Consider the following 288,358-nt stretch of genomic DNA (forward strand, 5'->3'; position numbering starts at 1 on the left):
ATTCATTATTTATAAATTACATGTTTTTCTTTTTTTTTCATTTATAAAACTTTCGATATCTGATTATTTCAGTTACATTTATTTATTTTGTTTTTTAGGGGGCTTTGTATTTATTTTGTTTTTGCAGATAGAAACAAAAAACCTTCATTTGTTTTGGGTGTGTTTTTGGGGGGTTATTTAAGATATTCTTAGATTTAAACAATTACGTTGCAGATTTCTTTTAATCATATCAGGTTTCACTATCCTATATTTATCTTGATTACATTCTAACCAACTAAGCCACATTTCTTGTCTTTTTACTTTCTATTTTTTTGTGGAGGGGGGGGGTCATTTGTTTAAAAATCATTTTTTTTCTTTAAAGATTGTAATGCAGGGTATGGGGCAGCCAAACCAGCTGCCAACATTCCCCTGCTTTTTACTGAAGTCAACCGAGAGTTTTTTTTTAGTATCCTCGTTGTTCCCTTAAGTGTAATTGTCTGGATTTCTTTTGCACTTTGTTCACCAGGAATATTAGTTAGGTAGGACTTCAGGTTCTTCTTCATAAGCCCTGTAGCACCTATAATAACTGGTATGTGGAATGGGGGATATCTCCCTATGCTAACGTGTCCCGCCCCCATTTTTATAAACACAGCGAATTCAACAAGGGCTTGCGTTCTTTCTTGATTTTGTTTTAATAGTAAAAAAAAAAACATGACGTTATTTCAATTTCGTCACTGTGGACCAGTGGATAAAGGAGCAGAGTCAAAATATAGGGGTTTCAGGTTTGCGCCAATATAACATAGTCTTTTTTCTTCTTTTTTTTTGATGGAGAATGTTTTAACATTGAAAAAGAGTTATGTACTCATTCTACATTCTGATAAGTGAAATTATTGTAGTAATTGATAAAAACAATATTCAAGAATTAATACACTTAAGAGGTTTTATTTCATTTCATTAGGATCGGATTACATATTTTACTTCTTAAATAAAATTTTTGCTTCTTAATAAAACTTTGAGACCAACTATTTTTAAGCATGGAGGGCGGTAATTAACCAGTCAACATTACCACATCTTCAACAACTAAATGGATGTTTTTTGTTTTTTTCCCCTCTCTTCACCCGGCATGTTTACTGCGTCAATTTTTTTTTTTGCTTCCCTCCCCTTGCTGCTATTTATTTATTTATTTTTTTTACAGCTTGGAGTTGATCGATATTCTCTCCAACCGTCTTTGACATTCTTACCATGAGGAGTTGGGAATGTCTATTCTGAATGTCGTTTGTAACATTGAGGAGGTTAGGGGTTGGGCAGCAACAACAGCAACCGTACTTTAACTTTCTTTGAAAGGGGAGCACGCTTCTATCGAGCAACACCAGTTAGCGGGTACTGCTGATCATTTTTAACCAATCAAATGTTACTCAACTTCACCCAACGATTATTTTATTTTTGACAATCAATCATGTTAAGTTTTTTTTTTCAGCCAAGTGCGTGTTCATGTCAAGTGCACCTATTTCTGTTAAATGACCTTCCAGTACATCTGACTTTGATATTTAACATTTCCAATCAGCAAGTATTTTATGTTTGAGAAACACCAAACTTGTTTTACTGACCTGATGCATGTCTATACCAATTGCTCCTAGTCCTGTTAGGTGACCTTTTTTAACATTACTCATTATTCTATTTTCCAAAATGTTTATACATGAACATTTTCATTGTATCTCTCTTTACCACCCCCAACAGATTGCAATAAAATAATTAAAGAATATCAACTAATGTGTGCTCTGTAATAATCTATATATATAAAAGCCAAACGTCTGTGTGTATGTATGTATGTTTGTTTGTAACGCTAAAACTTTTGAAAGACGGAACCAAACTTAGCAAATTTGGTATCATATCAAAGCCCCATCACCCGGATGACAAATATCGAAATTTCACGTCAAACGGACCACTAGAAGTTGGTCAACTGATCAGTTATCTTCGAGGGGGGCCCCCAAAAAACCTGTCATTATCTATATATATAAAAGACAAATGTTTGTTTGTAACGCTAAAACTTGAGATGAAAGATTCCTCTCCCCTAAGAATAAAACATATGTTCAATATCTGCTTTTGTTTTTTCATTGTTTATACGGTCCCGAGCAACGCCGGGTAGCCCTGCTAGTCTATTATATAAAAGTGAAAATGTGTGTGTGTTTCTGTGTGTGCGCGCTTTTATTGTATGTCTGGCAAAGGTTGTTTTCGAGTGAGGAGTGCTCGGGAGGGTTACTGTTTCTTAGAACTTTTTATATACTCCCTAGATTATAATATCTATGATTTACGAAAGGAGGTCATGTCTATCTTTTATTTGAGTGACTTTACATGCTATTTTTGTGCTATTTTTGACTCTCCATGTATTTGTTTGGCTTTTCCATATATATAAGCGAAACTGAATCCATAGCAAAGGAAGCTTTCTGGCATGTGTGCCAGGGACGTCCATAAAGCAATGAGCTTTGATTAATGCGGGCAAAACCTGTCATATCAGACAATCAATATTCATTTGGAGACTCCCCCTTTTATAGGGAGCTGGCTTTACCCCAAGATATTGGGGAAACAAACAAATATGCAAAAAACTGGCTTGCAGCCAAACTTAAGTGCGACATTACATTTCTCTATGGCGTGATGTTTTACCTTATTAAATTTATGCACCTGCCACTTAACCTTTTACTCATTAAATTTCAACCATTCTCACTTCGGCTACCCTCGTAGCATCGTGGTAAGTTATCAGGCTATCACTTTCGGTTCCACCATCGCCTAAGGCTTCAGGTTCGAGCCTACATGTCTACCAAAACTCCCCTCCCACAACCACCAACAAACACTCGGGCAACGCTGAGACCCGCCCCGCTAGTCTATATATATAAAAGACAAAATGTCGGCGTGTGTTTTTATATGTCCAGCAAAAGCTTTTTTCACAAGGTTTTACAGGGGGCAGGCGAGGGTTACTATTCTTTAAAACTTTTTATATACTCTCTAGATTATAAATCTACAATTTGTGAAGGGACGTCGTATCTAGATTTATTTTGATCGACTTTTATAAAATTACCATTATTCCATTTTCTCGCGTGTTTGTTTGTGCTTTTCGTATAAAAGTTAAACTTATCAAAAGCGAAGGCTGACTTTTCATGCCGGGATACCCAGAAAGCAATTAGCGTGGATCAGTATTGAGAAAACCAATCATATCAGACAATTGCTATTCATTTTGACACTCCTTTTTTGTGGGGAGCTGGTTTCCCAACATCGTGGGGAAATGAAACGGCAGAAAGCTTAACTAGCCTCCAGCCAATGTTCATTTCTGCAAGTCAACTTTTTCATTGACATCGCTAAATTTCAATGTTTTTCACTTCCTATGGTCTTGCACTGGTAAGATCTCACATTTTCTTTCACTTTCTTTTCCGCCTAAGGGTTTGTCATGGGTTCGAATTTTGTTTTTCTTTTACATCTACAAACACCTGGGCAATGCTGGGTAACTCTGCTAGTAATAAAATAAAATAGAATGAAAAGAAAAAGAAATGATAAAGTTTCTGAGGTCCATTTTTATATGCTAATAAATAAAAGATAACAACAAAAAAGAAAATAGAAGTGATCCTTAGTATTTAGTTCAGGTTCCTTCTTCTCCAGGCTATATCATATAAAAGTAAACATCCTGATGCATGACTGTCTGATCACTGGCGCTAATTGCTAAACTGATATCTAGTAAATGATATTTGACAAATCCACATGTGTTTATGCTCAAGTTTTATGTTTACATGTAATTTATCTTCCAATTTCAAGCATACTATGCACTCAGGCTATTATCATGTGTAGTACATGTTGTTAACAGTCTGACCCATGGAAAAGAAAATCATAGGGTCTTATTTTTTTTTCAAGATGGTGGATATGCAGCTTAACAATAGGACTAGTTGTATCAGCTTAAATATCACAATTAAAATGTTGTAAATTCCTACTCTATCATGAAATTTCCACTTACCTCCCTTCAGATCAGTATAAAACTTATCAAAGGGTATTTCTCTCTTTTATTTAGCAATTTTCAACATCGATATGTTAATTTGTTTTTCCATGAAATGAAATCTATTTGTTCTTCATCCAGCAATTTATCATTGTAACTAGTAATCCTGTAATCAGTCTGATATATCTTATTATGCCAATTAAGCCCATGGGACTCCCTACGTAACTGTGAATCCTCCAGACCTCTCTGAAAATCTACCAACATTTATTTGGTCTAGAGTATCAAGCATATGAAGATTAGAGTAAGAAACAATATATCAATTATATCTAAAGTATTGAATAATTTTTCTTATTTTATTAAATGATTAAATAATCTAGAAAAAAGTTAAGAAATATTTTTCAATGAAAGATAAAAGATCTACCTGTAGTTGGTATAGTGGTAGGTATTGTAGTTGGTATTGTGGTAGGTATGGTAGTTGGTATAGTGGTAGGTATGGTAGTTGGTATTGTGGTAGGCACTGTAGTTGGTATTGTAGTAGGCACTGTAGTTGGTATTGTAGTAGGCACTGTAGTTGGTATTGTAGTAGGCACTGTAGTTGGTATTGTGGAAGGTATTGTAGTTAGTATAATCGTAGGCACAGTGGTTGGTGCGGTAGTAGGTATGGTAGTTGGTATAGTAGTAGATATGGTATTGTGATAGGTATTGTAGTTAGTGTTGTGTTAGGTATGGTATTTTGTATTGTAGGTATGATAATTGCCATTATTGTAGGTATGGTAGTTGGAATTGTGGTAAGCGCGGTAGTTTGTGTTATGGTAGATACAGTGGTAGGTATGGTAGTTGGTATAGTTGTTGGAACAATAGTAGGAACAGTGTGATTAATATTGTAGTTGGAAAAAAAGTTATCGCAAAGATTGTAATATTTTATCAACATAATGTAAATGTAAATCTTTTAAAATATTAAAACATTAAAGATATATATATTTTGATAAGATATCCAAGTGATTTTAATGACATATGTACCTTGATTAAATTATCTTAAAAAATGTTAATATTTTCTTAAAGAAATTAATTAAGAGAAATGGTATAAGAGTCAGGGTCAATGATATATATTTATTCAGAAAACTATTATTCCAAAAGATATATTTTATTACAAGAAATTAGCAGTAAAGGAGAAGTGATGGATATGGAGGAGAGAGGGGTATCACTGTGTGAAACAGAAAAAAGTGTATATATATATATATATATATATATATTATGGAATAAGCACACATCAGTAGATGTTAGCATATATTGATTTGTTTGGTAGCTAATAACTTAATAACAGATAAGAAGCAATTTTTTATCTAAAATTATTTTTCATTGCCTCAGAGATTCGTGTATTTCAATATTGTGATGAAACGTTTATAATTAATGTTTTTTCTATGTTGCTTGTGTGATTCACAATTCCATATAATCAGACGTCTTCTACAGGTTTTAATGTCTAAAAGGCATTGCTAGCAAACTGTAAGATGAACATAAATGCTACCTTTAATAACTGTTTATTTTATGATTCTGCCTGGCACACATGTTGCATCATTAATATGGCAAAACATATGAAAATCGTGTCCATATAAAGAATAAAATATTCCAAACACGTCTGCAGCTATTTATAAATTGAATAGCAAATAATTTTACTTTAACAGAAACTATCCAGATTTATCTTTATTAATAATATATTTATCCTTGTTTTTTTTACACATAGTCAATCTCTCCATTCTTCCCTTTTTCTGTGACATTCACATAAACTCTAACATATTTCTAGTTTGTTCACTATATTCACTGCACTAGCAAAAAAAACAAAAACAAAAAAAAACAAAAGAAGAAATAAAGAAAATTCAGTACATTTGGTTAGTTTTCACTTCAGAATAATACATAGTCATAACTATTGGCCATTTGTCATATATATTTCCAACTCTTGGCCATTTGCCAGACATATTTCCTAGCTATACTATAAGTACTTTCCAAATTTTTAGTGAATCTCAATTAAATAAGAAATGATAAGTAAACCGAAATTCCACTTTTAAGTTCAACTTTTTGGCCATGTGGTACTGGTACATTTAATATGAAAATCCTGGTGGCAACTTTCTATGATAGTGGTTCTTTAACTTTCCAGGGATCATAGCACACTGCAGCTATACACCACATTTTATTTAAATATTATTTTTACTCAGTTAAAAAGAACAAGATGGAAATAATAATGGAACTGTCTGTTTAAAACTATGCAGGTAGAGACTTTTGGTTCCATGACTTAACAGAGTTTAATTTGGAAATATTAAACTAAATCAACAAAACATTTTTAATAAGAAAAATATCGAAGAACTAACAGATGTATTTGGCGTTGTCTGGCATTAAATGTAACGTTCGATTTCTAAAAAAAAAAAAAAAGACGTAAAAAACGGAAAGAAAGTGAGACATGTGCATACAAGTATTATGTTTTTTCTAAACAGTTAACTTCTTGTAAGTAAAAACAAGAAAAATACTTGAGCTGAGATTGAAATCAAAACCTAAAGTCAGTGAGTCAAGTATAATAACAATTAGATCAGCTTGCTGGAATCTTTAAAAAGTGTTTTCAAACCTACTTATTTTTAACGTAAGGAAGCTGTCATGTGAACGATTCGCGCATGTGCAGTCGTGAAATAGTTGACAAATAAAAATCCGATGACCACCCCCCAAGTACTAATTTTTCCATTTTGACCCCCTTAGCAATCCATTTTTCCGGATGAAAACCGATTAAAACGTTTTCCATATGTCTGAAGACATTATATACCAAATTTCAAGTCTGTAGATAAGACATTCGTTGAGTATCAATATATAGGTTGAGTAGCGTCCTCACACACTCACACTCCCACACACATTCCCACTTTTATAGATATATAGTTAGATTATTAGCAATTAATCCTTATGTACAATAATACTTGAATATTAAATCAATATTATAAAAGGGATTTTAATTTAAAAAAATAATTCATAAAATGACTTACCTGTTGGAGCTGTGATAAATAGAATAAATAAAAATATTAATTGAAAATATACATTTTTTTATTAATACAACTTACAATTAAATATTCAAGCAATAAAACAATACATTTTTATTCAGCAATTTTAAGCAAGTAAAATTTTATATAATTTTAAGGCAAAAAATATTTGAATTATCAGGGAAGGAGACATCCTTACAGACTGAGAATTTTTTTGTATCAATTCAGGGTGCCCTTTTTTTTTTTTTTTTGGAATGGGATTTTACCCAGATTAAAAGCTGACCATATGCCTAACTCGTCCCTCTTGGAAAGACAAGCAAATATGAACACTGGTTGAGTCATAATAACACTATATCCTTTTGGTTCGGAGCCAAGTGTAGTACTTGCTCTGATGCTGCACATAGTTTTTCAGTGAAGGCGAAATCCTTCTTGTTGAGACACTTGTAGTCTGTCTAAACTGTATGAACGAACTGACTAAACCAAGATGGCCGACTCCTATTTATATCACCACAAGCAAGGGAGGTAACCATGTAACTGAAGCAAGGGAGGTAACCAATGTCTACATTAACATTGCTGCTGTCCTCAAGTGAATAATTTATTTCTGATTTAACAAGTCCCTTAGAAGCTCAGACGAAGCTCCTGCCTTGGTCAAACAATCAGAGACCTGATCACAACCCTTGATCCATTCTATCTGTATCTCTCCTCTACTCTTCATTTCCTTCAGCCTTGCTACATCTATTCTCAATCGTCGATCGCTTACCAGATTGTTGGAATTCAATGTCTCCACAAGTGATGCATTATCTGTCTTGCAGAGAACGTCTGGCAATTTAGATAACTGAAATACCTCTTGTATCATAACCGCAGTCAAAACACCAGCATCAGCTCCCTCATTCAGAGCAAGAGTCTCTGAGGCCAATGGGCTTTTTGTCACTCTGTCCAATTTCTTTGACGCCCAACACATGGGGGCCATTTTGTCAGTACTTCCTCCAATAAAGACAACAAAACCACCCTGTGAAGATCCATCTTCCAGACTGGCATAAGAGGCATCAGTATAACACAAAATGTGTAAATCTGAGGGCTTTCCCAATTTTGGAAATGTTATAGAACCCTTCTTGGATTTCAATTTTGATAAGGCTTTATTCGCCTCAAATAAGGCTTTTACTTTGGGATGCTTTCCAGTGTTGCTCATTTTACACACATCAAAAGCTATATCAGGGCGTGTTTGAGTTGAAACCCACATCATCTGACCTGCAAGTCTCTTCAACTCATGCTTTTCTTCTTCATTCAGTTCATCATTTTTCCTCAGTATCCTCCCTTTGCTTATTTCTATTGGAGATATGGAAGATACATATAGATCTTGTTCTACAGTGATCCCATTTTCCTGTTGATTAACATTCAGTCCAACATATTTGAATGTTCCACTTTCATGAGATCCCACCTTAAATTTTTCTTTCAATGTTGCAATCACATCCCTTTCAAACTCTGTGTTTCCACAGAAAACAAAATCATCCACGTGCATAGCAAGAATTCCAGTCAAATTTCCTTTAATATCATGGCACAAAAACAATGCATTATCATAAGCACTTGCTACTCCTTTTAATTCAATCAAAGCCTGAGTAACTCTCTTGTACCATGCCCGTGGAGCATCATTCAATCCATAGATGCATCTTTTTAATTTCCACACTTGAGATTTAGGACAAACATCAGATGGTGGCCTCAGGTACACATCTCTCTCTAAAATACCACCTTGCAAAAAGGCTGAGGTAAAATCTATGGTCTGCAGCATCCAATTCTTTATTGATGCGGTTAGCATGACCATTCGCATAGCTTCACGGCTACATGTTGGGGAGTCCGTTTTCAGATTACTATTTTCTTCATAGCCTCGTGCTACAAGGCGAGCTTTCATTGTTTTCTGATTATCCTTGAATTTTTCAGTAATCACCCATCTTGTGGATATTGTTTTTTGACCTGTGTATGGCACACATTCAAGTACTTCATAGGTGTTCATGTTTTTTATTTCTTTATGCTTGGCATCCATTACAGCTTTCGACTGCTCTTGTTCAGCGGTGAGCAGGACTACATTTTCCTGTTCAGTATATTGGGGCACTTCTCTCCAATGATCAATATGATTCCAGTTGATACAAACTTGATCCTCGTTTTCATCCTCAGGTTCTATATTGATCCAATGACTATATTTGCCAGTTGATTTAGGCTGTACTGACATAACCTTTCCTTTCTTCCACTCCCCACTTCCATTTATTTTATAAGTTATGGTCTTATTTCGGCCAGGTTTTTCAGTCTTATCTCTTAAACTGGTAGAACTATCAACAACTTCTTCTCTGTCTATATCTTCACTTTCTACCACTTGATTCTGCAACTCCTCCTCCTCAACTGAAAGGTATTCATTCTTCCCTTCTGTAGTGTTTCCCAGCATTTCAGCTTTTTTTGTTTTTTTTTTCGTTGTTTTTATTCACTTTCATCAATTGGCACGGATGCATCCTATAAAATGCTCCGCCATGTCTGATTAAGACAAACTGGCCTTCTCTGCCTAACACTTTTGCTGGACCACGCCATCCTTTAAAACCCTGCCTCCGATAATAGATTTGGTCTCCGGTAGCATAATCTTCATCAGCATAAGTTCTGACATTAGACCTGAGAGCTCTCCTAATTCTCTCACTGGACTCAGCTTCCAAAAAGTTTCTCCTTGCACTATGGAGAGCATTTAAATTTTTTCTCACCATGTCACTTGTAGTAGAGGACTCCATAGCAGGTAACTGGTCTGTCAGAATTGAGGGTGTATTTACATTGAAACCGAATACAAGTTCATTTGGACTGTGTCCAGAGTAATTGAGGAGGGCATTTTTTGCACAAATAGCCCATGCCAAGGCAATTTCAGGTTCACACTTCTCATCGTCAATTGTTTTTTTCATTGCCTCAGCAACTATCAAATTATGACGTTCTACAGTACCGTTGCTGAATGGACTTTCTGCGGCAGTAGTACAGGTCTCTATGTTGAGTTTTTCATTCATCTGTCTATAGTGTTCGTTGTTGAATTCACCCCCATTATCACTCAGAAAACGAACAGGAGATCCGAAATAGGTAATCCACATCATAAAGATGTTTTTGATGATCTCCTCCTTCTTCTTTGTTTTGATCAATGTTGCCGCTGAATACCTGGTAGCGGCATCAATGAAATGTAGTATCCACACCTCATTGTGGATGAACTCTTTCAAATCCATGCAAACTGTGTGATTAAATCTATTGCCAAGAGGCAATCCCACAACCGGTCGCAGTAGAGCTTTTTTAAATCTAAGGCAAATTTGACAGTTTTCACAAACCTCCTCAATCGCCTTTATAAATTCCTTGTCATTGAATTTGCCACTTTTTTTAACCAAGGAAACAAGTTTTTCCTTCGAGGCATGAGCAAACTGTCGATGAAGTTTTTCTGCTTTTTTTTTTTTTCTGTGAAAGAACACTGACCAAAATTCTGAACATGTAATACAATGTTCTTAGTACCACTATGATCCAACAACTTATTTGTTAAGGGGAGACAATAGTGCCCTGAAGTTGTGGTCTTTAGTTCAATACATTTATCAAAAATCCAGCACATATCTTTCCGGAAATCTAGCACTATTCCTGCTGTCTTCATTGATTTGTGACTTAATAGAAGAGGCAAGTCGTTTTTCACAATATCTGCTTCGATATAAACTCTTATACCTCCGAGTGTAACCGGAAATTTAGCAACTTTAATTGCTGTGACAGCCACTCCATCACCAAAACAAAAACTCTGGTCTGAGTTCGTATACTTCACTAGTTGCAGGTCACTTTCATTTAAAGTATCTAAATAAACATCAAGCCACACTTCGCCAGCCAGTGTGCGAGTACAAGCAGAATCCAAGACTGCCATTCCAAATGTTTCCTTTACAGGATTTGAGATTTTTTCATTTGTACTGTTCAAATAAATATTTTCTTGAATGAACAACGTAATGTGTATTTGTTCTGTCGCTTCCGTAAACCTGGGCGTATTTCTAGGACACTCTCTAATTAGATGGTTCGGAGACTGACATTTGTAACACAACAACACGTTTCCACTTCGGTCACATGGATTAGATTGTCCTCGACGAAAACGCCTTTTGTTGTTACCCGGTTTAGAATAATTATAGTTGACGATTTCGGGCTCTGATTTCACTGCCGGTACATTTTCATCACGATAAATGTCACCAAATACTTTCTTTATCGATTCCTTCATGTTTTGATACGTCAAAACAGAACACGTTGTCCGCGCTAATTTTTCGTTCTCTTCCGATATGTTAACCGCGTTCAAAACAAGAAAAGCTTGCACTCCTTCCGGTAGAATAATGTAGAATTTTTTTAATCTTTGGTACAAAAACTCATAACGAACAAGAAAGTCATTTATACTGGTACTGGAGGATCTTTTATAAATGTAAAATTCCTTAAAAGTCATGTAAGCGCGCGTGTGTTCATCCTTTAAATATATGTCATCCAGTTTCTTTATTAAGATCTTCAAGCCATCTCGTCCGCCGATGTCACTTGTTGGCAATTCATGGACACATTCTCTAATATTCGGTGGTAGCGTCAAAAACACTGCTGGCCCTTTTTTTTCCTCAGAAAGATCCGTGAACAACGACCACATTTCAACGTCTTGTTTCCAGTTCTCGTAAACATCCTCCCCCTCCAACAATGGAGGTTGTTTGTTCGAAGTTGCCATATCCGATATCCGATCTGTCTAGTGCTACAGACAAGCTGTACAAAAAAAAAAGAAATTTTTTTTTTTTTTTTTTTTTTTTTTTTCGTTTTGTCGCACACAGAGGGATATCTCTGCTACCATTTGTTGAGACACTTGTAGTCTGTCTAAACTGTACGAACGAACTGACTAAACCAAGATGGCCGACTCCTATTTATATCACCACAAGCAAGGGAGGTAACCATGTAACTGAAGCAAGGGAGGTAACCAATGTCTACATTAACACTTCTAGACCGAGGCAATATTTATGCTTGCTCCAATCCAGGGTGTTTTCTTTTCTTTTAAGGAACTGGATATTTTCCCACATAAAAAATGACCTTGTGTCAGACTATTCCCTCGTGAGGAGGCAAGTAAATAGGAACATTAGCTGATCCTTGTTGAAAAAACTGTCCACCAGATTACAAACTGGTTTGGATGACAACAATAAGTGATAAAAATGTCCACTATTATAATGGGTAATATCTACCTGTTACAGTTTTAATTCATGTATGACTCTCATTGATTCCAATGATTTGGTGCTAAATCAGTTGACTGATACACTTCACAGGCTCTGACATCCAATTTGGTCATTTTCTTAGACATCGATGAGTCAACAAACCGTACAAACTACAATGTCTTTTTTCATACTTAATATTTCCACAATGTTTTAATTTGTTTCTAATACCATTCTGATAGCAACTAAACCTGCATTCACCTAGACCTTCATTTGATGCACCATTTGTCATACTCTTCATTAAAATCATTAAAAATAAACGATTCGCTTGATTTTGACAAGTTATTTCATTATTTTCTTGGAAATTAAACAAAAATGTTATTTTTAATTTTGAAATAATTTTTTTTATAAGTTTAAACAGATAGTGAATATAAATAATATTTTAAAATCATATTTATAGAAATAAATCTATTGCATTTGACACATATGCAATATTAAAATTTACAACAATTGTTAGAACAATGTTAGTATTAATGACAAATATACTCACTTAACTTGCTACAAAGTTCTACACTCAATTCTGTTTCCACTGGTCTGTTTGGAAATGTCTTCTTAATTGTAATAACAATCTCAAGCAATTCACTTGTCTGATTTAATGTAATTATGTCAGTTGGATTGACATTCTGAAATTGAATCAAACAAAAAATTGTATATTAGAATCAAGTTAAAATATAGTTTTGAACAATTAAAAATTGCATCATGCCATGAAAAAAATAATGTCATATACACCCAATATTGCACAATCTGATTTTAATGATGCTTACAAAAATAAAAAAAACACACGATTGCATATCTGTACATACACACAGACACACACACATATATATATGCATAATCCTAATCCTACACTAGAAAACATCAATGATAGCTCTAGAATGCTGTATCCTCAATGGCCATATTTCATTTGCATACATTAGCATCTTGTACACTCATGTTTGATAAATTCTACCCTTAGTCAACAACATTAAAAATCTACTGGTTAATTATGACAAAACATCTTTAAACTTTCCCAATCCATTCCTAACTCTTGCTATCACACCAGTCTAAGCTACTCTCTTTGTTTCTGTGGTGTTACTAAGCTTACAAAATTCTAGATATTCTCAACAGTTACCCAAATATATTTTCTTCACATCAGGGTTCTCATTGACTCAACTCAAATTGCCTGTAATACTCCTGAATTCCTTGAATATCCAATGCTTACAAGTACAAAAAAATTGTGTTGCTCCCAACTCACTTTCTACAAACTGAGCATGAAACTTGTCTATTTCTTGGGGCTTTTCAGTACTATAACCATTAATAATCAATTTGTTCTGTGTAATTTTCACTTTCAGAACATTACTTTCCATAGCATTAATTTAAAAAAGTAAACCTTACATTATTTCACAGGTAATAATTAAATTATCAGCATAAAACATCTCTTCACTTGGGCAGGAAACCAATCAACTTATTTCTTATTACTTATTCAATTAACTTATTTCTTATTAATTATTTACTTATTCTCGTACCGGTTTCTGGACTTCAATAATTTTTACCCCTATTTAGAGGGTTTCACTTTTAACCTTGTAACAGTTGACAACTTTACTAAATTCCCAGTCTTTCAGAACACACTCTTTTATGATCTGATTTGTCAAGTGTGTGATCCTCTCAGTCCCTGTTCCATATACAACCTTAAACATTTATGCAACAACACTTATTCCTGAAACTCATCTTTTGCATCTTCATTCAAACCACATTTTGATGCATAAACAGTTATTTTTATGAGATTTTTCTCACCAAACATCAACTTAAACATTATAATACGATCAATAACATAATTAGCATAAATCATTTTATTTACTTATTTCCCTGCAATGAAAGTCCAACATCACCTATTTACTTTTCATTTTCAATCCAAAACCGCTTATATCTTGCATCCTCCTCAATAATCATTTTGACAGAATTTACCTTTTCTTTCAGTTTCTTAGAAACAACATAAGTCAATACATATTTGCTCAAGAGACTAAACAATCTGTCCTTATCTTGAATGTAAAGGGCTACTATTTGGGATAATGCCTACAGGAAGAGATTAGCAGTGAGATGTCTGTTCACATTACATTTAAACTCCTGCAGTACAGTCAGGAAGCAGAAAAACAGTTCTACTACTAGAGTAGAAGACTTTCCGGCATCTAGAGATCTTAACACTGAAGGAGTGGAATTTTGCTGTTTGATACGTAAGTTGGGGGTATGTACATTGTATGTATATTGTACAACTGTGCTATGAGTCCATCAAAGCACATTCTATTAAAGTACTAGTAAAACAAGCACAGGGATACAATATTGCACTGATGGGACAGGAGTGTGAGCTTAATTGATTGTGCGAGGCCTATTAGATTGGAGACTTTTTCTTGGACCTTGTCCAAGAGGAAGATACTAGTGGTAGATGCACCATCCCACATGTGGCAACAGTACTCCATGCAAATGGTGGCTTTGTAGAAATACAGAATACTCTCAAGTGTGAGTAATTTTCTAGCACGATATAGGGAACCCCTCACCTTCTTTGCTCAACATTGGCAATGTCATCGATGTATGTTTTTCAATTCATGTTGTCTGTGAATGTTAAACCAAAGAATTTGAACAAGAAGCTCTCATGCGATGTGTTATTAGTTATGGCTATTGGTGGTTGAGAAGGTTTCTTGTTATTGTTGAAGAAAAGCAGCTTAGTTTTCGTAGCATTTAATGTTATCATCCATTTCACTACAGACTGGAGGTCATTTTCTAGGGTTTCTGCCATTACCAACATATATTTCCATTCAGTTTTTCCTTCATGTCTATTATAAAGCATGGTGTCATCAGCAAATATACTCGTTTCAAATATAATTTTATCTGGGAAGGCGTTTATGAAAATCAGGAATAATAAATGTCCAAGGATCAACCCCTCAGGCACTTTTATATTAATATCATGTTGCTCGGCTGTACACCTATTGAGAACAATCTAAATTTTTCTCTTGTCTAAACAGGACCTGATTATATTTAACATTTTTTCAATAATACTGCATGATTTAATTTTCATGAGAATACCATTCATGCCAGATCATATTAGTCTTTGGATATATTAAGGGATACTGCCCTATTTTTCCCTGCCTTAGCCAGTGTTCAGAGATAGCGATTAAAATATTCACAGTAGAATGGACTTGCTTAAATCGATATTGTAGGTGAGAGAGAAGAAAGAAGATTGGCTTTTACAAGGTGGTGAACTAGAGCTTGACTGATTAATGACCCAAAGATTTTAGCAAAGAGGGAGAGGAGACTGACAGGGCAGTAATTGAGCAGATCAGTTCTTTCACCAGAATTCTTGTATACTGGTACCATAGAGGTAATTTTCCAGCTATCTGAGAAACAAGAGTTAGTAGAATACATGGACTAGCTCAATGGAAGATTATTTTAATAGTAGTTCAGGGATGAGATCAGACCCACATGCCTTGGAGGTATCTAAGTTTTTATGATATAACAAATATGAGAAGGGGTAATTTTCAGATCATCAAATGTGGCTTTTGTCCACATAGGAAAATCTGGAGGGAGTGATTTCTGGGTTCTAAGGTGGAGTTCGAGGCAAATAGCCAGACAATAGTTCAACCTCATCATGGTTGTTGGATAGTGGAGGAACTATTGATCGTCCTTTATATACTATACTATTAAAGATTGTCTTAAAATCGAAAGTTTCTAAAAATGAAGCAGTGGTTAAGACTTTTGTTTCTTTTCCTCAATTCAATCTAGGCCATGTTTTATAATATTTAGAAGTTACAGAAAGATAAAGTCAAATATTTATTTATTTATTTATTTTTTTTTTTTTTTGCAAGGGCATGTTGTGACCAATCACTTGTAATGGCTGCAAACTGCATAACAATTTAGGTAAGAAAGGCACTGATCCTGTGCTGAGGCATCATGATTAATAGAGAGCCTTATGGAGAGGGTGTGCAGTTGACATATTTTATAGCCCTAGAAAATATTTCAGCATTCTACATGTGTGCATGTAACATCTGTTTTAATAGATTATGGTTCATAATGAAGTAAATAGTATTTTTATATAAATTAGTATTTTCATTTATATACACACATAAGAAGAGAAAATATTTCCAATTTATTCATTAAGCTAAACAACAAACACATATATTTAATCATAATATATTCAAAGAAAAATAGCATTTTATTTTAAAACCTTTTTTACTCACCTTATATTCAATAACTAAACCATTTATATAAGTAACAGTCAGATTATAAGAAAGTATATTTGTTGTATTCACAAGACTCATCCTAACTGGAACTTTTGGCTTCAGAAAAGTTACAGTGATTCTTGGACCATCATCTTGTACATCAAAACTGAACACACCATCACCAACAACAAGCTCTCGGAAATGATCTTGATTGGTTGAGGTACGTATATCCAGAGCATCATTATCAATATTCTCATATGTTATTTCTTCATCATGAGCACATATTGCTGCAAAAAGATAAAATAATTATTACCATCTTTTATATGCATACACCAATAGAAGCATTTTACAATGATTTCTGTTTATTAATCATCAATCATGTACAAGTTTAAAAACAATTGAAATTTACTGTCAGAATAAACATTCTCTCATTATTAATTAAAATTTTCTAATGGATTTCATAATCATGAAATAGAATAGGTTTTAGGGAAATTTATAAATCATTGCTGCAAGACTAAGCTCTAACAATTCCCATTCATATGCTCTATATAATCACTGCAGAAAAATATCATGACTATAGATTAATTCAGTAAAACATCTTTTTTAAAACTAGCAAAAACAGATTTGGTAGCTGAATCAGATAAGAACCTAGCAATTTAACTTTTTTTTTTTTTTTTTTTTTTTTTTTACAAAGGCATCACCACATTATCAAGGCCCAGAGGCCACTCAAGGATAAGGGTTAAAGAGTGTACAGTAGAAGTTGGTCAATATAGTAATCATTAGTAATGAAAATTTGGTAAATTTAATAACTTATATGGAACGGCTCATCAAGAACTTATTTACTTTAGACTTGAACACAACCATATTGTAGTCAGCCGGAAAGCAGGAAAACGGAAGACAATTCCACAGGCGTGCAGTTCTAAGTTCATGGAATCTATGTTTAGGTTTAGGCACAGATAAAGAGTGGGGGAAATTATTGATAGTGTTTACAGCTAGACGAGTGTTTCTTGTGAAAGTTTGGCGAGGGGGGACCATAGATTGAAGCTCAGTTGAACACTTTCCATGAAAATAACGATACATCAGAGACAAACTCGCAACATCTCTTCTGTGAGATAGAGGTTGTAAGGAGGAGAAAAGGACATCTCCTACGAGGCTACGAAGTCTATTTTGAACTCTATCAAGGCAGGACAAGTCTTTTCTAGCAGCTCCTGCCCAGATGTGGCAACAGTATTCCATCCTTGGACGTACCTGGCTCTTATATAGATAGAGAATAGCATCAGCAGTGAGATATCTACTGGATCGATAGAAAGATCCCACCATTTTTCCAGCGGCCTTGGCAACAGATTTGATATACGTGTTCCATTTAAGATCAGGAGTAATGGTCAAGCCCAGAAGCTTGTCAAAACTTGAGGCCTCCTGAAGACGAGAGCCATTCATTTCAATTGATGACAAATGTGGATTAGAATGTTGATGATGTAAAGAGAGAAGCTTGGTTTTAGATGCATTAAAAGTAACCAGCCACTCCTTTCCCCATTGTACTACATGCTCAAGATCAGAGGAGAGAGAATTGGAGAGTACTTGCTCGTTTACTGTCTTAGATGTGGTACCATAAATGGTAGTGTCGTCAGCATAAATGTCTACAAATGATGTAAGGATATGATTTGGAAGATCATTAATGTAGATCAGGAAAAGAGTTGGGCCCAGGATGGATCCCTGAGGGACACCGGCATTAATACTGTGAGCTTCTGATTTTTGCCCCTCAACTACTACTCTTATGAACCTATCAGAAAGAAATGATTTAATAATTGAGAAGACTTTTCCAGCTATACCATAGCTAGCGATCTTATGAAGTAAACCTTTATGCCATACCCTATCAAAGGCTTTAGATATGTCAAGAGCAATTGCCCTAGAAAGATTGCCACCGTCGAGAGATTTGCTAATCCTATGCGATATAATTGTAAGGACATCTGCTGTAGATCTAGCAGAACGGAAACCATATTGAGTGTCACTAAGAAGGTTATTTTTGTTGAGATGTTTGATTACTTCTGTATTTAACACAGATTCTAGCAACTTACTCATGACGCACAGGAGACTTATTGGCCTGTACTGAGAGGGGGATGAGCGATCACCTGAATTCTTAAATACAGGGCATACTGATGAGATTTTCCAGGGAGATGGGAAACTATTCTCCTTAAGACAACGTTTAAACAGTTTTGTAAGTATGGGCGCTAGTTCAGGTTGAAGTTTTTTGAGTACTATAATTGGAATACCATCAGGGCCAGTTGCTTTACTGGAATCAAGGTTTTTGATTAGCTTGGCAACATCACGTACAGATATACGTATATCACATAGCGTGTTTTCTGATACAGGAGGAAATATTGGGGGTTGGCGGTCTTGGTCGCAAAGGGTAGAATTAGCTGCAAAGTTCTTGACAAAGAGTTTGGCTTTGTCTGATGCTGACGAGATTACCTCAGGTCCATTGATAATAGTTGGGATGGAGCACACGCTTCTGTTCAGGATTCTGTTTGCTATTTGCCAAAACTGGTGGGAACCAAGCCGCTGCTCAGCTACTTTGGACTTAACAGATTGAGCATACAACTCTCTTGCGTTCCTTATTACTTTCTTACAATGGTTGCTGGCAGTCCTGAAAACGGCTTTAGTTTCCATACATCTATTACGTTTGAAGCAGTGGAAAAAGTGATAACTGCAATGTTTGTTTTATTTTTACGTTTTATTGAATTAATGTTCCGTGATTTTAGAATATTCTCTTATCTATATTTTGTTCTGATATTTAAGGCAATAAGCTTTAGAGTGGAATGTGGACACAGTGGTAGTAGTCCTTATCAAAAGATATAATAATTTTAGTTTTAAATAAATGTAAAACACATAATAGCTGTTGGTACAGTAAGAATAGTTGTTGGTATCGTTGTTGGAATTGTTGTTGGTACAGTGGTTGGAATAGTTGTTGGTATCGTTGTTGGAATAGTTGTAGAAACTGTGGTGGATTAAGTTGTTCGAACAGTTAGATGTGATTAGTATTGTGGTTGGTAAATATTGTAAAATTTTATTCTACAATAGTTGAAATTGTTATTTGAATATTGTGTAAACAGTTGTATGTGTAGTTATTGAAATTGTTGGTGGTACATTGGTTGGAAAAGATATAGAGAAAATTTTCATTAAGGAATATTTAATGCTTTTTTACATTTATTTATGAAAAAGAATAATTCATTTTAGAAAAATTAAAATAAAAAGCAGAAATATTTAATGACCCTTTGTACACATTTCTAAAGTAAAATAATTAACTCACTTTGAAAATAATGACTATATAAACAATGATATTTGGGAGAAGCAAACCTTGTTTAATAAAAGTTAATCAAATGAAAAGTCATTATATACATAAAAGATTTATTATTTTTGACGGTGATAAACAACTAAATTGAGTTTATATATAATTTAATTACATTTTGACCCCAAACAAGGCACATTGCCACTTTGATGTAGGGGGCTACTATTGAGGACACCGGCTACAGGGGTACTAGGTGGGGAGTTGGGAAGCAAGATGTCGGTTCACGTTATGGATGGATAGATAGATATACATTTCCATGGTAACATAATTAATTCACTTTGAAAATAATTGAAGATATGGCTCTGAGAAAAAAAACTTAAGTATTTATGTTAAATTAGAAAAGCTAATCAAATAAAAATGCATTATATATTTCTTTCAGTTTTTTATGTCTTAATTCAAATTATTTTTGTCTACACAATATAAAAGACCATCTTATAAAATTGTCCTAGAATATAAAAGACCATCTTATAAAATGTTATATCCCAAAATTTTACAAAGTAAGGTATAAAAATTTACTTTAAATTGAATAAAAAAATTACCTTGAATTTATTTTATATAATGTACATTCTGTTGCACTCTAAAAAAATCATTGAAAATTTTATTTTATGTAAGGTACATTTTGTTGCAATTTAAAAACATTATCTTTCATCTAGCAATTAATAATATAGATATAAAATTTTCAATGATTTTTTTAGAAAGTGCAACAGAATGTACATTACATAAAATAAATCCAAGGTAATTTGTTTATTCAATTTAAATTAAATTTTTATACCTTACTTTATAAAATTTATAAAAATGCACTTTGAAGATAAATAAATTTCAAATTGAATCTTGTACTTTTATTTTTAAAGCCTATTGTAAAAACATTTTGTTTAATAATTTTCATGCCTTGGATGAAATGCTTTTCTAACTTATACATACATACTAGCAGAACCCATGTCCCGGTGTTACCCAGGGAAATTATAAAATACTTGTTTTAATAAAAGAAAACGAACAGTAGAGTATTAAAAAGGAAAAGTTCACTAAGCTAATTCGAGGAGCAGGCAGGCTATATTATATTTGGAAAAATAATGGAAGAAAAATGTCTCCCTACCACGATGGGTGTGATAGTGAAATAGTGTTTATAAACATAGTTTCATTGAAAAATGTAAACCAATGCTTAGTAATACTAATTTACCATGTGACACACCAAAAACAACTTAGGGGAAACAAAAAACAGGAGCATTATTTTAGAATGTAAAGGGGGCATTAGTTTCGGATATAAATTTAATATAAAATGATCTCCACTGTCTCTGGACCGGTGTACCTTATTTTTTTCTATGGGACTAAGTCCAATCCAATTTTTAGGCAATTACATGAAAAAAAAAACATGAACAACTAGCACTACTTATGAAGTGATTTAGTAAAGGGTCGAATTCCTTTCTGTCAATGACTTTAATTTTTTTTTATAATTTCTAATGTTTTCGACATAATAAATCAATATAAAAATTCCTAATTTTCGGTAAATATTTTTTTTTTATGGTTTTTTATTAAATTACTAACATTTCAGCCTGGCGTTTCCGGGTGTTTGGAAGTGTGTGTTCAGCAAAAAAAAAAAAAAAAAAAAAAAAAAAAAAAGTGGTAGTAGGAAGGAAGGCACGAACCCGTACTGCAAAGGAGGACAAGAACGGGAAAAAAACGATACGTCTTTGCTATTACGACCACCGCCAAACCGGAAGTCACATAGCTTTAATTAAGGCTAGACAATCGAAAGGAGAGGATGACTTTCGAAAATATCGAAAAAAGCAACCCCCACCTGTAGAAAAGTGCCCAGTTGAAGGTGAAGATATTAATGTTTTTAGCCAATATTTCGATGTTTATCATTTGAAAGGTCGAACTTAAAACGATACTAATCTTAGTAAAATCCGTCGCCTCTGTCGAAAGTTTTAGACAGACATGCAAACAAACATACATACACACATTTATATGTTGGTAACTAAACATTTTCCACCGAAACCAATTAAAAAGCTTAAATTAAAAAAAAAAAAGCGGTCAATTTTTTTAACTTTGATCCCTATTATGTCCCCTTAACATTTGTTTTGGGCTCAAATAAAGTTATTAAATTAGATCCAATGTCCAAGGAACCTATATCTAAAATTTCAAGTGTTTAGACCCCAAATTGTCGGAGGAGTTTGGTAGGTCAAATCGTTGAAATTTGACCCCTTACCAGCCAAATTTCTGGCCGAAAACTGATCACATAGATTTTCCCAAATGTCAGTACCCTGTATATCAAATTTCGAGTCTGTAGACTCAAAATTGACAGAGTTATTGCATAGGGAAATGTACACAGACACACACACAAAGACACGTTGCCTACTAGACACTATCCTCGAGTGTCTAAGGTCTCTCTGTACAGGGGTTTGTCAGAACAATCTGGCATGAGGACACTTCTTCCATAGAAGTAAACCCTGACCAAATATTCAAAATCACATAGTATTCGCAGCCCAAATAAGATCTCACTACGGCTACCCCACAGCTTTTCCGAGGAATGGTGCACCTTCTCCAAGTGATATTATCTCAAGTAATAGAACAAAGCTGGATACTCCACCAGACTAGATAAATTCTTGTCCTGGAATCCAGTAAGATCATGAGACCAACATGAAAGATATACTACACTGTATAAAAATGGTTAATTGGGGAGAGCAAAATAATGTTCTCAATTTCTTTACTAACTCAGTGCTTGAGAGATAAAGAACTTTAATGGAACATTCGAATATCTATGTATCTCATATAGACTTCAAGTGTTAGCCCTAGGTTGTGGGCCCCTTGATCTCTGAGAACTTTGACTGAAGTAAAATAAAACAAAACACGTTCACTTAGATAGATAGATAGATAGATAGATAGATAGATAGATTTCCTTTTTTTACATTTAACTGCAGATAGTTCACTTCCCTTAAATGAATATGACTTTTTTGGTAATTTTGAGAATTGCTCTTTTTTGAACAAACACTCTTAAGAGCAGGAATAACTTCTTCACCATACTTCCTTAAGTTTAGTATATTTAAAAAGTTTTATATGAGACCATTGGGAATTATTACTTTGTCCGGAGAATTTTTCTTCTAGCTTTGAAATTTTGAGTTGCTGCGATTTTAGCCTGTTTTGTTTTTTCTTTTTTGAAAAGGAATACCATTTGGTTGCTGATTTTTACTTCGGAATCCTGAAGCTGATTTGATCGAATGTTAAGAGAATTTAGGTCAGCAGATTTAAACTGAGTCATAATTTTTATTGTTTTCTTGTTGTTGTTTTTGTTTTTGTTGTTGTTGTTTTTAATGGAATTGATTCTGCTTTTCTACAGAACATTGATATGAATTAAATTCATGCATCCAGTCCGAACCGAGTACGTTCGTGGTATTCCTTAATACATAGATTTTTAATTTGTTGTTTTCCCAATCGTGTAACATTGATCAAAAGTTCTCCTTGAAAGTTCATTTGCTGTTTTGTGTGATCTCAACATTGTGGGTCTAGACGATTTTTTCCATGTATTAAATTTAAATTTAATATCGAAAAGTCTGAATCTAAGTTTAATTACATTTTAATTTTTTGATCTCAAATTTTTACCATCACATATTTGCATTACCCTTTGTTGTTTTTGGTTTCCATGAAACGCACCCAGGTTTTATTTTTATTTCTGCAATGAGATCTTTTGTGTCCCATTTTTTACATGCCAAACATTTTTTGACAGATATGGGCAGTCTCTAACCCAATACAGATTTCCACATCGATTACAAGGGGATGAAATTTTCCTTTCTGAAAATTCTTTTTTAGATGTGTGCGGATATGTGTAGCCATTTTCCTAGTTTGTGTGTTATTTGTTACATGTATTTTCGATTGTTTAGCTACTTCTTTTTTTCAATGCCATATTCAATATCCTCTGAGTCTTTTTTAATAATTTCTATCTTCTGGTAGTTTTCTGTTAATTTTTGTAGAGTTAAACTTGATTTAAGCTTTCTGATTTCAGAATCTCGATTTGATGTCAGTCCTTGCGCAAATACTATTCATTTTTCAAAATAATCAAAATACAAATCAATAAATATGAACTTACTGTTTGATATAAATGGAATGGTGAAGGTCTTATTATTTTAAGAATATGATCTCTTTTTAAAAGAAAAGGGATCAAAGAACGTCCTTAAAAAAAGAAAAACATTGAAATATTGTATTGCATTGCTATGTCCTTCTGATACTCATCCATATCTATTTACCAGCAATGCTTCAAACATGCAAACTACCTTTTCTATTATACATACTATATATATATATACAGCCATGGTAAAAATTATGGAGCACCTATAAAAAAAAACTTAGATAATAGTTTAAACCTACGCATTTAAAGGTTAAGAACTATACAGTGAACAGTTGAGAGTAAATGTAAAATATTTAGAAGTTTAAAAACCAGTATTTATAAAATTTATAAACAGTAGATTGTAGGTATTTATTTGCTTTAAAGCATCTTCAAGAGTTTTAGCTGAGTTTTATACTAAATTCATTCCAATATTCAAAATGATTCACTGTCATATACTAAAAGTTGTTTCTTAGTTTTCAGGTAATATTTGATTCCGGCCAGTGCTTTAATAGTATATTTAATTGAAGATGCCTCCAAAGCTTTCAGAGATTAAAAAGGCACAACTTATTACTTTATCTCGTGAAGGATATTCTCAGGTAGAAATTGCTAGGGAGATGGAATATTCAAGGAAGGGAGTTCAAACGATTAAAAGGTACAAGGAAAAAAAGTTTTTCAAAAACAGAAAAGGATAAGGCCGTAAAAAGTCTACAAAAGCCATGGAAGACAGATCTTTGAAAAGAGCATCCCTTGCAGAGAGGAAGAAAAATTATCTGGAGCTTGCTGCTGAACTTAGAGGGGAAGCAAGCAAAAACATATCAGCTCAAACAGTGAGTAGAAGGTTATTAGAATCGGGATTAAAAGGATGCAAAGCAAGGAAGAAGTCTCAGGCCAACAAGAAGAAAACGACTCCAATTTGCAAAATAGCATAAAAATTGGACACTTGATGATTGGGCCAAAATTGTTTTGTCTGACGAAAGTAATTTTGAGGTAATTAACAGCTTCTATTTTCTAAACTTTGAACAGAACAATTGAAATTTTTATGTGAATACACATCCATAACACTTATTCAAATATTTTAGCAAATTCTCATTTTTTTCATTAGACTTTTGGCACATCTGGAGCGGTGTGTGGTCCCAACTGTCAAATTTGCAGGATGAAGCATAATGGTTTGGGGCTTCATAGCTTCCTCTAGGCACTGGACTGTTGTACATATGTAAGAGCAGAATGAACTCCACAATTTATACTAACATGCTGGACCAAGTTTACTAAACCTCTTTGACTAAAATATTTAATAATAACATTTCAAGTGATGTAATCTTCATACAAAACAATGCCCCAAGCCATACGTTAAAAGTTTCAATGGGTTGGTTTGAGATAAAAGGGATTACAGTGATGAAGTGGCTCTCTCAATCCTTGGACTTAAATCCCATTAAAACTTTGTGATCCCATCTAAGGATAAGAGTGAGAATGCATAAATGTTTATCAAAAAAAGAATTAAAGGCCAAATTTCATGAAGAGTGGCAGAAAATAGATCCTACTATTTGCAACAATTTGGCCAATAATATGAAAAAACGAATAAAAGCTGTTATAAAGGCAAAAGCAGGACATGCCAAATATTGATTGTTATTAAAATAGATTTATCAATGTTTACTTCACTATTTTTAACCTTTAAATATATAACTTTTTCAGGGGAGCTTGGTTTCCCTAACATAATAAATAAATGGAATGGTGGAAAGCTCAACGTTCATTTCTGCACCTGCATGAACTCATTCACTTAGCAAATAAACTTTTTGATTGACATTCTAAATTTCAATGTTTTTCACTTCCTATGGCTTCATAGCATAGCGGTAAGATGTCATGTTTTCTTTCACTTTCTTTTTCACCTTCGTGTCATGGGTTTGTCACGAGTTCAAGCCTGCCTGCCTGCCTACTAACACTTTTTTTTCTTTTACACCTCCAAACACCCGCTAGTATATATAGAAAATAATTAATTTTTTTTTAATATAATCACAACTTATAAACAAGCTACAAATAAGGAAAGGAATGTCAGAGCACTCACCCCTATGATAAATTTTCTTTTATTTTCTACACCGATTTATGCCTTCTTATATCATTTTTATTTTTATATTTATTATCTTATATGGTTTTTTACTTTTTAAGCATTGCTTGTTTTAATGTCAAGCCATATTTCAAGTCCCTCACACACACACACACACATACATGTTCCTGAAAGGATGAAACACTAGTGTCTGTAGGTATTAAAAATAATTATAGTAATTATTATATCAGCCTCTTTAAGAACTCGGTTCTTATTGTTGAGCACTCTAAATTGAAATTGAAGTCAGTCACTTAAAGACACATGTGCAGATTATGATGTTATAATCATAAGATCATTATCGCCATCTTGAAATTTATATAAATGTTAATTTCAACTATATTTCTCGCAGTTAATGTTAGACAGGTGGTTTGTTCCTTGCTAATGGGGTCAGAGATGGCTTTGTGCCTGCGTTCAACTCTTCCGACCAGCTGTAATCTGCACTGATGATTCCCAAAAGGATTAAACACTAGTGTCTATAGGTATTAACAATAATTATAGCAATATTATATATATATACATATATATATACATATATATATACATATATATATATATATATATATATATATATATATATATATATATATATAAATATAATTATCTTAAGAGTATGAAAAAAGCAATCATCCCCAGTATATCAAAAAGAATATCTAAGATATAACAAAATGAAAATATATTCGATAAGAATAAGGATTAATATAATGAAGTATTACCTCAATCAGGATATCAGGAAAGATCAAATACATAAAGGCGTTTGATAATCAAAATAGCAGGATAAATTATACAACATCATATAACATGGTGATGAAGGGAAGAAGAAATGTAAAGAATAAAATAGATAAAAAATAAACATAAGAATAAAAAGAATGAAATTAAAGAAGCATATAATAGTAATAATACAGTTAAGAATAAGAGAAATAGGTGCAAAAACAAGTCTGGTTTAATCATCCTTTTAGTGAACAGATACAAAATAATATCCCTAAAGAATTTTACAAAATAATTGATAAGAACTATATGAATTATAGTAGGATGGAATCAGGTGAATTAAATATTGAGAAAAAATGTAACTGTAGAATACCTAATGAATGTCCATTGGAGGGCAATTGCTTAATATATGAAATTGTATACAAATGTGCAGTTAGGGCAAATAATAGTAAAAAGATATACCGAAACCATATTGTATCATTTAACATTGAACCAGGAAAGGAAACAACTTGGAATGAGGATAAGGATAGAAATAATGATATGACAAAAATAAATATTAAAAATAAGAAGAGAAACACAACTGCGTGAGGTGATTGGCTTACAGAACCATGTAAGAAAAAATAGAATTTGAATTAAAATGGTCAATAGTAGATAAAGGTAGAAAATAGAATCCTAGTAAATCAAAAAGATGTAATTTATGTTTACTTGAGTAAACGTACTGAATTCTAAAGAGAAAATTTGGAACAAAAAATTTCATGTTATTAAAGCTGTCTTCAGAGAAATAAATTCGTATTACCATGCTCAAGACCTGATTAAACATGTTTAAATTTTTAAAACAATTAAGATATATGTTGAGAGTGAAATGTAAGTGTTGTAAGAGAATGTTAAATTTAATACAAATATTTTAGGATAGTGCAATAAACAAATTAATGGGTCATTAACTTAACACATAAAAATAAACTAATTATAACCTAAATAAGGGAAATAGAATTAAATTTAAAGTTGATAATCGTTATTGGGAATAAACTAACACCTGAGAAATTTCATTAGCACAAAAAAAGAATCAAACATTAAGTAATTGCAAAATATTGAGACGAACAGATTATGATGGATTAAAATGGACTAAATAAGAAGTTTGAAGCAAACTAGGTGAAAAATTGAACCTAGACTGATATAAAGAGAATAATATTAAAACTACAAATTTTAAAATTAAGCAAAAGAGATTAATGAATACTAAAGTCAAAATATTAAAGTAAGAATACACACGAATTTCGATAAAATTATGAATCGATAAATATAGGCAAACTTGAGTTATATCTCTTACACCATAATGATATACTGAATAATACAGAATAGTAAATATTAAAAAAAAAATAAAAATAAAATGTTTATATTGAGATAAAACTTGAAAAGATAGATTTAACATTTAAATTATGTACATAACCAGTATGTGATGAAGATAAATTTTAATTGATATTATTTAAATAAACCTTTTAATTATAATTTAAAAAAAAAAAAATAACATGTAAAGGAAAAAAAAATCAACAAATATGTGGCAATATGTAAATAAATATTTATACAAAAGTGGGGAAAATTAAGATAAGAATAGTTGGACATATAAATAGAGACTACAATTTGAAGGGGTAGATTATAGAACTTGGGGAATAAATTGATAAAATACATAACTTGGAGAGGGAGAAATAATTATAAGAATTAGAAAAAACATTAAAAGATTAAATGAATGTAAAACAGGAAATTGATGAAGTATCATATTAAAAGAAGAAATTCGAAAATGGGAGATTAATCAATTCGAAGGCAACCAAAAAATAAATAAACAAATAATAGAATAATATGATGAGAAAGAGGTGAGTCTAACCGCTTGATCCTTTAAAATAGGGATTATGAATATATTTATACATATATAACAAATATATTTTAGTGTCTGAAGCTATTTTTGGAATATTTTTAAATGATATAATGTTTAAATTTGTCCAAATAGTTATGAAACAATCGTAACACAAAGAAATACACCATATGATGTTTTCATTTCATATTTTCTTGTCTTGATTTTGCAAAAATATTATGTATAAAGGAAAACAAATATATATATATATATATATATATATATATATATATATATATATATATAGTATGAAAATATACTTATGGCTGGTAAGCTATAGAGAAACGTTTATGTTTCATTCCAGGAAATCATCAGACTAATTCCTCTACTAATATCTACTGATGTATAGAGCACAGTTGAAATAAATACTGAAAATATATACTAATACATCTCTTAATAAATTCTGAGCCTAATTAATAAAAACCACACCTTTTAGGCAAAATTCTACTTTATTACTCAGCATAATCTCCTTCTGAGATTCACTGATTACAATGCTTCTCTTACAATTTGATGCCTTTTTTTCATAAAACAATTTTTTTTGGGGGGGGGAGTTTCTGATATCATGCCTTCACTATAACTAAAAAACAATGTGATTAGAGCAAACTATTTTAAAGTTAAAACATGTTAAATTTTAAAGTTAAAACATGTTTTTTGTTCGGGGATGAATAAGAGTTATAAAAACTAGTAAATGTAGACTTTGATGATAAAAAGTGGAAATGGTAAATCATATATTAAGTAAATGCAGCAAACTAGCTTCCAAAAATTACAAAAAGAGACACGACTGCTTGGGAAAAGCAGCTCACTGGAAACTATGCAAACGTCATTATTTTTGAACATGTAGTACAAACAGACAAATTTATTTGGCCAAGGACACCGGACATCATAATAGTGAGCTGGAAGGAAAAAAACTTGCTAAATTGTAGATATAATTGTTTTAGCAGATGACTAAGTAAAGACCTAGGAGCTGAATATGAAATCCGAAGAAAAAATATATAATACCAATAATTGTAGGGGCACTAGGAATTTTCTTATACTAACTCCAAACAGTTTAAAATAGTAGTGGTATTTGCTGATATGCTATTTTTAAATCTATTTTTGTAAGAACGTTCATAACTGTCAGTTCATGTAATGCAACTTCAACATTAGGTATTGGATGTGAATTGAGAAAACTTTATGATTTATTGCTATTTTTAAATCTTAACATATACATCTATTTCCATCTGATTTTCTCAAAAATACAATAGGTGATGACTACTTGCTACACACAGGGGGAACATATTCAAGAATGTCCTATTAGCTTTTGCAATTTTGCTCCTACAAATGCACTGATAATTTTCTTTGAATTTTAAACTCACTTCATAGTTTTTTAACTTTTTAATTTGTTCCTATTTTTATCTCATTTAATTAATTTGGTAGAATTTATGTCAATTATATCATTTCCAAGAAGCCTATATTGCACATAACTTAAATTAATCCTAATTGACTTAATTCCTCTCCGATCGTTTGTTCTTCTTGTCTAAGTTTTTCAAACTCACAATATTTATTCACATTTTTTAAACAGGATAGATATTTTATGATTGGTTCATCACTTTCTTCTTTCATCAACATGAACTTTGTTTTTTCTATTACGACCAACATTTTCTTAAGTCTCATATTTTTTCTTACGATTTGACTTATTTTTTAACAAAGTCAGGTCTTCCAGATTTATGGGATATGCCATAATGGATATTTTTATTATTGCTTCACATCCAGCTGTAGTCAAAAATAAATCTGTTATTTCATTTTCTCGTTTAGTTTCCTTGTAGTCTTTTAACATTTTAGTTCCTTCACTGGCAACAAAACATTGTAGCCATGTATCGATAATATTGGAATCCTCGAGAGACTATTGGAATTCTATCAGCGATGCCATTGTTATGAAGTGAAAGTTGGCCTTGTTCATAGATAGTCAAGCTTTTTCCTATATTTCTTAGAGAGAGAATCATATAGGCTCTCTCCTATGCTTATGCTAATTAATCAAACAGAATTGTCAGTATCACTACAATCACTATATCACTATGTTTTGGTGGCTTTTTGTCCACCCACATGCCCAGTTTGTTACTTCCAACAGTATATCCTTCAGCTTGTTAGATAATTCCTGTTGTAAATATAGTATTCAAATGATCCACTATGTGATCTCTAAACCTACATTTTAAAGTTGCTCAAATCACATGTAGTGTAAATAAACACCAAGGCTGTCAATATTTTATTACTAATCATCTTCATCAATATGATTCGCTCACTTACATAATTAACTTCAATAATAGTATCTATCCACCTTTCTGCAATAAAAATACCAACATTACCTGGTCCCTTTACATTTCAACCAAGTTTTCTGGATAAAACATGTAGTTAAGTAGAAAAAAAAGAAATTTTAAAAAAATATATAAGACACAGCTGTTCCTTCCAAAAGGTCGAGCTCTTAAATGTCCAAAAATAATTCACTGTCACAAAAATAATTCGCCGGCACTTCTTCCAACCGTCATTTCACTCTCTGCGCTCTTCACCCCTGCTTAAAAAAAAAAGTACCGTTTATCTGCTGCTCATTTCTCCACTTATGCAAATTGACTATCAACCAGAGCCATCTAGTTTTCCATTTCTCCAAACGGCCAATTAGCAAAGGGGGACAACTCAAACATCACAGAGCCATCTAGTTTTCCATTTCTCCAAACAACCAATTTGCAAAGGGGGACAATTCAAACCACACGCTCCCTTGATCTACACGATCATCACATGTCAACCCATCACGCAGGCGCTCGACCAACATGGCGGCCGTCTCTCTTGCTGCGATTTCCGCGGAGCCTCTTCGTGAACGTCGCTACTTGGCTCAACGTCGCTGTCTTCCTCTGATAACACCACTACCGGCCGCACATCAAGGATGTGTCGAGGGATGCCGGGAATAGATACATTGTTCGGAGACTGGACACTTGTCACAATGCCCCTCCCCCAGCGTGTGGTACAGCGAGCATCAGGCGGTGTGATCCACACTTCCTCTCCCACTCGCACAGTCGCTCACTTCTCGCCTTCTTCCGCGGGTACATGTGCAGTTCAGGGATGCTGCCACTCGTACTTGAAGACTGCCCTCCTGTAGCTTCAGACTGGATCCAAGAGAACACAGTGGCTGAGTCGGTCCTCACCTCACTATTCTGTAGCCCCCATTTCAAGGCTAAGTTGATGCCCTTCATAACCGCATCCAGTTCCGCCACATTTATGTGAGCCACGTCGTCCTTCTTCCGCAACCAAGCAGCATCTTCTGCAGTAACACCACCTATCTCCAAGGTGACCCCCACTGCTATACAGCTTGCATCACACCACACAACAACTTCTGCACTGTTGGGTACATGCCAAACACCTCTCACTGGATACTCCCTCTTCAACTCTTCAATAATCTCTCTCATAATGTCCACAGTCTCTTTATCAACTCCATCCTCCCACTTCGCTCCACTAGCTAGCCTTTTGATATAACTACATGCAGTCCATAGCCATCCTGCAATAGGGTAATGGCCAACCAGTCTTCCGCATATTGAGAAGAGTTCTCCCCTGCTCAATTTTTCCGACACCTCCGGGATCTTATTTCCCCTCCAGAACACTAACCGTCCTATCTGGTCCTTTCTTAGTTGGAGCCCTTACACAGCTCCTCCCTACAACGATTCCGGGCATTTTGCAATTAGCCCAAAGCTGTTGAGGTGTTTTACTACATCCTCCGCAGTTGTTACCGTCTCATCCACCAAAATATCATCAATGTAGGAACTGGTGACCCTTCTGACTGCGTCATCCTTGCTTAGCACCATTTTGAGGATCGTTGCCATGATTTTTGGTGCAGAGTTATGAAAATACATTGATAACTGTCAGTTTAGCTTAATGAACCAATAACTTTTCTAATCACAATATATGAGGCAACATTCAATGACAATTATACAGTAAGTAATGCGCATGTATCATCACATAGTTCAATACATTTATAATTATATAAATAAGTTATATAATAAAAATTGCAAATACAAAATATTTTCTCCTTTATTGGCTACAGTTTTAAAGATTTTATATCCTTGTTCTTGTTAAGTAATATACTACAATGATGATTTAATGATAATTATAAAGTAAGTTATGCACGTGTATCATCACATATTTCAATATATTTTTAATTATATAAATAAATTATATAATAATGATTTGCAGATACAAAATATTTCGTATATCGCATATAAACTACAGTTTAAAAGATTTTATAAGTTTATCCTTACAAATAAATATACTACAAAGATGATTTAAAGAAAATAAAAAGTCATGATAATACAATAATATAATCAGAAATACTCTACCATGTGTTGTAGTCATTCTTATAGGCCTTTCAGTAGGAAAAGTTGCTGTTGAGGTAACTGTGAATATAACCACAAAATGTCAACAATCATTAAAATTAAGATTTTTTTTACAAACAAAATCTCATTAATTCTAACTAATCAAATGTTACACAAACAGAATTAGAATTGAGTTAAAATAACAAGTTATGCTGGTTCAAATAATATACCAAACAAACGTTCATTAGTATTTAGAATTGCTTTTGCTATCCTATTCATATATTCATGCACAGAACCAGGTGCACTATTTTTCTTTTAACTTCCTTAAATATTTGCAACGTTTTGCTTCTATACTTCTCAAAGCTAATGAGGTTTTCTTTTGTTGGATATTTTGCAATTTTCTTAGAATTGGGTAGCATTTTTTACAGCTTTTCTACATCAATCATCAAATGATGGTTTATTGCGTTTTACAGAAGGTTATGTTTTGAGCATGTTTTCCTTTGCTGCTGATAATAATGTATTACTAACGTGTGTGGTACGATCTTTATTTTGGTTGTTTGATTATGGAATCAATTTGTAATGTTCATAACTTCTTAAATTTTTCCTAATTGGCTTTTTTGAAATCCCAATATGATATTTTTACGTCAGTTTGAGATGTAAAGACGTTATTCTAAGAAAATCGGGAAATGGTTGTTTTGGACTTTCCAGTTATAATTTAGGAATAGCTTAAAACGACATATTGTACAATATGTGACTGTTGCTGAATATGTTTACGTTGTTATTTTTGCAGAATATGTGTATAGACTCTATTATTTTTACTTTTTTCTCCGGTTTTCTTGCTTCCTCATATTTCATTATGGTTGTTAAAGTTCCCCATTATAATGAAATATTTGGACAGTTGTTTAATTAATTCACTTAGTTCTGATTCTTCGAGTTCTTTATTGCTGATATATATGTATTGGGCACACTTTTATACTTTTATGAAAAGATGCTGATATAGCGACTTCTTGCATATTTGTATTTCATTGTGTGAGATATTTTTAATGATTACTTATTATCTACATCTTTGAGTTTAATTTCTTGAAGGCAAACAATTGCTGGATAGTGGTTTATAATGTTCACAATAGTTGGCCCATATTTTTCTGATATTCCAATTATTTATGGGTTTTCATTTTAATTGTATTGTCTGTAAAACTTATATTCGCCTTTCTTTATCATGATGAAGTATCTTGGCAGTTGCTCAATTGACTGCCTTGTTTTAATTCTTTCAATTGTCATTTGCTAGTATCTATAATAAGCACAATGTGATAGTTTTATGAAAAATGCCAATATGGTGACTTCTTGCATATTTGTATTTAATTTAATTAATTGATTTAATGGGATATTAATTTTATAATTTTATTACCCACATTTTTCAGTTGAGTTTCTTGAAGACAAACAATTACTGGACAGTAATTTTTTGTATGGTGGTCTTAGAGGTTTTTTCTGTGGTTATTTTCATCTTGGGATGTGTGTTTTTCTTGCTATGTTTATTTTTTTTTTTGTTTTAGAAATTGTGTTTCTATTTAGTTATTTCTGTTTTATCTCTTCTTTATATTTATAAAATGGAGACGATTTTTTCCTCCCTAGAAAAAAAAAAAAATTCTAGCAATAGAAACACAGCCGCCAGATACAAATTCAATAGTCACACTAACTGCAAATATCTGCTGCATGTTTTCTGGATATTACCCATCGATTTTATTCAATATTGTAGATTCCTATAATATTTCTGAGTACATTCACTCTCCCCAACAAATCATATTCACAGGTAGTAGCAGGATACTTTTTCAGTCATTATTTTCTACTCTTACTCTCCTTGATGAGACCGGGAACTTTGATACATTTTTCAAAACTATTTCATATATGGTAGACATTACATATTTTCTTAATATCTGTGCTATATCCATGTGTTTATCAGTCAGCAAATAAGTACTTATGCAGAATACGGACATTGCTAAAATAATAATGTTATTATTTATAAACCCATTGTTAATATAGGAGATCAGAGCTCTTTGTAAATAGTGTGTACTTTCAACTAACATTTTAATAAACAAACAATATTGTATGAAGTTAAATTTAACTTGAACATCATATCTAAAACAATAGTAGTGTTTGTATTCTGCATAAGTACAAAAACCGCCTCAAAACAGCGGTAATCAACTAAAAATAGTAGTGCTTGTCAATGCCCACCCCTGTCATGAGTCAGAGTAACTATCTTAAAAGAGAACTGATCAACAGTTACTGTCATAACCGCAAGTGGAGGACAGTGGCCACTACTGGATGACAATGCCCAATAATTGAAGATAGGCAATTTCATTTCAGAGCAGTCTAATGGGGACTGACACCAATTATGACTGGTAGTGACCGATAGTTGCAGAGAAAACTAGTGCCTGCTAGTAAATGCAAGAAACAGTCTCAAAACGCTCCTAAACACCAGTGATGACCAGTGCTCACAATTGAAGACAGAGAATTTCATTTTAGAACAGTCCAATGGAGTCCAATACTAGTGATGGCTGCCAGGAAATGCCAGGAATCAACATTGATAGTTGTAAAGGCAGACAGTGTCCACCAATAAACACAATCGCCTCAAAATACATAAGCGCTAGTGATCATCAGTGCCTAACATAGGTATCCAGTGACAGCTAATGGATGCAAGTGACCAACAATGCCCAACAGTTGAAGATAGACGATTTCAGTTCAGAGCAATCCAATGGAAGTCGACGCTAATCATTGTCACCAGTGACTGACAGTTGCAAAAACAGCTAGTAAATGCCAATACCCAAAAGTAACCGCCCCAAATTAGCACTGATCGCCAGTAACCACCAGTGTTGACAATGACAGCCAGTAGATTTCACTAGTTGCTACTGCCAGACAATGCCCAACAGTGGAAGGTAGATGATTTTTTTTTGTTTACAGATGCCAGTGCCCACTTTCTAGGGCCAACAGTGGCCCTCACTAACAACAATAGTTTTATTTGTTTTGTGGGGGAGGTTCTTTATTGAATCTCTTCTGGCTTTGTGCCATACTTCAACCAGGCAATGCTAGTACATGGGTTCTGTTCATTATTATATGAGATAGATTAAAGCAATTGGGATGATGTTGGCTGTATTTTTGTTAGAAGTGTATCTGTTTCTGGTTTTATTTCTGTAGTTAACTGTATGAGTAGTATTTTTTTAATTGTTTATTGAGGAAATTAGTTCATGTTTATAAAGTGTGTCAATCGCTTTATTGCAGATTAGTAAAATATCAATATTTCACTAAATATATGTCACAAAAAATAAAATTGTATAATAAAATGACTGCTTTAAGGTTAGTTATTTCCCAAAATTTTATTCAAATTCATGTGATATTCACAAAGTTATGACATTTTTGTCTTTATCAAGGAATTTCCACTGTCCATCGCTTTATTGCAAATCTCTTAAAATGTTGTATTAGGGCAAAAATACCATGTCTAATCATGAAAACTACTTTCTATTATATTTTTCTGTTAAAGAATAATAAACTAAAGCACATCCTAGGTGCTAAGCCTCAAATAAATTAATTATTTTTCACCATATCCACCATTTTTTGAAATAACTTTAAATAACCTTTTGTCCACCGAAGAAGTCAATTGTTGGATCTGAAAAGGAGTTATCGTTCTGGCGACATCAACTACTTTCCTCCACAGAGCATCCTTTGAAATAAATTGCTCTTCTCCCTCATAAACACCTCTTTTCAATATTGACCAGAGATGTTCAATGGAAGATCCGGAGAACATGGTGACCAGCTCATGAGGGTTTCTCCAAAGAAACCCATAGATTCAATGAAGACTGCAGTCACCCTGGCAGAATTGGATGGTGCATTAACATGCATAAAAATCATCTGAAAGCGATGTGACAATGGTAGGTCATCTAGCCATGGTGACAAATGTTTATCCAAAAAGGCCGTGTATGCATTGCTGGTAAGTTTTACACCTTCTGGAACTCAGAATGGTCCAACCAACTTACCCCCAATGATTCCCACTCAAAACATGATGCCTCTACCTCCTTGTTGGCGAAAAACTCTGTAAGGAGTTGGAGTTCCAAACTTTGGCCCATCTATCCAGACCATTAAGAGTAGCATAGGCCTTTATCCGTCTCATCTGTAAATAGGACATGTTGGAAATCGATTTTCATGTAATTCTGTGGCCAAGCCATTCGTTTTTCCCTATGTTGTTTGCTCAATGGAGGCCTTGGAATAGTTTTGATGTTCCTTGCCATCTCATTCAGCATATTACAACAGGCCTGCCTGGACCTTGGAGCGATTCTAGCTCTTGCAAAAATGGAAGCATTGGTCCTGTGTGAGTTTCTGTTGACTTCCCTACAAATTTTCCGAATATCGGGATGTGAAAGGTTTCTCCTGGTGCTCTTATTCTTTCTGGATTTGGTGTTCAGGTTGTTCACGAATGAAGCTAAAGTTCTTGGATCTCTTTCCAGCTCCATAGCTAAATCTTTGATGAACAACCCTTCTGCAAGTCCAGTAACAATCCTTCCTTTTTCGATAACCATTAATCGCACTTTTTTGGCATTTTAAAAGACCAGCAATAAAGCGATAGACAGTATAAATTACTTGATAATAAATAAAATGTCATAACTTTGTGAATAATGCATGGATTTGAATAAAATTTTGGGAAATAACCTTGAAATAGTTATTAGATGATACCATTTTCATTTTTTGTGACATATATTTAGTGAAATATTGATATTTTACTAATCTGCAATAAAGCCATTGACGCAGTTTAATCAATATTTCCCGTACCTGATTGACATTTTGGCATCCAATATGACTATTCATAGAATTCAATTCTGAGGCATATAACACTGTAAATATTAGAGTTTCAACAAATTTTCTTACTTTTAGAAAAGAAATTGTTTTGGAATATTTAATTCTATTGATTTCGTTTGCCCAAACTTTGAATTCTCCTGAGGTTGTAATTATTTTTCTGCATTACATTTTGGACAGTTTTTTTAGCACGATTTTGTGTGGTTGATTTAATTTCCTCCACATATCCCACACACTGATGGTCTGGTGCATCTTTTTCTCTAATCCCATAATAACATGTGGACCCTTCTATGGACTTTTGACTCCTACAGAGTGTGCAGTCTGTGTATTTTGAGGCTTGACCGAGAGAGTTGAATGTAGCTTTAGTATCTTATCCAGTATAAAATCCAGAAATTGGGCTCTTACAAGTATACATTAGCAGCATTGACTCAAGGCTGGTAGAACTGGCTTCCTCCAAAGGAGGAAGTCGCTAAGGAATATTAAATTCGCAAGCAGTTTAACTAAACTCATTTACATCATTTTATAGTGCTTATGCAAACATTTGTATAGTTTTCAGCGATATATACCATTAAGTTTGACAATTGGATATCAAATTACTTTATATCAGTAAGCCATGGTCTGTAAGCCATTAATTATCAATATAATAAATTTGTTATTTAATTATAACTTATATGACATGATTATTTTAGCACAAATACTCATGTAAAAAAATTAAAATTTTTAATAAATCCTGAATAAATAAATGTAATCTATATATATATTAAAGCGAAAATGTGTGTGTGTATGTATGTTTGCTTTTTGTGTATATCCAAAAAAGGCTTTTTTCCAAGAAGCGATCGGTCAGCTCACTTCTTCTTAAAACTTTTTATATTACGTATAAATGATAATATCTACGAGTTAACAATGAGGGTCGCCTGTCTATTTAATTTGCCTGAGTTTGAAAAGCTAAATATTCAACATCTTTCAATCACTGCATGTGGATTGAGCTTTTTCATATAATAATAAAAGTGAAACAAAGCTTAAGACATCATTCCCAGTGCGATCGCCGGGAACGTCCAAAAGCAATCAACTTTGATCGATGTGGAGTTTCTCCTTATATCAGACAATTGCTATTCAATTTGGACAATCCCCTTTTTATGGGGAGCTGGTTTCCCTCCCAACATCTTGGGGAAACAAAAAAAAAACTAAAAAAAGCTGCCCTGCAATAAATAAAAAACTGCCCCGCATGAAAGTTGACCTCATTAAGTCATTAAGTATGGGCACCTACCAATTCTTAATACTTAAATAAATTCAAACATGTTTCTGTTACTATTTTGTGGTGGCCCAGTGGTTAAGATCGCGCATTTTTTTCACACTTTAATTTCCAACTTCACCTCAAGGGTTCGGGTTCGATCCTTCATACTTACCTGCCAAAACATTTTTAAAATTTAAAGCCCCCCCCCCGACACAAACACCCGGGTAATGATTTTTTATTATTCTTTTGTTTTGATTTACCCAAAACCACACACACCTCCAAACACCCGGGCAACGCCAGGTACCCCCCCCCTCCAGTTATGAATAAAATTTATATTCATAAAATGTTGGCAGAAATATTATGTTTAGTTTATCTTTACTACTTAATTGATTTTATGAAAACTTCAAAAATATAATTTTGAAAAGTTTGGCATTTAAATTTTTGTAAAGACAAATTCTCTCACCATATTTAATCAAAAAAAGATTTTGTTCTTATAATTGCTCTAAATTAGAAAGTAAGAATGCAATAAATTATTTCAGTGTATTTTTTTTATTAATTATTTGTTTTAAAAATATTTATTTTAATCAAAATATACTGTAGAATTGTGAACTGAAAAAGACGGAAAAATGAATTTTATATAATTGCTTATTTTTACATGATTATATTTGTTTTAAATTTAATCATATATTACTTATTCCATATTGAATATACATTTTTATATACCTTGGTGCAGTAAATATTTTAATTCTAGTATATATGTAAAATATGACTGTATTTTAAGCCAGACTTTTATACAGTTATCAAATAAATTTGTATACAGTTCAATTATCATTGAAATATAATTTTACAATGCAAATTCAACTAAAACAATGCTGCTATTGCATATATGTCGCTTGATTAAAATGATTACATATGATGATTAAACTAAGAAAGAATATATCAATTATATCTAAAGTGTTTGTTGATTTTTATTATTTTATTACAAGATTTAATAATCTCAAAACATTTAAAAATATTTTTCTGCATTAGATAAAAGGTCTACCTGTTGTAGGTACAGTGGAAGGTATCATGGTAGGTATGGTTGTTGGTATTGTGGTAGGTATGATAATAGGTATAGTAGTCGGTATTGTAGTAGGTATTGTAGGTGGTACTGTGGTAGGTCTGGTAGTTGGTATTGTGGTAGGTATGGTAGTTGGTACAGTTGTAGGTATTGTAGTTGGTATAGAAGTAAGTATGGTAGTTGGTACTGTTGTTGGTATAGTTGTAGGTATGGTTGTTGGTATTGTTGTAGGCATGGTAGTTGGAACAGTTGTAGGCACTGTGATTCATATGGTGGTTCGTAAATATGTTAGCACAAAGCATTTTACATTTATTTATTACAGAGTAAAAGAAAAAGTGAACATATTTATTAAAACATTTTGTTCAATTAGATTTAAGAAAATTCTGATCTGTTAAAAGGGAAAATGACTAGCATACAACACCTGTTTTTTAAAAATATATTATTTCATGCCATGTCTACTTTTCTGCAGTTATAGAAAGTCGGGTAGCTAGCTAGTTTGGTTATGTAGTTTGCTAAACCATAAATAAATAAATAAATATTTGGAACAAATCATGAAAAAAAGTTAAAGTAAAATAAATTGTAACAATATGAAAAGTCTAAACAATAACATAATGAAATTTATGATGAGAAAAATATCTTTGCAAGAAATTGTAAAGTAAATAGTTTTAAAGCCAATTTACGATATTTACAATAACAAAAGTTTTATGTTTATAATAGAAAGAAAATTGACATTTTAGTGGGTGTAATAGATAATGCAATTACATTATTGAAATAGGTCAGCATTAAGAATGAAGAAATATTCATTCAGGAATTGCATTAGAGTTGAGTTTCCAGTAGACCGATGGATTTGCTTGTGTCCAGGAAGCTACATGGAGATTTATGCTCAGGATGTAAAAAAATAACCAGCAAGGAAAATTTGGAGGTTGCAACTCTGAACACAGTGTCAAAATCACCGTCTCCATTTTCCTTTGTTTTTCTTTGTTCTTCACCCCACCGCTGTTTCTCTTTGCCTTCCCTTCTCTTAAACAAAGGATGCAATAGGCTAATGCCAGCCAAACATATGAACATTATCCGAGTTCAGCGACTACATTCACCTTCCCTTCCCTTCTTTCCATCCCCGACTCCTCTACACATGTCGGAATTCAAATATAAGCTTAACGTCAACAATTCAAACAATTGACTTTTTACTTTCTAGATGGAATTAATTTAAATGGAATCAACGAACTCCCAAGCTACTTCTGATTGCAGAAATTTTATTCTAGAATTAATTAGAGTCGTTTGTTTGTCTTATGGGGAGCGACACCACTAATATCACTCCTCCCAAATGAATACAGCCCATTTTGGCCCAGTCAGGTGAGCTTGACCGGCTACTCGACCAGGGAGTAGTAGTAGGTTCCCAAAGTGACGACTGACGCTACCAGTCATGTCGATCGAATCCACCAGCCGAAGGATTCCCAGTGACACCAGCTGTTTCAGCAGCAGTTCAAACAGCCCTTATCAGGGCTAAACAACCAGCCCTTATCACAGCTAATAAGTTTTTCTACTAATGCGATTCACTACTGCTTGCCTCCTGAGACCCACCAGCAGCGAACTTCACTCCTAGTCTCCAGCAACTTCCTGCTCACTCTTACAGCCTTCTAGCCCTTGGTACTTTTCCAGCTCCTCCTGCAGCCTTCCAGCAACCTTGCTTTCACCTTGCTCCTTTGGTCTAAAACCTTGCATGCACCTCACCCCTCCGGCCTGCAACCTTGCCTGCACCTCGCTCCTCCAGTCTGCAACCTCGCATGCACCTTGCTCCTCCAGCCTGCAACCTCGCTTGCACTTCGCTCCTCTGGCCTGCAACCTCGCATGCACCTTGCTCCTTTGGTCTTCAAACTCGTCTGTACCTGGCTTCCTACCGACCGTCCGTTCCTTTACACTGATCCTACATTCTCAGTGTCATCCGTTCCTTAACACTGACTCCCATGTTCTCCGCGTCCACCGACCATTCCAGATCACCCTGACGGCCAGCCTATCATCCAGACCCAGCGAGCAACCCTAAACCATGCTACGTCTAGAGTACCTGTTCCAGCTCTCCAGACCTTAGCCTCCAGTGACGTGCTACCTTCCGGACAACCAGCATCCAGATCATATGATTTTTCACTTCCTTTGCAAATAAAAGGCGAACCCTCGTCTTTAATCAAACAACCTGTGTCTGTCATTCTTCTTTGCCTTTTTGCTGTTTACGTTGAACCTGTGTCTACCTTGTTAGTTGTTAGATCGATTGTCCCCGGATGACCGGCTCCACAATATATTGTGTTTTGAGAAAGAAAAAAATTATTTTCGTTTTAAAATTAAAAAAAAAAGTTTCGTTTATAAATAGATAAAAACAAAAAAGAAAGAAAGAGAGGCTGTGACGGTTTAACAAAAAAAAAAAAAAAAAAAAAAACGAGATATGCCATAAATGACGTTGAATTTATAGGAAAATATCTCGTTATCGGTGAAAATAAATATGTACATGGTGAAAATCATGCAAAGAAAGGAATTATTGTTTTGAAATGGAAAGAAATCTTCACACACATGATGATTTATTTGTTCACATTCGGTGAATATTATTATGAGTTGCCAATCATGGGTTTTGTTTAAGTTAAATAAGTAAATATTCCATCAAGAAATATTTTCTGAAAACGTTTTGTAATATGGAATGTTCTCTTTGTTTCATAACACGTAAAACTTTTGAGCTTCATATAATTCAACTTTAATGCTGTATATATAATGCTTTAATCTGGATCTGACATGTAAATGTATTGTTTTTTCAGAGCTGCAATGCTGCAGAGTCTTGCATAATTAAAGTTAACAAAAAACATTAATGAAGGTTCTTGAATTTTAAACATGTGATCAGCGTATAAGATTAAAAGAAGTAGAAGAAATTTATCTTACGTAGGTGGTAAATTATTTTACTATTTCGGGGAGGACTTACAAAACCCTGGGATGGGTTTATTTTGAAAATTTTTGGTGTCCATTGTATGAACCAGCTTGTAGCATGAAGTCGTATGGGCATGCCTGAGCATGAAAACGTATTTTGTCTGGCCAGTATGAGCTTGGAATGGTTGGTTGTAGATATCAACCAAGGGAATCTATTGGAAATATCTCCCATATATAGAAAGGCTGACCATTTATAACGTTTATATTAGCAAATGGAGCCATTATGTTGTGAATCAGTCGAAGGAGGAGAACGAAAAGGGTATAAATATAATGCTTTTTAACAGCTTTTAGAAATTGATTCTAGTCAGGTTTCTTTGGACGGTATTTCTTTAATAACATCTTAAAATGAAGTACAGTTGCTACATCCAAGTAGGTGCTGCACAAGTTTCTGCCTTGCTAGAGTACAAAATTGACTTTGAATGAGGGCTGTCGTCTTCTCTTCCCTATAGTCTCTTTCACACATAAGAGAAGTAGCTCTGTAAGACATTGACAACTAAAACTCGTCTAGTTACCACCACTGTAAATAATTTTCCTTTTTTCTTCTGTATGACTCAACTAAACGGAACTTCCATAAGTAAAGTTTCTTTCCAATCATTGCCCGTCTGTGGAATACATTACAAAAGCTAACGTTTAAAGATAAGGACTCTAGGTATAAATTTATGTAGAATTACATCTTGATTTTAATCTTAGTAAGGAGACATAAAAATGTTGTAAAACTATTCTATTCTGAGTAATCTTATTACATAGGTGTGAATACAACGCTATATCTCTTAAATATATGTGCAAAATATGACACATATTTTATATATGCACATCAACACTCGTTCCATACGAATTTCTATAGTCTTAAAATGTAACAGAATATGTATGTGCCATGTTGCCTTAGTGCATATATAGACACCAATATTTGTCTCTTGAATGTATGTAGAATATCAATGTTGTGTTGTCATTTTGTCAAATGCACGTGTACTGCTGTGTGTCACACATCCATAAACAGTTTCCAAACGTGAGTATAATTAAATATAACTCCTGTTCAATAACCTCAGAACAGTGTGTGTGGGGACGACATATACTTATACAACAAAGGGCAGTTCACAGGTAGTTGGTAGTCTGGTAGTTGATACTTGACTTGAAAAATTGTAAAAGAAAATCCTGAACTTCTATGCAAGCAGTAACACCAGGTACTCTTGTTATATTTCCTGAAGCTTTATTTTCATGTCCATACCGATGCACATCGAGTCGAATTGCCCAGTTGTTTTCCTAAAGGACCCAGTCTACACACTGACATTGATTACATTATTAGATCATCCGTCCGTTTCGCTTCATAGGATATAACTTGGCAATCTTGCCAACAGAATCTTTCAATAATTAAAACTCGACTCTCCAATTTGCTGTTAATTTAGATAGAATCAAATATCTCAAAATCTGATTACATAATTTATGTTTGTAAAAGATCAACTTTTGTTCATTGTCCTAAACTATTTTTGTCATCATAAATTCCTAACCCAAACCGACCCCACTTGTTCACAATTCCACTTCTCATCACCTTTGTTTATTGTTTATTTTCCATTATCTGTAAAATATCTCACTTGCCTTTAACTTTTTTATTATTTGTTTCAAATCTTCATTTGTTTCTTTTTTGCTTAGTTATGCGAACTGCATAGCTAAACTAACTAAAGTACCTGACGTTTCCCATCACAGAGTCTCAATCTGTTACAGTTTTACACGTATCTGGATGGGCATTCTAGTTTTCTATATAACATTTGTATATATTCAGTTTTGTTAGAAATGAGTTTCCCTCACCTCAAACCTACATAAAATATATAGAAGTGAGAGAAAAGAACAGGTTGTACTTTATGTATTTATCAGTGTGAGAGAAAGTCAAATACTCTTTAGCTTTAATAAAGAATAACCCAGAGATCGTTTCCCCAGATACCGTTTACAGCAACCTGCCATCCCAGAAAACAGCATTTCTTTCCACTTCGCCAGAAACATTGCTCATGGAAAATGAAGATCAAGAGACAAAGTAAGGGAAGCATAATCCTATGAAATTTGACAGATAAACAAAAAACTTTGAAAGAATAAGTAAATAAGATACCATAAAAACAGAAGCAGACACAAAAATGTCGAATAAAGACATTGTAGATGCAGCCATGACCACTTATAAATATGGCTTTTATATCACATTTGCAGGCTGTTTTTTTTTATTCAATTTTCACCCCAAATAAAGCACAGTGCCACTTTGAAGTAGGGGCTACTATCGGGGACAGAAGTTACAGGGATATTATGAAGGGAAATGAGCAGCAAGATGTCCACATTACATTTGAACTTCTCCATGTCAGTACAGTTGGGAAAGCATACTTCCGGAAGGGAGTTCCAAATTCTAGCAGTTCTGAGGAAGAAACTATTGGAGTAGAAGGCTTTCTTACACCTAGCGATCTCTACTGTGTAGGAGTGGGATTTAGCTGCTTGTCGGGTTTGTCGGGGGTATTTATGTCAAGGGAGTACAAGTGTTTGTAGTTTGTCAGAACATTCACCATTAAAATACTTATAGAACAGGCAGAGGGATGCGACATTTTGTCGATGGGACAGAGGCTGAAGTTTAAATGTCAGTTCAGGATCTATCAGGTTGGCGACTTTTTTTAACCCTGTTCAGGAGTGTGAGACTAGTAGCAGATGCACCAGCCCAAATGTGACAACAATATTCCATACATGGGCGAATGGTGGCCTTATAGCGGTACAGGATACTTTCAGGCATAAGTAGCTTTCTAGCAAGGAAGAAAGAGCCCACTTTCTTCACAGTGGCCTTGGCAATGCTCTCAATGTATCTGTTCCAGCTCATGTTCTCTCTGTATGTTAGGCCGTGGAGTTTAAGAGAAGTACTTTCAGGTAATGTGTCTTTGGATATTGCTATTTGTGGTAGAAAAGGTTTCTTTTAATTCTTGACAGAAACAAGCTTAGTCTTGGCAGCATTGAATGTGACCATCCATTTTTGTCCCCATTCTACTACAGATTGGAGGTCTTCCTTAGTGTTTCTGCCAGGTACTGTAGCATTTATATCATATTGTTTAGATATACAACTGTTGAGGACAACCTGGATTCTCCTCTTATTTAAGAAGGATCTCATTATGTTAAGTATTCTTCCAGTGATACCATATGATCTGATTTTCCTGAGAAGACCATTATGCTATACCCTGTCAAAAGCCTTAGATAAAGCAAGGGCTACCACTGTATCCTCCTGTAGAGTTGAATGTAATAATCAAAGAGGAAAGCGCCCCCGTGTGTGTGTGTGTGTGTGTCATACAACTTACCTTCGGATGGGATCTGAGAGAAAGAGAAATTAAAGATGGCAGCCATGGATTTATAAGGTGTAGTCTCGAGAGAAAGTTGTCAGTGACGAATTCTAGCTGGACTTTTGCATATTGTATTTAGTTTACTTTGTTTTGCTGTTTACCAGCCCATTTAACTTCAAGCTATTTCGGCGTTATGGGGGACAAATTCGACCTTAAATTAATACCGGAATTCAACGGCTCGACACCGGTACTTGACTGGGTGGAGAAGGTGGAACTACATTGCCTGTTGTCTAGTGTGAAGAACATTGAACATGTGGTTCCTCTACATCTGTCCGGCGGGGCTTTTGCAGTATATCAACAGCTTAGTCCTGAGGAAAAACAGAATTATTAAAGGATCAAGGTGACATTATACAAGGCATTCGCTATCAACCTCGTCACTGCTTGGGAGTAATTTGAGGCAAGAACCTTGCATCTCGGTGAAACTGTGGACGTTTATTTGGCCGAGCTGACGAAATTGACAGTGTTGTTCGGTGGGCTGCCTGAACGGACCTTGGCATGCAAATTTTTGGCAGGGCTCCCAATCGGAGCAAAGCAACTCTTGCGGGCTAGCTTAAGCATAGCTTTGTTGTCCCTTAATGACCTTGTAGACCGGGTCAGGACTATGATGAAGAATACTTATGAGATGGGAGAACCGGTAGTCGCTGGTGCACAGCATGCATTAAATGAGGATAGACCGTCCCAGGGATCTGTCCTGCATGGTGAAGTCATGTGTTATAGGTGCAATGACCAGGGCCACATTGCGAGGAACTGCCAGCGGCGACTGACAGCTATTCGCTGCTACCGATGTAATAAGATTGGTCATATGGCCCGGGATTGTTCGGGAAACGGGGTCGGGGACAAGGTGTCAGCATCGACCTCTTCCCCAAAATAGAAATTAGAAGAGGTGCTTCCGACCATTCAGGTCTATGTCAATGAGACATTGTGCTCAGCACTCTTTGACTCTGGGTGCTCTCGCACCATAGTGAGTGTGGGCCTCTGCTGCACTTGGAAGAAGAAGACTACTAGATTAACCACCCTCAGTGGAGCAACGCAGACATGTTGCGAGGTGGGCACTGTGAACATTCGCACTAAAACTGGAAATTCAGCTAACATCGAAGCGCTGGTAGTACTCGAGAAACCACTCAGCTTTGACCTGCTCCTAGGCTATGATGCCATCAGAGCCCTAGGTGGTGCTCACATAAGGCAGACGAGGGCGATACAGTTTCAGGAGAAGGTTCCAGTGTGTGCTGCTTTGAAGAATGATCAGCCAGATTTTATTGTTGAGTTTGACCAGCAGCAGAAGGCTTGGACAGCCACATGGAAGTGGTCGGAAAACCAGGAACCAGCCAAACTGCGAAATGAGGTAACAGAGTACCATGTGCCCGACCAAATGAGGCCTGCATATGAAGAGGAACTTCGTGATTGGATCAAGGATGGCTTGTTGATTCCCTACCCCTATGAGAAACTTGGACCTCCCAAAGGCCTGATTCCTCTGATGACGGTCGCTCAGCACAACAAAGCAAAGGTGAGGCCAGTGGTGGACTATCGCGAACTGAACGCACATGCAGATGCATTCACAGCAGATGCTGATGTTTGTGCCAGCAAGTTACGAGAGTGGCACCAGTAGGGTTCCAATGTGTCCCTGCTGGATCTAAGAAAAGCATACATGCAGGTCCGAATCAGTGAAACAATGTGGCCATTTCAGACAGCAGTGTTTGCTGGCAGGAGATACTGCCTTACCAGACTAGGCTTTGGGCTGAACGTGGCACCCCAAATAATGAAGACCATTATTAACACTGTGTTGTCACGGGAAGAGACAATAAAAGATAGGACATCGGCGTATCTTGATGACATATATGTGAATGAAGACATTGTGTCATCGTCACATGTGAGGGCCAAACTGGCTGAGTTTGGTTTTACGTGCAAGGATCCAGAACGTTTGGTGAATGGCGTTCGTGTCTTGGGCCTGAACGTTCGACAGGAGCTAGGAACTTTGAAATGGAGGCGTGGGACTGCAGTTCCTGAAGTGCCCAACGTCTTCACAAGGCGAGCAGTATTTTCACTGTGTGGAAAACTTGTGGGGCACCTACCAGTGTGTGGATGGACTCGCGTGGCAACAGGCATCATAAAAAGGAGGGCAAGCGCAGGCACCAAAGGATGGGATGATGAAAAAGCCGATGATCTGTTGGTTGCATGGTGGAGGAGACCATCGCAAAGGTAAAGCAGGATGACCCCGCCAAAGGAGACAGGTGCGTGCAGGGAGACAAACTGAATGTGTGGGTGGATGTGAGCTCTCTGGCAATTGGTGTGCTGTTGGAGAAGAATGGTGCTGTGATTGAGGACGCTTGCTGGTTGCGACCGCCGAGTGATGCTGCTCATATCAACCTAGTAGAGCTTGATGCGGTGATAAAAGGTATCAACCTGGCACTCCAGTGGAAAGTCAGGAAATTACGCATACACACAGATTCACTATGCGTGTACCACTGGATATCAGACACACTGACAGGCAAGACTAGGGTGCATACTAAGGCAGCCAGCAAGATGCTGATCAGACGGAGGTTGGAGACCGTAAAAAACCTGGTAACAGAGTACAACCAGTCTGTGGATGCGGTACTGGTCACTTCAAATTGCAACCTTGCTGATAGGCTCACTCGGGTGCCACAAAGATGGTATGACACCATGAAGAAGAAAGCCGAGCCAATACCATTATGTGCCGCCTCTATTGAGGTGGTGGATGAAATCAGGAAGATACACCACCTCAGTGAAAACCCCGGAGCGAGATGGACATGTTATTTTGTGCAGTTGTCCAATCCGTCGGTGTCCAAAAGTGCAGTGAAAGCGGTAGTCAGGGAATGTCAAACATGGCAGTCAATCGACCCTGCCCCAGCCAGATGGCGGAAAGGTCAGCTGGGAGTAAGCACGACTTGGAGCCGACTGGGTATGGACATAACCCACTACGGCAGCCAGCACTTCCTCACCTTGATTGATTGTGGACCGACAAGGTTTGCAATCTGGCGCCCGTTAATAAGACAGGCTTCCTCCAGTGTAATCCGTGAATCAGAGTCCATATTTTAGTAAAGGGGGCCGCCTGAAGAGATCCTCACAGACAATGACACGGCCTTCTGCAGTGAGGAGTTCAGACATTTCGTAAATGAGTGGGGGATCCAGCTCAGACACAGATTTGCATATGTACCAAGTGGCAACGGCATAGCAGAGTGGTGCCATCGAAGCGTGAAGAGGATCACAGCAAGAAAACAATGCACGATCACAGACGTGGTCTGTAGATATAATGCAACTCCAAAGGATGGCATGACTGCTGCAAGCGCACCCACCAATGCGATCCATTGCTATCGAGTGCGCATCAAGGACATTGACGCTCGTCTGCCTAATCGACAGAAAACCCAAGGGCCGTATAAGTTAGGGGACACTGTTTGGGTGAAGCCTCCCAATAATCGATGCACCAGCAGTTTTCAAAGAGGGCGAATCACTGGCATCATCAGTCAATGGTACTCCACGCCATGTGAACGATATCTGGCCTGCCCTGAATACGAACCAGTTGGCGAGTAACAGTGATGGTGAATCATCCAACGATGACCTGTGGATCCGTCCTATTCCCTGCGATGGTACAACTGTGAACCCCAACACTGATAGCGATAGTTCCAGCACTCCTTTTGAGAGCTCCAGCAAAGATGAAGAAGTCCAGAGTGATGGTATGACTGTATGCCCTAACGCTGATGCTAATGATTCCGACATATCTTCTGAGAGCTCCAATGAAGATGAAGTAGTCCAGCCAATCCCCCTTCATAGGAGTGCCCGCAACAAACGACCGCATCCACCATGCCAAATGTGTGGTCTGGAGACCAGGGGGTAGTACTTTATCCGGTGTATGGTATATACATTCAGAGATTATAGGTAGGATATCTGCTGTGAAACGGTCTTGCCTAAATCCATATTATTGGTCGGTCAGAAGTTTAGCAGCTGTAAGGTGATAGACTAGTTGATTAATTATGGACTCAAATATTTTGGTGAAAAGCGGGAGGAGGCTAATAGGGCGATAATTTAATGGGTCAGTTTTCGCCAGAATTCTTGAAAACTGCTACCACAGAAGCAGTTTTCTAGCAGTCAGGAAAGCAAGATTCGTTAAGGCATTTGTTGTATGGTTTGGAGAGAACTGGAGCAACCTCGGTGGAGCATTTTTTTAATAGCACAGCTGAGATGAGATCGGGGCCACATGCTTTTGAGGTGTCTAGATTTTTTATGATACCATGCAGAAGGTGTAATTTTCAGATCATCTAGTGTGGCATCTGTCAACAAAGGAAAGTCAGGAAGGGAGTGGTTTGCTGGGCCTAATATGGAGTTTAAGGCAAACTAATTAGCAAGCATGTTAGTCCTCTAGGTTGCCGTGCAAACAACTTCAGGATTCTTTGATAGTGGGGAAATTGTTGATTGCCCATTATTTACTACACTGTTGATTTCGAACAGGCTGATTGAAATTGAAACTAAAAATTATAACTCGACTGCCAGAACCTATTTTAATTTTTAAACATGTTTTTAAAATTAAAATGTATGTTTTAAAAATTAAAACAATAACTAATTAGCGATCAAAAGTGATTTTGCTTGAAAAATATTCAATTATGTAAGCAATTTTTTTGTTTTTGAAGCTTCATATTATACATTTTTGCTACGCATTAATTACATTTATTGAAGTTTTAAGTTGTTTTCATTTTAAATATTTTTGTATAGCAAGAATGGTTAACAAATGTGTGACAATTGGTTGTTCTTGAAGATTTGATATGGATCGTAAAAAATGTCCATATTTTCTTTTCCATTCGGAAAATCCTATCTTATCAAAAAAATAAATAAAGTTTTTTAATTAAAATAATTGGTTCTAAACAAAAATTTCAGTTATTTGCATCAAACATTTTGAGTATAAATATATTTTAAAATGAGAAAGAAACAAATTGAAATTTACAATCGATATCAACAATACATCGAGAACAAATAACACTATCTCTTTTGCCAACTCAAACAAATTTTAGAGAACCCAAAAGTAAAGATGGATTGAAAAAGATGAATTACAAGATTTTATTTCAAATGGTACTACACATTTAACTGGAATGTTATCTCTCTGGTTTTGAATTAAAAAAACATGACGATTATATTCTAATTCATAGAATAGTCTTTTCCATCGATAAAAGAATATATTCATATTGACTGAAACCTTCCTGTTCAGTTCCAATGCAATGGAAACACTATACCACAATGGTTTATATATGGAAATAATGCTAAACTTACAAAATTTAGCATGTTTGAGTATTTTTCAACCTATATCAAAAACGTAGTGGAAGAAGAGTGGTATTTAATTTTAAACGAGTTACAAAAAAAGAACATTATAAACCAAAAGGCCGTCCTCCATGTTATGCCTTACTAATACATTGTACATCAAGGCAAGCTTATAAAATACTTCTTGAGAAATTTCCATTACCATCTTTTTCTTTATCAGAAAAATTTCAACGAGGTGATGTGGGATCAATTACAGCAGTAAAATCACTCTTGGAAAAATGCTATCTTTCATGGTGAGAGTATGTTGGTTCAAATAAAAATGGCAAGCTTTATAAAGGAATAATAGTATTCATGATTACTAGTCTAAAAAAAAAAGACATTATCATCAGTTATTAAAGTTGGTCCTGAAGTACCAGTACATGGCAAGGGGCTTTCTCAGGAAATCCTATAATGTATTTTTTAATTGATAAATTCTGTAATCTTTATAAGAGCTGTTGCTGCAGACAACCTTTCGATCAATGTGAATGCCTTTAATATTTTACTTGATAAATTTGATGGGGACAAGATGCATTATATGACTCTTCTTAATCCTCCCACAACATTATTTCTGTTTTTTAATTCTGTTCTATTTATTAACAAATATTCGTAATAGTTTACTGAACATAAAGAAGTTTGTATTTCCAACTTTTGAATTTGAGATTTAAAATATTTCTGTTTCCTCTAAGGATAAGGGCAGTACTATATACTTTGTATAGATCTGACAAAGTATATAGTACTGCCCTTAATGCTAAATTATGCAAGGCTTCAAATGGTTGCTACATGCTTATAGAATAAAATAGTTCTGCCGACAGCTATTTATTAATTAAATATTAAATAGTTTTACTTCTATAGTAGTTATCTAGATTTAAAGTATTCAAAGCATTACATAAATTATAAACAATATGTTAATTTGGTTGTTGCCATTTTTCATGAGACAACTATTGCAGATTGTGAGAGCTATTTTCCTGATCGAGCTAACGTGTTAAGCTTCCTTAAATTGATATCATGCTGGTGGACAACAAAATTCAAGAAAAATGGTCACATCTCATTTTTTTAACAATGCAGTCATTTTAAATGATGGAAAAATTTACTTCAAAAGATTATCTGATTGGATTGAGTCTGGGGCACAAATTTCAGATTTTTGTCTCACAAGGCTAACTTTAAAAGCTTTTGTTATAATTTTGAGAGGACAGGCTATGCAAGAACTTTTAAATGAAGGGGAGGGGTTTATTTTCGCATGTAGATTTCTAGATTGTAGAAATTTAAATAAAATCAGAATAAATATTTTGCTGCACAACTCCCCACTTAGGAAACCTCCTATGAATCTGGAACATTAATCATAATAACCCCAAATGTCTCAGTGGCAATATGTCTTGGTTGGGATCAATTTTAAAAATATGTTCTGAAAAAAAAGCTTCAAAATCATTTTAAATTTATTAGATCAGGAGTGATAATTTGTATTATGTGACTATTTGAATTACTGTTCTCATCTTGAATGTTATTCTCACATTTTGATTGATGTAACCTCTCACTTTCTTTAGGTGTATCATGTGTAAGTCATGCATCTATCTGTCAAATTTGGAAATGAGTACGAAATTTCAAAGAAAATCTTTTATTTAATCCACGAAAGTAGCATACTAGATTGAAGTCTTAAGTAATTTGCAATCATATTCTTAGTATCACTCACACTATGAATTGAAACTTTAACTGCCAGAAAAGTGTCACTTACAACTGAATTTTATTTAGTACTTTATTCGTTACACCACAGGATCTTGCAGACAATTCTAAATTTTGGGAGCCTTCCAAATATATATATATATATATATATATATATATATATATATATATATATATCTCATAAGTATGTATTTTCTGTTTCAGCACATTAACTAACTTTTACATGCCTTTAAATGTCTGGTCGGCGTTACTGATATAACAAACTGTAAGAGAAACATAAATGTTTTTTTTTTTTTGACATGTGTTGTATCAGTGATGATATATATATATATATATATATATATATATATATATATATATATATATATATATATATATATATATATATATTCATATAATTGTGCAGCATTCTTTCATTTATACAGGTCTGGTTGAATATCGGTGCTCAAACACTAAGTTAGTAAAGAAGATGAGAACATAATTTTTCTCTTCCCTATTGACTGTTTACATATGTTTTTCATGGTCTCTTGATCTCACTGGATTCCAGAACAAGAATTTATCTAGTCTGGTGGAGTATCCAGTTTTGTGCTGTTACATGAGGTAGCATCACTTGAAGAAGGTGCACCATTCCTCTTAAAAACCAGTTATTTGAGTTGTGAATACTATGTGATTCTGAATATTTGGCCAGGGTTTACTTGTAGGGAAAAGTATTCTCATGCCAGGTTGCCCTGACAAAACACTGTACAGAGAGATCTGAGATAATCAAAGATAAAACAATCATTGAAGTATCTCTTCCAAGATTTTATGAAATGTGCTTTATACTTTGTCTTTTTGTAAAGATTTTCTTGGTGATATTTTTATTCACATTGTAGTACCTAAGGTTTGAATGTAATTTTTGTTGCCAAACTTAAAAGGGTTGTTGTTATGGACTATGATTAATATCGGAGAATTCTTTGATGAATCTTAGATGTGGTATTTTGATTTTTTTTTTTTTTTTTATCCAGTCATATATTTTTTATTTAACTAATTCAATAGGTATTTTGCTATATAGGCATTTAAGGTCAAATACTACTATGATTGCATCTGGATCTCCAGTTTGAAGTATAGAAAGTGAATATCATTCTTTATGTAGCCTTGACCAGTTTAATGGGTGGTTGCTGTATGATGTCTTTTGGGTTATCAAGTCTACTTGTTAGGCATGATGATCCTCCTTGTATAGGTCTAAGATAAGGTTACTAGGATCTGGGACATTGAAATATTGAAATGTTTTTGTTTGGATGGCTATCCTTTTCTCATTTGATTTGTGTATTTTTGATAATCTGTAAAAGTTGTTTGTTTTTGTGATAAAGATTATTAAGAAGTTCCTTTCGTTTCTTGTTAGTATTTTATTGTACAAAGTTTTTCTGATTTCTTATACAGTATTTTCACCTGTCTTGGTACTAAAGGGATGATAGTTGACATTATCTCCGAATGTTTCTAAAATTTTCATTTTATAACATGTTTTATCTATGGAAACTACATCATTGTCCTTTTCTGTTTCTATAATGTTATTACTTAGAAGTTTTGTTAATGAGGTTTTGTTTGTATATGTGAGTATTAGAAAGTGGATTTTTTTATAGGTTTTACTTCTTAAGTTTGTAAAAGAATAGATTTAACTGATTTCATAAGTATCCTATTCAGTTTGAGGTTTGTTTTACATGCTGGCATGTGTTGGCCAGCTTTTAGAAACTGACTCCATAACAAGCCTATTTATGACCAGGATTTTATTTATGCCTGCTCCTCCCAAGTCAATACTTATTACTTCTTCCCATGTTTTCCTTGACCTACCTACCAATTGACTCTGCTAACTATACTCTTCTACATTTACTACACAAGAACATGCATCCATTCTTTCCATGTGACTATAATGTCAAAGTCTCTAGTTCTACAAACATCTCTATTTACTGTTTGGATTTCATTTTCCTATGAGGTTATCAGAACTATGTAAAGTATTCAAATTACACATCCATTCTATAATTTTCATATCATTTATCTCCATACAACACATATCCTACATTTTTATTGGCTAGCTTTCACTTCCATACATTAATACACTGAGTACTCATACCTGATTCTTTTTCCTTGCTTACCAATAATAACACTCTGCTGGTTAGTAATCGCATCAACTCCTACTTCTTGCAATTATATAAGCACCTGTGGCACAATGTTATCGCCAGGGTAAAAAGTCTTCTAAATAGCTGCAATAGCTTTACCATTTATTATTACCCTTGGCCCCTGCCTTTCTATAATTATCTCTTCTAAAGACCCCTAGTGGTAATAAAATGCTGTAGGCTATTTCCTTTGGCCAGGAGAAGTCATTCTGCCATTATAACACTGCACAAGAATCACAGCATGTGTATTCTTTGTTAGTTAATAAAACCTATATCCACGGTTTACCAGTCTCTTCTCTCTTTTTAAATGTCTTTTCACATATTACACCATCCAGATATATCTCTTCATATCTGAATTTTCATCCATCAAAATTGTCTTACTTCTTACACACTAACTGGGTATCATTTCTCAACCTACCTATAATTTGTTTTTATTCAAGAGGTTGATTTATTTTTAACTAATGAGTGATCAGCCATGTTTCTGTTGTTTAATATTTCGATTAGAATGAATTTATGTTCACGTTTGTTTGTTTGTTTTTTTAGTTCTATTATATTACTTTTGAAGGTGAAGCAGATTTTAAGGCCCAATTTTAATATTTTTGCACAATATTTAAATCTTGTAATTTTAAGAGTAGCTTTTTGTTTGACTTTTTAGTCAGTTAAAGGGCAAAAATACAGAACTATAATAATTGAACAGTTAGTGTTTAAAACTACACGTGTAAAGATGTTTTTGTATCTTAGCTGTTACAGAATTTCATTGATCTGACCTTGCTAATATGAAATTAAAACTAAAATCTGTAGAATATTTTTTATAAGAAAAATATTGAATTATTACTAATTAATCATTATGTACAATCATATTTGATTATTAAACCAATATCATAAAAGTAATTTTAATAAAAAATAATTCATAAAATGACATACCTGTTGGAGCTGTGATAAATAGAATAAATGAATATATTAATTGAAAATATACATTTTTTCATTAATAAAACATACAAGTAAATATTCAAGCAGTAAAATAAATTTTATATATAAACTTTTTTTTTTTTTAAATATTTTCACCACAAACAAGGCACATTGCCACTTTGGTGTAGAGGGCTACTATCAGGGGCAGCAACTACTGGGGTACTATGTCGGGATTTGGGCAGCAAGATGTCGGTTCACTTGAACTTCTGCATGTCAGTACAGTTGGGGAAGCAGGGACCTGGAATGGAATTCCAGAGTCTAGCGGTTCTGGGGAAGAAACTACTGGAGTAGAAAGATCTTTTACATCTAGGGATCTCTACTGTGTGGGGGTGAGAGTTAGCTGCCTGTCGAGTTTGTCGAGGGTGTCTACGTTGTGGGGGCACAAGTGTCTGCAGTTCGTCAGAGCATTCACCATTAAAATACTTGTAGAACAGGCAGAGGGATGCAACATTTCGTCGATGGGACAGAGGCTGAAGCTTAGATGCCAGTTCAGGGCCTATCAGATTGGCGATTCTCTTTTGAACCTTGTCTAGGAGTGATAGACTAGTAGCAGATGCACCAGCCCAAATGTAACAGCAATACTCCATACATGGGCGAATGGTGACCTTATAGAGGTACAGGATACTTTCAGGTGTTAGTAGTTTTCTAGCACGGTAGAGAGAGCCCACCTTCTTCGCAGTGGCCCTGGCAATGCTTTCAATGTAATTGTTCTAACTCATGTTTCCTGTGAACTTTAGGCCAAGCAGTTTGAAAGATGTACTCTCAGATAAAGAGTCACTGGCCATTGCTATTGATGGCAGAGAAGGTTTCTTGTAATTATTGAAGGAAACCAGTTTAGTCTTGGCAGCATTGAATGTGACCATCCATTTTTGTCCCCATTCTACTACAGATTGAAGGTCATCCTCTAGTGTTTTTGCCATTTTTTTAGATATGTGTTCATTTGTTTTTCTGTTGTGCCTATTAAAGAGTGTGGTGTCATCAGCATATATACCCATCTCAGAGGCAATTTTGTCAGGGAGGTCATTAATGAATATCAGGAACAATAGAGGTCCAAGGATAGACCCTTGAGGCACTCCCGTATTTATATCATATTGTTTAGATGTACAACCTGGATTTTTCTCTTATCTAAGACGAGCGAGGGGTACCCGGCGTTGCCCGGGTGTTTGTAGGTGTGTGTGAAAAAAAAACAGGTGCCTATGAAAAAAAAAATCCTTGACGACGCACAGTTGGAAAATAGTAAAGTTTGAAAAAAAAACAGGTGCGCGTTTTTGATTGACGTGACGGCGATAGGTATTCAGTAGTTAGCATTTTGTGTGGGACAGTTTTTAATGAGGTCAATAAATCGGTTTGTTTGTTTTTAAAAACCCGCTCCCTCATCTCGAAATGAAACCTATCGTCTGATATGACGAAGTCGACATTGATCAAACGTTACTTAGCTCTCTAGAGACCACTGGCTCTGGGCCTGTGATTAGAGTCGAGTTTCGCTTTTTTTTATACTGAAAACCGAATGTAACGCGTGCCGATGCAGGAAATGTGGAATAATTAACGTTTGAAAGACAATTAAATTAAATAGACAGGCGAGCTCCGTGGTTAACTGAGATATTACAATTTATAGATGATATAAAAAGTTTTAAAAAGTTGTGAAGCGAGCGAGCGCTTCTCTGAAAGAAGCCTTTTGTGAACATCAAGGAAAAGCATACATACATACATACATACATACATACATTTTCGCTTTTATATTTATAGAAGGATTTAATTATGTTAAGTATTCTACCAGTGATACCGTATGATCTAATCTTCCTGAGGAGACCCCCATCCCAAACCCTGTCAAAAGCCTTAGATATATCTAGAGCTACTGCTCTGCCCTCCCCCGCTTTGTCCAGTAAATGGTATATATGTTCAGAGATTACAGTGAGGATGTCTGCTGTGGAACGGGCTTGTCTAAATCCATATTGTTTGTCAGTCAGAAGTTTAGCATCTATAAGGTGATAGACTAGAGCATGGTTAATTATGGTCTCAAATATTTTGGAAAAAGTGGGAGGAGGCTAATGGGGCGATAATTTGATGGGTCAGTTATTTCGCCAGAATTATTGAATACTGGTACCACAGAAGCAGTTTTCCAACAGCCCGGAAAGCAAGCTTCATTAAGCCATTTGTTGTAGAGTTTTGAGAGAACTGGAGCTACTTCGGCTGACACTTTTTTAATAGCACAGCCGGGATGAGATCGGGTCCACATGCTTTTGCAGTGTCAAGGTTTTTTATGAAAGCATGCACCTGAGCAGGGTTGATTTTTAGATCGTCTAGCATGGCGTCTGTCTGCAAAGGAAATTCAGGTAGAGGGTCCAGTGTGGAGTTTGAGGCAAACCAACTGGCAAGTATATTAGCCTTCTCGGTTGCTGAGAAAACAACCCCGTGATTGTTGGTTAGTGGGAGAATTGTTGATTGCCCATTATTACTGTTGTAGATTTTCCAGAAGTCACGAGTTCCTAATTTTTGTGCTTCGATGCGTTTTTTTAGTGGTTTCAGTAAATTGTCTCTTAGCTGTTGCTATTTCTTTCTTAACGTTACTTCTAGCTTCTATATACTTCTGTCTGTTTGAACTGAACTTATGTCAGTTAAATCTGTGGTATGCATGCTGCTTCTGAGCAATGGCAGTTACGCAAGTAGAAGTAAACCATTGGAGAGAGTGGGGCTTGCTATAAAATTTCCGCATGGGAGCATGTGCTTCAATTGCTGTTTTGAACCATTCAGTGGTCTCATTTGTGCACTGTTCAGCAGGAAGAGAAAAAATATTTCCCCATGGACATCTCATATGATCTCTGATGGCTTGCCAGTCAGCCTTTTTATAATATCCCATTGTTTTGAGCACTGGCTCTTCAGTTTTGGGTCTAGAGTTTAGGGCGATTTTGACTATTATCACTACATGATCAGCGTTCCCGAGTGGGCTGTCAGCATTTGTTATACAATCATCGAGAACTGTGGTCAGAAACAGATCTAGAAGTGATGCGTGTTGTTCTTGCTGGTCAGGGAAACCGGTTGGAAACGTAACCATTTGTGATAGGGGTGATATATAGAGAAACTATGTGTTGTTCTGCCCGCTGCATCTGTGTAAGTAGAGAATCCAAGCCAGTTTTTGTGGTGGACATTAAAGTCATCAAATACATGTACTTGTACACTATTGTTGAGGGAGAGTGCTGTGTCTATGCTGTCAGAAACTTTGTTTATTATGGTGCAGTCCTGGGTTGAGGGAGAGCGGTAGAGAAAAACTAAAAACTAAAATGCACATCTCACATTGGATAAAATTCCCCAAGTGGAACAGTTTTGCACTACTTCTATCTCAAATTATGAAGATTAAAATCAAGATTTAATACTAAAACCTTATATCTTTATTATGATTTTGATTTGGTTGGTTGGTTGGTTGGTTGTTTTTGTTTTACGGCATATCAACCCTTTTCAGGTTATTTAATGAGGAATTTTTTTTTAATAGAATATATATTTTTTTTCAAGTCGGATTCTATTTAACCCATAGTTGGGACCCTAACAGGTACTACCACTCCGGGTCAGAGTGGACCTGGGAGCAATGGCAATTAAAGGGTGGCTCCACACTCCCTAAAGCCCGTAAGCTGGGACCATCACCATCGGATATAGTTTAAGGTCATATCCAAGACCCTGATTTTGATTTGAGAAAATCTAAAATTTAATGTTTAAGTGTAAGTGGTTTTAAGAAGAAATCGAAATTCAGAGAATTTGGCTTAATTGGTGCCTAATAACTGTGAATGTAAATTTGATACACATCTGAACTATTTAAATTGTACAAATGGGAGGTTGCACCCATAATACGCTTCTTCAGAGACCATTTAATATTCCAAAGAAATCAAAATTTGGGGAATATATCTAATACCTATTGTTAAAATTTCACAAGCATCAGAAATATTAAATTTTTCATGAAGGGCTTCCACTACTTCTTTGTCCCATTCACATAAAACTGAATTAAACCAAATATATCATGCACTATACACTCTTACATCTAGCAACTGTCTTCTAAAATTCATAATGATTAATTAATTAGTTTGAGAGTGAATCGTGTACACCAAGTATATAAATATATACACATGCATAATTTTAGATACAGATATAAAATCATTCTAATTTTTCTAAAAAAAAACTAGCATCCAGCACCAAATAAAATATTTTCTGATCTAATTTTCTCTTGAACTACTGATCTTATTTTCTCTTGAGTAAACTTTCAACAGATTAAATTTTGAAAGAATTATACATTAAAAATATATATAATATCCTAATTAGCAAATACAAATTAATTGTAAAAGAAGTTTCCTTTGGAAAATACCCTCAATTGGTATTGTCGCTTGCTTGAATTGTAATAGTAATAGTAGGGAAATAGCAAATATGGAATCAGTGTCTCACTCTAGAAGCAGCCCATCTATCTTCTATCTATATATATATATAAAAGCGAAAATGTATGTATGTATGTCTGCTAAAAACTTTTGACAGATTGAACAAAAATTCACAAAGTTGGTCTCATATGAAAGCCCCACACTCCGGACGACAAATATCAAATTTTGGGCCCGAAAGGTCCAATCTAAGTTACTCAGCTGACCCTTTTTCTACAGCTCCCCCCCAAAAAAGTGACATTTTAACGATATACGTAATTTAATAAACGCTGAGTCATGTCACGTGACCTTGACGTAAGCAAGCTGTAATGGCGATATGTATATGAAAATATTGAATAGAGAGAGTTTGTAATCGGTAAAAAAGACGACTATCATACACATCAAAATACAAAAATTTCACGTTAGGAAAACGTTACCAAAGTTATTAGCAGGTTAAAAATAGTTAGATACGATAGTTAAACGAAAAATAACAAGCCAAAAATGTGAAGTAAAAAAATAAAATACGCTTACAAAAAATATTAACGATCGATGTTTTAACAAAAACAAAACAAAGACAGGCGCCATTTTCGTTTTTAGTAACACTCTTTAGAGTAAGGAAGACGTAGTGAGAGAGAGAGAGATAGAAAGAGAGAGAGAGAGACACACACACACAAACAGAGAGAGAGATGACTAGACAAGAAACGAGATTCGTTTTACTGTGTTTTAAAATGTAAACAAATAAGAGTGATTGTATTTGATCACATCCCAGGCATATATCCTCTTTATTTTCGAGTAACGTTTGTTTCTACGAAAGATGAGACCTCTTGAATTCTAAGAACAGAAAGACCAAGTAAAAAAAAAGATGCGTTATATATTTTTCATATATTAACTAATTCTATTTAGAGGGAGGAAGGTGGGGGGCATAATATGAGTTAGTGGGAAGGGGGGTGAAAGATGAAACAGCTTTATTTCTAAGAACAGATGGTATTTATTTGCTCCTCACCGAGCAAATTAGGCACAAGGCCAGTTTTTAATGTGAGGAGTGAAGGGAGGGGGAAGGGAAAAAGGGGACCAGCCCCCGAGAGGTGGGAAATGGGAGCTGGTTAAAGGTCAGGCATGTGGGGTTGCCCCTACATCTGGTCTTTGCTAGTCATAGCTAGTCATAGCTTGCAGCATCTGCCGGAACAGATGGTATTTATTTGCTCCCCCACCAAGCAAATTAGGCACAAGGCCAATTTTTAATGTGAGGAGTGAAGTGAGGGGGAAGGGAAAAAGGGGACCCGCTCCCGAGAGGTCGGAAATGGGAGCTGGTTAAAGGTCAAGGATGTGGGGTTGCCCCCACATCTTGTCTTTGCTAGTCATAGCTTGCAGTATCTGCAGGAACAGATGGTATTTATTTGCTCCCCCACCGAGCAAATTAGGCACAAGGCCAATTTTTAATGTGAGGAGTGAAGGGAGAGGGAAGGGAAAAAGGGGACCAGCTCCCGAGAGGTGGGAAATGGGAGCTGGTTAAAGGTCATGCATGTGGGGTTGCCCCTACATCTGGTCTTTGCTAGTCATAGCTAGTCATAGCTTGCAGTATCTGTCGGAACAGATGGTATTTATTTGCTCCCCCACCGAGCAAATTAGGCACAAGGCCGATTTTTAATGTGAGGAGTGAAGGGAAGGGGAAGGGAAAATGGGGACCAGCTCCCGAGAGGTGGGAAATGGGAGCTGGTTAAAGGTCAGGCATGTGGGGTTGCCCCCACATCTGGTCTTTGCTAGTCATAGCTAGTCATAGCTTGCAGTATCTGTCGGAACAGATGGTGTTTATTTGCTCCCCCACTGAGCAAATTAGGCACAAGGCCGTTTTTATTGTGAGGTAAAAACCAGCTCCCCTAAAAGGGGTCACTCTGGTTACCAAAAATAATAATTGTCCCAGTATAGAGGGTTTCCCCTCCATTGACTGGTACAAATTATCTTAAGTGCAGTATCTGTCGGAACAGATACTACACTTTGATCTTATTTATTTATTTTATTGAAGTCAAAAAATGAATTTACAATATCAAATTATAAAAACAAAAATTAACACAACAAAATTAGGCACAAGGCCCTATAAGAAATTGGGAGGGGGAGGGTACAGGGTCTTTTTGACTATCTAACAGATGAGACTTTGAAGTCTTACTCTTGACTGGCAACATTTACCAAAATACCTCAATCACTCTGTGGATCTTAATCTAACTAATACCCCAGCGTTCAGTGTAAAAGATAACTTATGTACAATTTGTAAAAACTTATCTGTGTGTTGTGTGTGCATTTTTTTTTTTTTTTTTTTTTTTTGTGTGTATATGCATGTGTTAGAAAATAAAGTTCGATTTCATTAGAAAGAGTTCTTTGAATTAATTTGGAATAAAATGTTCGTGGAGTGGGAGTAAACTACTAAAAATGTTCATTACAAAAAATAAGGGAAAAAACTACTAATGTGTTGTTAGTAAGACCCCCCTGTACTATTCTATGTGGTTAGATTTCCCACTGTTTTCCGGGGAACCGAAAACAAGCAGGGCATCCCTAATGGGTTTGGGGAAATGGCCTTAATAGAGGTGGGAGAAAATAAAGCAACGGATGGAGGGGGTAGGAAGGTGACCTCTGAGTAGGGGGATGGCCGGGGGCATCAGAAAATAAAGATGAGGAGCGGAGGGGTTGGGCAGACTCAGAGGTTCTCTAATACCAAAAAATTAAATCAGGGACAGGATCTCATTTGTACCACCAGTCAAGAGTTACTTTACTGAACTTATGCTAACCTAGGCGGGATGGGTTCCGTAGGACCCAGCACCGCCCATGCCATGCCTAAGGAGGGAACACGTATTGAAACTTGGCTCCTCGACGGATGCACAAACTAGTGCTGTGCACCCACCTCTTGTCAAACTCCACTCTAGGCAACCTCTTCCAATCGCATCTGATCTTTACTTTAAGCAGATGTTTAAAGTAAACAATCAGATCCCGATCCGGAACAGATGTCCCTTCGCGGACCAACTTGAGGCGCGTGATCCAAATGACCATGCGCGCTACTGCCAGGATCGCCAGGAAAACCAAACTTTCCTCCCTGGGGAACGGCGGCTCCATGTTGTACACAAAAGTTCCTACGTCGAGATCGGGCGGACACTCGGCATCGATGCGAGCTGTGACCCCCTCGACGTACTTTAAAAGGGGCTGTATCCGGCTGCAACTAAAAAACGCGTGCTCGATTGTTTCGGGCTCGCGTTCGTCACAGCACGGACAGAAGCGCCTGGTATGTTCTTTATACCGGAAAAGTTTGTCGAAGAGGGACAGCGCATTTCGGACCAGTCGCCAAGTCAGGGAGAATTCCGAGTTATTCAGAATCTCCCGTCCCAGCGCCCAACACCATTGAGAACGGACAACCTTAAAACCATGTGTATTGGATAAAATTGGTGTATAAGTACAAGCAAAATACCCAGCGTCGCCCTGAATTGTATGATATAGCACTAGCACGACATATATACTAGCTGATTACCCGGCATGGCCTGGGATTGGATAACATTCATGGAATTTTTCCTAGCAGAACACTCGGCGACACCTGGGATTGGAAAAAATTGGTTGACATATGTACAAGCCAAATGCTCAGCGTCGCCCGGGATAGATTACATAGGTGGATATCTGTACTAGCTAAATACCCGGCATAGCCCAGGATAGGATAAAGTAGGTGTATATGCACTAGCAGAACAGCCGGCGTCGCCCGGGATTGTATGACATAGGTGGATGTGTACTAGCAGAATACCAAGCGTCGCCTGGGATTATATGACATAGGTGAAGTATAGATCCAATTCGACAATTTTGAAGGTGCTTGTGCAGAATAGGTCCGATTTGAAAGATTTTGAAGGTGCTTGTGCATTATAGGTCCCATTTGACAATTTTGAAGGTGCTTGTGCATCATAGGCCGATTTGACAATTTTGAAGGTGCTTGTGAGTATATGTCCAATTTGAAAAATTTAGAAGGTGGTTGCGCAGTGTATACGTTATCATATGCCAGTGACCTCCCTTAGATTAATATACAATCATTGTTACAATATGAAAGTGACCTCCCTTGTGTGTAGCTTCATTGTCGAATTGGATTAGATTAATATACAATCATTGTTATAATATGCAACTGACCTCCTTTGGGTGTAGCTTCATTGTCGAATTTATTTAGATTAATATACAATCTTTGTTATAATATGCAAGTGATCTCCCTTGCATGTAGCTTCATTCTCGAATTCCATTAGATTAATATACAATCATTGTTATTCTATGCAAGTGACTTCCCTGTAGTGTAGCTACATTGTCGAATTCCATTAGATTAATACACAATCATTGCTATAATGTGTGGTGCCCTTGGATGTACCTTCATTTTCGAATTCCATTAGATTAATATACAATCATTGTTACAATATGCGAGTGACCTCCCTTGGATGTAGTATCATTGTCGAATTTCATTAGATTGATATACAATCAATGTCATAACATGCAAGTGACCTCTCTTGAATGTAGCGCCATTGTTGTATACCATAAGGCTAATACACCATAATTGGTATAATATGCAAGTGAATTCCATTGAGTGTAGCTTCATTCTAGATATCCATTATATTAATATATGATTATTGTAATAATATGCAAGTGATCTCCCTTGGATGTAGTTTTATTCTGGAATACCATTAGATTAATATACATTCATTGTCATTATATGTAAGTGACCTCCCTTGGATGTAGCTCCATTCTAGATATCCATTATATTAATATATAATTATTGTCATAATATGCAAGTGATCTCCCTTGGATGTAGTTTCATTCTCGAATACCATTAGATTAATATAAATTTATTGTCATTATATGTAAGTGAACTCCCGTGGATGTAGCGTCATTCTCGAATACCATTAGATTAATATACAATCATTGTTATAATATGCAAGTGACCTCACTTGGATGTAGCTTCACTGTCAGATTCCTTAGAATAATATACAATCATTGTTATAATATGCAAGTGACCTCCCTTGGACATAGCTTCATTGTCAAATACCATTAGATACATATACAATCATTGTCATAATATGTAAGTGACCTTCCTTGGATGTAGTTACATTGTCGAATACCATTAGATTAATATACAATCATTGTCATAATATGTAAGTGATCTCTCTTGGATGTAGCTTCATTGTCGAATACCGTTATATTAATATACAATCATTGTTATACTATGCAAGTGACTTCCCTTGAGTGTAGCTTCATTGTCGAATTCCATTAGATTAATACACAATCATTGCTATAATATGTGGTGACCTCCCTTGGATGTACCTTCATTTTCGAATTCCATTAGATTAATATACAATCATTGTTACAATATGCGAGTGACCTCCCTTGGATGTAGCTTCATTGTCGAATACCATTAGATTAATATACAATTATTCTGATAATATGTAAGTGACCTCCATTGAGTACCGCTTCATTCTAGAATTCAATTAGATTAATATACAATTATTGTCATAATATGCAAGTGATCTCCATTGGATGTAGCTTTATTCTCGAATACCATTAGATTAATATACATTTATTGTCATAATATGTAAGTGACCTGCCTTGGATGTAGCTTCACTATAAAATTCCATTAGAATAATATACAATCATTGTTATAATATGCAAATTACCTCCCTTGGATATAGTTTCATTGTCGAATACCTTTAGAATAATATACAATCATTATTATAATATGCGAGTGGCCTCCTTTGGGTGTAGCTTCATTGTCGAATTTCATTAGATTAATATACAATCATTGTTATAATATGCGAGTGACCTCCCTAGGATGTACTTCATTGTCGAATACCATTAGATTAATATACAACCATTGTTATAATATGCGAGTGACCTCCCTTTGATGTAACTTCATTGTCGACTACCATTAGATTACGCAAGTGGCCTCCCTTGGATTTAGTTTCATTGTCAAAAACCATTAGATTAATATACAATCATTGTTTTAATATGCAAGTGACCTCTCTTGGATGTAGCCTCATTGTCGAATACCATTAGATTAATATGCAATCAATGTAATATTATGCCAGTGATTGCTCTTGGATATGGCTTCATAGCTGGATATTTGGACTAGCATAATACCCAGCGTTGTCGGGATTGTATGAGAAAGGTGAATATATATACTAGCAAAATACCAGACGTTGTCTGGGATTGGATGTAATAGATGGGATGTTTCCTAGGAGAACACATGGGATTGGATCAGATAGGTGGATATTTGTGCTAACAGAATACCTCATATACGGAGATGGTGCGATTATGTTGTAAAATCATGAAAAATTATTGTCCAAATTAGTAACATATCCAAGAATTATGAAAAATGATAAAATGCGAATTATTTTTGCTGTGTTTGTAATGAAATAAAACGCCAGACAATGTCACAAAGTAATTATTTTAGCAAAAGGAAAGGATATTATGTGGCTAAATTATAAAAAACTACTGTCGAAATTAGTAACATATTCAAGAATTATGAAAAGTGATTAAATGTAAGTTATTGGATTGGTGTGTTTATAATGAAATGAACAGCCCAGATATAGTCTTAAAGTTAATATTTTATTAAGAGGAGGTCGATTATATGGGTTACATCATTAAAAATGATTGTAGAAATTAGTAACATATCCAAGAAAAGTGAAAAAGTATGAAATGTGAGTTATGTGATTGGTGTGTTTGTAATGAAATTACAAGCACAGACAATGTCTCAAATATTATTTTAGTAAGAGGAAGGGGATTACGTGGGGTAACTCATGAAACATGATTGTCGAAATTAGTAACATATCCAAGAATTATGAAAAATGATGAAATGTTAGTTATTTGATGTGTATGTTTGTAATGAAATAGACACCATAGACAATGTCGTATGGTTGTGATTTTAATAAGAGAGGGTCGATTATGTGTGTTAAATCATGGAAAATGATTGTCGAAAATTAGTAACATATCCAAGAATTATGAACATTGATGAAATGTGAGTTATTTGATTGGTGTGTTCGTAATGAAATATACAGCTTAGAAGATGTATCAAAGTTGTTATATTTTGTAAGAGGAAAGGGATCGTATCGGTTAAAAGGGGGGGGATTATTTGGGTTACTTCATTAAAAATAATACTCAAAATTAGTAACATATGCAAGAATTATGAAAAATGGTCAAATGTGAGTAACTTGATAGGTGTGTTTATAATGAAAAAAACAGCCATACAATGTCTGAAAGTTATTATTTTAGTGATAGGAGGTGGCGATAATGTGGATTAACTCATGAAAAATAATTGTCGAAATTTAGTAGCATATCCAAGAATTATGAAAAATGAAGTTTTAGTTATTTGATTGGTGTGTTTATAATGAAATAAACAGCCCAGTCAATGTAGCAAATTTATGATTTTAGTAAGAATTGGGCGATTAGATGTGTGCACTCATTAAATTTGATTGTCGAAATTCATAACATATCCAAGAATTATAAAAAATGGTGAAATGTGAGGTATTTTATTGATGTGTTTGTAATGAAATAAACAGCCCAGAAATGTCTCAAAGGTATTATTTTAGTAAGAGGAGAGGGATTATGTGATTGAACTCAGAAAAAATGACGTTTAAAATTAGCAACATACCCAGAAATTATGAAAAATGGTGAAATGTGAGTTATTTGATTGGTATATTCGTAATGAAGTAGACAGACCAGACAATGTATGGAAGTTATTATTTTAGTAACAGGTGGCGATTATTTGGTTACTTCATTAAAAATAAGTGTCGAAATTAGTAACATATCCAAGAATTATGAAAAATGATATAATGTGACTTACTTCTTTGGTGGGTTTGTAATGAAATAACCAGCCATACCATGTCTAAAAGTTATTATTTTAGTGATAGAAGGGGTGATAATGTGGATTTACTCATGAAATGTTTACAAATGAGATATCGGAAATTTTCTAATTTTCTGTTTGTGGTCACGTCACTAGTAAGAGTGCTGGAGATAAATGTTTCATCTGGGCTGACGTTATCCACCTGATAGTCAGGGACCTGAACCTTGGTTAACCACTAAGAAGGCTGTCCTATCAGCAGGTGCAAAGTACCGGGGATGGTGTATTGCCATTTGGTGAATGGATTCTGGACCATGCAGTAGTTTCTGGTGGGGGCCTCTCGATGCCATACTAGTGGGTAATTGTTACGGCTTTACCTTATCATGTGCTACAAAAAAAAAATGTCCTGTCTTTTTCTCTCTTACTTTCCCTCTCTGTCCTCATCCAACCAAGTCTATCGACCTGTTCCACAAATCCCAAACCTCAACATGACAAATATCCAGGAAAAACAACGAATAAACCTAGAACCCTATCTTCCAACGTAGATCCCTACTACCAGGTCTCCTTCTCCAACATCAGAGGTCTATGTTCCAAACTTCCATAGGTTGAAACACAATTACAGGAGACGAAACCGGACATATTCTTTCTAAGTGAAACTGGCATAAGGCTGACCACTTCCCTAGATGAGTTCATAATTAAAGGATACTCTAACTTAATATCTAAATCTGACGCATAAGATTGCCATGGGCATGGAGTGTGTGCCTACATTAAAGATGGCTTTCTATGTAGTAGAAATATCTCCAGAGAATACCCTAATTTACCTTATATGTGCTTCCAGGTTGCACTAGCTTACACCACTGCATTTATATTTGCCCTCTATCACCCCCACAACAGTGGGGTTACTATCTTTAAGAGTATATCTGAGAAAATTGGCCACATACTGTCTGCTCGTCCTTTGGCTAACATTCACATTTGCAGTGACTTCAATGTCCATAATGTGGAATGGCTGACCCACTCCAATGATGAGGGGAGGTTCTGTCATGATTTTGCCATTGCCTATGACCTAACTCAGATTATTCACGAACCCACCCATGTGCCCAATAATACCGGTCAGTATGCAAGCCATCTAGACCTTTTTCTCACAACTTCTCCTGAGCTATGTTCATGTTCCGTTCCATCTCCTCTGGGATCCTTCGACATATGAAATAATAAGTCTTCAGACATACCTCTCCACCGTACTGTATATCGATACTCTATGGCTGACTGGGATAGCTTCTGTACATTCATATTTGATCTACCTCTGCATTCCATATTTAAAAAGGATGTGTTCTCTATAGTATCAGACCTGACCGAATGGTTAATTGTAGGCATAGACTGATTTATATCATCCAAAAAATTCCAACAAAAACATAACAGCCAGCCATGGTTTTCCCTAGAATGTGCAGCTGCCATTGTGCACAGAAATCACTTTTTCCATAGCTACCAATGTAATACTGAGACTAAAGCTGCTTTCAGGACTGCCAGCAATCACTGTAAAAGAGTAATAAAAAATGCAAGAGAGCTATATGCTCAGTCCGTTAAATCCAAAGTAGCTGAGCAGCGGCTTGGTTCCCACAAGTTTTGGCAAATAGCATACAGGATCCTGAACAGAAGTGTGCGTTCTATCACAACCATCATCAATGGACCTGAGGTCACCTCGTAAGCATCAGACAAGGCCAAACTATTTGCAAAGAATTTTGCAACTAATTCTACCCTAAGCGACGAAGGCTATCAACTCCCTGTATTTCCTCCTCTAACAGACAACATGCTATGCAACATACAAATATCTGTGCATGAGGTCGCCAAGCTAATCAAGAACCTTGATTCCAGTAAAGCAACTGGCCCTGACAGCATTCCAGTTATAGTGCTGAAAAAGCTTCAATCAGAACTTGCCCCATACTTACAAAACTGTTTAAGCGTTGCTTTAAGGAGAAGTGCTTTCCAACACTCTGAAAAACCTCATCAGTATGCTCTGTATTTAAGAATTCAGGCGAAAAGTCATCTCCCTCTCAGTACAGACCAATAAGTCTCCTGGATGTCAGGAGTAAGTTACTGGAATCCATATTAACTAAAGCAGTAGTAAACCACCTCAGCAGAAACAACCTTCTTAGTGACATGCAATATGGTTTCCGCTCCGCGATCTACAGCAGATGTACTAACGATTATATCTCATAGGATTAGTGAATCTCTTGATAAAGGCTTCCTTTCTAGGGCAATTGCTCTTGACATATCGGAGGCCTTCGATAAGGTATGGCATAAGGATCTACTTTACAAGATTTCTAGCTACGGTATAACTGGAAATATTTTCTCAATTATTAAATCATTTCTCTCCAATAGGTTCATAAGAGTAGTAGTTGATGGGCAGAAATCAGAGGCCCACAGTATTAATGCTGGAGTCCCTCAGGGGTCAATCCTGGGCCCAACTCTCTTCCTGATCTACATCAATGATCTCCCAAAACATATACTTAAATCATTCGTTGACATCTATGTTGATGACACGACCATCTATGGCAACACATCAAAGGCCGTAAATGACAAAGTTCTCTCTGATTCTCTCTCCTCTGATCTCGAGCGTGTGGTACAGTGGGGGAAGACGTGGCTGGTTACTTTTAATGCATCCAAAACCAAGCTTCTATCTTTACATCATCAACGCTCTGATCCCCATCGGGTATCAATTGAAATGGATCGCTCTCGTCTTGGAGATGCTCCATGTTTTGACAAGCTTCTGATCTGAAATGGAACACGTACACTGTTGCCAAAGATGCTGGGAAAATGGTGGGATCCTTCTACCACTCCAGAAGATATCTCACTACTGATGTATAAAAACCAAGTACGTCCAAGGATGGAGTACTGCTGCCACATCTGGGCAGAAGCTGCTAAAAGTAGCCTATCCTGCCTTGATAGAGCACAAAGTAGACTTTGTGGCTTAGTGAGGGATGCCTTTTTGTCTTTCCTGAAGCTTCTCTTCCACAGAAGAGACGTTGCAAGCCTCTCTTTGTTTTATCTCTATTTCCCTGGAAAGTACTCGCCTCAGCTCCAATCTCTGGTCCCCCCTCGCCAATCTTTCATGAAAACACCCGTCTAGCTGAAACTACTGTCATGAATTTTCCCCACTCTTTATCTGTGCCTAAATCCAAACGTAGATTCCAGGAGCGGAGCTTCTTTCTTAGAAGTGCACGCCTGTGGGACTCTCTTCCGTTTGCCTGTTTCCCACCTGACTACAACTTGGATGTCTTCAAGTCCACCATAAACAAATTCCTGACAAACTGCTCTCTTAAGTAAAACACCCTATCAAATATCCAATACTAATGATTACTACGATACTATTTCATTGATTACTGTACACATAATAACCCTTATCCCTAAGTGGCTTCCGGGCCTTGATGAGTGGTGACATCCACGTAAAAAAAAAAAAGAAGCCTATCATAAAACACATCATTTGCATCTTTTCTCAAGCGACATTAATAGATATAAGTGTGAAAATATTCTTACTAACCATCAACTTTATCGCATGCTTAACTTCAGTCACCATCTTTTACTGTAACATTTCCAATCCAATAAAGCTTATATCCTGCATTCTTTCCTACAATCATTCTCACAGATTTACCTCTCCATTAACTTTCTTGGACATAATATAGTTTAATACATCTTCTCCCAAGAAACTCATCAATCTCACCAGACCTTCCACACAAACTTCCAACATTTAAACTACATCACCTGAAATGCAACTTATTTTTAGGGGGTACTGAATTTTTCTTAGTTGAGGCATGATTTTTATAGGCTGGATCCCTTTTTGACTTGTTGTTTCCTTGATATGATGACCCTCAGCTATCGCCATGAAGTATTTAAAAGTTATAGAATGGATGGATTAAAGAAAGATCAAGTTTAATAGGACAATCTGAATGAGTTTTTTTTTTAAACTACAATATAATAATTAGAAAGATAGGATAATTCTTTATGATTTCAAACAATCTGATTAAGAAAATGAATAACAATGACTAGCACAAAAATATAAAAAGGTGTAAAATTTAAAATATTCAAAAGTTACATACACAAAAATAAACACTTACAAAGTTTGCTACACAACTGAACACAAAGTTCTGTTTCAACAGGGTTTTGTTGGCTTATCTTTTTAAATGTAATATCAAGCTCAATTATTTCATCAATATCATTTAGTTTTAGCACAACATTAGGCTCAACATCCTGTAATGAAATCAAACAAACATAGCGAATTGAACATTTTATCAAAAAATATTTCAATCGTTAAGACACATAAGATACATAAACAATTATGGTTTGTTAGTGCTGCATTTCCTTAATGATTTTTCTTACAGGCATTGCTAACAGAAATTACAAGGTTAATGTTACATATAGTAAACAATATTTCTAATAAAATTAATTTAATAAGAACAATTTAATATGGTCACATCAAAAAAAAAAAAATGGATGAGAGTTCTTGGGTTAGTAAATGCAGAACAGTTGAGGTAGCAGGTTTAGTTTATATGGAAAAGCCATGGAAAACATAGGAGGAAGTTATAAGAATACACTTGAGAGAAAGAATGATAAATAAAAATAGCCATAAAAAGTTTAATTTAGAAGTCAATTTCTTTTTGTTTTTTTTACATAGGCATCACCACTTATCAAGGCCAAGAGGCCACTCGAGGATAAGGGTTAGAGAGTGGACAGTAGAAATTGGACAATATAGTAATCGTCAGTAATGGAAGTTCGGTAAATTTGTTAACAAGTGGGACGGCTCATCAAGAACTTGTTTACATGAGACTTGAAGACAACCATATTGTAGTCAGCTGGAAAGCAGGAAAATGGAAGACAATTCCACAGGTGTGTAGTTCTAAGAAAGAAGCTTTGTTCATGGAATCTACATTTAGGTTTAGGCACAGATAAAGAGTGGGTGGAATTATTGATAGTGTTTTCAGCTAGACGAGTGTTTCTTGCGAAAGTTTGACGAGGGGGGACCATAGACTGAAGCTCAGTCGAACACTTTCCATGAAAACAGTGATACAGCAGAGAGAACTCGCAACATCTCTTTTGTGAGATAGAGGTTGCAGGGAAGAGAAAAGGATATCTCCTACGAGACTACAAAGTCTATTTTGAACTCTATCAAGGCAAGACAAGTCCTTTCTAGCAGCTCCTGCCCAGATATGGCAACAGTATTCCATCCTTGGACGTACCTGGCTCTTATATAGATAGAGAATTGCATCAGTAGTGAGATATCTACTGGATCGATAGAAGGATCCCACCATTTTTCCAGCGGCCTTCGCAATGTTCCATTTAAGATCAGGAGTAAAGGTCAAGCCCAGAAGCTTGTCAAAACTTGAGGCCTCCTGAAGATGAGAGCCATTCATTTCACTTGATGCCAGATGGGGATCAGAACATTGATGATGTAAAGAGAGAAGTTTGGTTTTAGATGCATTAAAAGTAACCAGTCACTCCTTTCCCCATTGTACCACATGCTCAAGATCAGAGGAGAGAGAATTGGAGAGAACTTGGTCATTTACTGACTTAGATGTGCTACCATAGATGTTAGTGTCATCAGCATAAATGTCTACAAATGATCTAAAGATGTGATTTGGAAGATCATTAATGTAGATCAGGAAAAGAGTTGGGCCCTGGATAGACCTCTGAGGGACTCCAGCATTAATACTGTGAGCTTCTGATTTTTGCCCATCAACTACTACTCTTATGAACCTATCAGAAAGAAATGATTTAATAATTGAGAAGACATTTCGAGCTATACCATAGCTAAAGATCTTGTGAAGTAAACCTTCATGCCATACCCTATCAAAGGCCTTAGATATGTCAAGAGCAATTGCCCTAGAAAGGTTGCCCCCGTCGAGAGATTCACTAATCCTATGGGATATAACTGTAAGCATCTGTTGAATACCAACTTGTAAAACACATGTTAAACCAATGATGATCATGATAATTATGAAAAAGGATAAGGAAATTTCTGCTACTAAACTGAATTGTTAAAGAGAAATTTAACTTACGGTAAAAGTTTCTACATCACCAGCTGCATATGTCGCAATAACACTAAAACTTTGGATATTCTTTGTATTTCGAAGGCTCAGCCCAACTGGAATTTTCGGATTGCGGAAACTGATCAATATTCTTGGACTATCATCATTTCTGTCAAACCTAAAAGGTCCATTATCACAAATTAATCTGTAAATGGAATCATTAGTACTTGATGTAATAATTCCCACATCACCATTATCGAGATTTTCCTGGGTTATTTCTTCAGCATGACTGCAAGTTTCTACAATAAAACATAAATAACAAAGACATTTTACAGAAAGATAAATATAAATTATGCTAACTTGTTATACTAATATTGATAATTAGCAATTTAGTTGGATGTATGGAGTTATTTAATTAGAATACATGCACTAATAAATTAACATACATATTTGTATGTTAAATACATAACAACACGAAAATAATTAAACAGTAAATTGTTTTAGTGCATTTCATTCAATATATAATCTCTATTATTATATAAAAGTCACTTTGTGTGTGTTTGTGTGAGTTCCTTCCTCATAGATTCCGAAACAGCTGGGCCTATCTTTTGCAAATTTTACACAAAGCTAATTTATATGTCTGGCAGTGTTCTTAGATATGTTTTGTACAGAGATACATCAAATAAGTATTGAAAATCGAAAAAATCCGATCTTAAAAATAGCTTTCTCTCTTATAGATGAAAAAGAATAATTTTTACAGTGGGGTATTTTACTTAATGCCGGTCAAGGGAGATAATAAAATCTTAGTAAATCCTTCCTTCTTAAAAAACAAACAGATTTATTGTAATCTGGAGATATAGCTTAGTGGTAGAGCGCTCAACTACAGATTGAATGATCCCGTGTTTAAGCCCAGGTGTACCTCACCATTTTATTTTAATTTTTTCTCAATAATGAGTTCAATTTATGATAAAAGAAGAGGTACCATTTAAAATCACCACAAATCATTTCTTCATTTGCATATTTTAAAACTAAACATTAATCAAAAGTGACTTTTCTAGAGCATCTAAAACTAAATAATGATCAGAAGTGACTTTTTCTAGTGCCAAATATCAGCTGACGTGATATTGTAAATATACATAGATAGAATTTGATGAACGACATTATTTTTTAATTTTTTGGTTTTTGAAGGGGGGTGCGAATTAGTCCACTGGGCCAATTATTCCTCGTAATATATAGCATTCAATAGAAAATTGATTCTATAATAATATGTACGTAATCATCATAAATTAAAATACCATGTTTATGCATACTGTATGACCGAGCAATGCTGGGTGTCCAGCCAGTATTTTGCTAAAGTTTGTATATAATTAAATTCACCAAAACTGTTCTCATATATCTTTCCTTATTTTGCATTTGCATTTTGCGATACAATAAACACTTTTTTAATGGTTTATGAAAGACTAAATAATTAAATAATTTATTCTAACGCGTTTAAAACAAAAATAGAGCATAGAACAATTATTATGCTGACAAAATACCAAAAAGAAATTATTTTATTGATAATTCTTCTGTATAGGCAGGCTAATAATGGTTTATACATCTTTATTTCTTAAGTGCTATACTTACAGGGCCCAAAATTTAGAACTGTTATCAATAAAATATTATTTTTGGAGATAGTAGACAGTTTTAGGTTCGTTGATATTAACAGATATATGGCATTGAAAATTACCAGTGGAGAAAACATGTTAACAAATAAACAAGTACAACACAATAAAAGAAGTAGCAAAAAAAAAAAAAAAGAAAAGAAAAATAGTAATTATGGTAACAAAACTATAATGACTATATATAGATGGAAAACATAACACCTGAGGTATGATCAGTCAGTTCAAAAGTACTTAATATTTTAATAATATATTATAATACAGTATGTAGAATAAACCATAAATGTGAAAGCCAATAGTTTAATTACCACTTATGAAAATTTATAAAAAGATTATACAGTACTTCATATAAAAAAGATTGATACATACTTATAATAGAATATTTTAGCATCTTTTCTCTTCAGAATCAAATTCAAAAAGACAATGACTTCAATATAATAATAATACACTTGGTTTTAATTCCAACAAATTTTTTTATCTTAATATCGTTGCTTTACTAAAATAGGTAAGCCAAAGTAGAATGATGAAGTATTCAAAGGAATGTGATGATCTAGTTGTGATGCATGATGGACCCATTTTTTGTGTGATTGCTGACGCATTGAAATAAATCATTAGTGCACTTATTTTCTTTTCATTTAATCTTTGTTAGTTCCTGAAAATGTCTGATAATTGACTAGGAACAAATCAATTCATATCAATTCAATAGGTGTAGAAATATTTATGCGGAAATCTGTCTCAACATTAATTTAAAATGTATAACTTTTTGGGTAGCTATCAACCTGCCTGAAACTAGCAAGTGGTAATTGCCGTTCATAAAGTCTAGATTAGGGCTCAGATTTTTCCACCATGTGGTATTAAGAAGTATTTCTAAGTATGCTGCTGATAGGTTACACGAACTGTAACAAAAGTTTGTTGAATTGGAGTCTTGTGTAGTGGGCTATGTGACATTTACCCTTAAGATCGCACATTAAGGCGATCATCCAGAGCCTATTTTTGGCACTATTTTACAGCATAAAATGATTGGTAAAGGTGCAGTATCTTTTTACCCTCAAAAAATCTTTTAAAATTACCACTATTAAAGGTTTTTGAGGGTGCAGAAAACGAAAATAACGTTTAAAATTCCAGGAAACGAGTAGTTTCCAAAATATGAAGAAATTATAGTTTCAAAAAGTGGTGGATCATTTTTCCATATAAATTTACCATAAAATGAGCACCTACTTTGTGGCCACCTTTTTTTTTGGGGGGGGGGGGTCTGTTATTTTTTTGAGGGGTAGTGTTTGTGGCGTGGTAAATAAATACAAAACCTACCTTAAAAATTTGTTTTCTGTGGATTTTCTAGTATGCTGAAAATGAATATCGCATTTAAATTTTCAGCAAATAAGTATTTTTCCTGGTATTAAGTAAAAATATGTGCACTTGTGCATACAACCATAGCCACCACTTATAATATAAAGAATTAAATTGTTTAATTACCCGGAAAAATACTTATTTGCAGATAATTTAAATGCGATATTCATTTTCAGCACACTCGAAAACCTAGAGAAAACAAATTTTTTAAGGTAGATTTTGTGTTGGTCTACCCAGTCACAATTACCAAATAAACACCACCTTTAAAAAAAATAATAGTTGCCTTTCTCCCCCATAAAAGGATGGTTATAAAGTTGATGTTCATTTTACGTTTAATTAATATAGAAAAGTGACCCCCACCCCCCAATTTTTTAAACTATAATATCTTTATATCTTGTAAACTAATAGTTTCCTGGAATTGTAAACGTTATTTTCGTTTTCCCTCGAAGACCTTTAATCGTGGTAATTTTAAAGGATTTTTGGAGGATGAAAAGATACTGCACTGTTACCAATGTTTCAATCATAGTCATTTGTTGTCCTAGTTTTTCATATGAATTCCAAAATATCTGATATTTCCCCAAAACCTCTGGCCTTGATAGAGGGAAGACTAAAACTTGCTGCTATGGTTTCAAATGATCTGAAATAACAGCAAGGGGAGACTTGATTCCAAATATTTCTCATGTGTTATATCTTCCCCCTTTTGGAAATAGGGTACGATTATGAATATCTCCAGTATCATATAATTTTTATACACTGTGAAATTTACTTATGTATGAAAACAAAGGAAGGGAGATATAGCATATGAAAAATATTTGAAATCTGTTATTTCAGATCATTTGGAACGATGACAGCAAGTTTTAGTCTCTCCTTCATCACGGCCAGAGGTTTTGGGGATATATATATAACAAGAATAGGTTTACGGCTCCTAAAATTCATACTAAAATTGTCTGCAAGGACCTGGTGTGATAAAATACTTAGTAAAATTCAGTAGTAAGTTAAACTTTTCAGTATCCTGAATAATCCAAATAATATGAACTATGTTCGAACATGTTTTTTTCCTCATATACACGCACGCACATATGCACAGACACGTACATATATTCATGTTCACGTATATACACTCACATTCATGTGCATACACACACACGCTAACGTACACACATGTACGCACACATACGCGCACATGTACGCACATATGGGAAACGTCACTTCCTCTGAAAGGAAATCCAGACATGCGCAGTCAGAACACTAACCCCAGTATAAAAGTCAACAAGACCATTCAACATCCTCCTTCTTCCCTTTTGCCTTGGTTCGTCAACCAGACAAGTTCGCGTCCACAGCTCTTGGCTTGAAGACTTTTCCATGTGGACGACTGCTACCATGCACGCAAGGTTTTGCTGAGGCCAACACTCTCTCTTTCTTTCTTTTTCTACATGCTGGACTGCCATTTCTCATTCCTCTACTTCATTCCTTTCTTTTCCACGTGCGTAGTCGTCAACGACTGAATGAACACGTGTTCCACCTAAACCCTTTATTTTCGACAGAAAATAAATGACATGTTTATTTTATTCAGCAATTAAGTTTTGTTTCCTCCTTTCCATTCATTTCATTATTTTCTTTTGTAGCGAGTTAGGATTATTATATCCTGGCCCGCAACAACTATCAATCCTTATTTAAAAAATTCAGAAACATTATTTCAATAAGATGTTTATACAGAGTTATTTTAGTTGGAACAATTACATTGAAGGCATTGCCAGGGCCGCTGCAAGAAAGGTGGGCTCTCTCTACCGTGCTAGAAAACTACTAACACCCGAAAGTATCCTGTACCTCTATAAGGCCACCATTCGCCCATGTATGGAGTATTGCTGCCACATCTGGGCTGGTGCATCTGCTACTAGTCTCTCGCTCCTTGACAAGGTTCAAAAGAGAGTCGCAAATCTGATAGGCCCTGAACTGGCATCTAAGCTTCAGCCTCTGTCCCATCGACGAAATGTTGCATCCCTCTGCCTGTTCTACAAGTATTTTAGTGGTGAATGCTCTGATGAACTGCAATCACTTGTGCCCCCACGACGCGAGCACCCTCGACAAACCCGACAGGCTACTAGATCCCACCCCCACACTGTAGAGGTCCCTAGATGTAAAAGATCTTTTTACTCCAATAGTTTCTTCCCCAGAACCGCAAGACTCTGGAATTCCATTCCAGGTCCCTGCTTCCCCAACAGTACTGACGTGCAGAAGTTCAAGTGTAACGTGAACCGACACCTTGCTGCCCAAATCCCTACATAGTACCCCAGTAGTTGTTGCCCCTGATAGTAGCCCCCTACACCAAAGTGGCAATTTGCCTTGTTTGGGGTGAAAATGTAATAAAAAAAAAAAAAAAAAAAAAAAAAAAAAAAAAGTTAAACATTAGTCAAGAAATCAAGTAGAAAGCTATTTTACTTTTTCTTCATCTAGAAAATTGACCATCCTGCTAAACATTGAACAAGTTATTTCTCTTATGTTTCTGAATTTTGATGGTTAGAGTACTAAAAAAAAATCAATTGTAAAAGTGATATTCTTTTGAAGATTGAAGGTTCAATTCTCAGTGTGGGCGATCGAAAACTCCAAATGTGCATTACTTAGAACCTCTATCCAGTTATGGCTGATGGGATGAGAGCATGCTACTCTTGTGAATTACATAAAGGGTTTCGTTTGAAATTTCATCCAAATTCCCGAGTTCAACAAAAACATTCCCAAGTTCGACAAGATACACCTGAAGAAAGTCGGAGATTACATCAACCAAAACGTTCCAACCAACACTCAAGGTTAGAACAATAGTTTGAAGATTCAAAATGATACAAAGTTATTTTTTCAAACAATTTTTAAATATATGATTTGAAAACGAAGCAGTTAATCCAAATTAATCTAAAGAGTTTAAAAGAAACAATAAAAAAGCAAAAAATCTGTAGTAGTAGTTAAAATAAATTCATAAAATGTATAAATAACAATCATAATTATTTATTTTCTTTCAATTTTTTTTTTTTAATTCAAAGCAATATTATGTGACATAAACACAATTTCAACAGCTTTGCTTAGTTTTTTTTCTCTTTTTAACAGTTTAGATCAAATATTATTTTCATGAAAATTAATGATACTTAAAAATATGATTTATGGTGGCATGAGGGTTATTTTAAAGAAATAAAAAATTATTTAAACAAAAGATTTTTTTCAACCAATTTGAATTTTTATTTTCGTTTTTATTTTTTTAATATTAGAAGTGATCACATTAAATTAGGAGATAATTAAATTTTAAGAATTCAAAACGATCTGGCTCTATCAATTGGGAAAATAGATAGGTTTTCTGGAATAACCAAACAGAAAACAAGTCAAAGAAATATTTGTAAGTGTTTAGCCTAGGCTAGAAAATATGTGAAAACGAATAGAAAAAATATATTAAAAGTATGCAATGATGCATATTCACTCATTGAAGCCATTGGCACACAAATAGAGAAATAGTCAACCACCTCAGCAGAAACAACCTTCTTAGTGACACACAATATGGTTTCCGCTCTGCAAGATCTACCGCAGATGTGCTGATGGTTATATCTCACAGGATTAGTGAATCTCTTGACAAAGGCTTCCTTTCTAGGGCAATTGCTCTTGACATATCAGAGGCCTTCGACAAGGTATGGCATAAGGATCTACTTTACAAGATTTCCAGCTACGGTATAACTGGAAATGTTTTCTCAATCATTAAATCATTTCTCTCCGATAGGCTCATAAGAGTAGTGGTCGATGGACAAAAATCAGAGGCCTGCAGTATTAATGCTGGAATCCCTCAGGGGTCAATCCTGGGCCCAATTCTCTTCCTGATCTACATAAATGACCTCTCCAAACACATACTTAAATCATTCGTTGACATCTATGCTGATGACACGACCATCTACGGCAACACATCAAAGGCTGTAAATGACAAAGTTCTCTCTGATTCTCACTCCTCTGATCTCGAGCGCGTGGTTCAGTGGGGGAAGACGTGGCTGGTTACTTTTAATGCATCCCAAACCAAACTCCTATCCTTACATCATCAACGCTCTGATCCCCATCTGGCATCAATTGGTATGGATGGCTCTCGTCTGGGAGAGGCCCCGTGTCTTGACAAGCTTCTGGGTTTGGCCTTTACTCCTGATCTGAAATGGAACACGTACATCAAGTCTGTTGCCAAGGTCGCTGGAAAGATGGTGGGATTCTTCTACCGCTCCAGAAGATATCTCACTACTGATGCAATTCTCTATCTATATAAAAGCCAAGTACGTCCAAGGATGTTATACTGCTGCCATATCTGGGCAGGAGCTGCTAAAAACAGCCTATCCTGCCTTGACAGAGTACAAAATAGACTTCGTGGCTTAGTGGGGGATGCCCTTTTCTCTACCCTGCAACCTCTCTCCCACAGAAGAGACGTTGCGAGCCTATCCTTGTTTTATCGTTATGGCAGGTGCTCGTTTGAACTCCAATCTCTGGTCCCCCCTCGCAAATCTTTCACGAAAAACACCTGTCTAGCTGAATCCATTGTGAAAAATTTCCCCCACTCTATATCTGTGCCTAAATCGAAGCGTGGATTCCATGAACAAAGCTTCTTTCTTAGAAGTGCACGCTTGTGGAACTCTGTTCCGTCTGCTTGCTTCCCACCTGACTACAACTTGGATGGCTACAAGTCCAACGTTAACAAATTCCTAATGAACCGCCCCCTTAAGTAAACACTTCATCAAATCTCCACACTAACGTAATGTACTTGCAATAACCCTTATCCCTGAGTGGCTTCCGGGCCTTGATAAGTGGTGACCACTGTGTAAAAAAATAAATAAAATAAAAAAAGTTTATAAATATTCTTTTTTATTGTATTCACGTATATCTATGTAAATAAATTGCATCTTCTTTGCTGATATATAACGGTATATTTTCGTCACATAATGAAGACAAAAAATATTTTAATATTTAAAATTAATTTTGCATGTTCATTAAATTAGTCAATATGATACACAGAATGAATTCATTTTCATTCAATTTTGAGACGTAATGGTTTATTTCAAGAAATTTACCTTTTGTAGTGGGTCGAATGATTATGGCTGAAAATAGTAAATAAGAGTATAATTGTAAATATGCAAATGCATGTTTAAATGCAATTAATAAAAACAAAACACAATACATTTTATATTATGAAGATAAATTGTGAAGAAAATCGTTTGAAAATTACTTATAAACAGCTGAAACAAAAAGCAACGAAAATAAAATAACCCAGTTGAATAAGAGAATATTAAACCATTTAAAAGCAAATTAATATTAGAAAGGAATTAATGTCATTATTGATGCATAGTCAAAATTCAAAGTACATAGATGATCCTTTGTCAAATAGAGCTTCCTCAAAAAAGCTACTCTAATCCTTCACTATGGTCTCCATGGACCTAAACTATGTGTCCTTCAAGAGACACCTGAACACTTTCATCTTGGTAAAGAGCTCATCCTTAGTGTTGCAAGTGGTATCATTGGTGTATTTCTCAACTTTGCATCAAATTGTTAGAGAAGCATAATAGTCTATGGGCTTATAAAAGTGAGTGGAAGGAGAACAGGTGTTGAGACTGATTAAATCATGGAAATTTTGAGATGACCACATTTCCATTTTCCCTGAATTGTGATATGTCCTTCTCCACCTTGACAACAATGGACATCAAATCAATAGAGTCGTTTGGATTCAGTTTGAGTCCCTTTTCAAAGACATGGAGCAGTATAATGTGGCCTTCATTGGAAACAACCGGAGGAACATCATAGTCTGTAAGAAATGGCTCTTCATGAATAGCAGTACCTTACAAAGTGATTCAATCAAAACAGATTTGATGATTGAAGCAGAGGGGAATTATCAATTTTATAGAAGAATTTATTTGATTTTAATAATTTAATATTCAAGAAAATGTTCAAGAATTTACTGAATTTGTTTAAAGTAATAATGAAATACGTACTTGTGGGAATAGTTGTTGGAATAGTCGTTGGTATCGTTGTTGGAATAGTTGTAGGTACTGTGGTTGGTATTGTTGTGGGAATAGTCGTTGGTACAGTTGTTGGAATAGTCGTTGGAATAGTTGTAGGTATTGTGGTTGGTATGGTTGTGGGAATAGTTGTAGGTACTGTGGTTGGTATGGTTGTGGGAATAGTTGTAGGTACTGTGGTTGGTATTGTTGTGGGGATAGTTGTAGGTATTGTGGTTGGTATGGTTGTTGGAATAGTTGTAGGTATTGTGGTTGGTATGGTTGTTGGAATAGTTGTTGGTACAGTTGTTGGAATAGTCGTTGGAATAGTTGTTGGAATAGTCGTTGGAATAGTTGTAGGTATTGTGGTTGGTATGGTTGTGGGAATAGTTGTAGGTATTGTGGTTGGTATAGTTGTAGGTATTGTGGTTGGTATAGTAGTAGGTATTGTGGTTGGTATAGTAGTAGGTATTGTGGTTGGTACAGTAGTAGGTATTGTGGTTGGTATAGTAGTAGGTATTGTGGTTGGTATAGTAGTAGGTATTGTGGTTGGTACAGTAGTAGGTATTGTGGTTGGTATAGTAGTAGGTATTGTGGTTGGTATAGTAGTAGGTATTGTGGTTGGAATAGTTGTAGGTACAGTTGTTGGAATAGTTGTAGGTACAGTTGTTGGAATAGTTGTTGGTATTGTTGTGGGAATAGTTGTAGGCACCGTTGTTGGTACAGTCGTTGGTATTGTTGTTGGAACTGTGGTTGGTAGTGTGATTTGAAAATATTTTATCACAAAAGTTGTAACATTTTGTTGCATAATGGTTGAAATTGTTGTTTTAATGATGTATGAACACATTTATAAATAGATTTATTAATGTAAAACCAAAGAACTATGGAAAATCTTTACTGACACATTATGTTCATACAAATTTACATCGAAAATAACTAATTCATATCCAAGTAATTACAACAAAAACAACGACAGATGATAACACCAAACAAACATGAGAGGAAGGAAGCCGTAATCTAATTACAGAAGCCAAACAAATCAAAATTCAATCTGTTCCATTCAGTTTTTTTTCATATTATGTAGAATAATAGACAAAAATAATTTTAAGCATTAAACTTTAAATTATTTTTTTCTATAATTATCCTTCATTGAAAAAGAAGTCCTATAATAATCATAATGGTATTACTGTTTTAGCAAATGTTATTATATTTTTTTGACAATGATATACATCTAAACGGATGTTCACTATTGTTTTTCTCATTTTATCTCTTATTTTGATTAAATAAGTGAATATAAACCAATTTCCATGTGAGCAAAGGATGTGGCAAACTAATTTGATTCATCTGTATGTTTAATAAAAATGAAAAAAGATAAATAAAGAAGCTATGTACAAAATATTTTTATTTTCTAAACATACTTATACTAGGCTACCCATATGAATTGGATTGCACATTATACTTTAATTATAAAAATACTTATAAAAACAAAGCAGCAGTATCTGAAATATAAAGCATGTTCTGTGTGCACTCCACTCTTGGTAAATATGATCCTGTTTCTACTTGAAACCTAGCTTGTGAGTAAACAAAGTTCAGAATTACAGAATTAAAGTCGAAACGAAAATCAACAGGTCAGCTGTAGAGTGCCAGAAATTCAGGAAATGTGATGACAGTGAGAGATTTAATTAAACAATCTCCACAATATTTGGCATGGAAACACATGGTTGACCTTTGACTTAAGCAGCAAGATATTTGTTCAAATTGCATTTAAACTTCTGCAGCTTAGTACAGCCATGGAGGCAAGAAACAGGGAGGGAATGCCAAAATCTATTAGCCTAAGAGAAAAAACTTTAGAAAAGAAGGCGTTCCAGCATCTAGGGACCTCAACAGTGAAGAGGTGATATTTTGCTGCTTGTTGGGTTAGTAAGGAGTATGTATATTGAGTGAGAATAAGTTCATCAGAGTGCATTCCATTAAAGCACTTGTTAAACAGACACAGAGATATGATATTGCAGCTATAGGACAGGGGTTAGAGATTGGCTGACAGTGCAGGACTCATTACATTTAAGATTCTTTTTTTGACTCTGTCAAAGAGAAAGAGACAAGTGGTAGATGAACCAGATGTGGCAACAATACTCCACACATAGGCGAATTATCGTTTTGTAAAGATATAGGATGCTCTCTGGTGTGAATAATTTTCTAGCACTGTAGGAGCCTACTTTTACAGCAGGGGCAGCCTTGGCAATGTCCTGAATGCCTTTGTCGCAATTCAAGTTTCCTATGAATATTAGGCTGAGGAGTTTGAAAGATGGGCTATCAGGTAGGGTATTATTTGCCATGGCAATAAGTGGTTGAGAAGGTTTTTGTAATCATTAAAGGAAAGAAGCTAAGTCTTTCCAACCATTTATATCCCCATTCTATTACAGACTAAAAGTTATTTTCTATGGCTTCTACCATTGCCTTAGATAAGAGTTCATTAGTTTTTCTCTTATGTCTATTACAGACAATATAATCAGGGAGGTCATTTTTGAATATCAGGAATAATAAAAGTTCAAGGATTGACTCCTGAGGCACACCTGCATTAAAATCCCTCTCTTCATCAAAATCTTTGAGTCCTTAATCAATCAAGCACTAGTCCGCCACCTTATAGACAATCAGCTTTTATCAGACTGACAGTATAGGCAAACGTTCTATTGTAGATATCCTAACTTTAATCTGAATGTATATACCAAGCACTGGATAAGGCACGAGAAGCTAGGTTAGTAGATCTAGACATATATAAGGCATTTGACAGAGTTGGGCACACTGGTTTTCTCATGAAAATTAAATCATATGGTATTGCTGGATGTATACTTAGCATAATCAAATCCTGAAAGTACTTTCCTCAAGCTCCTAGAGTTAACATTCACAGACAACATGAATTGGAACAAATACATTGAGGTAATTATCAAGGCTGTTGCGAGGAAGGTGGGTTCTCTCTACCCTGATAAAAGGCTACTTGCCTCTGCATGGAATATTGTTGCCACATCTGGGCTGGTGCATTTGCCACTAGTCTCTTGTTTCTAGATAAAGTTCAAAAAAGACTTGTCAACCTAATGGGTTCTGTACTATCAACTAAACTCTAACCTCTATGCCATCATCGAAACATGGCGTCTTTGTGCATGTTTTACAAGTATTTCAATAGTAAGTGCTCTGATGAATTCAAAGCACTAGTACCACCTCAACGACAATATCCTTGATAAACCCAACAAGCAGCAAAATCCCACTTTACAGTGTAGAAATCATAAGATGCCATAAAGCCTTCTTTCAAATAGCCTTTTTCATGTCATTTAGATATATGGCTATCGAGGACAACCTGAATTTTACTTTTGTCTTGGCAGAATCTGATTATTTTAAGTATTCATCCAAAAATACCATAGGATTTAATCTTCACGAGAAGCCCTTTATGCCAGACTTTGTCAAAGGCTTTGGATATATCAAGGCTTACAGATCTAGCTTTTTCTGCCTTATTCATGGTATACGCTTTCAAAGATGACAGTTAAAATATATGCAGTAAAACAGGCTTTCCTAAATCCATATGCTGGATAGAAAGAAACTTAGCATTTACAAGATGGTAGACTAGTGCTTGATTAATGACTTTTAGTGAAGAGAAGAAGGAAACTGATAAGGCAATAATTGCCTGTTCTTTCACCAGAATGCTTGAATGCTCATACGAAAGAGGCGATTTTTCAGCTAGCAGGGAAGCAAGATTTTGTGAGGCATTTGTTGAACAGTTTAAGAGGACAGGGGCAAGCTCAGAAGAGTCCTTCTTAATCAGTATGGCAGGGATTTCTTACCCAATATAAGAATGTATTTTCAAATTCTTCTTTTGTTCTATTTTCTTTTTTTTTATTCCTTGTAAAATCTCAACCTTGGTAGTGCATCTACATATGAATTTGAATTTTGTTTAAAAATTGTATATCAAAATCAAATGTAATGTTATTGCCCATCTTAGTTTGGCGTAATTCTTTTCATGGATGGCATATAGACTCCAAGAAATTTCTTTTTATATGAATAATTGAATTCAATTTTTGTTAATCTTCCTCACAAATACACTAGCAAATACATAGATAGTTTGACTTTTTTACCAGTTGTATTTCTGTATTAATTCTTGTTGTATAAAATTAATACAAGTATTTAAAGACATTTCCTATTTGTAATTGTTCCATTACTTTATATTGATGCATTGCACATGCTTTCAATTAATCTTAATTTAAGTAAGTTCTTTTTAATCACCTATTTATCTTGTCCAAGTTTTTCTAAATTCACAGTATCTACTCACATGTCGTAGATGGTTTGATATATTCTATGATTGATTCATTCTTTCCACCACGATAACATTTCCTTGGGTTTCAGATTTTTTCTTATGATCTGACTTATTTTTTTTGAAAGTCATGTAATGGTTGAATTTTTCATTATTCCCCCTCATCCAGCTGTAGCAAAAAATAAATTTATTTCATTTTCTCCCCCTGTTTCCTAGTTATCTTTTAGCCCTTTAATTTTTGCACTGGTTTTGTTGATACATGGCATCATAGCCATCTATATATATAAAAGCGAAAATGTATGTATGTATGCATGTGTGTGTGTATGTTTGTGTATCTGCTAAAAACTTTCGACAGACAGAACACAAATTCACAAATTTTGTCTCATATGAAAGCCCCATCCTTCACCCGACAAATATCGAAAAATTGGCCAAAAACATTAAATTTCCACCCTGAAATCAACACTTATCTACAGGGGGGGGTCAGCAAAAACTGTCCTCTCATGATGAGATCGGTTCTACGCATGCGTCAGACGACGTCATAACCTGATTTAGTTTAAATATTTGAAGAACTGACACAATTTCATGTACGTCATATTAGCTCAGTTGGTTAGAGCATTCGGTCATAATCTAAACATTTTGTGTTCGAATCGTGATGTGAGATGTCTTTTTTTTCGATTTTTAAAATTTTAATATTGAAGCAGGGTTTTTTTAAGCCATTTTTCACGTGTTTTTTTGTTTTTATTTTTCGGATTTTTTAAAGCAGTTTTAACGTTCGTTTTTCTGTTTTCTTTTTTGTTTTTGTTTTTTACATTTAACATCGTTCGTTTGCCTTATGTTAGTTTTTTTGTGTTTTATTCTTATGTTTTGATTACCACCCCACTGCCTGGGTACACCCCGCATTCATTTTTGTTTTCTTTTTTGTTTTGTTTTACTTCGCTTATTCTTAGGTTTTCATTAACACCCCCACCCACGCCCGACCACACACAACTACAAACACTCGCGCAACGCCGAGAATCCCCCCTAGTCTATATATATAAAAGCGAAAATGCGTGTATGTTTGTGTGTTTGTATGTCTGCTAAAAACTTTTGACAGACAGAACAACAATTCACAAACTTGGTATCATATGAAAGCCCCATCCTTTGCCCGATAAATATCGAACAATTGGCCAAAAACGTTAATTTTATCATCCTGAAATCAACACTTTTCTACAGGGGAAGTCAGCAGAAACCATCCTCTCATGACGAGATCGGTTCTACGCATGCGTCAGACGACGTCATGACCTGATTTAGCTTAAATATTTGAAGAACTGACACAATTTCATGTACATGGTGTTAGCTCAGTTGGTTAGAGCATTGCGTCATTATCTAAAGGTTTTGGGTTTGAATCGTGGTGTGAGATGTCTTTTTTTTGTTTGATTTTTTAAATTTTAATATTGAAGCAGGGTTATTTAAGCCATTTTTCACGTAACGTTCGTTTTTCTGTTTTTCTTTTTACTTCGATTATTCTTAGGTTTTCATTAACACCCCCACCTCCGACCAACCACACACACCAAAAAACAACCGGGTACCCACCGACTTTTTAAATTTTAATATCGAAACAGGCTTATTTAAGCCATTTTTCACATGTTTTTTTTTTTGAAGGGGGTATTTTTCAGATTTTTTAAAGTAGTTTTAACTTTCATATTTGTTTTCTTTTTTATTTTTGTTTGTCCGATTTTTATATTTAACATCGTTCATTTGCCTTACGTTAGTTTTTTTTTGTTTTATTCTTATGTTTTGATTACCCCCCCCCCGTCTATTTTTCAGATAAGTTTTAACGTTCGTTTTCCTGTTTTCTTTTTTGGGTTTTTTACTTCACTTATTCTGAGGTTTTCATTAACACCCCCACCCCTGCTGACCAAACACACCTTCAAACACTCGGACAACGCTGGGTACCCCCCCCCCCGCTAATCTATATATATATATATATATAAAAGGCAAAATGTGTGTGTGTGTGTGTGTGTGTGTGTGTGTGTGTGTGTGTATGTTGGTATGTCTGCCAAAAACTTTCAACACGGGCCATGGATTTTCACAAGTTTGGTATCATTTTGAAGCTTTTGATCTTGGACGACAAATATCGAAAAATTGGGCAAAAACATTCATTCCTTCATCCTTAACGGCTCTTTTTTTACAAGGAGGGGTGAAAAAAAAATGGTATCTTCATGACAAGATTGCTTTACGCATGCGTCAATACGCGCAAAAGACGTTGTACATTGAATTTGTTTTAAATCTTATTAAAACCGACCTACTTTAATCCACGCATCTGTAGTGCGATGGGTTAAGTGACAGCCTCGGTATCTAATGATTTCAGATTCGATCCCAGTTATCAGATATACTTTTTTCTCGATTTTTAAACATTTAATATTGAAATGAGGTTATTTATACCCTTTTTTTTTGCTTTTCGTTGTTTTTTTTTTGTTTTTCTTTCCTTTTTTTGGGTTTTTGTTTATCCGATTGTTTTAAAGAAGTTTTACATCCATTTGCTGTTTTATTTGTTTTGTTTTTTCCGATTTTTTTTAAAAGTTTAAACAGGGTTATTAATTCGCTTATTCTTTACCCCCACCCTCCCCCAACATACACACCTCCAAACACCCGGGCAACGCCATCCTTTTCTTGGGGGAGGGTGTTTGTTTTTCCAATGTTTTAAAAAAATTTTACGTTCATTGGCCGTTTTTTTTTTGTTTGTATTTTTCCGATTTTATAAGAAGTTCTTAACCTCCCCCCCCCTACACACACCTCCAAATGCACGGGCAACATCGGGTACCCCCAAAAAGGGTATTAATTCGCTTATTCTTTGTCCCCCCTACATACACACCTCCAAACACCCGGGCAACATAGTCCTTTTTCGGGGGGGGGCCCGATTTTTTTAAAAGAAGTTTTACGTTCGTTGGCTGTTTTTTTTTGTTTGGGGTTTTCCGATTTTTAAAGAAGTTCTCCCCCCCTACACACACATACCCCTAAACACCCGGGAAATGCCGGGTACCCCCCGCTAGTCTATATATATAAAAGCGAAAATGTATGTGTGTTTGCTTTTTGTGTATGTCTTCAAATGGCTTTTTTCCGGCGGATTCTTGAGGCCATCGCTCATTTTTAAAACTTTTTATATCATGTGTAAATGATAATATCTATGACTTAACAACGGTGGTCGCCTCTCTATTTAATTTGCCCGATTTTGAAACGTTAATTATTCAACATTTTCAGATCTCCACGTGTTGCATTCGTTTTTCGGTATAAAAAAAAAGCGAAACTCAATTCGAAATACTGGCCAACGCCCACACTTGTCCGCGCGCCCTCCGGGGCCCGGGTGACATTGTGGACAACGTGAGGCCGCCGTGGGACCGGGAAAGACAAATGGTCTACGTTACGATCCTGGCCGTGGTGAGAATGGTGATTTGGACGTCGCGTCTGCAAGGTTGCCGGGGGGCGTTGTCTTTTTCTGATCAAGATCTGATTGCGTTCTTTAAACACCAACTACGGGTGAAGATCAGATGTGATAGAAGAAGGCTGCATCGTGCGGCATTTGACAGAAGATGGATACATGTGGCAAGTCTGTGTGTACGAAGAGGAGCCAAATTTGAATACGTGTTCCCCGCCTAGGTGTGGAACGCGCAGTTCTGTAAAGTAAAATTAAACAAGTAGTCTCTCAGCTAGCTGAGTGTGTGTTCCATCCCTCCCCGATTAGGAAGCCTCCAAGATCCCCATCCCCTCTTACCTGCAATTTTTGTTTTCACCCCCTCCTCTAAATTTTACCCATCTTGGAGAAAAAGAAATACAAACTAACCTCCATCCCTTACCCACAAAAATTTTCTTTTCTCCATTCACCCCCATCTAGAGGGCATCCCCACCTAGAGACTGACCCGCAGAAGCGAGGTTCCTTTTACAAACCTAGTGGAACGGGCAGTCTATCAATTAAACGGGGTTGGGAGGGTCCTACTAATCACTTTTTGTTTTTTCTTCCCCCGCCCTCGACACAAATGAATTATTGTACCATTTTATTGTTATCTTTTTTTTTGTTTTTACACGTCAATAAAAAATGTTTTAAAAATTGGGAGTTACTAGGACGTCCCCCAATATGAAAGGGTGAATGCGGTATTATGGTGAAAGAAGATACTAGCTGGGAGAAACTTTTGACTTTGTTTAGTTCTGGAGTGACAAGGATGACCAACGACCCCCAAAATCCCCCCTTTTGAGTTGGCCATGTGCCTAAGTTTTTTGTTCATCGTTGATTTTGTCTGTATTTTTTAACATGAATAAAAGATTTAATATCTCAAAGTGTAGTATCTGTTCCGGCAGATACTGCAAGCTATGACTAGCTAGGACTAGCTATGACTAGCAAAGACCAGATGTGGGGGCAACCCCACATGCTTGACCTTTAACCAGCTCCCATTTCCCTCCTCTCGGGAGCTGGTCCCCTTTTTCCCTTCCCCCTCCCTTCTCCTCACATTAAAAATTGGCCTTGTGCCTAATTTGCTCGGTGGGGGAGCAAATAAATACAAAAGGCCAGATGTGGGGGCAACCCCACATGCCTGACCTTTAACCAGCTCCCATTTCCCACCTCTCGGGAGCTGGTCCCCTTTTTCCCTTCCCCCTCCCTTCACTCCTCACATTAAAAATCGGCCTTGTGCCTAATTTGCTCGGTGGGGGAGCAAATAAATACCTACTGGCCCATGGCCAGTGGTCTCTAGAAAGCTTTGTAACGTTTGGTCATATCCGACGGTTGATTTCATCTCAAGACAAGACACTCCCCCTAATAAAGAGGGAGCTGTTTATTTCCAAACAAACCGGTTTATTGACCTCATTAAAAACTGTCCCGCAGAAAATGTTAACTGCTGAATAGCTATCGTGTACCATCGCCGCATGTGCATTAAGCTTTTTCGCATAAAAAAACAGACTCGCGTGAAATAAAACACTGTCCCGCACTCAAAGTTCACGTCAATAACTCGTTAAAAACGGGCACCTGTTTTTCTTTGTTTTTTTCACACTTTACTATTTTCCAACTGCGCGTTAAAGCTTTGTTTTTTTTTTTTAACAACCAACGATTTTTCTTTTTATTTACCCAAAACCACACACATTTCCAAACACCCGGGAAACACCGGGTACCCCTCGCTAGTCTAATATATAAATGGCAAAATGTGTGTGATTGTGTGTGTGTGTGTGTGTGTGTGTGTGTGTGTGTGTTTGTATGTTCGCTAAAAACTTTCGACAGACAGAACAAAAATTCACAAATTTGGTATCATTTTAAAACCCCACCCTCCGGACCACAAATATCAAATTTTTGGCCCATTAGGACCAGCCTAAGGGTGTTAGCTGGGTGTTTTTCTGCAGGAGCCCCCCAAAAAAGTAACATTTTTTCGTTTTTCCTATGTATTTAAGTAGTAATTATGAGATGATCTAATGATATTTATGCGAAATTAAAAAAACGCTTAGTCGTGTCACGTGACGTGATGTTGCCTGTCAGTAATGGCGATTTCTGCATTCAATGTTTTTATTAACAGATTCTTATCGGCAAAAAATGAGAAGTACCATACAAATCAAAATATTAACTTAGACGTTATGATAACTTTACCAAAGTTATTAGCAGGTTAAAAATAGTGAGATACGATATTTAAACTAAACATAACGATCAAAACATTCCAGAACAAAAAAAAAATATGCTGAATAAATAATTAAGTTTGAGAACATACATTAGCAAAGATTATTTGTTTTTTTCATACGGCCATTTTCTTTCCATCTTTGTTTATGAGAAGTCGAGAGAGAGAGATAGAGGGAGGAAGACAGAGAGAGGAGGAGAGAGAGACAGAGAGAGGTGTAGAAAGGAAATGAGAATCGTCTACGATGTTTTAAGACTCTCCACCGAGTCATGTTTATTATTTAATTCTTTTTATTTGTTTTTTTATGCATATTTCTTCCAACTTTTTACAAATTTATTTTCGACCAAATGACTTATACAGATCACTAAAGTTAAGCAATATGCAGTCTGGTCATTCTAAGATGGGTGACTACTTGGGATTAATTAAAAGCTACACATGCCAGGCATGACCGCCTCCTTATTTTCGACCAAATGAATTATGCAGATCAATAAAGTTAAGCCATATGTAATCTGGTCATTATAAGATTGGTGACTACTTGGGATTACAAAATGATTTATGCAGATTACTAAAGTTAAACAATATGTAGTCTGGTCATTCTAAGATGAGTAACTACTTGGGATTATCAAATGACTTATGCTCATCAATACAGTTAAGCAATATGCAGGCGGGTAATTCTAGGATGGGTGACTACTTGGGATTACGAAACAACTTGTAAAGATCACTAAAGTTAAGCAATATGTAGTCTGGTTATTCTATGATGTGTGACTTCTTGGGATTACCAAATGACTTATGCAGATAACTGAAGTTAAGCAATATGTAGTTTGGTCATTCTAGGATGGGTGACTACTTGGGTTAACCAAATGATTTATGCAGATCACTAAAGTTAAGCAATATGTAGTCTGGTCATTCTAAGACGGTTGACTACTTGGGATTACCAAATGATTTATGCAGATCACTTAAGTTAAGCAATATGTAGTCTGGTCATTCTAAAATGGGTGACTATTAAGGATTACCAAACGACTTATGCAGATCACGTAAGTAAAGCAATATGTAGTCTGGTCATTCTAAGATGGGTGACTATTGGGATTACCAAATGACCTATGCAGATAACTACAGTAAAGCAATATGTAGTCTGGTCATTCTAAGATGGGTAACTACTTGGGATTACCAAGCGATTATGCAGATCACTAAAGTTAAGCAATACGTAGTCTGGTAATTCTAGGATGAGTGACTACTTGGGATTACCAAATGACTTATGCAGATCATTAAAGTTAAGAAGTATGTAGCCTGGTCATTCTTAGATGAGTGATTATTTGGGATAACACAATGACTTATGCAGATCACGAATGTTAACCAATATGTAGTTTGGTCATTCTAGGATGGGTGACTATTTGAGATCAAACAATGATTTATGCAGATCACTAAAGTTAAGCAATATGTAATCTGGTCATTCTAAGATAGGTGACTATTTAGGATTACCAAACGCCTTATGCAGATCACGAACGTTAACCAAAATGTAGTCTGGTAATATTAAATGGGTGACTACTGGGGATTACCAAATGACTTATGAAGATCACTAAAGTGAAGCAATATGTAGTCTGGTAATTCTAACATGGGTGACTATTTAGGATTACCAAATGACTTACGCGGATCACTAAAGTTAAGTAAGACGTAGTGCAGTCATTCTAGGATGGGTGACTACTTGGGATTACCAAATGACTTATGCAGATCACGAAAGTTAAGCTATATGTAGTCTGGTCATTCTAAGACAAGGGACTACTTGGAATTACCAAATGACTTTTCCAGATGACAAAATTTAAGCAATACATAGTCTGGTCATACTAGGATGGGTGACTACTTGGGATTACCAAATGACTTATGCAGATTACTAAAGTTAAGCAATATGTAGTCTTGTCATTCTAGGATGGGTGACTACTTGGGATTACCAAATGGCTTATGCAGATCACGAAAAATAAGCAATATGTAGTCTGGTCATTCTAAGATGGGTCACTATTTGGGATCACACTATGACTTATGCAGATCACTAAAGTTAATCAATATGTAGTTTGGTCATTCTAAGATGGGTGACTATTTAGGATTACCAAACGACTTATGCAGATCACGACAGTAAAGCAATATGTAGTCTGATCATTGTAAGATGGGTGACTGTTTAGGATTACCAAACGACTTATGCAGATCATGAAAGTTAAGAAATATGTAGTCTGGTCATTCTAGGATTGGAGATTACTTAGGATTTCCAAATGACTTATGCAGATCACGAAAGTTAAGAAATATGTAGTCTGGTCATTCTTACATGGGTGACTACTTGGGATTACCAAATGACTTATGCAGATCACTGAAGTTAAGCAATATGTACATTGGTCATTCTAGGATAGGTCACTGTTTAGGATTACGAAACAACTTATGCAGATCATGAAAGTTAAGCAATATGTAGTCTGGTTATTCTAAGACGGTTGACGACTGGGGATTACCTAATGATTTATGCATATCACTAAAGTTAAGCAATATGTAGTCTGGTCATTCTAAGATGGGTGACTACTTGGGATTACCAGATGACTTATGCAAATCACGAAAGTTAAGCAATATGTAGTCTATTCATTCAAAAATGGGTTACTACTTGTCATTGCCAAATGACTTATGCAGAACACGAAAGTTAAGCAATGTGTAGTCGGGTCATTCTAAGATTGGTGACTATATGGGTAACACAATGACTTATGCAGATCGCGAAAGTTAAGCAATATGTAGTCTGGTCATACTAGGATGGGTGATTTCTTGGGATTATCAAATGACTTATGCAGATCACTAAAGTTAGGCAATTTGTAGTCAGGTCATTCTAGGATGAGTGACTACTTGGGATTACCAAATAACTTGTGCAGATCACTAAAGTTAGGCAAGATATAGTCTGGTCATTGTAGGATGGGTGATTACTGAGGATTACTAAATGATTTATGCAGATCACAAAAGTTAAGCAATATGTAGCCTGGTCATTCTAAGATGGGTCACTGTTTGGGAACACACAGTGACTTATGCAGATGACGAAAGTTAAGAACTATGTAATCTGGTCATTCTAAGATGGGTCACTATTTAGGATAACCAAATGACTTATGCAGATCAAGAAAGTTAAGCAATATATACTCTGGTCATTCTAAGACGGGTGACTGTTTAGGATTACCAAAAGACTTATGCAGATCACGAAAGTTAAGCAATCTGTAGTCTGGTTATTCTAACATGGGTGACTACTTGGGATTACCAAATGACTTCTGCACATCACTAAAGTCAAGCAATACGTAGTTTGATCATACGAGGATGGGTGACTACTTGGGATTACCAAATGACTTATGCAGATCACTAAAGTTAAGCAATATGTAGTCGGGTCATTCTAAGACGGGTGACTACTTGGGATTAGAAAATAACCTGTGCAGATCACTAAAGTTAAGCAGGACGTAGTCTGTGAATTCTAGGATGGGTGACTACTTGGGATTACCAAATCTCTTATGAAGATCACTAAAGTTAAGCTATATGTAGTCTGGTCATTCTAAGATGGGTGACTATTTAGGATTACCAAACGACTTATGCAGATCACAAAAGTCAAGCAATATGTAGTCTGATCATTCTGGGATGGGTGACTGTTTAGGATTACCAAACGACTTATGCAGATTATGAAAGTTAAGCAATATGTAGTCTGGTCATTCTAGGATTGGTGATTACTTGGGATTACCAAATGACTTCTGCAGATCACTAAAGTTAAACAATATGTAGTCTTGTCATTCTAGGATGAGTGAGTACTTGGGATTTTTAAACAACTTATGCAGATCAGGAAAGTTAAGCAATATGTAGTCGGGTCATTCTAAGACGGGTGACTATTCAGGATTACCAAACAACTTTTGCAGATCACGACAATTAAGCAATATGTTGTCTGGTCATTCTAAGATGGGTGACTACTTGGGATTACCAAATGACTTATGAAGATTACTAAAGTTAAGCAATATGTAGTCTGGTCATTCTAAAATGGGTGACTAGTTGAAATTACCAAATGACTTATGCACATCACTAAAGGTAAGCAATATGTAGTGTGGTCATTCTAGGATAGGTGACTACTTGGGATTACCAAATGACTTATTCAGATCACGAAAGTTAAGCAATGTGTAGTCGTGTCATTCTAAGATTGGTTACTATTTGGGTCACACAATGACTTATGCCGATCGCGAAAGTTAAGCAATATGTAGTCTAGTCATACTAGGATGGGTGACTTCTTGGGATTACCAAATAACTTGTGCAGATCACTAAAGTTAGGCAAGATATAGTCTGGTCATTCTAGTATGGGTGATTACTATGGATTACAAAAGGATTTATGCAGATCACGAAAGTTAAGCAATATGTAGTCTGTCCATTCTAAGATGAGTAACCACTTGGGAGTAGCAAATGACCTATGCAGATTACTAAAGTTAAGCAATATGTAGTCTGTCCATTCTAAGATGGGTGACTATTTGGGATTACCAAATGACTTCTGCAGATCAAAAAATTAAAGCAATACATAGTCTGGTCATACTAGGATGGGCGACTACTTGGGATTAGAAAATAACTTGTGCAGATCACTAAAGTTAAACAGGGTGTAGTCTGATAATTCTAGGATGGGTAACTACTTGGGATTACCAAATGAATTGTGCAGATCAAAAAATTTAAGCAATACATAGTCTGGTCATACTAGGATGGGTGACTACTTGGGATTAGAAAATAACTTGTGCAGATCACGAAAGATAAGCAATATGTAGTCTGATCATTCTAAGATGGGTCATTATTTGAGATCACACTATGATTATGCAGATCACTAACGTTAAGCAATATGTAGTCTGCTTATTCTAAGATGGGTGACTATTAAGGATTACCAAATGACTTATGCAGATCACGAAAGTAAAGCAATATGTAGTCTTGTCATTCTAAGAGTAGTAACTACTTGGGATTATCAAATGACTTATGCAGATCATGAAAATTAAGCAATATGTAGTCGGGTCATTCTAGGATGGGTGACTACTTGGGATTACCAAATAATTGCTGCAGATCACTAAAGTTAGCAAGATGTAGTCTGGTCATTTTAGGATGGATGATTACTTGGGATTACTAAATGACTTATGCAGATCACGAAATTTAAGCAATCTGTAGTCTGCTCATTTTAGGATTGGTGATTACTTGGGATTACCAAATGATTTATGCAGATCACTAAAGTCAAGCAATATGTAGATTGGTCATTCTAGGATGGGTTACTGTTTAGGAATATCAAACGACTCATGCAGATCATGAAAGTAAAGCAATATATAGTCCGGTCATTCTAAGATGGGTGACTACTTGGGATTACCAAATGATTTATGCATATCACTAAAGTTAAGCAATATGTAGTCGGGTAATACTAGGATGGGTGACTACTTGGGATTACCAAATGATTTATGCAGATCACTAAAGTCAAGCAATATGTAGTCTTGTCATTCTAGGATGAGTGACGACTTGGGATTACCAAATAACTTGTGCAGATCACTCAAGTTAGGCAAGATATAATCTGGTCATTCTAGGATGGGTGATTACTAAGGATTACTAAATTATTTATGCAGATCTTGAGAGTTAAGCAATATGTAGTCTGGTCATTCTCAGATGGGTCACTATTTGGGATCATACAGTGACTTATGCAGATCACTAAAGTTAAGCAATATATAGTCGGGTCATTCTAAGATGTGTGACTACTTGGGATTACCAAATGACTTGTGCAGATCACAAAATTTAAGCAATGTGTAGTCGGGTTATTCTAAGATTAGTGATTATTTCGGATCAGACAATGACTTATGCAGATCACGAAAGTTAAGCAATATGTAGTCTGGTCATCATAAGATGGATGACTGCTTGGGATTACCAAATGATTTATGGAGATTACTAAAGTTAAGCAATATGTAGTCTGTCCATTCTAATACGGGTGACTACTTGGGATTACAAAATATGTAGTCAGGTCATTCTAGGATGGGTGACTACTTCGGATTACCAAATGACTTATGCAAATCACAAAAGTTAAGCAATGTGTAGTCGGGTCATTCTAAGATTAGCGACTCTGTGGGATCACACAATGACTTATGCAGATCATGAAAGTAGAGCAATATGTAGTCCGTTCATACTAGGATAAGTGACTTCTTGGGACTACAAAGTGATTCATGCAGATCACTGAAGTTAAGCAATATGTAGTCTGGTCATTTTAAGATGAGTGACTACTTGGGATTACCAAATGATTTGTGCCGATCACTAAAGTTAAACAATATATAGTGTGGTCATTCTAAGATAGGTGACTACTTGGGATTACCAAATGATTTATGCAGATCACTAATCACTAGATTGTTATAATATGCAAGTGACCTTCCTTCGATGTATATTTGTTGTCGAATACCATTAGAATAATATGCTACCATTGTTATAATATATAAGTGGCCTCACTTGGATGTAGCTTTGTTATACCATTAGATTAATATACAATCATTGTTACAATATGCATGTGACTTCCCTTGGATGCAGCTTCATTGCAGAATACCAGTAGATTAATATACGATCATTGTTATATTATGTTATATTATGTATTGGATGTAGCTTCACTGTCGAATACCATTAGAAAAGTATACAATTACTGTTATAATATGCAAGTAACCTCCCTTGGGTGTAGCTTCATTTTCAAGTACCATTTGATTGATATACACTAATTATCATTATAAGCGAGTGACCTCCCTTGGATGTAGCTTCATTGCTGAATACCATTAGATGAATATACAATCATTGTCATAATATATAAGTGACCTCCCTTGGATGTAGCTTCTTTGTTGAATACCATGAGATTAATATACAATCTTTCTCATTATCTGTAAGTGACCTCCCTTGGATGTAGCTTCTGTGTAGAATACCATTAGATTAGTATAAAATCATTGTTATAATATATAATTGACCTCCCTTGGATGTAGCTTCATTGTCAGATTGCATTAGAATAATATACAATCATTGTTATAATACGCAAGTGACCTTCCTTGGATGTAGCTTCATTGTCGAATACCATTAGATTAATCGGAAGCCACTCAGGATAAGGGTTATTGCAAGTTATAATATGCAAGTAATCTTCCTTGGATGTGGCTTAATTGTTGAATATCATTAGAATAATATACGATCATTGTTATAATATGCAAGTGATCTCCCTTGGATGTAGCTTCATTGTCGAATATCATTAGATTAATATACAATCATTGTTATAATATTCGAGTGACCTCCCTTGACTGCAACTTCATTTTTGACAACCATTAGATTATGCAAGTGACCTCCCTTGGATGTAGCTTCATTGTCGAATACTATTAGATTAATATACAATCATTGTTATGATATGCAAATGACCTCCTTTGGATGTAGCTTTATTGTCGAATACCTTTAGATAAATATGCAATCATTGTCATATTATGCCAGTGAACTCGCTTCGATGTGGCTGGATATTTGTACTAACAGAATACCCAGCGTTGCTGGTGATTGGATAAGAAAAGTGGATATATGTACTAGCAAAATACCCGACGTTGCCTGCGATTGGATGAGATAGGTGGGATGTTTCCTAGGAGAATACCTGGGATCGGATAATATAGGTGGATATTTGTGATAACAGAATACCCCGTATAGGAAAAGTGGGCGATTGTGTCGTACAATCATGAAAAATTATTGTCCAAATAAGTAACATATCAAAGAATTATGAAAAATGATGAAATATGAGTTATTTGATTGTGTGTTTGTAATGAAATACCAAGCCTGACAATGTCTCAAATGTACTTTTGTAAAAGGAATGGGGATTATGTGGGTTAAATAATGAGAATGATTTTTGAAATTAGTAACATATCCAAGAATTATGAAAAATTATAAAATTTGAGTTATTTGATTGGTGTGTTTGTAATGAAAAAAAAAACAGCCTGACAATGTCTCAAAGTTATTATTTTATTAAGAGGAAGTGGATTATGTGTGTTAAATCATGAAAAACGATTGTCGGAATTAGCAACATATCCAAGAAATATGAAAAGTGATTAAATGTAACCTATATGTGTTTATAATTAAATAAACAGCCCATATATAGTCTGAAAGTGATTATTTTAGTAAGAGAGGGTCAATTATTTGGGTTATATGATAAAAAATGATTGCAAAAGTATTCAAGAATTATGAAAAATGAGTAAATTTGAGTTATTTGTTTGGTGTGTTCTTAATGAAATAGAAAGCAAAGATGATGTATCACAGTTATTATTTTAGTAAGAACGGGGCTATAATTAGTGTTAAATCAAGAAAAATGATTATCGAAATTAATAAAATATTCAAGAATTATGAAAAATGATGACATGTGAGTTATTTGATTAGTGAGTTTGTAATCAAATAGACAGCCCAGACAATGTCTGAAATGTATTATTTTAGTAAGAGGTGGCGATAATGTTGGGTAACTCATGAAACATAATTGTCGAAATTTGTAACATATCCAAGAATTATGAAAAGTTATGAAATGTAAGTTATTTTATTTGTGTATTTATAATGAAATAAAGAGCCCAGAAAAAAGTCTCAGGGTTATTTCTTTAGTAGGATGGGGTCAATTATGTGGGTTTAATCACGAAAAATTATGGTCGAAATTAGTAACATATCCAAGAATTATGAAAAATGATTAAATGTGAGTTATTTGATTAGTATGTTTATAATAAAATAACTAGCTAGATAATATCTCTACACTATTATTTTAGTAAGAGGAAAAGGGATTATTTGGGTTAAATCATGAAAAATGATTAGTAACATATCCAAGAATTATGAAATATGATTAAATGTGAGGTATTTGATTGGTGTGTTTGTAATGAAATAACCAGCCAGACAATATCACAAAGTAATTATTTTTGCAAAAGGGAATGATATTATTTGGGTTGAATTATAAAAAACGATTGTCGAAATTAGTAACATATCCAAGAATTATGAAAAGTGATTAAATGTAAGTTATTGGATGGTGTATTTATAATGAAATGAACAGCCTAGATATAGTCTTAAAGTTTATATTTTAGTAAGAGGGGTCGATTATGTGAGTTACATCATTAAAAATGATTGTTGAAATTAGTAACATATCCAAGAAAAGTGAAAAAGGATGAAATGTGTGTTATGTGATTGGTGTGTCTGTAATGAAATTAGCATCCCAGACAATCTCTCAAATGTATTACTTTAGTAAGAGGAACGGGATTATGTGAGTTAACTCATGAAACGTGATTGTCGAAATTAGTAACATATCCAAGAATTATGAAATGTGATGAAATGTGAGTTATTTGATTGGTGGGTTTGTAATATAATAACCACCCCAGACAATGTCTCAAAGTTATGATTTTAGCAAGAGGAAGGAGATTGTGTCGGTTAAATCACTATCAACGATTGTCCAAATTAGTAACATACTCAAGACTTATGAAAAAGTATTAAATATTAATTATTTGATTTGTGTGTTTGTAATGAAAAAGACACCCCAGACATTGTCGCATGGTTGTTATTTTAGTAAGAGAGGGGCGATTATGTGTGTTAAATCATGAAAAATGATTGTGGAAATTAATAACATATCCAAGAATTATGAAAAATGATAAAATGTGAGTTATTTGATTGGTATGTTTATAATAAAATAAAATAACCAGCAAGACAATGTATCAAAGTTATTGTTTAGCAAGAGGAGAGGGGATTATGTGGGTTAAATAATAAAAAACGATTGTCAAAATTAGTAACATGTCTAAGAATTATGAAAAATGATAAAATGTGAGTTATTAGATTGGTGTGTTTATCATGAAATAAGCAGAGACAATGTCTCAATGTTATTATTTTAGAAACAGGAGAGGGGATTATGTGAGTTATATCATGAAAACGATTGTCGAAATTAGTATCATATCCAAGAATTATGAAAAGTTATAAAATGTAAGTTATTTGAGTGGTGCGTTTATAATGAAATAAACAGACTAGATATTGTCTCAAAGTTAGTATTTTAGTAAGAGGGGGTCGATTATGATTGTCGGAATTAGTAACATATCATAGAATTATGAAAAATAATTAAATGTGAGTTATTTGATTGGTGTGTTCGTAATGAAATAGACAGGCTAGAAGATGTATCAAAGTTGTTATTTTTGTAAGAGGAAGGGATCGTATCGGTTAAAGTGGGGGAGCGATTATTTGGGTTACTTCATTAAAAATAATTGTTGAAATTAATAACATATGCAAGAATTATGAAAAATGGTAAAATGTGAGTAACTTGATAGGTGTGTTTGTAATAAAAAAAAAACAGCCATAACATGTCTGAAAGTTAATATTTTAGTGATAGGAGGTGGTGATAATGTGGATTAACTCATGAAAAATAATTGTCGAAATTAGTAACATATCTCAGAATTATGAAAAATGAAGTTTTAATTATTTGTTTGGTGCGTTTATAATGAAATAAACAGCCCAGTCAATGTAGCAAATTTATGATCTTAGTAAGAATTTGGCGATTATATGTGCACATTCATTAAATTTGATTATCGAAATTCATAACATATCCAAGAATTATGAAAAATGATGAAATATGAGGTATTTTATTGATGTGTTTGTAATGAAATAAACAGCCCAGAAATGTCTCAAAGGTATTATTTTAGTAAGAGAGGGGTTATGAGATGGAACTCAGAAAAAATGACATTTGAAATTAGCAACATATCCAAAAATTATGAAAAATGATGAAATGTGAGTTATTTGATTGGTGTATTCGTAATAAACTAGACAGACCCGACAGTGTATGGAAGTTATTATTTTAGTAAGAGGTTGCGATTATTTGGGTTACTTAATTAAAAATAATTGTCGAAATTAGTAACATATCTAAGAATTATGAAAAATGATATAATGTGAGTTACTTTGTTGGTGGGTTTGTAATGAAATAACCAGCCATACAATGTCTAAAAGTTATTATTTTAGTGATAGAAGGGAGGGTGAATAATGTGGATTTACTCATGAAAAATGATAATCGAAATTAGTAACATACCATAGCCTATGTATAAAAGTTTTTATTTTAGTAAGAGTGGGGGCGATAATGTAATTTAAATCATGTGACATGGTTGTTGAAATTAGTAACATATCAAAAAATTATGAAAAATGATGAAATGTGAGTTATTCGGATGATGTGTTTGTAATGAAAAACTAGCCAAGACAATGTCTCAAAGTTATTATTTTAGACAGGTGAGCGATAATGTGGGAAGTAATGAGATAGATGCAAATATATACTAGCAGAATACTTGGTGTTGCCTTGGATGGAATTTGATTGATTGAAATATATACTAACAGAATACCTTGCGTCACCCAGGATTTAATGAGATTGATTGAGATACATAGCACGACACCCAGCGTTGCCCGGGATTGAATGAAATAGGTGTGAATATATATTAGCAAAATACCTGGCATCGCTTAGGATTTGATGAAATAAATGTGTTGTATATTACCCCTCCTTGCATATACATGCTGTAAATTACCTACCCTAGGTAAGATACAGTTATTTCATATGTGTAATACCTGTCTTATGTAGGTAAAATATTCTTTTGCTCAAAATAGCAAATGATACATAAACATACAAAATTCCTCTCTCATAAGAATAATAAATATATTACAAAACCAAATTCAATTTTCTCATTGTTTATACTATCCCGAGCAACGCAGGGTAGCCCCGCTAGTCTTCTAAAAGATCACCATTACCCCCTACCAAGCCCAGAGGAAATATTCACGAAGTTCAATGGGGGTAATATCTTCTCCAAGATAGACTTGAGCGACGCGTATTTGCAAATACCGGCCGAGGAGAATTGCTCAAAAATACTATGCATCAATACGCATAAGGGATTATACAAATACAACCGATTGCCTTTTGGCATCAAAGTAGCGCCTGCCATCTTTCAGCAAGCGATGGACACCATGCTAAGTGGTATTGAGTGCGCATGTGCATACCTGGACGACATTGTTGTCAGGAGCAAATCCCTAGAAGAACATAAGGAACATTTGAAACAAGTATTTACTCGAATACAAGAATTCGGCTTTAAAGTAAAAGAAAGTAAATGTGACTTTTGTATGAGCGAGATTAAGTATCTTGGACACATAATAAACAAACATGGACGACGTCCAGACCCAGACAGATCTGCGGCAATAAAAAATATGCCAGCACCCGATAATGTAACAACCTTGCAGAGTTTCTTAGGACTCGCAAATTATTACCAATCTTTTATTGAAGGAATGCATAACTTGCGAGCCCCCTTAAATAATCTGCTTAAAAAGGATACACCGTGGAACTGGACGCAAGAATGTCAAACCGCTTTTGACAAAATAAAGAGCGCACTAACATCCAAATTATTCTTAACGCACTTTGACACAAACTTAAAAATAGTCGTCGCTAGTGACGCTAGCTCCTACGGCTTAGGAGCATGCATTCAACATATTATGCCGGATGGGTCTAGAAAACCAATAGCGCACGCTTCGAGAACGCTGATACCAGCCGAAAGGGCATATTCACAAATCGAAAAAGAAGTGTTGAGCATAATCTTTGCCGTGACTAAATTTCACCGATATTTATATGGTAGACAATTCATACTTGAAACCGACCATAAACCGTTAGTCACGATCTATGGATCAAAAAAAGGATTGCCGGTATACACCGCAAATAGATTGCTGCGCTGGGGTACAATACTACTTAATTACGATTTCCAGCTACAACATCTAGCATCAAAAAAGATTTGCCATGCGGATGGACTATCAAGACTGATACCATAGAAACACAATCTGGAAGAATCAGTCATTGCAGCAATTCGGACAAATGTTGAAGTAAAAAATATGGTAGCAAACATCATTAAGGAACTACCCGTAACTTTGTCGGACATTAAAAGGGAAGCCGAGAAAGACGAATATATAAAGGACATAAAAGAGAAAATTATAACGGACACAAAGGTGCAGGAAGTTTTCTCCATATGTGACGATGTGTTACTGTACAGCGAGAGAGTGGTAATACCCAAAACATTGCAGAATAGGATGTTAAGAGATTTCCACACAGGACATCCGGGGATAAATCGAATAAAGTCGTTAATGAGAAGCTACGTGTACTGGCGTAATATGGACACTGACATAGCGACAACAATTGATAAATGTAAAGGATGCCAGTTAGCGGCAAAATCTCCACCTATAGTACACAAACCTTGGCCGAAAACCGACCAACCATGGTCGAGAATCCACATGGACTTCGCTGGTCCAGTAGGTGAAAACTATTATTTAATTGTAGTGGATAGTTTCACAAAATGGCCGGAGGTAATGCGTTGCAGGAATCCAACAACGAACAACTCAATAGGGTTCCTACACGAGTTGTTTGCAAGATTCGGTGTACCAGACACACTGGTCACTGACAACGGAACGCAGTTCACATCCGCAGAGTTTAAGGAATTTTGCGACACGTTCCGAGTGAAGCACATCACGACTCCGCCGTATCATCCAAGGTCGAACGGCCTCGCGGAAAGGTTCGTGGACACGCTAAAACGAGCGTTAAAGAAATCCATTGGAACACCAACAGAAAAAGCTTTGCAACAATTCTTGCAAGTATATAGGATTACACCACATCCTAGTACACCATCAAACATATCACCAGCTGATCTAATGTTTGCCAGAAAGGTAAAATCAGCGTTTGACAAACTATTGCCAAGGCAGGCAATTATCCGAAACACTACACACACGAGAAGAAAGAAATATAACTCGGGAGATCGAGTATATTTTAAGTGCTACAGAAATAACACATCTTACTGGGAATGTGGAGTAGTGGATAAACGCATTGGTGATTGTACATACATGATTAAAGGTCCACAGAATAGACATAAAAGGCACCTAAATAAGATAAAAAAACGTCATATCCAAGATGATGATTATACGACAACAGTCGAAGAGGAGGACACCATAGATATCATAAACGAATCTTTTAATTTGGAACCGCCTCAAAATGCACCTGAACCCCGAAGATCAGGTAGGAAAAGAAAAGTGAATGAACCATTAATGGTAAACCCAAAAAGAAAAAGATATTGAAATCTGTGTGACTTCAAATCTTGGGAGGGGGGTGTTGTGGTGGCAACCACTTATTTGCATATGCGAATAACATAACACTATAAATGGCAAGCCTAGGTTGGCCTTGGTGTGTCTTACTCAAATGCCACCGGAAGTGACGCCGAAGAGCGTACATGTCCTCCCACCAAGACTCTCTGACTCGACACCGTCATTTGTACATATTGTAAATATACCTTTTCTTTAATACACTTATTATTGCGTTATCTTGTTGTTTGCGTCTTCACTGTATTTCCTTACTAATTATTGTTCAACCTTGCAACCACAACAGTAACATATCACAGAATTATGAAAAATGAAGTTTTAGTTATTTGATTGGTGTGTTTATAATGAAATAAACAACCCAGTCAATGCAGTAAATTTATGATTTTAATAAGAATTGGGCGATTAGATGTGTGCACTCATTAAATTTGATTGTCGAAATTCATAACATATCCAAGAATTATGAAAAATGATGAAATGTGAGGTATTTTATTGATGTGTTTGTAATGAAATAAACAGCTTAGAAGTGTCTCAAAGGTATTATTTTAGTAAGAGGAGAGGGATTATGTGATTGAACTCAGAAAAAATGACGGTTGAAATTAGCAACATATCCAAAAATTATGAAAAATGATGAAATGTAAGTTATTTGATTGGTATATTCATAATGAAGTAGATATACCAGACAATTTATGAAAGTTATTATTTTAGCAAGAGGTGGCGATTATTTGGGTTACTTCATTAAAAATAATCGTCGAAATTAGTAACATATCTAAGAATTATGAAAAACGATATGTGAGTTTCTTTGTTGGTGGGTTTGTAATCAAATAACCAGCCATACAATGTCTAAAAGTTATTATTTTAGTGATAGAAGGGGGCGATAATGTGGATTTACTCATGAAAAATGATAGCAGAAATTAGTAACATACCATAGCTTATGTATCAATATTTTTATTTTAGTAAGAGTGGAGGCAATAATGTAAGTTAAATCATGTGACATGGTTGTGTAAAAAATTATGAAAAATGATTAAATGTGAGTTATTTGGATGATGTGTTTGTAATGAAAAACCAGCCAAGACAATGTCTTAAAGTTATCATTTTAGACAGGTGAGCGATAATGTGGGTTAAATTGTCGAAATGTGTAACAATCCAAGAATTATGGGATTGAATTCAATGAGATACGTCAACATATATACTTACAGATTACCAGGAGTCACCCTGGATTCAGTGAGATACATGCAAATGTATGCAAGCAGAATACACGGGCACCTGGGATGTAATGAGATAGATGCAAATATATACTAGCAGAATACTTGGCATTGCCTTGGATTGAATTAGATTGATTGAAATATATACTAACAGAATACCTCGCGTCGCCCAGGATTTCATGAGATTGATTGAGATATATACTAGCAAAACACCCAGCGTTGCCCGGGATTGAATTAATTAGGTGAGAATATATATTAGCAAAATACCTGGCATCGCTTGGGATTTGATGAGATAAATGTGTTGTAAGGTAGGATACAGTTATTTCATATGTGTAATACCGGTCTTATGTAGGTAAAATATTCTTTTGCTCGAAATAGCAAATGATACATAAACATACAAAATTCCTTTCTCATAAGAATAATAAATATATTACAAAACCAAATTCAATTTTTTCATTGTGTGTACGGTCCCGAGCAACGCTAAAAACTTTCGACAGACAGGACAAAAATTAACAAACTTGGTATCATATAAAAGCTGGACCCTCCAGACGACAAATATCAAAATTTTGGCCCAAAAGGAGCCCTAGAAGTGGGTCAGATGACCCTTTTTCTTCAGCGGCCGCCAAAAAAGTGACATTTTAATGTTAAACAATGCATAAATCTTAACATTATAAATGGATTTTTATGATATTTATCAGTATTTCAAAAAATATCACATCATCATGACATCAGCACGCTTTAATGGCAGAGTCTGTATTCAATTTATTTATTAAGAGATTCTTAACGGCAAAAAAATGCATACAAATAAAAATATTAATTTACACGTTATGAAAACTTTACCAAAATTATTAGCAGGTTAAAAATAGTTCAATACGACAGTTAAACTAAACATTACGAGCAAACCATTCCAGACCAAAAAAAAAAAATTATGCTTAAAAAATAATTAGGTTTTAGACGATACATCAGCTTAGCTAAGTTTATTTGTTTTTTTCATACGGCCATTTTCTTTTCATCTTTGTTTATGAGAAATCAAGAGAGAGAGTGGGAAAGGGGGGGAGAAAGAGAGAGGGAGAGAGAGAGAGAGAGAGAGCGGAGGGGGGGGTCGTTTTACTATGTTTTAGCACTTTCCGCCGAGATATCAATCAATTACTTTACATCTAGGTTAAAGTATTTGTTTTTTTTTATTGACAAAAATATTATTCACTACTTACTTGATTATACATAGTTTCTGATCGTGTTTAAACACAAAATTTGAGTAACAGATCAAATAGAAAACTTTATGATTAATTTCTTATTATTTCATTCTTTTTATTTGTGTTTTTTATGCATATTTCTTTCAATTTTTTACAATAAAAAAATGTTGGATTTTATTTAGAACGCCGTTCTTAATGTTGGGATGGGATTTTCTTATTAGTTAAAGAACGGGTCACGTATGCACTTGCGAGGCTAGACGCTAGGTTAAAAATACTCAGATACGATAGTTAAACTTAACATTACGAGCAATACATTCCAGAAAAAAAAAAAAAATCTGCTTAAAAAATAATTAGGTTTGAGACAATACATTAGCTCAGCTAAATTTATTTGTTTTTTTCATACGGCCATTTTCTTTCCATCTTTGTTTATGAGAAATAGAAAGAGAGAGAGGGAGAGGGAGAGGGAGAAAGAGAGATAGAGAAAGAGAGGGGGAAAGAGAGAGGGGGAAAGAGAGAGAGAGAGAGAGAGAGAGAGAGAGAGAGAATGTAATATGTAAACATTGCCTTTTCCAAAAAAAAAAAAAAATTATGCTGGTTTTACAGAAATTGAACGTATTACATCGTTACTCTTAGACGTATCTCGAGTCCTGCTGTAAGCTGCCGACCAACCGTTGATTGAAACGGTTATATTTTTTAAAAAAATTTAAAAATTCAAATTTTCATCAACCAATTATAATTCCACAAGCTTCCTAAGTTAAATGGTTTCATTTTCATAATTTTACTAATATTCAATATGAAACGGTTTTTTTTTTTTTAATTATAATTTTCCACTAACAGCCAATAGAATTCTGACATTCATTCCTTAGTTATTTCGTGCCAGGAATTATTTTAAATTCTCAGCAGCTCACCGTCAACCAGCAGTCTCCACCTTTATTCCTATCAGTTCAACGTTTTAAGGCTACGATGGGAAACTTTAAAGGTAATTTTAATTTCTATTATATTGGTATCATTTTTTTTTTTTTCTATTTACAAAATTTATGCTTTGAAATTACATTGATTTCTTAGTTATTTTGTGCCAGGAAATATTTGATTTCTTAGTTATTTTCTGCCAGCAATTATTTCAATTTTTCTTTACTGGAGTTTTAACTTTGTTTTATAGTTTGGTTTTACAGAAAATTCATATATATATTTTTTTTTATTACAGTCTGATTTGCAGATATAAGTGCCATATTAGAAGTTTTGAGCTGAGTAGAAAAATACTTTATCTGGGATGTGTTATAACATGAGTATCAGATTTCTTTATATTTCTTAATATTTTATTATATATTTTACTCAATTATTTCAATTTTTTTTTTCTTCATCCAATATAAAATTGTATTACAGAAAGTAAGACACCCTCCAGATCTTTAATTCATTATACAAGAACAGATTTTTGCAGTATTGTCACATGGACTACAGAGTATTATCTTTTTCACAAAAACAATTATATTTTTAATGTTTCTATGTGAGCTACATTTTTACATAACTATAGGAAAATTTTAGGGTAAGTTTCTTACTTATTTCATAAAACCACCATTCTCTTTTATTTATATAAAAATTGAGGATTTTGAAATTATATTGATTTATTTACTATTTTTCTTGATTTTTTTTATATATATAGTTTTGGTTTTATACATAATTCACTTTTATCTAATTTTATTTTATTTCTCTTTACAGAAAATAACATTCTACCAAGACTTTATACTCAAACAGAAAACTTCCCTATCTGAGCAGTGTTTTGCCATGAGTATTGGATTTCTTCATAAGTTAAAACAATATGTATGAAATTTTGGAAGAATAAAATTTATTTTTTGGTTTTTGAGTTTTTCTGTTAGAGTGGTGCAGGGGATCCGGGGAGTGCTTTTTGAAAAGCAGAAATGTTCTTTTTAGTAACGGGTATCCGAGAAAAGTCTAGTAATTATTTCATAAATTTCAATTTTCACAAAACAAACTCGATGCTGACATATGGTGACTAATTCTATGGAACACAATATAAACTGAACTTTTTCTTTGCTTTTTACACTAACCCTAAGTTTAGTTTTATCTTGAAACAATGTTGGTTTACGTCAGTTTATATTGTGCAGAATAAGCAGAGATTGCTTTTGCTTTTTTTCATTTACAGTTAAGTGATTTTAATACAATTACATTACTCATGCAAATTTCTGGATACCTATTCCTAAGAAGCCCAAAAAAGAGCACTCTTTGGGGTGGATTTTGATGATGACAATCACCGAGACATGACAAACCTTTCATTACTTTCATAGTTTGAAAAGAAAAAAAGCTTCACAACATTTTGGTTATCATTACTCGTGGATTTAAAAAAATATACTTTCTAATTTCATCTTCCATTTCAGACAATCTGATTCTGTTTTCCTAATTGAATAATTCATTCAGTGAATTTCACTGCTTAATGTAATCAGTGTACTTTGAATTTTGTTTTTAATTATTTTATGTAACTATAGCCAAAATATTGTGTTAATCAAAATGAGAATTTTTTTAATAGAATGTTACATTTGAACAAAAAAATTTTGTGATTGACATTATCAAGTGGTGCGGATCCTTTTTTTTTTTTTTTACATATATACTTTTTTAGACATTGTTAATTTTATATCAAAAATCCTTCCTTAATATTATCAACATAATAAAAGTGCATTAAAATAAAATCTCTAATTCAAATATGACTTTGTTTTTGTTATTTTTCCATTAGATTTTTGCTTTGAAGTGATAAATTCTGGATAAAAAATCAATTTGAGGGTATTGATAGAGAAATAAGAAATAAGTTCATCACACTTTTTGACTACTAATTCATGTTTCTGGCTTCAGTCACTTATCTGAAAAAAACTGGCGCGATGAATTAGCTGAATCTCAGTAGTTGCTAAATTAGACCAGATATGTTATAATTTAATAATGTAGAAACCAATCTATACGCTATATATAGCAATACAATCCTTTTTAAGTGATTTAGGGAAAATCTTTTGTTTATTACTTGATTGAGGAAGCTCCGTGCAAATGGATTTCTAACAATTTTTTTTCTTTGTTTTAATCAATAAAAACGAAGTGAGGGTAATTGAGAATGTAAAATAGATATACATGGTTACAATTTTCACCTGTTATGTTTCTGATGATCCCAGGCAACGCTGAGTACCTGTGCTATAAAGATAAATAGAAAAAACCATAGTTTAAGAAGTTTTAACATCATTCATTTGCTTCACATTGGGTTTTGGGGGTTTTTTTCCATCATATTCATGTTTTCTTTTTTTGTTTTTGCTTTTATGATTTTAAGAAATTTTTACATCGTTTGTTTGCATCACGTTCGTTTTTTTTTTTTCGATTATTATTTTTTTATTTTTTTAAACAGGGTTATGAATTTGCTTATTCTTTTGTTTTTATTTACCCCCCCCCCCCCCGCAACACACACACCTCTAAACACCTGGACAACGCCAGGAAACCCTGCTAGTGTATCAATAAAGCTATGATTCCCTGACAATTGGAATCCTATCAGAATTGTCATTGCTGTGATGTAAATGTTTAGCAATCAAGCTTCTGCCTCACTATTATTATAGAGAATTATATAGGCTATTTCTTATCCATATGCAAATTAGGCATACTGAATTGCCAGTGTTACGACAGTTAAGCTATAATCAAGTCTATTTTTTAATGACAAAAATGTCTTTGTTATTTTTGTATACAAATATAATTTCCAGCTTGCTTGTTCACAACCTGTCACACATAGTACAATGAAGGCGTATATTCATAAATTGAGACAACGGTTTCATACGTAAAAGCAGAAAGGAATTGTCAACCGCTTACTTCACCAAGTTGCCAACTAGCTGCATCAACACCAAAACTCAGCACATCTTTAAATACAGTGAGGAAGTACACCTATTGAGAAAGAAACTAGTCATAATACATGTGATCCTCATGACAGCAGGCTAAGTCGCCCAGGATTCGACTCTGTAATACATCCATGTTAGAACCAAAACAAGGAACTACGGAAAAGAGATAATGAAAATCAGAAAATTGAGTTTAAAAATATTTCAACATGTCCCTCATACCTTTGCTTTTCAGTGAAGAGGTCCATTTGCATCTGTTTGGAAACATGAATAAGCAAAACTTAACATATTAGCCCCAAAACAATCCTCATAAATTGCATGAACTTCTTTTGCATAGTCCCCATTAGAAAGAATATGGGTTTTTAGGTCTATACTTTCATGAAGAAGACAAAGTAAAAACTGATCGATATTGTGCATTGTTAGAGACTATTCTGAGAGCTAAATTGAATGAACTAGATGATAGAGAAATGTTTGGCTTCAATAAGATGGGCAACAACAGTTTTAAACATTTAATGGGAGTTTTAAGAGGGACATTTAATCTCATTGTTTAACAATATTAGCCTACTCAATCAACTGTTTGTTACCTGTATGATTTTTTACTTTGGGAAAATCAAAAGTATACATGTGTTGGCTTTGGTTCAATGAAGAATTAAAAGATACCATTTGTCAACAAATTACTATTCCACATGAAATGCTCCTTCAATTTATAGGCAACTGTCACAAATGCCTTCAATTATATATGGACATTAATAGCAATAATTGGTTTTAGGTTGATGTATAGTCCAGTCAATCTAGCTGATTTTTTGGCTGAAACTTAAACAACTTGCTAACAAAAGTTTTTAACTTGGATATTGGATATGAATAACCTCTCTTTCAGATAAAAAAAAAAGTTTACCACAAGTAACCTTGTCGAAAGGGGTCACCGATTATAGCCTCCCCTCTCTCAAGTCCATTCCTGTAAATTCATCTTCAAAAAAACAAATGTAGCAATGAAAAATTGAATAAAACCAACAGTTTTCATAAAGTTAAATATAATTATAACTTCTTGTGTCTTATTTTTGTCTCTTTTGATGTATTACTGCAGGAGCTTAATATTTTGTGATATTCTAATTTCAGGTTGGCCAAAGTGAAGAACCGATAATTATACATGCTAACAAATGTGCTATTTGCAACAATGAACTGTCCAGTAATGAAGAAACATTCATCGTCAGCCAGAAAGGAATCGATTCCATTAACAGAACTTGTGAACAATGTGGAGAAAAGATCATAATTCAGATTGCTCAACGTCTTCACAAGAAATGCAGACAGTGTTGGATCAATTCCAAATACATAGGTCCACCCATGATGAAATGCCATCCCATGCAATCTGCTCTTTGTGTGTGTTTAACTTTAAGGAACATTGTTTTTTTTTTGGGGGGGGGGTCTGGAACAAAATCTGATAGAAAGAAAAGAGGTATTGATGTTTCTCATGCAAAAACTATTGAGTTTAAGGACAGAGTGTTAAAAGTTTATGAGAAAATCTGAAAAATTGTTGGCTGGCCATCCAATATTAAAGGTAGAATAGGTTATGTAGCTGACCTTGTTTAACAAGAAGCACGTTATCACAGAACATATTTTGCAAACTTTGATTCTAATAAAAACATTCCTGAGGTATTTTCTTCCACTGGCTTTCTAAAAAAATTAAACATTTCTAGACCAGAGGATTCAGAAAGAAATCAGGCATTTCTGGAAGTTGCTAATTATTTGCAGCAAAATTATGAGGAGAAACTCACCATTGTCGATCTTGTTACAAAAAATGGAGGAAATTCTCAAGGACACTGGCTTTGAACCATACAGTCTCTTATGCATGAAATCTCGATTGCTCGAAAATTTCAAAGAAAAAATCATTGTGACTGAAATTAATGGAAAATCTAATTTTGTTACATTCCTAAATACAACAAAACGTATTCTCCATGAATTCTATGCACAGAGCTGCTCAACAGACAATTCGGAATCAGAGGCCATTAGAATCATAGAGATGGCAATCAAGCTTATCAAGAATGACGTTAAAATTATCTAGACAAGTTCAGAATATTACCCGTCTAAGAATGAGCTTGAACAGGAGGCAATTCTTGAATATGTTCCTAAAACATTGTTGATTATTCTCAGGAAGATATTTGCATGATTGAAACTTGCATCAATAGGTCAAGTGATAATGCAAGCTGTTAGACCCAGAGTTCTTCTTACACCTTTGCAGTTTAGTTTAGCAGTGGAAATGCATAACCAATTTGGATTAAGGTTCTTAATTAACTTAATCTGAATAAGCATGGCTTCTCTTCATCTTACTCGGAAGTCCAGAAATTCGAATGAAGTGCTACTCTTGCTCATGGCGCTGAAACTTTCCTCTGTTGAAACTGAATTTGTGCAGTTCATAGCTGAAAATGTGGACCATAATGTAAGGCATATTGATGGATTCAACACATTCCACGGTATGGACATCATAGCATCTTTTACGCCCGGCAAAGTTAAACTAAAACCAGTTCCAAGAGTTTAGGTCCTTTCAGAAGATATAATAAGGGTTGGAAGGATCAACATCAAGTATCTAAATTCACAGCACACCAATAAATCACCAGTGACATTTAAAAAGCTCCAGGCCAAGAAAATTGTCCATTCCACTATTAATGTTGACATCCTCTGGGGGGTTTCACTAATTTTACACAGTCCATACTCACATTGTCAGGCCTTATGCAGTCAGTGCACAAAGGAACATATCCTGGGAAATCAGCCACAGCTTTTTTGCCAATGATCGACATGGACCATGATAACCCAACCTGAGTGTACTTAACATTATGTTACATTACTGATTTAGCCAGGAAAAACAACATTACACCAATTCTAACATTTAATCAGCCACTTTGGTACAAAGCACTAATCATAGTCGAGTCACAGCCTAGTTCCAGTTCCCTGAAATCATTTGTCTTGCGACTTGGTGGGTTCCATACATAGATGAGCTTGCTTGGGTCGATTGGTCATTTGATGACAGTTTCTGGATTGCAAGAAGTTTTTGAACTTTTGTATGTTGAAAACACAGTCAAGCACATGCTAGGTGGCAAAGCAATTGCAAGAGCCGTTCATGCTCACTTTTTAGTTGATGTTGCTCTGAATGCTATTTTTTTATGATTTGCCAGTTTCGCATGTCACTGAGGATGATCAACTCAACACTAATGCAGAAGAATCATTTCCTCAAAATGAAGACCTGGAGGAAACTCTGGGGTTATAGAAAGGTCTCCTTAATGAGACTGAGACATTAAATAACGTTCTGTTATCAGAGTCTGTTACCAGGATTGAGACTAATTCACAACTTTTATTCCAGAGACTGTGCATGCTATCTACCAATCAACCCTCAACTTAGCAGCAGCAAGAACATTTTCAGTATGAGCTTTGTGGTCACCCACTTGCACTTTTTCTTATTTCAGACTACCATGCGAGGCAAAAAAAAAAATGGCTTTGGCAAATGCAATATGGGAACTGACTCCCCCTGTACAATTTGGTCCACAGTCTTCAGATTATAGTATCTCTTAGATAGTGGAGCACTACTTCAACACCTCCCATGGCAAAAAAGTCACACATTTGATGAAATCTATGCTCAATACTACAGATATGTCGCAACTAGATATGAAAAAGCATGCATTGTCTTTCATGGCTATGAAAGTGGTCCATTCATTGTGGTAAACTTTTTTTTTGATCTGAAAGAGAGGTTATTCATGCCCAATATGCAAGGTAAAAACCTGTGTTAGTAATTTGTTTGAGGTTCTACCAGCTTCATAAAGCAAATTAGATTAAATTATTTTTTTAAATATAATATATTTTAAAGCTATGAAAAAGAAAATCTATATATATAAAAGCGAAAATGTATGTATGTTTGTATGTTTGTGTGTCTGCTAAAAACTTTCGACAGACACAACAAAAATTCACAAATTTGGTCTCATATGAAAGCCCCACATTCCGGACGACAAATATTGAAAATTTGGCCCAAAGTGACCATCAGAAGTGCGTCAACTGATCGATTTTCTGTAGGGGGAGGGGCCAAAAAAGTGACATTTTAATGTTAAACATTACATATTTTTAAATCGATTTATAACTGCCCCAAAAAATACGGCCGCCAAGTCTTCTACATAAAGTATACACGCGGTCGTTTATTTTGGGTCAACTTGTATTTAAAACCCGCTGAGTCATGTCACGTGATCTTGACATTAGCAACCTCTAATGGTCGTCTTAATTTACAATTTACAAATGTTGTTATCGGTAAAAAAAATTAATTAAAGCTAAACTATGAACTTCTACGCTATGGCAACGTTACCAAAGTTATTACCACATTCAAAATAGTTAGACTCGATAGTTAAACGAAAAATAATAAGCCAAACATGTGAATTAAAAAAAAAAATATGCTTACAAAAAATATTAACGAAGTTTTTAAAAATAAAACGCCATTTTCCAGTCTTTAGAGTGAAGCAGACGAAGTGAGAGAGAGAGAGAGAGAGAGAGAGAGAGAGAGAGAGAGAGTGTGAGAGATGTCTAGACGGATTCGACAGGGGGGAGGGTCAACAACGCATGCGTCAGATGACGTCATGACGTCGTGACCTGATTTACTTTAAATAGTTGATAAACCGAACAAACTTTATATACGCCGCTTTAGCATAGGTAGTTAAGGGTTGGTTCATTATCTAAACGTTTTGGGTTCGAATCGTGGTGTGAGATGTCTTTTTTTCTTTTCGATTTTTTACATTTAAATATTGAACCCTGTATTATTTAAGCCATTTTTCATGTAACGTTCATTCGTTTTTCTGTTTTAATTTGTGTTTTACCCCCCTCCACTTAATTAAAACGGTGTTTTCTTTTCTTACTTCGCTTATAACAATGCTTACATCGTCGTCATCGTAACGCTCAACGACTTTCAAACATCTTTCACTTCTGGCTGGCCGATTTTATTTTCAAACTTCGCCTCAGGGGTTCGGCTTTGATTCTACCCCCCCCGTTTCTTTTTTATTTAACACCACACACCCCTACAAACACCCGGGCAACGCCAGGTACCCCTCGCTAGTCTATGAATATAAAAGCGAAAATGTGTGTATGTTTGTATGTATGTTTGTGTGTCCGCTAAAAACTTTCGACAGACAGAACAAAAATTCACAAACTTGGTATCATATTGAAGCTCCATCCTTCACCCGAAAAATATTAAAAAATTGGCCAAAAACATTAATTTTTTCACCCTGAAAACGACAATTTTCTACAGGTGGAGGACGGGTGTAACAAAAACCGTCCTCTCATGACGATGACTGATTCTACGCATGCGTCATGACCTGATTTAGTTTAAATAGTTGAAGAACTGACTAAATTTCATGTACGTCGTGTTAGGTCAGTTGGTTAGAGCGTTGGTTCATTATGTAAACATTTTGGGTTCGAATCGTGGTGTGAGATGTCTTCTTTTTTTTTTATTTTTTAAATTTAAATATTGAACTAGTGTTATTTAAGCCATTTTTCACGTAATGTTCGTTTTTCTGTTTTTTTTTTTTACTTCACTTATTCTTAGGTTTTCATTAACACCCCCGACCGACCACACACACCCAAAAACATCTGGGTACCCACCGAATTTTTAAATTTTAATATCGAAACAGGCTTATTTAAGCCATTTTTCACGTGTTTTTTATTTCGGTTTTAATGTTCGTTTTTCTGTTTTCTTTTTTTCGATTTTTACATTTAACATCGTTCGTTTGCCTTACGTTAGTTTTTTTGTGTTTTTTTTTCGATGTTTTGATTACCCCCCCCCCCCCGGCTTAAGTTTTAACATTCGTTTTCCTGTTTTCTTTTTTTACTTCGCTTATTCTCTTAGCTTTTCATTAACAACCACACACACCTACAAACACTCGAGCAATGCCGGGTACCCCTCCTCCCTGGTACGTTAGTTTTTTTTTTTAAATTTTATCCCCCCCCCCTTTTGCCTGACGTTAGTTTTTTTGTGTTTATTTTTCGAATTTTTAAGTTTTTACTTCGCTTATTCTTATGTTTTGATTACCTCCACCACCCGAGCACACACACATCTCTAAACACCCGGGCAATGCCGGGTACCCCCGCTAGTATAAAGATAAAAGAAAAAATAGAATCAATTCCTAGTTGACATGTTGAATTTTTATAATTGAATCATTTCAGACTTTTAATTCAATTAAATTATTTATAACAAAAATTAAACAAATATATTGATTTAGCTTCACTCACAAGGTTTTCATTGAAAATCATGTCAAGAAATACAGTTTCACCATATTTTGTCATACAGTATAAAAAAGTTTGTCTATAAAATTTAAGTACTTTAATGTTAAGTGTATATTATATTCATTCTTTCATATCTCTATCTATACTTATATATAAAAGACACTTTTGTGTGTGTGTGTGTGTGCGTGAGAGTTCATTACCTATAAAATCTGAAATGGCTGTTCCAATTTTTTAAAAAATTTGACACTATGGTACTTCATGTGTCTGGGAGTGTTCTTAGATAGGTTTTATACCAGAATACCTCTGATAAGTATTGAAAACTGATAATCAAAAAAATCCAATTAAAAAAGGAGCAGTCCAATTTTGACTAAAGTTAACACCCTTATACAACCTAATGACACAAGTGCATTTGAGAAGTTTTATCACTATACAAACAGAAGAACCAAGCATATAAAACCAACAGTAGTTTCTTTGATAAGACAGAGGTGCGTTCAAAATAAATGTTTCTGTTTAGATCATAATTGAATCATGATACTTAGCTTTTGCATTTTAAACTTTAATTCAAGCCAAAATCTATATATCCATAAAAGTGAAAATATGTGTGTGTGTGTGTGTGTGCACTTCCTTACCAAAAAACTGTCAATTTCCAGTCTACAGACTCGAGATTTGACCTAAGGGGTATTGAGATTTGGGAAAATCTTTTTAATTGGTTTTCAGCCAGAAATTTGGCTGTTAAGAGGTCAAAGCTCAACGATTTGACCTTTGGACATGGGTCAAACATTTTAATTAAAACAATAAATGTTAAGGGGTCAAAATTGGGGTCAAAGTTAAAAAAAAAATTGACGTCTGTGGTCTCTACCAACTTTTGTCTATGGTAGTTAAGGAAGCCTATTATATAGAAAGCCATTACTGTACATATTCACATTTTTAATATATACATATGCACATAAAGTTATGAACAGTACATAGGGGCTGAGCAAAGCTGAGTGGAATTGTTAGCATATATATATATATATATATATATATATATATATATATATATATATATATATAAATGAAATTGTCTGTGTGTATGTGTATCTGTCTGTGTGTGTACATTTCCCTACCAAAGTACTCTGTCAATTTTCAATTTACAGACACGAGATTTGACATAAGGGATATTGAGATTTGGGAAAATCTTTTTAATCAGTTTTTGGCCAAAAATTTGGCTTTCTAGGGGTCAAAGTTCAACGATTGGACCTTTGAAAACTCTACCAAACCCCTCCGTCAGTTTTGGGTCTAAACACTTGAAATTTTAGATGTAAGTTATTTGGACATGGATCAAACTTTTAATGCTAAAGGGTCAAAATTGGGGTCAAAGTTTTAAAAGATTTGACCTCTCAGCCAATTTTTGGTCTAAACATTTGAAATTTTACATAAAGTGTTTTCAGACATAGGGCAAGTTTTTTTTTTATCCTTTTTTTGGTCAGAGTTCAAAAGTCTCTAGCAAACTAATTTTGGGTCTAAACATTTGAAATTTTACAGAAAGGGTATTTAGACATGCAGCAAGCTTTTTAATCAATTTTTGGGCGAAAATTTGGCTGGCAAGAGGTCAAAGTTGAAAGAGTTGACCTTTGCAGACTCTACGAAACTCCTCCGCCAATTTTTGGTCTAAACACTTGAAAATGTAGGTTACCTCAACAAGAGTCAAACTTTTTAATATATATATATATATATATATATATATATATATATATATATATATATATGCACATAAAGTTATGAACAGTACATAGGACACGAGCAAAGCCAGGCTGAACTGTTAGTAATTTTATAAAATAAAGATTATAAAATCAGTGCAATGTAAAATACAATGTATTGTTTTCTAAGTCACTGCAGGGAGGTAAGTGAAGTTTTCTCCCAGTGGACCATAATGGGTCCTCAACTAAAGTAGGCAATCAAACGATTTGATTGGAAAATGGGTGATTTCATCAATTTTGGTAACAATAAAAGTATTGGAAATGTGGAACAATTGTTGATACTTATTCAATCCCGAGCAACATCATGTATCCTTGCTAGTAAATCTCAAAATCAAATGGTATCTACATATCTTGATAAAAAAATATTTGCTTTATTCGGGGTTTCTCTTTATCTCACATACTGACACAGATAAATAATTTTTCTTTTTCACTACATTAACCGCAGTAAAACATAAATGCACAAACAAAACACAATAAATTCGATTTTTTTTCACTTCAAACTTATACAAATATTATGATGATCATTTAAAAATAATCTGGGTCATTTGTTTCAAATATTATCTCATAATATTTAGCATTTTACAAATTTAAAAATGAATTTCCATCAAAGAGAATGTATGTCTTAATGAGAATATGAGTAAAAATTAAACTTTCAGCTACGTTGAATATTTCATATGGAAATCCATTTGGCAATATTCTAAAACTGTTTTTTTTTGAGGGAGGGGGGCTCTTAAATTATTAATTCCATCTGATAAAATTAATTATTATGTTCCTTACAAAAAAGAAGATATCATTTATAGTCAGTTGAAATTAAAAATAATTTAATCATAAGTTTTTAGATTTTCAGAAGTAGTGCAGTTTTGTTTCTTGACTGTAAACCATATAATTTTCATAATTCTATTTAAATTAATTTTAATGCATTTTCTGGTTACACAACATTTTGAATAAGAACAAATATTAAGAATTATTATAAATTAATCTATATATAAAAATAATATTTATATATTAATTTTTATATAAAGTGATATTAAAACAAAATTCATAAAAGATAACACATAAAATAACATACCTGTTGGCAAAGGAGCTGTTATGAATAAGAATATGAAGATAAAGTATTATATTTATTTAACATATATATATTTGTTATTAATAAGACATACAAACACTAGAATAAGTTCATTATTCAGAATTATTAAATACATCAAAGAAAAAAACGTATTTACTTTTACCATTTAATATTCATTTTGTTTGTACAATCAACATAAAATGCAACATATAACTCCTTTTAATTTATATATTAGATGAGCATATCTTTCAAAATAAAATACCTGTAAAATTATGTTATTGGAGGGGTAACATTTTAATATACTAATCGCTTAATAGAATTATGCAATTGTAGAAAATAAATAGTGTCCCAATTTCAAATGTAATAAATTAATTTTTTTTTCAATTTTCTTATCAGTTTGTTTAAGCTGTGGACAAGGCATCCTACTGGATGCCAAACATTCACCTGCTATCTTATATATTCCAACCGAGAGATCTTTTTAAGATTCTGCCTGTCCTTTTAAGTGCAAGTGTTTGAATCTATCTTGCATTTGGTTCACTGGGTATATTTGACAGGCAGATTTTTAAAATTCTTTTTCATGAGTCCAGTTGCTTCTATAATTACTGGAATGATTAATTAAATCAGTTTAAAAAGAACTATACTTGATAAGTTATCTAATTCGGATTGTATATTACTTATAATAGTGATAATTATTAAACCTGTAGTGATGATGATTGTTGAAATTATGGTGGTGATTATTGGAGATAGAGTAGGTATTGATGAGAGTATTGGGTAGGAATTGTTGAAGCAGCAGTAGTTATGATGGTTATGCCATGTAGTGAAAACAGCACTATGGCTGGTTTTTCTAAAATAAGATGAACATTTGTGAGTTGTTTGTTGAAATAGTATCTACTTAGGATGGTTGTTGGAACAGTAGTTGGGATGTATTTTTATGTTTGGAATAATTGTAATTTCGTGCAGTATAGTTGTTGGAACTCTAGTCGAGATGATTGTTAAAAGATTAATTGAAGTGGATTTTGTTATTTAATAGAAAAAGTTGTAATTGAATGAGGTATGGTTCTTGAAGATGTAGTTGGGATTGTTGTAGAATAATAGGATAATTTTTGTGATGTAGTAGCAACAACTGTTAACTTCATTGGTATGATTGTTGTTACTGTAGTTTGGATAGATGTTGAAATTATAGCAGATATGCATTGTCTGAACTGAGTGGGGATGGTTAATTGGAACAACAGTGTTAATGGTTTCTGACATCTAGTAGAGACAATGCGTAGAAATGTAGTATACATCATTGCTTATTATAATTGTAGTAAATTGTTACAATTATTGCATGAATAGTTCTGAGAATAGTGTATGAATCTATTGTGAGAAAGCATGATCAATATTTTAAACCTTTATGTTTGAGTATGTGTTATAGAAATCTGTGTTAACAGTGAGAATATTAAAATAATTTTCAATAAGCGTTAAATTTTTCAAGGAAGCTAAAGACACCATTGAAATTTTACTTTGACTTAATTTGAAGTCACTAGGGGCAGTTATTGATTAGTCCATGATATAACTGAAATATATTAGAATGTAAAGAAACGAAATTCATTTTATTATTTTTTTTTTGTTTCATAAAACAAAAATAACATTAAACAAAGAATAGTTCAGTGAAAAATGTATTTAAAACAATGTTTAAATAATTCAATAATTATTTTATTGATATTTTTAATATTTAAAATAAATAGAAAAGGAATTTGTTTTAATTAGTTGAAGCCAGTTGTTGTTTTACAGAAATATTAAGAAACATATTTTTTTAACACCATCATGCTAACAGATTTTTATCACTTGATTTTATATTATAAATGATTTTAACTTTTTTCAAGGCAAAAATTCTAAACATGATATTTGAAAAAAATAATTAAAATATATTAGATTGTAAATAAGCAAAAAAATAGATTTTCTTTGTTTCATAAAGCAAAAATAAAATTAAGTAAAGAATATCTAGGTGGGGGTTGTGTTTAAAAAAGGTATGAACATTTAAATAATTATTTTTATTGGTATTTCCAAGATTTTAAATTCATATATTTACATTGAAAGTTGTTTTATTACTTGATCTCATTTCAAAAATGTTATTTAGAAAATTATTTTCTTTGAAATCTTCCGAATGTGCAATGTCGGGTGAATAGCACTAGTATGATATAAAAAAGTTAACATTCATGAGAAAAATAAATTCAAATATATCAAATTTCATAAATAAATAAAAATACAATATTTACTTTTTAAAGTAAATATTTACTTTTTATAAAAAGTAAACAATGTAACAGAAAGAAATCATTGAAACCTTATTTTTAAAAAATGAAAATTTTTTTATGAATTTGAAAATATTTTCTAATCTTAAGAAATGACTTTATATAAAGTTCTTGAAGGTTTAATCAAATAGAATATACTAAAGAATTTTTAGATTCTTATATTACTTTTTATGTTAAAACGAAAAACATCAAAAATACAATCAATGCAAATAAGTGATGAAATAACAAGTTTCATATGACATGTATATTATATTCATACTTTTTAAAGTATATAAAGATTGATATAAACAATGCAAGTCTTACAAAAAATATACTTACTTAACTTTGTACAAAGCTCTACACTGAGTTCTGTTTTTACTGGTATATTTGGAAACTTCTTTTTAATTGTAATAACAATCATGGTCAATTCACTTGTTTGTGATAATCTAAGTATTGTATCTGGATTGACATTCTGAAATTAAGTAAATGTACAAAATAAATGAATTCATAGATAATTAAATATTGGTCAATTGCAATCAAGTTAAAATACATTTAGTTCAATTAAAACATAGTCTCATGGCATGTTAGTAGGAGAGAACCTCATCACATATCTCAGTAAAGACAAGTTCAGAAATAAAAGTTTTTTTTTACAGATGAGTCACCACTTAAGTCTCAAGGCTCAGAGGCCACTCAAGGATAAGGGTTAATAAGTGTATAGTAGTCAAAAGAAACATGTAGTAATCGTTAGAAGTGGAAATTTGGTAAATTGGATTACTTAAGGGGATGGATCATCAAGAATTTGTTCACAAGTAGTTAGTTGGAAAGCAAGAAAATGGAATAGAGTTCCACAGGTGTGCAATTCTAAGAAAGAAGCTTTGTTCATGGAATCTATGTTTAGGTTTAGGCACAGATAAAGAGTGAGGAAATTACTGATAGTGGTTTCAACTAGACAAGTGTTTTTCATAAAAGTCAGAACAGAGAGAGACAATAGATTGGAGTTCAGACGAGCACTTGCTATGAAAATAACAATAAAGCAGAGGCAGGCTTGCAACGTGGGAAAAATATTGCAGTGAAGAGAAAAGGGCATCCACCACTAGGCTATGAAGTCTATTTTGAACTCTCTCAAGGCAGGATAAGCTGCTTCTAGCAGCTCCTGCCCAGATGTGGCAACAGTACTCCATTCTTGGACGTATTTGGCTCTTATACAGGTAGAGAACTGCATCAGCAGTCAGATATCTATTGGAGCTGTAGAATGATCTAACCATTTAATTAGCAGCTTAGTCAATGGATTTGATGTACATGTTTCATCACAGATCAGGAGTAAAGCTCAGACCTAGAAGCTTGTCAAAACATGGGGCCTCCCCAAGAAGAGAGCCATTCATTTTGATTGATGCGAGACAGAGATTAAAGCGTTGATGATGGAAAGATAGAAGCTTTATTTTAGATGCATTAAAATTAACCAGCCACCTCTTTTCTCATTGCATCACATGATCAAGATCAGAGGAGAGAGAATCAGAAAGAACTTGGTCGTTTACAGTCTTTGAAGTGTTGCCATAGATGGTTGTGTTGTTAGCATATATGTTAACAAATGATTTTAGGATATAATTTGAGAGATTATTTATGTAGATCAGGAAAAGAGTTATGCCCAGGATGGATCCCTGAGGGACTCCAGCATTAATAATGTGAGCTTCTGATTTCTGCCCATTAACCACTATTCTTATGAATCTATCAGAGAGAAATGATTTAATAATTGAAAAGACATTTCCAACTATAACATAGTTGGAGATTTTTGGAGTAGACTTTTATGCCATGCTCTATCAAAGGTCTTTGATGTATTTCCAGCATTAGACCAGAACAGTATGTGAAATATGATTTAATTTCATAGATCCAGAAAATAAATTTTTTTAGACCAACCCATACTACAAGAATTTGTAAAAGATACTGATAGAAGTCCAGACTAGACAATAAGACAAAAGATTAAAATGTTGTTACAACATAATGCAATGCAGGAGTCACCATTTTTCAAAACAAACCACAATGGAGGCTAAGAAGAGTCCATAAAGAGGTGTAATGTGATGCTCCCGCCTTGTTAGATTTGAAATCAATCATGTGAATGCTTTTCTGAACTTCTGTAATATATATGTGTAGCGTTTGTGTGTGTGTGTATCATTCTCTTGCAGCCAACAGCATCGGACTGATAATGATCAAACCTGGTATGATGATAATTTGTCAAGGTCAAAGGTTAAGGTCATATTTGGTGCAACTCTTAAACTTCCCCACCAAGGGATGGTTTACACCAAGTTGGGGTTCACCACCATCCTAGGGGCCGCCACAATGGCGTCAGCCAACTTCCTTTTTAATTTGAATCAAATTGTAACCCCTCCAGGGTAGCTCAGGTGCATAGGCTCCTGGTTGAGATGCAGCTGTAGCCGATACCTGTGACGTCACCCGTGTTTTCGTCTAGTGGTCGAATTTGTCTTCGTTGTTGTCGTTGGTCGCTCTCCGGTTCCGCTTTCAAATCAGCTTTCAAACGTCACTTGGACTATTGGAGAAATATATTGCATTCACAACGGTGTTTCCAATTAAAGAAAAGAAAGTCAAAACTTAATTGGTTTTTCTTAACATAGAATTGATTATTGTCTTCGATTTTACAAATAATAGCTACACACTGGCCTAGTCATGCAACTTAGGGGGCTGGCAGTTTTCTTTGCTTTACCAAGTTCTCCGTTCTTCATCTACCGTCAGTCCACGGGAAGGGATCAGCTGCCAGAGCGAAAAGAAGACCCCAATTAGCCAAGTGTCTCGTTTTTATCAAATCAGTAATTCCTCCCACTGCTTTATTCTCTTTTTCTTTTCCTCTCTCTCTCTTTTTTTATCCTATAAATTTCTACTCCTCCTCTCGAACTTATCTCTACCCAATTTGCACTGAGGTGTTTCTACTTATTATCAAATTAGGGGTGATTAGTCACCCCAGTCGAACAACGCTCGGCGGCGACCCTCACCACCGACCCCCACTCCAAGCTGTCAACTAAGATATCTGGGTCTCTTCATGTCGCTCAACAGAGGTTTTAAATGCTAGCTTTTATTTATTTTTTTTTTTTTCTCGTCCATAAATGTTTATCTACCAAGTTGATCTTAAATATTGTATAATCAATCCATTATATTATTTTCAGTCCCCCACCCCTTATTTCTGGCTCCCATCTTATCTCGCAATTACTTATAACGTCACCAACTAACTTCGGAAGAACCCACCCCCCCATCTGATTTTCTTTTATATCATAAGTTGCTTAAAACGTGATTAGTTAAAGTTCAGAATAAAATCACGCTTTCTCTTAACGGTTAATTTAAAAAAAAAAAATCTTCTGAACGCTATTAAAAGTTAAATTCTTCACTAGTTTGCAATTTGGAGACGGAAGCGTTGTTGTGATAAGTGATTTTCTCTACTAATTCGCACTTTTTATTTTTAGATTCAAATATTAATAACTACATTTTATTTCAGTATCTAATTTATGTATTTCTGTTGTATTAAATGCTAGCTTTTTTTTTTTTTTTTTTTTCTCGTCCATAAATGTTTATCTACCAAGTTGATCTTAAATATTGTATAATCAATCCATTATATTATTTTCAGTCCCCCACCCCTTATTTCTGGCTCCCATCTTATCTCGCAATTACTTATAACGTCACCAACTAACTTCGGAAGAACCCACCCCCCCATCTGATTTTCTTTTATATCATAAGTTGCTTAAAACGTGATTAGTTAAAGTTCAGAATAAAATCACGCTTTCTCTTAATGGTTAATTTAAAAAAAAAAAAATCTTCTGAACGCTATTAAAAGTTAAATTCTTCACTAGTTTGCAATTTGGAGACGGAAGCGTTGTTGTGATAAGTGATTTTCTCTACTAATTCGCACTTTTTATTTTTAGATTCAAATATTAATAACTACATTTTATTTCAGTATTTAATTTATGTATTTCTGTTGTATTAAATGCTAGCTTTTTTTTTTTTTTTCTCGTCCATAAATGTTTATTTATCTACTGAGTTGATTGCAAAAATAGATTACCTAAATGTACTCATTTTTAGTTCGTGAGAGGGGAATCTATCACCATACTTTCCCTTAAACACGTCTGTTGGACTTTTAATAGTTTTTTTTTTTTTTTTTTTTTTAATGGAGAGTAGAAAACGCATTGTGAATGCGTTATCGGCAGCTCCTGTTACTCTCGCTTCTTCTTATTTGTCCCTCAGTCCTCATTTTTTAAATGAGTGATTTTTCTGACAAAGGGAGAAGAAAAAGCTGTTTTCTAGGTTGGCAGTATTTTTGCGCGAACAGTTGGCAGAGTTGGTGGAAATTTTCTGTTTCTATGTCTATCCTTGTAGCCATGTCACTAGTAAGGGTGCTGGAGGTAAACGTTTTGTCTGGGCTGACGTTATCCGCCTGATAGTCAGGGACCCGAACCTTGGATTAACCACTAAGGAGGCTGTCCTATCAGCAGGTGAAAAGTACTGGGGCTGCTGTATTGCCATTTGGTGAATGGAATCTGGACCATGCAGTAGCTTCTGGTGGGGCCTCTCGATGCCATACTAGTGGGTAATTGTTACGGCTTTACCTTATCATGTGCAACAAAAAAAAAAAAAAAAAAAAAGAAAATTCTTCGTTTCTTTTTTTCTCTTAGTTTCCCCTCTCTGTCCTGCTCTAAGTAAATCTGTCGACCTAGTCCACAAATTCCAAAATTTCATCATGACAAGTTTCAAGAAAAAATACACGATTAAACCCGGTTCTCCAACTTCCAACGTAGACCCCTACTACCATGTCTCCTTCTCCAACATCAGGGGTCTTCGTTCTAACCTTCCAGAGGTTGAAACCCAATTACAGGAGACTAAACCAGACCTTTTATTTTTAAGTGAAACTGGCATTGGACAGGCTATTTCTCTAGATGAGTTTGCAATTACAGGATACTCTAACTTAACTTCTAAATCTGACCCCCAAGATCGCCATGGGCATGGAATATGTGCCTATATTAAAGATAGCTTTCCATGTGGGAGGGACATCTCCAGGGAAGATCCTAACTTACCCTATATGTGCTTCCGGGTTGCTTTAGCTCACACTACTGCATTTATATTTACTCTCTATCGCCCCCACAACAGCGGAGTTACTATCTTTCAAAGCATATCTGAGAAAATTGACCAAGTCCTTTCTACTTATCCTTCAGCTAACATTCACGTATGTGGAGACTTCAATGTTCACAACGTTGAATGGTTGACCCACTCAAACAAGACCGATGATGAGGGGAGGTTCTGTCATGATTTCTCCATTGCCTATGACCTCACTCAGATTGTTCAGGAACCTACCCATGTGCCCGATAATGACAGCCAGTATGCGAGCCTACTAGACCTTTTTCTCACAACTTGCCCTGAACTATGTTCAGTTTCTGTTCTGTCGCCTCTTGGATCTTCCGACCACTCTGTTGTATCAATTAAGATAAAAATGAAATGTAATAAGTCCCCAGACGTACCTCTTCATCGTACAGTATATCGATACACTAAGGCTGACTGGGATAGCTTCCGTACATTTATATCTGATCTACCTCTGCATTCCATGTTTAAAAAGGATGTGTCCTCTATAGTATTAGACCTAACTGAATGGTTAATTGTAGGTATTGACCATTTCATACCCTCTAAAAAGTTTCAGCAAAAACCTAACAGCCAGCCATGGTTCTCTCCAGAATGTGCTGCTGCCATTGTGCACAGAAATCACTTTTTCCACTGCTTCAAACGTAATAGATGTATGGAAACTAAAGCCGTTTTCAGGACTGCCAGCAACCATTGTAAGAAAGTAATAAGGAACGCAAGAGAGTTGTATGCTCAATCTGTTAAGTCCAAAGTAGCTGAGCAGCGGCTTGGTTCCCACCAGTTTTGGCAAATAGCAAACAGAATCCTGAACAGAAGCGTGTGCTCCATCCCAACTATTATCAATGGACCTGAGGTAATCTCGTCAGCATCAGACAAAGCCAAACTCTTTGTCAAGAACTTTGCAGCTAATTCTACCCTTTGCGACCAAGACCGCCAACCCCCAATATTTCCTCCTGTATCAGAAAACACGCTATGTGATATACGTATATCTGTACGTGATGTTGCCAATCTAATCAAAAACCTTGATTCCAGTAAAGCAACTGGCCCTGATGGTATTCCAATTATAGTACTCAAAAAACTTCAACCTGAACTAGCGCCCATACTTACAAAACTGTTTAAACGTTGTCTTAAGGAGAATAGTTTCCCATCTCCCTGGAAAATCTCATCAGTATGCCCTGTATTTAAGAATTCAGGTGATCGCTCATCCCCCTCTCAGTACAGGCCAATAAGTCTCCTGTGCGTCATGAGTAAGTTGCTAGAATCTGTGTTAAATACAGAAGTAATCAAACATCTCAACAAAAATAACCTTCTTAGTGACACTCAATATGGTTTCCGTTCTGCTAGATCTACAGCAGATGTCCTTACAGTTATATCGCATAGGATTAGCAAATCTCTCGACGGTGGCAATCTTTCTAGGGCAATTGCTCTTGACATATCTAAAGCCTTTGATAGGGTATGGCATAAAGGTTTACTTCATAAGATCGCTAGCTATGGTATAGCTGGAAAAGTCTTCTCAATTATTAAATCATTTCTTTCTGATAGGTTCATAAGAGTAGTAGTTGAGGGGCAAAAATCAGAAGCTCACAGTATTAATGCCGGTGTCCCTCAGGGATCCATCCTGGGCCCAACTCTTTTCCTGATCTACATTAATGATCTTCCAAATCATATCCTTACATCATTTGTAGACATTTATGCTGACGACACTACCATTTATGGTACCACATCTAAGACAGTAAACGAGCAAGTACTCTCCAATTCTCTCTCCTCTGATCTTGAGCATGTAGTACAATGGGGAAAGGAGTGGCTGGTTACTTTTAATGCATCTAAAACCAAGCTTCTCTCTTTACATCATCAACATTCTAATCCACATTTGTCATCAATTGAAATGAATGGCTCTCGTCTTCAGGAGGCCTCAAGTTTTGACAAGCTTCTGGGCTTGACCATTACTCCTGATCTTAAATGGAACACGTATATCAAATCTGTTGCCAAGGCCGCTGGAAAAATGGTGGGATCTTTCTATCGATCCAGTAGATATTTCACTGCTGATGCTATTCTCTATCTATATAAGAGCCAGGTACGTCCAAGGATGGAATACTGTTGCCACATCTGGGCAGGAGCTGCTAGAAAGGACTTGTCCTGCCTTGATAGAGTTCAAAATAGACTTCGTAGCCTCGTAGGAGATGTCCTTTTCTCCTCCTTGCAACCTCTATCTCACAGAAGAGATGTTGCGAGTTTGTCTCTGATGTATCGTTATTTTCATGGAAAGTGTTCAACTGAGCTTCAATCTATGGTCCCCCCTCGCCAAACTTTCACAAGAAACACTCGTCTAGCTGTAAACACTATCAATAATTTCCCCCACTCTTTATCTGTGCCTAAACCTAAACGTAGATTCCATGAACAAAGCTTCTTTCTTAGAACTGCACGCCTGTGGAATTGTCTTCCGTTTTCCTGCTTTCCGGCTGACTACAATATGGTTGTGTTCAAGTCTAAAGTAAATAAGTTCTTGATGGGCCGTTCCATATAGGTTATTAAATTTGCCAAATTTTCATTACTAATGATTACTATATTGACCAATTTCTACTGTACACTCTTTAACCCTTATCCTTGAGTGGCCTCTGGGCCTTGATAATGTGGTGATGCCTTTGTAAAAAAAAAAAAAAAAAAAAAAAAAAAAAAAAAAAAAAAGATAAAATCCCATAGACATTTCTGTTTAAAACAACATCAAACCATCATCATCATTAGAATTCAGCCGTGCGAATTCCTCTGAATTCGTGTTGACTAGCAAGTTCACTCGGCATCGCTCGGTCCCCATTGGGTCACAAAATGACTCTCTTCCACTCCCATCCTTTTTGATGAAATTTAGCATGATAGTGGTCCGTAACATTGGCCAAAATTTATTGCACTGTATCTCTTAACTTTGACGTTCCAAAATAATGCTGCCAAAAACAATGTAACCGATCATTAAACACCTTAAGTAATAGTTATTCTTACAACATCCACTTACTGCAAGGGTGCCCGAAAAGCAGGTATTTAAGCATACAGTAACATCTCACACAGGTATCTTTGCTAGTGTATATATATATATATATATATATATATATATATATATATATATATATATAGGAAATCCACTGTTTGAAAAGCACTTGATATTAAGAATTTAAGATTTAACAGTTGAAAGACCAGACGAGTGCAAAATTGATTTTAATAAACATTTCTATTTATTAAAATGAAATTGAATTTTTTTTCAAATTTCTGAATAAAATATTCTTATAATGATAAGGATTTCTTCTATTTTTTGAAAAGATTTTCTAATGTTACATTGTTACTGTGTTACAAAATTCAAATTTTAAAGAAAAAGGTCAATTGTAAAATTTAATTTGAGAAAAATAAAAAATAAATAAAATAAAAAAAAATCGGCTGAAAGTTGTGACTGTGACTAAATTCGTTCTGTTTTTTTTTGTTTTTTTTTTATTTCAATAATAAAGAAATAAACTTGTTTATTATATTGTTTTTTTTTTTGTTGTTTTTTTAAGTGGCACACTGGGTTGAAAAAAGTCTCAGTCTTTAAGGATTTGCTAAAAATAAGCACAATTGTGACTAAAGTCGTTCTATTGTTTATTTTAATGATAACATTTTTTGCAGTAATGAACTCAGTATATCGTCCGTGTGAGAAGGAATATTTAATAAAGATCGGGAGTTTTCTTTAGTATATATCTTTTTAGGTATGGACTTAAAAACATATTTACCAAATATAACCTCTCGAAATTTTATAGTTTTATTAGTTTTATTATTTATTACAAGATTGTTTTACAATATTTTATGCTGACATACCCAATCGATCGCCTTTAATGAGAAGCAACGGCAATTAGTCATACATTGATTGTACATAATTTTTAGTTGTACAGTTTTAGTAAAACCGCCAGTACAATATTTGAAAATATATTTACTGTGAAAAAAGTAATTGAAATATTTGAAATTATACTTGTTGCAAAAAGTATAACTTTGTTCTATTTCAGAACCAAAAAGTCGTTGAAATATTTGTAATTATACTTCTTGTGAAAAGGATGAGTTTGTTCTATTTCAGAACGAAAAAAGTCATTGGAAATTCAAGAAAAGTTATAGTGTTGTGAAGAGAGTAAGTTTTTTTTTAACGTCATATAGTTGTTAATATATTTAAAAAAGATATGATGTAATTTATATTCTTTTTGGAATGAGTATAGTTGTTATAATTTAAATGTGGTTGTGTAACTAGTGTGACGAATCTTTATGGAGGATGAAATGAGGAAGATTCTGCATAGTTTTATTTTAATCTATTTTCATAAATTACTACCTAGCTCTACTCACGTATTGATTGAAGTATTATTGTTGAAGTAAATACTGAAAATTGATACATAAAATAAAATCTTCTCATACCATTTTATGTTGACACATGAAATAATGTACATAAGTTGGTTAATGCTATTAGTCGATCTGGTATAGTTTTGGCTTGGGGTGTTGTTTTTGGCAACTGGAATTATCGTGGTTTGTTTCCAGATTTGAGGGATATTTCCAGCTTGCTATATTTCATTATAAATCTTGACAAGGTATTTCATTGATAATTTTGGTAGGCTTTTCAGAAAATCGTAGCAACTTTGTCAGGTCCTTCTGCTGTACTGTGGGAGATTCTTCTAATTCTGATGAAGTGAAGTCTTGGTTGTAATTTTCCGTGTTTTGAAATTTTAAGTCCAAATTTTTCATTTCTTTTATTTTAATTTTTTGGAATCTTTCTGTTTGGTTTTCAGAGGAGGAGACTTGTGCAAAATTTTCATCTATTGTGTTGGTTATGTCTTCCTTTTAGTGAATATCTAACTGCATTTTGTAATATGTTTTATAGGTGGATTATAGGGCTATTTATAAAATAAATATTTTTATTTACCTACACTAGTAACTACAGACATCGTTTCACATTTATTTACTTTACTCAACAACAAACACATGTTAATAAACATATATAGTAATTGATAACGTATTGATGGAACAGTGACATTTTATTTAAAAAGGCATTTTACTCACCGGAATATTATTAACTAGACCATCTGCATAAGTAACAGTCGCATTATAACGAAGTATATTTGTTGCATTCACAAGGCGAATATTAACTGGAATTTTTGGCTCATTAAAGCGCGCAGTGATCGTTGGATTATCATCTTGTACATCAAAATTAAAGAGATTATCACCAACAACAAGATCTCGACTAGTATCACGATAAGTTGAGGTATCTATATCCACAACATCACCATCAAGATTATTATATGTTATTTCTTCAGCATGAGCACATATTGCTGGAAAAAATAAAATAATTAATATTTTATCTCTTATATAGACAACAAATGATGAAGCATTTCACAATAATTTTTCTGTACTCATGCAGAGACTTATCCAGACATAACTCAGCACCCGCCCGGCTTTTTCCAGAACATGACGTCAACAGCCGGAGTAAGCTGAGCGTCACCAAGGAAATTAAACTGTCTGATGTAACATAAAGCTGAGCCAATGACAATGTAGCGTGATGGTTTTCAACGCAAAGCGCGAGTTGAAAATTCAAACTAGTAACGATTTGGAAGAGGAAGAAAAGAAAACAAATTAGTAAAAAAAAAAAAAAAAGGAAGCCCACCATTTCGTACTTTCATGTCAGAAAAAAAAAAACATGAATTTTACAGCCTTAAGTGAGCAGCTGAAAACACCAGCTGGAGTCCTCGACTTTTGTCAATAGTAGCCGCAGTATGTGCTCTCCACTTATCCCGGCATTGTTTCCTGTCATCCTGAATTTCTACTTGCCTGTGGAAAAAAAAAAGCAGTGCCTACTCAGAAGAGGTGTGGTTGGAGATTGCGCAAGTCTTACAATGGCATAATCATGTTAACACCCCGGTTACTGTTGGATCACTGAAGTTGGGCTGAGTCTGGTCAATGCTAAAATCGGTGTCAAGAAAAAAAATTACTGGCACAGACGAAAACTTGTGCATCATGTGGACATCTTATTATAAGAGGAAAGGTAAGCGATGGCTATGCCTGGAGATGTCAGGCTACCAAATGCCAAGCCTTTATATCAATTCGGACTGGTACCTTTTTTGCTAAGTCTAGGCTGACAGTTGCCATCATACTTAAAATAATCTACTTGTGGGCGTTCGAGCGAGCAACACAGAAAGACCTCCAGTACGCACACCATTAATAAAACAACGGTCTGAGGAAACAACATCTTTTTTAATATGAAAAAAAAAAAAAAACCCTGTCCCGCCTAGTTTTGTTTCAACTTTTATAGTTTTCAGGTTTTTCTTTGAAAAAAAAAAAGAAAAAAAAAAAAAAAAACGTCATGTTCTGGGGAAAGCTGGGCGGACTCTGAGAGTTACGTCTGAATCACTCTTTGCATGAATACCAATTTTTCTTCATTAATCATGTATTATACACACCTGCAAATGTAATGCTTCACAAAGGTCCGTCTCTGCTTCATTCTATTCTCTATGACAATAAATATTTCATTATAATATGGCTTTGGATATTTCTTTTTTACCTGAATTACAACCTTGTTAAGTGCACCCCTTTCGACGGATACACCAGTATCGCTGAAGATTCGAAAGACTGAAGTTGAAAAACACTTATAAGTATTACAACAGATTTTTAAATCTTAATCGAAAGTATTAAACAATACTGTTCTAGCAATTATGTCAGGATTGAAATGGTTTTATTTTGATATCTCAAAAAGTATTATTTGCTAAAAGGAAGGACGTTCAAACACAAAGGGTTTGACTCATTTGAACTTAAATTTGGTAAATGTTATTTTGTCTGCCCCCCCCCCCCGGGAAAATAAGGAAAACATTTTGTTTTTGTTTGTTCTATCATTTCGATTATTTCCTGTTTTAATTTTAATGAGACAATTTGAAAATACTTCAGCAATAAGAAGAATTCAAATAGCCATAAAAGATTTTTTTCAAGATAACTCAATGCATAGGAAGTTTCAAGATGTTTTTCAGCTGTAAATATATGTAATTCTTTATCAAGAATTTAAATATGTCTTAGGTAATGGCGTCGCCTTATTTATTTATTTAATTATATAGATACAAATCAATGTTTATCAAAAGAGTCGAGAATGAATCTGACGAAAAAAAATTACTGTGTTGTTACAGAAATTAAACACAAATCTTATTTGATAAAACTAACCAGAGGAAATCTTTTTTAAAGGGAGAATAAAAAATCTATCAGAAACAAAACAGTTTATTTCATACATATTATAAAAGTTTAACTAAACTAAACAAAAAAAAATAGACTACTTTGTCATATATGCTGGAAACGTAAATTCATAATTTGTCGGTACATATGTTCAAATGCTTGAATTTTGTACAAGGATTGGGTTAAAAACATTCGATCTAGAATATTACCTAGAATGGAGCAAGATCCATAAATAACATTACAGAAAGTTACCAAGGATTGCCAAAGATTGATGAAATAAGATAATACAAGGGCTGAGGGAAACTTTATTTTTCATGTTCAAGTAATTAAATAACAGATTTGCAAAAAATTAAAACAAAATTATCTCCGCGCTTTTTGCTGTGGAGATTCACTATAAAAAACGACTTTCTTCAAAGACAAAGCTTGTTTTGTATGCGACTATATCGGACGCAAAAATACTCACTAAATAAATAAACAAAAACATAATAAACTGAAATACTAAACTAAATTAAATGTAAGTAAATCAAGATGGTGAATAATGAAAGTATCTGAATACAAAAATAAGTTGTAAATTGTGAAACTACTTTTAGATACCAGTAGCAGTATTTCGATTATAAATGAACAAACATGAAAAAAGAGATGATCCTCAATTAAATGACACTTAAAGTATAGCATGGTGCACATACTGGAAAACGCTTAAACTTTAAAGGCAAATTTGATATCATTTCATATATTAGGTGGACCAGAAGGTTCTTGCAGAATTTTTAATTTTGATTTCAAATAACGTTTTTCGCTCTACCTAATCGTTTAAAATTACAAACGTTTTAAAACAAATATCTTCTTTTCAGAACGTTGAATACAAGATGTAAAAAAGCAAATTTGTACGATTTTCTTATTTCAATTGAAGCTAGGCCAAAAAGCTACTGCAACAGTGTGTGATATCAACGAACCATTTGACCAAGGAACCACTATTGAACGCACAGCACAATGGTGGTTTAAGAAATTTCGTGGCGGTGATGAGAGTCTTGAAGATGACAAACATAGTGATCGACCATAGCATGGCTACCGAGAGAGCAGGCCAATGAACATGACAGCGTGACGGCATTACCAGATCAACATGTAGGTAAAGGCACGGAGGTGCCTAAAGTTTCCGGTGTTCAACCACGTGGCCATAAAAAATATTTTTCATTGCCTTATATTGTGGCTGTTGTAATTGATTTTTATTCTCCTAAAGAGAAAAAACAAGTCTCCATTTAGATTAATATTACAATTATCATAATTGGACATTGGGATAATTTTAATCTAACAAAATATAACGGTAAGTGAATTGTTTTATTTTTATTGAAGGAACTTTTATTTTTATCAAAGGAAGTCGAATATTCCATTTTACTTATTTTTTTAAACTGCAAAACTAACAATTTTTATATGAGAATATTTTTCAGTCCGTTCTTTTAATAATAAATAAAACTTTTCATTGAGTATTTCCAAATATTTTAAAGTTAGAAGCATTTTTCACGACAGTTTTTTCGTTTTATTTTAGTTGTTCTTTCGGTTTTGTTTTTAAACTAAAACGATCGATCAATTCAATATTTTAGCACCGGGCATAATTTATTTCTTTGAAATATATTTAAAACTTAAAAAAAGTTTTTGTTTGTTTTATAACATTTTATCTGTAAATAATTTACATGACTGAAATGGGAAATGAAATAGGAAATGTTCTATTCTCTCGAACACATTTATTTTATTCTTTAAATTCTTTATTCTCTCAAACACTTTATTCATGCGAACACAAATTCATCTTAAAAATTCATTAACTAATCAGTTTTAATTTAAGTTTTGATATGAACTAAAAATAAAGAGTAGATTAAATTTTAGTTAACATATTTTCTTCTGTTTTATCTTATAAATGTATGCACCATGCTGAAATAACGTTCTTTAGAAAGCTATTCTTAACAGCATGGGGGGGGGGTTCTAACTATTCTTGACTTTAACCTAACAATTTAATGAAAAAAAAAGATACTATAAAAATTTAATTTAACTTGAAAATCCTATCTTGAATATAGCATGGTCCGTACACTGCATAAGCACCATTATTAGTATTATAACAACAACAATAAAAAAGGTACTTCATGGGGAATGTGGACCCTGCGTAAATGGGTTTTAATTTATTGGTTGCTCCCTAAAAAGCGCATACACAAAAGGTTTCATTGGTTTATTTAACCACAAAAAAGGTACTATTTGAGGCAAAAAAAAAGGTCAAAAGCATTATTTGAATATGTATAAAAAATAAATGTAACAAAAATAAACATTAGTATGGAAAATATAATATAATAAAAATGAATTAAAACAAAATGAAAATAAAATACAAACAAAGCACGAAATAAAAGTATAAATCAAATTTAATTAAAGAAATAAAAAATATTCAAAAAATAAAATATATGTTCAATTACAAAAAAGTGCATGAGATATATAAAAAGAAAGTGAAAGAAAAACTCAGGGAGCAGCCATTAAATTAAAACCCGTTCACGCAGGGCCCACCTTCCCCGTGAAGTGCCAAAAAAAAAAAAAAAAAAAACTGTAGATGACATCGACTGGCGCCACACCAACTAGTTGTGAAGGGTCAGGAAAGATGGGAAGTTCGAGTTGGGAGAGTACTAACCAGACCTTCACTGGAAGTGTGCAGTTCAAATCTGGTACCTTGGGGAGGCATTTTGCCATCCAATCCGCAGGAAACACCAATGGCCGATGCCAATGAAAAATCAATGGCAAATGGCTGTTGCGTGCAATCATCTGCATTAGTGGTCAAGAGGTGGAGAACATTGGAAAACTGGGGAGACTTGTTGTCACTCAGTTTCCAGCAAATACCACAGGTTACTGCCAGTGAGCGATCACTGATGATGGCCTGTGAGACAACTCCTAGTTAGTGAAATAATAATATAGTAACCATGTAACTGATGAAAATACACTACACATTTTGATGAAAAACATGGGAAAAAATGAACATAGATGAACAGAAAACCAAAACTTTAAATTTAATTTCTGTATTAAAAGTAATAGGTATTTAAATATTTCAACATATAGTCTTGTGAGTAAAATCCAGCTCCTCAATAAGGGGCACTCTGGATAGGAACAAAAATAAAATTTGTCCTAGTCATGAAGATTTCTCCTCCACCGACCGAGGGCAGAAAAGGTGAATTGTAGCATCAGAATAGATACTATTACACTGTGATCTTGTCTCGAAGGCCAAGAATTGTTTGTGTTTTATGTTTCTTTAATTGTTTATTTCCTAAATTCATAATTCAGCATTAGATTGTATATGGCTTTAAAATTATGTAATTTTACATAAATAATATTTATATTTTATATTGAATAAAGTTCAGTTTCATTATTAATCAAATTGTGTTCCTTTCTGTTCTTTTTTTAACATGTTTTAATGCTCTTTTTAAAAATGCCGTCATATAGTATCGACAGTAACAATTCGGTAAATCTTACCTTCATTACTGCAGGCATTTTTCAGTTAACTAGCCTTCTATATCTCGAGTCAAAGCCAATCCATGCACAACTGTTTGATAACTTGAGAGATTGGAAAAACAAAAAACCTTGATAAATGGATACCTCACGAATTGAAAAACAACCAAAAGAAACGCCATAATCAAGTGTCATCTTCCCTTCTTTAACACAACAAGAATGACCTATTTCTTGACCAGGTTGTGACTTATGATGAAAAGTATGTTCTTTACGACAGCTGGTGATGCTCAGCTCAGTGGTTAGACACTGCTGAAGCTTCACGACTCTTGTTGAAGTCAGTTGCATCAAAAGAAGGTCATGCTGACTGTTTAGTAGTCTGTAACCGGTCTCATCCATTACAGTTTTCTGAATGCAGGCGAAATCATTACAGTAGAAAACTATTGTCAACAAATGAACGAAATGCATCAGAAACTTCGACAACAACACCCAGCATTAATCAACAGAAAAAGCCCAATTCTCCATGACAATACCAGACTGGACGTTGCTAAACTGACCCTGCAGAAGTTGAACGAATTAGGCTACAAAACTGCCTCATCTGTCATACTCTCCAGACCTCTCATCTACCGATTACTACTTTTTCAAGCATTGACAACTTTCTGTATGAGAAATGCTTCAAAAACCTAAGTGATATCAAAAACGTATTCAGCGACTTTATCATCATCAGAACGCAAGATTTTTATGTTACTGGCATAGATTTACTTGTTTTGCATTGGCAAAACTGTGTTGATTCTGATGGTGATTATTTTGATTAATAAATTGTTGTTTGAGCCGAGATATGTTCATATGAAATGTTCATTTAAAAGTAAGAAACCATAAAAACTTTCTTGTCAACCTGATAGTTTGTTGGAAAATTTTTTTAATTAAAAGTTATGCACCATCCAGTATGACAAATTTATTCATTACATATTAGGTTGTGCTATTCAATTCATAGAAACTACCTATGAATTTGTTTTGCAATATAGTGAATGTGTGGATGGATGAAAAAATAAAGAAACAGAAAAATTTTTTCTGATTAAAAAATACAATTTCCATGTGTAACTAAAGGACTGTGAGAATGCACTAAAACTAATGTAAGATATAAATTAAATGAAAATATAAAGCTAGTTTTTAAACAAATGTAAGTTTCTTGGAGATATAAGTAGTAGACTGAGAATTACGATGATTGGAAAAATAGGTGTGTTGTCTAAATTAAAATATTCTAATTGGGCTTTACCAACAAAATGTAAAGACAAAAGATCTGTACATGGACCCATTTCCAAATTAGATTGAATGATTTCCTAAAAGATCATGTTACCTTTACCAAGACATTTTTTCAAGGCCAATCAATAGCAGAACTTTTTTATCAGATGAAGTGGATGAAGAATTCTCAAAATTGAAAACAATTGATACCCACACAAACCTCTATAAACTAAACACGTGTTCAGTTGGGTTGAAAATCACTCTACGTTTATTTCAACAGATAATGGATAGGATCTGAGTTAGCTAGAGCATACCTCAATGACATCTTACTCAAGAGCAAGAATAACAAACAGCACAAAAAGCTAGTTTTGCAGAAAATAGACAAGTACAGGTTCAAACTTAGCTGGGAGAAATGTGAATTTTTTATGAATCAAATTAGGTATTTGGTTAAATAATAGACAAAAATGTCAGAAAACTTGACCCTGAAAGAGCTGAAGCAATTAAGAAATGTCAGCTCCCAAAAATGTTACTTATCTTCAGAAATACTACAGCATTTACATTCCAAAAATGTATGATCGTAGAGTCTCATTGAATAACCTAATAAAAAAGGGCGTAAAATGGAATTGGTCAAAAGAGTACAAAAAAGTTTTTCAGAAAATAAAAAGTTCTTTATTATTAGATCTACCATGGGCATATATTTTTAAGCTGAGCATGAAATAATTGTGAATCCGATACCAGTGATTACAAGATTAGATCAGTGATTCCTAATAAGTTTGAAGATGAGACCACAAAGTTTATAACCTCTGCTTCTAGAACTTTACTTACAGTAGAAAGAAATTATAGTCAGATTGAAAAATAAAGTCTGGACATTATCTATGCAGTAAAGAAATTACACAGGATTATTCATAGATGAAAATTTATTCTAACAGGCTTCAAGATGGAGAAATAATTTTGTAAACTACAATTTTTAAATGGAATTTTTACTCTCAAAGAAAACGGTGCATGCAGATAGTCTATCTAGACTAATCACAAAATTTACAGAACCTTTAAAAGACATAGTAATAGATGCCATGTGAATAAAAAACACTATTTTACTATACATGAATTGCCAGTAACTTCGAATGATATCAAGAAAGAAACCAAAAAGAATAAATTTATGGAAAAAATAGAAAAAAAAAAGTATGGCTGAATGAAAAATATGAAAAAGGATCTAAAATATCAAATAATATACTTCACAACACCATTAAAATCACATTGTAAGAACTTTTTATAAATAAGAATAATTGGGTTATCTTGATTAACAAAGTTTCTTTGTAAAACAACATAATATTGACAAACGTTTTTAATTTATTTTCTTTTGCAATTTGAAAGTGTCTGGTGTATATTTTTTAACATTAAACTGAAACATATTTGCATTTACAAGCTTTTCATATGTAGAGAGAGATAAGTTAATTTTACAAAGTTATTCAATCAAAACAATTCTAACAAAAAGCATATCGGCTACATGAACCAGAAGAGAACACACCAATTATATTGTAATATCTGTTTGATTTTTTAAACATTTCATTGAATTATTTAATAATCAAGCAAAAGTTTTTATATTTAATAAATTTTGATTTTAAAAAAGATTTTTAAAAACACCTACTTGTTGTAGGTATAGTTGTTGGTACAATGGTTGGAATAGTTGTTGTCATGGTTGTTGGAATTGTTGTAGGTACTGTGGTTGGAATAGTTGTTGGTACAGTCGTTGGTATTGTTGGTGGAATTGTTGTAGGTATTGTGGTTGGTATAGTTGTAGGTATCGTGGTTGGAATTGTTGTAGGTACTGTAGTTGGAATAGTAGTAGGGACTGTGATTGATATTATAATTGGTAAATGTTATATCACAATATGTGGTGATTTGTCACACAATATTTTAAATTGTTTAAAATATGTATAAATGGATGTCCACACAGTGATTTCAATTAGCGTTGATATATCGGTTTCAAAAGTTAAAACATAATTGTAATTAAAGTCTATTGAAGACATTTTCACATTTATTTATGAAATTGATAAGAAATTACACATAGTTTTGTGAAACATACTTAAGTGTTAAGGGACTGCTATAAGTGGTGAGAGTGAAATATTTATTTTGAAAGTGTTTGATTAAGTTTTTATTAAAACTCTGGCAAGGAAAAAAAATCAAGATTATATATATATAATGTAGCTTTTTTTTAAAAAAAGCAAATACAAAATTATAAATTTTGGTAAATTTTTACTTGGTTTTCACCTTAACATTTTCCTTTACAATAACGATTTTTGTAGGTTTTCGGGTATGCTGAAAACCAATATCACATTTAAATTTTCTGTAAATAAGTAGTTTTCTGGATATTAAGCAATGTAAGCGCCAAAAATATGTGCGCTTGCGTCTACAACTATGGCTACCACTTTTAACATAAGGAATTACATTGCTTAATATCTGGAAAAGTGCTTATTTTAATGCGAATTCATTTTCAGCATACCTGAAAGGTTGTCATTTTACAGGAAAATATTAAGGTGGAAACCAAATAAAAATTTACCGAATTTTATTCAAACAGTTTATATATATATATATATATATATATATATATATATATATATTACATGCATATATAAGATAATGTTTGCATTTATTTTAATTTTGCATGTAACAGATACAAATATTTCACTCTCATCGCAAAATTATTTATTTAAAAACTAGCAAAAATTATTTATTATTTAAAAACTAGCAAGAATACCCGACGTTGTTCGTTGCTCGGGATCATATAAATTTATATAGCAGTGAAATTATGTGTAATATATTTATACTAAAATTTCTATCTCTCCCCCTCTCTCTCAAGCTGTGTCATTATGTTTCTCTCTTTTTCTCTACTTTTTTAGTCTTTATCCATAAACTTTTTAGTATCTTTTGCTTAACTCATTGCTCACCCTTGTTTTACTGTGCTGAAAAGATGTACTCCAGACACTGGAGTTATTTTTTACAAATATAATCCTGCATTCTCATATTTATTGCTTCAGGCAACTTCAAATGAGACAAAACAATGACATTCTTGAATAAAAGTAATTCTGTTCACTACACCCGCGTCCACAATAATATGAAGAGAAATTAAAATGAAAAGATTTTGAAATTATATCATATATAATAATTTGGTTGCAGAAATTCCCCTCTGAATCAAAGTACACTATGTTTGCTCCAACAGATGCCACATGCAAATTTATTACATCTAGAATATTAGCCACTATATTATGTAACTTTTGAACACCATCATACACACATTTATTTGTTATAGTGAAATCCTACATTAAATCCTAGGAGCGACATCATTACAGTCGCAACCATCTTTAGGGGAAGGAATTGCTATTTTCCCCTCTAAATAAAAAGTATTCTTACTGCTCCCTGTCAACACCGGAAGCTATTCTGCATTTTGTACAGATATGGAGTTGCACCCTTATTATCTGATTTATATAATTATATACATAACATTATTTTTACATTTCCTGATTCCGAATATAATCATTTCTCCCTACATGCATTCCGCCAAATCTCATTAGCTGAGAACTTACTAGTCGTTCATTCCAGAATGTAAATCTTACAACCAAAACGAATGCGCCATAGATTTACAAACATGGCTTCCCTCTACACAAGAAGCAATCTTTATAAATAAAATACCCTAATTACAAACATATTACCACATCGAAACATGTTCATAAGCCAAGACTGCTTTCACTTTTACAAGATATCCAAGAGATGGCCCTAATTGGGTTGCATACTCTACTAAATATTTAAAGTTAAATCTTTAAGAAAAAATGCCAAAAAAAGCAAAATTGATAACTATAGCCAGATTTTCACAAATAAAAAAGCCAAATTGGAAAAACAAATAGTGTGTGCATAAATAAATGAATATTCATGTATTTTACATGTCATTATAGTTATATGTTGTGTGCTTGTGTAGATTGGAGATGTTTTAAACTGATGTATTTCATATATATTTATATATTGAAGAGTTTCACTTCCAAATAATTGCATGTTTTTTATTATAATTTGTTTTGACAAAAAAAATTAGAGTTTTAGGGAGCTAACTTCTTCAATTTAGTCTAGGAAATATAATTAAATAAATACGTTGAGAAAAATTGTTGGCAAAAATAAGCTTGTTTTATTTCATTCAATAAATTTCTGTATATTTATTTTTGGCATAATAATAAAAAAAGCACAAATATTTGGAAGCTAACCTCTTCAATTTAGCCCCGAGTTAATTACACATGGCTATAGTTATATTTTGTGTGCTTGTGTAGATTGCATATACGTGTATATATTGAAAAGTTTAGCTTCCAAATAATTACATGTTTGTTATGATTTTTCCGTAAAAGGAAATTACAGAAATTTATTAAACAGAATATGTTGTGTGAATAAAATAATTGGCAAAAATGAACTTCGTTTTATTTCGTTCAATAAACTTCTGTATCTTTTATCTATAAATGTCATCATATCTTTAATTCGTTTTTTTTTTGGGGGGGGGGGGAATCTCAATGACATGACTATTTTGGAGTGAAGTAAAATTGTTGGCAAAAATAAAGTAACTGTCAGATTGTAAACTGCTTAAGCCACTTTCAAGACTGACTCCATATACCCTCACTTCTATATATATGTATACTAGCAGTTCAGCCTGGCTTTGCTTGGGCGCTATGTACTGTTCATAACTTGCCGAACGTGTAAATACACTTTATGTAAGAATTCAAATGTTTGGACCAAAATTGTCTGAGTAATTTCGTAGAGACTGCAGAGGTAAATTATTTTATAACTTCGAACCCCATTTTGAACCCTTAACATTTATTATTTTGGTCTCAAATCAAAATACAAAGTTTTACCCATGTCCAAGTTACTACATCTAAAATTTCAATTGTTTAAACCCAAAATTGACAGAGAAATTTGGTAGAATTTGCAAAGATGAACCCTTTCAACTTTGACCCTTTGGCAGCCAAATTTTTTCCCAAAACCTGGTTAAAATGTTTGCCTCATGTCTGAATACCCGTTATGTATAAATTTCAAATGTTTAGACCCAAAACTGGCTTAGTAGTTTGCTAGATACCACAAAGGTCAAATCTTTTGATCTTTGACCCCTTGGCAACTCAAATTTTGGACCCAAACTGATTAAAAAGCTTGCCCCATCTCTGAATAGCTATTATGTAAAACTTCAAACGTTTAGACCAGAAATAGGCTGAGTATTTTGGTAGAGATGGCAGAGGTCAAACTTTTTTTTAACTTTGACCCCAATTTTAACCCCTTAACATTTATTTGTTGGGGTTCAAATTAAATTATAAAGTTTGATCCATGTCCAAGTAAGCTACATTTAAAATTTCAAGTGTTTAGACCCAAAATTGGCGGAGGAGTCTGAAAGGTCAAATCATTGAACTTTGACCCCTGGACAGCCAAAGTTTTGACCGAAAACCGATTAAAAAGATTTTCCCAAATGTCGAGTCTTCAGTCTCTAGACCAAAAATTGAACGAGTTATTTAGTAGAAAAATGTACAGACACACACACACACAGACATTTTCACTTTCATATATATATATACTAGCATTTCAGCCCGGCGTTGCCCGGGTGTTTGGAGGTGTATGTTGAGTAAAAAAAATAAAAAGAAAAAAATAAAGTGGTAGTAGGAAGGCAGGAAAAGAATTGAAAGAAAACTGACATCATTGCTGTTACAACCACTGCCAAACCAGAAGTGACGTAGGTTTTAATTAAGGCTAGACAATCGAAAGAAGAGGATGACTTTCGAAAATATCAGCGAAAAATGCGACCCCCCCCTCTGTAGAAAAGTGCCCAGTTGAAGGTGAAGATATTAATGTTTTTAGCTAATTTTTCGATATTTGTCGTCTGAACGGTCGAGCTTCAAAACAATACTGATCTTGTGAAAATCCGTCGCCTCTATCGAAAGTTTTAGGCAGAAATGCAAACATACATGCATACATTTATATATTGATAGCTAAAATTTTCGACCGAAACCAATTAAAAAGCTTACCCTATCTCTGAATACTCTTTATGTAAAATTTCAAATGTTTAGACCAGAAATTCTCTGAGTAATTTGGAAGAGACCGCAGAGGTCATTTTTTTTAAAACTTTGACCCCTATTATGACCCCTTAACATTTATTGTTTTTGGGCTCAAATCAAGTTATTAACTTAGATCCATGTCCAAGGAACCGATATCTAAAATTTCAAATACGTAGACCCCAAACTGTCGGAGGAGTTTGGAAGAGTTCTCAAAGCTCAAATCGTTGAACTTTGACCCCTTAACAGCCAAATTTCTGGCCAAAAACCGATCACATCGATTTTCCCAAATCTCAGTAACCTGAATATCAAATTTCTAGTCTGTAGACTAAAAATTGACAGAGTTATTGCGTAGGGAAATGTACACAGATACACAGACATGTTCACTTTTATAGATATATAGATTAAGATTTTTGAGATTGTAAACTGCTTCAGCGATTTCAGAGATTGACTCCACATAGCTCCACTCTTCAAAATGTATATTAAATAAAGTAATTTTCAGATCGTAAACTGTCAGCCATTTCCGGTATTGACTCTATATAACCCCTCTTTTAAAAATATATATGAAATAAAGTAATTTTGAGATCGTAGACTGCTTCAGCCATTTTCAGAACTGACTCCATATACTCCCTCTCTTAAAAATATATATGAAATAAGGTAATTAATCATGCTTGAGAGATTGCTGTGACAACAAAACAGGTGCTGAGTAAATATAAAAGGTTGATAAATTTACATGATTTTTAGAATATGTCAAATAAGCATAAAAAATTTACATGATTTTTAGAATATGTTAAATAAGCATAATAAAGATGGTAAATAGAGTTTTAGAGAAGTTTTTCTTTGTTTTTTTCATATGGGTACTGTACAATTAACTCATATCTTAGGTAAGATAATGTACAAGTACCTTATTTCTGAAAAATGTAACTAATAAATGATTTTATGTAATTTTCTGTTGTGCTAACTTTTCCGTGCATCACAGGTAATAAGTTTGTTAGGTTTTTCATATGGGTCCTATAGTGAAAAAGCACCTTATTTCTTATTTAAAAGTCATAATACATGATTATATTATGTGATTTTCGGTGTTAATAACTTTATGTAGATCACAGGTAAGATTTTCTCCGTTTTTTATATGGGTACTATACTGTACAAGTACCTTATTTTTTGTGTAAGATACTGTACAAGTACCTTATTTCTAATTTAAAGATGAAACTACTCGATTTTACATAATTTTCTGTTGTGCTAAATTTTCTGTGCATCACAGGTAAGAGTTTATTTTTCATCTGAGTGCTATAGTGAAGAAGCACCTTATTTTGTATTTAAGAGTCATACTACTCAAATATATTAGTGATTTTCGGTTTTAATAACTTATATACGTCACAGGTAAGATTTTTTTTGTTTTTTCATATGTGTGCTATACTGTACAAGTACCTTATTTCTTGGGTAGAATGCTGTACAAGTACCTCATTCCGTATTTAAAAATGAAACTACTCAGTAGTTTTCCAAAACTATAAATACATTGCATTTATTTCGATTTTGCATGTGACAGATACATCACTTACAACAGTTCCTACAGTATGTGTTTGCGAAACTATGTGTAATTTCATCCTTATTTAAAAATTATTACATTTATTTATAACATATTTTTCTCAAATGCACATTACCACAAAGACAGTAAACAGCTATCCATTAATTATTTCCACTTCCCTCACATTCACCAGAAGATTATTTTGTCACACACTTTTAAATTGGTCAAATTAACAAAAGTTAACCTTACTCTGATATGTGATAACTAAAATAATGTATCTGCCACATGAAAAATTAAAATAAGTGCAAACATTGTCTTATATATAAAATAATTTAGACTTTTCCTTGCAAGATTTTCAATCGGGACTTAACTTCCAAAACGAATATTTCACTCTTATTAATTACAGCAGTTCTTAAAGCATGTTTTATAAAACTACATGTAATTTCATCGCTGTTTAAAGATTTTACATCTATTCCATACAAAATGCCTCTCTCAAATACATATCCCTACAAAGATGATAGCAAACGCTCTCACCCTCTATCCATTAAATTATTCTTCTCACTTCACGTCACTGCCAGAAGATTATTAAAAAGTTTCACTATTTATACGGCAGTTTTTTTTTTTTTTTCCAGATCTACAGATTTCAATATTTGCAAAAATGGTACCATAATCGTCAGATTTCATTGAACTAAAACTGCACCACTACTAGACATACATTTACTATATAAAAGAGATGCTTCATACTAATTACACATCTTTCCACTTCCTAAAAATCCATCCATCTATAGAAATCCATAAATAATATTCTTAAACAATAAAACACTTCTATACATTTATTAAAACAGCTTTGATCTATGGATGCCCATATTTGCTAAAAACATAGATATCATAATCTTGGAATTTCATTAAACTATTACAACATTTACTGCATTAAACAGATGATTCATATTAATTGTATTTTTTCTAACTACTAAAAACAATTCATCTATAAAAAATACATAAATAATTGTGGCCTTATGAAAAGGGTCATTAAAAAAGACGCAAACAACAGGTTTAGGTAGAAAGAATCTATTGCATAAAGAAAGTAAATAAAAGAAAGTAAATACAAGAAAGTAAATACAAGAAAGGTTGACAGTTTTTTCCAACTGTTAGTTAAACTTGTGTTAGATCACAATTTTATCTCCCACAGAAGTATTAACCTATTGTGTTTTATATAATGGCTAGTAAAGTTCATTATGAGTGAATGGGTAAATTTCCATAACAATAATAAACCGAAATATTTCTACACCAAAACTGTTCCATTTTTTAAAAACTCTTTTACACCCTAAACCAGCATATTGCCATTTAGAACCTAATAGAATACTATTTGAGATTGTGTCTATTTTGTATGCAAATATGATTCCCTTCTTGTAGAGACACCACCAAGACCTGATGCTAAAAAAAAAACAGTAAAAAACAAGCATATTTTGCAACCGGGCCATGCTGGGCAACCACTACTATAGATTGGATACAATATAATAATCAAAAGAGAATTGGCTCCAAAATAATAAATACGAAATCTGCATAAATTAAAATATCATATTGAAGTGTATTTTGCGATTGGGCCATGCCGGGTTGCATTCTTGTTGGTTATATTTGTTAGAAATTATTCATAATTACATTTTAAACTAGAAAATTATTGAAAAAATGTGAGATAATATGTGGTCAATGGACAAGTTGTCACGTTTTCAGATCATGTGTTTAGATTATTTATGTATAAGAACTAGCAATCAAGCTGTCATTTAACTTTATTTTTAACTAACCTTCCCTGTGTCCCGGATTTATGAGGGACATAAGATTAACTCAAGATATCCCATTTTGCCAAGGAAGATTAATAGTTTTCAGTACACAAAGTATTCTCAGTTAATCCTATCACTAACTGTAATTCCTGGTGGATAGTGCCATCTTTATGTCTTTCTGTTATTTTATTTGTTGAGGAGCTTTCTTAAATAATCAAATTCTAACCAATCCAAACCACCCTTAGCAATCTGCATATTTTTAACTAAAACAAATGTGCCAAAATGAAAGTAAATGTTTCTTAATATTCAACAAAAACGACTGCTATTTTCCACAAATAATCATTAAGTACTGGTAAGAAGCATGATCGTATTGGAATTATGATGCTTGTGTTTAAAGTCCTACGATATCTTGTGAAGAGAGAAAGAACAACTCTACTGTATTAATATAGTAAATCAGTTGAAATTCAAAAAAGAATTTATTAGTCACTATTTAGAATTACACAAGTAAATACATAAGGCTTCAAAGCTGTAAATAATACATCTTTCCTAATTCTGCTTTTATTAAATCTTAAATTAAAGCCACAAAAAATTCTATTGAGAACAATCATGAAAAGTTATTGCTTTATCTGTATAAAAAAGCATGATTAATATAAAATCAATATCATAAAAGATAATTTATCAAATAACATATCTGTTGTGATAAGAGCTGTTATAAATAGAATAAATAAAGATATAGTGTTATATTAATTGAAAATATAGCTTAATAATAAAATCTACAAGTTAATATTTAAACAGTACAAGCAAATATTTTCTAGCCCAGTAGGGAGAACTTACCTCTTTTGTAGTAGACTTGGCAGCACGTTCTATATACTTATTTCACTTTATGTTCTCTGAGAATGCCATAATATTTAGAGTTGTGCTGTTGTTAAGTATGATAATCAATGATTGGAAAGGCTTCTTATAATTATTAATGGAAAGGAGCTTTGTCTTAGTAGCATCAAATGTGATCATCAATTTTTAGCCACATTCTTCTACAGACTGGAGTCCATTCAAAGGATTTAGCCATTACTTTGCATGTGTGTACATTCGACTTCTTCTACTGCCCTTGCATCACGGAGATAGTTTATGAAAATCAGAAATAATATATGTCCAAGTATCGACTTCTGCAGCATGCCTGCATTGATGTGGTGATGTTTGTATGTACAGTCATCTTTCTTTCAGTAAAAAAAGATCTGATTATATTAAGTATTAATCAAGAAATACTTTACAGATTGATTTTTCTTAAAAGCCCTTCATGCCAGATCTAGTAAAAGGCCTTGGAGATATATAGAGCTACTGTTCTAGCTTCACCTAATTCATATACATTCAGAAATGATTATAATGATATTCGCAGTAAAATAGGATTGCCTACATCCATAGTGTTGGTCAGAGAGGTGTTTAGCATTTTGACAGTGATAGACTATCGCTAGATTGATTAATGATTCAAATAATTTACAGAACAGGAGATTTATGGACAAATAATTTTGCGAATCAGTTCTTTTACCAGAGTACCTGAAAACTGGTACAATGGAAGTAATTTTCCAGCTATTAGAGAAGCAAGATTTGTCAATCTGTTACAGAGTTGGTAGAGAATAGTGATCACTTTAGCAGAGCATTTCTTTATAACTATAACAGGCCTAATATCTATTCCACATACTTTAGAGGAGTTAAGAGTTTCTATGATAGCTCGAACATTTGAAGAAGTGATTATCAAATCACTCATTGTGGAAAATAAGGAAAGAAGTGGTTTGTGAAATTTAAGGTGGAATTTAGGCCAAACAATTGAGCTAACAATTTAGCTTTATTCGTTTCTCTGAAAGCAACTGCATAATGATTAAAGGGTGAGGGAATTGTTGATTGCTTATTGCCCATCACACTATTATAGATTTTCTATAAATCACAAGCTCCTAATTTCTGTGAAGTGATACGATTTCTAGTTATCCCATTATCAACTCTTAGGTGTAGCTATTATACTCTTACAGTTGTTTCTTGATGTTACAAAATTTTGTCTGTGTTTAGCAAACTTATGTCACTTGAAATCGTTAGTGCCTAGGCACAATATCAGCTTTACAGATTAAAATGAATGAATAAGGAGAGTATGCCTTGCTACAAAATTTCCACTATGAGATAAATGATTATATGCTTGCTCCAACCTATTCAGTTACCTCCTTCGCACATTGTTCAACATAGAGAGAAAATGTTTTACTTCAAGATGCGTCTCTTAAAGATTATCAATCATCACACTGGTAATATTTTGTTTTGAGTAACACTACTTCTGTTTATGGGGATATTGAGGTGATCAACATTCCTATGAATATCTGTTACACAAGCCTCTGCCAATGTTGTCTGGAATAGTTGATAAAGTGAGTCTTCTGGTCTTTAACATCTTGAAAATGTAGAATGGTTATTAAAAGTATTAATTGGGATGATTCTTGTTATAAAGTAGGGAGAGTTGCAATTGTATGAGGTATTGCAATATTTTTTCCCAACTATTATATGGATAATTGCTAGTACAGTAAGTGACAATATTCTGCATCGCTAGTCTTTCAAGATAATAAATACGGCAATTTTATATTGAATATTTAGTAAAATTTTATTTATTAACATTTTTTCCTGGATCAAAAATGATAAGAAGTTTATTATCTGGGATATCCATATAATATTTTGCAAAATATTTTTGCTAAGATTATTGCCAATACTTTCTTTTTTATCTGAAAATAGATTTGCTCAACAGGTGACAATTGTCTGGATACATGGGAGTTAACAATAACAGTTGGTTGGCTATTGTACTTCTTGTTCACTTTGTAAAGTGCAACATTAGATATCGGAGATTTGGATATAGAAATAAGTTTTGCATCAAACCTTAATTTAAGATTTGCTTTAAATTTAGTTCAGAACCCTAGACTCTCATGAAAAAAAAAATATATAGCTAAATTTTGCTCTGAGTATTACTATGGATTGTTTTTCAATTAGAAATAAAAAATATTTAATATGTTAAAATACACTTGAGAGGAATATTGAAAAATTAAATTCCTCTATCCAGTCTAAACCAAGCAAATTTCAATAAGAATTATCTGAGAGATAGCAGTTTTCAGAAAATTTGTTTTTTTTAAAGGATACATTGCACTTTAACTCGCATGCCAGCTGAACTGTTTTGTCTATCACACTTTACGCTATTTGACGCATTTTTATGAACACCATTTTCTCAAAATCTTTCCACATGAATCATGAAATAATGTCTGAAGGTAATGTCCCAAGCCATATTGGACCAAGCTGCTATTTACAACACATGAACACAGAATTTGAATTTGACTTTTTCCAACCTGTTTATTTGTTAAATTTGTGCATGAAATTTCAATGACTTGTGTCTGTATTGAGTGTTTTGCCTTTATAAGAATTAGACAATCCTTCTTTGCCTTTATTCCAGAATGAACAAAGCATAAAAATTGTATCTCACTGCAATTCCAGCAAACACTTGAAAGGATTATTTATCTTTTTTTATAAATGCCTCATTTGAGCTGCCTTGCTTCACTCTGTGACCTTTCATTTTTTAATAAATGAAGGCCGACAGACAGACGTAGTGAGTTTTATAAATGATTTAATTCACTGTCAATGAATAATCTTCATCAAATATTTTTCCCACTGTTATGGCCTGCCCAATGCAAAGGGCAATAAATCTACTCAAAATCTTTTAAAGGTAATGCAGAAAACTTTTGAATACAAAGGTACATTGTTTTTTAAATATTTAATTTCTCTTTTGAATACAAATTATTTAACTAGTTTCTATATTGATGTGCCATACATTTAACACCTCTTTTTTTAACATTATTCTATAAAAACCATGCATTGAAATTTCATGAGTTTGATGCAAATTGATCACCTAGTGAAAAAATATTATCTTACATGTTGAATTTGATGAGATATGAGGGTCATAATTAATTTGCATGTCAAACCCAAACTAAAGATTTTATACTGATGCTATCTCCATACATAATATTTTGATTGTAGAAATTCCCTTCTAGACAAAAATACTGAAGGTTTGCAACAACAGATGCCACACACAAGTTTATTATGTCTAGACTATTAGCCACTATCTTATGTAACTTTAAAACGGCATTTTTGGACACATTTAGTCATTATACTAAAATGCTACATTGTATCCTAGGAACAATTCTATCACAATTACACCATCTTTAGAGGAAGGATTTCCTATTTTTCCCTCGAAATATTAAGTCCTCCTACCGCCACCAGTCATCACCAGGAGGAAATATACACATTCTACAGATATTGTGATTGCACCCTTTGTAATTGGATCATAAAAAAGATCTATCATAATCTTCCCAATTTCCTCTTCATAAATAATAACGGCCCTTGACAAAATCCCTTTCTGATTAGCTAGGTGCTGAACACCTCATAGTTATCAATCCAATTTTTTTAAATAAACAAACATTTACTAACATTCAAACATAGCATCACTTCTCCACATGTTCTTAAGCCAAAATTTCTTTTTATTTGACATTGTGTGTGCATGTGTGCGCTTTTCAGTACAATTGACTAAATTTTTTTTTATTTTATGCTAAATAAATCTTTTTTATTTAAATAAATCGTACATGTTTATAAGCCAAAATTCTTTTTTTTACATTAAATACATCGTAGATCTTAATTGTTCTTATGCACTTATGTTACTGTGTTGTTTTTTGATGTAATTTGAGAGAATTGTAGTGAGTATTGTTTTCGGTTCACTGAAAGCTGGGATAACCTTTAAGGTCAAAGGTCAGAATTGGCTTGGCATGAGAACTTGTAATGAGAAAATTGCATGATTACATACTATGGCAGTGACCAATCGATGATGAATGGATGATTAGGTAGTGATTATTGATTGGTGGGGGAAAACACCCTTGTTTGCCAGATCCACACTGTTACCCGATATAAAAACACCAGGGACAAGCAAATTTTGGCAGAGTTTGAACTAGCTCCCAGCTGCCGACACCTCCTCCCCCATACTGCCCACTAAACCCACTCTCACTGACCACCAGGCTATGAGAATACTAAAAGAGAAAAAGAGAAAAAAGAAACAAATCGTTCATTGCAAATAGATTTTTCTTTTTTTTGTTTAACTAACTGTTACATTCAACTATAAGTATTTGCGTTGTTGAAAAAATATATTTGGAATTTAATTCCACTGTATAATACCAAAACATTGTAGTTAGAAACTTTATTTGATAATATAATTCTTGTAAAAACAAGAACTGACGACTGGAGTTTTATTTATTGTCTATGGGACTTATAACTTAACTATTAAGCTGAACAATCCACTTGAGTTATTTTCTTTCAGAAGATAGTGAGCAGAAAGGGCACCTACACTAGCGCTGGGAACAGGCTGTGGCCTACGGATCTAAAAGAAACACAGCGTGGATCGCACGCTACACCTTTTTCTTTGAATTGTTTTCCTTTGTTTTTGGGGGTTTTTTTTACTTGCAGACTACTTGTTGAAAAGGAAGAACCAGAATCATGCATCAAAGTCTGTCATCATATAGATGATCAAGGCCAAGCTGTTAAACTTCTTTGGGTGTTCCAAAATCGGAACCACCTAGAACTGCACTTACGTACTGATGAACATTCCTTGGAGTCTTCATCAGGTTACACACATAGAAAAACTGTTCTGTATTTGCTAGTTTTTATTTGTGATTTTCTGTTATAGCACTAATAAATTTGTCTTTTTGTGCTTCGCATTTAATTTCATGCAGCATGACCAGAAGGTTTCTGATAGCATTTCATATCATGGTTTTAATTTCACTATCGACATGTAAGGTAGCACTTATTGAGTCCTCAAGAGGCTCACTGTCTTGAGATTAACCTTGACAGTCTGTCTGTATGTTCGATCTGCTTAGATGAAAGGTACTGGAACCTAAAATTGTAATTCAGCAGAATAATGCCACCTCAAAATGTTTGTTGTATATATGGATAACCCTACTTTGACCCAAAAAAGTCAATAGAGATTTATGATCGACTACAGTATAAAAAATCGCCCATGTAAATATCAATGGAACTTTGTAACTGTGAAGATAATAGCAAGAGCTTCTTTCTAGATCTGTGAATAGAGCTTTTCTGCCAGGAGTAGACATATGCAAACAGTGTTTTACTTCCGTCCAAGATTTTATGTAAGATACAGATATATATTCTGTATGAGCTTGCATTACTAGAAACTATTATATCTAGTTTTTGGTCATAGTGCATGAGGAATAGATCTCACATCAGGTTTTATTTTTATTGTATTGAATCCCGCCTGATATTCAGGTATTCATTTTCATAGTCTGTCCTTTTTTAGTAATCGTTCAGTGGGGCCTGTAGGCCATGCATATTGGGAATGAATGTCAGGCAATAGTTTGTAAACCCCCCAAAACTTTGTAATTTTGTAATATTTTTTGGTTCCGGCATATCCTTTATAGTTGTGACATTTTCTGGCTCTGGTTTTTTTTCCATTGTGGTGGATGATGTGTTCCAAGTATTTTATTTCTTCCATGAAGAAATCACAATTTCTTTTTATTTTAAAACTAAAATCCTGTATTCGAAAAAAAATACCTAGTAGAAATGTTCTTGATATTGTCTAGTCTATTTATTATGATAATATCATCCAGGTATGCTATCTCAAAATCGAAGCTGCCAGACACATTATCCATAATTTGTTTTAAAATCGTTGGCATTACCTTAACTCTAAAAGCTAACCTTTCGAATTTGAATAACCCTTTATGGGTGTGAATACAAAGCAACTTTGAACTATTTTCTTCAACTGGAATTTGAAGATATATATCACTCAGATCAACTTTAGAGAAGATGTTTTCTTCATTTAGCTTAATGAAAAATTTAAGACTAGGAAAGTAAAGGCAGTTTTTTTAGTACTCAGTTTAAAATGCAGATTTGTTTTGACTTTTTTTTTTGTCAACCTAATGATTGAATTCAACTTTTGATTGCATGCCGGTTTTTACAAGTCTTTCAAACTCCTCATTAATTTTCTCCAATGAAGCGAACAGTACATTTCTTTTTTCTTGAAGACTAGTAGCGTGTTCTCTTTGAGTTCAAATCTGACTGACAGTTTTGTGCATTTTCCCAGACTATCTGAGAAACATTCACAAAAACTTTCATTTAATTCTGACTTGGGATTTTCTTTTTCTGTCATTAGTTTTCACTTTTTGACAAAATATATTTAGAGGCAAATTCCACGAAATGAATTGTTGTATCTAATATATCCCAAACAACTTTCTTGCGGTTTTTAACAGGAACACTTAATTTTTTTGTTGTGCCAGTAAATGTAACATTAGTGAATAATTCACCTTCAAAATTTTACCAGATTTTTTTCATGTATCTTTCTCAGTGACACCAGATTCTTTAAGGTCCTTTAAGGATTTACCTTTTTAATGCTAATCACTCGTTTTAAGTCTACAAAGTCAAAATTTGATATACAGGGTACTGAGATTCGGGAAAATCGATGTGATCGGTTTTCGGCCAAAAATTTGGGTGTTAAGGGGTCAAAGTTCAACGATTTTACCTTTGAGAACTCTACCAAACTCCTCTAACAATTTTGGGTCTAAACACTTGAAATTTTAAATATAGGTTCCTTGGACATGGACCTAACTTAATAACTTGATTTGAGCCCAAAACAATAAATTTTAAGGTGTCATAATAAGGATCAAAATTAAAAAAATTGACCACTTTTTTTTTTGCTCCACATACACCTTCAAACACCCGGGCAACGCCAGGCTGAAATGTTAGTCATATATATATATATATATATATATATATATATATATATATATATATATATATATATATATATGCATGCATGCACAAAATAAAATATCTGACATAAGTAATAGACAAGAATGGAAGAAAACCTGATCAAGAGAAAGCAGGCATGCTAAAGAATATGAAAGCAGCAGAAAATATATTGTCTTTGGAGTTTACTTTGGTTAGCGAATTACTATAAGTCATCTATAAGTGTGAACAAATTTACATTGCACTTGAAGACAATAATATTTTAGTCAGCTGGAAAACAGGCTAATGGAAAAGAATTCAACAGGCGGGCAGTTTTAGGAAAGAAGCTTTGTTCATAGAATCCAGCTTTAGATTTAGGCACAAACAGAGAGTGGGGGGAAAATTGTAGATAGTGGTTGTAACTAGACAAGTGTTTTTTGTGAAAGTTTGACAAGGGGGGAACCATAGATTGAAGCTCAGACATGAAAATAATGAAAAAGCAGAAACAGGCTAGCAACGTCTCTTCTGTAGGAAAGAGGTTGCAGGGAAAGGAAAAGGTCATCACCCATTAGGTTTCAAAACCAGGTTTAAACTCTGTCAAGGCAGGATAAGTGGTCCAAGTAACTCTGGCCCGAATATGGCAACAGTACTCAATTCTAGGATGTACTTGGCTCTTATAGAGGTAGAGACTTGCATCAGAAGTGAAATACCTACTGGAGCGGTACAATGATCCAACCATTTTTCCAGCAACCTTGGCAATGGATTTGATGTATGTGCTTTATTTCAGATCAGGGATTTATGTAAGGCCTAGAAGCTTGTCAAAGCATGATGCTTCCTTAAGACGAGAGCCATTCATTTCAGTTGGGCCAGATGGGTGTCAGAGCGTTGATGGTGGAAAGAGAGAAGCATTGTTTTAAATGCATTGAAATTAACCAGCCACCTTTTTCCCATTGCATCATATGCTGAAGATCAAAAGAGAGAGACTCAAAAAGATCTCGGTCATTACCGGCCTTTGAAGTGTTGCTGTAGATGGTAGTGTTGTCTGCATAGATGTCTATGAATGATCTAAGAATGTGATTTGGGAAATCATTGATGAAGATCAGGAAGAGAGTTGGACCAGGATAGAACTCTGAGAGATGCTAGCGTTGAGACTATGAGCATCTGATTTCTGTCCATCAACCACGACTCTTATAAACCTATCAAAGAGAAATTATTTAATAACTGAGAGGACATTTCCAGCAATTCTGTAGCTAGAGATTTTGTGAAACAGACCTTTATGCTATACCCTATCAAAAACCTTTGATATGTCAAGATCAATTGTTCTAGAAACGAAGCATCAATCAAGGGATTCACAAATCCTGTGTGATATTACAGTTAGTATATCAACTGTAGATCTAACAGAATGAAAGTCACGTTGCATGTCACTGAGTAAGTTGTTTTTGCTGAGTTAGTTGACCACTTCTCTATTTAACATAGATTCCAGCAGCTTACTCATGACACATGGAAAAATGATTGGTCTGTATGGAGAAGGAGATAACCGATTTCCTGAAATTTTTAATATGGAGCAGACTAATGAGGTTTTCCAGAGTGTTGAGAAGTATTTCTCCTTAAGACAATGTTTAAACAAATTTAAAAGTATATGAGCTAGTTCTGGTTGAAGATTTGTAAGCACTATAATTGGAATGCCATCAATGCCAGTTGCTTTACTGGAATCAATGCTGTTAGCTTGACACATCAGGAGTTATATAATTAATTTTAAAATATGTTTTAAAATAAACTTTAAATTTCTAATGTCTCCAAATCAAGGTTAAAGTTATTAAATATAATAAGTTGTTAGATATCTACTATCTATGCAGACAAACTTAAATTTATTAGACATTGAGTGATTGATACAATGACTTCATGAGGGTGGGTTGCAGAAGAAGAAACCAATCAATGTCTAATAAAGTCTTATACACACCATACACATTTCTTGAACAGCAAATGTGCACAATATATTATTTACGTGGGGAAACAAAATATGTAAGAAGGGAAATGTAATATTATTTGAATTGAATTAAAAAATGAGATAGCATAAAGCAAAACTTTATTAATGCTACACTTGTTTAAATAAACCTTTTATGCATCTGTATCTCTGTCAGAGACACAGATGCATAAGCTCTTCTGTGGCAGAAACCACACTAGATGATCTGAAAATCACCCCTTCTCAAGTATATGATATCATAAAAAACCTAGACACCTCAAAAGCATGTAGACCTGATCTCATTCCAGCTGTGCTATTAAAAAAATGCTCCGCCAAGGTGGCTCCAGTTCTCTCTAAACTCTTTAACAAATGCCTTAATGAATCTTGCTTTCCTGACAGCTGGAAAACCGCTTCTGTGGTACCAGTTTACAAAAACACATACTTAAATCATTCGTTGACATCTATGCTGATGATACGACCATCTATGGCAACACATCAAACGCCATAAATGACAAAGTTCTCTCAGATTCTCTCTCCTCTGATCTTGAGTGTGTGGTACAGTGGGGGAGGAGGTGGCTGATTACTTTTAATGCATCTAAAACCAAGCTCCTATCTTTACATCATCAATGCTCTGATCCCCATCTGGCATCAATTGAAATGGGTGGCTTTCGTCTAGGGGAAGCTCCATGTTTTGATAAGCTTCTGGGCTTGACCTTTACTCTTGACCTGAAATGGAACACGTACATCAAGTCAGTTGCCAAGGTCGCTGGAAAAATGGTAGGATCCTTCTACCGCTCTAGAAGATATCTCACCCCTGATGCAATTCTCTATCTGTATAAAAGCCAGTACATCCAAGGATGGAGTACTGCTGCCACATCTGGGCAGGAGCTGCTAAAAACAGCCTATCCTGTCTTGACAGAGAACAAAATAGGCTTTGTGGCCTAGTGGGTGATGCCCTTTTCTCTTCCCTGCAACCTCTCTCCCACAGGAGAGACGTTGCGAGCATGTCTTTGTTTTATTGTTACTACCATGGCAGGTGCTCGTCTGAACTCCAATCTCTGGTCCCCCCTCGCCAATCTTTCACGATAAAAACCCGCCTAGTTGAAACCACTGTCAAAACTTTTCCCCACTCCTTATCTGTGCCAAAATCAAAACGTAGATTCCATAAACAAAGCTTCTTTCTTAGAAGTTCACGCCTGTGGAACTCTGTTTCGGTTGCCTGTTTCCCACCTGACTACAACCTTGATGTCTTCAAGTCCAATGTAAACAAATTCCTGATGAACCGCCCCCTTAAGTAAGCCACTTTATCAAATCTCCAACACTAGTGTACTGTACACACGATAACCCTTATCCCTGAGTGGCCTCCGAACCTTTGTAAGTGGTAACTTTCTTGTAAAAAAAAAAAAAAAAAAAAAAAAAAAAAACTCTGGCGAAAGAACTGACCCATTAAATTATCGCCCAATTAGCCTCCTTCCTCTTTTCGCCAAAATATTTCAGTCCTTAATTAATCAAGCTCTAGTCCACCACCTTAAAGCTGCTAAACTTTTGTCTGACCATCAATATAGATTTAGGCAAGCCCGTTCTACTGCAGATATTCTAACTGTAATCTTGGAACATTTATACTAAGTACTAGATAAGGCAGGGGAGGGAAGGGCAGTAGCCCTTGATATATCTAAGGCTTTTGACATGGTATGGCATGATGGTCTTCTCATGAAAATAAAATCCTATGGTATTACTGGACGAATGCTTAGCATAATTAAATCCTTCTTAAATGAGAGAAGAATCCAAGTTGCTCTTTATGGGCATACATCCAAAAATTTGATATAAATATGGGTGTACTTCAGGGATCGATCCTTGGATCTTTGTTGTTTCTGATATTCATAAATGACTTACCTAATAAAATTGTCTCTGAGATGGGTATATTTGCCAACGACACCATGCTCTATAGCAGGCATATGGGTAAAACTAATGAGCACATATCTAAGGTAATGGCGGAAACCCTAGAGGAAGTCCTTCAGTCTGTAAGAATGGGGGTGAAAAATGGATGGTAACATTCAACGCTGCCAAGACAAAGCTCATTTTCTTTAATAATTACATGAGACCTTACCAACCACCAATGGCTAATAATACATTACCTGAAAGTACTTTATCCAAGCTCCTTGGCTTAACGTTCACAGGAAACATGAGTTGGAATAGATACATTGAGATTATTGCCAAGGCTGGTGCGAAGAAAGTGGGCTCTCTTTACCGTGCTAGAAAGTTACTTACACCTGAAAGTATCCTGTACCTCTACAAAGTCACCATTCGCCCATGTATGGAGTACTGCTGTCACATTTAGACTGGTGCATCTGCTACTAGTCTCTCACTCCTGGACAGGGTCCAAAAGGGAGTAGTCAACCTGATAGGTCTCGAACTGTCATCTAAGCTTCAGCTCCTGTTCCATTGATGAAATGTTGCATCTCTCTGCCTGTTTTACAAGTATTCTAATGGTGGATGCTCTGAACAAACTATAAGCCCTTGTACCCCCTCAATGAAAATACCCCCAACAAACCCAAAAAGCAGTGAAGTCCCACCCCTACACAGTAGAGATCTCTAGATGTAGGATGGTCTACTCTAATAGCTTCTTCCTCAGAACTGCTAGACTTTGGAATTCTCTTCTAGTGTTCTGCTTTCCCAACTTTACTGAAATGCAAAAGTTCAAGTGTAATGTGAACAGACATCTTGCTGCTAAACTCCCTACATAGTATCCCTGCAACTTACGTCTCTGATAGTAGCCCCCTACATCAAAGTGGCAATGTGCCTTGTTTGGGGTGAAAATGTAATTTTAAAAAAAGGAGATATTGATGGTGTTAGACTCTAAGAAAGCAACTCCTCTCAGGGATATGCATCAGAAGTAGAGACGTGTCATTAAATTTCTGGCAAATGTGCATTGAGAATGGTGGTGACTATGTAGAAAAATAAATTCTGGAACACTCGTTTTAATGGTACCACTCCCGTCTTCATAGCTATTCCATTTCTTTTAGTTTAAAAAATATAGACTTTACTTTTGGAATGACCATCATGTGACAAAGTGTGTTCTGGATGTACATTGCAAGAAAAAATGCATTGAGAGGGTGATGACTCTGTAGATTAATAAATTGTTACTTGTTTTAATCATACCACTTCTGTCTTCATAGCTCTATTTATTATTGAGCACTGTTATATAAGCACAACAAGTTGGCATGATTTCAGATCAAGAGTTCTGATTACTTCATGTATAACGACTGGAAATGAACATGCCACTTGATTTATTTTTAATCAGTTTAAATTCAAAACATATAACTAGACAAGTAGAAAGAAACCTTTGGTTCCATGGTTCTAAATTATACATCTTCCCTAATTCTGCTCATATTAAATATTAAACTAATGCTAAAAAAATATTCTACCAAAAAAAATCATGAATTTTTTTTTTTTTTCAATTTCCTTATCTTTTAGTTTTTGCTAGGGGTGGAGCACCCTACAAGATTTCAGACATGCATCTGCTATTTAAGAAACTTCAAATATCTGTTCCTTTTTAAGCATAATTGTTTGTATTTTTATTGTACTTAATTCACCAGATTCCACTGTGTTGAATTGTCTAGTAGCAAAACCTTACAATAGGATATCGGGTGTATCTCTACTTCTGTGTGCCAGAAACTGCACTTGTCATCACTAAGATAGTCATCACACTGTTTTATGAAGTTATTATCATTCTCTCCTAATGGTGAAGTGAGACTCTTTGAGCCAGTCTATAAAGTTTTCTTTATCTATATATATATTCCTGGGATAGTTTTTCAAGAAAACATTTAGCATATAGCTGGTTTGCTCATTCCTTCAATTTTATACAATGGAAAATTTTGTATATATATGTGTATATATTTAGGCTATTTCTGTGTAATGATTGTTTGGTACTTGTGTCTCGTTTCTGAGACAATCTTGTCCAAAATGTTTGGCCAATTTTGTGATAGAGAGTGTTTTTGTTTCTTGATGTTCATATATCATATATATATATATATCTTATAGCTTAGACTCTATGAGCTCATCAAATATTGACCAGTGTTCACTATAATTACTGGATATCGATGGTTAATTTATGAGAGATCCATACACCCTGCACATTTGGAAAGATACAGCCTTGGTAGAAACTTGTCCCTGTACAGTGTTAACATTTTTCTTGATTTAGTGTCTAGCTTGTTAATATACTTTTCTAGTCAGTGTATAATATGAAACAAGCATGTTATCACTAGTATGGCAAGTTGATATATTGCAGTAACTATATTTTCTTTTTATCAATTTTTATAGAAAAGGCATAGTCAATATTAAATCAATATCATAAAAGCAATTTAATAAAAGATAATTTATAAAATGACATACCTGTGGGAGCTGTGATAAATAGAATAAATGAAAATATATTGATTAATAAAAAATATACATTTTTTAATAATAAAATATACAAGTTAACTTACTTAATATTTAAACAGTATATCAAGCTTATAATTCATAAAATTATCATTCAAATTACTAAATTACAGTAGTATTTTTAACAAATGCTACATTTTGTATTTGCTAAAATGACAAATACATTGTTTTACTTACTCTAATTTATATCAAAATTAGCATCCAATTTGAATAAAATATCTTCTTTAATAAACAGACATCTTTTGGGGTGGAAGATGAGCAAACATTTAGCAGATTCTCTTTTAATTGAATTATGGCATTTAAAAAAAATAAATGCTATCCAAATTATAAAATATTAAATGAAATCAGTTTAAAAGTTTGGGGAACTAGACTAGATATTGATGATAGGATTGTAGTGGAAATAGTTGTTTGAGCAAGGTATGGTTATTGGAATAATAGTTTGCGGTTTTACGTAGTAAAGACAGTTGCACTTTTATGTTGTTTAAATGGTAGTTTAGATGGTTGTGGAAATGTTATTGTGACTAGTTTTGTTCTGACATGAGGAGACTTGCTATCGCACGAGATGTATATTAACTATTAAAGCTAAAATACAAGAAATAATGATGAGATTTTCTTCCAAATAAAACAAAATAAAACATTATAAGATGTTTTTTTAATTCTTATAATAAATTTTTAAAGTATAGCAAAATATGAAAAAACACAAGACAATAAACAAATTAAATCAATTGCATCAAAAATGTATATTCATTCTTTTTTTTAAATCAGACAAAGATGATATAAATGTATATTTCATTCAATTTTTAAAGATCATATTTACAAAGATTGATATAAACAATGCAAGTCTTAGAAAAAATATACTTACTGAACTTTGTACAAAGCACTAAACTGAGTTCTGTTTTAACTGGTGTGTTTGGAAATTTCTTTTCTATTGTAATAACAATCTGAGTCAATTCACTTATTTGTGGTAATGCGAGGATAGTATCTGGACTGACATTCTGAAATTAAATCAATGTAAGACACAAATTACACATACAGAACTAAAAACTCATAATTGAGCATTCAAAGTACTTGTTGCAGAATTGACAAATTAAATTCAATATTTAAAAAATATTAAAACAAACATAATTTATTGTTGCTCAAGTTAATGTTTTAAAAATGATTAAATATTTAATTGCATTAAAAATACACAAAGAAAAAATTTTATGAAAACTATTCTTGACCTTTTGGCTAGGAGTAAAGTGTAGTATTTGTTGTAATGTCGTTTGGGATGTGACTGACTTTGATCTCTGAATGAGAATGGCAAACATGTTTGGTATGCCAGCTTGAAACAAGACGATAATGTTTGTGACCCAATCCTGCCAGGTGTTGCCTAAGAGATGCCCAAGATTGCGAATGTAGCAAACATTCAGCATCGTTCTTAGCATGAGTACAAAGTCTAGGACTCACTACCATAAACAAAAGTGCCATAGTACTGGATGGTGTTAATCATGCCATCATGAAATGATATGATCATCTTCAGGAGTTGGGGGGGGGGCATTCAATCCTGAGACCAAGTCAAATACCTTTATCAGGTCAGTGATGGCAAAACATAAGGGACGTCTCTGTTCATGGCACTTTAAAAACAACAATAAATAAGTATAAATATTTTTTAAAATATTATGTGGTCTGAGGTCTCATTTTTGAACAGAATAAATGCTTTAAAATATGTGAAACCACTAACAACTTAGCCATTAAGGTAGAAAACAGACACTTAGAAAATCGATTTCATTTTTTTAAAAACAACAGTAAACAAGTAAAAATATTATTTAAAAAATATTATGGGGGCTATAGTCTCTTTTAAGAACAATATCTCCTTCAAGAATGGCCATAAAATGTATTTCAATCAATATTTATTCAATAAGGGACCAGTTTTCCTTCCTAGCAAAAGGGGACGAGTTTTCCAGGTACCAGTTTTCCGGGGACCAGTTTTCCTAAATTCGCTGGTTTTGTATGATCACCACATCCTTTGAAATATTTGATGGTTCCTTATATTTTGCTTGGTTTTGGCACAAGTGAAAATATAGATGAAAATCTCACAAGTTTATCAAAACTTTGGAAAGGCAAACATTGAGAAGTTTGTTAACTTAAAAAAAGACTTTCATTTACATTTAAAATACCCTAAACATGAGATTCTACTTTTTAGGCGATTATGTGTGAGCACACTGAAATGTTATTTTAGAATTTAGAATGGGGGTTCAGTTGTGCATATAATGTAAACTGATCCCATTTCGGTACATTATAACTTTTTAAGCTGTTAAGTAATTTTTACCACTAATTCTAAAGCCGATCAGCAAAATCATAAAATCACATGTAATTGCCATATTTTTTGTATTGCCACCCGTACATAGGGAAGGAGTGTGGTTTTTATGACTTTTAATAATACTATATATTAATACGAGAGCGTGTGTGTTATTTATTTTGTGTGTCACGATTACATCCAAGTGACTATTGTTTAATAATGGATTCCCATTTCTTATAATAAATAATTTTACCAAGAATTCTTCATAACTTTTGGTTTTGGTTTCGATTATAGCTGATGGCACTCAAGTCATTTATTTTCTTCATAAGTTTTGGTTTCGATTTCGATTATAGCTGATGGAACTCCAGCAATCTATTTTTTTTTTAATAAATAATTTTATCAAGAATTTTCATAAATTTTGGTTTTGGTTTCGAGTATAGCTGAAGGAACTCAAGCTGATGCACCAAAATCCTATGGATATATCTTTTTATTTTTGAAATCGCAACATTATAATATACTAGCAGGGGGTACTCGGCGTTGCCTGGGTGTTTGTAGGTGTGTGTATGGGGGAGGGAGTAATAACCCTGCTTAAATATTATAAAAAAGACGATGTTAAAAAAATCAGAAAAACCAAACCTAAAACAGAAAAAAATGGCATATATAAATCTGTCGGATCGAACCTACAATCTTAAGATAACAACGCTGTGTGTATGGGGGGGGGGTAAACTGTTGCCCGGGTGTTTAAAGGTGTAAAAGAAAAAAAAATACTTTTGATCGGGAGGCGGGATTGAATCCGGAAGCCTTGACGTGGAGGTGGAAACAAAAGCCAACCACTTAACCATCTCGACAACAAGTGAAAGTAATTGACTAGCGTATTAAGTAAAGGCTTATAAAGCGAGTGAAAGAGGTTTGATTGACAGAAAGAAGCTAAATGAGGTCATCGCAGAATCGTTACAATGACATGGCTGTATTTTTAGTTTTCGCTTCCCCCAGATGATGGTGGGGGTGGGGGGAGCAGCTCCCCATTGTCCAAATCGAATAGCAATTGTCTGATATAAGGTGAAACTCCACATTGATCAAAAGCTGATTGCTTTCTGGACGTTTCGGCACGAAAGCCGAGAATACGACCCGTTTGAATTTAGTTTCACTGTATTTATACTAAAAAGCAGGACAAACAGGGGACAAGAGCGAAATAGCGCGAATCTTATGTATGTCAATGTAAATAAATCTAGACGCGATCCGCATTCCCAAATCCTAGATATTATTATCTAGGGGGTATATAAACACTTCTAAGCGATAGTAACGACCCCGGGACCATCGGCAAAAAAAGCCTTTTCGAGACATACAAAAATGCGCGTGCCGCATTTGCCTTTTATATATATGGAAGATAAAAATCGATAGAACATTAGCTCTATAATAATATATACGAAATCTGCAAGAATTAAAATATCATATTTAAGCATACTTTATGACTGGGTTATGCTGGGCGTCCTTGCTAACTTAGATAAATACTTTTGCAGTTTTAACAAGAGTTACAATAATATCAGAGCATCTCTATTTGTACCATGAATACCAACATCAATATATTACATATTAATGAGTCCGCTGTGGAATTTTCACAGGTTCCGCTAGTTGTTATTATTTGTATCTCGTTTTTGTTTTGTTTTTTACAGCAAAGCAAATCAATTTAATAACCCACCAAATTTATATAATTAAAATGAAATTTAAACATTCATAGAAGGAAGGCACGTAATAGTTAACAAAGCCCAACACCCTCTCCATGTTAAAAATGGTTTTCCAAATAGTAACATTATTATTTAGAAATTAATTCGTAACAATAGGAGAGGGGTATTGTTAATATTTTGTTCTTACAACGTTTTCTTATTTTACCTACCAATCGTCGACTATTTCCAACTATTTATGAAAACTTTCAAGTAGTGTGTTGTATACTAACGACGAACTGATACAATTTGGCTTTGTTTAAAATCAAAAGAAACCTTTTATTGTCTTTCAATTTGCAATACATTACAAGGAAAACATTTGAGAAAAAATATACCCGGAAATTACCCGGGAATTTATGCAATGATTTGAAAATTTACAAAAAAAAAAGTCTCTAATTAAATATTTCTAAATATTAAAAGAATCAGAATCGGAAATTTAGAACAGAATCGGTAAAAATTTTGGAATCGTCCCACCACTAATATATCTATTTATCTATCTATCTATCTATCTATATATATATATATATATATATATCAATATCGTTTTATTCTATTTAGATAAACAAAATTACCATAAGTCACTACACTAAATCTCTCCTTCAGTCTAAAAAGACATTATCAGGCAACAATAAATCTCCAGTCTTACTCACGGCAAGTCTTTTAATAAAAATGAAAATTAAATAGAAGAAAACAAAAACAAAAAAAAGAAAAAACATTTTGGAGGCCCCTTTCTTAGAATTAATAAATTCTATATTGTGCATCTAGAAACATGTGTTAACTGTAAGAAAGGGGAACTTGGTTTAATCAGTTATAATGAAGGTAGCTTTCATTACTTAAATTATGTCAGAAAAATTTTGAAGCAGGAGCCGTTATTAAAGGTACTCTAATGCTGTGTAAACTATGTGCTTCTGACAAACACACCATATGGAAGTGTGAAGCTTATCTTAATTATGAAGCAAAATTAGCTAAACTCTTGAAATTGTCCTTATGTACCAGTAAGTGCTGAGTAAGGTCACAATGTTATGGGAAAAAAGCATATTAAGATTTCCTTGTCTCTTAAAAAAAAATGGTTCAAACCAACGTATGTTATGCTTTAAGGAATGTAGGCATATGTAATTTGTATGAACAGTGACTTTGGAATTAAAAAATAATAAAAGACAAAGAAAAGGTAGATTTCTTATAGATTGTGGTAGCCATAGATCTTTTATAACAAAAGATACTGCTCAAGACTTATTTAAAAATTATTATGAATTGTACTCATTAGAACAAGAAGTGCATACTTATATAGAACAACAAAATAAAATTTTATACAAATGTCTATAGGAATCAAATTAAAAAATTAACTAGTTTTACATTAATCAATAAATTAAAATCTCAAAATGAAAGTTTGGTTTATAGTTAATTTTATTTAAATAAAGACCACAAAAAAATTGAGTTGGATATTCTAGTGGATATAGATATAATATAATATTTTTCATTCTTTTCGTAAATTTTTCATTGGTGATGGATTTAACTTCATTATTGATGATAAAGTAGCTCCTGTCAGGAATATTTTATCAGTTCAGCTGAAAGAAAGGACTTATTTGATTCATAGTCAATATCAGTTGAGCAAAATAATACAAGTAAGAAAACTAAGGTTGTAATAAATTTAATTATGGATCCCCTTAAATCATATTTTAATTTATTAGAGCATATTTTGTCTGACAGTGAGGTAAATAATGGACTAGAAAATCTAGGAAATAAAAACCATTGTTCAAGAACTTATTTCCTTTTATAATCAACAAATTAATAAATTTAAAGATAAAATCTAATTATTCATATTATTTGGATTCTTCGGACTACTGTTCTCATCTTGAATGTCATTTTTAACAACATTTTGATTGATGTAACCTCCAAACTTCTTCAGGTGTATCTTATCGAATTCAGGAATGTTACTCAAAAATTCCTAAACATAAAATCTAATTAACAGATGGAAATTATTATTTAAATTTGTTTTGGTATTCGAATAGGAATGAAAATGTGCCACCTAATCATTTTATAGCAATTAAAGTCCTGGATCGAGCAGTGGAATTTTTGAATAAGAAGGGATTAATTAAAAGTATGAGGAAATCTTTGATAAATAACGCAGAAATGGAATCATTGAATAAATATAAGTTCATCTATCAAATTATAATAATCATCCCATATAGGATCATAATAAGCACAGGGGAGCAAGTAACAAATAAAATAAGACCCGTGTTTAACTGTTCATTGAAAACAAATAAGGAATTACCTTCAATAAATGAAGCAGCATACACAGACATTAGTTTGATGGAGTCCATATTAAAGTTGTTGTTTTATTTAAGAATAAATATGTAATGCTTGGTGACATAAATTAAGCTTTCTTGATGGTAAAATTAGCCAGGTAATATCATAAAAATAGGTTTTGTTTTTTATTTCCTTGGGAAGAGAGGAAACAAGCTTGTCCGTTATAGGTGTAAAACTATAGTCTTTTGGTATTCAGCATCACCATTTATACTTAATTATATGATGAAATATTGTGTTAAAAAATAAATGCAATAAAATATTCAGTAATAACTTATGCTGACAATTTAGTAGTAAGTGGCAATGATATAAGGGAACTGAAAGATTTGTATAAAAATAAAAAAAAAATGTTATGGTAGAATGCAAAAAAGTGTCTTCATATTGAGGTCATGGAATGCTAATTCAGATGAATTAAGAACCTTAATCCAGGCCGAAGGTGGATTAGTACAACATAACTGTTCGGATGAAAAAGTGTTAAAATATAAATATAATATTTAGAAAGGTAGCGTATGGTTTAAACCTTTTTGTTAATCAAACCTCTTGAGGATGAATTTTAAATACTTTTCCCTTTTTATTTAGTTTTTTTATTTTGTTTAAACTGGGGATGAGGCATCCTACCAGAATCAAGACATTCATCGCTTCCATTACCAATGCTGTTTAAATATGTGCATACTGACTACAATCCAACTGACATGGTAACTAGAAGAATATCTTATAAATATTTATGAAATAGAAATTTGTGGCCAAAAGATCCAAATTGGCTTACCAATGAATTTAAGGATTGGCCTAAATATCCTTTAATAAGTATATCCCTGATCATAAAAGTAAAGTAAATGTTAACTTGAATTAAGTAATTTAAGTAAATACTGGAATTAAATAAACATCATAATTATGATAAATTATTGAAGTAACAAGTATGATATTTAAATCTTTTTGTAAAAAAAATGATGGCATTTCATTACAAAAGACCAGAATATGTTGGATAAGGATAGCTTAGACGAGAAAATTTCTTCAAATTACAAGACAAAAGTAATATATATATAAATACTATCACTACTTTGGTCTCTAATTAAAATTTATTCCTAGACTCCAATGTAATTTTGAGATACAAAATAACTAAATGTTTATATTATAATTATGATGTATACAAGCCTGTGTAATTGTCCAAGGGAAATGAATTTACCTCCTTATTTATTAAGTATTGTAATGCTAAAGGGCAGCATATGGGAAAAGGTACCACACTAAATTATTTGCTGGAGCAAGACATGTAAATTCCCAGAGGTTCAACTGCTGCAAAAACAGAAATAAATAATTGCACAATCTGCAAAAAGTATTATATATAGGCTTATAAATATCCTAACATAGTGGATATGCATAAGCATCAAATGAATTTAGGAAAATCTTTTAATTATGTTGGAGTAGATCACACAGGTTATTTTTGTGTGAAGGATAAAGTAAGTAGAAGTGCAGCTAAAATGTTTGCTTTCATTTTTACTTGTCTTAATATAAGTCCATTTTGCACTGTTGCCTGATATGTGCACCTGACATTTTGTGTAGGCCTTTCAGAGGTTTTATATTATGTACTCCTTACTTCAAATACTGTATAGCAATAATGTTAAAACTTTTAAAAAAAAAAGGAGGTAATATTCTTGAAAGATTTTTTTTTTTACATGGGAGTCACCACTTATCAAGGCCCAGAGGTCACTCGAGGATAAGAGTTAATGGGTATACATTAGTCATTGTGATTTTCACGACTATAATAATATATACAAAATCTGGACAAATTAAAATATATTTAAGCATATATTACGACCAGGCAAAGATTAAATCAGTAAAATAATCCCCCTTTTCAATCAAATCAATTGATTGCCTGCGCTAGTTGGGGACCCATTACAGTATACGGAGAAGAAGCTTCACATCTATCCTCCACAGTGACTTAGTCCACAATACATTGTAGTCTATATTACACTGTAGAAAACCTACTGTTGATTTTATGAAATTATTTTTATATAAGGGCTTGAATTAAAGTTTAAAACGCAAAAGTCAAGTATCATGGTTCAGTTGTGCTCTAAACAGAAACATTTATTCTGAATGTGTCCTTGTCTCATCAAAAAAATTGCTGTTGATTTTATACTTTGGGCCTTTTCTGCTTGCGTGGTGATAAAACTTTTCAGATGCACTTGTGATGTTAGGCTTTAGTTCCTACTTTTATCAGATGTTTTCAATTATCGATTTTTCATCAGAGACATTCCGATATAAAATCTAAGAACATTCACAGACACATAATGTACATTTGTGTGAAATTTAAAAAAAAAAAAAAAAAAAAAAACCAGCCCAGTTGTTTCAGAGTCTATAGGGAACAAATGCACACCCACATACAAAGAAAGAACCTACCCTTGATTATATACACCAGGCCCTTCTTACTTGTGCAATGATAAAACTTAAAATACACTTGTGATGCTAAACTGTATAGGAGTATTAACTATGGTCAAAATTGGACTGTTCCTTCTTTAATCAGATTTTTTGTTATTGTCGATACTTATCAAGGGCATTCTGAGACAAAATCTATCTAATAGCACTCCCAAACAAAGTACATTTGTGTGAAATACATATATATATATATATATATATATATATATATATATTAATAACTAACTTACTACTTTCTATCTACGTATTGAGCACTGTTGAAGTAAATACTTGAAGTTTATGTATAAATTTATACTTTTGTATATTGATTTATGTGATTAAATGAAGTAATCATATATATAGGTTTTAGAGGAGTCTGTAGATGAAAATTCCAGGATCACACATCATAATACCAGGGTTCGTACAGATTTTCAATGCTCATTTTTCAAGGACATTTCAAAGTTTTTCAAGCCCTTCTTCAGACAAAATTCAAGTTTTCAAAACAAAATTCGAGGTTTGTTTTACAATCTTTTGCGATTTGAAAAAAAGGGTAAAAAAGAAGAATTTGCCTTTGGAGAGTTCCGTCCACAGAAGAAAAAAAAGCTTGTTTTTTTTTGGGGGGGGGGGGGTATTCTTATTTATGGTGGCCGCCAAGATCGATCGAGTCAAAAAATATTGGAGTTACCCGAGGTAGTTTTGTGATAAAAGGATATAACTCTTGCATCCACAATACTACTATGCAATTTCAAAACAATGTATTTCGATTTTATTTTCAATATTTAAAAAAATATTTTAATCGTATTTTTATTGATACTTAAAAAAAATTAATAGGATTTATTTCGATTTTATTTTTAATATTTCGACAAATTTTTACTGGACATAAAGAATACAAATTTTCAAGGCCTTCAAGACATTTTCCATATTTTCAAGACAAAAGTCAAAATTCAAGGACTTTTTAAGTCTGTACGAACCCTGGGACTGTTCCTTTGTTAATCGGATTTTTTTTTATTATCGATACCTTTCAGGGACATTCCGAGAAAAAATCTATCTAATAACACTCCTAAACATATAAAGTACATTTGTGTGATTTTTTTAAATCGGCCCAGCCGTTTCAGAGTCCATAGGAAATGCACTTTCACACACAAAGTGCCTTTTATACATCAGTGTGTGTGTGTGTGTGTGTGTGTGTGTGTGTGTGTGTGTGTGTGTGTATATATATATATATATGTATATATATATATATATATATATATATATATATATATATATATATTGGTTCTAGATGAGTACATAGAAGAAAAATCCAGGATTGACATGCTAATACGGATGATGTTCTTTAGTGATGAAATAGTCCATAAAAATATACTAGACTCTAATCATTATTATAATCACTCATAGTTTCGTTCTGATTCCGAGTTCCAATGTAAAAAAATAAAAGTTATTAATCCAAGTTCATAACTGGATGTTTACACAACATTTTTTTTTTTAAATCTTTTGCACACTCACAATTACGTGAGCAACTCACACCTTCGACTAAAAATTTTAAATTGGTTTCGACTTAGAAAAAAAAAAAAGAAAAAAGAACATGGAGAAACAATTTTTCTAGACTCACACCGACCGTCCACTTTGTGGCCAACGGCAACACGAGTCCGAGGCTCAATTTCATTAATTACCCCCCCATACCCCCACCCCATCCCCAAAGATGGTTACATCATCTCAATTTCTTTCTACATGCAAAGAAGTTTCAGGACAAATTGGATAGATCTGATAAAAGACACATCAGAATCCCTTTATATTCTGCTTAGGTTGGCTTTGTTTGGGAAAGATTAATAAGAGTTCTTAAAAATTGTTTATTTACAATCATGGGAAGATCTAGACTTAGTTATTTTGAACTTTTAACAACATTATTCAATTTTAAATTGGCTATAATTTCTAGACCTTTAACTTATAGATCAAGTTCTGCTAATCTTGAATCTGAAAAGTAAGATGTATGCAACCTAATCCAAACTCACTGAATAAAATCTTAGAATTGCAGGAGTAATGGCTAATTTTAAAACCTTATGGTATTAAAATTATTTATTAAGTTTAAGAGAACATGGCATAAATATTTAGCAAATTAAATGGGAAAATAGAATAAAAGTAGATGATATAGTATTAATAAAATCCATAAACAAATCTAAACCATTCTGGATGTTGTCTTAGGAAGTATAATAGTGTGGCATCTGGGCCTTGATAAGTGGTGATTCCTTTGTAAAAAACAAAAAAACAAAATAGGGTCTGACAATACAATAAGAGCCATCAAACTTGAACAAAGTAATGGGCCAATAGAGTATCACTCAATTTTCAACCTATAGTAAATAGAAATATCCTTTCCTCAAAATGATTTTCAAATAATATCTTCCAGAAAGATTTGGGGTATATTTCTCATAAAAGGTCTGGGGGCAGACCATATCCAACAGTAGATAATAATGATCGTAGTAGGATGGAGGAGGTTCTTGTCCAACCTGAAACTAATATTTTTATTGGACCTAAATGCAAAGCCACTGCAAAATTCCATCAAATGATGAAGAAAAACATTGATTATCTTTAATAACTAAGTATTAAATTATAATAAATAAATGTTATTGCAATATAATAAATATGTGCTGTTGCAATATAAATAAATAATTGCTCAAACAAAATACTTCAGTTGAAAAAAATGAATTATCTTTAATAAGTAAGTATTAAATTGTATGTGTGTATGTATATATATATATATAATATAAAACTGAATGTGTCTATGTGTGTGTGTGTGTGTGTGTGTGTGTGTGTGTGTGTGTGTGTGTGTGTGTGTGTGTGTGTGTGTGTGTGTGTGTGTGTCTGGTTACGAATAGGCTCCTATATGGTTGACTATTTTAAAAAAATGATTACATATAATGATAGAAGATGTATCGAGACACAGGAATGGGTATGTTTGATCTAGCAGAATGGTGGTTCATTAAAATTGTGGGGTCTGCATTCACGCCTGGTCCACAAAGTATGGAAATAAAAAAATTAAAAATTTAAAAAAACGTTTACAAGTGTTTTTGATATAGATGTACATAAGAATACTTTCATAAGTATGTTTTAACTTAAATAGGGATGGTATAATAAAATTGTGGGGTCTGCGTTCGCGCGTGGCCTCCATAGAATGGAAATAGGCACAAACTTTAATAAAGACTTTTCATATCTATCTGCGTAAGTATAATTTGATAATTATGTTTCAATTTGAAGAAATATGGTATAATAAAATGATGGGGTGTTCGTTCGCACCTGACGTCCATAGAATGGAAATATGTCACAAAGTTTAAAAAGGTTTTTTAATATAGATCCACAGAATATTGTGATAAGTGTTTCAATATGAACAGGTATGGTATAATAAATTATGGAGTTTATCTATTTTATTTATACTTTCATCATATTTTGCTTTGGTTTTGATACCCCCAAATTCGAAGCTATCTCTTTACAACCCTTTCTTTTCATAACCTATCATACTTTCATAAATCAGAGTCCATTTTCTGTAGGCTGTTTTTGAACCCAGTCAACGATAGGTACTTTTGCTAGTATATATATATATATATATATATATATATATATATATATATATAAATTTTCCGCGTAAAATAAGAAAAACGGATACCTAACATAATAAATTAATAATTACTCAAAGAGAATACTTCAGCTGAATTGCAATAAAATCTATTGCACTGTTTATACAGGAATATAAGAAATAAGTATTTTTGAAATATAATATAGTGTGGTAAAATAAAAAAAAACAATCTTTGTACATGTGTTATTTTTTATGGCTAGCTAAGATGTTTTTAATTGGGTTGCATAAAAAATTATTTTTGCACATTTTTTATATTTTATGAATAATTAAACAGACATTTGTTTAGTTAAAAATTATTCAGTGCTTTAAATACTTCTTTTTACGTTACAATACAAAAGAAGAAATATATTCGAGGAGAACGATTCTTTGAAAAACAGAAGAACGCAAATGTTATTTTAAACATGGCTTGTTTAGGTATATATATATATATATATATATATATATATATATATATATATATATATATATATATATATACACACATACACACACTGGCGGGGTGGGGTGGGGCGCCCAGCTTTGACCAAGCATAAAATACTCTTAAATATGAAATTTTAATTCGTCAAGATTTTGTATATATTATTATAGAGTTGTGATTTCAAAAGTAAAAATAAAGTATGTGGGTGCCATCAGCTAGAATCGAAACTGAAAGCAAAACTGTAGTATAGAAAGCTGGTGACGTTACCAATGTACCAATGTGACACGCATATGAACTAATTAAAAATTTTAAAAAAATAAGATGAATGTACAAAATGTATAACGATTTTTTCAATTTTGATCCATTTTTTGACCCCTTAAAAACTACTTTAATCGGCTATATAAAAGAATGGCCCATAAAAAATATAATCATTTGAATCCCTAGCGCTGCTCTGTGACTTTTAGTTATGGAAGAGACAGAGTTTGAAAATTTGGAGACAAACAGACATATAACCTTTTATATATATTAGATATATGATTACTGGAATTAATGTACAGTATTTTGGCTTTGTTTGGTTGTTATTTTTCTTAAGAAGGTTGTTTTAAAAGTAAGTATTAAAGGAAATTGTTACTTGAAAAGTTAAGTTGGAATTAATTTCTAACAATTTAAAAATTAAAATACCCACCAAATAATAATATAACTTGTATTTTTTTCTTATTCAAGAATTAATATAACTATTAAAATGTAAAACAATTATTGCTCGTTTGTTGATTAAAAAAGTTTTGTTTAAGTTGTTTTATTAAAACGTTTTATATTAAAAAACGTACCCTGCATTTAAAACTAACTCTGGGTAAAAAAAAAAAAAATATATATATATATGCTTGTCTACAGAAAGCTGTTTGATTAGGTTAAGGTCAACCTAGTATCAACTAAACTCGGTTCTTTTTTCCCCCTTCTGCTTAGGGTCTTTATACCTTAACTGGTCCCATAGATTAAATGCATTTTTGTTTTATGCCTTCATGAGGTACCACAGATGATATATTTATTCTGAGAGAAATGCAAAGAAAGGTTCTTGGTAAGAAGAATAACGGGTATTTTATTCTTTGTCGTTTTTCAGAAAACTTTTGACAGAGTACAAAAAGAATTTTTGTGGTGGGTTTGCATAATCAAGAGCATGTAAGTTGAAGGTGAATGTTGCTCAAGCAATAAGCAGAAATTCTCAAAGTCATATTAGAATTTAAAGAAATTTAGTGACATATTTAATGTCAAAGTGGAACTATATCAAGGATCTGTATTGAGTCCATTACTTTTCATTTGTATTTTAGAAGCATTATCCAAGCAGGAGATATTTTATGCTGATGATTAATTGTTTGTTGTGAAACAATGGCGATTCTATTGGTTAAATTATACATTTGGAGTAACGCTATGGAAATTAAAGATGTCACATTAAAGCTTACCAAGATGAAAGTGATGAACAAGGGTTACTGTGTTCGACAAGAATAAGTGATGATGATAGATTTGAGAGAAAGAGTGATAAATAAGGCATTAATTAGTTTGAAATTCAAGTTCTAAAATCCATCCAAAATATGACAACTTGTAAAATATACATCAAAATGAATATTATGGATGATTATACAAATCAATTTTTATGTTTAACTTTTGTTAAACTGAATCATTTATGCGGATGAGATAAAAATTACTGTTGTTATAAAATAAATATTTTTATTTACTTACACTAGTAATCACAGAAAGTATTTCTAATGTGTTTACTTTGCTAAACAACAAATACATGCTGATAAACATATATATTTACTGATAATATATTGATAGATTGGTGCGATTTTATTTAAATAAGCATTGTACTTACCGTAAATTCAACAACTGAACCATTTGTATAAGTAGCAATTACATTATAAGAACGTATATTTGTTGTATTCACAAGACTCATCGTAACTGGAACATTTGGCGATTCCAAATTTACAGTGATTGTTGGATTATTATCTTGTGCATCAAAAGAGAACACACGATCATCAACATCAACAACAAGATCTCTGGAATCATCTTGATTGGTTGAGGTATGAATATCCACACTATCATTATCAATATTCTCATATGTTATTTCTTCATCATGAGCACATATTGCTGCAAAAAATAAATAATTAATTAATTTTAAACCCTTTTCACATGCAGACAATAATTAAGGACACATTTTACAAGGATTTCTCTTCATTAAACACCTATTATGCACAAATTAAAAAAAATGGAAATGTTCATTGACATATTTAATATTAATAAAAAAAAATACCAATTTTAGTAATCTTATTTCTAAATGAAGGTGAAATACGTACTTGTTGTAGGTATAGTTGTTGGCACAGTAGTTGGAATAGTTGTAGGCACAGTAGTTGGTATGGTTGTTGGAATAGTTGTAGGTATTGTGGTTGGAATTGTTGTGGGTACTGTGGTTGGAACAGTTGTAGGTACTGTGGTTGGAATAGTCGTAGGTACTGCAGTTGGAATTGTTGTAAGCGATGATTAATATTGAGGTTGGTAAATATTTGATCACAAAATTTGTAAAATTTTGTCATAGAATTCTAATACAGTAGTTTCAATTGTTTTAAGGAAATTGTTTTGAAAAGTAAAAAAACAATCATAATTAAGGTATATTTAACCTCTTTTGCATTTATTTATGAAATAACAAAAGACAATACAGAGATTTTTATTGGTACCTTATGTCCATAAATTTACAAATATGATAGCCCAGAAAGAATAACCCATGACATTTAGTAAATTCAAGGTAGAGCTAAAAAGTTACAATGAAAACCAAAAAGATGATAAGGAAAATAAGGAATCAAAAATGCTAAAATAAAATAAAATTATACCTTTACCCACAAATAAAAAAACGCATCTTTTCAAAGAATCCTTTTCCTAAGAAAAAGACAAACATTATTTGCCATAATTGTGGGCGACCCAACCACAAAAGTTTCCAATGTCGAAACAAAAATTTGAAAGGAGACACCATCAAAAATGTGAAGAGCTTTGTTAGTGAACATACATTCTTATTTTTATGTACGTTTGACACTTCAACAAACAGCAACAACTTTCTTGTAAATTCTGGGGTAAAAGCGCACATTATTACAAAGGAATCAGATTTTATCCATTTTGATCCCAGCTCAGAGTCACTTTCTAAAGTCTATCGATGGCAGTTGAGTAAACGATATCGTTTTGTAGAGAGGCGATGCTAAAATCTCGCTAAAGAATAATAAAGGTGAACTTTATTTCTCTATTCTGGAAAACACTCTTCTAATTCCCAAATTTAAACAAAATATATTTTCTGTACAAGCTGCTATTAATAAAGGTGCAAATAAAACTTTAGCTGCTATAAGTCAAAATTGGAGTACCCAAAGGGAAATGCATTCAATATTAAAGAAAATGGAAAATTATATTATTTAAAAAGTGTAGTATCATCAAAAACCACCTGCCATGATTTACAACCATGGCATGAAATTCTTGGGCACTGCAATATTCCAAATATCAAGAAGTTCCAAATGTGGTTGACGGAATGAAAATAAAAACTTCTAAAAACTTGACAAACTGCAACATTTGTACACAAAGACAAATGGCAAAGTACTAAAACAAGATGCCAGACAAAATTGACATGAAAATCCTAGCACTGGTGCATTGTAACTTCAATAGTCTAATAGAAGAGATGAGCAGAGAAAACTTCAAGTATGAATTGAATTTGATAGATGATTATTTTGGTTTAATGATGGTTCATTTCTTAAAAACAAATCTGATGCCCTGCTAGCAACTAAAAATATACTTAGGTGATATGACCCTTTACGGTGAAGTAAAGTGTATTCGCCCAGACAATGAAACAAAATTTACTAATGGAGACTTTGAACTTTTATTAATTTACCATATCATCAAATATGATAAATTAGTCTCGCCTTCAACTTAACAAAACTGAACTTCTGAGAGATTGTGGTGAACCCTCTTTGAAATGGCAAGATGTCTACTTATTGAATCCAAACTAAAAAAAAATTTTTTTTAAAACCTATGGTAATGGTTGCTACATGTATAAGCAATCAGTTTTCTGACGAAAGTCTCTCAAAAACCCCATATGAAACGTTTTGCAGTAAAAAAAAAAAAAAAATGAGAAGAATGCATATATTTAGTTCAAGAAAAGCAAATTAAATATCAAGAATGACTAAGATATATTTTTAGGCTACGACAAAGAAAGCCCAGCTTATTCAGTATTTTTTCCAGACAAAAATACAATAAAAAGAATCTGATGTGTAAAATTCGAAAACACATTTAATTTCTGAAAGGAAAATCTATCATATGAAGAAGACGAATATATCCTCAAATTCATACATTAAGTGAAGACAATGAAGTCGATACTGACATAGACAAAAATATTAATAACTTAGCTGCACCTGGCCACACATTGCTGTGACTCAGTTTGATTTAATAGAAAAAAAAACAAAAAGAGAAAATGCTTGTTTCTTATATGCTTAATTTCTCAATGCACAATATTTTTTAATCTGTGCAGATGCAGAAATTGTCTTGTTTACCGATTGTAAGACAGGCAACATATAATTGTTCATGTGAGAAACAATCAGTTTGAGATGTAATCCACACAATTGTAAAAATTGTCCCTGCGCTTTGTTTATGGTGATTGCAAACAACAATCGAATTAGGAAGTGTAATATCTTAAATTTAAATGGCATATCTGTTAGAATCATTCTAAGCTCGTTTGCCTGACAACTACATGCTGCACTGTTTATACTCTGTGAGTATGGCGACTTAAGTTTGATATTCTGTGGGCCATTTAAACTAAGAGAAAGACAACAAAAATTCTGAATCCTTGATGTTTACAAAAGACAAAAGGAAAAAGTATGGGGGATTTGTTTTACTATGGACATGTATGTAAGCACCCACTTAAAAATGTTAAATTAATAAATTTAGCCGATTATTTTCATGAATGTTTAGTCGCTTATTGATAATAAATCGATGGAAAATGATAAGAAAATTTTTAAAGCATATCTGTCGTTTAAGCCCACCAAAATTCAGGCTACAGAGCTGGAGTCACAGGCTTAAGCCTCTCCCAGAAGAGCATCTGTAAGTCTTAAAATCGGAATAAAAAATATATTTAGTAAACCAACAAAGTGGTAAATCGATAATAATTCATTAAAAAAGAAAATAATTAAAAAAATATTATTGGATGAGTTTGACAAACAGTTTTTTTTTTAATTGTATTTATAACGATAAAAGAAATACAGAAAATTCTGTATGATGTACATACTAGTCATGGAACAAAAATGAAAAAAAAAAAAAAAAATCACAAAATTTGATCAAGTAGCTTTTTTACATTCAATGGAATCACATTTTATGGCTAAGCAAGTTGTAGTGTTTTCGTCCGCCATGATGAAATCCGCTGAAATCAATAAGGAGGAGATAACTCAATTCGAACTGTACTCAGCCTTGTGTACAATAGTTTGGTAGTAAAATCAGTAAAAATTGTAAATTTTTATTTTCTTAGTAAAAAAAACTACTTGACCAATTTACATATTTTTGGGGGAATAATGGAAATTTTATTCAGTGATAAATACGTACATCATAAAGATTTTTCTGTATCTTTGTTTTTTTATTAAGTGCAATTATGAACATGCACCGTTTTTTATACAAATAAATATGTTTATTTTTGAACACATTTTAAGAAAAATATTGCTTTCAAATATAATAAATGAGAATATCCATAAACTATTTTCATCAAATAAATGTTTACATGTTTTAATATTAAATAATAGTCAATCTTGACTAAAGTCGTATACAAGTTGGCAGCTGTGAACGGGTGTAAAAAATAGAACGGAACACAAATTTTAGCTAAATGAAATTAGTGAGTCAACTGTATAGCCTAGCTAGAAAAAAACCCAACTCGACTGCTGATAATAACAACTAATAATAGGCATGTTTTAATTTTTTACTACTCTGTACTTGTTATGAATATGTTAATAATGAAATAATTAAGAATTTTTTTTTTCAACTAGACTGTAGTTTCACATAACATTTTAATAAACAAAAGATACCGTAAACATTGAAATCCATTGTCCTTTCTCTGCATAATTACCCAAACAAAACAATAAAATGAAAAAAAAACTAAGAAACCTTTTCTCCCCATTTTTTTCCAAATAAGACTGTAGTTTCACATAAAAATTCAATAAACAAAAGATACCATAAAAGTTGAATTTCATCGCCCTTTCTCTGCATAATTACCAAAACAAAACAATGAAATAACCAAAAATGAGTGTAATCTTCTAGAATAGCAAACAAAGCAATTTTAATGGGTTTTTTTTTTTAGTTAAGTACAGAGTAGTTAAAAATTAGAACATGCTTATTACTTGTTGTTATCAGCAGTCGAGTTGTTTTGTTTGTTTTGTTTTTGTTTTCTTTTCTTTTGCTAGGAAATACAGTCGACTCGCTAATTTCGTTTTGTTAAAATTTGCATTCCATTCCATTTTTTACTATCCGGTTACGTCCGTCATCTTGCGTACGACTTCAGTCAAGACTGCCTTTTTAGTATGCCCTATTACGTTAGTATGATAAATATTAATTTAAAAAAATTGTTAAAATGACCATATTTATTTTTATAAAATATATATGTGATACATTCATAAAACTAAGTAAACATATTTATAAACAAAAAAAACAGCATACGAATAAACTGCATTCATTAATTACTGTGAAAATGTGTCTGAAAATAAATACATTTAAATGAATATGTAAATACACACACTTATATGGAAAAAAAAATTAAATGAACGTATTTAGTTAATAAAAAAAAACAGTTTCCTATATAATTCCTCTACAATTATCATCCCATTTTCCTTCCCTTTTTTTTTTGTAGTTTTAAAGTTTACAGTTTTTGATATTAATGTTAGAACTTTGTTACAGTAACTAAGGTAGTTAGAAAAATATGAGAGGGTAAAAAAAAATAAAAATAAATGAAAGCTAATAAAAAATCTGAAATTTTATGCTGAAAAGGTTGTAAAACATCGGGACTTTAAGAGATATCGGAATATGTGTCCCTATTTTATGAGCAGCACATGTCAGGGGCGGTATTTTGTGAGGGCAAAAACAGAAAATAGAAAAAATAAATAAAAGCTAACAAAAAATTCGAATTTTTTTTACCAAAACGGTTGTAAAAACCTTTGGTAGGTATCAGAATCAGAAAAATGTATTCCTATTTTGTGAGCGGCCTATGTCAGCGGGCGGCACTTTGAGAGGGTGAAAATAGAAAAATAAATAAAAATATACAAACACTAACAAAATATCTTAAATTTTATACCAAAAAAGTTTTGAAAAAATCGGAACTTTTGGAAGTATTGGGCTCGGAAAAATGTGTCCCTGTTTTACGAGCGGCACATGCCAGGGGGCGGCATTTTGAGAGGTTAAAAATAGAAAATAGAAAAATAAATAAAAATAAATAAAAGCTAACAAAAAATTTTAAATTTTATACTGAAACGATTGTAAAAAATCGGAACTTTTGGAAGTATTGGAATCGGAAAAATGTGTCCCTATTTTACGAGCGGCACATACCAGGGAGGGGCGGTATTTTGTGAGGTTAAAAATAGAAAATAGGAAAAATAAAAGCTAACAAAAAATTTGAAATTTCATACCGCAAAGGTTGTAAAAAAATCGGAACATTTGGAGGTATTGAAATCGTAAAAATGTGTCCCTATTTTACGAGCGGTACATGTCAAGGGAGGCATTTTGAAAGGGTAAAAATAGAAAAAAATAAAAATTAACAAAAATCTGAAGTTTTATACCGAAAATGTTGTAAAAAAATCGGAAATTTTGGAGGTATCGGAATCGGAAAAATGTGTCCCTAATTTACAGTTCCAAAACCGATTGTTATAAATTTTTAATTTAATTTTTCATTATTGGTACTAATGATAAATATTTATTGTTTTTAAATTATCACTAAAACTAAAATGATAATACCATCAAAATACGATGTAAATTTATTTTATTTGTAAAACAAAGTTTTAAAAAAAGTTGCATAAATTCTCTAGATAACCTTTTAAAGAAAGCAGTTGATTTTCATGTTCCAAAAAATGTTGAAAAATTAAACAAAACATTTTTGTCAAGAAAAATACTTTCAAATATCACTGATAATTAAATGATACAACGGAACATTAGCAACAGAAAATTACATAAATTTGGAATTGTAGAAACATTAAGTTAGTACGGAATAAAAATCGACTGTAAACAGATTTTATGATCGTCATATCAAGGAATATAATTTTTGATGTTATTTCTTTCTTGCTCATTAATTTCGTTTCACTAAAATTTGCGTTTCATTCCATATTTTACATCCGTTTGTGGCTGTCATCTTGCATATGACTTTAGTCAAGATTGTCCATTCCTTGTATTTTTCTATAACATTTTCTTAAATAAGGGTATACTTTGAAAAGTATTTAATTATTACTTAAATTATTTTTGGGGGTTTGCTTTACAATACAGAGAGATCCAAAAAAGTGGGAAAAACATCAAATATACAAACAAAAAAATCTTCCCATTGGCTATAAAAGTTACTTTGCAACATACCTGAATCATTTACTGGTGATTTAAAGTAGTTTTAAATGCTCTTTATTTCACCTTAAATATTAACTTATTAAGAGTCGTAAGAATTCAAAAAGACAACCCCCCCCTTTCGTCTTTGTGAGGTAGGAGCGAGGAGCTTCATTTTCAGATTTTTTTTCGTGCACGTATTTGAAAACTGAACCGCTCAAAAATAGAAAATAAAATATTCAACAGAATGGAAAAGTGGTCAAAAACATAACATTTAACAATAAAATAAAATGAAAGACCCTTTCCCTGTAAGTTTATTGCTTTTTTTTTTGGGGGGGGGGGAGTAGTGACAGGTCTCTCTCTCTCTCTCTCTCTCTCTCTCTCTCTCTCTCTCTCTCATATATATATATATATATATATATATATATATATATATATATATATGTATATATTTTAAGAGTTAGGTATCTCAGAAAAAATATTTTATGGGGGTGGTTATCTCAGCTTTTGTGGTACTATTATAGAACAATACAAGAAGGTGCTTATGCAGAGAAATGCCATGCTATTTTTAAAAATAGAATTTTTAATTTTCTTTCAGAATATTTGTGTGAATCTTCAAAGAAGGTACCATAATGAAGAGAATGAAGGGAGTGGTGCCGCATTCTGTTAAAAGCGAAAAACAAAAGAAGAGGAAGCAAAAAAAGAATAAAGGCACGCTGTTGAAATTCATGGAAACATCTTCTTTGACCAAAACGGCCGAAACTAAAGTCGAAAATCATGCTGAAACTGAAGATGAAGTTGATATTACTAACGTTGATCCTGTAACTTTGAAAGTCGACATTAACAGTGTTGATACATCAAAAACTGTTAATGATGATGATGCACCTGAAGTTGAAGAATTGGAAAGGCAATCATTAGTTGGCGTGAAGACATACACTGCAACTGATTTTACAGATGTTGGTATATGGCCAGTTGAGATTAATCGTAAAATTCACGCTATGCTTGTTCGGCAGGGATCTGCCACTGTAGAGCACCTTGGTCATGAATTCAAGGAAGTAGTCCGACCAGGAAAAAAATGGTTCTGCCGGGAATTGCGCAACAATGAGACAATTTTGAGAAAATGGATGGTGTATTCTCCTTCCAGAGAAACCTTATTTTGCTTCTGCTGCAGACTGTTTTCAACTGGACTGTCGAGTTTTTCTGCTGATGTGGTTTTTACGAATTGGTGGAAGTTAAATCCAAAAGTATATGAACATGAAGCTAACACATCTCATGATCAAGCGTTTCTCAACTGAAAGGATCTAGATATCCGACTTGCTGAAGGAAAGGTAGTTGACAAAGTAGAGCAACATCTTATTCAAAAGGCAACTAAGAAGTGGCGGGAAATTCTAGCTATATTGCTGGACATCATCAGGTTTCTCGCCAAGCAGAATCTGGCACTACAGGGTCACTGGGAAGACATCCATAATGATGAAAGAGATCAAGAAAACAAAGGGAATTTTTTAGAATTGGTAAATTTATAGGCCAAGTAATGACCCTGTGCTCGATAAACATTTGGTGAAAATTAACCTGGGAAAGAAAATCGCTACTGCTTATCTGTCACCAGAAATTCAAAATGAATTTATGGGCATTTTGGCGAAGCAGGTGAGAAAGAAAATCATCAATCAGATCAAGGAAAGCAAATATTTTTGCATAATTTTTGATAGCACTCCTGATGTATCTCACAAGGACCAGATGAGTGAGGTGTTGCGCTACATAAAAATTGACAAAAATAAAGTGACAGTGGGGGAGTCGTTTCTCCGCTTCATCAAGACAAAAGGTAAAAGCACAAAGGACATTTCTAAACTGATTTTGAGACAATTGGAGAACGATGGGATTCAGATTGGTGACTGTATTGGCCAGGCATTTTTGACAATGCTTCTATTATGGCAGGCTACCAATCGGGTGTGCAGAAACAAATCTTCAAAATCAACCCAAAAGCTCTATTTGTGCCATGCACTAACAATTCATTAAATCTGGCTTGTGTACATGCCGCTTCTCTAGCGGTTCACTCTATTACATTTTTTGGCATACTGGCTGGTTATTTCCATTCTTTTCTGCATTTACACATCGCTGGAACGTCTTGATTCAGTTGACCAGTCTAAGTATCAAGCGGACTGTGGAAACAAGATGGAGTAGTCAAGCAGATGCTGTAAATATTGTGATAAAAAAAATTATTGGAAGTCATCATTGTTTGGAACAGCTCACAGAAGGAGAAAATGCAACCACAAGATTAGATGCATCTTTAATTCTTCATTCGGTATTGTTGTTTTTTTTTTTGTTTTTTTTTTTTAATTACATTTTCACCCCAAACAAGGCACATTGCCACTTTGGTGTAGGGGGCTACTATCAGGGGAAACATCTATTGGGGTACTATGTAGGGATTAGGGCAGCGAGATGTTGGTTCACGTTGCACTTGAACTTATGCATGTCAGTACAGTTGGGGAAGCAGTGACCTGGAATGGAATTCCAAAGTCTAGCAGTTCTGGGGAAGAAACTACTGGAGTAGAAAGATCTTTTACATCTAGGGATCTCTACAGTGTGGGGGTGGGATTTTGCAGATTGTCGGGTCTGTCGAGGGTGTTCACGTCGTGGGGGCACAAGTGCTTGCAGTTCTTCAGAGCATTCACCATTATAATACTTGTAGAACAGGCAGAGGGATGCAACGTTTCGACGATGCAACAGAGGCTGAAGCTTAGATGCCAGTTCAGGGCCTATCAGATTTGCGACTCTTTTGAACCCTGTCAAGGAGCGAGAGACTAGTAGCCGATGCACCAGCCCAAATATGACAGCAATACTCCATACATGGGCGAATAGTGGCCTTATAGAGGTACAGGATACTTTCGGGTGTTAGAAGTTTTCTAGCACAGTAGAGAGAGCCCACCTTCCTCGCAGCGGCCCTGGCAATGCCCTCGATGTAATTGTTCCAACTCATGTTTCCTGTGAACGTTAGGCCAAGGAGCTTGAGAGACGTACTCTCACTGTTTCTGTTTATTTTATTTCCAAGCCTATGGAAAACTATTCTCCCAGAAATCAATGATGCCCAGAAGTATCTGCAAGAAAAGGGACTGGATCTGCAACAAAGTTCTGTCAAGCTGAGGGCGTTGAGAGATTGCCTTCTTCAGAATAGAGAAAAATGGCGGACACTGCAATAGATGAGTAAAAAAACTCTGCTCTGAAATGGGGATAAGCATGGAGTATTGTATCTACAAAAAGAAACAAATGGTGCAGCACTGGAGTTTGATACTGAGTTGAGGCGGGAAATAGACAAGTGGACTGAAGAAATATCTTGGAGATTTCAGCAAGTCCACAATCTTGCAAGTAAATACGCTTTTCTTACACTGTCAAATCTGTTTGATGATAATTATGATTGTCAGCTTGGTGAAATTGATGAAGATATAGAAAAAGATAAATTCTTTGTCAAAAGGAAGAGATTACAGTATTTTGTGAAAACTTCAGGAAAAGACAAAATCAATGAACCTCTTGAACTTTTGAAATTTGTACAGGGATACAACCTTGGGGATTCCGTTCCTAATATTGTGATCTTGCTGTGCATTTTTCTTACTCAAGCTATTAGCGTTGCCAGCTGCAAGTGCTTTTTCTTGAAACTGAAGCTTATAAAAAACTACCTTTGATCAAAAATGAGCCAGACAAGGCTTACAGAGTTGGCAATCCTCTGCATAGAGTGGGAACTCGTCGATAGAGTTATTGATAACTTTGCCAAAAAAAAAGCGTGAAAAGTATGTTTGTAAATTTTCAACTGACTTAATTCCTTGCGATAGTTCACTCACAAAAAATACATTTATAGCCTTATTTTCAATTTATAAATACATTTATTTTAAAAAAAATTTGAATCCATTTTTAAAAGGATTAAAACATTATTAATAACAACAACTTTCTTAAATTTTGTGCTTAAACCAAACGATTACACACAAGGATTTCAAAAAGCACGGATATAAGATGTTTTTTTCTCTTCGAGCGGCTCGACCTCTTAATAATAATATTATGAAGAAAAAGAAAAGAAAACTACATCGGACAATCCTCTCATTTACACAGCCATGTTTTTTGTGAAAATTCGGAAATAACAACAATAAAAAAGTAAATAAAATGATTTTATTATTTCTTAATCTTTTCATGTTTTCAAATGTTCTCATTTAAATTTATAAATTCAAATTTCAAATATTCTCATTTAAATTTATAAAAAATTGTTTTCTAAAATGTGCGACTTTCTATTTCTTAAATGTTGCGCTTCCACCGAGCACACGGATTTCAAAAAACGCTGATAGAAGACGTTTTTTTTCTCTTCGAGAGGCTCGACCTCTTAATAATAACTTTATGAAGAAAAAGAAAAGAAAACTACATCGGACTATCCTCTCTTTGATACAGCCATGTTATTTAGCAAAAATTCGGTCTTTAACAACAACAAAAAAGTAAATAAAAAATATTTTATCATTTCATAACATTTTCAGATGTCCAAATGCTCTCATTTAAATTTCTTATTATATTTGTTTGTGTAGCCAATTAATTTAACTTAACATTTTTTTTGTAATTTGAATTATATGATTTCGTTTGGAAAAAAAATATTATGATGGATCCTGCACAAATTTGGTTGCACAGAAACAAGTTTAAGCATTTCCATTTTGGACGCCAAGATGTAAACATCAATCACCAGAGGTAGTATCTCCTCTATCCAGGTAGCCATGTTATTATTATAACAATGCTTAATCTAATATTAGTGAACCACTTAAATCTATTCTATTTTACTTATTGGTTTTGTTTCTTTTTTTTCTTAACAACTTATCTCCATTTTTAAAGTTAAGTGTCCATATTCGCATATTTCTGTGTATGAGATGTACTTCTAAAATAATTAGCCAATCATTATAAATTTTTGAACACATCTGTTAAGTGTAAAGATGATAAACGTGGACTACAATTAGTTTAATTTAGTTTTATGCAAAGAGAGCAAAGATGGGAGGGGAAGCTATTCATGAAAATTCAGATGCGTCCGATTTTTGTAAGATCTTGATTAGAACTATTAGACATCACTTAATAAATATTCCCAAAATTAAAAAAAAAATGTAAGTTTTGTAAAGTGCATATAAACACAACCTCTAATTTGAAAATTCAAATATTTTAAGTTGACATTAAATTTGATCTATAGTCATTAGACAACAATCAAACAAGATTTTCTGAATTTTAATTTCTTCCCAAGAACCCTTAATCTTAAGCTTTAAATTTCAGATATTTTCTACAATTAAAATAATGTAATAGATTTTAATTAAAATTGGAATAAGGATTCTAGGAATAAAGATTATTAGTATAATATATTTATTTTAATTGTGGTAAGGGACATAGATGTTGTGCAACACATTTCTGTCCTGATTTAATATAAAACTAATAACAAATGTTTAACAAAACTTCAACTGTATATCAAAATGTGAAATATAAACATACCTAAGGATGATAATTAAATAAGGTGTATAAAAAAATTAAAGATTGAAAATAATAACTAAAAATTATCTTCTGGAATACTTACATGTTTTTTTACAGCACTTTATGCTCAAATCCATACAAACACCATGATTCAAATCAATCTTTCTAAAAGTAAGTTTTATGGTCTTAACTTTTAAAGTTTCAGAAAACTTTATGGAATCATCAGTATGCAAGTTCTGTGAATAAATTTATTACAATTCTTTTAGTTTTTATCAATGTGAATATAAATTAAAATACATTCAATGTTTATATTATTTTTACTTAATGCTTTCACATAACATTCAATATTTGTATGTTTCATACTTTAATCTATTCAAACATAATATATTTCTTTAAAAAAATGTTTTATTTTTTAATATTTTAATAACTAAAAACGTTGATAGATTTTCATAATAAGTAAAATAACTTAAAACCTCGAAGAAACATTTACAAAATTAATGATATTGATTTGACATATTTTATACATATCATGACAATAAAATTAGTCAGTTGGATCATTTACATTCTTTAATGTTTACACATATCAAATGATATAGTAGAGTAAATTATATTTATTGCTTATTTGTTTCATAATAAACTTAAGTTATATTTATTAAATATAAAATTGTAAAAATTTGTACATATTAATAAAACAATTTTACTTACTGTAAATTCTTCTACAATATCATTTTCATAAGTAACTTTTAGGTCAAAATCTTTTATATTATCTGATCCCAAAACATTCAAAGAAAACAGAATTTTCGGCACATTGAATTCAACTGTTAGAAAAGGATGTTCATCATCTTTTCTAAAAGAGAAGGTTCTGTCATCAGGAACTATATCTTCAATATCTTTAGCATTAGTCGATGGTGTAATAGTCACATTGCCTGCATTAATATTAACTAATGTGATTACTTCATAAAGATCACAAGGACCTACAAAACAGAAAGAAAGGTGTCGTGTACATATGAGTATATATATATATATATATATATATATATATATATATATATATTATTATTATTATTATTACTACTACTACTACTACTACTACTACTACTACTACATCTTCAGTGGACTGTCATACTAATATTTTTTTGTATTCTTTTTAAATACTTCAATAATATCACTAATCTCTCACATTTTTACTACAGTTTATTTGCCTAACCTGGATTCATTTTAGAAAAAAACACAATGTTAATGTCAACAAGACTGCCAAAGAAATTTTAATTTTTCTCAACTAATTCAGTCAGTAGTTCTGCCAGCAAAGACTGGAAATACTGGATAAAGATCTTTGAAAATTTCCTCTAGTCTCTAAGAGATAAACGTACAGATGATTCAATGAAATTTAAGTTATTAATTAACTAGATAACACTCTTGATACTCAAGGGTGAAAATGATATGGCTACACTTGGGAAACTTATGTAAAGCTGATAAATTTTTTGCCCACCATATTCTCATACTTAAAAACCAGAAGACTGATGAGAATCTAGTTCAGTATATTGTCAACTTAGTAATGATTGCAATTTTAAACCAGTGATAGTGTAGTTTGATCGTTAAATTTATCTGGGATGCCTTTCTCAATGGGTTACTGTTTACAAACAAGACTCATTGAGAATAGATCTGCCGAATTTAAACACTGCTTATACTTATATTGTGGCACTAGAAAGTGCTAGCAAACAGTTATATTGAACCCACTACTAGAAACGCCACTTCTACTGATGCCTTTGATCAACCTACAGCAAACCTATTCATCATACATAGCTAGTAGCAAGAACTGTTACTTTTATGGCTTAAAATATCGCTGCAGAACTCTGGCAAGAAATGTTCTCTGCAAAAAGGACTACTACATAAATCTAGCCAACATACTACTACTTTAAATTTTGTTATGATAATGGAATCATTAATGTGTTAAACACATGTCTACTAAGAGAAATAATACCTATCATACAATATCTTGGGCTTATCATCACTCTCACAGTTGGAATTATCAGCATGACCTCTACATCTTTCTTATCCAAAATTAGAGGCACTTGTTCAGTTAATCTATTGGTAGGAAATAAAGATTACTGCTGAGAAATAGGCAGTGTTGATTTGTGTTATGATATACTATTGAATCATGATTTGTTAAAACTCTTCCACTTCTTTCTTATTTGAGAGACACTTACTAGAACTGATTATGTGATCTTGTCACCATAAGTATTCACTTCACTTCCTTGTTTGCCCATCTTTCACCTGATTGTAAGCTCATAGCTGTAATATTCTGTTACTTTTCAGATCCTAATAAAATCTCTATTGATTCAGACATAAAATAATTATTATGGGAGTAAGTACTGGGTAAGGACTATGAAGCCAGAGCCATATTGCTTGACAAATCCAAAGCCTTTGACAAGATCTGGTATAAAGGTTTACTTAGAAAAATCAATTTTTCTAGTATTACTGAATCAAAATTGAATATAATCAGATATTTCTTAACTAAATATAAATAACCCTAACAAACCTGACTAGCAGCAAAATCACATCCCTTTATTGTAGAGGTCCCAAAATACTAGAAAACTTTTTACACTGATAGCTTCTACTCTCAAACTGCTTGCCTTAGGAATTCGCCTCCTGCTCTCTGTTTCCTCAACTGTACTAGCATACAAAAATTAAAATGTATAGTGTATAAACAGACATTTTAAACCACAACTCTGTACTTAAGTTCCCCTCTAGAAATCTGATCCCTAAGCACAGTAGCTCCTTACATACTAGTGGCAATATACCTATTTAAAAATTTAAAAGAATAATTTTTTTTTAGTTGTAAGAGAAAATTACCTTCAGTTGTTGTTATAGGAATGCTAACTGTAGTTAAACTGGTTGTTTTCCGAGGACCTATAAATCCAACAAGAATTATTATATGTTTGTTGAGAACAGAAATTCAATAGTATTTAATACCATATACCAAATATAATATATAGAATTATTTGGTGCTTCTCCAGAACACTTCCTTTATAAAAAAAACAAAATTAAAAAAAAAATCTGTATGATGTACATTCCTATGACAGAGAAAATGTCATACACCAAATATCACATAAATTGATTAAGTAGTTTTATTTTTAAATAACAAAAAAAAAATCAAATTTTATGGCTAAACAACAAGCAACTATCTCACAACCCATTTTGAAAAATGACGGAAGAAACAAGGGAGATAATTCCAAAGAATTAAAACTTTTGTGAGATTTTAGAAAGCCATTTTTAACATGGAGAGGGAGGATTGGTAAAATAATTTTCTTTATAAAAATAAAACTATTTGATCAACTTATATAGCTTTTATTGTCTGATATTTTCTTTTCATTATGAATACATACATCATGCAGATTAGTTTTTATTTTAGTTTTTTTCATGAGGAGGGAGAATTCTGGACAAGCACCAGATATTTTAATGATTTTTGTAAAATTTTATAACCATTCTACTTTATTAATTTTATATTAAACATTATGTAACACATTACATTGTTCATGTACTTTTATTTTTAAATTAATATTGTTTTTACACAATGTGAATAAGTTTAATAATTACAATTAATGCTTAACAATTCAAATCAATGTCATTTATTAAAGTATTCAATTAATTGATTATTTACCTATCATTAGAGAAAATAACATGCATTCTGATGAAAATATGGTTTAATAATTATAGAAATGCAAAACTGGCTATAACATTTGGGCTAAGAAAAAATCCAAAAAGTATTTATTACTATCTAACAAACTATAGTGTTAATAACATAGTTGGATAAAGGCTTTATCATTCATTAGACATGCATAGATTATTTGCTAAAATCCATGATATAACTAATCTAACTTTCATAGAAATAAAATATAAAACTTTCATAAATATAGGTTAGAAATTTTATAACTGAAATGTATTTCTTAAGAAATTTCTAAAAAATAAGAAACAAATCTATTACTTTTTTCACTTTTTTATAAGAGTCATTTAATGTATTCTTAACTTAGTGAAATAGAAAATTAACAATATTTTACCTTCTGTAGTAATAGGTATGCTAATTGTAGATATACTGGGTGTTGTTGAAATACCTATAAATCCAAAAAAAATACTGTTTGTTAATAATAGAGATTAAATAATGTTTAATAGCATATAAGAAAGCAATAAGATTTTTGGAAATGTGATAACTACTCAATTTAATTATGTCTGTATAAAATTAAGGTAACCCATGATTACATCGTTTTATTTTTTAGTCAATATGATCTATACTAAACTAAAATCTCTTCACAAAATGAACTAGTTTAATTTAATAAGTTAAATTAAAAGCTTAATAATTCAAATCAAAGTAATTCCTATAAATACTTATACTATCATAGAAAATAAATACTATCTTATATTCTGTTAAAAACATAAGTAAAATATTATGCTTTGGAATAGGTAAGATAACTATAAAAATACTGACTGTTACTGAAGTAACTTAGATGTGCAAAAGAACTATCATGTGTTTGCTATTATTCATTAACAGGATCCATGTTCTAGCATTTCTTAACAAAATTATCTTAGAAAGTATTTGTAACATATTTGTATATTTATATAAAATAGTAAGCAACTATATATATAGTGCATATGCGATGTGTGAATTTAGAAACTATAATTATGGTAATCTAGCATTTATTTCTTGTAACAGTATAAGATATATTGTTCAAAATAAAAAGTTAAATTTATAAAACCACTTTGCTTTGACAGTTATGATCTTCCATACAAATGTCTGTAAGAAGGTGATACAATCTAAAAAAAGGGAATTATGATTTGGAGAAATCGTAAACAAAATAGCAGTCCACCATTTCCCTTTTGTAAAAGTGTAGATAAAGTTTAAATAAAAGAGAAGGTTAATAAAAATGAAATCTTGTAGATTTTAAAATGAGTATTTTTCTGTAGGATTAAAAATAGTGATTTTTAGTTGAAGAATATATAATAAGTGTAAACCAGTATTTGTATTTATGTAAAAGTTTATATTTTTAATTAAAAGAATATATTAAGTAGAGACACATAAAATGTTCACCGTTTTAATACTTGAAAGTAAAATGAAATTTTAGGAGCTCATAAGTGAAAGAAAATTTTAATTGTTTTATGAATATATATTACATATAACCATGAAATTTTACAAGCAGTGAAGTGGAAATTATTGATTATACTATATATTTTAACCAAGTGATAAAATAGCAGTTAGAAGGCTTCTGACTGACAGAGGGATGCCTTCTTCAACTAAATCTATAACATTATTAATCAGAAGGAAAACTGTTAGATTAAATAAAAAAGTCGCTTTGAAATATTTTTTGAGCAAGATAAAACAGTATGTGCACTTTGTAATGTATTAAAATTTTTATGCAGTTTTTTTATTTTGTTTATGAATCGATTATATAGGGTAAAATCACACTTTGCTTTATATTTAAGATTACAAATTTGCATCAATTATTAGTTAAGATCCATGATATAATTAATCTACTTTCCATAGAAAATTCTTCAGCCTCCTTCAAAACTTTGTATATTCTCCTTCCTGCTTCCGTCTTTACCAAGAGCAGAGTTTAGAATCTGTTCTAGCATCATTTAATAAGATTTAGGGTTGTATATGTTTCTTCTCTAGAGAAAATTGCCTTATTTATATAATGATACTAGATCACCACTGACCGTTGGGTTAGTATTTGTTTATTATATTAAATATATAATTTATTTCTTGATTACAATCATTTTATTTTGGTTATTTGCTTTTCCCATCTCTCTCTCTCAAAATAAAATTGCTTTATAATTATACTAAATCACCTTTTACCCTTTGCCTATTATATTATTAAATATATAATTTTATTCCTGATAAAAATCATTCATTTTCAGTCACTCTTCCTCTCTTTTTTTCTTTTCTCTCTTTTCTAGAGAAAATTTCTTTATTTATATAATGATATTAAATCACCTTTAACCCATCAGGTTAGTATTTGTATGTTATATTATTAAATATATAATTTCTTTCTTGAGAATAATCATTTACTTTTATCTGCTCTTTCTTTCCCTCTCTCGTCTAAAAACAATTGCCATATTTATGACTAATGGAGATTTGGTATATGTCTGTCTGCCTCCATCCATGCACACATGCACCTGGATGGAGACAGTGCAATAAGCAACAACTAAAAAGAACTTAAGAGAATGAGAACAAGTGGCATGTGGTAGGAAAGATGGGAAATCGTTTTTTAATGTCACAAGATTCATCTCACTTCCCTACCTTCTCTATAAATCATTTGAAGTCTTAGCCTTCATGGCAAAATTAACATTTTCAGTTTTCAGAGAGAACTATCATAATTAAGGAGGAAAAGGAAGGCAAGGAAAGACAAAAATAGAGATAGAAAAAGAGAAAAACAGGAACACAGAAAGAAAGATAAAGCGAGACAGAGGAAGAAATAAATAAAATCCGACAAAAAAATAATGAGCTAAGGAATTATCAATTTGACAGGAATCAGCTGTATCTTCTTAAAAAAGAGGTTTTCCACTAAAAAGCATATAATTCACATCCTCGGGATTTAAGCAGAAATCTGCCTATAATGGAGAAAAAAAAGTGGAATTCTACTAAAAGTCTGTGATCTTCTCACCTTACCTTATATATTACAAATGGAGATTTGGTATCACTTTGTCTGAAGCCAATGTATACTATTTTTTCTATGGATGTACGCTCTTAATTCTCAGTTCAGAAGAAGGGATAATATCTGTTCTGTTGTCATTATACTATCCTCCCAAAGATTAACTCTGTGTGTGTGTGGGGGGGGGAGTAGTATATGTTCATTCACTCATTAATTACTTTTTCATATTTTCATAAAATATTTCACATCTTCGAATAATTGAAATTAAAATCATTTATAGACATCATTTAATTAATTCTTAACAATGAAATAGAAAATGAATATCTTACCTTCTATCGTAGATATAGTGGACATTACTGAAGAACCAATAAATACAACAAAGATATGTTTATTGAGAATAGAAATACAATAATATCTAGTAGCATATAACAAATCATAACATTATATTATAATTTATTGTGAAATTTTATAACTGTTCTATTTTATTAATATCTGCATAAAAATTAACAGAAAATTATATTGTTTATATAATTTTATTTTTAAGTCAAGTTAGTTTCTAAATTAAACAGGTTTATTATTTGAAATCTAATCTAATAATTTAAATTAAAAATTTTTATAGAAGTATTCAATTAAATGAGTACACTGGCCAACACTTATTTTACTGTTAGAAAGTTATTAAGTGATTTAAGATAATTAAATATGTTGAATCCTAAATATACTCTATTATTTCTTATAAGGCCAGATTTTTAGTGTACCAGAAATAGAATTATTTCATTTATTTTTTTGTTTCAAAAAGAATGATCCTATTTCATGATTAAATATTTTATAAAGAAAAAATAGCAAAAATAAAGCTTATAATACAAGTATTCTACTTACAGTCAAGTTTTCTTTTACATGTTACAAGTGCTTGATATACATACCCGCCCCCCTTGCAGCACGAACAACATCAATATATGATATGGGAATTCTTCCCAAATGCGTCAAAACGCATCAGGATCAATTGAATTGATCACTGTTGTCATTTGATGTTTCAAGTTTTCCAGGTCAGTTGGTAACTATTACAAACCCCCAGAGAAAAAAATCACAAACTGTGAGGTCAAAAGATCTAAGAGGCCAAGCACAAACAGCAATGTCTTGGATCCCTATCTGACCAAGTCATTGCTGAGGCAGTTTTTCATTTAAAAGTGTTCTAACTGATAAGCTCCAGTGGGGAGGTGCTCAATCTTGTTGAAAAATGAATCTATTTGAATCAGCTTCAATTAATGGGAAGAGTCAGTTTTGTAACATACCCTTATATTCTTGCTCTGTAACAGAGTTTCTCCTCAAAAAAAAAAAAAAAAAAGTGGCCTATAAATGTTGTTGCAAGATACAGCACAGAAAATGTTTACTTTAGGGGAATCTCTTTTATGTCGAATAATTTATTGAGAATTTTCGATTCCCCAAATTCGCACATTATATCAGTTGGCTTTGCCATTCAGATGAAAAGTGGCTTCATCACTGAAAATTAACAGTGGACAGAAGTTTTTGTTGTCCTCCATCGTTTGCAGCATCTGATTGCAAAATTCCATTTGTCATAGGTAGTCATTGTTTTTAAATGCTTGAAGAAGCTGCAGACTGTATGGTTTTAATTGCAGCCACTTTTTAAGCACACATCATAATGTTGGTTGAGGAATTGCCAGCTCACGACTTGCATGGCGAGTAGATTTCCTTAGATTTGGAGTAAACGCAACGTGGATTCTCTCTATATCTTCCTCTGAAGTTCACGGTCACCCAGGACTTTTGCCTTTACCCAGACACACACTCTCTTCAAACTGTTTAAAACACCTTTGGATGTTTTTAGAAGGAGCATCACAATTGAATTTCATTCTGAATGCACGCTGCACTATAATCACTGATTTAGTTTTTGCAAACTCAAGAGCATAAAAAGCCTTCTGTTGACAGGTTGCCATTTTTTTTTTTGCTATCACTGCCAGATGCATAAGTCACAAGATAATCATAGAAAAGTGATCTTTCAACTTTCAAACACCCACTCCCTCATTCTGATTCATACATTTACTTACAAAATATTTGATCATGAAATAGAGTCATTAATTTTTAATTACTTTATATTTTGAACTGCATAAATTTCTATTTCCTCAAATTAAAGAAGTAAAATCTCACCATTTCCTTTTATATAATTGTATCAACTTATAGCCTTATTTCAAAAGTAAACATACCTAATATTTCGCCTAGATTATATAAAATCATGATTTTTAAGAACAATTGTCTCCAGATGCAAGTGCAAAAGCCAGTAAAACAAAATATTTTTGTCAAAAACAATCAAATTTACAGTAATAAAGAATTTTAAATAAAGCAACCAATTGCATAAAAATCTAGTCATAGCTTTGTGGTTTCAGAGAAAATTTGGAACCACATTTACAGATGATTCTAAATAGAAGACTCAATATGCGGGTCATTCAATAAGTAATGCTTTGATCTACTTCCATTTGTCTGATTAAGCTGAATTTTTGCATATGCAATAATTTATATCTCTATGGGTTACATGGAAACTTACAACTCTAAACTAATTGTAGTTTCTGATTTACAAGTGTTTGAGCTTAGTCAGATGTGAAATGTAGCATGTTAAATGTTGGGTAGTGGTCCAATTCTTGTATTTGAAAGGGTGCACACCACAGGAGACTCTTGATGAAATGAAAGAAGCATACGTCCTATCATATTACCTTGTAAAATGCAGACATCATGAGTTCAAACATGGTCAGAAATCTGTAGAAACAGCTTCCAGACCTGATCGTACCCCTGCTGCCATTGATGAGACATTTGTTTATCAAGTTGAGTCAAACAATTTGGAAGATCGACACATGATTACTTGCCAAATAACTCAAGAGGTCAAACTTAGGCTAGGATCTGTGAAAACTATCATTCATAACCATTTGCATATGCATAAGGTATCTGCCACATGGATTCTCAGGTTGCTGACACTGTTCCAGAAGCTAGAACATGTTGAGTGTCCAAGGATGAATTTGGATATGTGTCAGGTAGATCAGTCAAAGCTTTTCAAAGGATTGAGTATGCAGGATAAAACCTGAGTATATTACTATGATCTAGAGACCAAAGCCCAGTCAATGCAGTGAAAATACTTGGACTTACCACCTCCAAAGAAGGCAAATGCACAGCCCTCTGCTGGCATGGTCATGTTCAGTCTTCTAGAACCAGGATAGATTAGTGATGAAAATTCTCTGGTAAAGAGTACTATAATTATAAGAGCCTATTATGTTTCACTTTTCAGTAAATTAAGAGAAGCTATCAAACTCCACAAGCAAGGCAAGATCATCAAAAGTATCCTTCTTCTGCAAGACGATGCTCTGGTCCACACCGCACATTTTGCAAGATCAGGAACATAAGTGTGTAATTATGAAATCATACCCCACTTCACTCCCTACTCTACTGACCTTGTACCCTCTGACTTTCATCTCTTCTCAGTCATGAAGTTGTTTTCGAAATGAAAGCATTTCCCAAATGATGCAGTCTTGATTTTCAAAGTCATGTTATGGTTGGAGAACCCAGCCGAGATGTTCTACAAAAACGGTCTCCAAAGCTGCATTAAATGATGGCAGAAATGTGTAACTGGGTGGTTCCTATGTAGACATAGATTAATAACTGTGCAAAATTTTGTTCTACTCCTACGAGAAGTCAATCAGAGACATTTCTTATTTAATGCCCCTCGTACTAATCATTGAATTCATGAATGTTTAATCTTTGATCAATGTCCTTTATCATAGGTTCATCAAATATTTCAGCTTTAAGCTTTTCACTGCTTGAACCTGAAAATGGTTTCTATATATGGTGAACAAAGTTTTTTTATCTATAAATAGGCTATTACTCATTAAAGTTCTGCTAATTAGGTAAGGTACATTATGTAACTAATCTACGTTTCATAGAAATAAAAAATACAAAAAATTTCATAAATCCATATATCTGTAAAAGTGAAATTGCCTGTTTGTGTGTGTATGTGTGTGTACATTTTCCTACCAAACTATTCTGTCAATTTTCGGTCTACAGATTCAAAACTTGATATAAGGAGTATTGAGATTTGGGAAAACTTTTTTAATCGGTTTTCAGCCAGAAATTTAGCTGTTAAGGGGTCAAAGTTCAACGATTTGACCTTTGAAAACTCTATCAAACTCCTCCGTCAATTTTGGGTCAAAATACTTGAAATTTTAAATGTAGGCTACTTGAACATGGATCAAATTTTTAATTTGATTTGAGCCCCAAAAAATAAATGTTAAGGGGCCAAGATTGGGGTCAAAGTTAAAAAAAATTTGACCTCTGCGGTCTCTACCAAATTACTCAGTCAATTTTTGGTCTAAACATTTGAAATTTTACATAAAAAGTATTCAGATAGAGCAAGCTTTTTAATTGGCTTTTGGTTAAAAAATTGACTGCCAAGCGGTCAAAGTTCAAAAGATTTGACCTTTGCTGTCTTTAGGAAACTACTCAACCAATTTTTGGTCTAAACATTTGAAATTCATGATTTCACCTTTTATATAAAGAATATATAAGAATATATCTAATTTTTTAAAGCTGAAATGTATTTCTAAATTAAGAAATTATAAACTGATAAGAAACAAATTATTTTATTCAGACATGTGGCAAACTTTTTAATTAGATTTTGGGTGAAAATTTGGCTGCCAAGAGATCAAAGTTGACCTTTGCAAACTCTACTATACTCCTCCCTCAATTTAGGATCTAAACACTTGAAATTTTAGGTGTACATTACTTGGACATAAATCCAGCTTTTTAATTTGATTTGAACCCAAAACAATAAATGTTAAGGGGTCAAAATTAGGGTCAAACTTTTAACAAATTTGATCTCTGCAGTCTCTACCAACTTTTCTCTTTGGTAATTAAGGAAGCCTATTATATCGAAAGGTATTACCGTACATATGCACACTTTTTAATATATACATATCCACATAAAGTTATGAACAGTACATAGAGCCTGAGCAAAGCCGAGCTGAACTGCTAATATGTAATAATTTTTATGATTGAAAAAGTCTTCAAGTCAGTATTTTTTAACAAATTACAAACAAATCATTTTTTTAATATTTTCTAAAGTATTTCTCATCTTCAAAACTTGAACAAGATAAATAATTAAAATCAATAATAAAAAAATGATTTAATTAATTTTTAACTTAGTGAAATAGAAAATGAACAATATCTTACCTTCTGTTGAAGTCATAGGTGCACTAATTGTAGATATAGCAGGTGTTGTTGGAGGACCTATAAATTCAATAAAGCATATAATACTTTTGTTAAGAATGAAATAAAGAATATTTAATCAATGATATAAAAATTATATGAAATTATTTTAGTTATTTATGCTCTATTTTATTTATATCAACTTCAAACAGTAGAAACATGATTACATCATTTATTTATCTATCAAATAAAAAATGAATACTACCTGTTGAAAACATAAATGAAATGACTGTAGAAACTTTTTACTGGATTAACTTATGCCAATAAAAAGAAATAAGAGTAAAGTAACATCTAATACTATCTAAAAAAAATTAGTCTTAAATAACATAATATTAAATAACTATTTTACTAGTTATTATAAGTCATAATGCTATTATTAGAAAAATTCATGATTTACTAATTTACCTTTACTATAAAGAATATATAAGAATATATCTCATTTTTTTTAAACTTAAATGTGTTTCTAAATTAAGAAATTAACTGATAAGAAACATTATTTTATTCATATTTTCTTAGAATATTTCTCATATTCAAAAAGTGAAGAAATCAAATAATTAAAATTAAGATACTTTATAGAAATACTTATCTAATTGATTCCTAATACAAAATTAGTAAATACTCTACCTTCTGTTGAAACTGTAGGTACATTAATTGTAGATATACTGCGTGTTGTTAGAGGACCTAAAAATTTAAAAACATTTGAGAATTTAATGTTTAATGCATTATAGCAAACTAGAAAATATGAAATAATAATAATGATTTATTGTGAAAATTTTTAACAAAGTAAATCTTAATGCATGCATACAATAGTAGGTTACATATAATTACATCATTTATGTAATTGTATTTTTCGATCAATAGGGTTTCTACATCAGAAATGTATTCAATGATTAAATATAAGTCAAATCAAATACATTTATAGAAGTATTTATTTAATGCATTCTTAAAGTATTAACACACAAAGTAAATAATATTTTATATTTTGTAATATGTGAAAAATTTTTCTAAGAATAAAAGTAAGAAAAACAATAATATCTAAAAAAAAAAAAAAACTTGCTCTATCTCTGAATACTTTTTATGTAATTTGGTAGAGACCGCAGCATTAATTAGAGAAATATTTAATTATATATGCTATACTATTCATTATAGGTTTAAATATTATTAGAAAAAAAATCTTTATACTATCAAAACTTGAATAAGAAAGAAAGTATACTGCTGCTGAGACTGAGGCTTCTGTAATAAGGACCAAATTAAAAGGGAGCAATGTGGGGAGATGGGAGGGAACAGCAAGATTTTTGTTCACTTCATATTTAAATTTCTACATGTTGGTATAGTCAAGGAAACAGTGAGTATGAAGGAAATTCCAAAGGTAAGTGGTAGAAAAAAGAATCTATTATAGTAGAAAATCTTCCATCATCTAGGAACCTATACAGTGAAGGTGTAGGATTTTTTTTTTGTTTTTTTTTTTGTTTTTGCTCATTGGATGGATAGAGGTATTTATGTTGAGGGAGTAAAAGTGCAGTAAATTCATCAGAGAACAGTTCATGAAAGTACTTGAAAAACAAGCACCGGAATGCAATACTGTAGTAAGAGGACAGAGACTGGAACTTGCCATATAGTGTGGAAAATATTAGATTAGAACCTCTTTTTGGCACTCTGTCCAATGAGAGGGGCTAGTGGTTGATGCAATAGACAGATGTGGCAGCAATATACCATGCAATGAAATTGACATATGTGAAAAATATATTACCTTTTTGTTATACATGAAAACCAAGACATGTGCAAGACTATCTAACAAACTAAATTATTAAATGAAGTAGTCTTTAATAAACAATTTATTATTCATTACACATCTGCACAGATTATTTCATAAGATCCAATATACATGCAATCTACTTTTCATATTAATAAAAACATAACTGTTATAAATATATGCAACCATTTTATAAAAAATAAAACAAATGTTATTAACAAATAAGACAGAATTAAACACTTTTTTTATATTTCTTTAAAATATTTTTCATCATCAAGAAGAGGATGAACAAATTTAAATTAAATCATTTATAGAAATGCTCATTTAATTGATTCTTAACTTAAGAAAAAATTGCCCTTTTAAAGACCAACCTTGTGCCAAATGTGGTTTAGTCGAACATTGAGCTTCCCAGTGCCGAATTAAACAAAATAAACAAAGACAAAAATTTAAGTCTAAAGTAAATATGGTGTTGGCAAATAAAGAAGTGAGACAAGGAGGTAAAAGAAAATCTGTCAATACCAAAATAAATGGTCACATAGTGAAACTACTTTTGGATACAGGTAGCGATATTTCAATTATCGACGAAGTGACCTGGAAGAGGATTGGGTGTCCAAAACTAGACAAAACATTTAAAATTGCCAAAGGAGTATCTGGCAAGAGATTAAAATTCATGGGAGAATTTAATTGCAGTGTATCCCTTGAATCAAAAACTTTTTCTACAAGTGTCAGTTGTTCCAGGTATAAATTCTTGCCTTTTCAGAATTGATTGGATCGTTTTGTTTCATTTATGGGAGCTACCCATAAATTCATTTTGTAACAATGTGAGTGTAGCTGAAAAGAAAAATTCCAAACAAAATGAGGATTTTCTTACGGTCTTAAAAAGTGAATTCCCCAGGGGTTTTTCTGAGGGGTTAGGTATGTGTACTAAGACCGAAGTGAATTTTGAACTAAAGTAAAATGTGAAACCTGTTTTTAAGCCAAAAAAGAAACGTGCCTTTTTCTTCAAAAGAAGATATTGAAATTGAACTGCAGAGACTGCAGGAAAATGGTGTAGTTGAAAAAGCCCCACTGTATATGTTAAAAAGCAAAATAAGAGGATCCGGGTATGTGCCGATTTTTCTAGACCTCAATGACTGTCTTATGGATCATAGTTATCCACTCCCATCACCTGAAGATATTTTTACAAAGCTGAATGAAGGGAAAATTTTCTCCAAAATTGATTTATCTTCAGGTAAAAGTCAGTGAAGAATGTTCGAAGTATTTGTGTATCAATACCCATTTAGGACTCTTCAGACTCAAAAGGTTTCCTTTTGGTTTGAAAGTAGCTCCAGCGTTATTTCAGCAAATAATGGACACAATGCTTGCTGATTTAGGTTTTGCAATCGCATATTTGCATGACATTCTTATAAAGAGTAGAAATGTGCAGGAACATAAGGAGCATATCGGCACAGTTTTCCAAAGAATTGAGGAATTTGGTTTCGAATTGAGTGCCGAAAAATGTGAATTTCTTTTAAAACAGATAAAATATCTGGGTCAAATCATTGACAGCCAAGGCAGAAGATCGGATCCTCAGAGAACAGAAGCCATTGAGAGGATGCCAGCATCTAGCAATGTTGCCTAGTTACAATCTTTTGGGGGTTTAACACAATATTATGCTATCTATATTCCAAAAATGCATAAATTGAGAGCACTATTGAACGAATTATCAAAAAAAAGGACGAAAGTGGATTTGGTCAAAGAAGTGCCAAAGTGCATTTGAAGAGATTAAGAAATGCCTGCTATCTGATTTAGCACTGACACACTTCGATCCACAGAAGAATTGACTGTGGCGTAAGATGCAAGTGATTATAATATAGGAGCAGTACTTCTCCATAGACTGGAAGACGGATCAACGAAGCCAATAGTTCATTATTTGGTAAGAAGTAGTAAATTTGACTGTCGCAGGCATATGAATCAGCTAAGACCTTGACACACTGATGACTACAAACAGGCAAAAGATAATGAACTGTCCTTAGAGGTTCTGTATGACTCTTTTAATATTCCTCTACCCATAACACAAAACTCCGAGAGTAGTATCTTCTACTTCAGGTCAGAGAGTACCAGTTTCACCACCAGCCCCCCCCCCCTCAAACGGTATTGAGGAGAAAAAGTACAAGGGTGAAAAGAAAAGTAAACCAACTGAGCCCCAGACCTAAAAACAAACAGTATTAAGCAAAATTCTCCAAGGAGAAATTGGCTTGAGGGGAGGTGTTATGTGGAGATATGTAACCAACCTGGAACATTCTACATAAGGAACCAAATCACCGGTTTTCACCGGACCCTTGGAAAAAACAGAGACTTCCTCCCTGGACATTAACATGCTTTATTTGTCTCTATGTAAATACGTAAATAAACTTTTTTTTCTGTATTCAAACCACAGTATATGTTTGTTTATTCCTTTCACGGAATACATTATCTTTGATTGTCCGAATTAATAGGCCACCTTAGGATATATCAATTTTTCTATTGAAAATTTTTTTTTCTCGAGGTTGAATTTTTTACCCCCACCCGCTCCGTAAATTAAAATTATATTCAAATTGAAAACTTCAGTGGCCACAATGCAACTTGTACTTGATTTGAATAAAATATAATAAAAATGTTTTATCATTCGATTTTTTTATTCTACATGAACCTCAACTTTTGTGTGTGGTGGGGGAGTTTGTCATAAACAAAAGCATATAAATTTTTTTTTTTCTAAAAAAAAGTCTCAAGTCATCCATTCCTTGGGTAATCTTGACTAAAGTCATACACAAGATGGAAGCCAGAAATGGATGTAAAAAAATGGAACAGAACACAAATTTTAGGCAAACGGAATTAGCAAGTCGACTGTACGGCCTTGCAAGAAAAAATAACAAAAACAACAACTCAGCTGTTCACAACAATAAATAATAATAACTATATTTTAATTTTTAACTACTCTGTACTTGTTATGAATATGTTAATAATGAAATGAAATAACTAAAAAATGTTTTTTTTTGTTTTGGTTTCAACTAGACTGTAGTTTCACATAACATTTTAATAAACAAAAGATATTGTAAAATTGGAATTTCATTGTTCTTTCTCTGCATAATTACCAAAACAAAAACAATGAAATGAAAAAAAACTTTTTATTTCGTTTTTTTTTTCCAAAATGGGTGAAACAATAAATAACAAAAAAACAAATGTTACCAAAGGCAAGCTACTTTTTTTACCTAACCTAACTAGATTTTTTTTTTTCTGTTTTAATTTATTTATTTACATTTTTTCACACTATTTTTATTCTTAATTAAAAAAAGACATTAAAATTGCTTTGTTTGCTATTCTGGAAGATTACATTATTTTTTAGTTATTTTATTTCATTGTTTTTGTTTTATTTTTCATTTCATTGTTTTATTTTGGTAATTATCCAGAGAAAGGACCATGAAATTCTACTTTTACAGTATTTTTATATATGAAATTGTTATGTGAAACCACATTCCTATTTGTGAAACTACAGTTCTTTTTGAAAAAAATTTTGATAGAGTTATTGATAACTTTGCCAAAAAAAGAGCACAAAATGTCTTTAAATATTTAACCAATTTGATGTCTTGAGGCAGTTCTCTGACCAAATGTAAATTGATAGCATTATTTGCAATTTATAAATAAATTTATTAAAAAAATTTTAAAACTATTTTTAAAAGGGTTGAAATATTATAAACAACAAAAAATAAAAAAAGTAAATAAAGATGATTTTATCATTTCATAACATTTTCAGGTTTTCCAATATTCTCATTTAAATTTATATAAAAAAATTTTTTTCTGAAATGTGTGACTCTTCATTTCTTAAATTTTGCACTTAAACTAAGCGATTACACACACAGATTTCAAGCAGCACTGATACAAAATGTTTTTTTTCTTTTCAGGGGGCTTGACCCTTTAATAACAACATTATGAAGATAAAGAAATGAAAACTACATCGAACTATCCTCTCCTTGATAAAGCCATGTTTTTGGCAAAAATTCAGACTTTAACAATAACAAAAAAGTAAATAAAAAGGATTTTATCATATCCTAACATCTTCAGGTTTTCAAAAGTTCTTATTTAAATTTATTATTATACTAGCAGTTCAGTCCGGCTTTGCTCATGCCCTATGTACTGTTCATAACTTGCCCTACATGTGAATACACTTTATGTAAGATTTCAAATGTTTAGACCAAAATTTGTCGGAGTTATTTTCTAGAGACTGCTGCAGAGGTCAATTTTTTAACTTTGACCCCAATTTTGACCCCTTAACATCTATTATTTTGGTCTCAAATCAAAATACAAAGTTTTACCCATGTTCAAGTTACCTACATTTTAAATTTCAAGTCTTTAGATCCAAAATTGGCAGAGGAATTTGGTAGAATTTGCAAAGGTCAACTCTTTCAACTATGACCTTTTGGCAGCCTAATTTTCGCCCCCAAACTGATTAAAATGCTTGCCGCATGTCTGAATACCTGTTATGTATAAATTTCAAATGTTTAGACCCAAAACGTGTTGAGTAGTTTGCTAGATACCGCAAAGGTCAAATCTCCAGGTTTTCAACCTTGAACCTTGACCCTTTCGCAACTCAAATTTTCGACCCAAACCGATTAAAAAGCTTTCCCTTTCTTTGAATACCACTTATGTAAAATTTCAAATGTTTAGAACAGAAATTGGCTGAGTGATTTGGTAGAGACCACAGAGGTCAAATTTTTTTTTAACTCTGACCCTAATTTTGGCCCCTTAACATTTATTTTTTGGGGCTCAAATCAAACTAAAAAGATTGATCCATGTCCAAGTAACTCACATTTAAAATTTCAAGTGTTCAGACCTAAAATTGGCAGAGGAGTTTAATAGAGCTTTCAAAGGTCAAATCGTTGAACTTTTACCTCTTGACAGTCAAATTTCTGGCTGAAAACTGATTAAAAAGATTTTCCAAAATCTCAATATTCCTTATAAATCTCGAGTCACTAGACCAAAAATTGACAGAGTTATTTGGTAGGGAAATGTACACACACGCACACACACACACACTTTCACTTTTATAGATATATAGATTTGCTTGCGTAGCCAATTAATTTAACAATTTTTTTATAATTTGAATTATGTATTTCTGTTTTGAAAAATATTTGGTTTTCCTTGATGATGACTGTATATGTATAGGAGTACTGTAATAAGATGAAAGTTTAGAACTAATAGCAGCAGTCTAAAATTAGACCCTTGATTGTAGTTCCATGAAAATAAATATTTTGAGGGCTTTTTTGGAATATTGAAGGTTAACAGGTTATCAAATGCCAGTGGGGGTGGGATAAATCTTACAACCACTCTGGGCAGCAAAAACAGTTGCAACACCACTGACTAAATATGATGTAGATATACTGGATGTTGCTGAATGATCAAATGTAGCAAAATGATCACATTTGTTAAGAATGAAAATATAATGTTTAATGGCATGTAATAAACTAAAGTATTGCTTAGAATTATTTATTTACTAGCGGGGGGGGGGGGGTACCTGGCGTTGCCCGGGTGTTTGTAGGTGTGTGTATGGGGGGGGGAATTAATAATCCTGCTTAAATATTATAAAAAAGATGATGTAAAAAAAAAAAAAAAAAAAAAACGGAAAAAAAATGGCATAAATAAGCCGGGGGGGGGGGGGGGGGGGGTAAACTAAAGAATAATCGAAGTAATAAAAAAATAACGTTGCCCGGGTATTTAAAGGTGTAAAAGAAAAAAAAATAGTTTTGGTCGGGAGGGGGGATTGAACCCAGTAGTCTTGACGCGGAAACCAATGCCAACTACTTAACCGTCTCGACCACGAGTGAGAGTAATTGATTAGCGTGTTAAGTTAAGGCTTATAAAGCTAGTAAAAGAGGTTTGATTGACAGGAAGATGCTAAATGAGGTCATCGCGGGATCGTTATTTTTAGTTTTCACTTCCCCCCGGATGATGGTGGGAAGGGGGGAAAGCAGCGCGAAAGCCGAGAACGTTTTAATTTAATTTAACTGTATTTATACTAAAATGCAGGACAAATAGGGGACAGATCGAAATAGCGCGAATCTCATAAAAGTCAACGTAAATAAATCTAGAGACGACCCGCATTCTCAAATCCTACATATTATGATATAGGAGGTATATAAACAGTTTTAAGCAATAGTAACGACACCAGGAGCGTGTGCAAAAGAAGCCTTTGCGAGACATACTCGAAATGGCCACACACATTTTGCCTTTTATATATATAGATTATCCCTCTATTTTAATAATATCTGCAAAAAATAGTAAGGAAGGTCTAATTAAATCATTTATATATTTTCAGTTTTCAACTAATATTGTCTTTATTCAATGAAAAGTTCTTAAGAATTGATTAAAAAGCAGCCACAAATGAAGGAAAAAGGTGCATTTTTATTAAGACAATGCTGTCAGAAATCAACTGCAACAATGTCTAAACCACATAAATACCACTTTAAATTGCTTCTGTACTCATACAACTCTTTGAATTTCGCTTTCAGCTACTACTGGATGTTTAGAGACTTCAAAAATATACTCCAGGAACATAGATTTAGTTCCAATCAAAAGTGATATTGGAAAGTGATGTGCATTTTACGTTAAAGACAAATCGTTCTATAATAAAGGCATCAAATTGCTAGAGAAATGTTGGAATTAGTTAATCACCCTAAAAGGAGATCATAAGAAAGTTTACTAAAAATTATTTATTGAGTGATGTGTAAAATAAATATAGAAACATTGGCGTTACTTAAGTAATTTACAAATGTGAAATGGATTGACATTTTTACTAAGAAATAAAATGCAAGAAATCTCTACTTATATATCAAAAACACTTTATCTGTGTGTCTGTGCATGTGTGAATTTATTTCCTATTGACTCTGAAATGGAAGGGCAGATTGTATTAAAATTTCACACAAATATACTTTGTGTCACTAGGAGAGTTAAGTATCACAAATCAATAATCAGAAAAATCTAATTAAAGAAGGAACAGTCTGATTTTTACCAAAGTTAACACCCTTACCCAACTTAACATTTGAGAAGTTTTATCAATGCAAAAACAGAATAGTCAGGCATATAAAGTAGGTTCCTTGATAATGAAATGAATGTTTCCATTTAGAGCATAATTGAACGATGATACTTGACTTCTGCATTTTAAACTTTAATAAAAGCTATTATATGAAAATAATTGATAAAATTACTAATATGTATTACGGATTAAGTACCTGCAAGAAAGCATTTGATGCTTCCTCCAGTTGCACCACAGTGGGTTACCGGCTAGAGAAGGCAATTGATCTATTTAATTAAAATATTGGCAATTTCACTGATTTCAAAAACAATAAAAATATTGCACATATGAAACATTTGTTGATCCTTATTATATCCCAGTTCACGTCAGGTCTCTATGCTAGGTTTAAATGAACTAGAATTAAATAGAGTAGATTTTATAAAATTCTTCATAACTCCTACATTATATATCTACACATATCATTAATATACATCATATAACTAATCTACCTTTCATAGAAATAAAAATATAAAATTTTCATGAATATATCTAATAATTTTTATGATTAAAAAATGTCTCAATCAAAAATAAAGATTAAATATTTTTTTTTAATATTTGCCTTAAAAATTTCACACCTACATATATAATATTCTTCCTCAATATATATTGAAAAAAATTAATTATTCCAATTATTTATAAAAGTTGTATTTAATATATTCTTAAAATAGTAAAGTAAAGTGAACAATATTATACCTTCTCTTGTAGTCATAGGTACACTAATTGTAGATAGACCAGGTGTTGTTGGAAGAGCTATAAACCAAACAAAGATATACATTTATTGAGAATAGTAATAAAAAATCTTTAATAGAATATGACAATCCATGATATTATGTTAAATTGTTTTAATAATTTATTTGAAAACTTTATAACCCTGTATTTTATTTCTATCTGCATAAAATTTAAGTAATATAGGATTATATTGTTTACATAGTTTTGCATTTAATACAGTCTCTACTGAACAAAAATATCTTCTAAGTATCTAACAGATTTAATAATAGAAATCAAAATCATTTATAAAAGTATACTATTAAACATAGAAAATAAACAATATTCTACTTTCTGTCTAAAAACATTGGTAAACTATAGAAATACTGTTTTTAATGGAGTAACCTAACCTAAACTCAAAAATAAATTTAAGCACATTATTACAGCAAAAAAAATCAAAGTATTGTTTACATTATCTAACAAACAATGGTATTAAATAAAGTTATTTAAAATAAATGCTTTATAATTCATTACAAATTTAAAAGACTATTAGCTGAGATTCACAAAGTAACTAATTTGCTCTTCATATAAATGAGAATATAAAACTTTTATATTTATATGTTAAATTTTTAATTACTTAAAAAGTACATTTGAAATTATAAACTAATTAGAAACAAATTATTTTCTTCATATTTTCCAATTTCTTCATCTTCTAAAAGTAAATAAGTCAAATAATTTGAATTAAACTCATTCATAGAAGCCATGTAATATATTCTAAACTTAGTTAAATAGAAAATAAATAATTTTTTATTTTCAGTGATCATAGGTATGCTCAATGTAGACATACTGGGTGTTGTGAATAGAGCTATAAACCCAACAAGAATAATCATTTATTTAATAATTTTTAGATAAAATTAGACTAACTATTAAGTAAAATCAGACTATACTAAAAAAGAAAAAAATATGTTGAAAAATCACACAGAATCATAAATTTCACATTGAACATAATATTCATTTCAACAAAATACATAAATCTTTTTAATATAATTCGTAACACATTAGAGATTAAACTCAGTTTTTATTTTCAGAGTAAATCAATAACTGAACTCAAGATTTGGATCATGTAAAAACAGAAGGAAAATCAACTCTATAATATAGCAAACATTTCATTCATTAAAGTTTTCAACTTTAATTACTTTTGTAAAGACTAACAAATTGCAGTAATTGCAGGAATTGAGTAGAGTAACTAAATAAATATGCAATTTGCACATTTAAACTTAATAAATGTTAGAATAAACAGTTTTAAAACAAATAGATAAATATATGAAAATAAACTGATTTAAAACATAACATCAGTCAAAGATAATAACAAATATTTTAAACATTAGAGGATGATGCCATTGCTAGACTGAAATATGTCAGTTTTAGGAACATAGAAAAGAGTTGATATAGAAATTGGAATTGAATGAATTAGTTTGAGAATCGGAAGTGAGCAACAGGATGTTCAAGAATGTAGTAAACAGGTCAGTTAGATAGTTTCGGGGGTGACTGGTGGACCTTTAAGCATGTAGTCCAATTAATAAGCACACAGAGATTACAGTAGCTAGAACAAGTGACTAACACAGTCCACATAGTGTAGGCTCCCATTCTAATGTAAGAACATTGTTGTAAACTCGTAAAGATTTGATGCGCCTTAACAGAACCTAAATACATAAGTTACAAAGTAGAAATATTTAAGTAAATATATATAACAAAACTTTGATTATTCGAAAGCAATGATTAAGATGTGATATACTGATGTTAATCTCAGTCATTACAAACAATTATGCTGAACATTCAGGTTACGCAAATTTGCCAGTTATCTAGGAAAACATCAATAAGTCCAAAATGTCATTTTGTAGGTCATAATTTGAAATTGTATGCGATAGAAGAGGAATTGAAAATGTGAGAAGTCAGTGTATTCACCATTTTGCATTAATATGTCAATGATGAACTTATATTAAAAGTGTTTGCTCAGTTTATAAAAAAAAATAAAATACTAGGTCAACAATTAAGCCCGTGTATTTTGGGTGCACAATGTATTTTGCATGTTCATTATCTTAAGAAAGACAGAAACTTTAATCATAAAGATTCTATACAATTATCGCTGTGTCTTACGAAAGAAATTGCAAAAATATAGCTACAAATGAAGAATGAAAAATGTACTCTTTCACCCAGACAATGTCGTCAGAAATCAATTGCAACAATGGCAAAACTACATAAATACCACTTCAAATTGCTTTTGCGTTCATCCTATTCTCCAAATTTCGCCCCCAGATAGCAGTGGATGCTTACAGATCTAAAAGTATGCTCCAGAAACATAAATTTGACCTCAATAAAAAGTGATATTCAAAACTGAAGTGTACATTGGATCAAAGACAAGTCATACAATAAAAAAAGGCATGAAATTAGTAGAGAAATGTTGAAATTAGTGTATCACCATAGGAGATTATATTGATAAATAATGTTGAATTTTGCCTAAACATTATATTTTTAATTATTTAGGTCCAAAACTTATCGAGTGATGTGTTAGGTAATATAACTAAAGAAACATTGGGTGCTACTGGAGTAGCTTACAAATGTAAAGAGAACTATCATAAAATAAAAATGCAAGAAATGTTTAATATTAATAAATTAGAATTAAACAGTAGATTTTATAAAATTTTTCATAACTCATACATTAGTTATCAACACATATTATTAAGATACAAAATATAACTAATTTTACTTCAATAGAAATGAGAATATAAAATTTTCATGAATATATCTAAAAATTTTTATGATTGAAAAATGTCTTAATTCTGTATATAATATTTTGTTTGCAGAAATTCCCTTTTTGCACTAAATTGCCATAGGTTTTCAATAACAGATGCACATACAAATTTAATATGACTAAACTCCCGTGTTATGTAACTTAACTATCTTATTTTATACACATTTATTTATTATAATTTAATCCTATATTTCATCCTAGAAGTATCAGCACGATCACTACATCTACAGAGGAAGATGTTCCTATTTCTCTCTCCGATTATCGAGTCCTACCACTATGCACCGTGTACTATTCTTCATTTTCCTATGATGTTTGTATTTCACCACTCTTAACTGTTTATTACACACATAAACTAAACATAACCTTCCCTTCTCCTTACAAATTGCTAATGCCTTCCAAGCCATCGTCCACCCATTCCTATTGGCTGAGCTTGGAAAATTCCATTATTCTTAGAATTCCATTCTTGCCTACATTACCAAACACCAGTTCTCGGTTGACAAATATTTTACTGAAAATAAATACTTATTACATATATCTACTATATACATATATCATATTATACGTTTCCTTTTCTTTTTTCCAGTTGTGTGATATGTTTGCTTTCCTGTGTTTCGCTGAAGATAATGTCAAAAACACAGTTTTCTGCTTTTGGGTTCAAAAACAAACTACATTGTAGTTACATGGAAAAAATATGTGCGTACATGTTTTTGTGTATATGTGTACACAATCGAGCATGCGCGTTTTTGTGTATAAAGTACACAATCATGCGCATGTGTATATATATATATATATATATATATATACATGCACGTCACATGCTCTAGCGAACACTCACACACACTCGCGTGTGTGCTCACATGCACACTCAAACACACACACACACACAATTTTTTTATTGCAAGACTGACTTTTTAAAAAATACATTACTGGATTCTATTTAAAAATCGTGTTTTTCACATTCTCTTTTACACAAAGAAATCATTGTTATTATTTATTATTTTGTACGTTAAATTGAGTTCATTGTATATTGTCACATCACCCTAGCAAAACAGGTGGCCATAAAGTAGATGCTCAATTTACGTACAATTATTCTAGGAAAGTGATAACCCACTATTTTAAAATTAACATTTCCACATATATTAGAAACTATGTGTTGCCAGTATCAGTCGACCACACTTACACACCTGTGTGTGTCTGTGTATGTGTGAGTCTGTGTACACATATGTATATATATATATATATATATATATATATATATATATATATATATATATACATATGTACACACAGACACACACATACAGACATATATATATATAATATAAAGCTGAAGGTGTGTGTATGTGTGTCTGGTCACGAATAGGCTCCTATATGGTTGACTATTTTAAAAAACTGATTACATATAATGATAGAAGATGTATCGAGGATCAGGAATGGGTATGTTTAATCTACCAGAACGGTGGTTCATAAAAATTGTGGGGTTGCGTTCGCGCCTGGCCCCCAAAGTATGGAAATAAGAAATAAAAAAAAAACGTTTACAAGGGTTTTTGATATAGATGTACATAAGAATACTTTGATAAGTATGTTTCAACTTAAATATGGATGGTATAATAAAATTGTGGGGTCTGCGTCCGCGCCTGTAGCCCCATGGAAATATGGCACAAACTTTAAAAAAGACTTTTCATATCTATTTGCATAAGTATACTTTGATAATTATGTTTCAGTTTGAAGAAATATGGTATAATAAAATTATTGGGTGTTCGTTCGCGCCTGACCTCCATAGAATGTAAATATGTCACAAAGTTTAACAAGGTTTTTTAAAAGGGGTGAGGGTCCACAATAACACCTTAACTTTAATCTTAATTCATATTAGCTTTTATTTATTTTTTTGAGTTGAATCATATTGTGTCAAATAAATTCACCTCATAAATTCATGTTCTTATTAAAGTGAAAGCCAAAAATAAAAGTCGTAACTTTAGACAATTCTCAACACAAATTTTGCATAACTGTTTTTTTTCTTCTCCACTTGCACGTGGCACTCTTTCGAAAATAGATAAATAGATAAATAATAAAAAATAAGAATGTTACTTGTTATCGTGTCAAAAGAAGGCAAAAATCCTGTTCACGTGATTACATGTCTTTTTAAAAACATTTACATAACCTTTTTATTTTTATTTATATATCTGTTTAAGCTTTTTTTTGTCAGTGTACTAGAAGGAATTCAGTTGATTACAACCCTTTCTGCGTGTTCTTTACATTACAATAGTACAACCCTGAATCCAACAGTGCAATACTACACCGTTCAATACTGTAAAACTAAAACGAAGCTGTTCTGCTTGAAAAGGGCGCCATTTTCTTATTAATATTTATATCGATTCTTTGCTTTAAAAAACCAAAGTAATTACGTGTTTACTTTTTTAATATCCTATTTTGCTGTTTTGGATTATTTTACTAAAGTAAGTAAAGCTTCATTATTTTTCAAAACTGTTTTTGTTTCTTTGTTTTTCGATATTTCTTCGCTATTATTTAGTAAGAGTGTTTAGCAGAAAAGCTAAAAACGACTACCCGAAAAAATAAATATACAAGAAATAAATGTTACCATAGTCAATAAAAGTTCAGTTCATGTTTTTTTTTGTTTTGAAATAGTTTTTAATGCTCTTTACTTAAAATAATTTCAGCGAACCGAAATTAAAATGAAATTTGAGGCGATAACTACTTAAATTAATTTTTATATAAACTACACATGCCATAATCGAATATTCCTCAAGCACAAAATAACGGAAAACATTAAAATATGTTTATAAATATTCCTTATGCTGAGGGAACTTTCTTAAATTGTTAACACAGAATGCTCAGGTGCCCCTCCTTCAAATTGAAAATGGAGCTCTCCATTTCAAAGTCATGCCATTTTGATTTTTTTTTAAACCGGTTCATGAATTAAAAAAAAAAAATTTTTTTTTTTACAAACTACTTACACATACAAACCAATGACCTTTTCTACCATAAAAGTAACTTTTATTGACTATGGTAACATTTATTTCTTGTATATTTATATTATTATATATATAACATTTTCTCTTTGTAAGGAAACATCATTTTGTTGGTCACTCGTGGTTACGAATGGAAACAAAGTTGATATAAAAAATATATTTTCGCAAACATTATCTTTACTTACATCATATTTTGCTTAGGGTAAAATTTTTGAGTATCAAAACTTATCTCTTTACAACCCCCTCCTTTTCATAACCTATCATACTTTCATCAACTTTCATCAATCACAGTCCATTTTCTGTAGGCTGTTTTTGAACCCAGTCAACAACGGGTACTTCTGCTAGTATATATATATATATATATATATATATATAAAATTTTGTTTTATAAAAAAAACAGTGTTTTCAACAGTCTATTTATAATAAAAAAAAAAAAGAAAGTGTTTCTTAAATTTTATATCTTATTTTTTCTTTGCAAAGTCAATTGTCTGGCTTGCCCATAATTTTGTTTTATAAAAAAAGTGTTTTCAAGTCTATTTATAATCAAAAAGAAAATGGTTTCTTAAATTTTTTTTTCTTTTATTTTTTTGCAAAGTCGATTGTCTGACCCGCCCCTCCTATAATTTTTTCTTTTGGGGGGGGGGGGGGGTCAATGTGTGGGTTCTCAGTTAATGTTAAATTTAGTTCACTGTACATGACATGCCCCCCCCCAAAAAAAGAACAGGTGGCCATAAAGTGGATGTTCATTTTACATTAAATTATTAGAGGAAAGTGATCCCCACTTTTTTAAAACTAACATTTCCTCATATCTTAGAAACTATGCATTTCCAGTAATTGTATACCTTATTTTTGTTTTCGGTACCATCAAAAACCTGGGAAGTGCCAATGTCAAATGATTTTTCTCAATGGTGAAAATATACATTCCACCTACCCCTTCAAAATCCTGATAAAAAAAAATACAGATTAACTAGGCTTTAGTTTAAACGCAAATTACATTGACTACAGAAAGTTGTTTTTACCACTTTTCCTAGACTGCACATACATTCACTTTGCATTTTATTTTTTAACTTGTTTTTACTTTGTGGACAGCGGTAAGTTTTTACATTAGCTCCACCTCCGTATTTACACATTCCCTTACTTGCTTTTTTTATATTTAGGCTATGGCTGTCATGGCTGCCACTGTCCGCGATAAGCCAGCAACAGTAGTAACAACCAACAACAACTGGAGTTTAATTTTTTACGAGGGGGATCATGTTTCCACCAAGAAACACCAGTTAATGGGTTCTGCTCGTCAAAAAAACAAAAATATTTTTTTTTTAATATTTGCCTTAACAATTCCTCACCTACGTACACAATATTCTTCCCAAAATATATTGAACAAATTTAATTGTTCCAATCATTTATAAAAGTTGTATTTAACGTATTCTTAACTTAGTAAGATAGAAAGTGAACAATATTATACCTTCTGTTGTAGTCATAGGTACACTAATTGTAGATATAACGGGTGTTGGTGAAGGCACTATAAATCCAACAAAGAAAAATGTTTAATGACAATAGAAATACAATAATGTTTCATAGAATATGACAAACTATGGCATTATATTAAATTGTTTTTATAATTTATTTGAAAACTTTATAACCCTGTATTTTATTTCTATCTGCATAAAATTTAAGTAACATAAGATTATATTGTTTACATAGTTTTGCATTTAATACAGTCTCTACTGAACAAAAATATCTTCTAAGTATCTAACAGATTTAATAATAGAAATCAAAATCATTTATAAAAGTATACTATTAAACATAGAAAATAAACAATATTCTACTTTCTGTCTAAAAACATTGGTAAACTATAGAAATACTGTTTTTAATGGAGTAACCTAACCTAAACTCAAAAATAAATTTAAGCACATTATTACAGCAAATAAAAATCAAAGTATTGTTTACATTATCTAACAAACAATGGTATTAAATAAAGTTATTTTAAATAAATGCTTTATTATTCATTACAAATTTAAAAGACTATTAGCTGAGATTCACAAAGTAACTAATTTGCTTTTCATATAAATGAGAATATAAAACTTTTATATTTATATGTTAAATTTTTAATTACTTAAAAAGTACATTTGAAATTATAAACTAATTAGAAACAAATTATTTTCTTTATATTTTCCAATTTCTTCATCTTCTAAAAGTAAATAAGTCAAATAATTTAAATTAAACTCATTCATAGAAGCCATGTAATATATTCTAAACTTAGTTAAATATAAAATAAATAATTTTTACCTTCAGTTGTCATAGGTATGCTCACTGTAGATGTACCGGGTATTGTGAACGGAACTATAAATCCAACAAGAATAATCAGATTTTTGACAAGAATATAAATTATTTAATAATTTTTAGAAAAAATTAGACTAAATATTGAGTAAAATCAGATTAAACTAAAAAATAAAAAAAATATGTCGAAAAATGACATCTATATATATAAAAGCGAAAATGTGTGTATGTATGTATGTATGTATGTTTGTATGTATGTATGTGTGTTTGTGTGTCCGCTAAAAACTTTCGACACACAGAACAAAAATTCACAAACTTGGTATCATATTGAAGCCCCATCCTTCGCTCGGAAAATATCGAAAAATTGGCCAAAAACGTTAATTTTTTCACCACAAAATCGACAATTTTTGACAGGGGGAGGGGGCTACAAAAAGGGTCCTCTTGTGACGACGACCGGTTCTACGCATACGTCAGATGATGTCATGACCTGATTTACTTTAAATAGTTGAAGAACTGATTAAATTTCATGTACGTCGTGTTAGATCGGTTAGTTAGTGCGCTTGGTCATTATCTAAACGTTTTGGGTTCGAATCGTGGTGTGAGATGTCTTTTCTTTTTTGATTTTTTAAAGTTAAATATTGAACCAGTGTTACTTAAGCCATTTTTCATGTAACGTTCGTTTTTCTGTTTCTTTTTATACTTCGCTTATCCACACCCGACCACACACCCAAACACACCCGGTTACCCACCGATTTTTAAAATTTTAATATCGAAACAGGCTTATTTAAGCCATTTTTCACATGTTTTTTTTTAACGTTCGTTTTTCTGTTTTCTTTTTTGTTTTTGTTTTTCAGATTTTTACATTTAACATCGTTCGTTTGCCTTATGTTAGTTTTTTTTGTGTTTTTTTTTTCAATGTTTTGATTACAACCCCCCCCCGCTTAAGTTTTAATGTTCGTTTTTATGTTTTCTTTTTTTACTTCGCTTATAACAAACAAACCTGGTAATTGACCTCATTAAAAACAACTGCTGAATAGCTATTGCTTACGTCGTCGTCGTAACGCTCACACAAAATCTTAACTCTACAACTTCCGTGCGGGCACCTGTCAATTTTATTCTTACTTAAATAAATTCAAACATCTTTCAGTAACTCATTCTGGCTGGCCGAACGGTTCATGTTTTTTTCACATTTTATTTTCAAACTTCACCTCAGGGCTTCGGGTTCGATCCTACCAACTTACCAAAACTTTTTACCCGCCGGTTTCTTTTTTATTTAAGAGCACACACACCTGGAAACACCCGGGCAACGATGGGTACCCCCGCTAGTAGAATTATAAATTTCACATTGAACATAATATTCATTTTAACAAGTAACATGTTAAATCTTTTAAATATGATGCGTAACACATTGGGGATTATTCTCAGTTTTTATTTTGGTAGTAAATCAATAACTGAACTCAAGATTTCTATTGTGTAAAAACAGACAGAAGGTTTACTCTGTAATATAGCAACATTTCATTCATTAAAGTTTTCAACATTAATTACCTTTTTTAAAGACTGTAACAGATTGCGGTCTTAAGTTTGCAAGAATCTAGTAGATTAACTAGATTAGTATACATTTTGTACATTGAAGCTTAAGAAATGTTAGAATAAACAGTTTGAAAACAAATAGATAAATATATGATAATAAATGAATTTAAAACGATAACAATAACATACATGGACAATAACAAACGTTAGCCTCATTACGAATGTAAGAAAACAAATGCAATTACCAGACCATAATAGAATCAACACATAATATTAAGGTGCATAATATAACTAATCTACTTTTGATAGAAACAACAATATAAAATCTTCATGAATATATCTAACAATTTTTTGAACGAAAAATGTCTTAATCTATGTATATAAAATGAAAATGTGTGTGTGTGTGTGTGTGTGTGTGTGTGTGTGTGTGTGTGTGTGTGTGTGTGTGTGTGTGTGTGTCCGGCAAAGGCTTTTGTGTGGGGTGCACTTGGTGGGATCACTCATTCTTAAAACGTTTTATATGCTCCATAGATTATAATATCTAAAATTTATGAAACGAGCTGGAGTGTATCTTTAATTTTGGCGATTTTTATACAGAACTTTCGTGATTTTTTTCACTCGACATGTGTTTCTTTGGCTTTTCAGTATAAAAAAAGTGAAACCAAAAGAAAGCAAAGTCGTTCTCGGCATTGTGTGGGATTAGTGTAAAAGCTTCATTTTGCAAAAGTCCAAGAGCGATCACCCACTTGACCATCTTGTGTGTTAAGTTTAAGGGTCTTTTTCTTGTTTATACATATTTGAAAAAATGCTTAGTCATGTCACTAGATGTGACGTCAGCTCTCTCTCATGGCAACTTTTAATACTTACATCAACCGCTTACGAAAGGTGTCATGATATTATAATCCAGAGTGACATACTAATTTCGAGACAAAATATTGACATAAGATGTCATATTCCTAAAATCACATGGCTGAACTGCTGATTCCAAAAATGAAGTAAATGGATCAAGTGCACACTCGCGGCTTAGTTGTAACATTCCATAAATCACATAAATATATTAAGTAATCCTGAGTTAAGGTAGAGGAGATGAAAGTCACTAGAATGCAGAGACGGTACTACTCTCAGGAATTCATATTGAAGTAATGGTTGCCTTATCCTTAACTGTGTTCATGGTTTTATGTATTAATTTCGAAAACATTTATATTTATTTCATGTATATTTTTAACAGTGGGGTGGGGGGGATATAAAGTCAGTCCCGGAAATGGCAAAAAACGTTTACGAGTTAACATTACTATATTTCATGTATATTTTTAAGAGTGGGGTGAGGGATATGAAATAAGTTCCGGAAATCACAGAAACCGTTTACAAGTAAACATGATATTTCATGTATATTTTAAAGAGTGCGGTGGTGGATATGAAGACAGCCCCAGAAATGGCAGAAACCGGTTAGAGTTAACCTTACTATATTCCATGTATATTTTTAACAGTGGGCTGGGGATATGAAGTCAGTCCCAGAAATGGCAGAAACCGTTCCAAGTTAACATTACTATGAAATGTGAGTGATTTTATTGGTATGTTTGTAATGGAATAAACATCCCAGACAATGTATCAAAGTTATTATTTTAGTAAAAAGGTGGCAATACTGTGGGTTAAATCATGAAAAATGGATGTCGAAATTAGTAAGATATCCAAGAATTATGAAAAATGATGAAATGTGAGTTATTTGATTGGTGTTTTTGTAATGAAATAAACAGCCCACACAATTTATCAAAGTTATTATTTTAGTAAGAGGGGGCGATAATTTGAGTTAAATCATACAAAATGATTGTCGAAATTAGTAACATATACAAGAATTATGAAAAAGGATGACATGTAAGTTACTTGATTGGTGTATTTGTAATGAAATAAACAGCCTAGACAATGTATCAAAGTTATTATTTTAGTAAGAGGAGGGACGATAATGTGGGTTAAATCATGAAAAATAATTGTCGAAATTAGTAACATATCAAAGAATTGTGTAAATGATGAAAATGTGAGTTATTTGATTGGTGTGTTTGTAATGAAATAAACATCCCATTTAATGTATCATAGTTATTATTTTAGTAAGAGCGGGGGCGATAATCTGAGTGAAAATCACAAAAATATTTTAAAAATTAGCAACATATCCCAGAATTATGAAAAATGATGAAACGATAGTTATTTGATTGGTGTTTTTGTAATGACATAAACATCCCAGGCAATGTATCAAAGTTATTATTTTAGTGAAAGATGAGCGATACTCTGGGTTAAATCATGAAAAATGTGAGTTATCGGATTGGTGTGTTTGTAATGAAATAATCAGAGCAGATAATATATCAAAGTTAATATTTTAAAAAGAGGGGGGGCGATAATGTAGGTTAAAACTATCAAAAATAATTGTCGAAATTAGTAACATATCCAAGAATTACGAAAATGATGAAATGTGAGTAAATTGATTGGTGTTTTTGTAATGAAATAACTAGCCAAGACAATATATCAAGTTTATTATTTCTGTAAAGGGGAGGAAAAACTGCAAGTTAAAATTATGAAAAATGATTGTCAAAATAAGTAACATACCCAAGAATTATGAAAAAGACCTTGTCATTATGAGATGGCTGACTTCTTGGCAATACCGAATGATTTATGTAGATCACCAAAGTTGAGCAACATTGACATGGTTATTACCATACGTGTGACTACTTCAGAATTCCAAGTGCTTTATGTAGATCAAAGTTAAGCAACATTGAGCATAGTCATTATCATATAGGTGACTACTTGGGGATACTAAATGCTTCAGGTAGATCATGTTAAGCAATACAGAGCTTAGTCATTATCAGATGGGTGACTACTTGTGATTACCAAATGCTCTATGTAGATCACCAAAGTTAAGCAACATAGAGCCTGGTCATTATCAGATGGATGACTACTTAGGAATACAAAATGCTTTATGTAGATCACAAAGTTAAGCAACATTGTCTTGGTCATTATCAGATGGACGACTACATGGGAATACCAAATGCTTTATGTAGATCTCCGAAGTTAAGCAACAATGACCATGGCCTTTATTTATCAGATGGCTGACTATTTGGGAATACAAAATGATTTATGAAGATCACCAAAGTTAAGCAACATTGAGCATAGTCATTATTATATGGGTTACTACTTGTGAGTCCCAAATGCTTTATGTAGATAATTAAAGTTAAGCAACATGGAGCTTAGTCATTATCAGATGGGTGACTACTTGAGATTACCAAATGCTTCATGTAGATCACCAAAGTTAAGCAACATGAGCCCGGTCATTATCAGATGAGTGACTACTTGGGATTACCAAATGCTTTATGTAGATCACAAAAGTTAAGCCACAATTCACAAACGGGTTCGAGCCTGCCTACCTACTACCACTTTTTTTTCTTTTTGCTCAGCACACACTTCCAAACACCCGGGCAATGCCGGGCACCCAGGCTAGTAAAAAATAAAGACAAAATGTTTTTTTAATGTTTGCCTGAAAATTCCTCACCTACGTATTATTCTACAATATATATTGAACAAATTTAATTATTCCAATCATTTATAGAAGTTGTATTTAATATATTTGTAACTTTTTAAGATAGAAAGTGAACAATATTAGACTTTCTGTTATAGTCATAGGTGCACTAATTGTAAATATACCGGTTGTTGTTAAAGGAGCTATACACCAAACAAAGATGTTTATTGACAATAGAAATACAATAATTTTCAATAGATTATGACAAACCATGATATTATTTATAATTTGTTTTAATGATGTATAGTTTTGCATTTAATACAGTCTCTACTGAACTAAAATGTCTTCTAAGTATCTAACAGATTAAATAATAGAAATTAAAATCATTCATAAAAGTATACTCTAAAACATAGAAAATATACAATATGCTACTGTTTGTCTAAAAGCAGAAGTAATATAACAATGGAAATACTGGCTGTTAATGGATTAACTTTCAAAGTAAAAATTAAATTCTATCACATTTCTTCTGAGAGGAAAAGTCAAAGAAATGTTTATATTTTCTAACAAACAATGGCATTAAATAAAGTTATCCATACAAATAAATTAGTTGATGTATGTATATGTGCATTTGTCTGTGTGAAAATATTTAATCAATAAACTCTTAAACTACTGATCACATAACACAGAAATTAACACAAAATAACAATCATACACCAAGGATAGTTATAACGAGTAAAAATTTTGTTTTGATGCATGAATGCTGCATATAGAAATATGTCGAAATACAAAATGTTTGTTTCAACTTGCCAACATATTTCTATTACTTTTGTGCATGCACAAATCATTAATAGTTTGAAGTGGTTTTAATTTTAAATCTTTATTATCTGTTGATAGACCAAATGGTAGGGAACGTGGCTGGAGCACTAAATGTTTTGATTTTGATCCTAGCTCATGGTACCAAAGTTATTTATTTTTAATTTTTTGAAATCAGTACTTTATATTAGGTACAATATAATATTGGATAGAGAATGGGCTCTCTAATAATAAAAATGAAATTTGCATGAATTAAAATATATTAAAGTATTTTACAACTGGACAAGGCCAGACACTGCCTGCTAGTCTTCAATGATTTGTAAATAGATTATTAGCAGTGATCCGCAAAATATCTAATTTGCTTTTCATATAAATGAGAATATAAAACTTTCATATGAATATGTAAAACTTTTAATGACTGAAGAAATGCATCTGATATTAGAAACAAATTATTTTCTTCATATTTTCCTAAAATTTTCTTATCTTCCAAAAGTGAATTGAATCCAGTTCATAGAAATCATTTAATGTATTCTCAACTTGAAATATAAAATAAATAATATTTTACCTTTGGTTGTAATAGGTACGCTCACTGTAGACATACTGGGTGTTTTAAATGGACCTATAAATCCAACAAAAATAATCAGCTTTTTGACAAGAATAGAAATTATTTAATTATTCATCAAACAAGCCTAAATATTGAGTAAAATCCAATTACACTAAGAAAAAAATATGCGCAAAAATGACACATAAACACAAATTTGACAATGAACTTATTCATTTCAACAGGTAACATGTTTAATGTTTTTAATATGATTTATATCATATTAGAAATCAAGTTCCATGTAATACTATTCTAAGATAATATAATATTACTATTGCAAAGTGGTATACCTTATGGAAAAAGTGCCTAATATAATAGACAGAGGTGAGTTTAAACATGGAGTTGGCCAGGATAAAGAATATTACAGCCTTTTTAATAATGTTGTATACAAGTAAAGGTCTTTAACATTGTTTGGGAACCATAATGATAATACAACTGATTAGTAGTATATCTTCTTAATATTTTGATATCAAGGGCAAAGTGAGGATGGGGGATTAGGAATTATTGGCTTCATGTGTTCTACTCAGCATTTTTCATGATAAAAATGTATTTCTTTTGTTAACTAATAACCCTCTTCTAGCTATTGTCTTTATCAAAATTATGTATTTTCCTTATATTTTGTAATTATTAAATAATTGGAATATTAGTTCTACTCAATGTTTTCCGGGATTAATAATTATTATCAACATTATTTCTCTTGATAGTTTGATTTTAACTAGACTCTTGACGGTGCTGCAAAGGTCTTCTTATTAAAATTATAGTAGTATATTTGATGTGAAGTGTCATTATTATTAAAAGTTCATATCATACTTTTATTTTAATATGTTTGGATGTTTTGTGAAGGCTACCTAACTAATATTACGTTATTATATTTAGTAGTAAGGGAGAGATAACAAAAACTTCTGTTCTACTTGGTATGTTCCAATATATTTCTGGATATTTAGGTATCAATATTGTTAACCCATTGCCCTAACCTAACTTCTTGAAGGTGCTATTTTAAAGTTACGATTTAATAGAATTACACCCCAATGCTGTAGTTGATTTGCCATGTGAGTTGACATACCTTTTCTCAAACTAAATATTGTAATCAGTGGGTTGTAGTATGTTTGAAAAATAAATTTTCTTCTGTATAAAAATCTGTGAAATTTTTTGACAGCATATATTATTGCTAAACTCTCATTTTCGATTTGACTAATTTCATTCCGCAGGGAGTAACATTCTCAAGGCATGTGCTATAGGTTTTATAGATCTGTCCTCAAATTTATGAAGCAATACAGCACCCAGTACTAATGATAAGTTTACTAAGAGCTTTGCATTTTTTTTTTTAAGTATGTTTACATTCTTCTGACCAAATCAACTTTGCACCCTTTTTCATTAAATTATTTAATGAAGCTTTCATATCACATTTTTTGGATATAAATGCGATAGTAACTTACTAATCACAAGAAATCATGGAGTTTAGCGACATTATTAGATGTGGATATGTTCTTAACAGTCTCAGCTTTTACTGAGTTTGGTTTTCTTTCTTTATTGTAAATGATCTGCCCTAGATATTTTATCTTTTTAAGAACTTTCCAGCTGACTACAATATGGTCATTTTTAAGTCCAATGTGAACAAGTTATTGATGAGTCATCCTCTTAAGTAATCCCATTTACCAAATTTTCACTTTAGATTACTATGATATTGTCTCATTGACTACTGTACACTTATTAACCCTTATTCTCAAGTGGCCTCTGGGCCTTCATTAGTGGTAACTCTTTTGTAAAAAAAAACATATATATATATATATATATATATATATATGCATTTGTATTGAATCTCATTTTTGCTTTTAATCAAAATATCATCTAAATATGCAATTACATATTTCAGTAGCAGTCAACATGGTGTCTATTATTTGCTGGAATAGACTTGGAGCTACCTTAAATCCAAAAGGAAGATGATTCAGTTTAAAAATCCCATTCTGTGTGTTTATTGTCAGATACTTTAAATATTCTTCACTGATTTTAACCTAAAGGTAAGCTTCAAGCAAATCCAAATTTGAAAAAAACTCTCCACATCTATTAAATTTAGTGACTATATCCTCTAGAAATGATAGAAGATATGTGTGGTCTTTTAAACAGTCATGTAATCTCATAAAAAAATAAGCATATATTCTGATTTTTTGGCTTTTCTTTGTTATAATGGTTAGAGATTGCTAATACGAGTAATTAACTTTTTTAATTATGCCATTTTTTCCAACTTCTCTAATTTCTTATTTATTGCATCCAGTGTCAAAAAAATAGCATGTTTTCTTTTTGCTTTAAAAATTTGTTTAGCATTTTTTTTTTAATTTGAAGTTAACTCCACAGGCAAATCCTTCTCATAAACATGTGATGGAATTCAATTTTTAAATCCTTAATAAATCTTTCTTCATTTACTCTTTTCTATGGCATTAACTTTGTTACAGAAAGAATTTATCAATAATTCCCAGAAGTTAAATACAATCCAGTCTAAACCAAAAAGATTTTCTGAACCAGGGAGCCATACACTTTAGAATTTTTCTATGAATGAAGTCTAACATTTTAATTCTCCTTTAAACTTTAATTTCTTACCTGATATTCTCCTGGAAGTTTTTTCTGTGTTCATCAACATCAGAAAGCCTATTTTTTTCAAGTTTGTTTCTTTATTACAGAGATATCACTTCCTGAATTGAGTAATAATTTTAAGGTCTGCCCATTGATTTTTATATTAAGGTATTTTCTTTGACTCTCCTCAGTTTTGGTTTTAGATTTTTAAAAAAATAAAAAACTATGCTCACCTTTAATTGCAACTTAGTTTTTACTTGTCTCTGTTTTGCCAGACTTTGGAAACTTTTATGGTTTATACAATCACTATTAAAGCATATCTTATCTTTAAAGACGCAATCCATATATGTTTTTGCACCATATATAATTTTTTTCTTTATTTTGTAACCACGTTTAATGTCTGTAATGTTTGTATTCATAAGATCCTCTTGTCTTCAATCTGATTATCATCCTTTTTATATTCATTAGCTGCTAGCATTCCTCTTACTTTTTTGGAGTGTAAAATTTAGGTCCTGCTCCATAATACTGATAATTCTTGATCTAATTTCTTTGTTCTTTGGTGTCATTAAATTTTGTAAAAAAATGAGACATTTGAACATGTTGTTGGATAATTCCTTTAATTTAAATGACTCACACTGTGCATTAACTATACTAGCATACACGACAAAAATCATTGTCTTGTTTTACGATATTTAAACACTTATATCAAGTATAAAACAGACTATCTCTTTTATTGAAAATTTTCAACAGAATTGCTATTGTTTAGCTAAATGACATATCTTTCATTTTTTGTTTTGTTCCTAACTTTTGTAACAATAGGAGTTATTTTTCCCCATTAAACAATTATTTACATCTTTTTGTGAATATTGTTTCAAACGTATGAAAGAAAATAAGCTGAAAGAGCTGAACTACTATTAAATTCATATTTATATTCTGGGACAGAATTTGAAATTTCTTCAGCTGAAAAAATCCTCGCACCTGGTAATTTGGAGGTTCTAGATAATATGTCTTCTCAAAATGATTTATTGTCTTTTGCTTGTTGTTCACAAAAACTTTTCAAACTTTTCTTGTTGCACAAGTTGTTGTTGGAATAGCTGTTGTAAAGTAACTTGCAGCATTTTAGTTAATTCCATAATGTGTTCCATTTTTCTCACATATCCACAAGAAAAAATGTTTTTTTAATTTGTGTAGACAATAAACATTTCTAAGTAGAAACAAGAGATGAGAGACAATTCCTTACAGATAATAATCAGGGGGTGTTTCAAACTCAAATAATCTTACCCCTAGTAATGCTAGAAAGTGTTACCATCTGTGATATAAAAAACATTGCACAACAAATTCAGACTCTTTTTCACATCTTCTAGCTAGGTTCATGGGGAATAAATATTATTTACATGCTGTATTGCCTTGGAGTTATTGTCACTATTTTCATTATTATGCCCAAAACCTCCTCAATAGAAATACCCATTTAACTGATTCCTAATAAAGGGAAATTGAAAAATAACAATATTTTATGTTCTGTTAACATAACGGGTGTCATTAGAGGATGTATAAAGCCAACAAAAATTATTGTTTGGGTGAAGAATATTAATTAAATATAATATTATTTAAAATATTTTTTTTTTAAATTTGTAGTTCTATTATTTAGTTAGTGTCTACATAAAATAGTAGGTAACATAATTACATTGCCTTTAGTCAAAGAATATGACTTCAAGAATTGAACAAGTTTAATATAGTGCAATTAGAATCATTAATAAAAGTATTCAATTCTATGATTATGTAGTACTAGTTGTTTATATTCGGCATTGCCATGTTAAAAGATATTGTTTGCTCAGTTACTAGAGTACACTCTCAGCATTGCAGACAAAGTCCAACAGAAAGGCAAGCCAATACTGTTGGAGCCAGCAAAGCAGCAAGAGTTGCCAGGTGTTATAATCCTTCACCATCTGCCGATGGGGAAACATTGCAACCAGATTTTTGTCAAGTTTTAATCCCTTAAACTTTGCCTTTCCCAATTCATCCACAAGGCAGTGAAGCTATTTGCTTACTTATTTACTTTGTAAAATAGAAAATTAGCAATGTTTTACCTTCTGTTGACATTGTCGTTGGAAGACCTATGAAGGCAAAAAAAATTATCACATTTTGATAAAGAATCTTAATTCAATAATTTTAATCAAATTGAACATAATATATTATCCAAAATTATTTTAATAATTTTTTCTGAACTTTTGTAGCTCTCTTATTTTCTTAATACTTATATAAAATTATAAATGAATTATAATTACAATATCTTTAGTCAATGACTATGTCTTAAAGAATTGAACAAATTCTATACATACAAATTATTATCATTAATAGAAGTACTCGATTTAATGAAGAAACTAAAGAATATCTTATCTTCTGTTTCAGAATTTTTAAGAAAAGTATTAATAATTTGCATTATTTGGATTATTCAAACCACTGTCCTCATTTTGGGTATTATTCTTATGTTTTAGCCAATGTAACCCCAATCTTCTTCAAGTGTGTTTTATAAAACTTGGGTATATATACTGAATTTCAAATAGAACATTTTATTTAATTCCCAGAGTTCGGTTGCTCTCATTCTATCAGCTATGGCAGGGTAGAAATTATATTTACAGAAGTTGTATTTAATGTATTCTTAACTTAGTAAGATAGAAAGTGAACAATATTATACCTTCTTTTGTAGTCATAGGTACACTAATTGTAGATATAATGGGTGTGCTTGAAGGTGCTATAAATCCAACAAAGGAAAATGTTTATTGGCAATAGAAATACAATAATGTTTCATAGAATATGACAAACTATAGCATTGTATTAAATTGTTTTTATAATTTATTTGAAAACTTTATAACCCTGTATTTTATTTCTATCTGCATAAAATTTAAGTGACATAAGATTATATTGTTTACATAGTTTTGCATTTAATACAGTCTCTACTGAACAAAAATATCTTCTAAGTATCTAACAGATTTAATAATAGAAATCAAAATCATTTATAAAAGTATACTATTAAACATAGAAAATAAACAATGTTCTACTTTCTGTCTAAAAACATTTGTAAACTATAGAAATACTGTTTTTAATGGAGTAACCTAACCTAAAGTCAAAAATAAATTTAAGCACATTATTACAGCAAATAAAATCAAAGTATTGTTTACATTATCTAACAAACAATGGTATTAAATAAAGTTATTTTAAATAAATGCTTTATTATTCATTACAAATTTAAAAGACTATTAGCTGAGATTCACAAAGTAACTAATTTGCTTTTCATATAAATGAGAATATAAAACTTTTATATTTATATGTTAAATTTTTAATTACTTAAAAAGTACATTTGAAATTATAAACTAATTAGAAACAAATTATTTTCTTCATATTTTCCAATTTATTCATCTCCTAAAAGTAAATAAGTCAAATAATTTGAATTAAACTCATTCATAGAAGCCATGTAATATATTGTAAACTTAGTTAAATATAAAATAAATAATTTTTACCTTCAGTTGTCATAGGTATGCTCACTGTAGACGTACTGGGTATTGTGAACGGAACTATAAATCCAACAAGAATAATCAGATTTTTGACAAGAATATAAATTATTTAATAATTTTTAGAAAAAATTAGACTAAATATTGAGTAAAATCAGATTAAACTAAAAAATTAAAAAATATGTCGAAAAATGACATCTATATATATATAAAAGCAAAAATGTGTGTATGTATGTATGTTTGTATGTATGTATGTATGTGTTTGTGTGTCCGCTAAAAACTTTCGACACACAGAACAAAAACTCACAAACGTGGTATCATATTGAAGCCCCATCCTTCGCTCGAAAAATTGGCCAAAAATGTTAATTTTTTCATCCCAAAATCGACAATTTTCGACAGGGGGGGCAACAAAAACGGTCCTCTCGTGACGACGACCAGTTCTACGCATACGTCAGATGACGTCATAACCTGATTTACTTTAAATAGTTGAAGAACTGACTAAATTTTATGTACGTCGTGTTAGCTCGGTTGGTTAGGGCGTTTGGTCATTATCTAAACGTTTTGGGTTTGAATCGTTGTGTGAGATGTCTTTTTTCTTTTTTGATTTTTTAAATATGAATATTGAACCAGTGTTATTTAAGCCAGTTTTCATGTAACGTTCGTTTTTCTGTTTCTTTTTATACTTCGCTTATCCACCCCAACCACACACCCAAAAACACCCGGGTACCCACCGATTTTTAAAATTTTAATATCGAAACAGGCTTATTTAAGCCATTTTTCACATGTTGTTTTGTTCAGCGTTCATTTTTCTGTTTTCTTTTTTGTTTTTCAGATTTTTATAGTTAACATCGTTTGTTTGCCTTACGTTAGTTTTTTTGTGTTTTTTTTCAATGTTTTGATTACACCCTCCCCTCCTTGCTTAAGTTTTAATTTTCGTTTTTATGAAACGAGCTTGAGTGTATCTTTAATTTTGGCGACTTTTATACATAATTTTCGTGATTTTTTTCACTCGTCATGTGTTTCTTTGGCTTTTCAGTATAAAAAAAGTGAAACCGAAAGAAAGCAAAGTCGTTCTCGGCATTGTGTGGGATTAGTGTAAAAGCTTCATTTTGCAAAAGTCCAAGAGCGATCACCCACTTGACCATCTTGTGTGTTAAGTTTAAGGGTCTTTTTCTTGTTTATACATATTTGAAAAAATGCTTAGTCATGTCACTGGATGTGACGTCAGCTCTCTCTTATGGCGACTTTTAATACTTATATCAACCGCTTTCGAAAGGTGTCATGATATTATAATCCAGAGTGACATACTAATTTCGAGACAAAATATTGACATAAGATGTCATATTCCAAAAATCACATGGCTGAACTGCTGATTCCAAAAATGAAGTAAATGGATCAAGTGCACGCTCGAGGCTTAGTTGTAACATTCCAAAAATCACATAAATATATTAAGTAATTCTGAGTTAAGGAAGGGGAGATGAAAGTCACTAGAATGCTGAGACTGATACTACCCTCAAGGAATTCATATTGAAGTAATGGTTGCCTTATCCTAAACTGTGTTCATGTTTTTATGTATTAATTTCGAAAACATTTACATTTATTTCATGTATATTTTTAACAGTGGGGTGGGGGGATATTAAGTCAGTCCCGGAAATGGCAAAAAAACGTTTACAAGTTAACATTACTATATTTCATTTATATTTTTAAGAGTGGGGTGAGGGATATGAAGTAAGTTCCGGAAACCACAGAAACCGTTTACGAGTAAACATGATATTTCATGTATATTTTAAAGAGTGCAGTGGTGTATATGAAGACAGCCCCAGAAATGGCAGAAACCGGTTAGAGTAAACCTTACTATATTTCATGTATATTTTTAACAGTGGGCTGGGGATATGAAGTCAGTCCCGGAAATGGCAGAAACCGTTTCTGAGTTAACATTACTATGAAATGTGAGTGATTTGATTGGTATGTTTGTAATGGAATAAACATCCCAGACAATGTATCAAATTTATTATTTTAGTAAAAAGGGGGCAGTACTGTGGGTTAAATCATGAAAATGGTGGTCGAAATTAGTAAGATATCCAAGAATTATGAAAAATTATGAAATATGAGTTATTTGATTGGTGTTTTTGTAATGAAATAAACAGCCCACACAATTTATTAAAGTTATAATTTTAGTAAGAGGGCGTGATAATTTGAGTTAAATCATACAAAATGATTGTCGAAATTAGTAACATATACAAGAATTATGAAAAAGGATGACATGTAAGTTACTTGATTGGTGTATTTGTAATGAAATAAACAGCCTAGACAATGTATCAAAGTTAAGTTATTATTTTCGTAAGAGAAGGGGCCATAATGTGGGTTAAATCATGAAAAATAATTGTCGAAATTAATAACATATCCAAGAATTGTGTAAATGATGAAAATGTGAGTTATTTGATTGGTGTGTTTGTAATGAAATAAACATCACATTTAATGTATCATAGTTATTATTTTAGTAAGAGAAGGGGCGATAATGTGAATGAAAATCACAAAAATATTTTCAAAATTAGTAACATATTCCAGAATTATGAAAAATGATGAAACGATAGTTATTTGATTGGTGTGTTTGTAATGACATAAACATCCCAGGCAATGTATCAAAGTTATTATTTTAGTGAAAGATGAGCGATACTCTGGGTGAAATCATGAAAAATGATGGTGGAAATTGATAACATATCCAAGAATTATGAAAAATGATGAAATGTGAATTATTTAATGGCGTGTTTCTAGTGAAATAAACAGCCCAGACAATGTATTAAACTAAATTTTTTCATAAAGGGGGGGGGGGGCGATAATATGGGTTGAATCATGAGACATAATTTTAAAACTTAGTAAGATATCCAAGAATTATGAAAAATAGTGAAATGTGAGTTATTTGATTGGTGTGTTTATAATGCAATAAACATCCAAGACAATGTATAAAAGTTATTATTTTAGTAAGAATGGGAGAAATAGTGTGGATTAAATCATTAAAAATAATTGTCAAAATTAGTAACATGTTCAAGAATTATGTAAAATGATGAAATGTGAGTTATTTCATTTGTGCGTTTGTGATGAAATAAACAGCCCAGAACATGTATCAAAGTTATTATTTTAGTAAGAGGGAGGCGATAATGTGGGTGAAATCACAACAAAAATACTTTTGAAATTAGTAACATATCCAAGAATTATAAAAGATTATAAAATGTGAGTTAATTGATTGGTGAGTTTGTAATGAAATAATCAGCCGAGATAATATATCAAAGTTATAATTTTAGTAAGAAAAAGTAGCGACAATGTAAGTAAGAATTATGAGAAATAATTGTCGAAATTAGTAATATATCTAAGAATTATGAAAAATGATGAAATGTGAGTTAACTGATTGGTCTGTTTGTAATGAAATAATCAGTCAAGACAATATATCAATGTTATTATTTTAGTAAGGGGGGAGGGCGAAAATGTAGGTTAAAATTATGAAAAATGATTGTGGAAATTAGTAACATATCCAAGAATTATAAAATATGATTAAATGTGAGTTATCGGATTGGTGTGTTTGTAATGAAATAATCAGCGCAGATAATATATCAAAGTTAATATTTTAAAAAGAGGGGGGGGCGATAATGTAGGTTAAAACTATCAAAAATAATTGTCGAAATTAGTAACATATCCAAGAATTATGAAAATAATGAAATGTGAGTTAATTGATTGGTGTTTTTGTAATGAAATAACTAGCCAAGACAATATATCAAATTTATTATTTTAGTAAAGGGGAGTAAAAACTGCAAGTTAAAATTATGAAAAATGATTGTCAAAATTAGTAACATATCCAAGAATTATGAAAAAGAGCTTGTCATTATGAGATGGGTGACTTCTTGGCAATACCGAATGATTTATGTAGATCACCAAAGTTGAGCAACATTGACATGGTCATTATCATATGTGTGACTACTTTAGAATTCCAAGTGCTTTATGTAGATCAAAGTTAAGCAACATTGAGCATAGTCATTATTATATAAGTGACTACTTGGGGATACTAAATGCTTCAGGTAGATCATAATTTAAGCAATACAGAGCTTAGTCATTATCAGATGGGTGACTACTTGTGATTACCAAATGCTCTATGTAGATCACCAAAGTTAAGCAACATATTGCTTAGTCATTATCAGATGGGTGACTACTTGTGATTACCAAATGCTCTATGTAGATCACCAAAGTTAAGCAACATAGAGCCTGGTCATTATCAGATGGATGACTACTTAGGAATACAAAATGCTTTATGTAGATCACCAAAGTTAAGCAACATTGTCTTGGTCATTATCAGATGGACGACTACATGAGAATAGCAAATGCTTTATGTAGATCTCCGAAGTTAAGCAACAATGACCATGGCCTTTATTTATCAGATGGCTGACTATTTGGGAATACAAAATGATTTATGAAGATCACCAAAGTTAAGCAACATTGAGCATAGTCATTATTATATGGGTTACTACTTGTGAGTCCCAAATGCTTTATGTAGATAATTAAAGTTAAGCAACATGGAGCTTAGTCATTATCAGATGGGTGACTACTTGAGATTACCAAATGCTTCATGTAGATCACCAAAGTTAAGCAACATGAGCCCGGTCATTATCAGATGAGTGACTACTTGGGATTACCAAATGCTTTATGTAGATCACAAAAGTTAAGCCACAATTCACAAACGGGTTCGAGCCTGCCTACTTACTACCACTTTTTTTTTTTTTTTTTTGCTCAGCACACATGTCCAAACACCCGGGCAACGCCGGGCACCCAGGCTAGTAAAAAATAAAGACAAAATATTTTTTTAATGTTTGCCTGAAAATTCCTCACCTACGTATTATTCTACAATATATATTGAACAAATTTAATTATTCCAATCATTTATAGAAGTTGTATTTAATATATTTGTAACTTTTTAAGATAGAAAGTGAACAATATTAGACTTTCTGTTATAGTCATAGGTGCACTAATTGTAAATATACCGGTTGTTGTTAAAGGAGCTATACACCAAACAAAGATGTTTATTGACAATAGAAATACAATAATGTTTAATAGATTATGACAAACCATGATATTATATATAATTTGTTTTAATGATACATAGTTTTGCATTTAATACAGTCTCTACTGAACTAAAATGTCTTCTAAGTATCTAACAGATTTAATAATAAAAATTAAAATCATTCATAAAAGTATACTCTAAAACATAGAAAATATACAATATGCTACTGTGTGTCTAAAAGCAGAAGTGATATAACAATGGAAATACTGGCTGTTAATGGATTAACTTTCAAAGTAAAAATTAAATTCTATCACATTTCTTCTGAGAGGAAAAGTCAAAGAAATGTTTATATTTTCTAACAAACAATGGCATCAAATAAAGTTATCCATACAAATAACTTAGTTGATGCATTTATATGTGCATTTGTCTGTGTGAAAATATTTAATCAATAAACTCTTAAACTACTGATCACATAACACAGAAATTAACACAAAATAACAATCATACACCAAGGACAGTTATAACGAGTAAAAATTTTGTTTTGATGCATGAATGCTGCATATAGAAATATGTCGAAATACAAAATGTACGTTTCAACTTGCCAACATATTTCTATTACTTTTGTGCATGCACAAATTCATTAATAGTTTGAAGTGGTTTTAATTTTAAATCTTTATTATCTATCTGTTGATAGACCAAATGGTAGGGAACGTGGCTGAAGCACTAAATGTTTTGTATTTTGATCCTAGCTCATGGTACCAAAGTTATTTATTTTTAATCTTTTGAAATCAGTACTTTATATTAGGTACAATATAATATTAGATAGAGAATGGGCTCTCTAATAATAAAAATGAAATTTGCATGAATTAAAATATATTAAAGTATTTTACAACTGGACAAGGCCAGACACTGCCTGCTAGTCTTAAATGATTTGTAAATAGATTATTAGCAGTGATCCGCAAAATATCTAATTTGCTTTTCATATAAATGAGAATATAAAACTTTCATATGAATATGTAAAACTTTTAATGACTGAAGAAATGCATCTGATATTAGAAACAAATTATTTTCTTCATATTTTCCTAAAATTTTCTTATCTTCCAAAAGTGAATTGAATCCAGTTCATAGAAATCATTTAATGTATTCTCAACTTGAAATATAAAATAAATAATATTTTACCTTTGGTTGTAATAGGTACGCTCACTGTAGACATACTGGGTGTTTTAAATGGACCTATAAATCCAACAAAAATAATCAGCTTTTTGACAAGAATAGAAATTATTTAATTATTCATCAAACAAGCGTAAATATTGAGTAAAATCCAATTACACTAAGAAAAAAATATGCGCAAAAATGACACATAAACACAAATTTGACAATGAACTTATTCATTTCAACAGGTAACATGTTTAATCTTTTTAATATGATTTATATCATATTAGAAATCAAGTTCGATGTAATACTATTCTTAGATAATATAATATTACTATTGCAAAGTGGTATATCTTATGGAAAAAGTGCCTAATATAATAGACAGAGGTGAGTTTAAATATGGAGTTGGCCAGGATAAAGAATATTACAGCCTTTTTAATAATGTTGTATACAAGTAAAGGTCTTTAACATTGTTTGGGAACCATAATGATAATACAACTGATTAGTAGTATATCTTCTTAATATTTTGATATCAAGGACAAAGTGAGGATGGGGGATTAGGAATTATTGGCTTCATGTGTTCTACTCAGTATTTTTCATGATAAAAATGTATTTCATTTGTTAACTAATAACCCTCTTCTAGCTATTGTCTTTATCAAAATTATGTATTTTCCTTATATTTTGTAATTATTAAATAATTGGAATATTAGTTCTACTCAATGTTTTCCGGGATTAATAATTATTATCAACATTATTTCTCTTGATAGTTTGATTTTAACTACACTATTGACGGTGCTGCAAAGGTCTTCTTATTAAAATTATAGTAGTATATTTGATGTGAAGTGTCATCTATCTATCTATATCTATATCTATCTATCTATATATCTATAAAAACAGAGATGTGTGTGCCACAGACGATTTCTGATTGGTTAACTCAATAATCACATCTCCTAAAAAACTATGGTTCGTAGGCTCTTAACTTTACCATAAAATATTATGGCTTTATTTATTGTCCATCTTGGAAGGGTTTAATTTTTTTCTAACTTGTTATTTACAAATTAAAAAAATACGAAACTTACACAATCTTACAATCCAACCTACGACATCACGGCCGCCATTCTGGTGCTAGCCGCAGACACGTACACAACACGAAAACAATGTTTTGAAAATCTAGCAAAAATTAATTTTCCTGAAATTTTTCAATATTTAAAAATAAATTATGCCGGCTGATAAAATTTTTAAACTTTTTTTTAAAGCTAGAAAGATAAAATTTAAAAATACTTATTTTTATGTAAAACGCGCGTTCACTCGTGGTATTTTCATTTCGGGTTTGTATTACTGTACACATAGATTCGAAAAAGTTGTCAAAAAACAAATATATAACAAATAAACTGGATATATTTTTCGTGTTTTTATTCAATGTAACACATTTATTCAGCTCGAAAAACGGGTTTGTATTACTGTACACATAGATTCGAAGAAGTTGATAAGATACGAAACAATACAGCACGAAACCACGCGCACACACGCACACACACTCACGTCCACTACCGTCCTTGGCTACGTCACGTTGTTATGGCAACACGATAAATACACAGTAAATTTGATTTTCTTCATTTCTACGCAAATATTACACAAATATAAATCATATAGAATATCTGTATGAATATAATTACACGTAATAGTTAAATAAAGATGATCATCGTATAAGAGAACCGAAAAAAAAACTAATAGGGAATTTGTATAAAGTTGTATTTTCTTTTTAAATAAATAGAAAAAAGGGGTGTTAATAAGACTATCGATACTTATACAGTTTAGTGACGACATTAAAAAATGGAAATATTGAAAAAAAAATTTTATTGTACGTAACTGTTATAGACTGAAGTTCTCCGAAAAAAAATTTCACTTCATTTGATCAAGTAGTTTTGTTCTTACAGCGAAAAACAATTATTTATCACGACGACGTCAACGTGGCCATTTTGGAAATGTACCTAGCAGAATACCTCCATTTAAGGCCAAATTTCGCAATTTAGCCTTTTTTTTTCTCGCCATATTGAGATGCGCACAACACATCTGCAATTTTATTACGTTTTTTTTCTTTTTTTTTTTAAATCTGCAATTTTTTTGCATTTTCTTTTTTTTAAATAAGAATACTATTGAATATGCAAAGAAATTGAAGAATGCAAAGAATTGAAGAATTTTTATACGAGATTATTTTCGAAACATGCTCAGTTGGACACGCATGGATAACTTCGAAACTTCGTTTATTTACTTCTGTTACAAATTAAAAAAAAAAAAAAACACCATAAAAATGGCATCTGTCTTCGCAAAAAAAAAAAAAAATCTCATTCTGGTGGGGGAAAAAAGGGCTAGATTGGCCTAAAATGGAGGTATTCTGCTAGGTACGGCAGTTAACTGCCCTTGGGGAATTCCTGGGCCTGCAATAACATTTCCAAAATGGCCACATTGACGTAGTCGTGATAAATCATTGTTTTTCGCTGTAAAAAAAAAACTACTTGATCAAATGAAGTGAAATTTTTTTTCGGAGAACTTCAGTCTATAACAGTTACGTACAATAAAATTTTTTTTTCAATATTTCCATTTTTTAATGTCGTCACTAAACTGTATAAGTACCAGACTATCAATACACACAAAAAAATATAGATTTATTTTTGGGTAAAGTTCCCCGGGTTTTCCTTTCACTTCAGTAAATAATGGTCTTTTGTTATATATATGGCGTACTATTATCCTTATATATATGATGTTTATGTTTATATATATGTATAAGTGATAGTGTCTGTGTGTGTCTGTGCGTCTGTGTGCATTTCCCTACGCTAAAACTCTGTCAATTTAAAGCCTACAGATTCGAAATTTGATATACAGGGTACTGAGATTTGGGAAAATCGATGTGATAGGTTTTCGACAGAAATTTGGCGATTAAGTGGTCAATATTCAACAATTAGACCTTTGAGAACTCTACCAAACTCCTCCTACAATTTAAGGTCTGAACACGTGATATTTTATATCTAGATTCCTTGGACATGGATCTAACTTATTAACTTTACTTGATCCCTAAACAATAAATGTTAAGAGGTCATAATAGAAGTCAAAGTTTAAAAAAATTGACCGTTTTTTTTTTTTCCTCAGCATACACTTCAAAACACCTGGGCAACGCCGGGCACCGATTGCTAGTTATTAATAAAAGTTCATATCATACTTTTATTTTAATATGTTTGGATGTTTTGTGAAGGCTACCTAACTAATATTACGTTATTATATTTAGTAGTAAGGGAGAGATAACAAAAACTTCTGTTCTACTTGATATGTTCCAATATATTTCTGGATATTTAGGTATCAATATTGTTAACCCATTGCCCTAACCTAACTTCTTGAAGGTGCTATTTTAAAATTACGATTTAATAGAATTACACCCCAATGCTGTAGTTGATTTGCCATGTGAGTTGACATACCTTTTTTCAAACTAAATATTGTAATCAGTGGTTTGTAGTCTGTTTGAAAAATAAATTTTCTTCTGTATAAAAATCTGTGAAATTTTTTGACAGCATATATTATTGCTAAACTCTCATTTTCGATTTGACTAATTTCATTCCGCAGGGAGTAACATTCTCAAGGCATGTGCTATTGGCTTTATAGATCTGTCCTCAAATTTATGAAGCAATACAGCACCCGGTACTAATGATAAGTTTACTAAGAGCTTTGCATTTTTTTTTTTTTAAAGTATGTTTACATTCTTCTGACCAAATCAACTTTGCACCCTTTTTCATTAAATTATTTAATGAAGCTTTCATATCACATTTTTTGGATATAAATGCTATAGTAACTTACTAATCATAAGAAATCATGGAGTTTAGCGACATTATTAGATGTGGGTATGTTCTTAATAGTCTCAGCTTTTACTGAATTTGGTTTTCTTTCTTTATTGTAAATGATCTGCCCTAAATATTTTATCTTTTTAAGAACTTGCATTTTTCAGCATTCAGCTTGAATCTGTATTAATGCACCTAAAACCAAGCTTCTATTTTTACATCACCAAAGCTCAGCTCTGTGTCTCGCATCAATTGAAATGAATGGCTCTCATTTTGGGGAAGTTCCATGTTTTGACAAGTTTCTAGGTCTGACCTTTACTCCTGATCTGAAATGGAACAAATACATCAAATCTGTTGCCAAGGTCACTGGAAAAATGATGGGGTCATTCTACCACTCCAGTAGATATCTCACTGCTAATTCAATTCTCTACCTGTATAAGAGCCAAGTACATTCTTGGATGGAGTATTGTTGCCACATCTGAGCAGGAGCTGCTAGAAGCACTTTGTCCTATCTTGACAGCCTAGTAGGGGATGGCCTTTTCTCTTCTCTGCAACCTCTTTCCCACAGAAGAGATGTTGCAAGCCTATCTCTGTTTTATCATTATTTTCATGGCAAGTGCTTGCCTGAGCTCCAATCTATGGCCCCTCCTGGCCTGACTTTCATGAAAAATATTCATCTAGTAGAAACCACTATCAATAATTTCCCCCACTCTTTATCTATGCCTAAACTTAAATGTAGATTCCATGTACAAAGCTTCTTTCTTAGAACTGTACGCCTATGGAACTCTCTTCCATATCCATGCTTTCCAGCTGACTACAATATGGTCATTTTTAAGTCACATGTGAACAAGTTATTGATGAGTCATCCTCTTAAGTAATCCCATTTACCAAATTTTCACTTTAGATTACTATGATATTGTCTCATTGACTACTGTACACTTATTAACCCTTATTCTCAAGTGGCCTCTGGGCCTTCATAAGTGGTAACTCTTTTGTGAAAAAAAACATATGCATATATATATATATATATATATATATATATATATATATACATATATATATGACTTTTGTATTGAATCTCATTTTTGCTTTTAATCAAAATATCATCTAAATATGCAATTACATATTTCAGTAGCACTCAACATTGTGTCTATTATTTGCTGGAATAGACTTGGAGCTACCTTCAATCCAAAAGGAAGATGATTCAGTTTAAAAATCCCGTTCTGTGTGTTTATTGTCAGATACTTTAAATATTCTTCACTGATTTTAACCTAAAGGTAAGCTTCAAGCAAATCCAAATTTGAAAAAAACTCTCCACATCTATTAAATTTAGTGACTATATCCTCTAGAGATGATAGAAGATATGTGTGGTCTTTTAAACAGTCATGTAATCTCATCAAAAAATAAGCATATATTCTGATTTTTTGGCTTTTCTTTATTATAATGGTTAGAGATTGCTAATACGAGTAATCGACTTTTTCAATTATGCCATTTTTTCCAAGTTTTCTAATTTCTCATTTATTGCATCCAGTGTCAAAAAAATAGCATGTTTTCTTTTTGCTTTAAAAATTTGTTTAGCATTTTTTTTTAATTTGAAGTTAACTCCACAGGCAAATCCTTCTGATAAACATGTGATGGAATTCAATTTTTAAATCCGTAATAAATCTTTCTTCATTTACTCTTTTCTATGGCATTAACTTTATTACAGAATTTATCAATAATTCCCAGAAGTTAAATACAATCCAGTCTAAACCAAAAAGATTTTCTGAACCAGGGAGCCATACACTTTAGAATTTTTCTATGAATGAAGTCTAACATTTTAATTCTCCTTTAAACTTTAATTTCTTACCTGATATTCTCCTGGAAGTTTTTTCTGTGTTCATCAATATCAGAAAGCCTATTTTTTTCAAGTTTGTTCCTTTATTACAGAGATATCACTTCCTGAATTGAGTAATAATTTTAAGGTCTGCCCATTGATTTTTATATTAAGGTATTTTCTTTGACTCTCCTCAGTTTTGGTTTTAGATTTTAAAAAAAATAAAAAACTATGCTCACCTTTAATTGCGACTTAGTTTTTACTTGTCTCTGTTTTGCCAGACTTTGGAAACTTTTATGGTTTATACAATCACTATTAAAGCATATCTTATCTTTAAAGACGCAATCCATATATGTTTTTTCACCATATATAATTTTTTTCTTTATTTTGTAACCACGTTTAATGTCTGTAATGTTTGTATTCATAAGATGCTCTTGTCTTCAATCTGATTATCATCCTTTTTATATTCATTAGCTGCTAGCATTCCTCTTACTTTTTTGGAGTGTAAAATTTAGGTCCTGCTCCATAATACTGATAATTCTTGATCTAATTTCTTTGTTCTTTGGTGTCATTAAATTTTGTAAAAAAATGAGACATTTGAACATGTTGTTGGATAATTCCTTTAATTTAAATGACTCACACTGTGCATTAACTATACTAGCATACACGACAAAAATCATTGTCTTGTTTTACGATATTTAAACACTTATATCAAGTATAAAACAGACTATCTCTTTTATTGAAAATTTTCAACAAAATTGCTATTGTTTAGCTAAATGTCATATCTTTCATTTTTTGTTTTGTTCCTAACTTTTGTAACAATAGGAGTGATTTTTCCCCATTAAACAATTATTTACATCTTTTTGTGAATATTGTTTTAAACATATGAAAGAAAATAAGCTAAGAGTTGAACTAATATTAAATTCATATTTATATTCTGGGACTGAATTTGAAACTCAAATAATCTTACCCTTAGTAATGCTAGAAAGTGTTACCATCTGTGATATAAAAAACATTGCACAACAAATTCAGACTCTTTTTCACATCTTCTAGCTAGGTTCATGGGGAATAAATATTATTTACATGCTGTATTGCCTTGGAGTTATTGTCACTATTTTCATTATTATGCCCAAAACCTCCTCAATAGAAATACCCATTTAACTGATTCCTAATAAAGGGAAATTGAAAAATAACAATATTTTATGTTCTGTTAACATAACGGGTGTCATTAGAGGATGTATAAAGCCAACAAAAATTATTGTTTGGGTGAAGAATATTAATTAAATATAATATTATTTAAAATATTTTTTTTTTAAATTTGTAGTTCTATTATTTAGTTAGTGTCTACATAAAATAGTAGGTAACGTAATTACATTGCCTTTAGTCAAAGAATATGACTTCAAGAATTGAACAAGTTTAATATAGTGCAATTAGAATCATTAATAAAAGTATTCAATTCTATGATTATGTAGTACTAGTTGTTTATATTCGGCATTGCCATGTTAAAAGATATTGTTTGCTCAGTTACTAGAGTACACTCTCAGCATTACAGACAAAGTCCAACAGAAAGGCAAGCCAATACTGTTGGAGCCAGCAAAGCAGCAAGAGTTGCCAGGTGTTATAATCCTTCACCATCTGCCGATGGGGAAACATTGCAACCAGATTTTTGTCAAGTTTTAATCCCTTAAACTTTGCTTTTCCCAATTCATCCACAAGGCAGTGAAGCTATTTGCTTACTTATTTACTTTGTAAAATAGAAAATTAGCAATGTTTTACCTTCTGTTGACATTGTCGTTGGAAGACCTATAAAGGCAAAAAAAATTATCACATTTTGATAAAGAATCTTAATTCAATAATTTTAATCAAATTGAACATAATATATTATCCAAAATTATTTTAATAATTTTTTCTGAACTTTTGTAGCTCTCTTATTTTCTTAATATTTATATAAAATTATAAATGAATTATAATTACAATATCTTTAGTCAATGACTATGTCTTAAAGAATTGAACAAATTCTATACATACAAATTATTATCATTAATAGAAGTATTCGATTTAATGAAGAAACTAAAGAATATCTTATCTTCTGTTTCAGAATTTTTAAGAAAAGTATTAATAATTTGCATTATTTGGATTATTCAAACCACTGTCCTCATTTTGGGTATTATTCTTATGTTTTAGCCAATGTAACCCCAATCTTCTTCAAGTGTGTTTTATAAAACTTGGGTATATATACTGAATTTAAAATAGAACATTTTATTTAATTCCTGTATGAGTATCTTGTGTAGGAGACGGGGAGTCTCGTCGTGGGCGACAAAGCGTTTCACTGAAGTTTGTCGTAGGGGTATGGAATCAGCCAACCGTTCTTAATCCATTCACGGAGCTCGCTTTCGTATGCAGGCCTTATCTGGTCGCGCATACGGTACTCTGCCACTTTGTTTTGTTTGATGGCATCGTAGCCTAGCAACAGGTCGAAACTCAGCGGCTTTTCGCGTGTCACCAGCGCTTCGACGTTGGCCGAGTTCCCAGTTCTTGTGCGAATGTGTACCACACCCACGCCGCAACACATTCGTATTTTTCCAGTAATGGTAGTAATCCTGACGTTCTTCTTTTTCCACGCCCGACAGAAGTCCGCACACACTATGGAATCAAGGAGGGCTGAACATAACGTGTCATTAACTCGGACCTGAATGACAGGAAGCGCCTTGTTTATTTTCTGTTCGGGGAAGAGGTCGGCACTGGCACCTTGTTCCCGTCCCCGTGGGGGGGCCGAAATAGCTTGTATGAGTATCTTGTGTAGGAGACGGGGAGTCTCGTCGTGGGCGACGAAGCGTTTCACTGAAGAACCACGGCAACACACAGCAAACCAACAAACAATGACAGCCACGGCGCGAAGGTAACTAACAAAGCTCAGCTGACTGCACGAATAGAAACGGAACCCAACGGTCACTAACGGAACCCAACGGTCACTGTACTGATCGCCACGAACGTCAGAACCCGACTGCCTCGCACCTCCAATGGACCGATTTTTATTCCTCAAGATGGCCTAGCTAATTTGCATCCCCGCGCGATCCTGCGAGATTCCGTCTCTAATAAAAGCAGGCAGGCGCCATCTTGAAACTCTTTCTTCCGCTGCCTCGACCACAGGATCAGCCACCACCCCACACGCCAGGCACACACGGACCCTCTTGCGCCGAGGGCTACGGTTAGTCTCACACTCCCCCCTGGTCTCCAGATCACATACGTGACACGGCGGACGTGGCCGTTTGATTCGAGCACTCCTGCAGAGGGGTATTGCCGGGACTTCCTCATCGGAGCTCTCAGAAGTTGCATCGGAAGCATCAGAATCAGCATTAGAGCTCGCAGTTGAGTCATCAGGTTCGTGGGGCACAGGTTGGATCCATCGCTCATCGTCGGATGACTCGCTCCTTCCACTGCTCGCAGTTGAGTCACCAGGTTCGTGGGGCACGGGTTGGATCCATCGCTCATCGTCGGATGACTCGCTACTTCCACTGCTCGCCGATTGGTCAGCGCTTAGAGCGGGCCGGACATCCCTTACGTGGCGCGGAGTATCATCGACTACCATGGCCTGTTCACTAATGACGCCGGTGACCCGCCCCCTCCAAAAGCTGCTGGTGCACCGGCCGCCGGGTGGCTTCACCCAGACGGTGTCTCCCACTTGGTACGTCCCCTGGGGTTCTCGTTGGTCGGGTAGACTCACTTCAACGTCCTTGACGCGCACGTGGTAGTGATGAATCGCATCAGCGGGCGCACTGCCGCCAGTCACGGCGTCCTTAGGCGTTGTGTTGTATCTGTAAACCGCCTCCGCGATCGCACACTTCTTCCTGGCCGCGATCCTCTTCACGGTTCGGTGACACCGCTCCGCTATGCCGTTGCCGCTCGGCACATACGCGCATCGGTGTCGAAGGCGGATCCCCCAGTTGTCCATAAAATGCCTAAATTCCCTGTTGCAGAACGCCGTGTCGTTATCCGTGAGGATCTCCTCAGGCGGACCCCTTTCGTAGAATATGGATTCCAATTCGTGGATGACACTGGTGGAATCCTGCCTCGCTATTGGCGCCAAATCGTAAACCTCGTTGGCCCGCAGTCTATCAGCGTGAGGAAGTGTTGGCTGCCGTAGTGGGTTATATCCATACCCAACCGACTCCAAGTCGCGTCCACTCCCAGCTGTCCTTTCCGCCATCTGGCTGGGGCGGGGTCGATGGACTGGCACGTTTGGCACTCTCTGACCACTGCTCTTACTGCGCTTTTTGGTATTGATGGTCTAGCCAACTTCACAAAGTAGTAGGTCCGTTGTACTCCGGGGTGCCCACTGTCGTGATGTATCTTCCTGATTTCGTCCTCCTCGACGGAGGCAGCACACAGAGGCAATGGCTTAGCTTCTTTCTTTATAGCCTCATACCATCTCTGTGGTACCCGAGTGAGCTTGTCGGCAAGGTTGTAGTCCGAGGTGACGAGCACTATGTCTACGGACAGGTTGTACTCCATCACCAGTTTTTTCACAGTCTCCAGCCTCCGTCTTATCAGCATTTCGCTGGCTGCCTTGGTGCGTGCCCTGGCCTTGCTCGTGAGTGTGTCCGACACCCAGTGGTGCATGCAAAGTGAGTCAGTGTGCACACGCAGTTTCTTCACTTCCCATTGAAGTGCCAGGTTAATGCCCTTTATTACAGCGTCGAGTTCTGCCAGGTTGATATGGGCAGCATCATTCGCCGGTCGCAGCCAGCAGGCATTCTCAACTACGGCCCCATCTTTCTCCAAAACTACACCGATCGCTAGAGAACTTGCGTCCACCCACATGCTCAGTTCGTCTCCCTGCACGCACCAGTCCCCTGTGGCGGGGTCATTCTTTTTCACACTAGCGACGGTCTCCTTTAACATTCGAACCAATAGTTCATCGGTTATCTCATCGTCCCAGCATTTGGTGACCGCATTTGCCCTCCTTTTTATGACGCCTGTCGCCGCACGAACCCATCCGCATACTGGAAGGTGCCCCACAAGTTTCCCGCACAGGGAGAACACGGCACGTCTTGTGTAAACGTCGGGTACGTCGGGAACTGCGGTTCCACGCCTCCACTTCAGGATCCCTCGCTCCTTTTGAACGCTCAAGCCCAATACGCGGGCGCCATCCTCAAGCCGCTCAGAGTCCTTGCAGTTTAGACCAAACTCGGCAAGTTTGGATCTTACGCGCGAAGATGACACAATATCTTCGTTCACGTATATATCGTCAATATACGCCGATGTTCCCTTTCTGATCCATTCTTCTCGTGACAACACGGCATTGACGATAGCCTTCATTATCTGGGGTGCTACGTTTAGCCCAAATCCGAGTCGCGTAAGACAGTATCTCTTCCCGGAAAACATCACTGTCTGGAAAGGCCACATCGCCTCGCCAATCCGGACCTTCAAGTATGCTTTTCTCAAGTCCAGTAGGGACACATTGGACCCCTGCCGGCGCCACTCTCGCAGCTTCTGGCACAGACGTCGGCGTCCGCTGTGAACGCATCAACGTGCGCATTCAACTCGCGGTAGTCCATTACCGGCCTCACCTTTGACTTGTTAGGTTGGGCAACTGCAATCAGCGGTATCAGGCCCTTGGGGGGTCCAAGTTTGTCGTAGGGGTATGGAATCAGCCAACCGTTCTTAATCCATTCACGGAGCTCGCTTTCGTATGCAGGCCTTATCTGGTCGCGCATACGGTACTCTGCCACTTTGTTTTGTAGTTTGGCCGGTTCCTTGTCTTCTGACCACCTCCAAGTGGCGGTCCACGCCTTCTGTTGGTCGTTGAATTCCGCACTGAAGTCCGGCTGGTCGACTCTTAGTGCTGCGCACACCGGGGGCCAATCCTGAAACTCTACAACGCCAGCGCGCGTTATGCGCACGCCGCCCAGGGCTTTGATGGCATCGTAGCCTAGCAACAGGTCGAAACTCAGCGGCTTTTCGCGTGTCACCAGCGCTTCGACGTTGGCCGAGTTCCCAGTTCTTGTGCGAATGTGTACCACACCCACGCCGCAACACATTCGTATTTTTCCAGTAATGGTAGTAATCCTGACGTTCTTCTTTTTCCACGCCCGACAGAAGTCCGCACACACTATGGAATCAAGGAGGGCTGAACATAACGTGTCATTAACTCGGACCTGAATGACAGGAAGCGCCTTGTTTATTTTCTGTTCGGGGAAGAGGTCGGCACTGGCACCTTGTCCCCGTCCCCGTGGGGGGGCCGAAATAGCTTGTATGAGTATCTTGTGTAGGAGACGGGGGGGTCTCGTCGTGGGCGACGAAGCGTTTCACTGAAGAACCACGGCAACACACAGCAAACCAACAAACAATGACAGCCACGGCGCGAAGGTAACTAACAAAGCTCAGCTGACTGCACGAATAGAAACGGAACCCAACGGTCACTAACGGAACCCAACAGTCACTGTACTGATCGCCACGAACGTCAGAACCCGACTGCCTCGCACCTCCAATGGACCGATTTTTATTCCTCAAGATGGCCTGGCTAATTTGCATCCCCGCGCGATCCTGCGAGATTCCGTCTCTAATAAAAGCAGGCAGGCGCCATCTTGAAACTCTTTCTTCCGCTGCCTCGACCACAGAATCAGCCACCACCCCACACGCCAGGCACACACGGACCCTCTTGCGCCGAGGGATACAGTTAGTCTCACAATTCCCAGAGTTCGGTTGCTCTCATTCTATCAGCTATGGCAGGGTAGAAATTCTGAGTAATTTATAGTTAAATGAAATGTGTAGAAGGCGGTACAATGCAGAGGTAATGGAAAGAAGCAAGTTGAAGCAGGTGAGGATGTTTTATTAATACAACTTACAAAGACATGTGTACATTATTAATAAAATACAGTATTAATAAAACTTTCTCACCTGCTTCAGCTTGTGTCTTTCCGTTACCTCTGCATTGTTCTATGCATTTCATTTAACTACATACTATACAATGCTTCAAGCAAACTACATCCACCTGAGTAATTTACAATTATATTCTTAGTACTGTACTGAGGATTGAAACTTCAACTTCCAGAAGGTTATCACTTAGGGCAGATTATGACTTAGAACTTACGTCCATTGTGCCATGGTCAGTTTAAAATTCCATACAGATTCTGGAATTTGAAATAAAGATTCCCAAGTCCAACAAGATGAAGTTGAAGAAGGTCAGAAATTACATTAACCGAAATGTTGAAAATAGCATCCAAGATGAGAATACTAATCTAAATAATAAAAACTGTATCTTAAAACTGTTAAAGACATAAGTAAGATAAGTATATTGCTAGTGCAATTTATTAATTGTATTGTAAGAATCAGTAATGTTGTGAAATGGTACTTTTGATCACATACATAGTACATGTGCATTGTTACCTATACAATGAAGAGAACCATGTGGCACAAGATTGCTTGGAAGAAATTGGGCTGGAGACAAGGATTCATAATTTGAATTGTTTAGAATACTGTTTTCATCTTTTATTGTTTTGGCTAATTTAACCTCCAACCTTATTCAGATGCGTTTTATCAGACCGGGAAATCTTTATATTGAACTCAGGAATCTGTACAAAATGTAAAATGTAACCTTTTATTTAATTCCCAGAGTTAGGTTGTTCTCATTCTATAAGCCATAATCAGGTAGAAATCTTAATTTCTCATTGTATTTTTAATATTGCCCATACAAAGAATAGAACTTTCAATCTCCAGAAGGTTGTCACTTAGAACAAATTATCATTTTGCACTTACACCATTGCACCAGATACCTGCTGAAAAGTCTTTACAAACATTCGTAAGTTCCACAAAACCCACCCAAAGAAGACTAGTGGTTATAGCGGTAAAACTTGTGAGAATAGCGTCCAAGATAAGAACACTGATCCAAATAATACAAATCCTATCTTCTGTTGAAAACATGATAATATATTGACTCTATCTTATTTATTACTATTATTATTAAGCATCAGTAATAGTGTGAAATTGAACTTCGATGAGTGCATATGCGTTGTTACCACTGCAATGTAGAGAGCCATGTGGTATAGTATCGCTTGGAAAAACTGGGCCAGAAATTAGATATCATCATTGATCTCTTCCACAGACAATGTATTAATGAGGTGTTACTAGTAATATTTTCAGAAAAGAGCTCCATGTGTGAAGCAGTCATGATTAACTCACCAGATTTCAATGTCGGATTTCATTAGTGACCAAAGATCTGAATTGTCATATGAAAGTGGATGAAAGACAGGGAACCACTTAAGCCATAAAACAAAGTAGCTACATACCATGTGTCAGAAATAATTAAAGCTTCACACATGGATTAAAGATAGATGATTAATTCCTTACACTCATAGAAAACTAGAACCTCCTAAAGGCTTGATGCTGTTTGCGGTTATTATGCAGCAGAACAAGTCAAAGTTGAAGCCTGTAATGGACTACTAAGAGCTGCACTAATGTGCTAACATGTTCACAACTGATGCCAATATTTATTTAAGCAAAATTTGCTGGATTTGAAGAAATCTACTGCAAGTTAGAGGCAGTGAATAATTGTGGTTGTTTTTAGATGGTGATGTTTACAAACAGAAGATACAGTTTTGCTGGAATGTGTTTCAATTTAAATGTGACAAGATGTAAACAGATGTGACAAATGTAAACAGAAAAAGCAGGTGATTATTGTAGAGGTGACACATCAGAAACAGGCAGGAGTTATCTCCTCTTTGGTCTATAAAAATGTGAACAATACTAAAAACTCCGCCAACTCTCAAATTATCAGTGCTGTATTGTTTTAGGATAAAACTGTAAAAGAAGTGACATCAGCATACAGAGAATGGGTGGAAAGTTGAATTTGTGTATTGAGCTTCAATGTTTGAGAGGAGCAAGGAATCTTGAAATTGAAAAATAGTACTGCAAGTTCTCTTCAAATAAACATCCGAAACAGAAAAATACCATAGGCACACACTTACTTGTGTGATTATGAGAGTAGGGGAGTGTAGAAGTACTGAACCAGTGTGAACAGAACCTAATGTTCAGATTAAAGATTTTAAATTGATTTAATAGAGTAGAATGAAGATAAACAACTGAAAAGATAAGATGTTGAAAATGGAGTTATTTACATAGGTATATACAAAACTTATTTCTGAAAGAACAGGATAAGCCATTAGTGACATTGTCAGTTGTACAAGTACATCATTTGTTTTTTTGTTTTGTTTTTAGTTAATTTTATTTGAGTAAGTTAAATTAACATATATATATACAGTTTTTTTTGTTTCATTTCATCCTAGAATATTTTTCATTTTCAGAATGGAAACAAGTCAAATAATTCAAATTAAAATTATTTATTGAACTAATTTAATTAAGTTTTATTTGAAATAGAAAATGAACAACATTTTACCTTCTGTTGTTATAGGTATGGAAACTGTAGATATACTTGCTGTTGCTGAAGGGCCTAAAATCCAACAAAATATCATATTTTGTTAAGAATGGAAATAAAATAATCTTTAATACTACATAACATTATTGAAAAAAATGTATTTAATGTTTTTTGTCAAATTTTCTAACTTCTCTATTTCATTAATCTTTAAATTAAATAGTAGAGAACATAATACAACATGTATTGTTTTAGTTTACAATAACTATGACCTCTACTCATAGAAAATCTTCAATAATTAAACAACACTAATAATTCAATTCAAGGTAAGTTATAGAAGTTTTAATTAAAATTATTAAAATACAAAACAAATAATACCACAAATTTTGTTGAAAACATATGTGAGATAACTAGAGAAACAATGTTTACTGAACTTTCATATGCAAAAATAATATCTGTTTTTTTGCTACAAATAAAAATCCAAATAATGTTTAATAAATAAATAAAATAGTCTTTAATAAATGCTTTTATAACTCATGAGAGATCTGCGCAGGTTATTTCATAAGATCTATGACATATTTAATCAACTTTTCATATAAATAAAAATATAAAACTTTCATAAATATAGGTAACATTTTTTATGGATGAGAAAACATATCTTAATTAAGAATATTTTTAATATGATACAAAAAAACGGCTTAGTTTAACATGCGAAAACAGGCAAATGTAAGGAAATTCCCTTCATTTTTAATTTCCAATATCTTATTTATGTTTTTAGTTATTTTGATGGAGTTAACATTTTCTGTATTATTAATAGTTTTATTTCCAGACTACTTCAAATTTGGTCACTATTTTAAGTAATAAACTATTAATTTTTTATGTGAAGGAAATATGTTTAGCAAATTGAATGCACAAGATATGATGTTTATGCATTTAAAACATAGTCCAATCTTAAAGAAAAAGCACTATTTGATGAACTTAAAATAAGATTTTGTCTGTTTCAAAGAAAATCATAGGTGAAGATATTAATAAATAAAATACTAAAGAAATTCCATTTTTAGCACATAAAAAAGTAAACATACAATTTAATAAATATATGTTTCCTGTTTATTTAATTATATATTCAATATTGAACATGTACATTTTTAATTTAACAAGGTAAATTTTATATTAATAAAAATAAACCAAACAATTTTAATTGCAACCAGTCAGGTATGATACATAAATAGGAGTTATTTTACTTTTTTAAAAATATTTTTTAGTTTCTTGTTTATTATTTAATATTTCTTGGAAACTATGCTCTGTTAGTTATTATTGTTACTAAGTACTAGTTATATGACTTTTTGAAAGGAGTTTTCTTTTGGAAGAGATGTGAATCAGGAGATATAAGCTGCTTTAAAGAGCTGTCCTCTAACAAAGCTCTCAGGTTAGTATGCTTTTGGAGATTTAGCATTGTAAAGTGAAAGGTTAACACTGGTTAGTTGCTATCCAAGCTTGCTTCCTTAGCTATTCTTAGTAAAAGTTTTATATAAACTCTCTCTTAAACTTATGCTAATTAGGAAGATTAATTTGCTAGTATCATTTTATTTCCCGGAAAAATATTTTTATTCATCCCAAACAAGACATGCCGCCACTGAGGTATAAAAGGCTACTGTGATTAGGAGCTAGATTTCTAGGGCCATCCTAAGTGAGGAGTTATGCAGTCAGATGTTTGTTTACATTACATTTGAATTTCTGCATGTTGGTAAAGCTGGAGAAATAGGGAGGGAATTCTAGTTTGAGGAACTAAGCTATTAGAGTAGAAAGTTTTCTGGCATCTGAGGAAATAAAGAAGTACGGTTTTGCTGTTCATCGGGTTGGTCATTGAAAAGGCAGGAGTATAACCACAGTAAGTTCATCAGAACACATTTCATGGAAGTACTTTTAAGACAAGCACATGGATGCAAAATTGTTGCAATGAGATGGGCTGAAGTTTGATAGTACAGAATCTATTAGAGACGTTTTTACCACCCTGGCCTTATATACAATTTATATACATTTTTACTGTTTTTGAACATTTATTTTTTTTACTGAAAAATAGCATAGAATGGATCAGTAGAGCAAGATTTAAAAGTCAAAATAACAGCAATAGACTGAACACATTTGGGCTAGGATAAAAGTGTAGTATCTGTTATCAGCAGGAAAAACAGAGATTAGTCTCGATTGGGACAATATTAATTTTTGTCTTATCCAGAGTGACCCTTCTTAGGAAAATGGATATTCCCCCTACCTTAAAAGCATACCTTGTGTTTTATTTTGCCCATGTAGCATAACAAATGAATATACTATTCAAATGATAATCATTATCTCTTGGATTTTTAGTACATTAATCAAAAATAGTAATTTCAAATTCATTATTAAAATATTAAACCATTTTGTGTTTTAAGAATTAAAAAAAAACAACAACAATGTTTATATGCATACCTGGAGATGTGAGTAATGCTGGAGTAGCTGTCAATAGAAAAGCATTAAATATATATAAGGGAAGTTTACTTTATGTGAATAAAAAAATTTGAATAAAATTCAGCGAAATATGGAAGATGAATACCTTGTTTATTAATTGAAAACTTTGTCAGAGTTAGTTCAAAATCTAACTTAATTACAAATTTCCAAAAGCAATACACATAAGAATGTAAAATATAGGGGTGGAAAAAGAAACAGACAAAAAAGAAATATAGAATTGAAGAAATGCTTTTTTAAAATCTGTACAGGGTTAAACAATAAAAGTGTCACCCTAAAGAAATCAATACTACAGCTTTATTTTAAAATTTTTATTGAAAAAATCAATTTAGGTAACTTGATTATGTAGTAGAGCTGACAGCTATTCAATGTAGTCGCCTTTAACCTTAATCACTGCCTCGATACAGGTTTGGAATTGGAAAATGCTTTTTCCACAAGCGCAGGCAGGAGCTCGGTGAATACTCAACGAATGGTAGTAATCAGGCTGGCTTTGATGTTGTTGGAGATCATGTTGGTGATGTTCTCAATGTATGACCAAACTAAGTAGTCCAGTGGGTTCCGCTCAGAGGAGGAGGGCAGTCAGAGAAGGGTACAAAGTTGTAGCACTCTTCTGAAGCCAAGCTTGGGTGTCTTTGCACTTGTGGCCGAGCACAAAGTCTTGCTGCTACACCCAGGGTTTGCCAGCAACCACATGATTGCACCAGTAGATCACCACACTCTTCAGCACATCTTTGACATTGATTTTCAAACCGACTTCGAAGATGTGAGCTGGCATGATGTGAAACTACACCAAAGACCAAACCGTGGCTGGAAACTTTGTTGAGATGTAACCTCAAGCTTTGAACTATCTGGATTTGCATTTTGAGGGTGTTGACAATGGTCCTGCTGTCATAACTTGAATCGGTAATGTACAGGAGTTGTACAGTAGTGCATTTCTGATCTTGCTTGTTGAACATTGTGTCACTTTCAGATATGATAGAAAGCTCCTATCGCTCTTGGGATTTGTATACAACTGGCCAACTAGTAGATAGTCTGTAACAAAAAAAGAAAACCAGTTTTCATCAAATGGAAATGGAATCATGTTGTTTTTTCTAGGGCGACAATTTTATCATTCCACCATTTAATTATTTCGGATTTTAAATTGATTCTGACCAAATATTAGCTATCATCATGAGTTGATTTGATTGAACTTTGCCAGTTATGTACGTTTTCTGATATTTATTCTTTATACACACACATATATATGCATCAAATATTTAATGAAATTGGATTAAAACTGAATTAAATCTACCATGGAAATTTAGAAATAATTAAGAAAAATTATAAAAATTACTATGATAATAATAAGAAGTAGTAGTAATGCATCTTGACCATAAGATAAGGAAACTCATGACCATGCACAATGCACTACACCCAAAGGATGATGCTGATTGACTATGTGAAATGGAAAGATGGAGTAAAAGGATAATTACAGTAACAAGAGACATTGAAAAAATGAACAACACAGAAAACCGGGAGGCAAGAGAGAAGACAAGAAAAGTAAAATGGGAAGAAAAACAGCTACATGGATGATTCATAAGAATGACAAAAGATGAAACTAACAAAAACATTTGGATATGACTATGAAAAGGAAAACTAAACTGAAATTGAATACTTAATAACAGCCACACAAGATAACGTAATTAGAACCAACCACATCAAAGCAAGGATCAACAAAACACAAGGTACAATGCAGAATCTGTGGATAAAGAGACAAAACAATAAACCACATTATAAATGAATGCAGCAAACAAGCCCCCCCCCCCAAAATATAAGAATAAACATGATCATGTGGGGAAAGCAGTGCACTGGGAATTATGCAAACAACTGCATCTTGAACACCCAGACAAATGGTATAAGCACAAACCGGCAGCAGTACTTGAAAATCAAAGTCACAAAATCCTATGGGACATGGATATACAAATGCATAAACCCATCCAAGCAAAAAGACTGGATCTCATAATAGTTAACAAGAAGGAAAAGTCCTATCAGATCATAGATTTTGTTATTCCAGCAAACCACTGGGTTAATACCAAGGACACATAGAAACAGAGTAAATACACAGAACTGACCAGAGAGTTTAAAGAGATATAAAAGATGAAGAAAGTCAAGATAAGATCAATAATAGTAGGAGCACCAGGAACAATCCAAAAAAATTTTGAAGAAAGAATAAAATAGATTGGGATCAGAAAAATGGCTGAGAAGATACAACGGATAACAATAATGAAAACGGTAGAAATAATAAGGAAACCCCTTGAATTCAGAGACTGACTGAGCTGCAGGCATTGGATGGACACATGCAAACTGTTTCAGAAGTAAAACAAAAAAATACTGCATGGAATCAAGAAAATTGAAACTGTGTCAGTTATCCTCCACACTAAAAAATAAAAAAGTGCCAGCATCAACTGGCATTGTCAACGAGAAATGTTGCGATGATGCAAATTAATTTGCAAAGGTTATCAAAAGAGGTGGATAATACTGGGCTTATTGTCACTCAGCCTCTAGAGAACACCACAGGTTGTTCTTAAAGGCAAATCTTTGATGATGATTGTGTGAAAAAACCTAGTGAAGAAGAAGAAGAAGAAGAAGAAGAAGAAGAAGAAGAAGAAGAAGAAGAAGAAGAAGAAGAAGAAGAAGAAGAAGAAGAAGAAGAAGAAGAAAAAGATCCCCCTCCAAAAATACACAAGTGGTGGCATCAGTCTTGGATGGTAATGCCTAAAATGGTTGTCATAGAGGATGAAAAAACAGAGGAGGAAGATTACCAACCAGATCTTCACTCAAAGAAAACAAATGTGGCTCTTATGAAAAAATGATATTGGAAACTGAGGTGTATTTTGAGGGCAAAGACAAATAATTATATAAAAATGCCATTGAATAGTTACAGAATTGTTGGAATTAATGTATTACACATGAAAGAGAATACTTTCATGAATAAAGTCAAATTATGACTAAAAGTTGTCTTTTGTATATAGATATGAACTACTGTGTTAATGTTCTTTTAAATAAAAATTTAAAAATAATTTTTGATTGTGACACAGGAGTGAATGTGTTAATTTATAAAACATTAAAAAGTATGCAGTAAATATAAGAAAACTAAAAAAAATTACAGACAAAAGAAATTATATTTAATATGAAAGAAATAATATTTGAATAATTACTTGTTGTTATATTCAATGGTCCAGGTGGTGTGATTGCAATTGTAGTTAAATTAGTAGGCACAGTAGTTGGAATAGTTGTAGGTACAGTAGTTGGAACTGTTACAGTTGTAGGCACAGTGGTTGGTACTGTTACAGTTGTAGGCACAGTGGTTGGTACTGTTACAGTTGTAGGCACAGTGGTTGGTACTGTTACAGTTGTAGGCACAGTGGTTGGTACTGTTACAGTTGTAGGCACAGTGGTTGGTACTGTTACAGTTGTAGGCACAGTGGTTGGTACTGTTACAGTTGTAGGCACAGTGGTTGGTACTGTTACAGTTGTAGGCACAGTGGTTGGAACTGTTACAGTTGTAGGCACAGTGGTTGGAATAGTTGTAAGCACAGTGGTTGGAACTGTTACAGTTGTAGGCACAGTCGTTGGAATAGTTGTAGGCACACTCGTTGGAATAGTTGTAGGTGCACTGGTTGAAACTGTTACAAATGTATATAACATAGTAGATAGAGTTGATTGTACTAATGTTGGAACAGGTAATGGTGCTGGGGTGGGGATAGTAATATGTAGAATTACATATTTGGTAGTGGGTATAGTAGTAGATACTGTAGTTTTGGTGATAGTTGATATAGTTACATTTATAGTAGTGACTATTGTTTTAATCATAGAAGGTATTGTGGCTGGGTGCAGTAGTAAGCATTGTGGGGTCAGTAGTTGAAAATACAGCTGGGATAGTAGTCGTCTCAATTCTATACATATATATGAAGATTGGAACTGTAGTAGACACAACCGTTGGTAGAGTAATAGCTTTAGTTATAAACATTATAGAGGTTGGACTTGTTGATGTAGTAGATAGAACTGTAGTAAATACTGTAGTTGGGTCAGTTGTAGTTTCAGTTTTAAATATTTTATAGTTGGTACAGGGGTTAGAACTGTAGTAGATACAGTCGTAAAAATCGTTGTCAGTGTAAAAGTAAGCATTGTCATGGGTATAAAAGTTTGAGCTGTTGTGGACCTAGTAAATGGAACTCTAGTTGGGTCAGTAGGAGTTGCAGTTGTAAAGATTGTTGTAACTACAGATGTTGGAAGTGTAATAGGTACTGTAATGGATATAGTAGATGGAACTGTAGAAAGTACAGTAGTTGGAAGATTACTAGTTTCAATAGTAAATGATGTATTGGGTACAGAGGTTAGAAGTGTTGTAGGTACTGTAGTTTGGATGGTTAGTTTCCTAAGTAAGAATTGTAGTGAATATAGAGATTGCAACTTTTCTGGATATAGTAGTGTGTACGGAAGGTAGAACTATAGTAGCTAATGTAGTTGTCATAGAATTATGTGAACTGTAACCTTTATTGTGTGTACAAAAGAAAGAGCTGTAGTAGGTAATGTCGGTGGAATAGAATTAGGTGAATTTGTAAGCTTTGAATGAGAAATTGTAGTAGGTAATGTAATTGAGATAGAATTATGTGAATTTGTAAGGTCTGTTGCATATACAAAAGGTGGAACTGTAGTAGATAATGTAGATAGAATTATGTGAATTTGTAAGGTTTATTGTCTGTACAATATGTAGGATAATAGGGGATAATGTGGTTGGGATAGTAGATGAATTTTTAAGCTTTGGTGTTTGTACAGAGGTTGAAAATGTAAGTACTATAGTTGATACAATAGTAGCTTCAGTCTATGCTTTGTTGCTTGCATAGAACTTAGAACTGTAGTTGGGACAGTAGTTGGTGCAGTTGTAAGCTTTGTTGTGGCTATGGAGGTTGAAAATATAATAGGTGCTCTAGTAGAGAGAGAAATAGATGTAGTTCTAAGTTGTGTTTTGGGTACAAAGGTTGAGACTGTAATTGGGACAGTAGAAGAGGCAGTTTTAAGTTTTGTTGATAGTACAGAGGTTGGTACTGTAGTTGGTACAGTAGTAGGTGACATCACAACATTGTTGTGAGTATAAAAGTTGGGACAGTCACCTCTCTGAACCTGCTATGTTTGCTCTACTTATTTAGATATCTCATTTACATATCACGCTACACCTCATTGAACCTGCAAGGTTTGACGCTCTGATTTGAACTCTCACTCTTTCACACTCTTCTAGGTTTGTGCTACTCATTTTCATGGAAACCTTTGTCTATCTTCATCCTCTAAAAATTTTATGTCATCTTTATTTTCCTCCATGTTGTATTGAGTTTCATGTCCCTCTTGCTGAATTTCTTCGCATTCCTACCCAAGCATTTTGATATCTTGAAGCTCAGCCCTGGTTGTAAATTGGTCAGCATAAGTTAATATTGATGGTCCAGTTTTTTGTAGTTAAAGTAATGTCTTTCTAGGGTCGCAAATATTTATTACCAGTTTCCTTGTGGAGGCTTTTTTTAATTCTTCAAAAACTTGACTGTTTCTAATGTAAACTATATTTTTTTATGCATTTTGGAAAATGGTCTAATGAGGTTACAATATTTTTTTGTTGGTGGGGTTTTCTATCTTTGCAATTTTGTTTGTTAGCTTCTTATTGGGAGACATTCCTTCGCTAGATATTTGATATCCTAGATAAGATATTTTTATCAATCTAATTTACATTTGTTTCTATTTACTGTCATTTCTGCCTATTTTAATCTCCGTAAAATTTTAGGAACCCAGATATATATCATCTTGATATATTATCATGTTTTCTATTTTTCCCCAATAAGATTTTCTTCCACAACTTTTTGAAAAATATCAACAGCAAGCAAGAACATCTCAAAAGTCCCATGAGTGTATTCAGTGTTGTAATTTTTTTAAATTGGTCATCTATTTCAATTTGATTGTAGGTCAACTTTAAATAAATTTTCACAAAGTGTTTCATATCTGCTATTTTATGACTGGCAGTTTCGATACTTAGTAAGGAAAATGAATCTAAACATATCTGGTGGTTGATGCTAATTTTGTAGTCATTACATATTCTTTTTTCCCATTGGGTTTTTTTAAATGGCCACTATTGGTGACACCCAATTGCTTTCTCCCTGAGTGACCTTTTCTAAAATTCCTTGCTGAATCACTTTTTAAGCTTTGATACTACATTACGCAAAATATGTACAAGTAATCATCTCCTTTGAATAAATCTAGGATTATGTTTCTCTTTCAATCAAATGCTTGTTTTATAGCCTTTTATTAATTTGATTTCTTGTTCTGACTCCATAGAAATAATTTTGCTGCATCAATTTTTAATACATCTATACCTAGCAGTTCATGGTCTTTATTACATACCATGACTGTAATACATCAAAGGTAATTTTTTGTCTCAAACATGGCTTAGAAGATGCTTAATGTTTTAATTATGGTGCAATCACATTGAATCAGTTGCAAATGTGACCTTTTTAACCTCAGCTTTGCCAAGAATTCACCTCTGTCAAAAATTTACTGAAATCAAGATCATGTCAGATCCCATATAAATCTGCATGTGAAAATATTTTGCATTCATTTTTATTTTTTCTCTAGTCTTAGTGTGAAAATTTGTCTCCACAACCGTTTGGTATGTCTTTAATTTCCTCACGTTTTCTTTTGTATCTGCTCATGTTTAGGGCATGATTTTTTTCTTTTGCAAATGTGTCAAGTCTTATTAAATGTTGCGTTTTTTTTTACTTTTACCACAAAACTTGTACAAAGATTTTATGAATATCTATGCATTATGTTTCTGCTTTGTTCAGTTGTTGGTTATATTTCTTTAATAATTCTATTTGCTGCATAAATTCTATACAGCATTTCCAATACCTTATGTTTAAAAGAAAGATCATGCATACCTTCAATTAAGCATAGCATGATTAATTCATTTTTCTGGTTCATTTTATCAGTGCCAAGTTTTTCAAATCTGCAATATCTTGCTTGCTCTTTCAATTGTAGTATGAATTATACAACAGACTTATTGGGGTTCTGTCTTGTTTCCAGAAACTTCATTCTTTCAGCAATGACTAATTTTTTCTTTAGTTGATATTCCTTTTTATCTTGTCAATTTCTTTGAAGGTCAACTCTTCCAAATTTCTTGGATATAGATTTTGGATTGCTTGACACCTAGATGTTGCAAAAAACATGTCAGTAATTTCATTTGGCTCTCTTTCACTTTGTTTATCTTTTACTTTCTTTACCCTAGCTAGCACTCCAAACCATCTTATCCATGTTTCTACATAGTCTAATTCATCCAATGTGTTTATGTATCCTATCGGCAATGCCATTGTTGTGCTGCTTGTGATTACAGCAGTGTATAATGCCCGAGATTTTCTCTATTTATTTTGGTATCTATTTTGCATACCATGCTACAAGTATTATAAATGATATTGGTATTTGGCAATTGTTTTCTCACACTATCACTTTTTATCAAAAAAATAATATTAAAACTAATTAAAAAAACAAATACACCAAATTAATATTGACTTATTTTATATTGTAGTATGAATAGGAGTTACCACTTTCAAGTTTTTACCAATATAAATTGGACATGTTATAACTTTAAATAAGTGGAATAAAGCTTCCAAAGTCGACCAACTCAATCATTTGTTTATTTTCCAAATTCATGTAAAATGAAAAATAAGTTCATAAAATAATTTTTCATTATGATTATACTAACAAAGAGAACTCAGGCTAAGCATAACAGTATTTTGAAAAGGTTCATAAATGCTGTAACAAAGTATAGTATGGCACGAAAGCAACTGTCACTATACTTTTACTTCTGTATATTTGCTTAAGTACACTATAAATAAAGGTTCAGTAAAACTGACTTCGACAGGCTCAAATGATTGGCTGTTCCTCAAGACCTTCCTTCTCTTTGACAAGCTATTAAAATGTTTTCATTATTTCAAGTGAATATCACACTTCTCCAAGAAATTACATCCCTTACTAAAATTACCAACTTTCTCCTAACTAAGGAACACCTTTAGTTATCTGAAAAAAGAAATTAGTAAATCGTTCCTAATAGCCATAGCCTCTTCTCTCCCTCTTAAGGTCAAAACTTATGCTTCAGAACAAACCATTGTTGCATCTCTGACCCAGAAATGTTATCCTATGGCCTTCTTTTCAAGAACTTTAACCTCTGCTGAGGTTGAAAAGGAGGTGTACACAATTGTAGAGGCAATCCAAAAATGGCAACATTTACTGCTTGAGAAGCATTGTAAGTTGATCACTGACCAAAAGTCAGTCTCTTTTATGTTCAATCCCAAAGGCAAGAGCAAAATAAAACATAAGATTAGGAGATAAAGCTAGAACTTGTCTATTTTAGCTACAAAATTGCTTAGCATCCAGGAAAACACAATATTGCTGCGGACGCCTTGTCTCAAATTTGTTCCTCTACCACCTTTGTTGACAAGTTATACTCCTTAGACTTATGCCATCAGGAGTAACTAGAATGTTACATTTCATAAGAAGCAAGAATCTGTTATACTCTGTGAAAGCTGTTATAGCAGTTATAAAGGCCAACCAGGTCTATTTCAAAGTAAAACCTAGATTTCTTAAAGTAACATCTCAGACTCTCATAAAATTTAGTCAACTATTTGAAAAAATAAGTGTGAACTTCAAGACACCATTATCTTCAAACTCTCACACTTGCTACATACTGACAGTGATTGATGAATACTTTTGCTTTCCTTTCACTTTCCATAATGCCGATGTTTCAGCTGCAACTATCTGGAAACTCCTAATTAGCTTGTTCTCTATACTTGGAAATCCTTCTTTTATACACTTGTGGAGTAACTTTCATGTGGGATGAACTAAATGAATTCTTGCTTTCTTGAGACATTGCTACCAGTTAAATGGCTGCCTTCAATCCTCAAGGTAACAGATAAATGGAGAGATATAGTGGTATCATCTGGCAAATTGTGAGGTTGGCTCTACGGTCAAGAAATCTCTCTATTACTAATTGGAAAAGAGTACTCCACAGCATTCATTTATTTATTTCCACTTCCACTAATTGTACTTCCCACAAATGTCTTTTAATTTTCAAAGGAAATCAACCATTGGGAGATTCCATACCCACATGGTTAACAAATGCTAAATTTTTTCTCTTAAAGTGACATGTATGCAGAGACCATTGACTTTCATTCTAAACTATGTTCATGTATGTTTCAATAATGGATGAGAGACAACGGTGTCCCTATACCACGTATCTCCATTGGGTGATAGAATGAGCAGTTCAGAGACAAAAATTGATCCAGTACTGGAGAAATCATTGTTACAAAATGCACCTCTGTAGTCCTACACTTCTGATTATCTGTCAAGTGCTCTCAAAAACTTGATCTCCAAGAATTCGGTTCCTACACATCCTCACTCTCCCCATCAGGATGATCATCAATCGAGATCTTCAGAGGATGCTGATATGCTGAATCTTTGATTTTCTATGGAAAATGAGCTTAAAAAAAAGAACTCTTAAATCTCCACTTATGTTCTCCAGAAGTGAATTATTTCCCTTACGTTATTTTTCTTTTTAAACAGCTACTGTATTCAAAGAGACTCATCCCTGCATAATAATCTAATATATAAATCTCACCGTGTGTGTGTGTGTGTGTGAGGCTGTCTCCGTTTTTCAAATCGTATCTCCTCCTAGATGGACGGTCGCTGGATGGCGTGCAGTAACCCAAAAGATTGCATTTTAAGCACAGAATTTTATTAGAGGTATTTACTCAGTTAAAACAATTGCTAAGGGGTTCAAAAAGGTGTTCAAACTTCAAAGAAATGACAACTTGACAAGCATGGAGCCATGGCGTCATTTATTTATTTGGTGCAGTGGATAGTGTCATTGATTACTAACAGCAGTGTTGTGGTTTCGAAAATGTGTGTGTGTGTGTGTGTGTGTGTGTGTGTGTGTGTGTGTGTGTGTGTGTGTGTGTGTGTATTTCCCTACCAAATTACGCTGTCAATTTTCAGTCTAGAGACTCAAGATTTGACATAAGGGGTATTTGAGCTTTGAAAACGCTATCAAACTCCTCCGTCAATTTTGGGTCTAAATACTTGAAATTTTAAATGTAGGTTATTTGGACATGGATTAATCTTTTTAATTTGATTTGAGCCCCCTCCCCACAAAAAAATTTAAAAGGTCAAAATTGGGGTCAAAGTTTAAAAAAAAACCCTCTGTGATCTCTACCAAATTACTCGCCCAATTTCTGATCTAAACATTTGAAATCTTACATAAAGAGTATTCAGAGATATGGCAAGCTTTTTAATCAGTTTGAGTCAAACATTTGAGCTGGCAAGGGGTCAAAGTTCAAAAGATTTTACCTTTGCGGTATCTAGCAAACTGCTCAGCCAATTTTATATCTAAACATTTGAAATTTATACATAATGGGTATTCAAACATATGGCAAGTTTTTTTAATCAGTTTTTGGCCAAAAGTTTCACCGCCAAGAGGTCATGGTTGAAGTAGTTGACCTTTGCAGACTCTGCCAAACTACTCCACCAATTTTGGATCTAAACACTTGAAATTTTAGATGTAGGTTACTTGGACATAGGTCAAACATTTTAATTTAATTTGAGCCCAAAACAATAAATCTTAAGGGGGTCAAAATTGGGGTTAAAATTTTACCTATGCAGTCTTTACTAACTTTTCTCTATAGTAGTTAAGGAATTCTATTATATAGAAAGGCATTACTGTACATATGCACACTTTTTAATATATACATATGCACATAAAGTTATGAATAGTACATAGGGCCCAAGCAAAGCCAGGCTGAACTGCTAGTATATCTATAAAAGTGAAAACATCTGTGCATGTATGTGTGTGTGTGTGTGTGTGTGTACATTTCCCTACCAAATTACTCTGTCAATTTTCAGTCTACAGACTCAAGATTTAACATAATTGGTTTTCAGCAAGAAATTTGGCTGTTAAGGTGTCAAAGTTCAAGGATTTGACTTTTAAGAACTCTACCAAACCCCTCTGCCAATTTTGGGTCTAAACACTTGAAATTTTAAATACAGGTTCCTGTGACATGGATCTAACTTTATAATCTGATTTGAGTGCAAAACAATAAATGCTAAGGTGTCATAATTGGGATCAAAGTTTTTAAGAAAACTGACCTCTGCAGTTTCTACCAAATTACTCAGCCAATTTCTGGTCTAAACATTTGAAATTTTACATAAAGTGTATTCAGACATAGGGCAAGCTTTTTAATGGGATTTTTGCTGAAAATTTGACTTCCAAGGGGTAAAAGTTCTAAAGATTTGACCTTTGCGGTCTCAAGCAAACTATTAAGCCAATTTTGGACCTAAACCTTCAAAATTTTACATAAAAAGTATTCAGATATGCAGCAAGCTTTTTAATGAGTTTTTGGGCAAAAATTTGGCTGACAAGAGGTCAAAGTTGACAGAGATGACCTTTTCAGACTCTACCAAACTTCTCCGCCAATTTTGGGTTTCAATACTTGAAATTTTAGATGTAGGTTACTTGGACATGGGTCAAACATTTTAATTTAATTTGAGCCCAAAACAATAAAAGTTAAGGTGTCAAAATTGGGGTCAAGGTTTAAAAAATTTGATGTCTGTGGTCTCTACCAACTTTTCTCTATAGTAGTTAAGGAAGCCTATTATATAGAAAGGCATTACTGTACATATGCACACTTTTTAATATATACATATGCATATAAAGTTATGAACAGTACATATGGCCCAAGCAAAGCCGGGCTGAACTGCTAGTATATTTATAAAAGTGAAAATGTGTGTGTGTGTGTACATTTCCCTACCAAATTACTCTGTCAATTTTCAGTCTACAGACTCGAAATTTAACATAAGGGGTATTGATATTTGGGAAAACCTTTTTAATCGGTTTTCGGCCAAAAATGTCACTGTCAAGTGGTCAAAGTTCAATAATATGACCTTTGAAAACTCTACCAACTTCCTTCGTCAATTTTGGGTCTAAACACTTGAAATATGTAAATTACTTGGACATGGGTCAATTTTTTAAAATTTGATTTGAGCCTAAAACAATAAATGTTGTGGTGTAAATGAAGAAAAAAGAAACAAGAACGACCGACCGCGTTTTTGTGTGGCTTACCTCGTGTTCATAATGAAGAAGAAAGAAACAAAAATGGCTGCCCTGTTTTTTTATATGCCTACAGGGTGACCACGAGGTATGCAAATGAGATGCTCCTGATTGGAGATAAAAGAGAAGTGATTTGGGGAAGGGGGGGCATTCTGAAGTTAGATTGCGAGCAGAGAAGTTGTATTTGTAGAAGAGAAAAGTCGGATTCGGGGAGAGAAAAGCTAAAGTTGCAGAAGTTCGTTTTGGAGTGGAGAGAAGACGCGTCAAGTGGTAACCAGAAAGTGAAAGTTCGGACAGCAGTGTCACGCAAACGACAAGCTATTTCGGCTCATCAAGCAAATTAACATGAGTGGAGACTGAGCACTCAGATTTTGAGACCCTTTACTGGGGAGGGTGACCTGATTAAGTGGCTGGAGAAATTAAAAATGGTGGCGAAGCTGCAAAAGATAGAAGATGTGGTCACCCTGCTGCCGCTATACTTAGAGGGGGAAGCCCTCACGATTTACCAGCAGATGCGAGATGAAGACAAGGAAGACCTTGTCTTAGTGGAGCAAAGGCTGAAATTGGCCTTCGCGGAGGGCCCATTTGAAGCACTTGGCAAGCTGTCAAGTTTGAGGTGGACCGGCGAGTCCGTTGACGTCTTTGCGGCAGAGATCAGGAGACTGGCAGGGTTGGCTGGTTACGTGGGGAGGAGCCTGGAGATGACGGTAAAGCTGTACCTAGTGAATGGCTTCCCAGAGGAAATCTCTGCGAACATGCAGAGAATCACGGGGTTCCATTCTATGGAAGTGGACGATCTCTTGGTCCACGCCAGAGTCCTAGTGAAAAATGTTAAAAGCCCAATCGTGGCTGCAGCTGTGAGTGGAAATATGTGCATGAGGCCTCACTTGAATGAGAGGCAGCCGGCGAGGTGACAGGAGGGGAGACCTGCCATCAAGTGTTTCCGGTGCCAGGGTCCTCATCTGATCAAGGACTGCAAAGAGCCGAGACCAGGGATCACGTGCTACCGATGTGGACAAGTGGGGCATATTAGCCACTATTGTGTTGCTGCACGGGACCATGGAAACGAGTGAAGGGGAGCTATTGCACCAGTGGTTACCCCTTCTGTGTGGAAATGGCGCATGGTGGAACATTGCCTCGGTTACCGGTGGTAGTCAATGGGAAGAGAGCCATAGCCCTTGTCGACACAGGCTGCACTACAACGTTGTTAGTGAGGAATGTCCCAAGGTCATGGAGCGGAACCAGGATTATTAGGACCGTGGATGGCAGGGATGTGAAATGTCTAGGAGAGACGACAGCGGAAGTAATGGTGCAAGGGGTGCCCATTGGACTGCAAGCCCTAGTGTTGAATCATCTGGTCGGTGGTGTCGACGTGATTATAGGTATGAGTGCAATTAACCGACTGGGGGGCGCTACGTTAAGAGGGGGCCAAGTGACGTTTGGACGTCTCGGCGCAGTGGGGATGGCAGGAGTGGAAGGTGATAGAACCGTCAGAACCCCAAAACCGGAGGTTTGCTGCATTGAGGACAAAGATTTCCTGGCGAAGTTTGATGGCGTGAGGTGGACGGTGGAATGGAAATGGATCTCCGGGCCCCCAGAACTACAGAATAAGGTGGGCCGCTACGAAAACACCCTGCAAGGAGAAATAAGAAAAGGATTCGAGGAAGAAGTGGAGAGGTGGATAAAAGAAGGAATTCTGAAACCGTGGACAAGGGAAGAAAAAGGAGTGTTGCCACTACTGGCGGTTGTTCAGCCTACCAAAAACAAGATTAGGCCCGTGCTGGATTTTAGGGAATTGAACAGACACATAGCCTGCCACACTGGAACGGGGATCGACGTATGTGAGGAGGTCATGAGGAAATGGAGAAGAATGGGGCGGGCCACTAAGATTGTCGATCTGAAATCGGCATATCTGCAGATCCATGTAGATGAAAAACTCTGGCAGTACCAACTGGTCCGATACAAGGGGCGGGTGTATTGTCTGACGAGGTTAGGCTTTGGGCTGAGTTCAGCCCCCAGAATTATGACTGCCGTGCTGAAGACAGTGCTGAGCAAAGACTGTACAGTGGAGGAGGCCACTAGTTCGTACATTGACGACATCCTGGTGGAGGAGGCAGAGGTGACAGCAGAGAAAGTAAGAAGCCATGTCGAGAAGTATGGGTTAACTGCAAAACCGGCGGAGGCCCTAGATGGAGGAGCGGTGCTGGGGTTGAAACTAAGGCGAGATGGAAAAGAAAGCCTTGTCTTCGAACGAGGGAATGCAATACCCGAAGTCGGATCTGAGCTGACGAGGCGAGAACTCTTCTCAGTCTGCGTGAGGCTGGTCGGGCACTATCCTATCGCTGGCTGGCTCAGGATAGCATGCAGCTTTATTAAACGACAAACAGGCACTGATGGCTGGGAGGGCCGTGTGACGAAGGAGGTCATGAACATGCTGCAAGAAGTCATTGCGAGAGTGAGGAATGAGGACCCAGTGAAAGGGAAATGGTATGTCAGCGGCGAAGACGCGGGTGTGGTTTGGTGCGATGCCAGTAATCTGGCGTTGGGCGTCGTACTAGAGATAGGAGGTGTAACTGTGGAGGATGCGGCGTGGCTAAGAAAAAACAACGACTTCTCCCATATCAACGTAGCAGAACTAGATGCCGCTATAAAAGGAATCAATCTGGCCCTGAAATGGGGATTGAAAATAATTGAAGTCAAAACCGATTCGGCAACGGTAGCGTCGTGGATTCGGTCGGCAGTAACTGGCGATAAGAGAGTTAAGACCAGGGGTGCTGCGGAAATGCTGATCAAGCGCAGACTCGGAGCACTCACCGACCTAATAGCGGAATTCCAGTTGAGAGTATCTGTTGTGTTGATCCCGTCAGAAAAAACAAGACGGATTCGATGACACGCGTGAAGAAGGCCTGGCTGCAGGAGGGAAAGGAGGTCTCCTCGGTATGCTGTGCAGGGGAAGAAGTCAAAGAGTCACACGAAATGCACCACTTTGGTCGAGAACGAACGTTATTCCTAGCCAGAGAGGTTTACCTGGAGACCACCGAGGAGGAGGTTAGGGAGGTGGTGGAGAACTGTCGAGAGTGCCAATCAACTGACCCTGGACCGTCCAGACACGAAGCAGGAGAGCTACACGTTGCGGAGGACTGGAAGCGATTGGCCATTGATGTGACACACTATCGCCACAAATTGTATCTGTCGATGGTCGACTGTGGACCGGGAAGGTTTGCCATCTGGAGAGAGATCAGGGCAGAAGCTGCATGGGCGATCGGAGGGGTCATCGAGGAGATATTTTTGGAGAGAGGGCCGGTTGAGGAACTCTTAATGGACAATGGGCCCGCTTTCCGATCAGAAGCCTTTAAAGGGGTGTGCGATAAGTAGGGAGTAAGGCAATTTTTCAGAGCAGCGTATCGGCCGAGTGACAACGGAATAGTGGAGAGGAATCATCGCACCATTAAAGCCGCTGCGGAAAAAGCAACGTATCACCCATAGAGGCGGTGTTTTGGTATAACATCTCGCCGAAGACCAAACAAGATGAGACAACTGTGCCTCATAGGGCCGTTTTCACATATAAGTGGCGGCATCCGTACAACAAAACAGCAGGAATTGAGAGTGAAGAAGCCACTATCAAAGTAGGTGAAGAGGTGTGGGTGAAACCCCCCAATGCACAGTGTACCACTCGTTGGAAAAGAGGGGTCGTAACAGGATTGCAGTCGAAGAACAATGTGATGGTGAATGGCGTTCCCCGGCATATCTTAGACCTGCGTCGTGTGACATTGCCGGTATGCAGTGAGGGCAGTGAAGAAGAGGAAATCGAGGGCCACCGAGAAGCAAATGATGCTGCTCGACCTGACTTAGGCCCGCGTTGTAGTGAACCTGAAAACGTTAACCCCCGAGAAGTTGTCCCTCAGAGGCCTCGACGTGAGAGGAGGCGGCCTGCTTGGATGGAGGATTACGAAGTATCCTATTGATCTCGAAGATCAGGGGGGGCGTGTGGTGTAAATGAAGAAAAAAGAAACAAGAACGACCGACTGCGTTTTTGTGTGGCTTACCTCGTGTTCATAATGAAGAAGAAAGAAACAAAAATGGCTGCCCTGTTTCTTTATATGCCTACAGGGTGACCACGAGGTATGCAAATGAGATGCTCCTGATTGGAGATAAAGAGGAGTGATTTGGGGAAGGGGGGCATTCTGAAGTTAGATTGCGAGCAGAGAAGTTGTATTTGTAGAAGAGAAAAGTCGGATTCGGGGAGAGAAAAGCTAAAGTTGCAGAAGTTCGTTTTGGAGTGGAGAGAAGACGCGTCAAGTGGTAACCAGAAAGTGAAAGTTCGGACAGCAGTGTCACACAGACGACAAATGTTAAGGGGTCAAAATTGGGGTCAAAGTTAAAAAATATTGACCTCTGCAGTCTCTACCAAATTATTCCGTTAATTTCTAGTCTAAACATTTGAACTTTTACATAATGGGTATTCAGAGATAGGGCAAGCTTTTTAATCAGTTTGGGTTGAAAATTTGAGTTTTCAACAGGTAAAAGTTCAAAAGAATTGACATTTGGCTGCCGAAAGGTCAAAGTTGAAAGAGTTTACTTTTGCAGATTCTACCAAACTCCTCCACCAATTTGTAGATGTAGGTAACTTGGGCATGGGTCAAACATTTTATTTTGATTTGAACTGAAACAATAAATATTAAGTGTTCAAAATTGGGTTCAAAGTTTTTTCAAATTTACCTCTGCAGTCTCTACCAAATTGCTCAGACAATTTTTGGTCTAAACATGTAAAATTTTACATAAAATTCACACATAGGGCAAGTTATCAGCAGTACAAAGGGCATGAGTCAAGCCGGGCAGAAATGCAAGTAGTAAATAAGGTTGGTGTTGAGAGTAATAGCAAATTGATAGCAAATAATTTTGGGTTTGAGATTAATAGTAAATTAATAGTAAATAAGTTTGGAGTTTAGAGTAATAGTAAATCAAGAGCAAATTTTTGGGTTTAAGATTAATAGTGAATAAATAAATAGATAAAAATAAATAAAATTAACATATTTACACATATGTGCTGACATAGAAGGAAGAATATTCTTCTAAAAATAGATAGATACATGAACACATAATATCCGGGTAAAGGAATTACCCTCCCACCTCTAAAAAAATATGGTCAAATTCTCTTTTGGCCAAGCAAAACGGGCTGGAAACCATAGTGTCTAAAACAGAGTGTTAATTTTCTTAAATTCATCTTTATCCTAACAAATGCTAACATGCTGCCTCGTTCATTTTTTTTTTCTTTTGTTTTGTTTTTTTTATTTATTTATATATATTTATTGAGTCTTTATTTTTTCTTGTTTTGCGAACTTTCTCTTGTCCTAAGCTAAAATTCGCCACCACCACCCTCCTCAAACAGGAAAAACGCTGTTCACTTTTTCTATATTCCAAGTAAACTAGCGTTGAAAAGTTTAGGCAAAATAAATTTCTGAATTTATTACAAACCGGGATTTATTTTTTCTATATTAGAAGATAGGACATTATTTAAATGAAAAAAAAAAATAGATAAAAATAAATAAAATTAACATATTTACACACATGTGCTAACATAGAAGGAAGAATATTCTTCAATAAATAAATAGATACATTAACACATAATATCTGGATAAAGGAATTACCCTCCCACCTCTAAAAAAAATATGGTCAAATTCTCTTTCGGGCCAAGCAAAACGGGCTGAAAACCATGGTGTCTAAAACAGACAATAAGTGTTAATTTTCTTAAATTCATCTTTATCCTAACAAATGCTAACATGCTGCCTCGTTTATTTTTTTTTCTTTTGTTTTGTTTTTTTATTTATTTATATATATTTATTGTGTCTTTATTTTTCCTTGTTTTGCAAACTTTCTCTAGTCCTAAACTGAAATTCGTCACCCCCTCCTCAAACGGGCAAAATGCTGTTCACTTTTTCTATATTCCAAGTAAACTAGAGATAAAAAGCTTTGGCAAAGTAAATTTCTGAATTTATCATAAACCGGGATTTATTTTTTCTACATTAGAAGATAGAAGGATTTTATTTAAATGAAAAAAAATAAATAAATAGAAGTGGAAACATACTTAATACCTACAACTTCCATATATTCGCATCTACTGGAAATCTGTCCATATATTTATTTAGTTAATTATATATACGGATTATGCCATAGCTTATAATTTACTTCAAGTTATACCTGTATACCTCCATATCAAAAATGACATTACTTGTATATACATTGAATATACATCTTAACCCTCCTGCCATCTAACATATTCAGAGTTTGGGCAACAAATTTTTAGTTTAATTCTTAATATCAAGCCATACTGTAACACACTATCCTATTCCTAAGCTAACATATAAATAAATAAAAAAAATTTAATTATAAATTTAAAGGAAAAATACTAAGCCATATATTAACTTCTTTCCAGCAAACCTGTTGCAAATATAGTTGCTTCCACTGCATGTACTTTTACTCACCCCCTTTTCCAGTAACAATGAAATAACAATGTCCCTTAATCACTTTGAGGAGTGTAACTTTTCAGTAGATATATAACCTTTACAAACTAACCCAGTAACATTAACTACTCACGCGGGTTCACAGAAATACCTAGATTAGGACCCAGGCGCAGGGCAAACCCTCTCGGTGCTGATGGACCCGTAGATCTTCCCAGATCATCCATCTAGGAGAAGGAAAACTCTTAAGCTAAACCTAAGAGAAGGGAGGCCTCTCCAGTCTTGGATGACAACCTTCCTAGAGCTGGTGACTCAAACAAATTACCGGTCTGCAAACTTAAACTGCTTAAGGAGTAGATAGGCACTGTCTATCGCCTGGCTTCCATACTCCTTTGCCTATTAGCCAGGCGCAGAGGTATTATCACACAGTTGTCGATCTTGTTTCCTGACTAGGGTAATGAATGCCGTTTTCCCGGCTCACGACACATCATATCCCTCTGAACTGGGCACTTGGGAGTGCTTGAGTGTCATAATGTCAGTGCAATTAGATTGGATTGACCTTCATCTGATGGGTTGAGGGTACCGGATTGACAGTTCCTGGCTGCTATTTCTGACTGGTAGTACAGAAGCCCTAACTCTTTGGTAGCGCTTAGAGTGGCTGCTCCATCAACAGTTGTATAATATTGGGATGTTTGTAGTGCCATGTTGCACATGGAAAGAGTCCCTGCACTCATCCCCGGTGGGTTTTCCTAAGGCCACAATCCTAGTAGATGAAAGGTCAGCTGATGGTCTACTTGTGTTGCATGTTGGTATTTTGCATAACCACTTGTTCAGCACCCCTTACCTAAATGAAACTCTTTAAAAAAAAAACATGACAGTACAATAAAAAATTACGCTTAAACCAGGCTTAAACTCAAACAAAACCAACTTGCCTCCTCCCTTGCGGCTTGAATTTACGAACATCCGTGGGCTTAGAACTAATTTAGATGATGTTGAAGCATTTCTCCTAACAAATACCCCAAGAAAGGACTGCACCCTAATAAACAAAGTCTCTGACAGCATAGATACAGCACTTTCCCTCGACACTAGCGCACAAGTGCATGTATTTGGTGACTTCAATGTCCACCACAACAACTGGCTTGGATTTTCTACTTACACTGACGCAGCTGGTAGCACAACACATAGCTTCTCTATATCTCATTCCCTATCACAGATGGTTACATTTCCAACCCGTTTCCCAGACCAGCAAGAACAACACGCATCAATTCTAGATCTGTTTCTGACCGCAGTTCCCGATGATTGTGTCACGAATGCCCACAACCCACTTGGGAACGATGATTATGCAGTGATAATGGTGGAAATCGCCCTAAACTCTAGAGCCCAAACTGAAGAGCCATAGCTCAAAACAAAAAGATATTATAAAAAGGCTGACTGGGAAGCCATCAGGGATCTCATCAGAGATGCCCCATGAGGAAATATTTTTCTTTTCCTGCTGAACAGTGAGCAAATGAGACCACTGAATGGTTCAAAACGGCAATTGAAGCACATGTTCCCACACAGAAATTTTATGGCAAGCCTCACTCTCCCCAATGGTTGACTTCTACTTGTGCAGCTGCCATCGCGCAAAGGCAACATGCATACCACAGATTTAACCGACATGTCCAGTTCAAAAAGACAGAAGAATATAGAAGCCAGTAGTAACTGTAAGAAAGAAATAGCAACATCTAAGAGAGAATTCACTGAAACCACCAAAAAACACATTGTAGCACAGAAATTAGGAACCCGTGATTTCTGGAAAACCTACTAAAATAATGGGCAATCAACAAACAATTCCCACACTATCAAACAATCATGAGGTTGTTTGCTCAGTAACCGAGAAGGCTAATATGCTTGCCAGTCGGTTTGACTCCAACTTCACACTGGACCCTGCTAACCACCACTTCCCTGACTTTCCTTTGCGGACAGACGTACACTAGACGATCTGCAAATTACCCCTTCTCAGGTGCATGCTATCATAAAAAATCTTGACACTTCAAAAGCATGTGAACCTGATCTCATGCCGGCTGTGCTATTAAAAAAGTGCTCTGCCGAAGTAGCTCCAGTTCTCTCCAAACTTTACAGCAAATGCCTTAATGAATCTCGCTTTCCTGACTGCTGGAAAACTGCTTCTGTGGTACCAGTTTTCAAGAATTCTGGCAAAAGAACTGACCCATCAAATTATCACCCCATTAGACTCCTCCCACTTTTCGCCAAAATATTTGAGACCATAATTAACCAAGCTGTAGTGCATCACCTTACAGATGCTAAACTTTTGACCGACTAACAATATGGATTTAGGCAAGCCCGTTCCACAGCAGACATCCTAACTGTAATCTCTGAACGTATATATCATTCATTGGACAAAGCAGGGGAAGGTAGAGCAGTAGCTCTAGATATATCAAACGCTTTTGACAGGGTATGGCATGAAGGTCTTCTTAGGAAAATTAGATCATATGGTATCACTGGATGAATACTTAACATAATTAAATCCTTCTTAGATAAGAGAAAAATTCAGGTTGTCCTCGATGGTCGTACATCTAAACAATATGATATAAATGTGCGAGTGCCTCAAGGGTCTATCCTTGGGCCTCTGTTATTCCTAATATTCATAAATGACCTCCCTGACAAAATTACCTCTGAGATGGGTATATATGCTGATGACACCACACTCTATAACAGGCATGACAGGAAAATAAATGAACACATATCTAAAGAATGGCAGAAACACTAGAGGATGACCTCCAATCTGTAGTGGAATGGGGACAAAAATGGATGGTCACATTCAATGCTGCCAAGACTAAGCTTGTTTCCTTCAATAATTACAAGAAACCTTCTCTTCCACCAATAGCAATGGCCAAAGACTCTTTATCTGAAAGTACATTTTTTAAACTCCTCAGCCTAACGTTCACAGGAAACATGAGTTGGAACAATTACATTGAGAGTATTGCCAGGACCGCTGCAAAGAAGGTAGGTTCTCTCTAACGTGCTAGAAGCTACTAATGCCTGAAAGTATCCTGTACCTCCATAAGGCCACCATTCGCCCATGTATGGAGTATTGTTGTCATATTTGGGCTGGTGCATCTGCTACTAGTCTCTCACTTCTAAACAAGGTTCAAAAGAGAGTCGCCAACCTAATAAGTTGTGAACTGTTATCTAAGCTTCAGCCTCTGTCCCATCAACGAAATGTTGCATCCCTCTGCCTGTTCTACAAGTATTTTAACGGTGAATGCTCCGACGAACTGCAAGCACTTGTAGCCCCTCAATGTAAATACCCCCGACAAACCCGACAAGCAGCTAAATCCCACCCCTTCACAGTAGAGATCCCTAGATGTAAGAGAGCCTTCTACTCCAGTAGTTTCTTCCCCAGAACCGCTAGACTTTGGAATTCCCTTCTGGGTCTCTGCTTCCCCAACTGTACTGCCATGCAGAAGTTCAAGTGTAATGTGAACAGACATCTTGCTGCCCAACTCCCTACATAATACCCCTGTAGCTTATGTCCCTGATAGTAACCACCTACATCAAAGTGGCAATGTGCCTTGTTTGGGGTGAAAATGTAATTTAAAAAAAAAAAAAAAATTAGTAGTAAATAAGCTTGGAGTTGAGAACAATAGTAAATTAATAGAAAATAATTTTGGGTTTGAGATATATAGTGAATTAATAGTAAATAAGCATGGAGTTGAGATTAATAGTAAATTAATAGCAAATAATTTTGGGTTTGAGATTAATAGGGAATTAATTTGGGTTTGAGATTAATAGTGAAATAATCTACCTATTGTATCAATAAAAGTGAAATTGTCTGTGTGTGTGTGTACATTTCCCTAGCAAACTACTCTGTCAATTTTTAGTCTACAGACTCGAGATTTGAAATAAGGGGTATTGAGATTTCGGAAACTCTTTTTAATCGGTTTTCGGCTAGAAATTTGACTGCCAAGTGCTCAAAGTTTAATGATTTGAGCTTTGAAAATGCTACCAAACTCCTCTGCTAATTTTGGATGAAAACACTTGAAATTTTAGATGTAGGTTACCTGGACATGAGTACAAACTTTTTAATATATATATATATATATGCATATAAAGTTATTAACATTATATAGAGCTCGAACAAAGCCAGGCTGCACTGCTAGTATCTTAATAAGATAAAGTTTTTTGAAGCATACTCTGATTTCACTCATTCATTACAACGATGTACATTTGATAAATAAAATGTTCTAATTTATGTATATTTAAATTTTATTTTTAGCTCACATGGAAGACAAGATAGAATTATTTTTTCTTCATTTTTAACTTTATGTTCATGTAGAAAAAGATTCAAAGTATAAAAGTTTTATAGATTACATGTATTATATTTTGTAAAAATTAACTCAGAATTACCTGAATTAGTGAGTTATGAAATCAATAAATACAACTTTACATAGTTGAAGCAGAAAAAAGTTGAAGACAAAACTTACTTTCTTCACATGCACGAATACTGAGCTCCATTCTGACACCGTCATTAGAAACTTTCTTTTGTAAGAAAATTTCAATTTTGACAATTCTCTTGATACGTTGCAAATTTAACAACTGACTGGGGAAAATATTCTGTAAAAAAATAAAGAAATAAGAAAATATTCTGTCAGAAAATAAAGAATGATGAGCTTTCTTGTCCTTGTTGACAGTTGGAAGTCCCTAGCATATGATCGCAATTAGTGAAGGACACTGATATACAGGGGCACAGAACACTTTGAAGCAGCTAAGATAAACCAAGCTAAGCTCAAGAGAGCATGTAGGAAATGCCAAACTTAGCCACTCAATCATGGAGATCTTTGGTCTGTGAGGTATGTGACTAGGTTCTGTTGTCCAAAGCAGATCTTGTTAATCACATGAAAGCACACAATAGTAGACAGGAGTATCACATATGCTGTGGTTAAGTTGGTAGATTTTGTCAACATGGTGGACCAACTAACATGAATATTGTCAAATTAGTGATTATCACCAATAGCATTGTCTAAATTACTATCTCAACTAATGTCGTATTACATATGCTATATCCCAAATATAAATATAATAAAATATATATATAAATATATATAAATATAATAAAAGCATATTATAAATATATTGTAATTTTTAATATCTTTAATTTGATTCTACTTATATTTTTTCTTCATATACTTGATTTTATTTTTTTATATTCCTCATATTCTTGCAAAATTTTCTGAAAATATAAGCAAGCAATAATCTCAAGTAGATTTTCATAAGTTGTTAATTTTTTAATCCAGTGGCATTCTTCTTCTAGTGTTTTTTCAATCAAGGGTAGAGAGTCTAGTCTATTATTTTATTTACAACGACTAATAAAATATCTACATATGTCTACACCATATCATATTTTGTTTAAGTTATTGTCGTTAGATTTGAATTATAAATGTACTGCATTAAATCTAATGCCAAACAAACCATTTTAAACACAAATATCTATTTTTTAGCATAAGCCACTTTATTGTATTTAACTTAACATTCTTCATTAATTGTAAAAATATTACATAGGAAAAAAATTTCTAAAATTTCAGTTAATAATCGAGATAATCATCATATTGTTGACAATGTGAGAAGGATAGGTCATATTTTGATGTATAATATTTTTGTAAGATCATAAAATATAAATTTTACAAAAAATATTATAAGTAAAAAGAATTTAAAAAACTAATATAACTCACCAAAATTGCTTCAGTTGTAGAATCATCAAAAGTTAGACGTACATCATAATCATTTATATTAACAGTGTTTTTAAGTTGCATATTATGAAGAAATTTAGGTTGAATATCAACAATTATTGATGGATTAAGATCATTTGCTTTGGAAGAAAAAAGTTGTCCATTAGCAACTATATCTCTCGTGCTTCCTTTGGTGCTTGATGCAGTAATATTCACATTGCCTTGATCAATTTCCGAAATTGAGATAATTTCATACGAAGTACATGGCTCTGTTAAAAAAGAAAATAAATTAGATTAAAAATAATATAGGTTTATTATTTGGATTATTTAGGCTACTGTCTTCATCTTGGATGTTATTCTTAAAACATTTCAACTGATGTAATCTCACAACTATCTTCAGGTGTGTCTTGGTTCACTCAGACGTTTGTATGAAATTTCAAACCATACTCTTTAATCTATGAGGTAAATTGCTTTCATTTAGTCAGCCATGGCTAGGTAGAAATCTTAAATAATTCTTCATTATATTTTTAGTATAGCCTGTACTAAGGATTGAACCTTCAACGTTCAGAAGACTATCACTTAGAATAGATTATTTTGGACCTAGTCATACTTTAGATGTGTAATGGTACTAGTTATGTGTGTAAAAGAATTTCTATGAAAAATATATAAATGTTTATACATTATTTACTTCTTATTTGTTGACATATAAGAATACAAAATGTCTTTAAAAAATATTTTGTTTTAAAGAACAGAATATGTAATTCATTGATTAAATAAAGAATTTAGTTAAAAGTTTTGAACACATTCACAAATTTAACATATAGATTCCCAAGTTAATAAGATGCACCTAATTGTCGGAGGTTACATCAGCCAAAACATTTTGAGAATAATATGTAAAATGAGGACAATAGCTTGAATAATCCAAATTATCAATCCTCGTCTTTAAAATTCTTAAACAAAAAATAGTTTATTATTTTATTTATGTTTTCAAATGTCTGAATGTCAATAGAATATAGAAACACATTTATAAATTCCTGTTATGATTTTTTCATTTTTTCTGTGAATAAATAAATAAATAATAATAATAATCAATGGTAAAAACTGTTGCAATAACTCAAAATGATTTAACAGTTATCAAAAGAGGCAGAAATGCTGTAAATCTGAAATTTGTCGGTCAGACTCCAGGGAACACCACTTATTATAGTAAATAAAAGATGAAGAAGAAGAATATCAGAGATCGAATACTGGTAGGTAGAAATTATCAATGTAGCAAACAAAAATAATCAAGAGGAAGAAATGGACCATAAAGGAAGATGTGCACATCTATGTTTATCTGACTACTAATGTGTTGCTCAATTCTTGTCTCAATCACTTTCAAGGCCTTTCATCACATTCCTGCATAGGTTGCCGTTCTATAAATATGGCCCCTAACTTAATAGCCACAAACACTTCAATGACAATATAGCTCATTTGGGACAGAAATACCAAGTGACTGAAGAAGATGGAAAGATCTTCAGGAAATTGATGAAACAATTTGAAAGCAAAGAAACACTCAAGACAACTTGAAGAAAAATGGCAAACTGGAAAGCACCTTGACATGACAGAATACATGGATTCCAGCTTATAAAGTTCCTGAGCCTACATTAAAGACTAATATAAAATATAAAATGTATGAATGAAGCAGCCAGAGTGGTGTGGATGATTTCAAAAAGAATTAGATTCAAAATCACAATGATAAGGAAATGATCTTAAACAAATTACAAACCGATAACCTGCCTATCAAAATTGTAGAAAATCTTAACAGAACAACTGAACTAACAGATCTATTATTACTAGACGCTTAAGTTCAAAGTTGCAATATGCCTTATTTGTGGTGAACATACCTAAAAATTAAAAAAAAAACAGCAAGTAACAAAATCATAACTTCATAGAAACATGGTGACTGGAAATGAAAACCCAAAGAAAACATCCGACAGAGATAAAAAAAAATAGAGGTAATTTTCAGCTAGAATCTATCTGCTACATTTTTATCAGAGTATCATAGACATTATGTCACTCAAACATATATTCAAGAAATGCAAAGGTGAATATAAATTCACAAGCACAAAGAAAAAAATTAAACCATCTCATGTATATAGTTTATTTTTTATTAGTAATGTGAACAAACATTTTGCTGCCTAAATATAGTCTCACTGAACAAAGAGTCGAAAAGATAATCAACATCATAAATGAATGCAGCAAAAGGAATAAAAAAGCAGACATGCCTGAGTTGGGAAGGAAATCCACTGCAAACGACTGCACTTTCAACATACAGACAAATAGAAGATGCACAAACCAAAATAAAGTGAGAGTTACAAAACATCCAGAACAAAACTCAAGGTTCACTTTCTACTCTCCTTAAATAAATTTGTAAATATGTTTAGATTGAATTTACAAACTAAAAAATAATCAATATATATATATATATATATATATATATATATATATATATATATATATATATATAACTGACGTTTTTATTATTGGAAATTCCTTAAAAATAATATCGAAATGGCGTCAAATTTAAATATGTAAAATTTTCTAAAACTAATTAACTAATCATTATAAACTTTGGAATATAACTGCTAAATGTAAGAGGTCCAGCAATAGGTATTAGACATCAATTAATAAATATTCTCCAAATTTCAGTTTCTTTAGATCATTTTATAGGGTTTATAAGGGGAATAACTTGGGCACAACTTCCCATTTTAAAATTCAAATACATCAGTTTTATATTGAATTTGATCTTATATATCTTGATTTTAATCTTTGTACGGAAGACATATAAGTAATGAAAAAGTGTTTTGTTTAGAAATTATTTTTATCCGAGCTGAGTATATATATATATATATATATATATATATATATATATATATATATATATATATATATATATATATATATATATATATATATATATATTGAAATTTAAGAAAAAGTTTTATAACTATATTTTCAAACATATCCTACAAGATGCTATCTGGGAATACAATAGAAATTCCTAATAGGATAATCAATGCTCATTATTGGAAATACAGCATCAATAGTGAGTTTATAAGAGCCAGCAACAAAAATATTATTCAAGATTGAATATATTTATTTGTTTAATAAGATCTAAATATTTCTTAAATCTAGGCTTTTTAAAAGAGATTCTTTTCTCATCAAAGGGATAAAACATTCTCTTATTTGAAAAACAAACGCTTTAAATACTTTTTGAAAATTATTTCAAAAGAATTGAGAAAAATATTTTATTAATTATTAATTATTATTGATAAGTGATATATGTAATCTACAGTCGCAATATGTTGCTCTTTGTATGTATGTATCTCTCTATCTGTCTATCAAGATAGATCATAGCAGAAGTAGCTAACTTATTAATATTGTCTGTAAACTGTTTTGCCAAGTGAATTAAATTATAAAAGTTTTAAGTTTTCAAGCAATGAAAAAGTATGCTGTCATTTATGTTGATGATTGATTGAAGTTGTCTTCTGCTTCCAGGTGTTGAGTGAGGATTGGAGGCTTCAGCTTACCTAACCAAGGTAAATAGAAGTCAGCATGGTAGCAGAACTGGAGACTGGTGCAGTAGTGGTAAATTTTAATGTATTATAGTTGCATCACCTTCCTTTGAGTCTACATATGACAATGGTGTCCCAGCAGGCTTCCAAGGCTCTACAGAGTTTGAGGACGCCCCCAATCCTTCTGGATGAGGAGAGTTACCATGAGTGGAAAGAGGACCTTAAAGTGTGGGAACTGTTCACTGATCTTGAACTTAAGATACTCAGACATTTATTGCTTTTGAAAATTTTTATAGTTATCTAAGGTCCTCTGGTGTTAGCATTACTGATTTTTTGGTGGAGTTTGAATATTTGCGGCATAAGCTTGAAAAACAGACAGTTGTACTGCCTCAGAGTGTTGGCATTCATGCTTCTGATAGCATCTAATATATCTAAAGAGAATGAGAGACTGGCTCATGCCACTTGCCAAGAGATGACATGCAAACATGAAGGCTTCTATATTGAAAATCTTTGGGGACCCTGGGACAGATAGTGGTGGTGGTGGTGCCCCATGTATTAAGGCTGAACCTGTTATGAAAACTGAGCATGAGGATGCTCTGCAATCTGGCTGGCATGAAGGCTGGCATGGTCGTGGTTTCAATAGAAACTCCCGTGGCAGAGGATTTGGTGGTGGATCAAAGATTTCAAGCAGTAAAGCACCTTCATATAACCCCTTTGAGTCATATGGTTATCAGCAGGTTAATCCAATTGGTAAAGATGGTAGACTGTTGAGATGCTTCTATTGTGATTCAAACAAGCATTTAGCCAGATATTGCTCTTAGTCTCGTGATAAACCTACTCAAGAGATCAATATTGTACTGTTGAATTCTGAACCTGAGATAAGCACCCTGGTTAAGGAATCATTGGGTAAGGGTGTTTTGGACAGTGCATGTACTAGAACTGTTGCGGGTGAAAGCTGGCTGAGGTGTTTTTATGATACCCTAAGTGAGGAAGATAGAGCACTTGTCAAGAGATCAAATGTAAAAACAAAGTTTAGGTTTGGTGATGGGGTTGAAGTGATGTCTTCTCAAGAGGTTCAGTTTCCTGTTATTATTGGTGGGAGGAGACTTATGATTAAAGCCAATGTTGTTAGTAATGAGATACCTCTTCGCCTTAGCAAATCTTCTATGAAAAAGGCAATGGATTTTATTAGGTGATTCTGCTAATATATTATGTGAAACTTCATTGCACTTTATCGGGACATTATTGTATTCCCTTAAACTTCTCACATCTTGGATTAAACAATGTTCTAAAGACCTCGATAGTTCTTCATACAGAATTATTGAAGGCATTGTTGGAGAATGATAAGTGGAAGAAAGCAATTAAGCTTCATACACTATTCAATCATGCATCAAAGGAAAAATTGTGCAAGCTGGTCAGGGAAAGTAAGGATTTTTGTGATCGTGATTTTCTTCGATTGAGAAGTGTTGTGATACTTGTGAGATATGTTTGAAATTTAGATGACTCCCATCGGGCCCAATTGTTGGTTTATCATTATCTACTGTTTTTAATGATGTAGTGTGCATGGATTTAAAGGAGTATATTCACAAGATTTGGATACTTCATTTGATTGATTCTGCTACAAGGTATTCAGCTGCATGTCTAGTTGATAGGAAAAAGCAAGATGTGATTGTGCAATGTGTGTACAAAATATGAATATGTTACTTTGGATCACCTCGGAAGATTCTGACTGATAATGGAAACGAGTTCTCCAATGACAGGTCCAGGGAGATGAATAAGAAGTTGAATGCTGAGACCACTACAATGACTGCAGAATCTCCATTTAGTAATGGTATTGTTGAACGTCATAATGCAATCGTGGCTGAAGCCATGTTGAAGACAATTGAAGATGTTAATTGTGACCCAGATGTTGCTTTG

The 288,358-nt window shown here is 33.4% G+C and overlaps 3 protein-coding genes and 2 long non-coding RNA genes across 5 annotated transcripts in view; 1 reads left to right on the forward strand and 4 right to left on the reverse strand.

The window, feature by feature from the left end:
• Positions 1-72,758: 72,758 nt before the first annotated feature.
• Positions 72,759-137,178, reverse strand: LOC145291388 (uncharacterized). Its single transcript, XM_080137182.1, has 6 exons — positions 135,547-137,178; positions 125,704-125,836; positions 123,098-123,112; positions 82,778-82,804; positions 74,725-74,993; positions 72,759-72,919 (listed from the first exon to the last, which is right to left on the reverse strand). Exons 2-6 carry the CDS (start codon positions 125,783-125,785, stop codon positions 72,761-72,763), a joined length of 552 nt encoding a protein of 183 aa, XP_079993308.1. The 5' UTR covers positions 125,786-125,836; positions 135,547-137,178; the 3' UTR covers positions 72,759-72,760.
• On the forward strand, positions 110,712-112,888 carry LOC145291389 (uncharacterized). Its single transcript, XR_013869402.1, has 2 exons — positions 110,712-111,150; positions 111,376-112,888. It is a non-coding gene; the product is annotated as an uncharacterized LOC145291389 (long non-coding RNA).
• On the reverse strand, positions 135,526-222,316 carry LOC145291080 (uncharacterized). Its single transcript, XM_080136595.1, has 14 exons — positions 222,304-222,316; positions 221,480-221,536; positions 205,295-205,351; positions 204,635-204,691; positions 199,741-199,767; positions 196,826-196,879; positions 195,621-195,677; positions 193,473-193,741; positions 192,871-193,003; positions 181,070-181,225; positions 180,589-180,863; positions 166,826-166,958; positions 144,050-144,253; positions 135,526-135,815 (listed from the first exon to the last, which is right to left on the reverse strand). Exons 1-14 carry the CDS (start codon positions 222,314-222,316, stop codon positions 135,526-135,528), a joined length of 1,782 nt encoding a protein of 593 aa, XP_079992721.1.
• A 6,388-nt stretch (positions 222,317-228,704) lies between these two features.
• Positions 228,705-234,882, reverse strand: LOC145291618 (uncharacterized). Its single transcript, XR_013869468.1, has 4 exons — positions 234,827-234,882; positions 234,004-234,060; positions 233,396-233,422; positions 228,705-228,758 (listed from the first exon to the last, which is right to left on the reverse strand). It is a non-coding gene; the product is annotated as an uncharacterized LOC145291618 (long non-coding RNA).
• Positions 234,883-248,420: 13,538 nt separating this feature from the next.
• The window catches only part of LOC145291081 (otogelin-like protein), a 201,916-nt gene continuing 161,978 nt past the window's right edge, over positions 248,421-288,358 (reverse strand). Inside the window, exons 35-41 of the mRNA XM_080136596.1 lie at positions 282,891-283,156; positions 281,646-281,775; positions 261,726-262,259; positions 258,493-258,519; positions 256,054-256,107; positions 255,626-255,681; positions 248,421-248,462 (exon numbers count right to left, since the gene is read on the reverse strand). Of these exons, the coding sequence (XP_079992722.1) occupies positions 248,421-248,462; positions 255,626-255,681; positions 256,054-256,107; positions 258,493-258,519; positions 261,726-262,259; positions 281,646-281,775; positions 282,891-283,156 (1,109 nt within the window). The remainder of the gene's footprint in view (positions 248,463-255,625; positions 255,682-256,053; positions 256,108-258,492; positions 258,520-261,725; positions 262,260-281,645; positions 281,776-282,890; positions 283,157-288,358) is intronic.

This window comes from Euprymna scolopes, chromosome 12 (assembly GCF_053919585.1).
Source record: "Euprymna scolopes isolate OS-2025 chromosome 12, ASM5391958v1, whole genome shotgun sequence".
NCBI lineage: Eukaryota > Metazoa > Mollusca > Cephalopoda > Sepiida > Sepiolidae > Euprymna > Euprymna scolopes.

What these genes read in the sequence shown, in the direction of transcription:
- LOC145291388 (XM_080137182.1), bottom strand. Translation starts at nt 125,785, where the DNA reads ATGATTGTTATTACAATTAAAAAGAAGTTTCCAAATATACCAGTAAAA. An exon ending in CATTCGACCCACTACAAAAG is followed by an intron (nt 74,994 to 82,777) that starts GTAAATTTCTTG and finishes GTTTTATTGTAG; the next exon opens with AAACTTGCAGTCATGCTGAA. An exon ending in GTGATGTAGAAACTTTTACC is followed by an intron (nt 72,920 to 74,724) that starts GTAAGTTAAATT and finishes ATTTCATTACAG; the next exon opens with GATGTTGAGCCTAATGTTGT.
- LOC145291080 (XM_080136595.1), bottom strand. An exon ending in CACTATATCTACGATAGAAG is followed by an intron (nt 196,880 to 199,740) that starts GTAAGATATTCA and finishes TTGGATTTATAG; the next exon opens with GTATTTCAACAACACCCAGT. An exon ending in CATACCTATTACTACAGAAG is followed by an intron (nt 195,678 to 196,825) that starts GTAAAATATTGT and finishes TTGGATTTATAG; the next exon opens with GTCCTCGGAAAACAACCAGT.